This window comes from Vipera berus, assembly GCF_964194415.1.
Source record: "Vipera berus genome assembly, chromosome: Z".
Classification (NCBI taxonomy): Eukaryota; Metazoa; Chordata; class Lepidosauria; order Squamata; family Viperidae; genus Vipera; species Vipera berus.
The window spans coordinates 74,311,358-74,555,150 of record NC_138205.1 but is presented as its reverse complement, the minus strand read 5'-3'; the positions used below and the strand labels follow the sequence as shown (position 1 = coordinate 74,555,150).

Sequence of the window (243,793 nt, the reverse complement as noted above, 5' to 3'; positions counted from 1 at the left end):
TTAGTACATTTTCCCAACTGGTCATCTTCCAAATGACCAAGCTTGCCAAAAATTCTAACAGTTTTAGTTCAGGAGATCTAGAGGATACCATACTGAGAAAAGCAATTAAAATTAAATATTAGATTTCTGCCTCATGCATAAAAGTAATGTTTACTTGATTTCATAATTCTTATCTTATTTTCAGTGAATGACTTAATATTATCCCCAAATAAATAATCAGGTTAATCAACATGTTATCATTAATCAAATAAATACAAGCTATCCAAAAAGTCTTGCACAAAGACTTTTAGAAAATCCTTATATTTGTATGCAAATTAGTTATGTTTTTGCAAATAGTATCTCCAAATAATAGTTAATTTAATATTTTAGAAAGAATCCATGCCGAGAAAGGATAGCATATTAGTATACAAACATGAGTTCCATGATAGTTCATGGTCAAAATATCCCATAGCAGTGTGGCCTTGTTTGTGACTAAAACCATTTAACTAACTAACTAAATACACTAGATGTAATGAACAGTATTGGGCTGAGAGTACAAGATGACAGTTTAACTAGGACATATCAAAAAAGCAAAGCATAATTTCCTATTAAGTCTTAAAGCCCCTAAAATATAGGCTTAGCCAGCTTTTACTAACCAGACGTATTTTTGTTTTTCACAAAAAATGCAAGTCCCTGTTTTGTATTTTATGTTGTGGAGCTAAATTTCTTCCTGGACAGAAAAAGAATTATTATGGAATACAATCATAGTAAGAACAAAGTATTCTCATCTAGCATGTTCCTTTCCATTACTAAACAATATTTATTACTAAAGTAAATTACAAGTTTTCATTTCATATCGATAGTATGTGCGGATCTTTAACCAGGGAAATAAACACTGCCAAATTTTAGTTTTTCATTTTTCTTCTGAAACAGCTGCAGTTGAAAGAACTATAACAGACGTAAATAAATCCCTTATTAGCACAGCCTAACAACCAGCTCCTATCAGGAGACAATCACCATGTTCCTATTAACACTGCACAAATGTGGACAGTATGAATCATTCACATGCTTTTCTCTTGGGCTTACTTTTTCCACAGTGTTTCTTTATTTTGGGCAGCTCAGATTTCCCATGTTTTTGTTGATATCAGGTTACTATGACAGCGTTTTTTAATGTTCATTAAACCATATAACTTATTGTAGAATAAAAGCAAACATTCAAAATTATATCTTAACAGCAGCTCTGTAGTGCCTTTGAACATCGTTCACATATGCATGTCACCTGACAATGAAGAGAGCATAGATATACTTTCACTCATGCATACAATAGACTAAAATTGGCTCATTGCTTTTCATCTGCACCAAACTACAATACTGGCTGAGTTGCTGTGGCACAAATTTTCTAATGGCCCCAGTCAAACTTTATTATATTCTGGAAGGGAACTGAATGACATTTGACTGAATTACAAAGTTGTTAATGGCTGACAACAAGGATCAGGGATTAAAGAAAAGGAATTAAGAATGTGTGAAAATTGGAGAAAAGCGGGAAGTCACAAGACAAAGTATGATAGAGTAGGCAGAAAGCTCAAACACTAGAACTTTAGGAAACAGAAATTTTAAAGTGGATGCAATGAAGCACATACATGGAATTGAAGGATCCAACTGAAAGGGGACAGGCCCTACTCCCCCACCTTTTTCTTTCAGTGAGAAGACAATTAAGGAATTTCAATGAATTTTTATCAGATGCCAATCAAATTCACTTTTCCAGCTCTGAGCCTGTTGTGCATTCTCTTGCAATTTACATTTGTTTGTTGCATTTAGTGTATGTAAGCAGTTCCCTTCTAAATGACATAGCCTCATTCAAAAGTACCAAACAAGCTTTTTTCCCCTGAACACTAACTCAGAATAACTCTCAATTTCAGTAGCTTCAGACTAATTCTACATGTCATACCCAGTGCTTTTTTTGTAAAAGAAAAAGGTGCCGGAACTCACACGTGTCATACAACCCGCCTTGCCTACTCTACAAGGTTCCATCCAAAAAAGGTGCCGGAACTCCGTTCTGAGCGTTCTATGAGGGAAAAAGCCCTGGTCATACCTACTTATAATGTAATGTATATGTATACCTAGAATACAGATTTAAGAAAAGGACTTATAAAATATACCAGCAAACTGTCTCTTTCTATCAGATGACAGATAATAGTCTGAATGTAGCTGATCACCCTCTCATAAACTTCAGTTTGTTTACTGGCACCACTCCATAATGTCTTCTGCATTATTAACTTGTCATGTGGTTTCTTATCAGTGTGTCCTCTTCCAAACAATTAAACATTCTGTGAATGTTGTCTAGTGGGTATTTGGAAGCAGGAGGTGAAATGAGAGGGTTCAAACATTGCTTTATTGTAGTAACAGGAACAGAACTGAGAACAGAGGCTTCTAGGCAGCTACTTATATGGTTGGCCACTAGGTGGTGCCCAATAGGTTTGAAGGAACCTATTCCCACCCCAGAGCCAACCAATGATCATCCTGGAGACTGCATGTCTGGGCAGCCAGCGACCGTTACACAGACCCCCTGATTAAGCAATCTCAAACAGCATTCAAAGACACTTGAAAACAGTTCAAGTCAAAGGCCCAATACATTATACCCCTCCCTCCTAGAATATACAAACATTATTAAGCTTGTTTGAGAATAAAGTACAAACATTATTAAAATTATTTGAGAATAAAGTCTTGTAAATATGGTGGTGGTCTGCACGACCTTGCAGATCGCCTGGGGGATCCAGGTAATTCCCAGTCTACCACTTTGCCCACCGGGCTGGGTAGACCAGGACTCATGGGTTCACGAGAGTTGGATTGACTCAAGTCCCTTTGGCTGGCCATTCCAGGTTGGCCCAGACCAAAGTCCAATGAAGAAGCAGAGTTGTTGTGGCCCCAACCCCCGCGCCTGTCCTAACTGAGGAAGAGGACTCTGAGGATGATGGGGAGGAACTGGCAAGGCTTCCCTCTCCGGGGCCCTCCTCTCTGGCAAGGCCTCAAGGCCTCCATCTCCATCTGAAGGCCGAGAGGAGCAACCTGGGAGTAGCCAGGCTGGGAGCCAGGCTGGGACGGAGCTCGAGCAGCTGCAGCAAATACAGTCTAGTGAAGATGACTCATGGCTAGACCCTCGAGAAAGACGCAGGGCCAAGCATTTGCAGCAACGTAGGTTGAGTAGGACGGCCAGGGAGTAGCTGAGTCATTCGGCCACACCCAATAAGGTACAAAAGGGGGTGTGGCTGCTCTCAGAACTTTGTGACGAACTATAGTCTAAACAACTTCTGGACACATCTTTGGAACTCTGCTTCTTGTTTGAAACCCTGGTCTGAATTCTTGGCAACGCTTCTGTACATCTGCTTCTGTACTGTTTGTTTGGACGTTATCTCATTCCATCTGACGTTTGAGGTAACGAGCCTATTTTGCTGCCAAGGCCTTATCAGAAGGCAATTAACTAAAGCCTGTAGAATTAACTCTTGCTAGTCATGCCTGCTTGTCTGTTTGTTTGTACTCTGGGAGGGGGGAACAGAACAAGAGTTAGTACAGCGGCTGCCTTGATCGAGTTGACTTTCCCCATTAGGGGACCCATGTTGCACTCCTGGGCTTTGCCCATCTACGATCACCTTCTCATTGTACTTACTGGTGGAGTCCTCAGAGCATGTGAACTGCCCTGCTTAGCTGCCAATTTCTGGCTCTAGGAACAGACCCATCGTGAGGTCCTTTGTGGCCTTTCTGTGAACCGCTTCCACAGCTGATCAATATGGCGGCAAACGACTTGCCCCCCCATCCCAAGCCACCTCATACAAGAGAGGACCTGAAACTTTCACAATTTTACCCAGCACCCACAAGTTCCCATGCCCATAGTTCCAGACCCATATCCCATCACCCACTTGCAACCTCCTTGGAGGCTTTGGGTGAGAGGTGTCTGCTGCCACCAGGTCTGGATGCAATCTGTCCAGTTTCGTAATGAGCCTTTTTCCCCAGTGAAGCTCTGCTGGGCCCTTGCCTGTTGTTGTGCAAGGCGTAGTGTGCTGGCAAAGCAAGAAATCAGCCAGCCTATGGTGCCAATCTCCAGTCATTATGCACTTGAGTGACTCCTTTGTAGTGCACACCATACATTCGGCCTGCCTGTTAGTCAAGGGGTGAAAGGCAGCCAATGTAGCATGCCTTATGAGGTTAGTCCTCAAGAAGGCTTGAAATTCTGCCACTGTGAACTGGGCCCCATTATCGGAGACTATGACGTCCAGTAGCCCTTGTGTGGCGAAAAGCTTTCTAAGCACCTGGATGGTCCTAGCAGTAGTCATATTTGCAATAGGAATTACTTCCAGCCATTTAGAGTGGCTGTCGACCACTATCAAGAATAGCTGTCCCTGAAAGGGCCTAGCGAAGTTGATGTGAATCCTTGACCACGGTGTATGAGTTTCCTCCCATCTGTGGACAGGAGCATGTGACATTTCTGGTCTGGACTGTCAACACGTGTAACACCCGTGTACATGGGCCTCAATAGCCTTATCTAACCCTGGCCACTATAAGTAGCTTCGTGCCAATGCCTTCATCCAGACTTTGCCCGGATGTTCCTCATGAAGAGATTGAAGTACATGATTCCTTAATGAACTGGGGACAATAACCCTGCTCCCCCATAGAATGCAACCCTTATGAGCTGAAAGCTTGTGTCTACGTGTGAAGTAGCTCTGGAACTCAGGTCCAGGACTATTTTCAAGCCACCCTGTGTGAATATAAGACAATGCTCTACTTAAAACCTTGTCTGCGGCAGTTTCTTCAGCCACATCCCCAGCATGGAGGGTAAACTCAGGCAAATCCTGAATCGAGAAAATACGAGCTACTGGAGCTGGATCTGGTTCTATCTGTGGCAATGGCAACATGCTAAGGCCGTCTGCATGGCCCATGTCTTTGCTGGGTTTGTGAACCAGCCTGTAGCTGTAGGCTGACATGAAAATGGACCATCTTAACATGCTAGGGGACAGTATTTGAGACATCTGCCTATTTGTAGTAAATAAGCCCGAACAGTAGCTTATGGTTAGTGAAGACCGTGAATTCCCTGCCATACAAGTAATCATGGAATTTCTTCACCCCAGCCACATGGCCAAGGCTTCTTTGTCAATTTGAGTGTAATTGCGTTCAGCTGAGGACAATGTCCTTGAGTAATAGGCAATTGGGACTTGAGTCCCAACACTTGCCAAATGGCTTAAAACAGCCCCCACCCCATTAGGGGAATGCGTCACACACAATGCATACAGGCAATGACTCTTTAAAGTGAGTGAGCACTGAATTGGAGGACAATAGTGATTTTACTGCCTTAAAGCTGTTTTCGTGAACCTTGGTCCACTTCCATGGGGTGTTTTTGTTTAAGAGCCGGTGTAATGGCTCTGCCACTGTGGCCTTGTTAGGAAGGAACCCATGGTAAAAATTAAGGAGACCCAGGAATACTTGAAGCTCTCCTTTTGACCTGGGGCTAGGTGCCAGCTGAATGGCCTTCAGCTTGGACTCAGAAGGGTGGATGCCTTCAGCATCAATATGGAAACCCATGAACTCAGTCGAAGAAACCCCAATGTTACACTTATTCCTTTTTAATTTAAGGCCTGCTTTGCGAAACCATGGAAGGATGGCTTTGAGCCTCCTTGCAAGCACCTCAGTGGACTCACCGGCGATGAGCACATCGTCAAAATAGTGGCAAACCCCAGAATGCCCTTGAGCATACGCTCCATAACTCCTTGAAAAATCCCAGGGGCTACGCTAACTCCAAATTGGAGGCATTTGACTTTAAAAGCCCCCCGTGTGTAAAAATGGTTTGTGCAGCTGCTGTGGCCTTATCCATAGGTAACTGCTGATAGGCCTGTGACAAATCTAATTTAGCAAACACGGGGCCCCCTTGCAGCGATGCCAAAATGTGGCTAACGACTGGCACCAGGTATGCGTGCTTCTTAAGTGCCCTATTTATGGTGCACTTGTAGTCAGTGCAAATTCTGACCTCCCCATTGGCCTTAAGTGGTGTGACAATTGGGATTCCCATTCACCCCCATCTATAGGCTGTAGTACCCCCTAGTTAACTAGCTTGTCCAGCTCTGCATCGATTTTATGCTTAAGCGCAAATGGCACTCTGCGAGGTTTGATCCTAATAGGCATTATGGCAGGATCAAGTTTAAAGGCTATCAAAAGGCCCTTGTACTCTCCCAGGCTTGTGTCAAAAACGTCCTCGAACTTCTCACATACTGACGCCACGTTCGCCACTTATGTCCAGTGGATTCCGGTGACTTGGATTCCCAGAGCATCAAACCAATCAAGCCCTATTAAGCTTGTTCTCTGGCCCCCCACCACAATCACATCCAGGGCCCCTGAAAACCCCTTGTACTTGATGGCCAAACTGACCTCACCTTTGACAGTGACTCCGGAGTTTTGGAAGTCAGTCAGGATGATGTCGGATGGCCTAAGCTTGGCCCACTTCTTGCTGCGGTTGCAGATGAAACAGAAGGTTTCAAGGGAAATGATGGACACAGCTGAACCAGTGTCCAGTTCCATCCTGCAAGGAACGCCTTGCAGCTCAACTTGAAGTCGCAGTTTGGGCTTAAGGGGCCAGTGAGCTCCCATGCAGCAAACACTCTGACGGCTGGAGTAAAACCCTACACTAAGCTGCCCCGGGGCCCCGGTACCTCTCCTGATCAGAACGTCCGATTGGTGGTCTTTCTGGCAACCTCTACAGACTGATGTGATGTGGCTGGTTTTCCCACAGGCCTGACATGTGTCTGTCCGGAACCTGCAGTCCACTCGTTGGTGGTGGCCACCACAGCCCTGACACTGAGGAAAGGAAACTGCCTTGTAAGGAGTCTTGGGTTCTTTTTCATAGTACCTTTGGATCTTGTCAACTTCATGGTCAAAGTCAACATCTTCTGTGAGTTTGGCATCCTCATAGTAGATGGCTTCCTCGTGCTGAGAGCTTTTGGTAGGCCGCATGGCTTTTACAGCCCCGGCGGCAGCTTCGTCTGCCATGATTTCTTTTAAGGCTTCCTGGAGTGAGAGAGTCTCTTTTGCAGTTTCTGTTATAACTCTCTGCTCCGAAGTCCACAGACGAGTCGGTCTCGAAGCCTTTCTTCTAAGTCCGAAAATTGGCACAGGTGCGAAGCTTGTCTCAACACCACAATGAATTCTGTTGCCGTCTCTCCGGGTTGTTGAACTCGTTGTTCAAAGGCATGCCTCCATGCTATCACCGACAATTTGGGCTGGAAATGGTCATCGAGCCGTTTCTTCAGGTCTGCGCCGGTGCGACCAAGTTCTCTGCAATATCGAATGTTGCAGGCCCACAGACACAGAGAAGTGTTGCAGCCTTCAGGCCATCTTCGGCGACTTGGATGGCGCGGAGATAATTTTCGACCCTCAAGATGTAGGATGCCCATCTCTCTGGGTGAGTAATATCAAACTCCTCAAGCTTTCTGACCTTTGCCATCTTTGGGAAGTCTTCGCAGCTTGGGCCTTTCGTTGCCTCATCCTGCTTCTTCTGTAGGCCTTGGGACCGGTCCGCAGGGTGGGTGGTCGCTAGCGTGGGCTTGCTAGGCTGACCAAGGGGGGGGGGAAAAACACATTCCCTGCCAGGGACTTTACTGGCCTCACCCCCTAGTGACTTTCAGCTCTTCTGAAGAAGCAAGATCCCACCTTCATCGCCAGTGTTGTGTAGTGGGTTCTTGGAAGCAGGAGGCGAAACTAGAGGGTTCAAACAGGAACATTGCTTTATTGTAGTAACAGGAACAGAACTGAGAACAGAGGCTTCTACGTAGCTACTTATACGGTTGGCCACTAGGCGGTGCCCAATAGGTTTGAAGGAACCTATTCCCACCCCAGAGCCAACCAATGATCGTCCTGGAGACTGCATGGCTGGGCAGCCAGTGACCGTTACACAGACCCCCTCATTAAGCAATCTCAAACAGCATTCAAAGACACATGAAAACAGTTCAAGTCAAAGGCCAATACATTACAGTGAACTTCCCCCTTACTCAGAAACAGAGAACCCATCAGCATCTTCAACTGTTTAATCCGGTTAGGATGTCTAATCACTATCTCTAAATCAGGGATGTCAAATTCAATTTCATTGAGGGCCACATCAGCATTATGGTTGTCCTCAAAGGGTCAGTTGCTGTCCCCTTCTCTCCCTCAGGCTTGCCCCACAGAAGCGTCTCCTATTCCCTCAGGCTTGCCCCACCAACATATCTCTTCCCTATCGCCTTCTTTCCTCAGTCACTCCTCCTCCTTCTCACCAAAACCCCTCCTTTTATATCCTCTCCTACCCCATGAGTTCACTCACTGCCTGGCTGGCCTTTTCACATAGCGCTCATCAGCTGGAGCTGTGTCCACTGATTCTGGGGTCTCCGCCAAGCCCCGGCAGCCCCATAGCTCCAGCTGACCCCAAAGACCTGAGGCCACCGGAAACCCTGATCAGCTGGGGACATGCGTGCTGATCCTGAGGTCTAAGCAGAGCCCCAGCAACACCGCAGCTCCAGCTGACTCCCCCAGGCATCTCTGGTGGTGCTGCCGCCGCTTCAGCTCACCCCCTCCCATTACTCAATCATCTCCTTCTACTAGTCTGCTTGCAGGCCAGATCTAAGTACATCACTGGCTGGATCTGGCCCACAGGCCTCGAGTTTTACATGTCTGCTCTAGGTCATTTAGATCAGCAGGCTTTGTTCAAATGGCTTCAAGGTAGTATTTGAATACTGTTAGCTGTCCACTATCACCTTCATGACCAAGCTTTTCCTTCCCAGAATTCTCTCTGATGTAAAGGCTTCTTTGCCAACTCTGCTTCCTTCCAAATACTTGTGAGCAATGGGTATACCAAATGGTTTACTCATTAGCAAGTAGTGGTTATTTGGGTGAATCCATACATAACAGGCTGTATCCACGTTCTTTATCCTATTAAACCAAATTAAATATAGTAACTTTTATTGAAAAAAATGTTAAAACACATTTTTCCTACTAAAAACCCAGCATACACAAATAAAACATCAAGTGAAACTATAATTTTAGGCCAGAAACCACTAGTTAGGAAATATTAGCCATATATTGGGGGGGGCAATGAAGATCAGAAGTAAATCTGTACTTTTCCACTGGCTCAAAGTATTTGATCAGCTGCTTTGTAATTCCCAATGCATCTGATATGTGCAGTTGCTTGGTAACTTGTGAAGTGCTACTGCACATATATTATGCACACATAGAGAAACAATTATTAGATGATAATGATCAGATAATGAAATTATTCACCAAGTATTTATTAGAAGTTCCATTGCATTTAGTTTCCTTAGTTTTTATTATAATTTGTCACCTTTTAGGGTGGAATGAAAATTTAAATCTTATTATTGTAATTTTAATATATGTGCATATTTTATGAGGTCCTTACTTTAAAAAAATAAAGAAAAATGTAATAAATTTTGCAGAAATCAAAGTTGATAATTAGTTGCCAATTACTTATTTAATGATTTGGGGAAATAATTATTTTTTAAAATGTCTGCTTGAAATCATATTCAACTGAAACCAATGAGATTTACCCCCAAATAACTACAGCAACTACTATGCCAGTTCTTTGATTAAAACATGCTGTTTTGGTAGTTCTCTTTTTAAAATATTCTGATGTAGTTCTCTATCTGAGCTAATTTCAACATAACCACTTGAAAAATTAATTTAGCAAAAATGGAAACCATAGCAAAAAAAATATGTGATCATATACTAATGTGCAAAACTGATATTTAATATAAAATCCAAAAGTTAGAATTTTCCTAATAACAATATGACTGTTTACTGCATGTCTTTTACATATTGACCTAATTTAATAAAAATACTATTGGTATATGTCTTCCAATTTGCACAAATTTCCATTTTTTCATGTGAGACTTACCAAGACTTCATTTGCATAATAATGAAAGTAAAGAAAGCATAAAAGGAAGAATAGAACAAGTATAAAAAATATTACTTTCATAATGTAACTTGTTTCACAGAATGTTTCATATAGGATTTAAAACATGTTTTCATTTTTACAAGATAAAAACTGCTATTTCCATCCCATATTTATTCCCCATCCAAGCTATTTTCTGCATTTACAATTACTGCTTTAAATAAAGGAGCCTCCCTCTAGTGGGCACTTAGAATAAATTTCACACACAGGAAGTCCTTGTTAAACAACTAGAATTGGAACCAACTTGATTGTTACATGAAATGGTCGCTAAATGAAACTGATTGTGCTTATGATCTTACTTCCGTCTTCCTTATAGACTGTTGTAATTGTGAAGTGGTAAATGAGTCACTAAATGAAGATTTACTTTACATTTAATACTAATCCATATAGCTTGAAACATTATTTAAATACTGCAGTGAAGTTCATGTATTTTTTTAAAATAATTCCAAACTACACTGCAGTTTAGTCTTATATATAAACCCAGCCAATGTACCGGTATATTAAATTACACTTCTCTCTTCCAATATGTCACATTCTACCTGTGACATAAATTGGTTCCCAGAAAGGAAAAACATAAAAAATCTCTTTGCATTGATGAAAGTTTTCTCGCATTATTTTGGATCCAAGCAGTTATTAAAACAAGGTTTTCTATTGTATTTTAATCTTTTGCCCCTCAAAACAGGGTGCCATTTCAGAATAGTCTAACTTATAAAAACTATAACAAGTATAAATTATTTATTTCCTGAAAGTGGCTTTTCCTCACAATACAGTTAGACATTTTCCATTATAGATGGTAAGATAAATACACCAGAGTCTGACAATATATATGAACTAATTCTTCCAAAAAATTCTCCAATAAGTTGCTGCTTAGCTGTTAACTGAGCTTAGAGTAGTACCGCTGTTATGGAGATGAAGCGAGTAAGAGGAATTCCCATGAACATGTGACATCCTCCCCTTGGAGGGATGTTCAGAGAATTACTAGGCGTGAAACAAATACACACATGAAAATTTGATAACAAAAATGTATGCCCATGTCGAAGTTACAATAAAAGTGCCAATATCTTAATTAGTAAGGCTGTGCAGCACTTTGGATACGAAAGAGAGCAGGTGCCTTAGAGCAGGGATCCCCAACCCTCGGACCGTAGCCCACTACTGGGCCACAGAACCAGTGGGTGGGGAAGCACACATGCGCGAAGCTCCATTTGTGCAATGGAGCTGTGAGTGTCATTTATATGGAACCATCCCCTCTCTCCCCCTGCTGGCCCACAAAGCCGGAAAGGTTGGGTAACGCTGCTTTAGAGTATGTATGGGTGCTCAAAAGCATCTATCAGCAGCTCCTTAAAGCAACTGCATCTTTTCCCAGGATCATGCAGATACAGCACATTCTCTGGAAAATGAAGACCACCCGGAGGCTCCAGCTGGTGCAGAATGCGGCTGCGCGGGTTGTGATGGGAGTATCCCGATACTCCCATATTACACCCCTCCTGCATGAGCTGCATTGGTTACCGGTTGCCCTCCGAGTGAAATTTAAGGTGCTGGTTCTTACCTATAAAGCCCTACATGGCTTAGGCCCAGCATATTTGCAGGACCGTCTGCTGCCAGGAACGACTTCCCATCGCCCGGTGCGCTCACACAGGGAGGGCCTCCTCAGGGTGCTGTCGGCCAGACAATGTCGGCTGGCGACCCCCAGGGGGAGGGCCTTCTCTGTGGGAGCACCAGCCCTGTGGAATCAGCTTCCGCTTGAGCTCCGGATGGCCCCGGATCTCCGATCCTTTCGTCACGACATCAAAACATTTATTTTCCATCAGGCTGACCTGGACTGACGATAGGGGTTTTTTTTAAAAAAAATGTTTTTAATATTTTATCACTGGGGCTTGTTAGTTTAATCTTTTTTTTAACATTTGTATTATTGTGTTTTATTGTTGTTAGCTACCCTGAGTCCTTCGGCATATAAGTCCTAAAAATAAATAAATAAATCTAAATAATTCCTAATTAACAATCTGTACATGCCCCGTGTACTGCAAAACAATATTTTCTTTTGAAATTTGAAAGGCCGAACATCCCTATTACATTCTTTTTTTTAACTGAAGCAAGTGCTTTAGATCTTAACAACTCCCGTCAGTAGCCATTTAAAGTTATGATGGTACTGAAAAACTACATTTATGACAAGTCCTTCTACTCATGACCATCAGTGTCTACAGTCATTTGATCACCATTTGAATGCTTCACAACCAGCACCCAACAAGTAAAGTCATTGGAGAAACTGGCTGTAAAAATGCCCATGATGTTTTGCTTAGTGACCCACAACTTAACAACCAACTTGGAAGCAATGTGTTAAAGTCACATGTCAACTTAGCAATCCCATCATTTAAAAACAGAGTTGCCAGTCCCAACTATGGTTGCTAAGTGAGGATTACCTGATCAGTCTTCTCGGGCAGGGCTTTTCAAACTTTTCACCCATTGTACCACTTTTAGGATAAGGCAATATCCGAGTACCACCAGTCACCCAGCAAGGTGTCAAAAACGTGACCAAAAAAGAGGAAAAAAATGATAAAAGTACAGGTAGTCCTTGAGTTACAACAATTCGCTTAGTGACTGTTCAAAGTTACGATGGCACTGAAAAAAGTGACTTATGATCATTTTTCACACTTATGACGGTTACAGCATCCCCAGGGTCATGTGATTTACATTCAGATGCTTGGCAAATGATTCATATTTATGATGGTCACATTGTTCCAGGTCATGTTATCGCCTTTTGCAACCTTCTGACAAGCAGTTAGTGGGGAAACCAGATTCACTTAACAACCATGTTACTAATTTAATTTCTCTCTCCCTCTTTCTCTCTCTCTCCCTCCCTCTCCCTCCTTCTCTCTCCCTCCCTCTCCTTCTCTCCATCTTTCCCTCTCTCTCCCTCTATTTTTTTCTCCCTCCCTATTTCTTCTCTCCCTCTTTCTCTCTCCATTTCTCTCCCTCCCTCCCTTTCCCATTGTCCCTTCCTTCTTTCCTTCCTTTCTTCCTTCCCTGTCCTTTCCTCCTTCCCTCCCTCCCTCCCATTGTCATTTCCTTTCTTCCTTCCAAATCCATTTTTACCAAGAAACCTGATGCTCACTTAACTCTTTATGAAGCACCAGAGGAAAGTTGGGGAAGATCTATCAACGATACTTGGAGGTTGCTAGCTCATTTATTAAGCTTTATTCCAGCAACAGAAACACCTTGCATACGCTCAGTTGATCCATGCATGCCAACAATGCTGCTGTGGACTGCGGGTCAGGAAGGCGCACTTCACACAGGAGGGATGGAAGACGCACCAAAGCGCCCTTCACCCCGCTCGCCTTCTGCAGACACGGCCAGAGTCCCGGGTGGGGGGAGATCCGGGGCTGAGGCGTACTCAGGGAAGCGCACACCAGCAACTCACAACCAGCTGCTCTTGGGGGACGGGGGCACAAAGCCGGCCAGCCAGGGCTCGGAGCGGACGACCGTCCCGGACTACAGCTGCGCTCCCACCTTTCCACACCCGCATTCTGATGGCTTCACCTGGCGTGCATCATCAAAACAAATGGCCTCGATTCCCACCTGTTGGCGTGGGATAACTTCGGGGAGGAAACACCGTCTGGCCACTTTGCTTTCCCCTCTGTAAAGCCGGGCAACTCGGGAAGAAGAGAAGGGGCAAAGTCTCGAGCCCCGGGAGGCAACGTGAGGGCCATGAGGGGTATCACAAACTCGCGGGGAGAGAGGAAAAGAAGATGAAAGAGTGAGGCCGCAAGAGAGAGAGAGAAAGGGGAAAAGGAGGGGGGTTGTGAAGTTGGTGCTCAGGGCTGCGACGCGAGCGGTCTCAAACACCTACCTGCTGAGGGAGTGGATAGCTCTGTCCCCTTCAGGCTTGTACTTGCTTCTGAAGAAAGAAAAGGGGGGGAAGGACGACACGGATCCCGCAGAAGAGTTCAATCCGGTTGCTGCACAATGAGTCCCTGGGGAGGGCAGGGCCTCGCTCTGCACCTGCGTTCTTCGCACGCCCTCAGTAGGGTTCTTGCAGGGCAGGCCGCCGCCAAGCAGTTTGTTTTCCAGCAGCAAGTGCTGGGAAGGAGCGGAGGGGGGGGGAGTGGAAGGGGGGAGGCGGGGGGAGGAACACGACCCTGCGTACCACCAGCCAGGTGCTCGCGTACCACCAGTGGTACGCATACCAACGGTTGAAAAGCCCTGTTCTAGAGTAGTGTACCACACCAACATATCTCTCTTTCATTTGTTATTTCCTCAAATAATCACCTTTGCTGTCATTCAAGGAGAAAACAGCCACATCTTTTGGGTACAAAAATTAATTGAAGGGAAACTCATAAGAGAAATAACCCCTTCCCCATCCCACACAGGCTTTTGGAATCATGGTTTTATTATTTTGTGTATTTAATGGTATTATTTCTGTTGTTTAAAATACTAACTAGCCCCCCACCACCACAAAATTCCCTTTTCACATCCTGTAATACCTTAATTTGGGATAGAAGTGCTCAAAATAACTGCATCTACTTGAGTCCATGATCTTACATAAACCACATACCAGTCAGCATAAAAAAAACATTTTATTTTTTTTGCCCTTAACAGCAAACTAATTTTGTTTTTACAACAAAGTCATGATTTTAATGTACAAAAACCATTATTAAAGATGCTGCATCCTTGAAAAGGAAGCTATGTTATATTTAAATATCACTATAAAATATAAGAACAGAAATTTAACAAATTTCAGAACATATTCTAAGAATATGTTTCAACACAGAATATGCAAACAAAACTTTTTGCAGTGATGTCAAATGAATATTTATACTTCTGGTCCTTCTCCTCCAGGAACCAACTGTTTGGAGAAAAAAGAAAGGGGGGGATTGAAAAAGTTAAAATAAACAGGTATTTACCTCTCTAACAGTTGTGAACCAGCTATCTCAACAGTTGGTATCCTTTTTTCATTGGCCTGCCAACATTATGGCACCTAGTGCTCTCTCTTCTTAGATTCATTACTTTGATCACTTTGGAGGTAGCCCTTGACTTATGATCCAAATGGAGTCTGCCCATTAGTTACAAGCAGTAATGGCTGTTAAGGGAGATGGCCTCTCCTAACAACCCCCACTCCTTGCTCTCCCTGATGCAGCTGTTAAATGAATGCATGGGTTGTTAAGCAGAACACAAAGTACCTCAGGTATAGGGGAGGTCCTGGGAGTTCTAGCCCATGCCAAAGCCCACCTCCCCTGGGCCTTTCAAGCCTCTCCCACTACTTGAAGCACCCTATGCATTGCTTCTTGCCCTTCAGTATCCCTAGAGGTCATGGCCTACTTCCCAGTCAGCCAGTCACTCAAGAGAGCCTAAAGCCAGGCAGCAAAAGCTACTGGCACAGAGGAGCTGTTACATTGGCCAGCTTCCCAATCAGCCATCCAGGGACTTGCAAGACTTAGCCAGTTCCAAAGAGGCAGTGGATGCAATCAGAGGCTCAACTTTCCTACAGCCTCATGGCAACCACATGCTATTCTGCAAACACATACTATTTTACTGGTCCTATATGGTGCTCAGTTTTTTAAGGTGCTCAGTTTTTTAAGGAGGCTCTCGGCTACCTTTCCATAGGAAAGCTAAATCTTGAATCATATCAGTTGAACACTTTGTCTGCAAAAAACAGAAAGGTAAGTTGGATACTCTGGGGCCCTGGAGTAGGCCAAGTCCTGGAAGTCCCTGGATGACTGAGCTTGATGAGGCCTACAAGCTGTAACAGGCCCCCCCCCCCATGCATTGGTAGTTTCTGCTACCTATCATTAGGCTAAGTGGGAAGCAGGCTGAAGACTAGAAACTGTAACAGTCCCTGCATGCTGGTTACTTCTGCTGTCTTGCCTTAAGGTTTCTTGAATGGCTGAGTGGGAAGCAGGTCTTTGCCTACAAGCTGTAACAACCCTCCCACCCCCCCAATGCACCAGTAGCTTCTGCTGCCTAGATTTAGGCTCCCTTGAGTGGCTGAGTGGGAACCAGGCCTCAACGTACAAGCTGTAACAGCCCCACATGCACAGATACCTTCTGTTGCTGACTTTAAGGTCCCTTGGATGGCTGGATTGGGAGCAGGTTAAAGGCCTATGAAGACCCAGTGGAAGTGGAGGGAGATGGGAAGTACTGCAATCTCCCTATGGTTGATAATAAGGGCAAAGACCCATTGGGGGAATTCCGGCAGCAGTTGTAACTTTGAAATTGGGTTGTAAGCAGTTTTCCAAAGATTTATCATAACTTCAAATAGTTACTAAGTGACTGATCATAAGCTGAGGACTATTATTTGTGTTAATTTTCTGAGTGTGTTACCTCAACAATCTTTGGGAAAATAAAAAATATATAAGCAAATGGATTGCATCAGATTAGGTGTTAATTCTTTCATTTATAATCTTTGATAATTAAGCCATAATATAGTAGCCCAAAACATAATGAAAATTTTCAAGATATTCTGTGTGAGACAAAGCTTCTAATACAGGATTCCTGAAACAGGAATCCTGAACAATGCCAACGTTTATTCTTGCTCCAACGTTTTGCATCAATATACCCTAATAATAATATTTTCCAAATGTTGTTCATGACAATAAAAACACCAGTCTTCCATGAGCAGTTTGAGCTGATTAGTAAGAATTTAAGGAAGAAACTACAGAACAGAAATTATTTACCATAGTTATATTGTTTCCGTTCAGCAAAATCTGATCTAGCTTTGTGATTCTTCTTCCTTCAGGTGTGATTTCACTGTTGAGCATGATTAAAACAAAGAATATGTTAGCAAAAAAAGGAAACTATTAAGATTATTTTATTAAGATATGCTTCTTTCTTAGTGGCTTAGACTTAGACCAGGGGTAGGCAACCTCGGCTCTTTTATGACTCATGGACTTCAACTCCCAGAATTCCTGAGCCAGCATAGGAATTCTGGGAGTTGAAGTCCATGAGTCATAAAAGAGCCGAGGTTGCCTACCCCTGACCTAGACACTGTAATCCAGGGGTGTCATACTGAATTTCACTGACAGTTGCTCTCAAAGGGCCAGTTGCTGTCCCCATTTCTCCCTCAGGCTTACCCCACTGACATCTCTCCTCCCTATCACCTTCTCTCTCCCTCCCCCTCACTCCTCCTCTTTCTGCCAAAACCCCTCCTTTTATATTCTCTCCTCTCTTCCTCCATGCGTTCACTCACTGCCCGGCTGGCCTTTTCACGCAGCACTCATCAGCTGGAGCTACGTGAACTGATTCTGGGGCCCCTGTGAAGCCCCATAGCTCCAGCTGACTCTTCCCCCGAATACTGCATGTGGCTGTTGGCCACTCCCAAGGCCGCTGGAAGCCACGTGCCAATCCAGAGGCCTCAGCAGAACTCTAGCAACACCGCAGCTCCAGCTGAATCTCCCCAGGCCTCTCTGGCACTGCCGCTGTTTCAGCTCACCCCCCACTACATACTCAATCACCTCCTCCTCATCTGCTTATGGGGCAGATCTAAACACTTCAAAGGCCAGATCTGGCCTGCAGGCCTTGAGTTTGACTGCTGTAGTCTGTAAAACAATGTTTACGGTTGGGCAAATTATTAGGAGGTAATTTAACATATTTTATTTTCTATATTTGATAAAAAAATGTTTGGCTTTACACAATATGCAATACAATGATCTTGCTTTCATTTTCTAAGAACAGTGTGGGAAGCAATCCTCTGAAACTGTCCCAAGAGCAGTAATAAGATAAAACGAATAGGCCCATTGGAAACATTAGTGGTACACTTCCCTTTTTAACAAATACTACTACCGTGTTTCCCCCCCAAATAAGACCTGGTCTTATATTTACTCAGTAACCTATCTATCTATCATTTATGTTAAAAATGATCTCTATTTTCTACAGCCATCCTATCATTTTGAAGAATATATGCAGCATATACAGTATGCTAATCTAGCAGGCACTAAATGTCATTGATGTAACACCTTCAACTGCAACTCTCAGATAGAAGTGGAAAGAAAACCTCTTGATTTTTTATAATTTTAGTTCAACTATTGGTTTGCTTAAATCAGTATCTCAAAATGTCATTTAACGCAAAAGGGATGTCCCTATCTCAAGTTGCAATACTATATCAATCTATATCAATCTTTGACCCTCTAATAATTTATGTACCGATAATTCTCCATTCAGTTTTGATAGATTATCTAGCCACAATTTCATTGCCTACAATGTCCTTGTACCCTCTTGTAATGTTGATGTTGTCCCAATATTTATGTTGAGAAATCTCTTTGACTAAAATGCTTCTTTCCTCAAGATCAGATTTTCAGAATTAAAAAAGATTGCACTGTAATAAGCATATTGAGGACAGAATAAAATGTAGTTGGTAAATATACACGGAAATTTTAAATACAGAAACTGAAACAAAATATTATGCACTATTTTTTAAAATATGTATGAAAACATAATTGGAACATGCTATTCAAAATAATTCTCAGCCAATACTGAAAGCGTATTAGCTTATGTATTGTATCATAAAAATCAAAATCTACTATATTAGAGAAATAAATGGGGAACTTTAGAAAAGGGGCAAAAGCAGACAATTGTTGGTCCAAACAAACAAACAAACAAACATATAATCTGTTGAGGTTGTTAGCCAGAGAAGCAATACTTACAATTCAGTGACATCTTCTAATACCATGTCTGGAATTTGTTGTTAAGAAAAAATTATTAAGTCACCACAAAATTATTAACTTTTCTGGTATTCACAAAATAAATTCTAACAAAATTAAAGTTGTTTTTATAATATCCAAAATGTTAACTTAATTTGCATGCCTAGACAACCTTACAACTGCTCAGTATATACAGCATTCAGTCATGGCCTTGAAAGGTATCTTTGATATATTCTATATACCGGTATTCTGTTAACATTATAGATATTCCTGGACTTACGACCGTTCATTCGGCACCCATTCAAAATTATGATGGTGCTGATGAAGGAACCTACTACCTCTGTCTAAAGTTCTAACAGCTGCAGTGCCCCCACTCTCATGACTGTGGAAATACTGCACCTCCTCCTTCCCCATTACGGGCCAACATGCCTTGTCTGGTTGGTTTACTGATGTGCATAAACCTGCTGCAAGCCACAAATCCTTGTAAAAATAGATCCTCTGTTGCATGGGCCTCCGCCTTCCCCTCTCCCGACTCCCAGGAGGACTGGGCCTTCTCTCTGCCCCACCACACCTGGGTTACTTACTGTCCTACAGCTGCTGACAGACACACCCAGCCAATTCAAGGCACAGTTAGAAAGCTCACAGCTGGCTAGAAAGAGGAACTTTGCTGGCTGCCTTTCTGTTCATAGCCAGCCTTGAGAAACACTGCCTTTCTTGAGGAAGACTGGCTTTGCCAGCTTTCTAGCTGAGTCCTGCATTATCAGCAGCTACAGAAGGGAAAGATAAGTGAATCTGGAAGTGGTGGGGCAGGGAGAAGAAATCTTAGGAGTGGTGGGGGATGAGAAGGAGGAGGCCATTAACTAGTGGGCCTAGCCAGTTTAGTCCTCCCAACTCATGACAGGTTTCCATGTGCTGGTGGTTTATGGACCTCCCCCATCCTTTAAGGCACCCATGAATGGTCAGTTAAATGACTGCAATGGACTGGCATTGTGGTCATTGAGCTAGGTGATTATGTAGGTATCTCTCTAAATGACCACAGCAACTTACAATCAGAATTCCAGACTCAATCGTGGCCTTAAGTCGAGGATTGCTTGCATACAGAGCTTCTGAATGATACATAAGAACTTCTTAGAAAAATCTACATACTTACAGATATTTGCAGATTATTTTATCTCAACTTACAAAAATTCTTTTCTAGAGCAACAGTTGAAAAAGTTAATTTAAAAAAGTAGAAAAAAGCTTCCAAATAGTTATAGAAAGGATACTGACAAAATCATCAAATCCTAGGAGCGTGCCAACAATTTCTTTATCACTTTTCATAACAATGTGAATACGAGAGCCTATACACTTGTCCACCAATTCTGTTGCATAGAAAAACAGCAGGTGTTAATATTTTAAAAGAAATATCTCCCAAATAGCTGACTCAGGAATTCTGGGAGTTGAAGTCCATGAGTCATAAAAGAACCAAGGTTGCCTACCCCTGCTCTACTTGGAAGCCATTATATGAGGGCAATTCGGAAATAAACCTCCGTTTGGTTATCAATGACAGACATTCACAGATACAGAACTTTTATTATACACATTAGAAAATTACATTACTTTTTGACATAATCGCCATTCAAATTGAGGCACTTGTCATAACGTCTTACAAGTTTTGGAATTCCTTAGTAGTAATCACTTGGCACCAATATGGGGAGGTGATCAAAAACATCCCAAAAGAGCTGCTTCAAAAGTTCTTGGGTGCGTCTAGCCAGCGAGCATTATCATGAACGAACACCACACCGGAAGTCAGCATGCCCTGACACTTGTTATGGATGGCTTGTCTAAGTTTTTGTAAGCTTTCACAGTAGACTTCTGAACTGATGGTCGAACCACACTCCATGAACTTCATTAGCAGTACTCCTTTAGTATCTTCACATTTGGCAGGATTTTCTATGGCACCACTTCCATTATTGTGTTGCTTCACAATAATGCTCGCCCGCTAGACACACTCAAGAACTTTTAAAGCAGTTCCATTGGGATGTTTTTGATCACACACACACACACCCCACAGCCCAGATTTGACAGTGAGCGAATATTAAGGAATTTCAAACCTCTGCGAATGTTTGTCATTGATAACCAACAGGTTTATTTCTGAATTGCCCTTGTATATTGAAGCAATGCATTTATAGTGTTTTACTCTTTGTTTCCCTTTTGAGAAAAGCAAAGGTTGCAAAAAGCTGGCTATCAATAAATCAGAGCTTCAGGCATCAGCTACCTAGAACCTCAGTTGCATTGTTTTTTCTAATAGAAAAAGAAAAAGGATTGCCAAAAATAAAGGAAAAATGTCCTTCAAAATTTCTGAGGCAGTTTAATGTGGACCCCTTTAGGATCTAGATGAATCAAGACAGTACAATTTCAGAATGGAGTTGTGACTTTAGTCCTAACCAATCCAGCTTCCCTGTCCCAATTCCTGATTTAAAATGGTATACTGTTATAAGTCTATTTTCCTTACCCACCCAACTCATCTTAAAATCTATTCAGGTACAACATGATGTTAAACTACTGTATTCCATTAAACCAAACACAATTATCACTCTGGCTTCAATTATTCTTTCCAATCTTGTCTTCCTCACAGAAGTCATGTTATAAGTAAACTCACAATAACCCCAAAAATTATGGTGCTAAGTGAGACAGTGAGTTTTGTCCCATTTTACCTTTCTTGTCACAGTTGTTAAGTGAATCATTGCAACTGTTAGTAACATGGTTGTTAAGTGAGTCTGGGTTCTCATTGACTTTGCTTATTAAAAGGTTGCAAGGTGATCACTTGATCTCAAAATACTGCAACTGTCATAAATATGTCAGTTGCCAAGCATCTGAATTTTGATCTGACCATAGGGATGCTGCAACAGTTATGTTTGAAAAATGGTCATAAGTCACTTTTTCAGTGATGTTGTAACTTTGAACAGTTACTAAATGAACTGTTGTAAGTCAAGGGCTACCTCTACTAAATATCAAGAAATTTTGCAAATTTCTGTCTCACGTCCTATATAAGCAGCTTACTGAGAAGGAAGAACTTATAACTTCAAGCACAAGTTTAGGAATAATAGTAAATTAAACTTGTAAACATCCAATTGGGTGCTTTTTATTATATTTTACAATACTTTATTGTATACGTTTATAATATAAAATGTAGTATCTTATATTTGTAAATTGCTCCCCATTAAGTATTCTTAAATACAAAACTTGCTTTCAAAACTTTATACTGTGCCTATGGGATGAAAAGCAATTAACTGTCACCTATAATAGATACTGTCCTCTCATGCTAGAGACTCTTGAGCCTCATCTGTCTCCAACCTTAGAATGAAAATAGAATGGGAAATTCTTTTTATCTGTGCAGTTTTGCACTTTCCTTTCACTGATAGACCATACCATTCTATCAGCTGCCTGACATAATCACATATTTCCCCCTTTGTTCTACCACTTGCTAAGGAACAACCTCAATTTCAGCGGATTTCCCCACTTGGAAACCTCCTGACGCGTTATTGCGATAACAGTCAACATTAGGCCCATTGGCGGGAGATACGGAAGGCTGGATCCGATTGTTAAGGGGATCTATGCCCTTGAAAAGCAAAGCTCCTTTAGATCCCGCATCACAGGCTGGATTTTTTTCTACACCCTGTGCCATTTGCAAACCATACTCCGGCAACCCCTCAAGCCTTCCGATTTGCGCGCCGCGCCGCGCTACCCTCACACGCGAGAATGGCTTTCATTACCAAGCGGCAAAAGCTGGGACGGGTTGGTAGTCGCGTTGGCCGCCATTCTTCAAGAAGATCTAGCCAATCAAATCCACTTCCAGTTATTGGCGTTGTTGCGAGGCTATTGGTCGGAACCGCGAAGCGGGAGACAGTAAAGCAGACGCTAAAAGTCGAGAAGGAATAATCGAACTTCCAGAACGAAGGAAAGATACAGGAATCCTCGCGAGAAGTTGTTTGATCGGCTATCAACGTCCATTGCATAAACAAAAGATACCAGGCTTTAAACATGGCTGAAACTTACATCGGGGGAATGAGTAATTGTTTTATGCCTGATATTTGGGAAATAATGATAGAGGGTTTACATATTGAGTTAAATTAGACGAGTGCCCAACACGCTATTTGCGTGCTGTGTGTATATCTGATAGAAAATGGCTTCTTATCCAAATCTAAAAGTTGGGGGGGAGGGAAATCTGGCAACTACGTTTATATTATAGACCACGCTGTAGAAGTGTAATTTCGAGACATATTCTAATGTCAGGATAGTGACTACTGCTCGCTAGAATGTCATTCTATGTAAATTTTGGCTTAAAAGAAAGTTTTGCGGAGTTAATTAGACTATTTTGCAGGGGGGTTTTCACAAATGGGTAATACTTGCCTTGTTAATATGCCCAAGTTCAGCCACTGTGCCCTTCTAGCATCTTCTTTTTGAAGCATTTACATCATTCTGCCTAATCTATTTATACCTCGCATAGGGTTTTTTTAAGCTTGCTTTTTTTTCCTCTCTTCCTGGCAAGACTCTTTTTTGTTACTTAAATTGTATGACTGTACCGATACTTGAAAGACAATTGTTTTTTGACTTCAGAACAGAAATGCTTTAAAGAAAAATGCTGAAAATGTTACAAAAATAGTCTAATTAACTCCCAGATTTAATAAGAGTATAATAAATTTGTTCCACCAGATTTTGTTCTTTCATATAATTGTGCCTATTTTTCATCTGACAAATACCAAATATTCCAGCTCCATCATTTTGCCTTATGAGAAGCAAGAGGAAAAGACTCTGCATTAAAAGGAAATCAGTGAAAAAGTATTTGTATTCAATTCTCTCTTAGCACCTCAGCAAGTTTAAGGAGCAGCAAACAGTCCTCTAAAAGATTTGTTCCAAAGTAATTTTTCTCAAGTTACAGCCAATAATTCCAAGTTCCCATCTTCAAAACTATTTTTTTAGAGTTGCTCTTATCTGCATAAATGAAATAACTTAAATCATTTTCAACAGGAATCCTTCCTAATTTTCAACAGAAACAATGAAATGCTGAAATACAAAACTCAGGAAATACTGACTCAAGAAAAAAATATAGTTGTTGCTCCTGCATCAATACAAAGCACAATGGATTTTCACAAGTAGTACAAATGAATTTAAGAGATTAATGGATTTATGTTAGTCATCATCTCATGTAGCCTGAATTATGATTCATTCCCAAAACATTAAAGCCTCATGTATATCTAAATGGTATAGACATAAATATCCTAATATATGGAAGAATTATTTTACAATTTTCCTTAAAACAGCTACCTATATACATTAATGGACATAGAAATGTATAATTTGTTAAGAATATTTTTCCACGCCTCAATTACACAATGGGCTGCAAATTTACCAGTCATATTTTAGCCTACAATGTTGAACAAATCCAGCTTGTAAGAATGATTTTTGGTTCAGAGTTTTAACAAAGAAATTTGGTTCACTAAAGAAATCATAGTTGTTGAATTAACCATGAGCAAGCACATTAAGTTGGCCAACTCCTAGCAACCACATAGGTTTTCTCAGATAACCAATATTTTGATATATAATCTTGGTTACTACTATTCGGTATTTATGTGCTATTCACAGTTGTTTTCTTAAAGGCTAGCAGCATTTTTTCATTTATTTAAAATTGGAGCAATATTCATGTATTAAATTTCTATACCACCCAACTCCCCTACAAGGTGACAGTTGTGGAAACTAGTGAAATATAAACAAATAGTTGAGTAATCCTAATCATATTATGGTACTGATAAATATTGAAAGTATATAGCAATCTATGTTTGTCCTAAGATTGGCTTCTGATACAATGTGGTTTGATACTATTTTTTAAAGAGATAGTTTAGACTAAGCCTGCACCTTTTTCAAGTAACTTTTGTTGTAGTTTTTTTTACTTAAATATGTACTATGATTATTAATAAATTATTTGCTTACTTTTTGATAATTGATGTAAGGCTATTGATAATATACTGGATTATTTTCCTAATTATATAGTATTTAAGCTAGTTGTCGGTATTTCATTCATATTATTAGACTGAAATTTAAGCTACATTGGGAAAATATAGCACTGTCAATGTTGTGAACGAATGCACACCGTTGAACCTTACAAGGTATTCTATTCAGGGTAGAATGGCCAGAGTTAGATTCTGCTCCTTTAAGAACAAAACACTGCTCGATGGTTGCCAAGAGGAACCAACCTGAGATAAGGGTAAAGAAACTCCTTCCTGTAATAACTTATTTTTTCAGGCAGTCATTATATTCCTACAGTCAAGGCTCATTCTAGCACGTCTATGTCTCAAAACAACCCACCCCTTTGGAACTAATCCTTGTAGCATAAGCCCTTCTTTTGAAGATCTCCCCTCCCGCTTGTGAGTTATTTTTCACTCTCTACTCCACGAAAGTCTATCCGAGCGGTCGACCGCCCGTTCCTTCGTCTTCTGTTGCTACCCGAGACCAGTCCGCAGAGTCGAGAAGCGACGCTATTTCCACAGGCGCTACTGAGCGTGCTCGGAATCCGGGAGCATGCTCAGTGATAGCCAAACTGCAAGTTCTGACGGGCGACCAGTTTCACGCTGTCGGCAAAAGGAAGCGCTCCTGGCCCCGCAGTAAACGGCCTCCTGCCGCAAGGCGGTCAGGTATCGGCTCCCCAATGGAGCGAAGGGCCAAAGGGAATCCCGATCTCTGTCCTCGAACTGGCGGCTGCCCTAGGGGTCCAGTGCTACATATCGTGGTGGTCGGCTTCCATCACAAGAAGGGCTGCCAGGTGAGCGGCTGCCAGCTCGACTGGCTGCTTCCTTGACTGACCCCCTCGCTCTTTCGTGCTTCTTCCGCTTTCCAGCCATACTTCCTTCCGTATTACATCTCTTCTAGTGCTCGGACATCCAAGTTTCCTGTCACTCATCTTCTAAATATAAAATACATGGTCTTTTCATTTATTTCCATTTGCCCAGCCTTTCTAAAGCTAAACCCTAACCCTTTCGGTGACTGAGACTGCAATTCCCGTTAGTGTCAGCCAGTATGCTAATAGTGGTTATGCTGAATTATAGTATTAACGCATTATGGAGTGTTCTTTACTATTAAACAATGAACCCATTTTCCTATTTCCGTATTACTGTACGCATATTATATGACAGCGTATCTTCAAAAAATAGTATATGCACATTTCTCTAAATGTGAGTGAAAATCTGTATGTGTGTGCACAGCCATATATAGCTTCACTGTAGGAATATATCATTTACTTATTCAGATGGCCAGATACTGTGAGGCTTCAAGTCACTTAGCATTTCTATTGTACTTTTATCCTTACAGAACTTCTATTCCATGCAAATCCAACTGTATGGGGAAAGATGCCTAGATTGTAATCTTAATTATTTTACAATTGTGATCTTAATTTGTAAATATTGTTAGTAAGAAGTTGAATGGAATGGAACCTAATTATATGTATTATACTGAAATGACACAAAATCTAAAGATACAAACTTGTCAGAATGGCATTAAATAAGTTTGTGTTGTCTTTATATACTGTACAGCTACATCAGGGCATTTTTATGAGAAAAGGTATAAAATAAAGGGCTATTATTCCACATGAACTACAAAAAAATCATATATAATTTAGTGACTGAGGATCTCCTGTTACTGAAATAATTAGCTTTGATTAAATCAATGGTATACAATTGTAGACTTGTATGGTCACGTGATCAAAATTCAGACATTTTTTGCGACCTGACAAGCAAAATCTATGGGGAAGCCAGATTCACTTAACAGCCATGTTACTAACTTAATCACTTCAGTGATTCCTTCAACAACTGTGCCAAGAAAAGTTGTAAAATGGGGCAAAACTCACTTAACATCTGTCTTGCTTAGCAACAGAAAATTGGGGCTCAATTGTTGTAAGTTGAGGACTACCGTAAGATGAAATGACAGAAACTCCTGATATGTTAGAAATTTCTCCTAGAAGAGCAGGGAACAAATTTATTACTTAAGGCTGTGATCCCTAAAAGAATATCCATAAGTTACAATATAATACTGCACTTTATATAAAGCAAATTTGCTTTTCAGTAGTCATGCATACCATTTGTACTGGAAACATATGTTGTGTTCATCAGGTGCTCAAAAATTACATCAAGTTGGGTTCAATTCTATTCAAACAAAAATATTGATAATTTTGTTTTTAAAGTGAAACTGGCATTATAAGACTACATCTGTACTTCGTTTTATACAATACATTAACATCTTGAAGAAATAGGAATAATAACATAATGTTTTCTGAGTTAGCAAAGACCAAAATGCTCATTTTCAGATATGGTTAAAGAGAAGACCACAACATTTTTTAAGTATTATCAAATAGTACTTAAAAATCAGCTTAAATATTCACATTGAAGCTAAAAAGTGAATGGACAACGTAGTTGAAATAATTTAAGAAAATGAAATCAATTTAAGGCAGCAGTCCTCATCATTACTGACTGTTCACTAGAAAGTAAAATCCAAATAGCTTGATATGGTGAGTTAACCTTGTCTTGGTTGAAGATGAAAAATTACCAGTTTCATATTTGATCATAAGCTATCCATTTTGTCTAAATAGATAGTTATCTGAAACTGATTAATATAAAAATAGTCTGCAATGGGGCATATTTTTATTTTAAAAAAAGGTTGATTATCTTCTTTTATAAAAAAATGTAGGTTAAGTGTATTAAGGTAAAGGTAAAGGTTCCCCCGCACATGCGTGCTAGTTGTTTCCGACTCTAGGGGCCGGTGTTCATCTCCATTTCAAAGCCGAAGAGCCAGCGCTTGTCTGAGGACGTCTCCATGGTCATGTGGCCAGCATGACTAGACGCCAAAGGCACACGGAACACTGTTACCTTCCCACCGTAGTGGTCCCTATTTTTCTACTTGCATTTTTACATGCTTTCGAACTGCTAGGTTGGCAGAAGCTGGAATGAGTAACAGGAGCTGACTCTGTTACGCGGCACTCGGGATTCGACCCGCCAAACTGCCGACCTTCTGATCGACAAGCTCAGTGTCCTAACCCACTGAGTCAATTGCCTTAATCTGGGTATCTGTTTTTCCAAATGCACAAAAAACAGCTTTTTGTGCTTTTTCCTTTTACTTCAAATCCATCACTTCTTAAATATTTAGAGAGTTTTTCTTCAACAAGAGAGCTAAAACAAAGAAAAATATAAAATACTTGGTTTTTCAAATATGATTTAATTTTCTCTAGGTCTAAAGTTATTTGTACAATTTATTTAGCATCATTCTGGTACCTGAATAATTCCTGTTATGCCAGCTAGAATGTGTGTGTGTGTGTGTGTGTGTGTATGTGTGTGTGTGTATTGTTGCTCATTCCTGGGACTGAACTCCAGGATTTGGTAATATGCCTGTATTAGATAGGGTTGCATTCTCTTTAAAGAACAATGTAGGCATTCTCCTGGATTTAGCACAGATATTAGTCAACCAAATAGTATCAGGAGAAGCCTTTTATCAGTTGATTAACCAGTTGTGCCCCAATTTAATGGAGAGAGATCACAAACTGTAGTGCTGTGGTGGTGAACCTATGGCACGCGTGCCATTGGTGGCACACAAAGTCCTCTCTTTGGGCACGTGTGCCATTGCCCCAGTCCTAGGCCTTTAGCTGGGTTTTATAAAACCTTTTCACTTTAGGCCTCTGCCACCATGTGGAAAAAAAGGTTCAATCAATCAATCAATTTCAACTTCTTGGGGGGGGGAAAGATCTCTCAAAGTTGGAATTGATTGAACTTTTTAGTCCCACCCAGTCTGCTTTTACCACTGCAGCCACGCCCAGCCAATGGGCCATGCCCAGCCAATGGGCCACACCCACCCAATGGGCCACGCCCACCTGGCACACAACGATACATAAGTGGGTTTTAGGTTGCAGTTTGGGCACTTGTTCTCTAAAAGATTTGCTATCACTGCTGTAGTGATATATGTGCTGGTAATAATAGCAGGACTGGATTTCTTCAGTCTACTGGATTGGTGCTGGGAGAAGAGCTGGAATGCAATAACTCCATACCTTCCGGAGAAACTGTATCTCCCTTTTTGAGAATAGTTACATTAGCTACAGGTTGCTTTCTAAGTGCTGTTATTTTGATATATAAAATATATAAGATTAAACCCAACCTACTCGCAGGATGGCCTACTTAAATACTGTCCTGCATATCCTCAATGGGGATAAGTGCGTATTGTCTTCCCCCTTTCCCCCCATCACCTGCAGTGGTTTCACATGATGGAATATATTGCTGGAATTGAGACAGGTCCCTTCCATATTACAGTACAGTGAAGTTTTAGATGTATTTCACATTTAGGGTTGTTTTTTTACATTATTATTTATGTATTTTCAAGAAGCTAGACTTATTAGAGAGAGCAGCAGATGTATTTATAGATAAATAATTCCATTGTACCAAGAGAAGATATTCTAAGCTCTTTGGAGAAATTATCCAGGAACAAATCACTTAGTCCTCATGTCAAAATTCTGAAATAATTCAAATGTGAAAGTGCTCTTATAGCAAAAAGAGAAAATTTGTCCGTTAAATATAGCTTATAGTCCTCTCTATGTGATACCAAACATTGGCACAATCTTCTCCCACTTCAACAGCCATGAAAAGAGACAGATTCCATTATGGAAATAATTAAGAAAGGGATTGAAAATAAAACTGCCAGCTTTATAATTGGTAATTTGTGTAAATCTGTGGTACAACCACATCTGAAATATTGACTGCAGTTCTTATTTACATGATTCTCATTTAATAAAGAATAAAATAGAGTTGAAAGTGCATAAGAGTAATCACAATGATTAATGAGTTAAAAGCATGTTTTAAACTCTTTAGCTTTGAAAAAGGCAGTTGAAATAATCAAGATTTATAAAACAAAATTAGGTATGCCATGGACAGTTTTCTCCCCTTTTTAAAAACATTAGAATCAAGATCCATTCACTGAAGATGTTTGGAAGCAGATTTAAAATAGAAATGTGAACAGACACATGCTGAATTGGAATCTAATGAAGATATTTGTATATATACACAAATTGTATGTAAGATTTTACAGAACTGGGATTTTGGACACACCTTAAAAAGGTGCAGTGCTTGCCTGTTATTGTTTCAGTATACTGGGTAAAATACATCTTTTAGCTATGTCTATGTTCTGCTATTGTGTGGAATTGCAAGCACTGATCAGGATTTATTTAGCATTCTTATGGGAGGAAATGGTGATGTGAGCAAAAATGTGGAGCTTTGTATCATATTTGTTCAGCTGTGTTTTACACTCTTGGAAGAATGAAACTAAGGAGAGAATATCTTGTCATTATAGATGATGCTGCATAGATGGTGTTAGGCAAATGATACATTTTTTATTTTTTGAGAGATAATTTACTCTTATTAATTTGAATAATTATTTATTTATAAAATTTATTGGCCATCCATTTTCCACAGGATAACTCCGGGTGGCTTACAATCATAAAAGATATATATGCCCAAAGTAAATAAATTAATACCAGCAAAAGCTATGATACAATTACAGATGGGGGGCAGGACTGGATGCAGGTGGGATCTATTGTTAATTGGTCAACCCCTACACTGGGGCCCCAAGCTAACTGGCAGAGCAAGGTCTTTAGGCTCTTATGAAAGGTCAGGTTGGTTGGGTTTATTAACCTGCTGATCTGTTTATTCATTCTCTATGTGGAATAACAACAACAACAACAACAACAACAACAACAACAACAACAACAACAATAATAATAATAATAATAATAATAATAATAATAATAATAATAATAATTGGAAGGTACCTTGGAGGTCATCTAGTCCAAACCCCTGCTCAGGCAGGAAACCCTATACCATTTCGGACAAATGGCTGTCCAGTCTCTTCTTAAAAACATCCAGTGTTGGAGCATTCACAGCTTCTGGAGACAGTTTGTTCCACTGGTTAATTGTTCTAACAGTCAGGAGGTGTCTCCTTAGTTCTAGGTTGCTTCTCTCCTTGATTAGTTTCCATCCATTGCTTCTTGTCCTGCCTTTGGGCGCTTTGGAGAATAGCTTGACTCCCTCTACTTTGTGGCAGCCCCTGAGATATTGGAACACTGCTATCATGTCCCCCCTTGTCCTTCTCTTCATTAAAATAGACATACCCAATTCCAGTACTCGTTCCTTATATGTTTTAGCCTCCAGTCCCCTAATCATCTTTGTTGCTCTTCTCTGTACTCTTTCTAGAGTCTCAACATCTTTTTTTACGTCGTGGTGACCAAAACTGGATGCAGTATTCCAAGTGTGGCCTTACCAAGGCATTGTAAAGTGGTATTAACACTTCACATGATCCTGATTCTATCCCTCTGTTAATGCAGCCTAGCACTGTGTTGGCTTATTTGGCAGCTGCAGCACACTGCTGGCTCATATTTAAGTGATTGTCCACTAGGACTCCAAGATCCCTCTCACAGTCACTACTATTAAGCAAGGTACCCCCTATACTATACCTGTACATTTGGTTTTTCTTGCCTAAATGTAGAACCTTACATTCTTCACCATTGCATTTCATTTTGTTAGATAACGCCCAGTGTTCAAGTCTATCCAGATCCTCCTGTATCTTAAACCTATCTTCTGGATTATTGGCTATTCCTGCCAGCTTGGTGTCATATGCAAATTTGATGAGTTCCCCATCTATCCCCTCGTCTAAATCATTGATGAAGATGTTGAAGAGCACTGGGCCCAGAACAGAGCCCTGGGGCACCCCATTACACACTTCCCTCCATGTAGATGCGGTTCCATTGAGGACCACAGGCTGAGTACAGGTGGTTAGCCATCTGGTGGTGATGCTGTCTAACCCACATTTTTCTATCTTGTCAAGTAGTAGGTTGTGATCTACTTTATCAAATGCCTTACTGAAGTCCAAGTAAATACACTAATTTTGTCACTTGGTCAAAGAATGCAATAAGATTTGTCTGGCATGATCTGTTTTTGACAAACCCATGTTGGCTTTTAGTAATGACTTTGTTAGTCTCTAGGTGCTTGCTGATCGTTGTTTGATTATCTTAGAATTCAGCCTTACTTTTTTAATCTGAAGTTTTTGCTAAATTTCATATGCTGCTTGGGATTCCCTTATCTCTACACCTCTTGTTTGAAGTAATAGTAGAATTATTTATCAGTTTTATATTTGGATACCTGATGACCGAGTATAAATTTGGTGAAGTTCTCGTGTATGCTTGCACATAAACTCATGTAATATGTGTGTATTTATATCTGCTTTCAGATTGAATTCTCCTATCCTTCTCTAATTCCTGGAGAAAGTCATGATAGTAATAGTTTGCCAGAGGAATGGAAATACCTGCCTTTTCTTGCATTGCCAGATGGTGCTCATAACTATCAAGAAGGTAAGAGTCCGCATAATGCTCCTTTCCTACAAATGCCTAAATAATCTGGAATCTGATACTGGGCAAAGAATTTGATGCTCTCAACATAGCTGGGCCAAACTAGACTTTTTTATATATACTAGCTGGCAAGCAAATCTTTTTCTAAAAATCATACTGTGTGTTTTCCAGCCACAAAGAAAACTTCCCTTCCTTTTGCTAGAAAAGGAAAGGTGACTGTATAAACATTTTTAAATGCCTCTTGCAGGTGGAAGAAGAAAGTTCCTAGAACTATAATTCAAGTAATATGAAGTAAAACAGATTTGGGCTTCAATATATATTTTTTTAAAAATACATTTATATATCTGGCGTTTATGGTTTGCAATGGTTCTGCAAAGCAGAATGAATGTGCTTTAGGCAAACCATGTACAAGACTTGCTTAATATCAACAATTCCTAAATAACACAGACTGAAATCAGTCCACGGTTACCAATTATTCTACTACTATTCCAATAATTAGTGCATAGTTTTAGTACAAGAAAAAAGATATGCTTTCAGAACCAATTGCTTGGTTGCTGAGAGGCAGTTCATCTCTATATGAGGCTGCCACTCACCCTCTTTGCTTAATATATTTTGTTAACATTAATTAATTGCATAATGAGGCAGCTTAAAATATAATAAAATTGGTTTAAGCTGTGAAAATAGCCAGTAGCAAAATATTTTCATAATTCCCAACATGCTGTCTACTAAAGATATGCAGTATTTCAATCTGAAAGAAGCAAAGGTGCTTTGGATCAGGCCTGGGTACTTTTTGTATCTTAAAATTCTGTATCTTTCAAGGCTTGCACAGTAATTATGGAGACTCAGCAAAATTTGCATTTCCTGAGTTCCCTGACTATTGTGAAACAGCCTGATTCCTTTAAGAAACTACTGACAGGGTCAGAGAAGGTATGCTCATTGGATTTGAAGCACTTTTACCCACTTTTTTTATCAAATAGCATATACCTGTCTAGCTCTTGAAAGGCTGTATAAAGCAAATGAACTAGTAATGTTGCAATTTGGAGGAAGAAAGAAAGCAACTTAGACGTTTGAATGCATATGGAAACAGCTGGAAAAGCTTTTTATGCAGGACCACAAGTCTTGAGAAAGACCTAGATACTTTAATGTTTCCTGTATCATATATACCAGACATGCCAAACTTGCGACATCACGTGACGTCGAGCAACATATCAGGACGGTTTTGCCATTGCCGGCAATAGGGTGGGTATGGCTTCCGCATGACATGTCCAGCCCGCGGACTGGCAATTTGACATCTCTGATATATACCTTAAGATTATTTTGTCTCAAATTTGGAATTAGAATGTTGAAAGCAAGTTTTAAAATGTCAGATTTGATAGTATATGTTTAACATATACAATGGTCAAATTCTTTGTTATTGGTTATCTAAATTGATACCATAGCTAAGCCTACCGTAATTCAGTATTGATTGGGTTCATACATTACTCTAAACAATTAATTATGGTTTACAAATCACAATAGTTGGATTCACAAATCATGCTAAATGAAAATCTACAGACCATATTAATGCCTTTGTGATATGTGAAGCTACTGCATAATTATAATTTAGGTAGCAACCTATTGGGAAAAAGTAGAAACTTTCTATTCTTTTCAGCAGGATCATGAATGAGTAGCCTTAAGGGAATCTGAGTGTCAAAAACATTGGACGTGCTGAACTTTTGTATATTGATTCAAGCTAACCAGACAGTTCTAAAGAAGCAGCTCACCTGAATGAATAATGCTGCAGATATAGAAACTTTTAACAGGATGAGGCCTCTTTGCTGGAATGCTCTTTACCACCATCAAAAGAAACCCCCAAAACGAACTACCTCTGTATGATTAAAATCACAACTTTTTTAGAATAGCAAAACTGCTTGGGCTGTTCAGAATAGTTATATGCACATTTCTATTATCAAACCAAAACATTGCATTTTTCCCTGATTATGTTACATTAATTTGAAATTTGGTCCTTAGGATTATTTGAAAAATTATAGTACTGAAGAAACTACGTCTCAATGTGATGCTTAAAAGAGATAGCAAAACAATCTCTTCTTTTCCTTTTTAGACACAGTCTTTTTCCATTTGCCACCAAGAAGTAGTGATCGAAGCACAATATATGGGGTCTCTTGTTATAGGCAAATTGAAGCTAAGGTAATTATTCTAAAGTTAGGTGAACATTTGTAGTGAAACTTACAAGCACAGTGGAGCCTGGAATTTTAGTCCTAAGTCCCTATTGAAGTGCTATATAGTATGTAACCAGACTCATTTTTTTATCATTGTTGTAAAGTGAGTCACTATGGTGTTAAATCATGAGGCCATTAAGCAAATCCTACATTTTCCAATCATTTGCCACAAAATGGTAAAAAGTCATAAATTGTAGTCACCTGACTCTTGAATACTACAACTGGCCATAAATGCAAGCAAGTTGCTATGTAACTGAGATGTGATCATGTGACTGTGGGGAGGGAGTAGTCATAATTTCAACAATGAGTCGTAAGTAGATTTTTAAAAATCTACTGTAAATTCAACTGGTTGTTAAAAGACCAGTTATAAGTTGAGGACTATACTATATACTGGTTTTTACATGTTCATTTGATATTGAACATCTGCATGGTTGTTTAAATGCTAAACCAGTATTTTTGAGAATTCAGATTTATCAGCAGTATCTGATCATTTGGGGCTTCCTGCAAAAATGTACGAGTAACTAAAAGATCAGCTTGCATTCAGACATTTAATTTGTCTTTCTCTAACAAGGAAGAAATTGAACTTAGCTTAAAATCTCATTAAGATTTATAAATGCATAATGTGTGACTTATTATTTATTGTAGCATTAGATGTGCAGTGTCTTTTGTCACATAATCACAAAAATGCTGAGATATTAGGCTATTCCCTGTGGGATAAAAGCCAATAACTTTGATCCATAGGTTATAAGAAGTTTGGATAATGATTACATGTTTTTAGAAATATTTTAGAAAGTGCTGGAAGCATTTTTTTTCAGCTATCTTATCTTCAAAAACATCAGATTTAGGTACCTGCAAATATATTCCTACTTTGATGTAATTTTTTTTAAGAATTGTGATGATGATAATAAATATTAATACAAACCAAGCTTTAACAAAGAAAAGAGGATAGAGAGAAATAGTACAAAGTGTAAGAAAAAAGAAGAAAAGAAAATGAATATCATAAAGAAAGAGTAAAGTGAATTGCAATCTTCAGTTATTTATTTATTTATAAAATGTATTGGTCGCCCATCTTACCACAAGATAATTCATCACATGTGTAAACACATTTAGTAACTATTCATCCTCTCTAAATTTATAAACATTTATCTCCTCATCCCATATCCCAATTATTATTAATAAATAAACCTATAAAACATCATCTTTTCAGTCCTGGTATCAGCAGAAAGTCCATAAAGGATAGCCACAAGTAACAACATATCTTGTTTTAAACTTGATCAAATAAACTGACTCTATATTCTTTCCTTTTATTTCTCACTGTCTTAATTTTTAGTTCACTGAAATATTTTCTTGAGATTTGTTTTCTTCTTTGTCCCATCTCACAAAATTCTTCAAAACTTTTAACAGGCCTCTTTTGTAAATAAAATAGGAAGCAGATTATCTAGATCACTCTCTTGATTTGTCATTTGTATTTCTCTTTTAAATTTTCACTCAATTTCATTTACAGATCCAATGAAACATACTTTTGTAAATCTTTCTCTTGGCCTGGCAGTTGTAAATCCACTTTTAAAGCCATCTCTCTCTTGTCAGATAAAATTTGTTCTACATCTGAGCTTCAGTAACATCTTTTAGACATAGTCTATCCATACAAGCAGTTAACATTATTGACATTGTGGCTATTATGGCTACTATTTTCTGATTCCATTCTTCAGAAGTCTCCTTCATATTTTTATTGTCATACTGCTTTGCATCATCTTACAGTTCTATATATCTTTATCTAAAATCTTTAGTCCCCTCTGGAGTCCACTTTTTCAAAGCACAATGTTGCTTACCTATGTTATGTCTCATAAAACCAAACCAGGATGTATTTCCCACAAGAAACTCTTTGTATTTTATAATTAATTCCAAAATCTTATTACAAAAGTTTCAGCAGTTCAATTTTATCTGGACCTTTATCCATTGATAGCTTCTAAGATCAATTTTTTATTTAGCTTGTCACTGTTTATTTCAGATTCTTTAAATTATTAAATTTATAATTAAATTTTTCTTTCATTGAGGATTCACCCAGATTCATAGCAGGATTTTTAAACTTGTCATTCTGAAAGTCACTAATAGCTTAGAAGTAGTTACTAAGCAATTTCCACAAGTGATTAGAAAGTTCGGTTTGCAAATTTAGCATTCTTTAAAAGTCTCCATTGCTGTTATGAGCAGTATGGCTAATCCGGTTCTTGGCTCTGCTTTCACATAGCCATCTTAAGTTCACCTTGGTTTCCCTGGAAATCACCTAAATATATTTCTACTTTCTGAAAAATTCTACTTCATTTATTATGTAAGCTATATGATATCCTTGTCCTATTAGAAATAAATACAATTAGAAATTTATAAAATAATTTTAGTTTCCAACTGTAGTTGCATCTGTCATTTATATCCGAAGGATGGACATGATAATTTGAATTGTTTTAATTTAGGATCAGAATTCTGTATACTGTATAGGAAGTGGTTAGGTATTTTAATTGTTCCAAATTAATAATACCTTCTCAAATAGATTTATTTTATAGAAAATAAAATGAACAAAGTAGTGACAAACACAAAAAACCAATGGGTTTGCATAACATTAACTCCAAACAAGTCACATCGTGGCTTCCCATGATGTGACTTTTTCTAATTTATGCTTTAATATTTCCCTATTATAGTCTTTCTTTTTCTTTAAAATGGATCTTTTTTTAGTCAAATTGCTAGTCTATTGAACTAATTTTTTTCTAAATCATTAAAGTTAGTAAATAAATGTCATATTTTGGTGAAAAATTGTTTGCTTTTAAATGTAAATAAGTAAAGAAAAGATTTTAATTTTAGTTTTTCTTCCTTTAAGGCATTGAAAGTACGACAAGCAGACATTACTCGAGAAACAGTACAGAAAAGTGTATGTGTTCTAAGTCAGCTGGTAAGAGATAAGATAACATATAACGCTTCACTTTGGATGTTTATATTAGATATGAATAGTTGGATATCTGAATCTGAAATCTGAATCAAAGGTATCCTTTCCAGAGGGTTTGTTTGACAGAGAAAAATACTCTATATAAACAATTAAATAAGGACAACACAACTGGATACGCTTGTATACTTTTCAACATTAGCATATTGTGATGTAGGGCAGTGCTTTTCAACCCATGGTATGTGTACCACTGGTGGTACTTCAGCACCTGGCAGGTGGTACTTGCAATGGGTTAAAAAGCACTATAAAAAAAGTAAAAGTATAGCGGTGGGGATGAGCTAAAGTGGTGGCAGTGCTACACAGGCCTGTGGGAGAGTCAACTGGAGCTGCATTGTTGCCAGGACTCTGCTGAGTGCCCAGGATCAGTGGGGCTCCAGCTGAATAGGCACAGCTCCAGCTGATTGGTCTTTCTGAGAGCAGAGTGTAGCCTTGGGGAGAGGAGTCAGTTGGAGTTGCACTGAAAAGAAGGTGTGGGGAGAGAGGAGAAGATATAAAAGGAGGAGGTTTTGGTGGAAAAGGGAGAGAAAACAAGACAACAGGAAAAGAGAAGGGGACAGAGAGATGGAAAGAGGAGAAACTTCTTTGAGACAAGCAGGGGGAGAAAAGGGGATAGAAAAGTGCAAACATTAATGTCAGAGAAACAGGTACAACTTTTCCATTAAAAGTGTGGTAAGTGGATGTACAGATAGTCCTTAAGCTACAACAATTGAGCCCAAAATTTATATTACTAAGTGAGAAATTTATTTTTTATTGAAAAGTTTTACAGTACATTTTAAACATATACTCCTTCCCTCCCCCTCCCCCCCACATCCCCTCCCTCCCCCCCGACTTCCCAGAGCTGAATACAGGGTATTGCCTCTAACAAACTTAAGCTAAAATATGCTAACCAACTATAAATACGCTTTAAATCCTATCACACTTTAACTCCCCTTAAACATAAGTAAATAATAATACATCTTATAATTCTAATGTTCATTCATATGCTAGGTGAAATTTGTTAGTCCCATATTTATTCTGAATATAATCAATCCATCTTCTCCATTCCGAGATATATCTCTGTTGCGATTGTTCTTTCAAATATGCCAAAATATTTGCCATTTCTGCCAAATTTGAAACTTTTAGAGTCCACTCTTCTATAGTAGGCAGTTCCTCCTTCTTCCAATATTGCGAAACCAAAAGTCTTGCTGCCATTATTAAATTCAACATCAATTTAGTTTCTCTAACAGTACAATCAGTAATAATACCCAGTAGAAATAACTGGAGTAAACCTTATCTTTTTCTTAAATATCTTCTGCATATTCCACCAAATTTTAATCCAGAAAGCTTTAACTTTTTTACAAGTCCACCACATATGGTAATACGTTGCGTCCTCACAACCACACCTCCAACATTTAGGCTGATAATTTGGATACATACATGCTAATTTTTTAGGATCTAAGTGCCATCTATAAAACATTTTATAAAAATTCTCTCTTAAGTTTTGTGCCTGGGTAAATTTTAGGTTTCTGACCCAAATTTTTCCCAAATATCCATCGTTATTGGCTCTTGAATATTCTGGGCCCATTTTATCATACAATCTTTAACAAGTTCTGTTTCAGAATCTATTTCTATCAATGCATTATATATCCTTCTTATATGTGCTTGACTTTGATCTCTAATTTGTTTTACCAGATTTTCATCTGTTGTTGAAATGCCAATTTTCTGATCTTCTTTCCATCTAGCTTGTATCTGGCCATACTGAAACCAAGTTTGTACTATTTTCCCTTCTTTTAAAGTATTAAATGGCTTTAATTGCCATACATTCCTTTCCAGTCTGAGAATATCTTTATATGTGGTCACATCATGTTTAAATCCCAGACTTATATTTTCTATCGCATGTTTAGGTATTGCCCAAATTGGTATTTTATAATTTAACTTGTATCGGTATTTTTTCCAAAGTCGCAACAGAGCATACCTTAATATATGTGTCTTAAAGATATTATCCACCTTTTTATCATACAATAAATATGCATGCCAACCATATAATAAATCACATCCCTCAATATTCAATAATCTTCCTTCTGTTAAATTAAACCAATTACTAATTGACGATAAAGCCGCAGCCTCATAATATAATTTAAAATTAGGCACTTTAAGACCACCTCTTTCACGTATATCTTGTATTATCTTAAGTTTTACTCTCAGTCTTTTCCCTGCCCAAATAAATTTATTAAGACCTTTCTGCCATTCCTCCAAATTTGAATCTTTTTAAAGTATAGGTATCATTTGAAACAAAAATAAAAATTTTGGTAAAACATTCATTAACTGCTGCAATTCTTCCTAATAAAGACAATTGTATTTTTTTCCAAGTATCTAATTTTTTTTGTATTTTTAACCATAACAATTCATAATTATTTTTGTATAATTTCACATTTGAATCTGAAAAATATACCCCCAAATATTTAATCTTTTTAGCTATTTCAAATCCTGTTAATTTTTCTAAAACTACCTTTTGTTCTGTAGTCATATTTTTAGACAAAATTTTAGTTTTTTGCCTATTAACCTTAAATCCAGAAACTTGTCCATATTGCAAAATTATTTCCATTAAATCTATAACCGACTGAGTCGGTTGACCTAATGTAATAACCAAGTCATCTGCAAACGCTCTCAATCTATAATCTTGATCTTTAATTTTAATTCCCTTTATTTTATTTGAGTCACGTATCTTAATCAATAATATTTCCAATGTTAAAACAAACAGCAATGGTGACAACGGACATCCCTGTCTTGTGCCCTTTTCAATTTTGCAAGCTTCTGTTAAACTACCATTAATTATTATTTGGGCTGTTTGTTTCTGATATATTGCCCTAATAGGTTGTAAAAACTTATCACCAAACTCCATCTTCTCTAAAACTTTAAATAAAAATTGCCAATTCAATTGATCAAACGCCTTTTCAGCATCCAAAAAAATCAATGCTGCAGGGACTTGATTATTTCTTTCCAAATATTCTAATAGGTTTACAATATGTCTCACATTACTTTTCATTTGTCTACCACTTATAAATCCTGTTTGATCACTATAAATCATTTGCTGCATAACCTTCATTAATCTATTTGCTAAGATCTTTGCAAATATCTTATAATCCGTATTTAGAAGCGATATAGGTCTGTAATTTTTTGATTGGGTAAGATCTTGATCTTCCTTTGGAATCAACGTTATAAATGCTGTTCTCCATGATGGAGGCACTTCCCTTCCAGACTGAATTGTCCTAAATAATTCTTTCAAAGGTTCCACCAACTCTAATTGTAAATTTTTATAATAAGTGGCTGTCAAACCATCTGTTCCAGGTGTCTTACCCACTTTTAATTGTTTAATTGCTAAAATAATTTCTTCAGCAGTTATCGGTTGATTCATCCCTTCCTTCTGTTCTTGTGTAAGTGTAGGGATATTCACTTCTTGTAAATACCTATCTACATCTAAACCTTAAGTTATATCCCTTGCATATAATTTAGAATAAAATTCAACAAAAGCCTTTTTAATAAGATTTTGCTGAAACACCTCTTTACCCTTATATTCTATCTTGTCTATATTACGTGACTTTTGTTTTTTCCTTAACAAATAAGCTAATCATCTACCTGGCTTATTAGCATTGTAAAAAGTATTATGTTTGACATATCGTAAGTTAGTTGCCACTTGATCTGCCATCAACATATCAAACTGCCCTCTTAACAAATTAATTGCTTCTTTCAACCTCTTATTCGATGAGTTCAAGATAAAAGCCCTCTGTTTCATCTTTATTTCCTCCTCTAATTCTTTTTGCTTATATTCCAATCTACGTCTATATTTATTATTCAAATATATTAAAACTCCTCTCATATAAGCTTTACTTGCATCCCAAACCATTTCAATTGGAGTACCCTTCTGCATGTTTATAGTAAAAAATTCATTTGTTTTTTACATTCCTCCACATTTTCTTCATATCTAAACAGATTTTCATTTAATCTCCAAGATCTCCTATCTCCCTTCCCCTTGTCCAATTCCATCCATACTGGACTGTGGTCTGATAAGATTGTTGGACATATCTTGATCTTCTTAACCCTAGAAAAAAAATCATTAGTAGTTAATACAAAGTCAATCCTGGAGAAAGATTAATGTCTGTCAGGAAAAAAAGTAAAATCCCTTTCTTCCACGTTTCGTTCTCTCCAAACATCTCTCAGTTCCAGATCGTCTTTCATGTCAAAAAAAGATTTAGGCAATCTAACATGATTTGGAGTGCTTTTAAAAGGTCCTTTTTTATCTTTTTGTGTGTCCAATACTCCATTCCAGTCTCCCATTAAAATACACGATTTATAATCCCACTGAATTATTTTATTATGTAGAAGTTTATAAAATTCTCCTTGCTGTTGATTAGGTACACATAATCCAGTTAAAAGTATTTTCTTCCCTTCTATTAAAAGTTCAATTATAATATATCTTCCTTGTTTATCTGCTTCAATTAAGTTAGCTGTTAAATTCTTCTTCACATAAATGACTACACCATTTTTCTTTTCTGGAGCAGATGCAATAAACTGCATACCCAATCTAGAGTAAGTGAGAAATTTGTTAAATGAGTTTTATCCCATTTAATGACAATGCTTGCCACATTTGTTAAGTGAATCACTGCAGTTATTAAATTAATAACAAGGTTGTTAAGTGAATCTGATTTCTCCATTGACTTTGCTTGTCAGTAGTTTGCAAAAGGGGATCACATGACCCTGAAACATTGTGACCATCATAAATATGGATCAGTTGCCAAGCATCCAAATGTAAATCATGTGAACCTGGGGATGCTGCAATAGTCATAAATGTGAAAAATGGTCATAAGTCACTTTTTTCAGTGCTGTTGCAAATTCAAACAGTCACTAAGCGAAGTGTTGTAAGTTGAGGATTACCTGTACTTTATCACTTTTTTCCCTTTTTTGCTCATCAAGTTTTTGACACCTTTCTAGGTGACTGGTGGTACTCGAATATTGCCACATCCTAAAAGTGATACAATCTGTGAAAAGTTTGAAAAGCACTGATTTAGGGTACAAAAAATTATTGAAGCTTACTTTGTTTCCCTGAAAATAAGACCTACCCCAAAAATAAGACCTACCCAGATTTTGAGGGGTTGGCCTAATATGAGCCCTATCCCAAAAATAAGCCCTAGTTAGGACCCCGCCCGCTCCATCCCACCTTGCTACCGCAATGGGGCAGTAGAGGGCGTGTCACATTGCCACCACAACAAGCTGAGGCCGGTGGGGGAGGGATGGAGCTGCCCCATGCACCCCACACCCATTTACTTCAGCCCCCCTCCCCCAGCCAGGCCATTTCTTGCTCAACAACCTTCCCTTTCACTCCCCTCCCGAGCCGGACTGCTGTTCTGTCACAGCCTACGTGAGTCCTTGTTGTATTCACAAGGAGAAACCCCTCTTCCAAGAAACAGGCAGGAACCGCAAGAAAAAACCAATCCCTTTTATTCTCACAGACCTGAGTCAATGTCCAAGGCAAACAAACACAGTCCACAGAAACTTGATCCTCAGAATGAACTGTTGCCTTCTGCAACCAGCACCTCCCACACCTTCCTCCCACACCTTCCTCAGCCAAGGCGTGGCTTCCTAATGCCTTCTCCTTTGCCTTTGGAGCTGCCCCATTACATTCCTCTGTCCCACTTTCTTCTCCTGTCTGTGTATTCCTGCATCTGGGATTTGTCCCAGCTGTTCCTTATCACTGTCCAACTCAGGCTCCCAGCACAGCTGTGTCTCAGCCCAAGCGCGATTAGAGGGGCCAAGCTGCTCATCCGACTGTAAGTTTTGGAGCTCCTCAGAGCCTTCCTCTGACTCTAATGTCACTCCAGGCCCCTCCTCCTCATCTGAGTCCTCAGATCCACTGGCTAGTGAGGAATTACAACGCTATCCTGCACCACAGGACCCTTCCACTGGGTCTGATGGGCCTGATGCGGTCATCAAGGGAACTGTTTGTGGAAATGCCGTCACCAAGGCAGGAGCATGCATGGCGGTTGCATCCTCCCAGATGAACTACTCTGGTCCATAGCCCTTCCACTCAATCAAATACTGAAATTGGCCTTTCAGCCAACAGGAGTCTTGAATACTGGCAACCTCATACTCTGGAGCGCTGTCTCCGTCATGTTGTTTCAGTGGGGGATGTTCTGATCAGCGGAGTGGACACACCGGTTGTTCTGGGACCAAGAGAGACCGGGCAAAGATCGGATGTACCCATAACGACCGTGCAAGGTTAACCGATAAGTGACTGGGTTAATGATGGCTTCAATAGGGAACAGTCCTAAGTACCGGTGGTTTAGTTTCTTGGCAGGCTGGTTTAATGGCAGGTTCCTGGTTGATAGCAACACCCAGTTCCCACCATTAATGTAGGCATATCTCGCCTCTACCGATCGGCAACCTTCTTGGAATCCGCCTTGGCCTTATCTAATTGTCGCCACACCAATTGATGGATAGCCCATAACTCAGATATTTGTTAGCTGCGGGAACTGGTGAGTCGAGCTGTGAGAGGGGAAAAAGCTGGGGATGATACCCCACATTGGCCAGGAACTGTGTCATATGCATGGAGGTGTGCTGTGAGTTGTTAAATGCAAACTTGGCTACCATGAGGTAGTCCACCCAATTGTCCTGTTGCTGATTCACAAAACAGTGCAGGTATTGTTCTAGGATTCCAATTACTTTCTCAGTCCCGCCATCCATTTGTGGATGATGCACTGATGATAGGCAAATTTTTACATCTAGGGCCTTCATCATCTCCTTCCAGAAACGGGCCATAAATTGAGCCCCTCTATCTGAAACGACCTATCAGGGAAGCTGTGCAGCCGGAAAACCTGTTGGATGAACACACAAATGGTGGTGCAGGCTGATGGCAAGCCATGGCAAGGAATGAAATGCGCCATCTTGGTCAGCATGTCCACCACCACAAACACCATTGTGAAGCCAGAAGACGGGCAAATCCATCAAGATGTCCATGGACACTGCTCCCCAGGGTCTCTCAGGCGTTGGAGAACTGTCCTGGGCAGAAGCTTGTCTTCCGTACAGGAATATTCTGGTTTCCTTGACAGAGCATTCGCTCTTTGGTTGTGACCGCTTGGTATGTAGATAACATGGAAATTGAACCTAGCGAAGAAGAGAGACCACTGAATCTGTCATTGGTTCAATTTCCGGGTGGTCTGCACTTTCCAGATTCTTGTGGTCTGTCCAGACTTCAATTAGATGCCGAGCCCCTTCCAAATGATGCCCCCAAGCCTCAAACACCACTTTGATGGCCAGTAGCTCCTTCTCCCAGATGGTGTAGTTGCTCTCGGCCAGATTAAGTTTCCAGGAATAGTACCCACAAGGGAACAGGGCCCCGCCAGGCGCATTAGCCTGGAGTAACACCGCTCCAATGGCAATGTCGGACGCATCCACTTCCATGATAAATGGCCGTTATGGCTCAGGGTGTGTCAAGATGGGTTCCTTCATGAATGGTTCCATTAAGGCCTGGAAAGCTTGTTGCTCCAGGGTACCCCAATGAAACTGAGTCTTTTTCTGCAGGAGTTGAGTGAGGGGTGAAGCAAAACCAGGGATGAAGGTTCTATAGTAGTTGGTAAACTCAAGGAGTCGCTGGACATCTTTAACGCGACATGGGGGTTGCCAGCTATGCAGAGACTCGACCTTATTCGGCTCCATGGGGATACCCTCAGGAGAAATGTGATGATCCAGGAAATCAATGGTCATTTGGTAGAATTGGCATTTCTCCAGTTCGGTGTACAAATGATCTCAGATCTGTTGCAGAACCTGACAGAGATGGTGATGGTGCGTCTCCCGCGAAGGGGAGTAGATCAGAATGTCGTCCAAATAGTTCACAACAAACTGATCTAACAGATCCTAGAATATGTCATTCATGAAGTGTTGAAAAACTGCAAGAGCATTGGTCAGCCCAAACGGCATCACTGTATACTCGAAGTGCCCATCCTGGGTGCCAAATGCTGTCTTCCACTCATCATCCAACCAAATCCTAACGAGATTGTAGGCTTCTCTCAAGTCCAATTTTGTGAAGATTTTTGCCTCCTGGAGCCATTCCAGAAGTTCGGGGATAAGGAGCAGCAGGTATCGATTACGTACCGTAATAGCGTTTAATTTTTGATAGTCATAGCAAAGCCTCAATTCTCTGGACTTCTTTTTTTACAAAGAGCACTGGTGCAGACACTGCTGAAGATGAGGGCCGAATAAAACTCTGAGCCAAATTTTTGTCCAGAAAGTCCCGCAACGCGGCCAACTCGGGGTCTGACATGGAATATAAACACCCCACTGGGAGAGGTGCATCAGGAACTAAGTCAATGGGGCAGTCATATGGCTTGTGCAGGGGCAATTGACTCACCTCAGTCTCGCTGAACATATCAGTGTAAATCACCAGTTCAGAGGGGAGACCCCTGGGGGACTCACCACCTTGCCGGTACAGACTTGGCGAGTGTGGTCCATACACTGAAAACATGGAAAGGTGACCAAGTTCTGGGACCAATAAATCTGCGGGTCATGCGTCTGCAGCCACGCCAATCCCAAGACCATGGGGAAATGCAGGTCAGAGGTTATGTAAAACCGAATAGCCTCCTCATGCAAGCTGATGGTCATACCCAATGGTTTCATGGTGGCTGTAATTAGCCCAGACAGGAGCACTCGGCCATCAATAGTCTCTACTAACAGAGCCGGTTCCACTGGGCATTGGGGAACAGTTTGTTTGGCCACAAATGCTGTGTCCATAAAGTTTGTGGTGGCCCCAGAGTCTACCAAAGCATATAACGGAATCCCCTGTGGCTTCCCAGGGAGGATCAAGCATGCCGCCAGTATCATGTGCCATGGTGGTCCAGTGCAGCATTCGAAGGAAGGAAGCCTGACCCCAAATGCTTTTTAGGTCAGGCTTGGGGCATTTCCTGATATATGAGGCTGCTTTTGCAGGGCAAGCTCGGTAGCTGACACCCTCGTCGCTTCTTGGGGCAGAAGGCGACCAAATGCCCAGGGTCCCCACAGTACAAACACAAACCCCCCCAAACATCATGTATTCATTTCTGCCACCAATTGTCAAGATCTGGCAGCACCTAACTCCATAGGCTCCTCCTGCAGAACTGGAGTCTCATGCACAACCGGGGCCGCCTGGATCTCTGGGGTGGCACGACTCCTACGCTGCTGCAACTGAGTGTCGATCCGCAAACAGAGATGGATCAACCCATTGAGGTCTGGGGGAACATCGACACAGGGCAGCTTGTCTAACAGCTCCTCCAACAAGCCATCCTGGAAAGTGTTCATCACTGCAGCTTCATTCCAGGCTGAATCCTGGCTAAGCAGCCGAAACTCACTGATATATCCCTGTAAAGGGCGTCGGCCCTGTCTCAGAGTTTTCAGGAGTCGGTTAGCGGACTGCGTCTTAATGGGGTCCTCATACATAAGACTCATGTGGTCACAACCCCCCCCCATTATCCAACAACGGACTAGGCTGGGGTAGCAGGGGTGTGGCCCAAAGAACAGCACCAGAGGGGAGGCTGATCATAAACCCCACTTTATCACGGTCATTGGGGAAGTCAGCTGCTCTCAGGCTGATAAAGAGCTGGCATTGGCCCCAAAAAGCTGGAAATATCTCCGGAATGCCATTAAATTTGTCAGGCACTGCCACTGGACACTTCTGTCAGGGTTGTGGAGCAGCAGGAGCAGAGGCTTGAAGCCAAGCAACTTGAGCTGCCAGCAAAGCCAGCTGCTGGGAGAGCTGGCCATTCTCCACACGTAACTGCTCAATCGTAGGGGGTAGGAGGCTGAAGGCAAACTTTCTGTCCCAGCCTACGTGAGTCCTTGTTGTATTCACAAGGAGAAACCCTTCTTCCAAGAAACAGGCAGGAACCGCAAGAAAAAAACAATCCCTTTTATTCTCACAGACCTGAGTCAGTGTCCAAGGCAAACAAACACAGTCCACAGAAACTCGATCCTCAGCACGAACGGTTGCCTTTGGCAACTAGCACCTCCCATACCTTCCCCTTTTGTAATTCAGCCAAGGCTTCCTAATGCCTTCTCCTTTGTCTTTGGAGCTGCCCCATTGCATTCCTCTGTCCCACTCTCTTCTCCTGTCTGTGCATTCCTGCATCTGGAATTTGTCCCAGCTGTTCCTCATCACTGTCCAACTCAGGCTCCCAGCACAGCTGTGTCTCAGCCCGAGCGCGATTAGAGGGGCCAGGCTCCTCATCCAACAGTAAGTCTTGGAGCTCCTCTGACTCTAATGTCACTCCAGGCCCCTCCTCCTCATCTGAGTCCTCAGACTCAGATGCCGGATCCACTGGCTGGCAAGGAATCAAACAACTGTTATGCTAATCCACCACCCCCGCCAAAATGATCTTGCAAAGTTGGAAGGTCTGACTGAACTTTTTTTAGTCCCACAAACTTTGTTTTCCTGCAGCAGGAGAGAAATGCAATTGAGCTGGAAAGCAGGTTAGTAAAGTAATGCTATCAGGAAGAGAGAAGAGCTGGGTGGTGGTGCACCAAATTCTACATCAGCGCCGGGAGGAGAAGCAGCAGAAAACGGGACTGCCATTTTCAGAACAGAGAAGGGAGATGCGGGACAATGCAAGCAAGTGCTCTTATCTGCTCTGCATTGTTCGTTGCATGGAGCCACTCCCCTCCCTGTCATCTCTTCTCTACAATGGCAGCGACAGAGGGCTGGCGGAGGGAGGGGGCAGGGGAGGTTTGTGCTGCCCAGTCACAGCACAAGCCACAGGACAGTTTGCAGAGGAGGCGGGGGCAGCTACCACCAGGCAAGTGATCTATGGAGTGAAGCGTGAAGAAAGCCCCTCCAGCAGTTCATAGCCATTCTCCATCACTCCCCCCCCCTGGCTCTGAAACGGCGGAGGGAGATCGGGCCTACCACCACCCCCATCCTCCATAGCATGGCAGTCTGGCTTGGGGAGTGAAAGTGAAGGTCACAAAGCAAGGAATGGCCTGGCTGGGGGGGAGACTGAATTAAGAGGGTGTGTGGGGTGGCTCCACCCGCTCCCCCAGCTGCCTTGCTTCATTGTGGTGGCAGCAACTTGATGTGCCATGCGGCTTCCTGCCATGAGCAGAAGAAGTGGGCTGGCAGCCATGTGGGCTTCTGCTGAACGGGGCTGTTGGTGCTGTCACCACGAGGCGAGGCAGGTATCACAAAAAATATAAGACATCCCCCGAAAATAAGACCTAATGCCTCTTTTGAAGGCAAAAATAATATAAGACCAGGTCTTATTTTCGGGAAAATATGGTATACTGCTTTAAGGTCTTCTTCTAATTTTAAATTCCACTCATGATACAAATGTGAAACTAAATTTAGAAAATGACATTCAGTTCCTGGCCCCAGTTTTACTTCCTGGCCTTTGTCAACAAATCTGCTCAAAAGATAATGAATAATGGTTGGATATGAAATTATATATTTATATAACATATATTTTTGCCTGTATCAGCCCCAATCTAGGGGCTATCCCAGGCAGCAGTCCTTGAATGAACAACCAAATGGCAGTATCACATATAGAACTGTCAGATGAGCAGCAAGATGATTGTGTGCAGCAAAACGTGCATTCCACACTGGCGGGGTAAGAGGAGAAGCAGAGCGCCAAAATTCAAACAGCTGTCAACAAGCCCAACGGAAACAAGAACGGGTCAATTGATTGGGGGGGGGAGCCGAACAGACCCGTAACACGCTCATTAGCTAAACGATTGGCTTTGCAGAGACTATAAGAACATGCTCCTCAATCCTGGTTTTATACACACACACACACACATACACACACACGTGTGTGTGTGTATGTATATGTATATATATGTATGTATATTCAGAATATGAAGAAATTGTTTATGAAAAGGTTAATATGAAACATAGAGTTTGGAACTGGTCTTCTGTTATTTTTTGTTTCCCTATTTTATCCTTCCAACAGTATTTCTCGGCCTCTTAACGTAGTTTAGACTGAAAAATAGAGAAAATTGAGATTATGCAGCTAGCATGCAAGCCCAGGAACAGTTCCCCCCCAATAATTATATCAACTTCAAATCTGTATTTGTACATGATTCTATTAAATAGGGGTTAGATTAAAAGGTAAGCAAAACAATTCAGTGACCTTTATAATTAATTTAGATCTAAATACTTGTCTCCCTAATCTTCTCTCATAGTTTGTTAAATCTTTTACAACACCCGTCTTTAATGAAATAGAATGAGATACTTTGCCCTTATTTTACTGTATTACTATCTAATGTTTTGAATAAAAACACATTCATAAAAAACACAGACCTATGCACATTTGGAACCAGTGTTGCTTTGAAAGCCAGATATTACTGTATTAATTGACCATTCCAATTCATATTCATAAATCAGCTGCAACTACATATGATATATAGTTTGAAGAATATGCAAAGTATTCAGATTATTCACATTTATCTGCTTTTAAAGCATAGATCCAGTTATTATTACCTTCTTGTTTGTCTTTGTTGATATAACATGATGCTCTTTTTCTTGCAAGCCTCTATATGGGCTACTTCAAGCGAAGTTGCAGCTAATTACACATGCCTACTTTGAAGAGAAAGACTTCTCACAAATTTCAATTCTTAAGGTAGGTTTAAATACACAAAAGTAAAATTGTTTGAAAGATTCCAAATGGTTGGGTGAAAGACAGAGAGTGAGAGAGAGAAAGAGAGAGAGAGAACTCAGTAAGATTAAAAGTGGAATGGAGGAGCCACTGCTGATCGAAAAGTAAATCCACTTATCAGTGTCCATGATCAGAATAGAATGGAAGGATCACTTTAATGATATTTTGTGCAATACAGGCTGTCTTCATCTTATGACTTACTTGTTCAATGACAAGTAACACTGATGAGTGCTGGTTAATGCCTGGTTCCCAAAGTTATGGTCATTGCAATGCCTCAAAATTTGGGTGCTTAGCAGCCCAAATGCACTTATGGCCACAGGCACACTTCAACTCCCACCTGCCTATCTCTCTCATCTTTGCCCTGTAGCCCACCTGCCCTTTGCTACCTCTGCTAGTCCTGCCGCCCTGTGCTCTGCTGGCCCTGATTTTTGTCAGATGAGCTTTGGAAAGTTGGTAGCCTTTGTCCAAATTGCACGTGGCCCTTGTCTAATTTGAAAGGCAAGAAGGTCACAGCTTTAAGAAGAAGGCCTAGTAGCGTAATGGCAGATGCTTTGCAAAGGGCCAAGCTGGGCATGCCTCAGCAGCAGCAGCAGAAGGAAGAAGATGCAACTGTCAGCTGAGAGTGGCAGGGCTCACGTGGCCCTGAAACATTCAGGCCTGCTGAATCTTAATTTCCTGTTACCTGTTATTTACAAAAGAGAAACTTTAGATACAACCTGGTGTCCCTTATTAATAAGCTAGAAAGAAGTTTCCATTAAAGCTGCATCTAAAGCAGTTCTGGATTCTAAAGGATTGATAACTATATCTTTAGAGACTCAAAAAGAGTTAGATCTCTTGGAAAAAGTATTTTGGAATATTTTTCTTACATAAAGTAAACCTTTTCCTTTTGTCCATAAAGTTACTTTTAGTAAAGGATGCTCATGTTTTCAACATTTTATGGTTTTTCAGGAACTTTATGAACACATGAATAGCTCACTGGGAGGAAGTTCACCTGAAGGGTCACAAGTTTATCTTGGTAAGTTATATTTGGTAACATAAGACTTCCAATTTTTATAAGTATTTTGTTACATATAAACTTGTAAGCCTGAAAAAATTATTGGTTATTTTGGTTATATTTCCCATTTGTGGAGCTATTGTGTAATTATGTTATCATATAAAGTATTAAGTTTTATGTTCACGCAGGGTGTTTTTTGCATTTCAATTTTCTTTCCGAGGAATTTCTTACAAAATAGTTTTCAGAAAGCACAACCAAAGTATTTAACCTGTTATTGAAACAGATCGTTCAATCTTCCTTCCTTTTTTCTCTTGAAAGACTTGATATGAAAATTTAAAATCCAGGTCACTTTGAAGACAAATAAAATAGCTTGACTTTTTTCACTATAATTTTTTATCCTATTCTTTCTGCTTTAATTCATACTGCCAGCAATCTTCTCTAAAGTATTATGAATCCAAATCATTTTAAAGTGTATGACAACAGGTTATTGCACCAGGTTTACACAAAGAAAAATACAAATGGCCAACAAAGTCACCTCTTCTCCAAAATATTCATTATATTAAGTAAATAATACTTTTGGAGTATTTTTATTTATATTATTAAGTAAATAATATAATGGTTAGTGATGAGAAATACCATGTTTCCCTGAAAATAAGACCCAGTCTTCTTATTATTAGTTTGCCTCCAAAAGAGGCACCAGGTCTTATTTTCAAGGGGTGTCTTTTCCATGGAGTCACCTCATGGTGGCAGCACTGACAGCCTTGCTGAATCAGCCCACTTCTTCTGCGGTCGAAGGAAATGCCTCTGCAGCTAAGAATGGAGCTCTGGATTGACGTGCATGGCGCTGCCCCAGCCTGCATTTTGCCATCAGAGGCCTTCCAGAAATGCCTCTGACGGTGAAATGCAGGCTAGGGGGCACCGCAAAAGAAGTGGGCTGACGAGGTGAGGCAGGTATCAATTCATGGGAGGCCTGGCTGCAACAGTAAGCAGGTGTGGGGCATGTGGGGCAGTTCCCCCCCCCACACACACACCCTAGCTTGATTTTTAGGTGTGCACCTCACCCCAAAACTAGGGCTTAAACCTGCCCCATGTTTCAAAGCAATACTAATCAGAGAAAACATAAAATGCAATTTGTTAATAATAAAACCACTTTTTCTTATTGGTGGTAGGAATCCAGTACTTAAGGATGCTTCTCATGGTAGAATGAATAATGAGGCAGACCTTCACTCTAGCTGCTTATTTATGAAGGCTCTTTACATTCATCCATCTGACTGCAGAGTTAGAAATCTTAGGCTGTGAAAGCTTGATGTTTTATATAAAGAGATATTATCCAAATAACTGTTCACAGTAATGCATGTCTACCACCCCAGAGAATGAATTCATATGTACAATAAATGGAAACAGGTAAGACTCGTACGGTATCGGAAATTGAAATGAAATTTTATTGAAATGTGCCATTGTCCTCTCTGTTGTTTTTAGGCCTGTCCCCACGAGATCTTGTTCTTCAATTTAAACACAAGGTATGTTATAAAACTGAAATGAGCATAATTATTTCCACTTCTTTGAATCTGAAAGAAAACTACATGCAGTTACAGATATAAGTAAATAAAGATTTTTCTGGATCTATATTGCACATTGACATGATACTGAATATTTTAACCATAGGGTCACTTATTGCTGGACTACTAATGTTTAAAGATCTGTCTTTCTTTATGTTTTAAAGGTTTTAATTCTTTTTAAGTTGATTCTTCTAGAAAAGAAGGTAAGATTATTCCCATATTTCCTAAAAGGCAAAATAAATGACTTGACTAACATTATTTCATTAATACCTCATGGAGATGCATTATTCCATTATGCAGTTACCCAGGATGGAGAGGTGCTTATTTCATTTTTTTGCTGTAGACTTATTAATGTTTCCATCAATTTATTTGCTATCTTACCATAAGTTATAGTTTGCTGGTGAAATTAACTCTCTTGCTTCCTCTCTAAACAGACACACAGACATCCACTAGTGATAGCCAACCTGATTTATGTTACTTATTTATTAATCAGATTTTTAGACTACCCACCTCTTTGGACTCTGAGTGTAATAGCACATACAAAACAATACAATGAAAAATAAAACTTCATAGAGTTCCCTGGAAAGAACAGCAACCAAACTTTCTCCCCCGCTTGCAGAAGCAAAAAGATTCAAAAAGATACCAATCCCAAAAAAAGGGGAGGAGCCATGTTTATAGTGGTATTTTAAATGTTGGTACAGAAGAGGTCTTTCATAGCCTACAACATATACCCTCTGTTGGCCCCAATTGTTGATCAAGAGAATATAATCCATAACAAGCCTTATCTTACATAGTTAAAAATCTACCGAAGCCTGTGGTCTGAATATGTAAAGTATAGTCATTACAGAAAATAGAAGAAATAAAATTCTATAGTTGAATCTAAAAGAGAAAAGTGTATTCATAATAAAAAAGTTGTAATAATCAAAGTAATAGCTTATCTTCCAGAACATATACTCCCAACAATTGGTATCTAAAGCTCTCTACTAGGTTTTGATGTAAATCACTGCATAATGGCCCATAATGCTTCATCATAATGCAGCTAAGGGAAGACAATGCATTGAACAGTTAGAATAGGGGTCCCCAACCCCCAAGCCACTGCCCACTATTGGGCCGTGGACTATTTCAAACCGGGCCACATGAATGATAGCCAAGCGTGTGCATGCAAAGCTCCACTCACGTCAATGGCAGGCAAGTGCACATGCATGAAGCTTCACTTGCAAGAGCAGTGGGCCCTCAAAAGCCCCACTCGTACAACCATTCTTCACTCACACGAGTGGAGCTTCGTACACGAGCACAAGCCCCCTCCGCTCAACCTCCCTCCACTTGTGCAAGTAGGCTTCGCACACAAGCGCAAAGGTCCTTTGTTTACCTGTGAAGCTCCATTTGTGCATGTGGAAGGTGTGCACACCTGCCATTTGCACTAAGGGAGCTGTGCACGTGTGCACCTGCCACTCATATGCCCTGGGCCATGCTGGAAAGGTGGGGACTGTTGAGTTAGAACATTTGTGCAGATCATGACACAAGAAGCTGATTATGTTTTTTAAAGCTACATTATATCCTCTGCCCATAGCTTCACTCTTCAGTGGGACAGGATAATGCTCACAGTTATACCCAGGGCTTGCTTAATTTGCCAAAGAAATGAAATAAACATTATCATGTCACAAACAAGGACCTAACATTTTACACAATCTTTTATCAACAGTCACATGGCTTTAAGCTATAGAATGCAAGGTCTGGATTCATAAATTTTCAAGAAGTAATAACACAGATTGCAGCTACTTTGTTTGCTGTTATTATTGTACAGGTTGCACATTAAAACATCTGTATTAAAAATTGCTGAAATATAAGAAAATAGATACTACTGGTCATCAGCAATCATCATCAACCAATCAATCTTTATTATGGTCACAGACCAGCAAAAAAAAGTATTAAAATAATAATAATAGTAAAAAAAACAAAAATAAAAGACAGAATAATACATTGCGATTGTGGGTGGATTAACAGTGGGCAGTTAAAGTTTGCTAATTTTATATACAGCAAAGCAGAATTTGGCCACATTCAGAAAAACTACTTCATACCGATCTGATAACAGTAGTTGCGCATGAAAAAAAAATCAGTATTTCCCAGATATTTTGGGTAAGATGTTATAAACTGAGTCCATGAATCCTTATAGAAAAAAGCAGTATAGCAAGACATGAGCTATAGTTCAATGGCCCCTTGTCCACAGGAGGACAGTCTCACTTCATGTGGTATTTTTTTTATATTGGCCCTCCTAACCTGCTGTGGGAAGTGTGTTGCACCGTGCTAAGCTTAATGCCTTTCAGATGTTTGGGACAGTTATTTGATATAAATATCTTGCTGCTTTAAAGGGGGAAGTTTGATTGCTCCAATTATGCTCTGATTTCTTTTCAGATCGTATACTACTGATCTATTTTCCCCCCTGCTTCTTTTCAGGTTCTGTTTTATATCTCTCCAGTTAATCGGCTGGTGGGAGTATTAATGACTGTCTTATCACTATTTCCTGGTTAGTGTGTATGTGTATGTTCCTATCAAAATGCTACTTAAAATCATAGCCATTCTTAATTTAATTTGTTTACTTGAAATCCATTCTGAATTTTAAATGGCCTCTCCCCCAGACAAAGAATAGACAGGAAAGATAAATGTAGACAAAAATGATGTGTAATGTCCAGCTTCCCGATCTTGTCAGTTTAAATTGCAAACAACATAAAACCCAGTCTGTCTCTGGCATATGTTACCTCTTTGTGAATTTATATGTGCATAAACCTTTAAAAAGACATAGTCCCCAAAGTCTTGGTACTACTTCAAACAAGCATTAATACTAATTCAGCTAATAACTATTGATAAAAATTATTGCCTGTAAAACAAGGTATTCTATTGTATTTAATTGATCTACAATAATTATACAACCAGCTATTCTCACACGAGTCATTGTCACACCCAAAACATACAAGTACATTCACCAATATTCCCTTCCTTTCTTCTGATAGAATCAGCCAAAAAAGGTAAAGAAAATATGCAAGTTGCATGAGGAAGAGAAGAAAAGGGCAGCTAAGCTAGTTGGAAATGATGCAAGGAGAAAATACAATTGCACGGGGTGGGGGGGAATTGACAAAAATGTGTGTTTCAGAATTACAGAAAGGGCTAAAAATTCAAAAAACAAATAACCCACCCAACCCATGACTAATTTTCAGGTTAGTTTTCAAAACCATTTTTGTAGTAATATACAGTATGTAGCCATTTGTAGTTTCTCCCATTTATTTATTTATTTATTTATTTTAATCCCATTTATATCCCGCCCTTCTCCGAAGACTCAGGGTGGCTTACAATCTAAAGCACAAATCAATGTGCTTAGCAATAGCCTTCATCCTATGTATATGCCTGCTTATTAGGGCTTTCGGGGGGGCCCCAAGCGGCATTATTACAAAGTCAGCTTATTGCCCCCAACAATCTGAGTCCTCATTTTACCTACCTCGGAAGGATGGAAGGCTGAGTCAACCTTGAGCCTGGTGGGACTCAGGTTCGAGAACCTGCACTAATTGCAGGCAGCTGGTGTTTGAGTATTTTAGTGAGTATAATACAACATTCCTTCCCAAGGGAAAAATCTTTACCTTTCTTTTGGGTAGGGATGATACTCGAAAATATTTGTGACCAGCAGAAGACTATTACCGTATATACTTGAGTATAAGCCGACTCGAGTATAAGCCGAGACCCCCAATTTCACCCCCCAAAACTGGAAAAAGTTATTGACTCGAGTATAAGCCGATCCGCCGTTCTGCAAGCCTGAATACACAGGAATACCCTGTGTGGCCGCGGCTCGTCGGCAGGTCTCCGTTCCTCCTGCCGACCTTTGGGGAGGTTTGGGCGCCTCCCCAAACCTCCCCAAACGTCGGCAGGTCTCCGTTCCTCCTGCCGACCTTTGGGGAGGTTTGGGCGCCTCCCCAAACCTCCCCAAACGTCGGCAGGTCTCCGTTCCTCCTGCCGACCTTTGGGGAGGTTTGGGCGCCTCCCCAAACCTCCCCAAACCTCGGCAAGTCTCCGTTCCTCCTGCCGACCTTTGGGGAGGTTTGGGCGCCTCCCCAAACCTCGGCAGGTCTCCGTTCCTCCGCGCAGACCTGCCGACCTTTGGGGAGGTTTGGGCGCCTCCCCAAACGTCCCCAAACCTCGGCAGGTCTCCGTTCCTGTTTGGGGAGGTTTGGGCGCCTCCCCAAACCTCCCCAAACCTCGGCAGGTCTCCGTTCCTCCGCGCAGACCTGCCGACGTTTGGGGAGGTTTGGGCGCCTCCCCAAACCTCCCCAAACCTCGGCAGGTCTCCGTTCCTGTTTGGGGAGGTTTGGGCGCCTCCCCAAACCTCCCCAAACCTCGGCAGGTCTCCGTTCCTCCGCGCAGACCTGCCGACCTTTGGGGAGGTTTGGGCGCCTCCCCAAACGTCCCCAAACCTCGGCAGGTCTCCGTTCCTGTTTGGGGAGGTTTGGGCGCCTCCCCAAACGTCCCCAAACCTCGGCAGGTCTCCGTTCCTCCGCGCAGACCTGCCGACCTTTGGGGAGGTTTGGGCGCCTCCCCAAACGTCCCCAAACCTCGGCAGGTCTCCGTTCCTGTTTGGGGAGGTTTGGGCGCCTCCCCAAACCTCCCCAAACCTCGGCAGGTCTCCGTTCCTCCGCGCAGACCTGCCGACCTTTGGGGAGGTTTGGGCGCCTCCCCAAACGTCCCCAAACCTCGGCAGGTCTCCGTTCCTGTTTGGGGAGGTTTGGGCGCCTCCCCAAACCTCCCCAAACCTCGGCAGGTCTCCGTTCCTCCGCGCAGACCTGCCGACCTTTGGGGAGGTTTGGGCGCCTCCCCAAACGTCCCCAAACCTCGGCAGGTCTCCGTTCCTGTTTGGGGAGGTTTGGGCGCCTCCCCAAACCTCCCCAAACCTCGGCAGGTCTCCGTTCCTCCGCGCAGACCTGCCGACCTTTGGGGAGGTTTGGGCGCCTCCCCAAACCTCCCCAAACCTCGGCAGGTCTCCGTTCCTGTTTGGGGAGGTTTGGGCGCCTCCCCAAACCTCCCCAAACCTCGGCAGGTCTCCGTTCCTCCGCGCAGACCTGCCGACGTTTGGGGAGGTTTGGGGAGGCGCCCAAACCTCCCCAAAGGTCGGCAGGAAGAACGGAGACCTGCCGAGGTTTGGGGAGGTTTGGGGAGGCGCCCAAACCTCCCCAAAGGTCGGCAGGTCTGCGCGGAGGAACGGAGACCTGCCGAGGTTTGGGGACGTTTGGGGAGGCGCCCAAACCTCCCCAAACAGGAACGGAGACCTGCCGAGGTTTGGGGACGTTTGGGGAGGCGCCCAAACCTCCCCAAAGGTCGGCAGGTCTGCGCGGAGGAACGGAGACCTGCCGAGGTTTGGGGAGGTTTGGGGAGGCGCCCAAACCTCCCCAAACAGGAACGGAGACCTGCCGAGGTTTGGGGACGTTTGGGGAGGCGCCCAAACCTCCCCAAAGGTCGGCAGGTCTGCGCGGAGGAACGGAGACCTGCCGAGGTTTGGGGACGTTTGGGGAGGCGCCCAAACCTCCCCAAACAGGAACGGAGACCTGCCGAGGTTTGGGGACGTTTGGGGAGGCGCCCAAACCTCCCCAAAGGTCGGCAGGAGGAACGGAGACCTGCCGACGTTTGGGGAGGTTTGGGGAGGCGCCCAAACCTCCCCAAACGTCGGCAGGTCTGCGCGGAGGAACGGAGACCTGCCGAGGTTTGGGGAGGCGCCCAAACCTCCCCAAACGTCGGCAAGTCTCCGTTCCTCCGCGCCCTGCCTGCCTGCTTCTTTCCGCTGCGGAAAGAAGCAGGCAGGCAAGGCGCGGAGTTTGGGGAGGTGCGCGCGCACCTCCCCAAACCTCCCCAAACTTCGGCAGGTCTCGGACGGCGGTGGCTTGGGAGAGGTGCGGGCGATCCCGGAAGCACCAAAGCCTCGGCCGCGCACAAGTCCTCGGTAAGTTTTTTTTGTTGACTGGAGTATAAGCCGAAGTGGAATTTTTCAGCCCAAAAAGTGGGCTGAAAAATTCGGCTTATACTCAAGTATATACGGTAATAGAATCTTTGTTGCTAACCTTGTAACAATAACTTCAATCATGGGGTTAGTGCTAGAATCATTGTTAGGAGCCAAAGGAAATACTTGAAAATTCTATATAAGTGGAAAATTTGAGGAATTTGTGACAGCTGCTGTCAACCCTTCAAGGCAGGCTAAATCATGGTATAGATAGCACAAGGATTTCTGGAACTCTACCGCAGGGCTTTTCAACCAGTGGTACGGGTACCACCTGTGGTACATTGGCACCTGGCAGGTGGTACACAACCATCCTAGAAAAGTAGTGGGGGAATGAGCTGAACCGGTAGCAGCACCGCACAAGCCTGAGTGAGAGATGGCTGGAGCTGCAGAGCTGTCAGGGGTCAGTGGAAGTGCCAGGATTAGCTGGAGCTCGGCATTGATCCCGGCGCTTCTGCTGAGCCCAGAACAAGTGCCGATCAGCTGGAATGTTGCAGCATCTCCAGGGTCTTGTGATTTACATTCAGATGCTTGGCAACTGATTCATATTTATGACAGTCACAGTGTCCCAGGGTCATGTGAAGTGACCAAAACCTGCTGCAACCACCCTGCAGATGGGGGAAATAAAAACCAAACACCCCCCCTCCCCACCCCCGCTGCCAATCCTCAACAGAAATCCTCACAACAATGAAAACCTCGGACAGGAGGAAGAGTGCCGCCGGGCGGGCAGGCAGGCAGGTGTCTTGCTCGGCTATGGCTTGGGGGGCACTTTTTTCAGTGCCATTGTAATTTCAAACAGTCACTAAGCGAACTTTGTAAGTCGAGGACTACCTGTACTTCATCACTTTTTCCCTTTTTTTTTCATCAAGTTTTTGACACCTTGCTAGGCGACTGGTGGTACTCGGATGTTGCCATATCCTAAAAGTGGTACAATGGGTGAAAAGGTTGAAAAGCCCTGTTCTACCATACTTAAACTCGAAAACCTGGCATCTAACTTGAAAGTTACCATATGTCCTCTTCTAAGCCAATCAGAATAAAGACAGGATTATTGTTTGCTTTCTTATAAAAATTCTTATGTTCCTTCATTAAAGTTATCTCCAAACTCCCTTACATCTACTCAGTTACACCAATAGTTATTTTCTTCATTGAAAAAATAACTGAAAGACTAGAAAGAATCATGGGTGTGTTGTATTTGGCAATTAACTGTAGTTTTCATCTTAGCATAGTTTCCAATATAAATTGGTGATTGGTCCTGTATAGAATCTATTAACCACATTTATATATTTTTTAAATAAATTCCAGGTATGATAGAACATGGTCTTACTGATTGCTCACAGTACCGACCAAGAAAAAGCACATCAGAGGAAGTTGGACAAGAAGTTTCTCCTCCTTCCAGTTACTGTGTTTCTTTGTCTGCTCTGACACTTTCAAATGCTAATTTTGACACAGTTGGGGAAGGCAAAAAATTATCAAGCAACCAAGAAAGAGATACTCAGAGAGCAGATGTACCTTTATTTCAAGTTGAGCATCAACCCTGTGAATTTCATGTCTCCCAGGATCATGGACAGTACTTGCAACCTTCACACACTTCTCCAGAATCTTCTGAAAGTGACTGGGAAACTTTAGATCCCAAACTCCTAGAGGACCCTAACTTGAAAGAAGGAGAATGTGAAATTACTTCAGTAGCAGAACAGACTGAATTTCTTCTGCAGGAATCAGTGATTTCCAAAAGCGTTCCAATTACTATTCAGCCTCAGCCTAATACAGGACACACAGTCCTTGTACCTGGACTTATTTCTGGTTTGGAAGAAGATCTGTATGGTATGCCATTAGCTGTCTTCACCAAGGTAAATTTTGTAGTATAAAGGATGGCAAATATTTGGTTACCAAGTGCTGTTTTTAACATTTTTCAGGAATAAAGAGATGCATAGATGCATAGCTGACTCAGGAATTGTGGGAGTTGAAGTCCATGAGTCATAAAAGAGCCGAGGTTGCCTACCCCTGAACTAGGTTATCATGCTGTCAGTGTAGCCACCTGTCAATTAGATCGCTATCCCTTCTGGTTGGTGAAAGCCTCCAGGATAGGTGGGTTCAGGCACTAATTCTTCACTGCAGGAAGGGATGTTTCTAAGACTCTTTAAAGAGGCCCTGATTCAACCCCTCCTTTAAAAACTATCTCTTAATCCCACCTGTCTGGACAGCTTCCACCTCCTTTTTAGGAAAGGTGGTAGAGAAGTTGGTTGCTTGGCACCTTCAGAGGATCCTGGGTGAAACAGATTATCTGGATCGCTTCTAGTAAGATTTCAGGCCCAGTTATGGTGAACTTGTGGATGATCTCTGGCGATAGCAGGATAAAGATGGTGCACCCATCTTTGATCTTTTGACTATGGTATCCTTTTGGGCCAGCTGTGGGATTTATTTATTTATTTGAGTGAGTGAGAGAGTGATTTATGTGCCGCTCATCTTGTTTAAAGGTGTTCGGAAGTGGCTGACAAAGTCTTGGCTGGTTTAGCTTTGGTTTAGCTCCTTTCTCCAAGACCAGTCCCAACTGGTGTTGATAGGGAGTGAAAGGTTCAGTCCTCAGCTGCTCCTTTGTGGCATGCTGTAGGTCTTGTAGTCTCTCCACTTCTTTTAACAACTACATGAAATCACTGGGTGAAATCATTTGCCACCATGGGATGAGGTACCATCAGTACGCTGGGTGACCCAATTGATGCTGTTGCTGCCCATTTGCGGTGCTTGGAGGCTATGGAAATCTGGAAGGGAGAGAATAGATTTCAGCTGAACCCTGGTAAGACTGAGTGGCTTTAAGTATGTGAAGCTTCCAAGAATTTAACATCTTTAGTTCTGGATGGGATTGCGCTACCCCAGACACACTTCATGCCCAATCTGAGAATTCTTCCGGATTTGCAGCTCTAGCAATTGTGGCTTGAAGAGCCTTTGTGTAACTTCATTGTTATGCACCAATTGCACACTTTCCTGGATCAGAAGTCCCTCCACTCAGTCACTAGTCATCTCATGCTTAGACTATTGCAATGTGCTTTACATATAAGAGTGCTATGATTTCTACATCCTACAGAAAGTGATTACTTGAATTGCTTAAAAAAACACCTGTTTTATAGAAAATCCAACAAGCATTGACTCTACTTAATATAGATTAGCTTGTCAAGAATTCGGTAGTGATGGTAGTAGTATGATCATCAGAAATAAGAATGAAGTAGGCAAGTTGGGACAGTACCAAGGAAGGAAGATATGCTGATATCCAGATTTGTAAATATTTTCCCTCTAATACAGTCCATAATGATTTAGAGTGATTTTTTTCCATGCTTAAGTCTTCATTACCATTTGAAAGTCTTTCTCAATATGAGTAATTGCAAAGTAGGGATTGTTGTAGGAACATACACACACATACATACACATACATGCATATACATACACACACACACACACACACACACACACACACAGACACGTATATATGTTGGAACATTCATCTTCTTGTAGCACTCCTATTGCATTTGAGTACCTCTGTACATCTAGTCCTTAAGTCCAATACTAATTTCTAAAAGACATGGTTATTGGGCTTTCAACCGTATTACTCTGCATTGTCAAGTTTTTCTGTGGCAGATATATTAAACCTTTGCTACCAAACAGAAAGGAAATGGCAAATTTATGACTCCTCAGATGTTGCTGATCCTCAAGTATCAGTAGCCACAGTGGTTAGGTATGCTGAGGCTTATGTAGTTGTTGATATGGGTAGGTATATGTTCTGTTGTCATATATTTCTATTTAATTTTAGTATGCTACTTAACTACCATGTTTCCCTGAAAATAAGACCCAGCCAGAAAATAAGCCCTAGCATGACTTTTCAGGCTCCTCATAATATACATCCTATCCCAAAAATAAGCCCCACAATGAGGAGTGGCCGGAGCAATTCCCCACGCTGGCTGTGCAGCTGCTGTGTGATCTGCTGCTGCCCTGCCTGACCTTGGCTCTGGCCACCGCCTTGCTGCTGCTCTTGCAGTGCTCACGGGCCAAGCTCTCACCGCATCCCATCCTCTGCCCACCCTGCCTGCTGGGCTGCCTGGCACGAGGGAAGTCAGCCCAGATCTACAACCTCCAGAGCACCCCCATCACTGGCCTGCCAGGGTTTTTACACCAGCGGCCGCCAGCAAGACTACATACTGATGCCACCTCACCCACCGCCACCATCAGGCTGCTGAGTGCTGGCCTGCATGCTTACCTGGTGCTGCAGGTGCTGGGCTACGGGCTGAACCCTGCATTCTTTGTGCCCTGGCCTTGGTGGGCACTGCAACTCTTGTGACAGATTTATGAGGCAGATGTGAGATTGCCCCTGACTGCCTTTGGCCTCTACGTCACCTGCAGATTTTCTACCACCGACCACTGCTGCCGCTTCACCTTCCGCCTGCCCCAGCCTGTTGCCAATCCCCTGCTGCTGCCCAGCAGCCTCCACTGGGCGCTCTCCCAGCACGAGAAGCTGGCCGTGTGCAACACGGTGGTCTTCTGCCAGTCCGACTACCTGCTGCTGAACCTGCCTCATGCACCCTGCAAGCCGGGTGGCCTGTGGCACCCCTGCCCTCTGCAGCTTCAGTGGGTGTCTGGCAGGCAGAGGGAGACAGTTCCACCACCACCCACCAGCCTCACCTCACCTTGTAGCAGTGGCAGTGGCCTGCCACACGTGCTATGTGGCCACCTCCCTCCACTTTCCAGACACCCACCAAAGTTACACAGGGCAGGGAAGGCATGCATCACCCAGCTTGGGTGCACATGGCACAGCTCCCTCTACTATCTGTCTCATCTCATGGCAGCACTGGCCTACTGGACACTCCCCATGGCCACCAGCCTCCACCTGCCAGACACCCACCAAAGCCGCACAGATCAGGGGAGGTGCACACTTCCTAGCCTGCAGAGCGCAATGGGGCAACTCTGCCCCCCCCAAAAAAAATAAGTCCTAATGGGTCTTTTAGAGCAAAAATAAATATAAGACCCAGTCTTATTTTTGGAGAAACATGGTATCAATAAATGAAAAACAAAATAACGTGTCAGTCCTTTCACAATATATTACATCTGTATAAACAATTAACAACTGAAAACTCATTTTTAAAAATTCTATCTTGGTTGCTGTTTAAATTTAGAGAGAATAGGGACCAACATAGCTCCTGGAGAAGTATATTCCATAGTCACGGAGCAAAACAGAAGAAACTCCTCTCTTTTATTTCAGACTAGACCACCCATGACCTATTAGTTCATTCTTCTTTCCACATATAATGTAGACTTGTGCCATTTTCCCTCCACTCGTGATCCTTAGAAGATAGCCAGTGAATCCTCCTCCGCTGCCGTCTCTTCCTAAACTAATATACAGAACTGTTTGCCACTTTTGTTGGAGAGAGGGGGAACCAAGGGACTTGTGGACCATGAGGAAAGTTCAGCCCAGCTGCCCATTCTGATATGTCCCCAAGGGCTCCCTCCCTTTAGAACTCACTCATCAACTGTCAGGCTTCCCAGCTAGCCCTGCCTTGCCAGCAGTAAAGAAACCAGCAAAGATGGGAAAGAAAAATAACTAATTGTGGCTATCCCAAGTAGACCTTCATCCAATCTCAAAAAGGACCCAGCAGGAGCTCCTCCAGAAAATAAATGAAGCAATGTTGTCATTCCATACGTTGCAGAAATATCGGAAAACCTCAGGAGGATCTTCAGCCAACAGCACACTTCAAACCCAAGAATACACTAAGGCAGAAGCTTGTCCACCCCAAGGATAAAACATCCAGACACAAACTGAGCAGTGTGACATATGCAGTACAATGCAGTGAGTCATGTGCAGATCTGTACATTGCAGAAACAAAACAACCACTTCATAAATGCATGGCACAACATGGGAGAACAAACCCATCAGGACAATATTTACCAGTCCATCTGCATTTAAAAGACAAAGGCCACTCTTTTGAAGATAGCAAAGTCCACATTTTGGACAGAGAGGACCGCTGGCTTGAAAGAGGGTTCAAAGAGGCCATCTTATGTCAAATTTGAACATCTCTCTCTCAACAGAGGGGGAGGGATACAACATCATCTATCTCCAGTCTACAACACAGCCCTTTCAGCAGTTCCAAGAAGGCTCCACACACATTTGTGCAACTCAGGTGAACCTGAAGATACAGATAAGCCTCCAGGTAGTTAACAACTCTCTAAAAGAATGGAAATGACCAGCTGTCTGCAGGAGTATAAATCTTTCTATTCCCCACCATTTCAGTCAGAGCTGAAGAAGCTTCTTGGATGAGAAGCGAAACGTCCTCAAAGAAAAGCAAGAAAGTCCAGTTGCCTTGTGGAAAAAGCATCTTTCATGAAAAAGCATCTTTGGGACAATCATCTGTTGTGTTTCTTTAAAACAAAAATTCCAGAGTGGTAAATAATTGATGGCCAATGCAGTAAATTATTATCATTTCTTTTATATTACACATTAAAATTAGTCCTTTTGTATTTCTAAATTATAATTTCATCCATAATTAATATTTTTCTTTATTTTAGGGATACCTTTGCTTGCCATACATGGCGCTGCAACAGCACCACCTTCTTTCTGATGTAACAATCCGCGGTTTTGTTGCAGGAGCCACCAATATCCTCTTCCATCAGCAGAAACATCTGAGTGATGCTATTGTAGAGGTACGTATCCTTTTCTTTATAGTTTCTTATAGTAATTACCTCATGGAGCAAAAGACAAATTATGTATTATAAGGTCCTAATTAAAAAGATTTTTATAAAAAATAATTTTGACATTTTGGAAAGATGTCATTTTTATAATCACATGGCAGACAAATGATAGACTTCCTTATGTGTTTTTAAGTGTGTTTGTACATGAATGCATACACGCGTACATAAGATTCTCTTTGTGGATAAATTTATCAATAATAGTGAACATGTTTAAAAAAATATTTTCAAGACTGCATTTAGTCACTGTTGAAATACCGAAATTAAACTAATGGACCTAAAAAAGGATTGTATTAGGAGCACATTACAAACCTGTGTATTGTCTCTTGAAGTAAGCTTTCATAACTCCTTGTAAATCATTGAATAGTTAAATCTCTCGATAGTTACTATTTCTTGAGAGCTTTTACATTACCATTAGCTTTCCACTTCTTGGTTTGATAAAATTGGATTGTGAGCACAGGAGAATCAGGTTGCACAGACTATAATGAAATTCCTGATGCATTCTGCAATCTTTCCATACAAAATGAAAAGGAAAGTTTGCTTACTTTTAGAAATTGGAAAAAAATAAATAGGTACAAATGATTGCATATACTATTAAATTCAGAAGCCAACATAAACATTTACATTACATTATGTATGTATGTATTTCTGTCCAACAACATAGCACTAGATATTAATTACAGTGTAGTTTTTGGTAAGATGGAAATAATTTGCCTATGTTTATCAGTACAGTTTGTGTTGTTTCAACCAACATCACTACCCCAAAGTTTTTTCACTTTGAATTGTTTTCCATCAGATTGAGGAAGCTCTTGTCCAAATCCATGACCCAGACCTGAGGAAAGTCTTAAATCCTACAACAGCTGACCTGAGATTTGCAGATTTCTTAGTGAAGCATGTGACTGAAAACAGGGATGACGTCTTCCTGGATGGCACTGGCTGGGAAGGAGGGGATGAGTGGATTCGAGCCCAGTTTGGCTCATATCTCCATGCCCTCCTTGCTGCAACAGTAGAGCCAGGTAAGTTCTGGAATATTTAGATCTGTGAGCTTAAACAGTTACAAAATACTTCGTAATTGTCTAGGAGGATCTAGAAAGAGAGAGCCAAAGAAAAAATCCAGGGAGTAGGATATGACCAGCTTATATTGACTGAAAGACTTTTTCCCTGTTAAAAATTATTGATCACTAATATACCCACGACTAATTTAGCCTATCATGTACCATCCCAAAAGTTGAATGTCTCCTGAATGGATTTTATATTCTGAAAGTGACTTTTTAGAAACTAAATTGATTGTGCATAAACTATGGGTGGCATGGTGTTGTGCTACTATGAGACATAATACTTCAGTGTTCTGCACAAAGTTCATCTCAACTGCCCTTGCAATCTAATCAACCAATTTCTGCCTTTACTGGATTAATCTAGATTTAGTCATAGTTAAAACCTCTGGAGTAAACTAGCTGAAATTGATTAAATTTAACTTCATTATGACTAACCTTTCCACTGATTTCAGTGCATCTGTTCTAAATGTTAAAAATAGAAATAGAACAGAATAGAGCTGGAAGGGACCTTGGAGGTCTTCTAGTCCAGCCCCCCCCCCCCCCGCTTAAGCAGGAGAACCTATACCACAAGTGACTATCTAGCCTCTTCTTAAAAATATCCAGTGATGAAGCACCCACGATTTCTGGAGGCAGGTTGTTCCACTGATTAATTGTTCTAACTGTCAGGAAGTTTCTCCTTAATTCTAGGTTGCTTCTCTCTTTGTTCAGTTTCTAACCATTGTTTCTTGTCCTGCCCTCTGGTGCTTTGGTGAATAACATGACCCCATCTTCTTTGTGGCAGCCCCTCAAGTACTGGAATACTGCTACTCCGCTATTTCTTCTTTTCTTTAGACTAGCCAGACCCAACTCCTGCAGCCGTTTTTTGTATGTTTTAGTTTCCACGCCTTTGATCATCTTAGTTGCTCTTCTCTGAATTTTTTCCAAACTCTCAACATCTTTTTGGGGGTATGATGACCAAAATTGGCTTCAGTATTCCAGGTGTGGTCTTAACTAGAGTTTTATAAAGCAATACTAATACATTGCGTGATCTTGATTCTATGCCTCTGTTTATACAACCCAGAACTGTATTAGCTTTTTTGGTGGCTGCTGCACACTGCTGGCTCATGGTCAAGTGATCGTCCACGAGGACTCCGAGGTCCCTCTCACTGTTTTTAAGCCAGATCTCGCCCAGTCTGTACTTGTACCTTTAATTTTTCCTTTAAGTCTGAATGTAACCATTTTATTTGTAATCCTTACCACAAAGGGTCTGAAGCTTAAAGAATAGGGTTATCTTTTTATGACACAGTATCACAGAATTCTCACTAGTAAAGATTGCTGAATTAAAATATTGTTAAAACTCTTATTAAATAGTCCTATGCTGAGAGAGATTTTACTCAGAATACATGAAAATAAACTGTTTTAGTTCTTCAAGCCCAATGGAATAATTGCAAAACTCTTTTGCCTGGGTATTTATATTCCTCTGGTTAGAATAATGGGTGATTTGAATTTTGTAAAATAAAAATGATGTGTTTACTTTTTTGAGTGAAGATATGTTTATGCCTTTGCTTATTACATTCACACCAATCCCATTTCTGTTTGAATAGGGAGTCATCAACAGTAGCGCTTTCAAAGAAGAAATTATTTTCCATACCATGTATGATCTGCATAATTTAGAATTAAATAATGCATATTTTGGGGTATGCAGGAAAAATTTAGTCATAAAAAACTATCAACTTTTTCAAGCAGCTTTGTTCCTTCTTGACTAAATATTTCTATATCCATCAGTCTTGTAATGATTTTATGCTACCAAAGTGAAATAAAATTGTTAATATATTTAAATTCTAAATTCAACTTGGTTCTGCCACCTCATTAAAGGAAGATTACATAGAAAAAAAATCATCTGCCTTCATTCGTGTTTTATCAGCAAATCTCAGATAGTACCTCTGTTTCAAAATTAGCCCTTTCAGAATAAACTACAGGGGAAAAATTATTTGATCCCCTGTTGATTCTGTACATTTTCCTACTGACAAAGAAATGATCAGTCTATAATTGCAGTGGTAGGGTTATTTTAACAGTGAGAGACAGAATTACAAAAAAAAATCCAGAAAAAATGTAGTTCAAAAAAGTCATAAATTGATTTGCATTTTAATGAGTGAAATAAGTATTTGATCCCCTATCAGCAAGATTTCTGACTCCCAGGTATCTTTTATATAGGTTGTTAGGCATATGGTGCTAGCCTACAATGTTGGGTTGAAAATATATTAACCATGTTGTTATGTCTTTAAGAGGTTAATTGGCCAATGGGTGTGTAAGTGTTCTCATGGCCATAAGAGGAAGCTAGGAACATAGCTTCTCTCTCTCTCTGAATTCACTGCTTTCTACTGTTACTGTTTTTGCTCTGCTGTTGGTTTACTACTGTTGTAAACCTGAACTGTGTATTGACCTCTGGACCGGTAAGAAGACTTTGTAGTTTGGATTACTCCTTGGACTGTTGCTATTGTGTATGACTTGGACTGTTTATTTTTGACTGTGCATTTTTGTTTTTACACCACCTCAAAGTAAAATACTTTTTGCTTTTAGAACTCAGTGTATTTCTGTGTGTGATTTTTACTGCTCTCAGTGCCCTTCCTTGTCTGTGCAACTCTTTGGTAGCACAAGGAGACCTCTGCACAATAAATTCCATAACACTGGTTATGGGCCCAGGCCTGTACTGAGAGTTAGTACACACAGTATTCCTAGCTGAGTTTGTATTTGGTGTAAAATGGCACAGGAACTGTTGTCAGGCATCTCCTGGATAACCCGGTTGGATGGGACAAACTATGTTTCCTGGTCCACAAAATGCTGCTTGCTTTTGCGCAAGGAAGGACTATGGGCTGTTGTAAATAACCCACCAGATACTACTGCTTGGGATCCAGATGACGAAGAGGATGCAAAGAAGTTAGACAACTTTAAACGAAGCAATGAGAAAGCTCTTTGCATTATTGGACTAACACTGAATGACCAGCAGCTTGTCCATATTCGTGGTGAGGAGTCTGCTGCTAGGTGTTGGGATGTTTTGCGAAGGCTTTATGTTCGTGACAGTGTGGGTGCACATATACACCTTACACGTAAGCTGTTTAGGGCTCGTTTGCAGAAGAATGGAGATATGCTGACCCATTTAAATTACATGAAGGCAACTTTTCAAGAGCTTCATGAAAAGGAGCTGATTTTTTCAGAGTTGCATCAGGTCTACATTACTCTGTCATCTTTGGATGAGAGTTATGATGGATATGTTTCTTCTTTGGAAGTCCTGACCAGAGAGGAACTGACATTGACTAACATTACTGGGAGACTGCTGGAAGAGTCCAGAAGGAGGCGTGACAGAGACCAGCTGAGAGAGACACAGCCACAAGAGAAGCAGCAATTCACCACTGCTTACAACGTCAAGAAATGTTATTCTTGTGGGGCTAGAGGGCATATAGCCAAATTCTGTAGAAAGGGTAAAAAACAGAATGTGAATAGCAGTGGGAAGGCTAAAAAGAGCATTGGTTTGGCTATTTCTGATGAACCAACATCCAGAAATAATGAATTGTGGGTTGTTGATAGTGGGGCTTCACAATGCATTACTAAAGAGAAAAAGAGGTTTATTAATATGAAAAACAGCAACCAATATGTTTCACTGGCCAACGGTTGGAGGATGAAGGCCTCTGGTGAAGGTAATTCCTATTATCCATGCATTGATGAACAGTTACCTATGTTATATATACCTAAACTAAGATTCAACTTGTTATCTGTAAGGGAATTGGTTAAGGTTGGGTTTGTGGTAACATTCAGAGGGGAGCAATGCACTATTGAGAGGAATGGAACCTGTGTAACTGCTAATTTGAAAGATGGTTTATTCATTCTCACAAGTAACCAGGTTAGTACAGTTAAAGCTAACTCAATATGTGAGAACAAGAAGCCACATGATGAGTGTATACATTTATTGCATAGGCGGTTAGGGCATGTAAACTTTAACTCACTACGTAAAACAGTGGAATTAGTAGAGGGAGTTAAACTGAAGCCATGTAGTAAGTATTTGAATTGCAATGCCTGTAATCAGGAAAAGAGTAAGGCAACTCCTGCACACAGGTTAAACGGCTTCAAAACAATTGTTCCTTTGGAAGTTGTGTTTGCTGATTTAATTGGACCCATGAAACCAAGTTTAGGAGGGTCATGTTATATTTTAAGTATCCTTGACCACTACTCTCGATATGGATTTTGTTATCTGCTTCAGTCAAAGGCAGATACTTTCCAACAATTTGCAAACTGGCTGAAGTTCGTGGAGAGAAAAACAAAGAGAAAGGTTCAGTGCATAATTACTGATAATGGCACTGAATTTACAAACAAGCGTTTTGTTGATATGTTAGAATCTGCTGGCATTGAGCATAAACATTCAGCCCCTTATAGGCCTCAACATAATGCTTTTGTTGAGAGACGTGGGCAAACGTTACAAGCCATGATGAGAACCATGTTACAAGATTCTGGCTTAACAGATAGACTGTGGGGGGAGGCAGCAAAATGTGCAAACCATGTTCTGAATTTAGTTGTTAATACTTCTACTGGTAAAATACCATATACAATATGGCATGGTAGAAGACCAAACCTTGATTACCTGCACACGTTTGGCACCCCAGCTTGGGTCCACATTCCTGCACAACTCAGGAGTAAAGGCCAACATAGGGCTAGGCAATTATACTTCGTAGGTTATGAAGCTAATCACAGATCCTATCGTTTCTGGGAACGAGGCACAACTAATGTATATAACAGTGCTAGTGCAAAATTCCTTGAGCACGTTGGTTGGGATAGGTTAGAGCAAGAAGCTGTTAATACTGATCCTCTAGTGTTTGAGGACTCCTCTGATAACGTAACTAGTAATGATAATGCATCTCCTGTAAATATAAAAGATGAAGAGGAGATAGGGGAGATAATAGAGGAATCAGAGGAAGGAAAGGAGACAGAAATTCAAAGCCCTGTAATTCCTTGGCGTTCAATGCGTATCAGACATCCACCTGATCGCTATGAAGCTAGTATAGTATGTCAAGTTAGTGTAGAGCCATCTAACTATGATGAGATCAGGATGTATCCTGAAAAGGAACAGGCATCATGGAAAGCTGCAATGAACAGGGAGTTGAAGTCTTAGACAGAAACACATAAGCTTGTCTACAATGGAGGCTGAATTTTCATGTCTATCAGTGTTATGTACAGAACTGCTAGTGTACAAACAATTATTGTTAGATATGGGTTTAAATGTAAATGATCCATTTATTGTGTATGAGGACAATCAAGCTGCGATAAAGATGGCTAATAGTGCTGCAGTAAGAACAAGATCTAAACATACTGATCTTCGTTATTTAAATGTCAGACAATGTGTCAAAGATAAATTAATACAGTTAGAGTATTGTCCATCTGATGTAAATATTGCAGACCATTTTACGAAGGTACAAAGTGCTGTGAAACACAATGCTAATTGTGAAAGAATGTGCATAAGATTGTAAGAGTTATATATTATTCTACCCAAAGGGGAGAATGTTAGGCATATGGTGCTAGCCTACAATGTTGGGTTGAAAATATATTAACCATGTTGTTATGTCTTTAAGAGGTTAATTGGCCAATGGGTGTGTAAGTGTTCTCATGGCCATAAGAGGAAGCTAGGAACATAGCTTCTCTCTCTCTCTGAATTCACTGCTTTCTACTGTTACTGTTTTTGCTCTGCTGTTGGTTTACTACTGTTGTAAACCTGAACTGTGTATTGACCTCTGGACCGGTAAGAAGACTTTGTAGTTTGGATTACTCCTTGGACTGTTGCTATTGTGTATGACTTGGACTGTTTATTTTTGACTGTGCATTTTTGTTTTTACACCACCTCAAAGTAAAATACTTTTTGCTTTTAGAACTCAGTGTATTTCTGTGTGTGATTTTTACTGCTCTCAGTGCCCTTCCTTGTCTGTGCAACTCTTTGGTAGCACAAGGAGACCTCTGCACAATAAATTCCATAACATAGGTAACGAGCTGAGAATAGGAGCATTCTGTTAAAGGGAGTGCTCCTAATCTCAGCTTGTTACCTGATAAAAGACACCTGTCCACAGAAGTAATCAATCAATCAGATTCAAAACTCTCCACCATGGCCGAGACCAAAGAGCTGTCAGGGACACGATTGTAGACCTACACAAAGCTGGAATGGGCTACAAGACTGTCGCCAACCTTTATTGTCATTTTCTTTTTACTGTGGGCACAACGGCACACATCAAAAATGAAATTTAGTTGCCCGCTCTCAAAGTGAAACACATACATGACACACACCTAAGCATACTATATACAGCATATGTATAGACCCACAACCCTACATTACATAACAAATAAATATTAAATACTGTCCATCTTGAATGTATAATGGAAAGAGGAAGCTTGAGAGTTCACAAGGTTAATGCTGTATGGAATGAAACTGGTTGAATCTGGATGTTCTGCTACGGATACCATGAAGCCTCCTCCCAGAAGGTAAAAAGGAAAACAGGTTGTGAAGAGGACGTGTAATGTCCCAGATAATCTTATGGACCCTGCTCAAAACAACACTGTGCTATGTCCTGGATGGGAGGAAAGGAACTGCCAGTGATCTTTTCGGCCATCGTCACCACTCTCTGCACCGCCTTCCTGTCTGAAGCAGTGATGCTTCCAAACCAGACTCTGATGCTGTATGACAGGATGCTCTCGATCGTCCCCCTGTAGAAAGTGGTCAGAACAGGGGAAGGAAGATTTGTTTGTCTCATGTGACGCAGAAAATGCAGGTGCTGCTGTGCCCGCTTCACCAGTTTCTCAGTGTTGTGTGACCAAGCCAGCCTACTCGTTAGCTGCACACCCAGGAATTTGATGCTGGTAACCATCCCCACAGGTGAATCATTAATGCACAGAGAAGTGTGCCTGTGCCTGCCTTTTCTGAAATCGACAATGATCTCTTTGGTTTTTCCAGTATTTAAAACTAGGCTGTTTTCCTTACATCAGTTCACCAACCCCTCAACCTCCTTGCGGTAAGCTTCCACCTTGTCATCATGAATAAGGCCCACTACTGTTGTATCATTTGTGAACTTCACAATATGGATGGTGGCAAACCTAGCACAACAGTCATGGGTCAACAGGGTGAACAGCAGCAGACTTAGGACGCAGCTCTGAGGAGAACCTATGCTCAAGAAAATGGTATTAGAGGTATTTGTTCCAACTCGCACATATTGGGGCCTATTTGTAAGAAAATCCAGAATCCAGTTCCACAAAGGAGTGTTTAAGCCTAAAAGGCCCAGTTTGTCTACTAGATGCTGGGGAATGATTGTGTTAAATGCCGAACTGAAGTCGACAAACAACAAACGCACTTGAGTATTTCTTTCCTCTAAGTGCTTCAAGCTCAGATGGAGAACAGAAAAAATAGCATCCTCCGTAGAGCGATTTGGTCGGTAGGCAAACTGAAGCAGGTCAAATGCTGGCGGGAGGCTGGATACAATAGTGTCCTTTATCAGCTTCTCAAATCATTTCATAATGGTGGATGTCAGTGCAACTGGGCGGTAATCATTGTGGCCTATAATTGTGGACTTTTTTGGCACTGGCAAGATGATGGCCGTCTTAAAGCACGATGGGATCACTGCCTGCTGCAATGAGAGATTGAAAATATCTGTGAGAACACAAGACAGCTCACCTGCGCATTCCCTAAGGACATGTCCAGGGATGTTATCTGGGCCTGCTGCTTTCCTAATGTTAACTTTCTGCAGTGTTTTCTGGACAGTGTTTTCTCACATCAAAGCTTAGCAATTGCTTGTCAGGATGAGGCACAGCTTTCCTAGCAGGAGTGCTATTTGATGCCTCAAATCTTCCAAACAATGTATTCAGTTTGTTTAGGAAGTCTGTCATCCTTGCATCTCGATGGAGTCACCTTGTAACAAGTTGGTGCGATTGTTCGCAGATGGAAGAAACACAAAATAACACTCAATCTCTCTCAGTCTAGAGCTCCATGCAAGATCTCACCTCGTAGAGTTTCAGTGATCATGAGAATGGTGAGGAATCAGCCCAGAATTACACAGGAGGATCTTGTCAATGATCTCAAGGCAGCTGGGACCACAGTCACCAAAAAAACAATTGGTAACAGACTACGCCATGAAGGATTGAAATCCTGCAGCGCCTGCAAGGTCCCTCTGCTCAAGAAAGCACATGTATAGGCCCATCTGAAGTTTGCCGATGAACATCTGAATGATTCAGAGGAGAACTTGGTGAAAGTGTCGTGGTCAGATGAGACCAAAATCAAGTTCTTTGGCATCAACTCCAATCGCCATGTTTGGAGGAGGAGGAATGCTGCCTATGACCCCAAGAACACCATCCCCACTGTCAAATCTGGAGGTGAAAACATTATGCTTTAAGGATGTTTTACTGCTAAGGGGACAGGACAACTTCACTACATCAAAGAGATAATGGACAGGGCCATGGAGCATCAAATCTTGGGTGAGAACTTCCTTCCCTCAGCCAGGGCATTGAAAATAGGTCATGGATGGGTATTGCAGCATGACAATGACCCAAAACACAAGGCCAAGGCAACAAAGGAGTGGCTCAAGAAGAAGCACATTAAGGTCGTAGAGTGGCCCAGCCAGTCTCCAGACCTTAATCCTATGGAAAATCTGTGGAGGGAGCAGAAGGGTCGAGCTGCCAAACGTCAGCCTCAAAACCTTAATGACTTGGAGAGGATCTGCAAAAGGGAGTGGGACAAAATCCCTCTTGAGATGTGTGTAAACCTGGTGGCCAGCTACAACAAATGTCTGACTTCTGTGATTGCCAACAAGGGTTTTGCCACCTAAGTCATGTTTTACGAAGGGGTCAAAATGCAAATCAATATTATAACTTTTTTGAAATGCATTTTTCTGGATTGTTTTGTTCTTATTCTGTCTCTCACTGTTAAAATAAACCTACCATTACAATTATATACTGATCATTTCTTTGTCATTGGCAAACATACAAAATCAGCAGGGGATCAAATCATTTTTTCCCCTCACTGTAATCTTTCACTGAGCAGAAGGGGTGTGTGTGTGTGTGTGTGTGTGTACTTTTTTTATTTAAAAACAGAATGCAGCCAGTAGGTATGCCTATAGGATAGAAATCATTGCAGTCCAGTCACTTTACTCATTTTATTTGGCAGATAATGAGAAAATATTGTCTGACTTTGGAACAGCCTTTGTAGCAGCTTGGAAAAATACTCATAATTATAGAGTGTGGAACAGTAATAAACACCCAGCCCTCACAGAAGTAAATCCTAGGTAAGAATATATCAATTTATATGGAAAGTGAAAGTGATGGTGATAAACTTCTCATAATTTGGTACTATATTTGCTTAAAATCATTGGTGGTAAAACCTTCCTCTGTTTCTTCTGCTGAGAAAAGTTCTGCAAATATAACATGTTATTCCTGATTTGGTGGGCTTGTGTAATAAGCCAGAAAGTGTTCAACTTCCTTTGTCCTAGCCAGTTACTGAAACAGCAAAGCAACATGTAAGAAAAAATAAATTTTGATTAGTTGCTGGGGACAGGAAATACTTAATGATTCCTAAGGAGAGGAGAGAGTTTTAATGTATCCCATTTCACACATAGATAATGCTCATAGTTATAACTGAGAAAGTATATTAAATAGTTTGTCAGCTTACCTTTTTTCCCCTCTCTCTCTCACTCTCTTTCCTATCTCACTTTTCAGTCATCCATTCCAAGGACAATATTCTGTTTCTGATGTAAAATTAAGATTATCACAGTAAGTATTGCTTATATTTTTAAATTTGTTCACAGTTAAAATGTAGTCTATTGTTCAGTTATGTTGCCTTAAAAAATGATGGCTTAAAAAGTGAAATGGATTGATCAATGCCCAATATTTTATGAAAATTTCAGAATTTTTTGAAAACTTATTCAGATACTTCTTAAATAGGCATATAGAAAAAGTTTCAGAAATATTCAGAAATAAAAATAATGTTGAAATATTTAGAAATAAAAATAATGTTGGAAGCATTCTGATTTTGAAAAAGTAGTAGATTGAGTTTGAAGCAGTTCCAAAATGGAACAAACAATGTTAGATTCAAAATATTTCAAATTCAAAATACCTTGCCATTCTAGTGCCAGTTATCTGCAACATAAATTAATATTTCAACTTACTTATGCTTAATTGATATTATAGGGCATTGCATGCCAAAATAATGAGACACAAGGACAGTTTTTCCTCCATAGCATCACTCTGCTAAAGACAACTAATTCCCACAACACTGTCAACTACCTAGTATTACTTTTAAACTTCTCATCCTTCCTACCATGTTTCCCCAAAAGTAAGACCCAGCCCAATAGTAAGCCCTAACCTGATTTTTGGGGGTGGGCCTAATATAAACCCTATCCCAAAACTAAGCCCTAGTTTTGGGGTGAGGTGCACCTCTAAAAAATCAAGCTGGGGTAGGGGGGTGAAACTGCCCCATGCACTGCACACTCATTTACCTTACCAGGCCTCCCACACCCTGACACCTGTCGTGCCACTGCTTGACTTTTGCGGCCTCTTGCCACCACTTGCTGCAGGACACCACATGGTGCTTCGGGCCACTTCTGCTAGTGGCAAGAAGCCACACAGCACTTCGGGCTGCTTCTACTGCTCGTGTACTTCAGGCTGCTTCTGCTGCTCGTGCAGTGCTTCAGGACACTTCTGTTGCTCGCAACAGGAGGCCATGTGGTGCTTTGGGCCATTTCCACTCCTCCTGCCGCGAGCAGCATAAAGAACCTAAAGAGCTATGTGGCCTCCTGCTGTGAGCAGCAAAAGTGGCCTGAAGCACCATGTGGCTTCTTGCCGCTAGCAGAAGCGGCCCGAAGCACCATGCAGCGTTCTGCCATGAGCAGAGGCAACAGTGCAATGTGCCCCTTGGCGTCCAGCCACAAATGGCAGCAAGCAGCCACAGAAAAAGTCAAGCAGCAGCGTGATAGGTGTCAGGTGTGGGAGGCCTGGCTGTGGTGGTCCTAAGGTAAGACACCCTCTGAAAATAAGACCTGGTGCCTCTTTTGGAGGCAAAAAAAATATAAGACCAGGTCTTATTTTCAGGAAAACATGGTATTACCTATTCCTTAGCTTCTTATGGCTATAACGTGGTTGCTTGCATCTTACCATTTATATTCATTTTATTTAGTATTCTAGTATGATTTATGTTACTTATTTAGTATCCTATGACCATCACTGAGTGTTGTATCTTTTGATTTATGATCAATGTATTTTATGATTATAATCATGATCTATCACTTGTTGCTTGTATGTACACTGAGAGCTTATGCAACAGAGACAAATTCCTTGTGTCTCCAATCATACTTGGCCAATAAAGAATTCTAATTCTAATTGATATTACTAAACATTCATTATCATCATTTTAGCCATTGTCTATCCATTGCAGGATGAAGGCCTCTTCCTCATATTTCCAACTAATACAGTCCTAAGCTTTGTTTTGCCAGTTGGACCCACAATTAATGTTATAAAACATTACATACATGAAATTAGCAGAAACCAGTAAGACAGTGTTATTCTATTTCTTAATTTAGTTCTGTTCAGAACAGTGAACGTGGTAAGAAGATTGGAAATGTCATGGTTACCACTAGTCGAAATGTTGTGCAGACAGGAAGAGCTGTTGGTAAGTGATCCTCTTACTGGGAATCAATGTGCTACAAATTCTTTTTTTTTTATTAAAGAGTTTTACAAAAACAAAATTTTACAAAATATCCCCAAATCCCTCCCACCCCAAACCCGCCCACTTCCCCCCCCCCACTTCCCAGAGCTAAATACAGGATTATAGTTACAATAATCATATTCTAAATAAAAATTATGCATAATATACAATTAACCAAATTCATAATGTGCTTTAACTCCCCTTTAACATAACTACAAACAAAGTACCAATAACAATATCCCACTAAAATCTACTCATAAGCTAAATGGAACTTTTTAGTCCCATATTTGTTCTGAATATAATTTATCCATCTCCTCCAAACTGAAATATATCTTTCCTGTGAATGATCTTTCAAATAAGCAGAAATCTTAGACATTTCTGCAAGATTCAAAACTTTAAACACCCATTCTTCTATAGTGGGCAAACTATCCTTCTTCCAATATTGTCCCACCAGTAACCGTGCTGCTGTTATGATGTTCAACATCAAGTTAGTTTCTTTAACATCACAGTCTACAACAATACCCAATAAAAACAATTGCGGAGAAAACTTTATCTTTCTCTTAAAAATCTTTTGAATGTTCCACCAAATTTTAATCCAAAAAGCTTTTATATTTCTACAAGTCCACCACATGTGAAAATAGGTAGCTTCTAAACTACCACACCTCCAACATTTAGACTGTAAATTAGGATACATGTTGGACAACCTCTTGGGATCCAGATGCCATCTATAAAACATTTTATAAAAAATTTTTCTTAAATTTTGAGCCTGAGTAAATTTAACATTTCTGACCCAAATTATCTCCCAGGTGTCCAACGAAATTGGTTCCTGAATATTTTGTGCCCACTTTATCATACAGTCTTTAACCAGTTCCGTTTCCAAATCCAATTCAATTAAAGCATTATATATCCTCTTTATATGTGCACAATTTAAATCTCTAATTTGCTTTACTAAATTTTGATCTGTAATTGTGATGCCAACCTTTTGATCTGACTTCCACCTAGCTTTCAATTGGGTATATTGAAACCAAGAGTAACTTATGTTTTCTTGTCTTAACTCCTCTAATGGTTTAAGTTGCCAATCATTCCCTTGCAATCTAAGTAGTTCCTTATAAGAAACCATATCCATACTCACTCCCATAGATACGCCCTCTATCGCGTGTCCAGGAATTCCCCAAATCGGTATTTTATAATTTAACTTATAATAATACTTTTTCCAGACACGCAATAAAGCACGAAGGTAAAAAGTACCGTTTGGTTACTGTGATGCAAGCGCGTGATTTCTACAATAATGTTTTAAATGCAACGCCATTAACACTTTTGGAAGCTGGAAAGGGATCTGGAGAAGGAGTGCATCAAGAGGCCGAAGATGGTCAGATAGAAGACAACGGTGTTGGAGGAGATCAAGATATAACCTCGTCGGATGAATCTATAAAACAGAGGGTGACGCGTGCTGCTGCAAAACGATCTAAGAAGAGAAAGTAGCAGGAATCGCAGAAGTCTTTGGAACTTTTACGATATAGTCAAGTAGTCAAGTAGGGGAGGGGGGAAAAGATTTGGGTGTAGACGCAATATATTTTTATATTTGGTGGTTTTGTGGAAAGGCTGAGCTTTTTTGGATTAAAGTTCAAGTTTTGTTTGCAATCTTTTTTTTTTCTTTTTTCTTTTTTGTTGTGTTTGGAATAATTATAGATGTGGTACTGGAAGAGGAACGGTCGATTACAGAAGAGTTGACTTTAAAGTTTTTTGATTTGGGATCCTTGGTTAATTTGGAAAATTATTTGTAAGAATGTTATATCATGGAATGGATAAAATGGATGGAGTTTATTTAGGATAAGTATAGGGTTGAGAAGGGTTTTTTTTTTCTTTTTCCTTTTTTTTTGTCTTTAATATATGTTTAATACTATTAAGGTTTGTTCCATTCTATATAAGCTAGAGAGTGTCCTTTTCTTATTCTAGTTTTTTTTTATATATATATTTAATATTGTTAAGGTTTGTTTTATCCTATATAAGCTAGAGAGTGATGGATTTTAGAATTTATAGTTGTTAGTATATGGTTGCTTAGGTTTGCTTTTTTTTATATATATATACCTTGTATTCAGCTCTGGGAAGTAGGGGGGGGAGGGGGGGAGGGAGGGGGGAGGAGGGGAGGTAGGGGGGGAGGAGGGAGGGGGAAGGGGGGTTTTTTAAAGGAAAATTGTATTTTAAAACTTTTCAATTAAAAAAAAAAAATAAAGCACTTCTCAGAATATGGGATTTAAAAGTCCTGTCCACCTTCTTATCGTAAAGCAAATATGCATGCCATCCATATACCAAATCCCATCCCTCAAGATGAAGTATTCTCTTGTTAGTTAAATTAAGCCAATCACTAACCCACGTCAAGGCAACCGCATCATAATACAATTTAAAATTCGGCGCCTTGAGTCCCCCTCTTTCCCTGGCATCTTGTAAAATCTTAAATGTGCTACAAATTCAACGACTGAACTATGCATTCCATTAGGCCATGATGAAATTAATATAAATGCAAAATATCCTTCCCTTGGCCAGCTTTAAAATATTGTTTTTTGCCTAATCACAAATTTATATTTTACCAAATATCTTTTTGACACAGGAAATTCATGAACCATTTAGATCCCATATAACACAAAAAATCAAACAAACATTCCATACCAAATTAAAATATAAGGATAAAAGAGTATTATTTATATATATAGCAAACCTTTATTACAATGCCTTTAGGAATAACTCTTTTTTTCATAGGTCTCACAGAACATCAATCTGGCTTTAGACAGAGTTGATCTATTACTGACAAGTTTAATCTTTAATCATAATTATTAAATATGTGAGCAAGGAGAATTAACTATTTACTGAGCTGATAGGTGTAGCATTTGGCACTTTTAACAGAGAAGCATTATGGAGAAAATTGTTTATCCTCAATATGGGATCCAGGCTGCTTGCTGCATTGATAAAAATTCTTTGCACAAAATCCTTCCTTGAGATTGTGGTTTGAAGTCAATGAAATCATGCAAGCAATATCAGTATTTACAAAGGACAAGGCAGAGATGTATACGTGCGCCAGTGCCATTTAGTCTATATATTAATGATTTAACAGGACTGATGAAAAATCCAGAAGTACACATGCCTAAAGTATTGCAACACTTTGATGTAAGCTGACAATATGACTATTATCATGTTCAATTATATTATCATATTCACAAGTTGGACTATGTAGAACAGAACACTTATCATTATTCTGTTATTAATAAATCAAAGATTATGATTTTTTTAGAAAATGACATTGCAGTTGTAGGTAGTTTTAAGGGACGTCTTCTCTGAGACTGGATCTTGGCTCCCTCATCATCATGAAAGAAGCTCACAAAGAGCAAGGGCAATGTAAATTTATTGTTAAAATTAATAAATCACTTTTATCCATATTCTTTAGCCATAATTATTAAAGTATACAAAGCCAAAGGCACTCCTATACTCCCTATATGAAATTCAAATAAATCATACAAATTATAGAGCTCTCCCTGAGAAGTATTTTGAATGTGGCTAAAAGACCTCAGTTGCTGCAGTTAGAGCCACATTGGGAATTTGTTATCTAAAATCAGGGCACACAATTAATGGAGCAAAATCAGTGCTAACAGCTGTGGTGGCACATTGGTTAAAATGCAGTATTGCAGGCTAATTCTGCCACAGTCTGGAATTTCATCTTGACAGGCTGGAGGTTGACTCAGCCTTCTATCCTTCAGAGGTTAGTGACCTAGATTGTTGGAGGCAAATTCCTGACATTTGTAAACCACTTAGAGAATGCTATATAGCACTGTGGAACAATATATAAGTTTAAGTGCTATTGCTATTGCTATGGAAACTGACGGATTTCCAAAATTGTGCCTGATAGTACAGACTGAATTTCAGCTAGAGAACTTTTCAATTCTTACCTAGTTTGAATAAGAAAGAAAACAACCAAGCTCAGAGAGCATCAAGGACCTCTAAACTGTTGAACTACATAAGTCACAAACTATATCAGGAGTTGTGGTCTTCCTGTTTCTTGTCCAGCTGTCTCTGTAAAACAAGTTAAGATTGCTGTCCAAAGAATCTTGAATATATTGTACAAGCTCAGAGAAATATAGTTACCTTCAGCTAATTGAAGACCCTCAGCTTCTATAAAGTTACCTTCCAACCTACTAAATATTTAAATATAAAATGCCCAAGCATCTTAGAGGGATATTTTTACAGCAATATTTGAAAAGCTGGACATGATTAAATATGAAAGGATTTTTACCAAGTGCCTTATGAGAAAGGTATTATGAAACAAAATAAGTTTCATAACTCGTATATTATTTGAATGCCAGTTGTATAATAAAGAGTTCAATATCTCTGACTTTATTATACAATAAAATAATTATCCAGATCAATATCTTGGGTAATGTATTTTAAAAATGACATTGGAATTCATATATTAAAACAATGTATTTCATGCATAGTAGGAACCCAGATACTATATATAATATGGTTCTTTATCCAACCACAACAGTACAAATGAGAACTGCATATGAAGATGTGATTGTGGTAAATTGTAAAGGTGATGCAGAAATATGATTTATATTTCCTTTTAATTCTGCCTTGTATTTGTTTATTCATTCATTCATTGCCTACGTTTATATAGCCACTCAACTTAAATAAGTGATGCTGAATGCATACACAGTACGTACAAAAACAAAACAATAAACATGTAACAATCATTAAAAGTATTGAAACAATAAATATCACCTTTTTAAAATCCCATAATCTGTGTGGAAAAGTGCGCTTAGTTTCCCTAACAATACTGCTACCAGGCAGACTCCACATCCATGTCACTGGCTCCCCAGATCAAATGGCAAATCTATGCTTTCAGTCCTTCGGAAGGTCATCAAAGTTAGGTCCAGTATGATATCTGGGGGATTAATGTTATAGAGTAGGAGTCCCCAATCCGTGGCCATGACCCACTACTGGTCCTTGTGCCATTCAGAATTGGGCCTCGGAAGTGGTAGGTGGGCTTGCCCTCCGTTCGTGCAAGTGGAGCTGTGTGTGTGCACTTACCCACCTCTCGCGCAGGATCATCCACAAAGCCAGAAAGATTGGGGAACTCAGTTATAGAGGGTGGGCATTATGACAGAAAAAGTTGTCGTCCCGGTTCCCCATCAGATACTGTTCCTTGATGGACAAGACCTGTGACATCTCTTTCCTGCCAGACTTGATGGGATAGGTTGATGTGATTGAGGAGAGGTGGTCCCTCAAATAACCCAGCTGCATGCCATGCTTACTTTTATTTGGTTACCTGTTACCTTATTGTTCTATATTTTATATTCTGATATGGCCTAATTGTTACAGTAATGAATGAAATATTATTCGGGCGGAAGTGCTTCTGACATATTCTTAATAATAAGTTGGAAGGGACCTTGGAGGTCATCCAATCCAACCCCCTGCTCAGGCAGGAAACCCTATACCATTTCAGACAAATGGCTGGCCAGTCTCTTCTTAAAAACCTCCAGTGTTGGAGCATTCACCACCTCTGGAGGCAGGTTGTTCCACTGGTTAATTGTTCTGTCAGGAAGTTTCTCCTTAGTTCTAGGTTGCTTCTCTCCTTGACTAGTTTCCATCCGTTGCTTCTTGTCCTGCTTTCAGGTGCTTTGGAGAATAGTTTGACTCCATCTTATTTTATTTAATTCCCTCTTTCCCCCCCCCCCATCCTATTTTGTTTCATAATACAGGTCAATCAGTTGGAGGAGCACTCACCAGTGCAAAAACAGCAATGTCTTCATGGCTTTCTACTTTCACCCAATCGTCTCAAAGCCTTGGGGAATAATTCTTCTGGCTAAATTCTTGCATCTTTTAAGAAACCAAAAGGCTTTGCTATAAAATCATAGGCACCTGAGTTCAAGCTGCATGAAGATGAATGGTCTTTGAGCTGCACCACAGGATATAATTTAGCAACTGCTTTAATACTTCTTTGTTTTATGTTTGAACCTTATTGCAGGTTTATTTTCCAATGTAAGCTGTATTTTGGAGGATGGTGATCTATGTCAATTTAGCTGTATTTTAAGTTAAATTGTTTAGCATTGTTTTTAAGTTAAATTATATTTTAGTATGGAGCATAATAGTGTATATGGAGGTAATATTTTAACATTTAATGCATAAAAATATATTCACATTTGTATTTGTAAATATCTGTTCTGTTCTGCAAGTCCAATGTGCAGAATTGTTTGTTTCAATAGAATATATTTTCACAAATGTGTTACGAATAGAAGTAATTGTAAGTGGGGTAACGTGAAATTAATGAGATTTAAATTAGCAGACTTTAAATAGTCTTTAAAAAGACTAAGACAACATTTTAAAATTTTACACCATGTCATCATTTAGGTGACAACTATTGCAGGAGTTAACTTTTCACACTGTATAGGTCTAACTACTGTCTTTTGTTAATGGGAATGTAGTGCAATTTCATGTTCTTTTGTTATATTTAAATGTCTCAGTATCTAAATACTTTTAACAAATTATCTACCTCTCCTCAATTAGGCTCTTTTTTTCCACAGCTGCTATAACATTTTCTAGTCAGTGTGTGTTAGCAAGTAATTTTTGCTCCATCTACCCACCTATACAGTATGTTTAACCTCGTTCATTTTTAAAGAAAAAAGTGATTTCACTGATGCCTATGAAAACATAACACGGCCCAGTTTAAAACAATGATTTAACCAAATGTTTATTTTTGAACCATTTTTATTTTGAAATAATCCCATGGTCACAACTGCTGATTTTCCTTTTCAGAGTTGATGTAATGGTAGGAGGAATACATAGTTAACACAAATTATGACACAGATTATCAGATTTCTAGACAACTGAATATTAATATTAGTTATTCATTATTTCTTTCTTGACTGCATTTGGTCTTCCTTACCATAATGAGATTCTTGTATTCTGAATTTAAGGGAAAAATATGATTGTATCTTTCTAAATAAATTTATTTCAAATATATTCTAGTTACAGTTAATTTCCACAACTTCCCTATAAAGCAGGGATGAAAATGCATTATCAAATTTGTACTAGCAATATTCCTATCTTATTTATTGTGCTGTGTCACAGTTCTGAAATTAGATTTTTAATTTATGCAATTGCTTTAATGATTGGCTACGTTATCTGCGATGAATGGAAATTTTGATTAAAGCTCCACCTTGAAAGCTTGTACCGGTACTATATTTTTCTTATAATATATATTAGTTTATAGCTACTGTAAATATCCACTGTTCCAAATCAACTTTATGAAAACTAGTAGCCAGTTTTGGTATCCCAAATATCCATGTGCTACCTTCAAAAATTAAATAGAATATATAGGTATATTGCTGCATAATGTGGTAAATGTTTAGAAAGGACAGCTAGTTACATTGGAAAGAAGCTTTGCTGTTTCCAAACATTTTGATAACTGAAATGTAACCAATATTGTGATTTCTCAAATATCAGTATTCTTAATAGTGCATTACTAGACTAAGCTCTTAAAGTGTGACTCAGTTCTGCAAGTATAATTGTGAACAGGGCTTACAAAGAAGCACTTTAACTCAAGACCCTGTTGTAAAGCTATCAACTCTGAACTGAATTTTCAGATAGCTAGACATGCTGTGCTACTGACTAGACTTTAAGCACAAGGAGAGTTCTTGTTCTAATCATAATCAGTTTTGAACAGAAAAGTGGAATACAAATCAAATACACTGTAAAGTAGTTGCTTTTGAATTTTATGTTCTACCATAACTTTGTTTTGATTTCCTCATGGGAGTTGTTTGATTATACACACTTTTTACATGGAAAGATTATAGCCTTTTGAAACAAGATGTAGCAATAGTTAAAACTGGCAGTCCCATCCAAGTATTTATAATATATGCCATTCTAAAAGTTATTTCATATAACTGAGAATTTAAGAAATATTTAATCATATCAGTAAAGCTAAAAGAAGTCATCATGTATCAATTTCTGATCCTTTATGCATAAATCATTGGTAATAATGAACTATTTTAGGTTCTGTAGAAGTAACCTCTGAACAAGTTGGGATAAAAACACCCGGTTGCATAATTTTGTGGAAAAGTTTAAGATAGCCCAAGATCTTTCCAACATATCTTTTTTAATGATGGCACTGCTATTTCAAATCACATTGCTTCAGTAAGATATAAAAATGCAATTCAAATTTAATATGAACAATGTAACTGTGTTCCAGCCAATAACAACTTCTGTTCTGGAGTTTGAGCCTTGGGTACAATTCTTTAATCTCCATCAGTAGGAATTGTAAATTAAAAACTAGGTTAAGAAAACATGAGGATTTTAGTTTAGTGTATGTGCTTCTTACACAGTGTCAACTTATTTATCTAGTATATTCCTGTGGCATTCATTGATAAGAACCACAAAAATGAAGTTTATTCTTCCAATTCCATTTTTAATTTCTTATTTTGATGTTTTTACTATTATGCATTGATCTTACAAGTATAGCCTAATTTAGCTTTCAGTGAGTTTATACCACCACATGGATCTTACTTTGTTGTGACACAGAATGTATCTGTGACTCAAATATATAATACTTACATGTAAGTACAATGAGATACACTTATGCTTTATTCTACATAGGGAAAAGTGAAAATGAAACTGTCATTGTCATGTAAAAGCAGTAACTGTGCAATCAATACGCTGTGAAATCTTCAATTTCTGAATATAGTATATGCATCCAGTCTTACTGTGAGCAAATAATCAGGAACATGATGATGAAAGTATTTAATGGATATTGCGAACATCATGCTGATACACCTGCACAAAAAGGTTAGGATCAGATTTATGGTCTCTTGCTATTTTGAAGTATTTTTGTTTTATGCACTGGGACTTTCTATTGTGAAATTATATATTTGTATCATATATAACAGATAACTATTCTTGTTTTTAAAACATTTTTCAAGCATTTAGAAATGTATATCTCATTACAAAATGAAATAAACCTCTCATCTAATTTATAAGTCATTAGAATCACAAAACTAACTTCTGGACATACAAACAAAGTTGTTCAATCATGAGTTAACTGAAGTGAAACATAACAGTAAAAATTAGTTGAAAGCAACCCATTATCAGTTCTGAAAGAATAAAGTGTGTATTAGATGAACAAATAATATTCTTGTGTTTTGAGAAAGACTATTAATGTATCTATATATTTTATCCTTACAAAATATTCTTTTTAAGGTATCTGAAGACATGTTATTTGGATAAAATGCTGTAACTAAATATAACAAATAGATTTCAATACAGGTCTATGGCTATTTTTGCTACATAGAAACATTGGGTAGATTTCACATGAGGAATTATTAACAGTGCTAAAAGCTTCTGAAATGATAAAGTTTAAGATCTGTGTTATGAAGATAACAAAAATTAGAAAAAATGAACAACTAAAATGCTTTATACTTTACCATCTCTAATGCTCTACTGTAGATATAAATTTTAATATCCAAAAAATCTTTTTCTATTGAACATGTATAATGTAGCTACTGGAAAACGCTGCTTGCCTGTGGAATGAGGATTGAAAAACACCAAGCCCACAAAGTATTTTATATCTTATCCTGTAGGCAATTCAGAAGATACCTGTTTTATCTCTTATCTTGCTATTATCTTGGTAGCCCACTCTACTATAGCCTGAATTACCACTTAAGTGACCATGGTTTCAAAATTTTCTTATTCAGTACATACTTGTTATAGAGCAGTTTCAGTGAATTTTTTTAAAAAAACCTTACTTTTCCATTTTGCAGTACAAATGACCAGAATGTTATGATAATTTCCATAAAAATAGCCATCCTAATTGTATATAAACTCTTTACAAGTTTATGAAGACAAATGTTAGGTTCTAAAGCACAGGTAAGCCACAAAGGACTAAGGAATGCAAAATAGATTGGCCTAATGATATACAGGCAGAACTGCTTTGGAGAGTATTTTTTTTTAAAAATGGATGTACCTGTTTTGAGTTTACATACTATACTGATAACTTTGTTGTTTTGCTCAAAATGGTGTGACACTCAAGTTTATTTACCATGGTCGGATAGACTCAGGTTTGCACAAAAGATAACTTATCTGCATGCAACCAGATCTTGTCTAAAGGTTTTTCAAACTTTTTTGGACTGAGGAATATGGTGGTTTTTAAAAAACACCACCACCATAATCTCTGATCAAGAACCAAAGCTCTAATGAAAGAAAATCAGCAACATCCTCGTCACAGTGGTCTTACAAAATCCTATGAATTTGTCATAGAGGCCTATGCTGCTTCATAAAACTTTCTGAAAGCCTTGCTCAAATATATGGTTACTGACCTATCTCGTTCAAGAATCTATTCTGATTTTTTAGTGGAAAAAAGTGTTAATTTTAACAGCAAAAATGAAGCGTGGCTTAATAAACTATTTTGAAAAGTTTAAATAAATTATATAATGCCCTCTCGTGAATTTATGATATTAGCAGAATCTCAACGCCTCCCTTTCCAAAATGTTACTATTTAAACTTGTTCAGGGCCAAAATCAAAACCAAAAGCAGCCCAAATTAAAGAACAAAAGGATCAGCAGCATGTAACACTTCTTAAAGAGAACTATTATAATCAAACATTAGCATGTTCAAGTATAAGATTCCTACTTTATACACAAGTTTCTGTGGCCATGTTGTAACTTCTCCCATTCCTCTTTTTAATCTAAATCTTAAGTTGGTTTGGTTTTGTTTTTATTTTCCAAACGGCAAACTTCAGTTTTGTTTGGCAGATTCACAAACTGATATCTATTCAATGTTCATGAAAAAGTATGCTATTAATTAATTAGTGGTATTTTAATGACAAGACTCTGAAGGTTTTTCTATAGCATTCTATCCTAACCAAAATGGATAATTTCAAAAATAAAAGTTTTTAATAAGCTGCTGAAGAATACGTAATTGACTCCGACAAGGGGGCAATAAGAAAGATAAGTTCTAACTGCTTCTTATTCCATTCTCAAAATTGGCTGATATAGTAATGAAACTTTTATAATTTGGGCTGAATGTCAGTTTCCTAATTTGCAGAGACTATTTTATCACAAAGCAATATAAAATCTACTCCAAACATTAAAAAAAATATAGTTATTAATTAAGAAGAAAGCAAAAAGCTGGTGTAAGAAATCCCAGGGCACAAAAATAAATGGCTGGAGCCAAATAGAAAAATTCAGTATACTACTTTACTGTAATTATATTAGTGTGATTTTATGTAGTATTAGTAAGATTTTGAATACTGTCTGTGAAGAAGGCCTATGAGTTAAAAGCCTGCATAGTCTTTAACATATAGGGCTTTTACCACATTTTATTTTTCTTCTGTCTTCAAACATTTTTTGACCTCTAAACAGAAAGAAATAATCATTTCATATTTTTTTCAGATTTTTCTGAACATCTCAATCTACTATTGTAAGTATTAACATTTTAAACAGCAATTTTAAAAACCGTTGTTTCAATCATACTTCCAACTCCAGATAAATACACAGACTGATGGGAGGGGGGGAAGAACAATGATTCATTTTTAATAAATTAATATTCAAAATACAGTGCCAGAACATGATGCAGTTGAACATGCTATTATGATCCATCATGAAGTATCTGGGCTCCTGTGAGATTGGTGGTGTCTTACTACTGCTAGTGGTTCCTGGGATTAATGCCAGAGCAGCATCAGACAACCTTCAGCACAAAGTATTCCTGAATAAAATTTATCTCCCCCCGCCCCACAGGAGAAAACAAGAGACAAACAATGTAAGGATATCTTTACAAAGACTTATTACAGTAATGTTAAATTAACAAAAATAAAGACATGGTTAATTCACACTATACTTTTGTTTATACTGGGGTAGGGGAAAATAAGCAGCAGGAACTAATATTCATAAGCCAATGTTTCAGAAATACAGAACATGGAGCTATTTACTGATCAAAAGCTCCACACAGACCCGCACTAGGAAGGGCTAGCAATTCTTACTGCAAGCCCAGCAATGTCAGTTCACACCTGGTAAACTACCAGCTGCTCGGAAGACCTGTATTCTAAATAAACAGGTATAAGTTAGTGAAAATACATGCACCTAGTCATCATCATCATCTTCATTATCATAATATAGCTCGACTGAACCTGCAGTCATTTTGCCCTGCATATCACCATAAAATGGAAGATCTACCCTTCCTACCACAGGTAGATCCATGGGATTTTATTCTTTTACATGGTATTATTACAACAATACAACTGTGTGTATTGAGTGCAGCACGTTTCATTCAGCTACACAATCTATATAACTAGCACATACAGATATTTCCAGAACTTATTTAAATATAACTGGAAGGTATTTTGAGCAATTAATATAACATTCTAGAAATAGAAGCTGCTTTGTGAAAAATTCCAGAACTCAATGTTTTCACAGGACTAAAAATTTAGACAAGCAGAGGCTTTAAGCTTGAAATATAGATACATATAGATAATACATATAATCATATGACATATATGATCATATGATGTATATAATCATATATACACACATATACACACACAGGCTGTGTTGTGTGTGAGATTCCATCAACTATCAGAGGGACTGAGATTATGGAAGCATATCTAGTAAGAATTTTTACTGATTTATACTCAATGGCCACAAAAAAATTAGGGCATACATACAAGACAACATTTCTTTTTGCAGCTCTAGTCTTTCAAATACAATGTTCATAATTAGTTACAGGCATGCAGTCTCTGAATAAGGGAGTTATACAGGTGGCAGTGGAACATCCTCCTCAATTTCAAACTCATCATCTGTATAAGGAAAAACTAGGTATGATGGAGGTTTCCATGTGGACTCTTCAAGACAAGATGGATACAGTTTTCCCACAGTGCATTGGAATTCTTTTCCCAAATCCCAGAGTACCCGCTCAGATATATCCTGTCGCAAGAACCAACGATCAAGTTCCATGTCATATTCGTATGTAGCATACTTGGCTCTTTCATGCATATGTGTTTCTCGTACGAAGATACACATTGAGTTAGAAATCACAACAGCTCTGACACAGGGATCAGAATATCGCTTGGCAGGAATTTTGGCTGCCATTTGCCACTCATTTTTATTCACATCATAAACTTCCACTGCTAGGGAAGGTCCAGTTATAGTCCGAGGACGTAATCCTATACCAAGATTGCCACCAACATGCAAGCCTCCAATATAAAATATTTTATCCCCAAAAGCAGCAGCTGAAGCGAAGCATCTATTAGTTTGTCTTGTAGCCATTTCAACCCAAGCATCTGATCTGGGGAAGTAACAGTACATCAAGTTGTGTGCCATTACATAAATGCAGTTATGAACAGCAACGGCTGTACTCCACTGCCAAGCACAGGGCAGAGGGCTTACCATGGTCCATTCATCTTTCTCAGTATCATATCTTTCCATAGTTCGTCTGTCGAGTTCTCCACCAACACTGTCTCCACCAATTGCATAGATAAGGCCTTCACAGAAAACAAGAGATGGCTTTATACGAACAAATAGCATTGGACTCTTTGGAAACCATGTATTTTGCTGGGCATCAAACCAGTAAAAACAATTCACAGTACGGAAAGGAAATTGAAATTTGCTAGTTTTACCGTAGTTGATTTTTGTACTTTTCAGGGGGATTTGCCCACCTGCTATATAAATATCATTATCAGGAGTTACAAGTGTCCCAACTTTATGGAGATCAGCAGGAGGACTGCAGAGTTTATAAACCTTTTCAGCCTGTGGGCTGTAAGATACTGAAGAGTAATTACCGGGACTTTCAGCAGCAGCTTCAATGAAGATCATCATCTCCTCTTTAGTCATTCCAAGTCTTGGTTTAAAAAACTTCGGCATAGATTTATATAACCCTTGGACCACTACTGATTTATCATTTGGTGGTAAGCCTTGAAACCAGGCTCGTTGTGTAACTTCAGAAAGTGCATCAATTCTTATTTGGCTAAGAACTGATGACAAATACTGTGATCGAGATTCTGTATTATACTCCAGCCACAACATAGCAGCTTCACGAACGGTCTCTTCTTTTTCCACATTTAAATTGTCACTGCTCAAAATATCTATCAATAAATCATGTGAGAGCTGCATAAAAGCCTCTTGGTGGTATACAACTGTAAACTTGTGTTCTACCATTCTTTTAGCACTCTGTTTTAACTCCTCACAGCTAAAAAGATCAGCAAAACTCAAAAGCCGCACACAGTTTTCAGCATTAATTTTTTTAATTAAATATTCCCTACACTGTTGTAACACGTCATCGACCTGCAATTAAAAAAAATATATGAGAAGTGATCAAAACATTGTTATCATCTTCATACTTGTGATTAATGATGAAAAAATGGAATGTAATAATCTTAATTTCTATCCTCTGTCATAAATACCAAAATATTGGATATCACATATTAATCTAGGACTGTGTACTGCTAGCAGATTCTGGAAAGAAGAGAAACTATCAAAATTTCCTTCTGAGACCAAATTGATTATTGGGAAGTAATAATACTGTGCAAAGTGCACATAAAAGGAACTTCATAAAGTATATTCTGAAATACAAAGCAAGCACATTTCTTGAAATGTTATAGATTTGTGCTCATGTCTATACACTGATTTACTTCCAGTCCCAGCGCACAACCAAAAAAAACCTTCAAAGAAGCTATGTTGAGATTGCTGAAGAACACGGTTGCTTTTACATTTCTGAGGTGTGCATTCTAAAGTTTGACTTGACTTCAGTGAATGCCTTCCACTGCTCTAGTGACTGTGCAACTTCTGCTCTTGATCTGTATACGTGTACGTGCATGTTCACTTTGCTTTGATGGGAAAACAAGCCTGGAAAACCACACAGCTGCTTTAATGCTACAAAACAAAAGAATCTCATACACATTTCTGCACATTCTAAGTCTCTTTCCAAGAGGTGAACCTTAAAGAGTTCTTATCTTTACTCAAACTTTCCCAAATAATACAAGAATGTCTATTCGTTTATGAAATTTTAGCTGGTCACAATGAATTTCGGTACCAACAAATGGTATTTTCCACTATGCATTTTTATTACTGAAAAGACTGTTAACCTCTCAGTAAGCAATATTTTTTTCTATTATCTCTGTATTAAGGGGAGATGTCATGACATTTACTGTGAGTCATAGGCATCTAAATCTGCACAATATAATTACTTGTTTCAACAGAAGAGTAGTAGTTGGAATTTCAAGAATTTGTTTCCATTTTTTCCTATTGATCTTGCAGGTTACTTTACACTATTCAATTTTATGAAAGATATAACTTGGAAAACATGTCTTAGAAAACTTAGTAAAAAACAATCTTACCTGTAGGAAACAAGCTGTTTCATAAAGCTGTTCAACAGTTGTGTCATTTATTGCCAAATTACCCGTATAAGCATAAGTTATTATGATCTGAAAAGTGGCTGCATCCACATTCCTCAGATGAATATGTGTTTGCTTGCTTTCACTCAACCCACTCATAAACATTGCCCTGAATGATAAAAAAAAATGTAGTCATCTCTAGTTCCTATCTAATTGCTCTGGTATTCTAAAAATTGTTTGTAGATAGCATTCAATATAATGAATATCTTGTAAAATTATTGATTCAAAATGTGTATGTTCCAAGTTGTATTGTCTCATAATTTCACTGAAAATCAATCACTTTAGAAAGTCAGTATAATATCCATACACCACCAATTTTTACTCTGGTTTAGGAATGTTAACATTCACTACTACACACTATTTTCAGTGCTAAAATAGACAAATGTTTCTATTGTTTTCAGTGGGCTATCAAAAATTAATTACAGGTAGTCCTCGAACTACAACAGTCCATTTAGTGACCGTTCAAAATTATAACAGCACTAAAAAGTAACTTATGACCATTTTTCACACTTACGATCATTGCAGCATCCCCAGGATCATGTAATCAAAATTCAAACACTTGGAAATTGACATATTTATGATGGTTCCAGAGTTCCAGGATTATGTGATCAACTTTTTCGACCTTCTGACAAGCAGAGTCAATGGGGAAGCCAGATTCACTTAACAACCATGCTACTAACAACTGCAGTGATTCATTTAACAACTGTGCCAAGAAAGGTCGTAAAATGAGACAAAATTCACTTAACTGTCTTACTTAGTAACAGAATTTGGGGCTCAATTGTAGTCATAAATGGAAGATTAGTTATATAAACAGCTGTTCAATTTTGTTCATATTAGTTCATATTATATTTCTGACTTCACATTTGTTTAGAAACCTAGAATCTGTTGACCCCTCCCCAAAATGGCTGTGAAGAATAGCTTTCTTTCTCCCAAAGATGCTTTTTCAGGAAGCAACTAGACTTTCTTTTCTTTGAAGATGTTTCACTTCTCATCCAATAACCTTCTTCAGCTCTGACTGGATGGTGGGGAATGAAAGGATTTATATTCCTTGCAGACAAGTGTACATTTGCATTATTTTAGCAAGTCATTAAAGCTACCTGAAAGCTTATCTGTGTCTTCAGGGTCACCTGAGAGCACAAATGGCTGTGGAGCCTTCTTGGAATTGCTGAAAGGACTGTGCTGTAGACTAGAGATAGATGATGTCGGATCCATCCCCCTCTGTTGAGAGAGCTGTTCAATTTTGACGTAGATGGCTTCTTTGAACCCTCTTTCAAACCAGCAGATCTCTCTGTCCAAAATGTAGACTTTGCTATCTTCAAAACAGTGGTCTTTGTCCTTTAAATGCAGATGGACAGCTGACTCTTGTCCTGATGGGTTTGTTCTCCTGTTATGGCATACGTTTATGAAGTTATTGTTTCCCCAATGTACAGATCTGCACATGGCTCACTGCACTGTACTGCATATAACACGTTGCTCAATATGTGAGGGTGAAACGTCTTCAAAGAAAAACAAGGAAGTCCAGTTGCCTCACAAAAAAGCATCTTTGGGATAACTATGGCCTGGATGACTGAGAATCTCCATAGACATTTAGCTTTCTTTCTCTTACTCACGATCTGTTGTGTTTGTTACCAGAGCTGATTCTTTGGCAGCCTTGCCCTCTGGATTAGAATAGGGCCACTTAGGAATGATCAAACATGATTTTTGGGTGGATGTGAGCCCACTTGGGAGGGGGAATCCTGGAAGGTTGTAGCTCCTTTAGGGAGCAGCTGAAAAACCAATGGTCTTTGTTACATCTCTTCCTACCAGCAGAACATTTTCGTAAGCATGCCTGCAATTTTTAACTCCATTGAAGGTTTTTCTTATCTTTAAAGGTTAATTGGTTGGCTGAATGTTGATTTATTTCAACCCATGCTGGATTCTATCTGGTTTTTTGTTGTTATTGCTTTCTTTTTTTATCTGAATGATCTTATCAACTTTCGCTTTTCCATATAGAAACACAGCACATCTCTCAGCATTTGTATTTAATTAACCTGAAAAATTATTTTGGATCACAATAGTCCAAAAATATCTTCCCTGTTTTCTTTGCTTGTTCCCTGCTTTATTTATCCACTCCAATGAGCAACAACATATCAGATTACAGAGAGCAGGAGACTAGCTAGCAACATGCAATCTTTAGCAGATTTTTTTTTCTAAAAGTTTTGATGAACTCATAAATATTGTGTAAAACATTCTGAAGAAACCGACCCAAATACTTTAAACCCACCAAAAGAACTTGTTTTTAAAGTAGCAGATTTGGTGGAAAGAAATACAGACTCAGAAACAACACAGACTGTAGAAAAACATTCAGAACAAATATAATTTCCCAGCAGTAAAACAGTCAGGAAGAAATATAGACTTAGAAATAACAGAGTCAGCTTCATACACCTTCCTGAAGCTCAACACTGTGCTTTTATATAATATAGCAGATAACTCTCTGGGTGAATAAGTGGCAAATGGCTTTTTATGGGGTTGGAAGCACAATGGGAAATGGAATTATGATATTTAATGTGAGCAACAATCTTATCTGGGGTTTTTTGGGGAAAACAGATTGGCTTTGAAAATTGGACATATTGTATTCAATCAATCAACAATTGATAAAAGGGGATATAAAGAAACAAATGTGGATATTTGTCCGAAACTGCTTAGGGTTAATATTTGGAATGATTTGACATTAAAGCCATGGTAAATTTTCTACAAATTGATTCCAATAACAGTTTGTTAAAAGATGGTTTTGGAATTTCAATTTTGTTTTTTTATTACTGTTAATAATTTTTATTACTTTTATAATTTTATGTTTATTATTGTTTTTCTTGTTAACCATTTTGTTATTAATATAGTATATAGATGACTGGCTAACCATCTGTAAATAGATTTAGTAGTTTAATAGTTTAAAATTCTTTTTGCTTATTTCACAAGGGGTGGGAAACTAACACTAATATATTCAACTAGGGAAAATATTATGTGTTAACTCTTTTTTCTTGTTCTTTTTTAAAGATACTTTTACTTTTCAAAAATTTTCTTTGTTTTGTTTTTATACTTTTGTCTTTTTAAAATATTTTGGCATTTTATATTTTAACTTTCCTTGAATAAACTAAAAATTTGTCTGAAGAAAGAAAAAAACTAGAATCCATTTTACCAGAGATACTTTGCCTATTTTCCTCTCAGCCATACCAGGAAGCAAGCCATAGAAGAAAATATTCTATCCCAATATCTTGCAAAGCAATGCAGAATATATGGACCAGGCCTTAGGTAGCACTGCAACTATTTCAAAACAAAGCTTATCAAGTAACTTTACAGTTACCTTGTACAGTTCCCTGATTGGAAGGGAGGGCCTATGTCGATGCAAAATATTATACAAAATTACTAGGCATGCAGGTGAATAAACTTTAAGCCACTATCTCCAACTATATCTCGTATAATCTCAGGATATGCAGAATGTCCTTCTAAATGGTGGTGGGGTTAGAATGCAGTATTGCTCTGCCGACAACCTGAAGTCTGATTATGATGGGGCTCAAGGGTGACTTCCGTCTTCCATCCTTCTGAGGTTGGTAAAATGAGAACCCAGATTGTTGGAGCAAAATACAAATAACGCTTAGATTGTAAACTACCCAGAGAAAGCTATAAAGCACTATGGAGCTTAAAAGAACTATGCAAGACTAAATGATATTGCTATTGCTATTAATATACTTCAGAGAATATTAATCTTCACAATTCACGGATGTTTTATATTGTATTAATAGTATCCCATTCTAGTTCAAAAGGGAATCTGTTGTCAAGTCTGTTTGTTTTCAACCTTAGAATTGGTCTGGTCTTCACGTTGCCTAATACTTGTTTCTACTGATCAACTTTCCTTCCAAAATATGTTATATCCCTAGTAAAGATAAGCTTTCTATTTCAATTTCTCTATAGATTTAACTTTTACCTTTTTGAGATTTATTTTAAACACTACTGTTTTCTTCATTTACAACAGAAACTGCCCTATAGTTATATGCCATCTCAAGAGATCCCAGAAGCCTCCAAAACCTGTTACTAAATTGTAATTTTAACATGACAGAGTTAAATATATTACTAGAAAATACTCATTAACTATATTTTAGTTTAATTAAAACCAAAATAAATTTAATCTCAGCTCCAAATATTACTTTTAGCAGACATCCCAGATATGAATCCAAGGAAAAACGCAATACTCATTTTAACATAAAACTGTCCACCAAATTCATGAGTTGTTTCTGAGACAAGTCAGATAAGTCAACAGTTAAAGATATCACATAAAGTGTGATATATATGTACACATTTCATTTGTCCAGTAAAAAAGGTAAACTTGAGCTGGAAAGATAGATAACATAATGGATGGACAAATTTGAGGACTTGTTGGCTGCAATGTTGACAGTTTTCTTCTGAGAGGATGTATAAGATGTTTTGAAATTCCAAGGATGCACAGGGACAGCAAAAATTTGCCTATTCCTCCCCCACGACATGACTATATTCCAATAAATCTTATGTATTTGATGCCCATTTTTATCTTCCACATTGAAAATAACCCTGAACCATTTAACATGCATTATTAGTTCAATTCTTCCATATTTGTTAACCTGAGTTTAAACTGCATAATTTTAATTCTTCATTTATTTCAAGTTAGTGGTAGAATCCACTTAATAAATCGTACTATTCAGATATATTTGGGATACATATTTCTTGGAAAAAAAGTATTATTATAAACACATACCTGAAGTAAGAGCTGCATGTTGCAAGAACCATCTTATGACATGGGAATTCAGTGCCCTCGACAATTAAAACAATGTCAGTTAGCAATTGCTGTTCATAGAATGATTTTAACTGTTCTAACAAAGCGACAGCATAGTCTGTGTTGATCTGTATTCCTTCATGGGTAGACATGATTGCATTCCATTTAATATCTCCAAGACAAGATTAGAGAAGGTCAATTGATTTCAGAAGAGATCAAGCTACCATTTCCTGAATAATTAAGAACTATAGAGAGTACTGTTTGAAATGTTTTTAAGCTTTCTTAACACACTTATGGGCAATACATTGGCCTGCTGAATTGAGAATGCTTCATATTTTGACCATTCCTAGAGTGTAATACATTGACCTGATGTCCATATGTTCTCCTGAGACTTTCAAAAATAACTGACAAGTTCCTGTTGAGATCTCCAGTGATCCAGCATATGGGCAAACAAACGGAATTTATGAGGTAGATTTTCTTGAACCATCTCTTAACAATGACTTGCAACTAGAAAGGGGGAAAAAAAATCATGTCATATTTTTTTCTAAGCCAATCAACTACGATTTTGCCTGAAATAGTGTCTGGTATACCACTTTCTACAAAAATCTGTTTGTTTTATGAAGAACAGCCACAGAGGGAGTTCAATACTTTCTCAAGATCAATGCATTAGGAATATGCACAACTACAATTGAGATACTAAATAAGCAGTACATAGTATATAAAAGCAATCAGCTTTGCTTTTAATTTCATTGGAAAAATATCCTTAGACACTGATTTAAGGTTCTAAAAAAATGTAAACTGACCACAAACTTCAACAGAGATCATTTGATTTAGAATCAAGTATTACTCCAAAGTCATAAAATGGAAAGTTAACTATCTAGTTTCACATATTTAACATTCGAGAATTTTAATTGAGGAAGGACTACATTGCAGTGATTCAGCATCACATTAAAATATGACAAAACATCAATATTCCTTGTAAAATATAATTACTATTTATTGTAAAAAAAATGTTTGGCCATGCCTGCCTTCTCCAGAGTCTGCTGGGATATATCTGTGATTTATAGCGTATAGCTCCACAAAATTCTCAACCAAACATTTCATTGCCTCAATAGGATCAGAGTTACGGTAAATCAAAAAATAGAATTAGGTATCATCAAATACCAAATAAATTTTAGCCTAAATCACTGTTCTTTATTCCCAGTAAAGTAGATGTAGAAAGGCATGTAGAACACGTAAGGGTCCTTTTGGCATCCCTTAAGTGTTACACTGTAAAGCAGAAGTTTTCCAGCAGTTTGGAGAAGTTTCAATATGATAATCGCATCTTCCTCTCAACACAAAGAAAAATGCCATAAATTTTAGTACCAAAATCAACTGAGAGATTCATGAAAATTGACAGCTACTCACAAGGACAGCCAAATCAGTTCAATACATAAACAAAGTTTGAATTTAGATTGAAATTGATCTAACTAGTGCATTTGAGTCAGTGTAGATAACTCATTTTCATTTCATTTCATCATTCCTTTTCCCCAAGAATACAGTATCTGAAATTATATAATTAGTCAAATACACAGATATTGAAAGGATTTTTCAAGTATGAATATGCAATTATTTCCTTGAGGGGCTATCTATCCATATTAATATTCATTTGAATATTAAGTAAAAAACAGTCACAGGTTGTCGTGCACATATGTGAAATAAATAAAATAAACCCATAGCATTTTTACTGTACAAAATGAACCAGAGAACATTTACAGCATAATTGGAATTATAAATCAAAATGAATATAAATTATTTTGTTTATTCTCAGTTATAAAAACCTATTGAATCACTTGGAAGTAGCTAGCCCTCAGCTACCCTTACAGGTTATATGTTGTGAGAAAAAAATGGAAGAGAAAGTGCTACATGCAATACTTTCAGCTAAGAAATAAAAAAAAAATCAATAAATAAATGCACAGTGGGCTTAACTATCTGAATGTTTAACTTTGTTGGAGGCCAGTTTAAAAAGATATTTCAGGTCACAGCAGGACAAATTGTGTACAGCAACACAATTTATATTGGAAATACAGAACCAGAGAATCATGCCCTGACAACTTGTTTTATCCATCCACATTCTCTGATAGGCATCTGAACTTTCTCAAGATAGCATAGATTCTTTAAATGGCCTTAATTTTTTTAATACTTCAGCTAATACCAATTTATTTAAACCCAATTTAGGCTTGACAGTCAAGCCAGAGTTTACAGTCCTTTTAATCCTACTCATTGTCTTTGTATATAATATTTCTCTCAATGCATACTAATAGGAAAGCGTGCACAACACTGCAATGGGGAGTCCTTGGTGGTCTCTGAGCTTGGTTGTTTTCTTGCAGATGTTTCATTATCCAAACTAGCACTGATGGTGTTACCTAGTTTGGGTAATGAAACGTCTGCAAGAAAACAATCAAGCTCAGAGACCACCAAGGACCTCTCAGGCTTCAGCTACAAATATCATTTGTTGATAACGCTGTAACTTTACAACAGCCTCTGTAATCAAGATTAGTGTTTATGATGTTCTGGGAAGGTTTATGAAAATAATCAGCCCTACTATGTGGAGTCACTTTGAATAACTCCACTCAATAATTTACTCCTTGAAAAATTCTATTGCCAAAATGATTAGTCCTTATTTTTCCATCTAGTTTTTTTAGCTAAGACACACAAATACATTTTTGCCATACATCCCCCAAATAGGCATCTTCAATCATCTTCTTTGGCACAAGAAGGCAGGTTATGCCTTGTTTTGACACTGGGCAGCAAAGGCACTATGAGTACCAGGACTGTGCATGCTTCACACATGATTCAGAAAAGTGATTCAGACCCTCTCTGCTCCTAAATAAAACAGTCCTACTTTGTTCAAAGTTATGGGGAAAAAGTTATGTTTAAAGAACTGTTTTTATGAAATGTAACACTTTTTTCAGGACCAATGGAACACTGAAAAAGGCTGAGCTGCTTTTATACGAGACAGAGAAGCAACAACACTGAGGCTATGCAATTCTGAGAGGAAAAAGATCCTTTGGAACACACTGAGAGCAACCCATTAAACCAGCTACTTCTTTTCCTGAGATTGTACAGCTGCCCTTTGTAGCACACTGAAGAGAATAATCAATTGGTTTAAGGCATTGCTAACAGTTGCTCTTTAAAAGCTTATATGCTGCACAGTTCTAATATCTATGTTTGTTAGCTGTGCCTCTCATCTTTCCTCACAGAACAAAAATTATCTAAATGACTGAATAATTTTTTTCAGACATTACTACTAATTCAAAGAAATAAAACCATTAAAAATATTGAAGTAACAGTTCCCAAAACTGCAAACTTGCCTTTTCCATCACACTATTACATTTTTTATTCCGGTTAAAACTTTCCCTTCTGTAGGACAACTGTTTTTGTAAATGAGCCCATACATCATTTAAAACTCAGTATGAATGTTGCAACAGTACCTGCATTATTGCTAAATGATAATTTAATTAGAAATAGACCACCAGCAAATTGGCTAAACTTAAAAATGATAAATTGCAGACATTAGAGGGGAGGGGGGAGAGAGCTTAGAAAGTAAGTTATCATCAAAACCTAAATCTCTTTAACTGTATTTTTGAAATACATTTGTTCCTATGTTGTTCCTATTCAGTTGTTTAGCTTTGTTAGCATTGTTTTTAGTTTTATTATCTGCTGATACATTTAATAAAAATACAAGCAAGGGCAATAGTAATGCAAAATACTTAGCATTACACAACTTTTACCCTAGAAAAATACTGTACATTCTAGAACTTATTTACTATTCCCAGTACAACACTATATAATCTATCCAATATTCTCATACATCTAATAGACCATACCATATTGGATACTAAGTTCTCATTACAGTTTGATTACTTCTGGTCAAAAAAATTAAAAAGTAGCTATGCTTAGCTTTAGTGGTTTTATTATTAATTATAGTTTTTTTTTATTAACAAGCCTTTCCCCTCCCCAAGAGTGGAAAATACCTTTTCTAATCCTCCTGCAAAATTATTACATAGTAACTAGGAGGCTACAATGACAAATAAACCCACCCTACCTGCTTTTCTTTTAAGGGGGGGGGGGGCTAGGAATTATTCTAATTGCAGCTGGGCAAGTTTCAGGTGAGTATAGCCAACTTAGTATTTTGCAGAGCAGAACAAGATATCACTTTAAAAGCAATAAGGTACCCTGACTTATCCCCCACCATAATGTCATTCTAGGGCCAGGCAAACCAAGTTATTTAGCTTCTCTCCTTTCCAGCCCCATGCCACACATCTCAAAAATCACTTCTGTCACCCACTCTGGAGCAAAGCACCTTGTGTCAGGGTTTAGCCGCAGTATGACATAGGAAGAAGCCAGGAAACAGCGGTGCCGCTGCCCACAACAGGATCTCACGTATGTTAACACCCAGGTTGCCCTGCATGATGATAAAACAAGCCGGAGGGCCGGATATATTCAGCCGGTACCCTAAGCGCAAAGCAGATAAAAGGCGATTCTCCCAACTTACTTAAACCTCCCTCTCTCCCCAGCGCTCCACTCAGTAAAAGCCGGTGCTGCTCCCAGCACCCATTTCCTCCTTTCCTCAGGCGGTTGCTCATAGGTCACAGCTGCCACAGAGAACCGGGAATGGAAATCAAAGAAAGAGAATAAAGAGGCCCCACACCATCTTCTCCACCACTCTCACCGAGCAAGGCCTGCAGAAGGGAAAGGTGAGATGACGGAGGAGGGGGAAAGCAGGAGGGGGGGGAGAAACCGAGTCCCCGCTCCCTCCCCCCAGCTTCCGGCCTGCCTTGTCGCTGCTTCAACCCCACAGCTTCCTCCCGGCCATGGAGAAGGAGGCGGCGGGACCGTTGGGGAAGGGACGCACGGCGACTGCGTGCACCCTCACCTCATTTTTCCCCCGCCCTGACGTCCGCTGAGTCCTACCGAACGCGCAAGAAGCACCCTTCGGAGCTCTTCGATCCCAGGCTAGCGCAGACTCCGAACAAGGGAATCGGACGTGGGCGGGCGACGAAGACGAAGAAATCACCTCCTTGTTCAGGAGTAGCTCCGCCTCCCCTCCCCGCCGCGCTTGCGCATTCTGTCTTTTTCCCCCCTACACTGGGAAAGCGATTTCTTCCAATAGTGCGCATGCGTGTGACTATTTACTTGTGCTTTGGGGCTCTCTCTCTCTCTCTCTCTCTCTCACATAGAATAGAAGAATAACTTTATTGTCACTTTGAATGTACACTAATTGGCATACATTAAAATGAAATTTGGTTGGATTCAAAGGGTCACCACCTCTGATAATAAATATGACAAAAATAAATAAATACAGAATTATGCATGTACTCGCATATATGACACAGAGCAACAACGGTCTTGTTTGGGTTATGTATACAAATGCATGGCGAGAAAAACAAATCTTGGGAGTTTACCAAACGGGTGGCATAGGGAACAAGGCTATTACAGAATCTGGTAGTCCTACTAGAAATACTTTGAAACTTCCTCCCAGAGGACAGTAACAGAAACTAACAATGCTTTGAACTCTTAAGCACATGGCGCTTATAAGCAGCATTCTGAATACCAGGGACCGAGCTTCCTATGAATGGAAGCTAAGCTGTCCTTACCATTCTCTGTATGGACTTTCTATCTGAGGCACTGCTGCCACCAAACCAGATAATGATGCAGCTCGTTAAAATGCTGTCAATCCTGCCTCTGAAAAAAGTGGTCAGGACAGGAGGAGAAAGATGTGCTCTCCTCATCCGATGCAGGAAATACAGATGCAGGTTGCACACTTGTCTAAGGATGACCTGTGGAGAGACCAATTCAGATTTTTAGTAATTTGCACCCCCCAGATATTTAATACTGTTGACCACCTCTACAGATGCATCTTTGATACTGAGTGGAGTGTGACTATGCCAGCTCTTTCTGAAATCTACAATGATCTCATTTGTTTTATCAACTTTAGTTAAGAATACTTGGGTTATTGCTGCTAGTTCATCTCTTCCCAAAACCTTTACATCCAATGTGAGACTTAGCTGAAGTTTAGCATTGTACGCAACCTGTACTTTCAAACGATATTAGAAGCCTTATTCATTTCATGAGGTGTCTCCCTACACCAGAAGCTCGAGATGTATCTTTTGCACTGCCAATTAGAGGTGCTGTCAAACAGGTGGCTGGAACCCTTTCAATTCTATACCAGAATGAAATTTTGATTTATATTGTTAGGTGGCTTGGTTAGGGCTGATTGTATTTTGCAAAACCACACAGTCCTTCTGCCCAAAATTCTTTGGTCCACCAAAGAGTTCGCCAGTGATCTATATGTACAGTGGACATCTTTTGTCAGTGAAGTAATACTTATTCTACAGCATTTCCTACCAATGGGGTCTGTGGATGTGTCAGAGGATATGTCAGGCATCTCCTCCTCCATTGTCTCATTGAAGTACCACCTCCTCCATGCTATGGCCCAAAGTGTCATTTATCAATCTGTGTAGGGTATGTATTTTTGGTCTCAGTTTTCTAGGCTTAGCCAAGGTTAATGGGTCTTCTTCCAGAGGTACAGTAGGCTCAGGGGTCTCGGGCTGGTGGCTTATTCTGTTCTAGCTGCTGCATGGATGCTCACAGTCCTCTACTGCGGGCTCCCCAAGGACATTTTCCCATTCCCAAGCATGAAGCACAAACTTGGGGACTTCTGATCTAAGCACGCCGATCCAGTATTTGTGTCAGATAGTCACAACCAGTTCATACAGCCCTCTTCCTCATTTCTGTCTCCCTCCTCACCTGGCACAGTTGGAGGGGAACTGTGTACAGGTCACTGGACCCTTCCTAGTCTTTCCACTTATCAATCACTGCTCCCTTCAATGCCAAGAATTCTAGTTTTTTATTTATTTTTTATTTTAATTCCATTTATATCCCGCCCTTCTCCGAAGACTCAGGGCGGCTTACAAGCTTAGCAGTAGCCTTCATTCTATGTATATGCCTGCTTATTAGGGCTTTCACACACCCCCAAGCGGCATTATTACAAAGTCAGCTTAATTGCCCCCAACAATCTGGGTCCTCATTTTGCCTACCTCAGAAGGATGGAAGGCTGAGTCAACCTTGAGCCTGGTGGGATGCGAACCTGCACTAATTGCAGGCAGCTGGTGTTACTTAAGGAGGCATTAGCCCACTGCTCCACCAAGGCTCTGAGTGGGTTAGTCCTTCTTGGCTGGGGAGAGGACCCTGCTGACAAAGCCTCAAATATTCATCATGTTCTTGATATAATACCCCTTCAAGGCCATCAAGGCTACCATTGACATGTAACTCATAATGCCGGTTTGGGTCTGCATGAGCCAAAACGGGCATAGGTCAGGCTTCAGTTGGTCAAAGGCCAGTTCACACTGCTCTATCCATTCTGCTTGAATTGACTCCAGGGACTTCCTGGGTCCTTATCCTGGCAGAACTGGTCTAAACTGTCAAACACTTCATCAGCTTCCTCACTCCTCAACAGATCGTTGAGGGGATGGGCTATTCTAGTAAACCCCTTGACAAATGTCCAACAGTATGAGCAAAGCACCAGGAACAATTGCAGCACAGCCACGGTTTGGAGTTTAGGCCAGGAGATGATGGCCTCAAGCTTTGTGGGATCAGTCGATATCCCTTCTACAGAGACAATGTGCCTGAGGTACATGGTGATGGATGGTTGGTAAACTTGGCATTTCTCTAGGGATAGCTTCAACCTTTCTTCATGAAGCTACTCAGGACCTTCTCTAGGCACTCTCCTCATATTGTTCAAGAGTCTCACCAAAGAGAGTGATATTGTCTAGGTACAATAACACCTTTAGCAGATTTCTATCCCCTAGTATCTACTCCATAAGTCACTAAAAGGTCTCTGTAGCCCCTGATAGATCTTGAGGCATCCAATTGAATTCATAGAAGCCCAAGGGGCAAATGAAAGCAGTTTTCTCTTGATCATCTGGATTCAGGGAATCTGGTAGTAGCCACTTCTCAGGTCCAGCACACTGAACCACTACGCCCTCAATAAGCAATATAGTGTGTCTTCAATCTAGAGGATACTGTACTGATTCAGAATTCTCAGGGACCCATTCTTCTTTCAGACCACCACTATGGGAGAGGCATACAGGCTCTGAGATTCCTGGAGGATGCTGTCCTCTTTAACTTTCCCAGATGCTCTTTCTCCAAGTCGCTTAAAGGAATCTCCTGAAAACTCTCTCAGAATGGCCTATTCTTTCTGCAAACAAATTCAATGTTGGGCAGATCCCACATTGAACTCGTCATTTGAGAACAGGTGTCACCACCTCCAAAGTTGGCTCTAGCCCTCTCCAGCCACTCTACGATGAGTTGGGTGTTCTGTGGGTAGAATCATTCTATTGAAACCTCATTCTCATTTTCTTCCCCTGTATTGAGCAACACGACAGGAATGGCAGGACTTGTCCCAACAGCATTCGGTCCTTCAGTCTCACTGGGGAGAATAACATTCCAGACCCCAACCAAGATTCTTCCTTGAGTCTGCCATGAGGTTCTTATGGAGATCACCTCTGGGATTACCTCCACCCTGACATTCTTTCTTCTAGGGTCAGATTAGAGGATGAAATAAGACCCAGACTGCTCCCTGTCCAATCTGATGGATGCCCACAAGCAGACCTCCCAGCTACACATGTATCATTTTTCTGTATTCTATAAAAACATTTGACCTCCCTCCCTTAATAAATGCTTTTTGATTTGCCTGAAATACTTGGTGATTTGTATATTAAGGAGGGCAATGAAACCCCTTGCAATCATGAGCTAGAATGATATAGGGTTAGGGGGGGCTGGACTAGAAGACCACCAAGATCCCTTCCAACTCTATTCAGTATTGTACGCTCTAATTGTTTTTAACTGAAACTTTGGGGATATTTTTATTAGGAGAAGAAGAAAAAAATAAAAATAAAATTGGACTACAAATATTCTTGGGCACAACTTTTGAAAGAAATTTGTTCTTTTGAAAGAAATCCAGAATCCAATTATACACTATCTCAAAAAACTTTTCTTGTAATCTGGCCAGGAAGCAAAATTAACTCCATTAAGGCTACTAAAAGAAACACCTTTGTTCAGAGCTTTGATGAAATTCAAGGTGCATTTTACACCAACACTGAAAGAATTTTGAAGCTTGCACAGTTTAATACCAAGAATGAAATGGAAGAATGAAAAAGGTTTTAAAGCTACGGCTTTTTTCTTTTTGTGAACAAATTTTCTACTGAAATTTGCATTTTTTTTCTTGAATATTGTTCAAGGTGGAGTAATAAGCAGTTGCAATCATTGGGCAATCAAAGCAAGGCTGTAATTTGAAACCAAAGATTTTGTATACAAATACTGTACTACTATGCCATCACAATCACAATAATCTATCTTCATTTTAATTAAGAATATGTAAGTAACAGAAGACTATATTTTTTATTTCTCTCTCTCTCTCTACCTGTTGAATGGTTTGCTTGAATTTCATATTAATTTTCTTACATATATACAGGTACTCTTTGACCTATGTCTGTAATGACGCTATCCATTACAATTGCATGTTGCAATGTTTGTTAAGCAAGATTGCCCTGCAAAGCAACCTCTACCCCCTACTTTCCCATATATGGTTGTTAAACAAGTGTATATGTCATTAAGCAGAGCACAGGGTATCTCAGGGGTGAGGGTGTCCATGGGAGCCTTGCACAGCCAGTCCTGTGCTTCCCAACCCTGAGACACCCTGTGCTCCACATCCCACCCTGCAGGGTCCCGACAGCCTTCAGCCTACTTTTCTATCTCCACCTGTCTCCACAGGCCTTTCTTCCTGACTGGGTCCCTGCACTAGATCCCTGCAGGGACTTCCATTTTCACCCCATTACCCATCACCCATTTATGTTTTAAAGATCACAAGAACCTGGATCTCAATCAGTCAATCAATCAATCAGAATAAAGCTGGAAGGGACTTTGCCAGTCTTCTAGTCCAATCCCCTGCTGAAGCAGGAGATCCTATATCAGGGGTGTCAAACTCAATTTCATTGAGGGCCGCATCAGCATTGCGGTTGCCCTCAAGGGGCTGGGTGGGTGTGGCCTGGGTGGGCGTGGCCTACTGGGTGGGCGTGGCTAGAGTGTGTATGGCCTACTGGGTGGGCGTGGCCAGCTCTACATCGTTGACATCAAGGGTGCCTATGGGGGCCTGGGCAGGAGTGGGACAGATCTGAGGGTCTCTGGCAGAAGGAGGGTCTCTGGGCCAAGGCCAAGGCAGTGGGGGCCATTCCCTCACTGTTTCCAGGATGGCTTCGTGGGCCGCATGAAACCACTTCACGGGCCGGATCCGGCCCCCGGGCCTTGTGTTTGACATGTCTGTCCTATATCCTTTCAGACAGATGGCTATCCAGTCTTTTCCTAGAAACCTCCAGTGATGAAGCACCCACAACATCTGAAGGCAAGCTGTTCCACTGGTTAATTGTCCTCACTGTTAGGAAGATTCTCCTTAGTTCTAGGTTGCTTCTCTCCCTTCATTAGTTTCCATCCATTGTTTCTTGTCTTGCCTTCTGGTGCTTTGGAAAATAAATTGACCCCGTCTTACTAAGGATTTATAAAGTGGTACTAATACTTCACATGATTTTGATTCTATGCTTCTGTTTATATAACCAAAGATTGTAGTAGCTTTTTTTTGGATGCTGCCACACACTGCTGGCTCATGTTTAAGTGATCGTCCACTAGGATTCCAAGGTCCCTCTCACAGTTATTGTTTTTGAGCCAGGTTTTGCCTAGTTTGTACTTGTACCTTTGGTTTTTCCTGGCAGGGTGTAAAACCTTGCTTTTCTTCACATTAAATTTCATATTGTTGGATAGGGCCCATTGTTCAAGTCTGTCAAGATCTTTTTGGAACCTGAGCTTGTCTTCTAAGGTGTTGGCTATTCATGGACGCTTTGTGTCATCTGCAAATTTGTTGAATTTCCCTTCTATTCCCTCACCTAAGTCATTTATGAAGATATTGAAGAATACTGGGTCTAAGACAGAACCTTGTAATATCCCACTGCTTACTTCCCTCCATGTAGATGTAGTACTGTTAAGGACTATCCATTGAGTACAGTTTGTCAGGCAGTTACAAATTCATTTGGTGGTGATGTTGTCTATTTCACATTTTTCTAGTTTACCAAGAAATAAGGTTATGGTCTACTTCGTTGATATCTAATTAGGGAAGGAATGAAGGCCGCTCAGTCCATCAGCATCCAGAACAAGTAAACACTCTTGGGAGCTTGGATTCCCCAAATGTAAAATGCCTCTGCTAGGTCTTGCTATTCCTTTGGGATGCTCAGGCCCATTTGCTCAATCTCAGCCAGTATGTTAATGGGTTCTGCCTCCCCCTTCCTCATTAAGAATGGATCAACAACTTTTTGGGTTGCCCCTCCTTATTGCCGTTCACCTGCTTTGCTTCTCAAGTGCCATTTATTGTCCTTCCAACCAACTGGGTTCCATTTTCTCAGCCATGCCAACCCCAATATCATAGTCTCTGCCACTTTTGGGGTTACTATGAACCAAATGGTCTCTTCATGAGTCCCTGCCTTCAGACTCATTGGTTCTGTTAGGTACATCGCAGGCACACACACCGGTTCAATCTTGATACCCTGGGCCACACAGCTGGATCCCAATTCAATGTGCCCCATAATTCCAATTCAATGCGGCTGTTTGGAAATGGTAGTCATTTCAGGATCGCACCATGCAGTCAGCAATGAAGTGGCCTGATTTGTTTCACTAATGCAAGTTCTGCAGCATTGTGAAGCAAAGCAAGCCACTCTATTGCTGGACTGCATGGTGCAATCCCAGAAAAGTCTGTAAGAAAATGCTGTGTGCTTCCAGTATTGTGCAGCATGGCCCAGCAGTGTAGTAGCCTGCCTTCTTTCCCCATTCTGATTTCTTGAGAACTTCAAAAGATAGGTTAGGAGGAGAATATAGATCCTAGTGGGGAGGAAAGCAGGCCCAAGGCCTGCAGGGATCTAATTTGTGGAGGAGGGTGGAAGGGCACTGCAGTATCCTTGTGGTAGGTCATAAGGGCAAACAACCACGAGAATGCTGCACTTGCTGCAGCAAATGTAACCAGGACTGGGTCAGAATTACTTTTGGGGGGTGTCAGCTGTAACTTTGAATAGTCACTAACTGAACAACTGACTGAACACTCAGCATGTTAGCTGTCTCACTAGAGGCAAGAATATTTTAGACCACTGCTACCGAATATTAAAACACCTACCAAGAGCAGCTGTGGGGCATTCTGATCATTGTATGATTCACCTCATACCTGTTTATAGACAGAAAGTGCTAGTATGAGAAGATTGCTGTGAAAAAGGCTTGAGCAATAAAGAAACTAGTTTGTTCTCACTTGATAGGTAATCCTTGATCTGTGATTGTAAAGAACCTAGCCAGTTCAGTCACAAGGCATGATGGCCGTTAAGCCAGAGGGCCTCACTTAATGACCGCTCCACCCCTACTCTTCCTGATGCAGTTGTTAAGCAAATATGTAGATCATTAAGTGGAGTACTGGGTACCTCAGGAGTAGTGGAGGTCTAATGTAGATGCAGCTCCACCTGCCACAGTCTCCCAAGGCCCTCCTCACCCTGAGACACTCTGTACTCCACTTCCTACTTCTTGGAGTCCCACAACCCTCAGGTCTGCTTCCCCACTGCCAATGACAACCTGCACATCTTCCCCACATAAAGCAGATTCCAACAGGCTTTTACCCCCCCCCCAGTCCCTGCAGGCCTTTTTCTAACCATTGGATGCCTGCAGGCTTGTTCCCCCCTTCCAGTTACTGCAATATTTGGGCTTTCTCCCCGCGCACCGTCACTTATCTTTTAAAGATCTCTGGAGCTCTCATATTTTCTGCAGTACTATGCAGACTGCATTAGGAAAGCCGAATGAAATGGTCCATCCCTGGGACACATGGAAACCTCCTGGAAGCAGCCACCATTTCAATGGGACCACAAAATTCTTGTGAGTATGCTGAAAATGGTGGTGCTTCTAGGAGGCCATTGTGAAGCCCAGTGATAAGCCACTTCATTCTGCTTTTGTAACACAGTCTGCAAAGCACTGTGGAAAGCTTTGGAGGTTTCCTTAGTGCTGCACAGACTGCTTTGGGGAAGCAGAATGGACAGTTCATCCTGGGCTGCACAGCAACCTCCCAAAAGCAGTCGCTCTTTCAGCACAACCACAAAGAATTATAATCATGCTGAAAATGGCAGCCTCATCTGGGAGGCCACAACTTGGCCCAGGAACAGGTCGCCTTCCCTCTTTACCCAACTTGATGTCTGGGGATTTTCAAATGGTAAGTGTGTGATGGATGACAGGTGGGCGGAAAGCAGGTCAAAGGCCTGTGGGGACTTGGCAGGACAGGATGGGGTGGAAAAATGGGGGGGGGCACTGCAACATCCCTGTAGCCAGTCATAAGGGTGACTGCAGCAGCTGTAACTTTGAAATGGGATCATAAGTACCTTTTGAAGGTGTCTGTTGTGTACATAGTTATGGGAGTGGTTTCCCTTCGGCAGGAAACCTGAGTGCAATCATTGGCTGCTACTTCCCGGCGGGAGATTCTAAGCCGGGGATTGGTTATGTTTGAATGGAGTTAGTATTTAAGGCAGGGTTCAACGGCTGCTAGCCAGTTGACCCATGTGAGTTCCAATAAACGTTCCTTGTGCGACATCGCTGTCTCCACTCGTCATTCCGGACATAACAGTGGCGACGAAGGTGGGATTGACGGCAGAACAGCGAGAGAACCGCGGAAAGCCGACAGAGCGAAAAGCGGGAAATTTGAACCACAGTCAACCGAGCAGCAAGCAAATTAAAACAACAGAATGGCGCAAGTCGGATCCCTGAAGGAGTTTGACCCTAACTACCCTGAAGACTGGGAAGAATATGTCGGACAAGTTGAGGAGTACATGCTGGTCAACGGGATCACGGAGGACAGGAAGAAGGCGGCAGCGCTACTAACTATCAGCGGCACGCCGGTTTACCGGGTGGCCGTCGGCCTGTGCCAACCCCTGCCGGTCTCCAGCGTATTGTACGCCGACCTGTTGGCGAAACTGAGGGTCCACTTCACCCCTAAACGGTCGGAACTGTTCTGGCGGAGGATATTTGAGAAGAGGAACCAGCGGCCGGGCGAATCAATACAACAATTTGTGGCGGCAGTCCGAGAAGCAGCCTTGCGCTGTAAATATGACAATCTCGAGATTCGCATCAGGGACCGAGTGGTTTTGGGGCTGCGAGACGAACACTTGCAAAACCGAATCATCTCTAAGCCCACCGGCAACCTCCAAGAAGTCTTAGACGAGCTACTCACGTACGAGTCTACAGGCAGACGCGACCCCCCCTACAACAGCATGGCAGCCTCAGCCGAAATTAACCTGGAGAGCCATGTGGACGGTGGGGAGGTGGACTACCAGTGGGAAGCCGAGATTGCCGAAGTAGCCAGAAGGTTCGGGAAGATGGCGCCGAGACCACTACGAGCCGAAGGCCCAGATCAGAACAGAAGGCAACCACCACCAGCGCCGCAACGACCCCAGAGGGACAACCCCGCCAGACCTCGAGACCCAGAGACCCGGTGCGGAAGCTGCGGCGGAAATCACCAACGATCGACTTGCCGATTCCGAAACGCCAAATGCCGAGGGTGCGGAAAAACGGGCCACATCCAGGCCATCTGCAGAAGCCGACCGCGCGACAACCGCCTCCACGAGCTCGACGCTTGGGCCTCAGGTGAGGTAACCCCCGAACGGAGTGGCGGAGAGACCCCTAGGCCCAAGGCACGCACTTCCAACCTGGGGACTGGGGTGGGGGTCAACCACGTGGGGATCCCTAGACGAAAATACACCCCTAGAGTCAACCACATTTTGAGGCCTAAATTAAGAATCGAAGTCGAATTGCAAAGTGTCCCTTGCAAAATGGAAGTGGACTCCGGGGCCTCAGTATCTATAATTTCTAGGGACACCCTTAAATACATCGAAACCAGAAGCGGCCAGAAAATTCCCCTTAAACCCACCAAATTACAATTAGCCGACTTCCAGAAATCACCCATAGAACTAGTGGGAGAGGCTACCATCAACGTTAAATATAAGGGAGTATAAATATAAGTGGAGTATTAACTATTTTAGTCACCGAGGGCCAGAGAACTAGCCTTGTAGGCCTTAATTGGTTCTCGGCCCTAGGCATTTGGGTGGGGGGAATTAACACCATTCAGAATAAAACCCTAAAATCCGTCTGCAATAATTTCGCAGACGTATTCGACGGGTCATTAGGGAGGTACAAGGGACCCCCCATTAATTTTAACTTAGACCCCGCGGTTAGGCCCATCAGGCTTAAGGCCCGGAGGGTGCCTTTCACCCTCAAACAAAAAATCGAGGCCGAACTAGATAAGCTAGTAGGCCAGGGCGTCTTAGAACCGGTAGAAGGGGGCCTGTGGGAGACACCGATCGTCACACCCCTGAAACCGAACGGGGATGTGAGGATCTGTGCCGACTATAAAGCTACCCTGAACCTCGCAATGAAAAAACATGCTTACCCGGTCCCGACGGTGAAGCAGGTCCTCGCGACGATCCAGGATGGCGCCATTTTCGCCAAGCTCGACTTGGCGCAGGCATATTTGCAACTTACCGTGTCTAAGGAAGCCGCCGAGGCTCAAACAATAGTTACCCACAAAGGGGCGTTCCGCGTTCACAGACTTCAGTTCGGGATAGCTGCAGCTCCAGGCATCTTTCAGGAGGTGATGGAGAGAACCTTGAAGGGCATTCCAGGTGTATGCCCTTACTTTGACGATGTCCTCATCACTGGAAAAACTGAGGACATCCTAGCTGAAAGGCTAGAACAGGTACTGGGGAAATTCAGGGAGGCAGGATTGAAATTAAAAAAGGATAAGTGTTGCATAGGGGTAAAATCAACTGAATTCTTGGGGTTTAGAATTGATGCATCAGGCATCCACCCTACAGAAGGAAAAATTAGGGCCATAAAGTTAGCTCCAGAACCCCAGAATAAGGTGGAACTACAAGCTTTCCTTGGCTTAATTAATTTTTATCACACATTCCTGCCTCACAAAGCAGCTATTGCTGAACCCCTCCATAGACTTTTAGATAGGAAGACCCCCTGGCAGTGGCAACAAAAACACAGGACCAGCTTCCAAACTTTAAAGGACATCCTGTCTAGCAATTCTACAGTTACTCAATTTATAGAGAACAAACCCATATTCTTAGCTTGTGATGCTTCCCCTTATGGAGTGGGAGCAGTTATTAGCCACATGGATGAGCAAGGGCAACAGAGGCCTATAGCATACTATTCCAGGACCTTAACAAAGGCGGAACGGAATTATGCACAGATTGACAGGGAAGCATTGGCCATAGTGGCAGGCGTAAAAAAGTTCCACGATTATCTGTATGGTAGGGACTTTACTATTTACACTGACCACAAACCCCTGCTAGGGCTATTTACTACCGATAGACAGACTCCACAAATAATGTCTCCCAGGATGCTAAGATGGTCAATTTTCCTTTCCGCTTACACATTTTCAATCAAACACAGGCCGGGCAAGGAGATGGGGCACGCTGACGCCCTCAGCAGGTTACCCCTAGAGGATACAGGTACAGACCCCGCACCTGTGGGACAAATCATGTCCCTACAAGAACTCTCTGAGTGTCCCCTAACTGCCAGGGACATTGCAGCTGCCACCAGGAAGGACCCCATACTCAGCAGAATAGCAGCATGGGTACAAGGTGGGTGGCCTAGCAAAAGCCCTGACCCCAAGTTCACACCATATGTTAGAAGGAAGGACGAACTATCATCACATGTTGGATGTCTATTGTGGGGCAACAGGGTTGTCATACCAGAGAGGCATAGAAACACAGTAATTGGGGAATTACATGATGGGCACCCTGGAATTGTGCGTATGAAGGCCCTAGCTAGAAGTCACGTATGGTGGCCAGGGTTAGACACAGCCATAGAGGATAAAGTTGCAGGGTGCTACCAGTGTCAGCGTTCTAGACCGGAGCAAGCACACACAACGGTTCACAAGTGGGAAGAGGCCAGGAACCCGTGGTCTAGGATCCATATTGACTTCGCCGGCCCTTTCCAGGGCCTCACATTCCTTGTAGTAGTGGATAGCTACTCCCGGTGGTTGGAGGTCGTGCCCGTTAAGTCCATGACATCAGCAAAAACCATACAGGTCTTAAGGGGACTCTTTGCCACTCATGGGTTACCTGACGTAATTGTCTCTGACAGTGGGCCACAATTCACATCTAATGAATTTCAGGACTTCCTCAAGGCCAACTGGATTAGACACACGACTTCAGCACCCTTCCACCCTTCCTCTAATGGCTTGGCAGAACGGAACGTCAGAACAACCAAGGACGCCCTCAGACGAATAATCCACGGTGACTGGCATCAGAGACTGGCTCAGTTCCTGCTGGCCCAACACACCACACCGTGGGCGGCCACAGGGAAGAGTCCTGCTGAAATGAGGTGGGGCAGGCGATTGATAACAAAATTGGACAGACTACACCCTGACAGACTACCTGCTGAACACGACCCGGTTACCCCAACCAGGTCTCTGAACATTGGGGACATGGTGTGGGCTAGAAATTACGGACAGGGGGACAAATGGGCACAAGGGGTCGTGATAGAGAAAACCGGTCCCTTATCTTATTTAATTGAGGGGGAAGGGAATCAGCTGATTAGGAGACACATCGATCAGTTAAGGAAAAGGGCCCCTGAAGGTGTACAAGCCAACAAAGAGAGGGACAACTCTACAACGAACTCTACACCTTCCCCAGCCAAGGGTAACCAAGCACCAGGGGGGAAAGGGAGGAGAATACATTTCAGGGCAATTGAAGCAAACCCCCAGAATTGTAACGCAAACCCCCAGAATTGTAACGCAAGGATAGAAATAGCGCTCCCTGACAGCACACCAGGGGCATCCAGTCAACCCAATGTACCCCAACAACAGCAATCACAACAACAGCCCAATAAGGAAACACCACTTGGGCCGTCCACACACACAACAGGGTCAGAGGAGGTAGTCACCGGTGGAACCGAAGGAACCCCAGCAGTTAGTATGGCCAGCAGATATCCAGTCAGGCAACATAAACCCCCAAGCTACCTGAAGGACTATGTCAAATAGTAATTTCATCCAGGGGGGAAGGGGTGTTGTGTACATAGTTATGGGAGTGGTTTCCCTTCAGCGGGAAACCTGAGTGCAATCATTGGCTGCTACTTCCCGGCGGGAGATTCTAAGCCGGGGATTGGTTATGTTTGAATGGAGTTAGTATTTAAGGCAGGGTTCAACAGCTGCTAGCCAGTTGACCCATGTGAGTTCCAATAAACGTTCCTTGTGCGACATCGCTGTCTCCGCTCGTCATTCCGGACATAACAGTGTCTGTCATAACTTCTAAAGGCATCTGACCAGTCATTAAGTAAGGATTACCTGTGTAAGTAATAAAATATTTTTGTTTGCTTGTTTGTTCCGTCAGTTGGATTCTAGTTGTGTACTGAATATTATGAAAAACCTCAGATTACATAGCAGACTTTTATGTATCCAATTTAATTTTTTTCCAGTACAAAGAGAAATGCTATCTAAATAAAAAGATTATTTTGTAGGGTAGCTCCTACATTCCAAGTTTGGACTGATTGTCCAGTCCTTATCAAAGACTTCCCAGGAAACAACTCAGACTTTTTAAGTTAAAATAAAAGCTGATGGCAGGGTGGAGTGAGATAGAAATTGTGGCAACAATTTATTTTGTTTTGGTGTTTTAGTTTTGTTAAACAAATTGGAGAGAGCAAAATTTTTCACACTGAACTTGACAAATGCCTTTTCTTTCTCCCATGACATGAAAGTTTTTACTATTAGTTTTTATTTGGGAAGGGGTCTTCAGTACATGTACATTTGCATACCTTACAATGCTTGGATTTAAGCCCAGTCTGGTTTTCATTGACTTTTATAGAAAGTCTGCTAGGTTTTTTCCTTTTGCAAGAGTAGACTACAATTTTCCAATATGATGATTATGTGCTGATCACAAGAAGATGCTACAGTTAGAATAAATTATAATTTGCCACTTAAACAAGAGCTCAAACAAGAGGGCTATGCATGTGAAGTTTTCATTCAACAACATGGGAACTCAAAGAGACCAATGACTAGATACAGCATGATGTACCCTATAAAGTATGAGCTCTTCTCATGCATGGGAATTGTTTGCCCGTTTTTGCGTTATGACTTATGCCCTTGGACAGGCAACCTCTGGTCTGTGGACTGGCACCAGGCCGTGGCATACCAGCAACTGGGCCACGCAAACAAGTGAAGCCCCATCTGCTGGATGCAGGCAGCACACAAAACCACGCCCCTCTGGTCTGCGGAAAAATCTTTCTCCACAGAACCGGTCCCTGGGTGTCCAAAAGGTTGGGGGCCTCTGCCCTAGGACATGCAACATCTGCACAATCCAAGTGTAGCATTTTCCACTGCTTCTCTTAAAAATCCAGCTGAATTTCTCCTGCCTCTATGACAAAGCGTTTAGCTTTTTTTCGTAGCAGAAATGAAGCAAATAGAGGATTTCAAAAATTCACCCAGTTTTAATGCAAACTGTAAATTTTACTGTGATTGTATTAGTTCCATCACAGAGTGGGTAGAGTGCAAGGCGCAAGGCAAGATGTGCAGTCCCCACAGAACAGAACAGTCTCTAAGTAAGCAGAACTACAAGACCAAGGTCATGGAGGAACAGAAACATTAGTGTAGAAGTTTAAGCAAAATTGGGTGTGTATAGGAGATAGTCGGCAACTGTGCAAATTGTTTAGCTTATTATAAGGAAAGAAGACTAAATCCACATCCATCCTGATTATCTGCTCATCAGATCAGCTCTGTTATGTAGGTTGATCAAAGAGATAGTGACTAGGAATTTTCCAAGACTTGAAACTCTTGGTCCCAGGCCAACACTTTAATCATCACACTCCACATATAACACCATCCGTGGAAAGAAATGAGTATATTAAAATAAAAAAAAACATAATGTTCTTAGATTCTCCATCTGGTTAAAAAACCTGTACAACCTTTGTGTTTTCCTTCTGAGCCCAATCCACAATATTTTTTTTAAAGGAGAGAGGAACACAGATTGCTATTGGCATTATGGAAAGGAGGTACCAAAATATAATTTAATTTAGTTTAGTTTAGTTTAGTTTAGTTTAGTGTACAAACCAAGCTCTTGATATAGTAACATATAGACCAGCCATTGAGATTAAGCTTGAATTTAAAAGATAACAAAAAGTAATTCTATATTCTCCTACTTTATGCAGTAAAGTGGGACAGTATTCTAAAATTCAACCTAATCACCATAGACTCTATGTAGATAGGTATATTGATATTCCACATAGAAACAAGCAGTAAGCTAATTATGAGAAAATTATAAGAATGAGTTTCAGCTGTGTATGGAAGACCTGTGCTTATTAAGAAAGATGAGAGCCCTTTTCATTTAGTTCATTTGCTGGGCTGTTGTCAACATAGTAGCAGTTTGTGTCTTTGGCTGGAGTCAAAATACCGTAGAAGAGCTTCTGTTCAAGGTTTGAGGGCTATTTGCAAGTAGAAATACCTAGTTTAAAAGAGGGAAGGGAGGAAGGGAGGTTTTAAATAAGTGCTTGATTAGCTTTTGACAATGGCTCCTTACTTCAAAAGATTCTCTGCTTTATTATTATTTCTATGTGGTGTGGAAAAGTTTTGATCCCTTATAAAACAAACATTTGCTTTTTCTTTGCAATGCTTTCATAAACAGTGGCATTGTGTATACAGTACTAATTGAGAACTATAAATCCAGGATATTATTCTATATGGTTTACTATGTTGGTTGCAACATTCAGGGATTTCAAAGCAAAGAACCTAGCCAGCTGACCCACCCGCAACTCATTAAAGTCAGTGTATGCTTGTTTTAAAAATCCCAATAGTGGAAATGTAGTTTACTCTGTTGGCCACAACATGAGGGGGTGGGGTGCTTGACTTAAACTCACAGTAATAGAAATCTTGCTTTATTCTGTTGGTTGTAACAAAATTGGGGTTGCTTGCTTTAAATTCCCAATAATAAAAATTAGTTTATTCTGTTGGCTGAAATTAAATTGGGAGTGCTTCTTTTAAAATTCCAGTAATGGAAATCATAGTTTATTCTGTTGGCTGCAACTAAACTGGAGTTCGTTGCTTTAAAACCCAGTAAAGAAATTTTCCTTTATTGTGTGGGAGGCTGTTAAATTGGGGGGGTGCTTGCTTTAAAATCCCAGCAATACAAATGTAGTTCTATTTTGTTGGCTATAAGTAAATGGGGTGCTTCCTTTTAGATCCCAATATTAGATTTCTTGCTTTATTTTTTGGTTGCAACTAAATTGGTTCATTCTATGGACTGCTACGAAATTGAGGATGCTGGGTTTAAAATGCCATTAATAAAAATGTTGGTTTATTCTGTTGCAGCAACTAAATGGGGGGGGGAGCTTGCTGTAAAATCCCAGTAATAGAAATGTTGTTTTGTTTTGTTGGCCATAAGTAAAAGGGGGTTCTTGCTTTTAAATTCCAGTATAAGAAATCTTGTTTTATTCTGTTACAGCAACTGAATGGGGAGTGCTTATTTATAACTAATAGAAACATTGTTTTATTCTGTTGCTGCAACCACATTGGGCTTGCTTACATTAAAATCCCAATAATAGAAATGTTGCTTTATTTTGTTGGCTGTAAGTAAACTGGGAGTGCTTGCTTTAAAATCCCAGTAATAAAAATGCTAGTTTATAAAAATGCAGCAACTAAATTGGGGTTGATTGCTTAAAAATTCTAATAATAGAAATGTTGGCTTATTCTGTTGTCTCAAATTGGGAGTGCTTGTTTTAAAATTCTGGTAGTAGAAATTATGGTTTATTCTGTTGGCTGCAATTAAAATGGAGTCCATTGCTTTAATACCCAATAAAGACATTTCCCTACATTCTGAGTAGTCATTAAATTGGGAGCGCTTGCTTTAAAATTTCACTAATAAAAATATTTGCGTTGCAGGAACTAAATTGGGGGTGCTTGCTTTTCAAATCCCACTAATAAAAATGTAGTTTTATTTTGTTTGCTATAAGCAAATGGTGGGGCTTGCTGTAAAACACCAATTACAGAAATATTGTATTCTGTTGCAGAAAGTAAATTGGGGGGTGTCTGCTTTAATCCCAGTAATAGAAATATTTTATTTTGTTGGATATAAATAAATGGAACTGCTTGCTTTAAAAAAATAGACATGTTTTATTCTGTTGACTGCAACTAAGTTGGGCTTTCCTTCTTTTAAATCCCAGTAATAAAAATGTTTTATTTTGTTGGCTACAACTAATTTGGGGGTGTTTGCTTTAAAATCCTAGGTATTAGAAGCGTTGGTTTATTCTGCTGCAGCAACTGAATGTGGGGTGCTTATTTAAAACTCCACTAATAGAAACATTGTTTTATTCTGCTGTTGCAACTTAATTGGGCTTGCTTGCATTAAATTCCCAATAATAGAAATTTTTTGTTGGCTATAAGTAAATTGGGGTTGCTCTTTCAAATCCCATTAATAAAAATGTTAATTTTTCTGTTGACTTCAACTAAATTGGGATTTCTTGCTTTAAAATCCCAGGAAAAAAAATCTTGGTTTATTCTATTGAAGCAACTAAATTGGTGATGCTTGCTTTAAATTGTCACTAATAGAAATATTTTATTTTATTGGATATAAGTAAATGGGGCTGCTTGCTTTAAAATCCCAGTATTAGATGTGTTGTTTTATTCTATTGGCTGTAACTAATTGGGCTTTCCCTCTTTAAAATCCCACTAATAAAAATTTAGTCTTATTTTGTTGGCTACAAATAATTTGGGGTGCTTGCTTTAAAATCTCACTAATAAGAATATTAGTTCATTCTGTTATAGCAACTAAATTGAGGGTGCTTGCTTTAAAGTTCCAATGATAGAAATTTTGGTTAATTATGTGGGTCACTATGAAATTTGGGGTTCTTGCTTTAAATCCCACTAATAAGCTTGGTTTATTCTATTGCAGCAATCAGTTGCAGCTGCTTGCTTTGAAATCCCACTAATAAAAATTTATTTTTTTTCCTATAAGTAAATAGTGGGCCTTGCTTTAAAATTCCAATATTAGTAATGTTGATTTATTCTGTTGTAGCAACGAAATTGGAGGTGCTTGTTTTAAAATCTCAGTAATAAAAATATTGGTTCATTCTGAGGGCTATCACAAAATTGGGGGTGCTTGATTTAAAATGCTACTAATAGCAATGTTTTTTTTCTGTTCCAACAACTCAACTGGAGCTGCTTGCTTTAATATGCCACTAATAGCAATATTGTTTTATTCTGTTGTAACAACTAAATTGGAACTGCTTGCTTTCTAATTCTACTAATAAAAAGGTAGTTTTATAAGTAAATGGTGGGGCTTGCTTTAAAATTCCAGTATTAGAAATGTTGGTTTATTCTGCTGCACCAACTCAGTTGGGGCTGCTTGTTTTAAAATCATAGTAATAGAAATTTTGGTTCATTTTGTGCCATGAAATTGGGGATGCTTGCTTTAAAATGCCACTAATAGCAATGTTTTATTCTATTGCAGCAACTCAATTGGTAGTGCTTTCTTTAAAATCTCAGTAATAAAAATGTTTGTTTATTCTGTTGCAATAACTGAATTGGGGTGTGGTTGTTTAAAACTCCATTAATGGAATCATTATTTCATTCTGTTGCAACAATTACACCGGGGGTTGTTGTTCTTCTTCTTAGCTGCGAAGTCGTGTCCGACCCATCGCGACCCTATGGACAACGTTCCTCCAGGCCTTCCTGTCTTCTACCATCTTCTGGAGTCCATTTAAGCTCACGCCTACTGCTTCAGTGACTCCATCCAGCCATCTCATTCTTTGTCGTCCCGTTCTTCTCTTGCCCTCAATCTTTCCCAGCATTAGACTCTTCTCCAGTGAGTCCTTCCTTCTCATTAGGTGGCCAAAGTATTTGAGTTTCAGCTTCAGGATCTGGCCTTCTAAAGAGCAGTCAGGGTTGATCTCCTCTAGGACTGACCGGTTTGATCGCCTTGCAGTCCAAGGGACTCGCAGGAGTCTTCTCCAGCACCATAGCTCAAAGGCCTCAATTCTTTGGCGCTCAGCCTTCTTTATGGTCCAGCTTTCACTGCCATACATTGCAACTGGGAAGACCATAGCTTTGACTATACGCACTTTTATTGACAGGGTGATGTCTCTGCTTTTTAGTGTGTCTAGATTTGCCATGGCTTTCCTCCCCAGGAGCAAGCGTCTTTTAATTTCTTGGCTACAGTCCCCATCTGCAGTGATCTTGGAGCCCAGAAAAATAAAATCTGTCACTACCTCCATTTCTTCCCCATCTATTTGCCAGGAATTGAGAGGGCCGGATGCCATGATCTTGGTTTTCTTAATGTTAAGTTTCAAGGGGCTCATCTTCTAGAGTCATATCTTTTTGCCTTTTGGTACTGTCCATGGGGTTTTCATGGCAAAGATACTGGAGTGGTTTGCCATTTCCTTCTCCAGTGGATCACGTTTTGTCAGAACTCTCTGCTATGAACTTTCCGTCTTGGGTGGCCCTGCACGGCATAGCTCATAGCTTCATTGAATTACGCAAGCCCCTTCGCCAAGACAAGGCAGTAATCCACCAGGGGTACTAGCTTTAAAATCTAAGTATTAGAAATATTGGTTTATTCTGTTGCAGCAATGAAATTGGAGCTGCCTGTTTTAAAATTCCAGTAATAGAAATTTTGCTTCATTCTGTGGGCTGCCATTAAATTGGGGGTGCTTGCTTTAAAATGTCGTCAATAGCATTGTTGTTTTATTCTGTTGCAGCAACTAAATTGGGAGTGTTTGCTTTAAAATTGCAGTATTAGAAATGTTGGTTTATTCAGTGACTGAATGCAGGGTGCTTATTTAAAACTTCACTAATAGAAACACTGTTTTATTCTGTAACTTGGCAGAGCTAATTTAAAATCCCAGGCTGTACAACTTTGATAGGTAATATGACGACAATCAGTAGATATAATGTGGTTTGTCTGGTTTTGCAAGATCCTGATGGGGTAAGGTTCACCAAATATGTGGGACTACATAACTTTATGTAGCTGATAACTTCATAACCTCACATCTCCTTGTGGAATTTTCCCTTGCCAACACACAAGTTTTAGGGTTTCTTTAAACATTCCAAACTGTTCCTATTCTTTCTCCAAATGTAGAGGCAGATGATACTTGAACATTTTTGGACAAGGATCCTGAGACAGCAGCCTCAAGCAAATACCTACTAAAAAATGTGTGCAGTAGTGATATGTTTAAATTTATTTTTTCATTTTTATCAGGATATCTTCATAATGTCCTTATTCTTAGATAAGCTACACCATCAACTGTCTTGTCTAGCATTTATGCCTTTTAAATTTTATATTTGTTTTCTGTTTCAAGTTTAGAAAATGAATGCTCCTCCAGCCTCAGAAAGCAGACCTTATTCTACAAATCCAAGGCCTTTTTTTTATGCTCAGCCTACAGCACATCAGCCATTCCCTAATCCATGGCTTGTTGGACCTATGTACAATCCCTATGGCATGCCTGCATCTGGTAAGAGAATCTATACAGTACAATGTTTTGACATACAATGATAAACTTATGGGAAAAAAGGGGTTATTTGCCAAATCTGAACAGGAAACAAAAAAGTGAGAAATTTACTAGAAAAATCTGTCAATGTTTTCTCTATTTGGTCAAACAAAGAGCTGCAGTTGAACTGCTAATTTATTATCTCTGTTAGGGTTTCATCTACTCTTCTGGATCTTGGCAGTAGTGCTCTTAACTTTATAGGCTCTTTGACAAAAAAAGAATGTTCTAAAAAAAAGACTAAGAAAAATGCTTAGGGAAGGGCATAGCAAGTGTCAAAGATTTAAAGGCTAATGAGGCAGAAATGATACCAGCAAATTTTACCTATAATTTGTTCATGCTTTCAGTCAGAATCTGTTAAGCATTCTTTTCAGACATTGAAATTTGTCTCAAACCTTATTTTCTGTAATACCGGTACTAGCAAAATACATTACAGGGTAATCTGTCTGGAATGTTACTATTAATATTCAGGATCATACTTCTAATGTTTTGTAGTACATTTTATATTTTATATTACACTATAAAGAAGCACTCTCATCATCATTACCTTCATTGTAGCTCTGCTTAACAGCTTTATAACCTTTTAGCTTTCAGTGGATGAAACTTTCAGAGCATATAGCAACAAACAGGAAATTCCTCACTTTCCTAATTTCTGCTTGCTTGCTCCTAGGGCAAATAAATAGCTTTATTTAGCATAATTAACTTAAATACAATTTATTTCAACTGCATTTAATTAGCTTGTAAACTTTAGTTTGTTTAGCTATAAATTATTCCATTGACAACAATGAGTTCTGTTTCCAAATAAATGTAATTAGGCTCTGCTTGTTACTGCAATTAAGTGTCTCCTTCAAGTCAAACACAGCTTCTAGCAGCTTAAGTTGAGTTCTTTTGGCTCCATTTGCTTTTTAAACCTTTTTTAACCTTCCTAGTGTAGCCTATAGCTCTTTTATTTCATGGATACTTCCATACAGATACTAGTCAGATCTATCAAGGACAGAAAGCATAACAAATATAATTAATAGCAAAAGATATTGTCAGTCATAGTCTTCTGACTCCTGCTTATTCACTTCCAAAATTATACAAAACTGTTGACCTCCTTTATCTGTAAATTATAACTTTTTTCAGTAATAGTCACTGAGCTGCACTGAAATTTTGCATGTACTACTTCATGTTTTCACTTCATGCCTTGCTGAGCTAAATATAACTGTACCTGTGAGATTCTCGGTTATCTCTGAGTTTAGCTGTTTTCTTGCAGACATTTCAATACCCATCTAGGGAATATCATCGGTGCTAAAAGGGGGTGCGGTTTGCTCTTTGTTTAAATACAAGTGATTTGCCCCATCCAGGTTGGTGGGAAAGTTTTTGGTGGTTCCTTGATTAGGCTGTTTACTGTTAGCTCAAACACTTTTAGCACTTTTAGAATAGAATATCATCATTGTATATCTCACAATGAAATTAAGTGCTGTCCATAGTACACACTACACACAAGTAAAAACATACATTATATACACACATCCTTCACATTCTATTCACCACTGCGCTGCCCCTAATATTGCACTTCAATGTTGCACTGTACAATAGTATTTAATATGATTCCAGCTCTGGGATAAAAACTATTTTTCAGCCTATTTCTTTGTTTTTATTATCCTGCACCATCTGCCAGATGGTAATAGTTCAAAAAAAAAAAAAGAATGTCCTGGATAATATGAGTCTTTAAGAGTGTTTTGAGCTTTCCTAAGACAGCGGGAACTGTAAAGTTCTTCTGGGTGGGGGGAGGAGAGGGCAGCCAATAATCCTCTGGGCAATGGTAATGACTCTCTGGAGTGCTTTCCTATCTGCTGCTGTGCAGTTGGCAAACTCCACATAAATGCAATAGGTTAGAATGCTCTCTATGGAGCTATGGTAGAACGTCACCAGCAGTTTTAGCACTGATGATATTTGCTAGTTGAGTAATGAAATGTCTGGAAGAAAATAACAAAGAATATTGCAGTTCAGCTCTGAGCAACAAATATTCAGTTCTATTGGTACAACTATAATCTTGGACGCAAAAAAGTGTAAAATGAGGCATTTCCAAAGGCACAGAGCTATTAATTTGTTAGATATCCAAAAACAATGAGCTTAGAAAGAGTGGTTTATTTTGTTGCAGCAAATAAATTGGGGGTGCTTAATTAAAACTCCACTAATAGAATTATTGTTTTATTCTGTTGCAGTAACTTTATAGGATACCTAGGAAGATATAGAACAGCCTGTTGATGCTGCTAAATCACCAAAGATACATATATTTTACATTTTGAGGGGCTTGGCTGATTTTTTTTGGATTATTCTGATGGCATGTTTAGCCTTGCTGAAGATCTAAAATTAGAAGCCAATGATATAACTGTATTTTGGTTTTGTTCTTAGGTTTAAGAAGTAGCAATCCATATTTCCAATGTTACTCAGTTCCTGCCCAGGAATATCCTGGATATTTAGTTCCACAGCCTCCTATGCATATGAGAATTAGAAGACCTTATTTCAGTGGTCCTCCACCATCACCCATGGTGTATCAAGTCCCACGGTTCAGGCATGGTTTTCCCATGATGTGTCAACCACAAAACCCAGTGAAAAGAACAGAGGACAAAGAAACTCAAACTAATTTTGGAGAATCTGAAAGTGGAGCAAAAACACCTATGGAACAAGATACAGGAACAAAAAGCTGTGATGCTGGAAATACTGCTCATATCGCATCTGATACGCCTAAAGAAACTGAAAGTTTGTTAGAAAAAACAGATAAAACATCTTCTGCTGTGTCAGACAGGGAACTTGCCAAGAACTCTTCAGGTCTTGTACCATTTAGAACCCTTCCCCCCGCAGGCTATGCCATTGAGAAAGAGGAAGTTAGAATACAATATGCAAATGATGGTGCTCCTGCCATCCAGCTATGGAAGTCTTTCAAAGAAACAATCCCTCTCTATGAGATGGCACAGAAAAAAGTCCCAACAAATATCGTGCAAAGAGATATGCTTGCTCGTAGCTCCTGTGAAGGAGTTGCATATGGGCCTCGCGAACAAGGAGAATTGCTTCCATGTATTCCATTTTCAGAGGAGCAAAAGGTTCCTGAGGACATGCAGAAGAAACAGTCTCTATGTAAAGAAAATCAAGATTCAGAAAAACAAGGAGTTATAAACTACAGAGCAAAGGATCCAATGGAGGAAGCTGGAACTGTGCAACTGGCTGAACCAACTGGGCCTGACTACTCAGGCATAAGGCAGGATGTACTGATGGCCAAAATACCTCCTGGTTTTAAAAAATCAGGTGGTTCAAAAGCTCCACAAGAAGTTTCAAATCATATCCGACAACGGAAATTATATCCCTCTGGCATGGAGGTGACAAATGATGCGTATTTGCCTCAGAAGTTGAGTGAATGTAATGATGTGAGCAATGAAAACTGGAGTGCTTCAGAAAAAATCCAGTGGTGTGATGACTCTGAAAAATATCTTCCTTCTGAGAGCTGGTTGGCTTGTGTGGATAACATGGATCCAAACTATAACTATGAAAAATATCTTTTCCGAAGAAAGCGTCCAAATTTGCTCAGTATTACCTCTGATGATATGTCTTCTATTGAAGAAGGCTCATCAACTGAGAATTCTTCAGTGTCTGTCATAGTCCCAGACTATTTGCTTCCAAAGAGTTTATGTACTTTCAAGAAAAATGCTGATGGCTTGGGAATAGACCATATAAGAAGTGGAGGCACACTCAATGAAGATGAGGAAGTGATGGGGACTGAACAGGTCACTAGTGAGCAAAGTCAAAATCTGAAGAGTGATTCAAGAGTCAAGGTTAAAGAGAATCCTAGCCAAATCAAAAAGATGAGCGTTTTTCCAAGATGTTCCAGTGACAAGCATCTCTATTGTCTCCAAAAAATAACAAATTCATCTCCATCAGATGCTGATGACTCTGAAGAATATTGGGTGATGGAACCAGAGGAATATGAAGAAGAAACTGATGAGGAATACTTTGTTGAAGAAGATACACCATATGAAATCCTGAATTCAGACAAAAGTGGATTGGGCCAACAGACTACCCAGCAAGTATTTTGGAGAATCCCTAAAAATGCAGTGCCACCACATGTAATTAACTGGCCTGTGCAAGAAAAAATGTCTGGGTTGCCTACTAAACTGCAGAAGGAGCAAGATGAAGATCTCTGTGATGATTATAACATCTGCTTGATGAGACCTACAGCCCAACAGCTAGAATTACTTGAATACAGAAAAAATCCACAGAAATGCTCAGGTAAATAGAAAACTGAAACAGATGTCAATCTTTTTTTTCTTTTTGCAAAACTTCATTTTCTAATTTATAAGTCTTTATAAGTCAAACAGAGGAGAGAGAGGAAGATAGATTATTTTGGGGGATTTGCGGGCTTTTTTTGGAAATAAGCTGTATATCAAGAATTTTGTACATAGCTACTTGAATGCCTATCTCTCTGAAACGCTGCAGTTTATGTATTTCAAATTCTTTTTCTCCTCATATGTACCTTTTACTCTGAATTCTTGTACACAGTTAACAAACTTTTTTTAATGATAGAATATTGAGTGACTACAGTCTAAATGTTCCTTGATCAAGAGTTGAAAGTAGCATAGTCCATATTAGCATCCAGGCTGATCTATGTGTACACACATGTACATCTGAATATATTCATAGTCTGCAGTTAAATCAGTGGACATATTGGAATTCTATTAGGATTGTTGAGCCAATTTGCTTTACCAATTACTAACCAGATATGTAGCAAAGAACTGAACTTCTGCTTTATACATGTTGATCAGGATGGTTACAAGACGAAAATAGAAGGACTGGACCTGATGAATACTGGATGAAAAGTGGTGCTAGACCCAGATCTGCTAGCCTAAAACCTGGTGATCTCTCACCTACTGCTGCAAAAGAGAAAGGTATGATCTATTCTTTAAAATAAAAATGTACTGCATTCATCTATTTATTAACATGACTTCAACTAATTTTCTTTAACTCAGTGGCAATTGATTCCACATTTTAAAGCAAAGTGGCAATTTGTGCAAGCAAAAAAAAGTCAAGTTAATTTGAATGCTGAGGTATTATACATAAAAGCAAATTCAGTGCTGCTCAGATCAAACATGAATTTTGGATATCATGTACAACTCAATTGGGAGCCTCAGCCAGTCACAATTCTCTAGTTGCTCGTGCATATTCTGAGAAAATATCTGTTATCTTGTATGGTGAATTTGAAAAGCTATTCTTAAAGAATGAGGTGTGGTACAGATGTCTTTGCAAGCAAAGTAATTTAAAAATTGGAAATGATAGAAGGGATTAAATTTTAGGCGCAGAGTAAATAAAATGAATGAAAAAAATTATTTCATTTATAATAGATATCCTGGAAGTATTTCCTTTTGCTTCTGACGATATGTATATGGACTGTCCAAAGAAGAAAGGAGTGCATAAGCCTCCTCATAAACGCAGAGACACAAGGTGTGAAACCACTGAAGAATGGGAGAAACCTAAAACTACGTATTACAAGGGTAAGTGCACTATGTCAGCAAGTTATCTAGTAATAAAGAGATAAACTTTTAAATTCACTTTTCAAATCATTTCTATAAGAATACTCTGAGCAGTATATGGAAGTCCAATAATAGTCAGCTCATAGGAATTTTAGAACTAGTGCTACAAATGAAAATTGTGGGTTCACTGAATTGGAAAACCATAGTGGAATATTTTCTTGCATAGGATGTTTCTGCTCTTTGAAAGATGTGTATAATAAAAACATGGATCATAATCAGTAAAATGTCAATTGTATTGAGTATATAGTCAGTGAAATACATCTTTATGCAATACATACTCAGCCTTGCCGAGGAGAGAAAAGTTGTATAAAGGATGCAAACAACCTGCTAAGTCCAGCTGCAGTGCCAAGGGAGATTCCTGTTTGATCTAAACTGTTATCCTTAGACTAATTTCTTGAAAAATCTGACACACTCATACATTACTGAGCATCATGCCTGCTTACGTCCACTACCATGGACTGTTACACTACACAAACTATTAACAGCATTTGAGACTGAATACCTAAGTGGGCTTTTCCTAAGGTACGATAAGGATGTTTGTATCTTTGGCACACATTTTACTAGGTAGTTACACTGATTGCTTTGTGTTGCTGTGCACTGCTCTAGTATCTATAGTTAGTGCCTGTTCAGCTGTCATACAGAAAGATGTGTAAACAGACCTCTCAGACAAATCACACTGAAGGTTATAGGTCTGAATTCCCCACACTTTAAGAAAAATCTTAAAAGAATCTTAAGCTGGATCCCAATCTTTTCACTTCATGCCTCTAACTTATTTAAGTCCCATGATGTCCTAATTTTTAGCAGCTGGGTAGTATTTGAATGCTGCTCATATATGGCTTTTTCTTATATAGATTTGTTCATAAGTAATATAAACTTATTATGCTAGGCATATGCCATGTACATATTTTAAGTATTTGAAATGTTTTATCATCCTGTCTAGTTAAGATGTTCCTTCATAATGATTATACTGTACTGGTTTGTAGAAGCTTTAAAACTTGGCAAACAAATTTGCATATGGTTATTCTCAACTGCCCTGAATATTATCCATTTGCAAACTATTTTTTATGTTTTCCTTTTGTGCAGGGTGTGAAGCAAAGAAACCACCCTATAAAAGATAAAAGAAGACAATGATAATCAGCATTATGGAAGTGCAAATATTTGCTTGTATTGTTTAAAGGAATCGTAATTTTTTTTTGAAGCAAATCAGTTTAAGGATTCCTGAGTTCACACTGTAAAATGTCCAAAAAATGGATTTGGACACACACATTTCACACAATGTTAAGTAACACAGTGTTTAAATAAAGTTGAAGTTGCACTAATAGGATGTGTGAATAATTTCCAATGTAAAACTTATTCTCAAAGAATGGATAAAGCATCATCTGAGAAATATGAAACAAAGGTCAGTAGGAATCACAATTTAGTTTAAAAAGCATTAACTTTAAATAGTATCATGTTTTAAGAAACAATGCTCCCTACTTCCTTCTGCAGTGATACCTGAAAGGACACCAAGATATTTTTTTTGTAAATAAGAGAAACTATACTCTATCTAAATAAAGCTCACATCATGGTTGCATAAACCAAGGTTTAAAGAAATATTCAGACCCTGTAGATTTTGAATGTAGTCTCAGAATTTAAGTTGCCTTTAAATTGTAATTTTAAACATGGCAGCATGGAAAATTTCATAGGAGGAAATTTCATAAAATATATTTAACTTTAATTGGATGCAGTTTAGTATTTGGTCAGAGTACATTCTAGTAGAATTCTAGTTCCCACACTAAAAGAAGTTATGCTATAGTGTCTTCTTAGAATAACTAAGGCTATATTATGAACATATCAATGTATTTTCTTAAATGGAACTGAACATTTTTCATGCTTAAAAGGGCACAGTCTTCATTATTCTGGGTCAGCAACTGACAATAGAATATGAAGCCTTGAATTGGATTCATTCTTTTTCTACATCTCCATTCTCAGGATGATTCTAGCAAGCTGTTTGTGGAACATACTGCAGAATAAACAGATTAAAATGGAGGTGTTGGGCTGAGTTTATGTGCATGATAATGACTCCAGTTATCCAGCTAATCCTTAGTATTACAAACTGTTATTGGAAACAATGGCTCAAATTGCTTTTAACTCCCTAGCAATCCTTTGCTTTCAAAGATAAATTAAGCTTTCAGTCCTTGATAAATGGGAAGAGATGAAGGAATGAACAGGTGTAGATGAAGCCAGGTATTTTTCACCCAGTCATCTAAAGCAGGGATGTCAAACTGGCAACGTCACGTGACGTGTTGCAATGTATCGCAACTTTTTTGCCATTGCCGGCAATGGGGTGGGCGAGGTTTTGCTATGATGCATCTGGCCCGTGGGCCGGCAGTTTGATACCCCTGATCTAAAGGAACAAGCATGCTACAGTTTTGATGACAAAGTGCTGATGCAACAAAAATGTTTCTCTTTGCTCTACATCACAGCTGTCTAGGATTTTGATCCAAAACTTTAGTTCTTTTATTGCTTTTTAATTAAATAAAAAGTAATACAGATGAATAAACAGTTATTTTATTGGGCAGAACAGATATGCCACAATTAATACACCTATGCTTCCATTATTGTTTTTCTGTCTAAAAAAGTCAAACTTAGAGTGCCATAATAGAATGTAATCAATTTTTAACCATTTCCTGAATTTTATCCACCATCAAAAAGCAACACAACATGCATGGTTACTTGACTAAAAACATTTTTAATTTTTCAAGCACTTTTCTAGGAATTGGTAAGGAAATGGACATTTAAAAATAAGTTTTATTTAAGTGTGCTTTATTATCAGTAAAACGATCTTCAAAATGTGCGATCTAAAGATTGTTTTACAATTCCTCCGATTCTATTTCTAATCTTATAGAATTCTGTGGAGCCATTCCTATTATGTCAGATGCAGCTGGAGGATGGGTGATAAATTATGCAGCTTAACAATAAAGTACATCTGAAAATAAGTTATAAAATATATTCTTGTATTGTGGTAGATGATAGTTGTATTGTGCTTCATCCCTTTGTAGAAAGCCACTTTTTAGAGCAAAGTTCAGATGGAGGCAGTTAAGGGTGAAGCCCATACCAAGCCCCTTTGTAATTCATTTGCCTCTGCATATTGTCCAATAGGCTTCTTTTAGTAAAGGCTGGGACATCTGCCATACTTTACCACTTTAGTGATATGCTACTAAAGGAATTCTTTTGGCTAAATGTTACCAAGCTTTGATGAAAAGATATTTGTGTAATCTTGGGAGTTATTTTTAGAACTTTCCTATTAGTAGTTTTCCCTTTTCTACACTGATTGTTAAAGTCTTAGTAGGCTAAAAAAAGGGCGGAGGGACCTTTTACAAAAATAGTTACAAAGAAGTATCTGTGCATGCATTCATGTCGGTGTGTACACAGAAGCAGGGTTTTTTTAGAAGCATCTCCCACAGATACAAAATAACCTTTCTTGGGTTTTTTTGTTATTTTCCAACACAAGAAAGGTAGAGCATGCAGAAATAAAGGAATGTTCTTTGGATCTTTTACATCTTATTGACACAAAGGCAACCATCTCCTCAATCTGATTCAGACTTCTTGCTTGATTTAGAAGACCGGTGTTTTCTCTTTTTCTTTTTTTTCTTCTTTTCTTTTTTCTTTTTCTTCTTCTTGTGCTTCAGCTGATTCCCTGAGGGACTGGAACTGTCACTGCTGCTGTCTTCATCTGATGTGGAGTCTTCCAGCAACCGTTTTAATTGTTCTATCCTAAGTGCATAAAAAGACAATGTCAAATGATATTTGCTTGGGCAGGTTTCATTTCACTTGGATATCACATTAAAACAAAAACTTAGGAACTATTACATCAGAAGTAAATGGGGTTCTTTATGATTAAGAAGTCAGTTTTTTTTTCTCTGCAGAAAACATGTGAAATGAAGTACCGTATTTTTCGGACCATAAGACGCACCTGACCATAAGAAGCACCTAGTTTTTAGAGCAGGAAAACAAGGAAAAAAATATTCTGAACCAAATAGTATCAGTATACTAAAACAGGGCTTTTCAACCTTTTCATCCATTGTACCACTTTTAGGACAAGGCAATGTCCGAGTACCACCAGTCGCCCCGCAAGGTGTCAAAAACTTGACACCCCCCCAAAAAAAAAGGAAAAAAAATGATAAAGTACAGGTAGTCCTCGACTTACGATTTACTTAGTGACTGTTCAAAGTTACGACGGCACTGAAAAAAGTGACATGACCATTTTTCATACTTATGACCATTGCAGCATCCCCAGGGTCATGTGATTTACATTCGGATGCTTGGCAATCGATTCATATTTATGATGGTCACATTGTTCCAGGGTCATGTGATCGCCTTTTGCAACCTTCTGACAAGCAAAGTTAGTGGGGAAACCAGATTCACTTAACAATCATGTTACTAATTTAATTTCTCTCTCTCCTTCTCTTTCTCTCCCTCTCTCCCCCTCCCTCTTTCTTTCTCTCTCCCTTTCTCTCCATCTCCTTCTTTATTTTTCTCTTTCCCTCTATTTCTCCCTCTTTCTCTCCCTCTATTTCTCTCCCTTTCTTTCTTTCTTTCTTTCTCTCTCCCTCTTTCTCTCTATTTTTCTCTTTCCCTCTCTCCCTCTCCCTCTATTTCTCTCCCTTTCTCCTTCTCTCTCTCCCTCTTTCTCCTCTCTCTCTTTCTCTCCCTATTTCTTTTTCCTTCTCTCTCTCCCTATCTTTCTCTCTCTCTATTTCTCTCTCCCTCCCTCTCCCATTGTTCCTTCCTTCCTTCCTTCCTTCCTTCCTTCCTTCCTTCCTTCCTTCCTTCCTTCCTTCTCTCCCTCTTTGTCCTTCCCTCTCTGTGTTAGAGCAGTACCCACGGAGGCAGCCCTGCAGCCCGGCTTTCTCTTGCAGAAAGCAAGCTGAAACGGAGCGAGGGAGATTGCCAGGAACGCGATCTCGCGCGGTTTCAGTTTCCCTTGCTACAAGAGAAAGCGGGCTGAAACAGACGAGGGAGATTGCAGCAGTGCGAGATCACGTTCCTGGCAATCTCCCTCGCTCCATTTCAGCCTGCTTTCTCTTGTAGCAAGGGAAGCTGAAACCAAGCGAGGGAGATTGCAGGAGTGTGAGATCGGCGTTTCTCAGCACGTGCCGATTTGTGCTCCTGGCAATCTCCCTTGCTTTCCACTTGTGGAGGTTGGAGCTGGCCATACGAATCACCTTCGGACCATAAGACGCACCCTCGTTTTCCCCCTCACAGATGGCTGGTAATTTTCTTGATTCATATCTCACAGGGCATTCTCACTCTGGCAAGTCACCATCTCTCAACTTCAAACTTGAGGATTATATTACTCAGCTTTCTTATAATGGTCAAAAAATATTTGGAAATTTGTGAAGTATCACTATCATCATTTTCATCATAATTGTTTAAAAGAGCTAAACTTACCTCATATCTTTTTCATAGCGTTTATTTTCTCTTATTATATCATACATGGGGTCTTCATGTGCCTTAGAGAGGAAAGAAAGCTTCATGTCCAACCAAATAATTTCTTACAACTTTTTAAATTTTCAACATGATGCCCTCCAGATGGAGTTGGATTGAAATTCCCTTGAAAATCCTGGGATTTGTAATCCAAATATATCTGAAGGGCTTAGAAGGTCTGTACAATAAAATCAATGGCATTTCCTACACAGGAGTGGCAACCTTTTTCCTGATGAAGATTGTCACTTGAATCCCATGTAGGGTGCTGTGGATGGGATACAAACATAACAAGTGTTAACAAAGATGAGGAAACATTAAAACTTCTAACCCTACTGACCCAAATTGTGATGGCAAACCACATTACCAAATGATGTTGGAAAGAGTCACTGGCAACTTTTGCAGAAGTTCTGGAGTTCTCAAAATAGCATGGTATAGATTGCTAGTCAAGGCTGCCTATCACGTCCTCCCCATCAGTCTATGGACACAAGCAAAACAATTTTGTCAGCCTATTTTGGAGAGTGGTCCCATGCAGTGATTGTTTTATCTCTACACTCTTTTGCTTCATACAGGTTGTTAGGGACAGATTATATGGATATCTTAGGTTTAAAATATAACTTATGAATCAGCTTAATAGCTCCCAGTCAAAGGTAAAAATTTTCTGTTTGATAAAATTCAAATCCTGTCTCCTTTATATGCGTTAATATTTTATTAAACCTTTTTCCTATTATACAATTGCACCTATTCTTCTTTGAACTCCTGTTCTGGAGTCAGATCTCAGACCGTCTAAGATCTTAGACCGTCTTTTGGACTACCAAAAGAAAACCAAATGTATCATTTTCAGCATTATTCCTAATTTTTTAAACTATAAATACCAAAACTGAAATGTAAGGATGTAAAAGAGTGAAATTCAAAGCAATGTTAACAGCTGCAATATTTTTATGATTAATTAGTCAAATGTTTACTTGCATTTTCTAGTTTGCAGTTAGCTCAAAATGACTGGATACAGAATTTATATCTCTTAATGTGTACATCAATTCTAAATGCATAAATAGCCTAACACTTTATAAATAGATACTTATCTAATCACTTGCGTTTAATATGGTTTCCCATCTCGGTTTCTAGGTATGGAATCTGTATAAAATGCAGTGGATTTATTTGCATAGGCTTATTTGAAGATGAACATTGAAATAAATAGTACATAAGTAATAGGACCGCGTTTGCTTTGAAAGTAATTCAAAGTGCTTCAGGAATTACAGAAGCATTACACTTCTTTGAAATTCAATTAAACAGCCCAACAATGTTTTGCAACTTTGCTGCTCTACATGAGGTTTGAAGCCCTTCTTTTGAATTTGTTTTAAAGCATATCCAGTCCTAATAAAATATCTTCATTTTCCCTTTTGTGGATTTTGATGCAAGGCATACAGTATTCCTAAATGCTGGTTGGCGAAAGAAAGTGGAGGAGAATAATAGCATAATCCAGTGGTTCTGAAACTTTTTTTTTGCCACAGACCCCCTTTTGTGGCCATGGACCGTCAAGATTTAACTCAAGATTTAAATCATAACATTTCTTCAGGGCTTCACAGTTCCCTAGGGATCCATGGACCACAGGTTGAGAACCACTGGCAAATGCAATCATTGTAGTTAGAGGGCATATTATCAATAATGTTTCTGCCCAAGAAAGCTACCTATATGTTTAGTATTTGTTTCCCAATGCAACATGTCTTGGAATGATCCTGAAGATGTAGTGGTTGGCTAAGGCAAACTGGCAAGAGAAAGGAAATTAACTCCAACTTATTCTCTGCTGACACTGTCTCTGTTTTATTGCTAGGAAAGTGCCCCATGGAAGATTAATATTAGCATATCATATTTTACAGAATTATGTTAACGTTATCTACAATTAACGGAAAAATCAGAAGCGTTAATTTAACATTTTTCTCATGTGATCATTTAGAGTAAATTATAGCACAATTTACACTACTTACCACTCTGAATTGTTCTAATTTTTGGTTGCCTTTGATGAAGAAAGGACATTCTTTATCTCCTGTTCGGTGTCCGTATCGTTTACATCTCCAGCCTTGAGAGAGAAAGAGATTAACACTGAAAAATTATATTCTACCCAGAACATTTTTTACAAAAGTGCGCACACACACACACACAACACTGTAAAATCAAAACCAATTATTTATTTATCCTCATGCTTTCTGAAGGCAAGATATGGAAAGTCTGCAGAACTTAGTTCACATTTGTATCTTTACACCAGTCCTCCTCATGACTGATTTGTTTTGATTAGGTTCCCAGTTCTAGAGATATGCGACCAAAATGATTCAGGAGGTAAAGAAACTGGGTCTTCTTACCTTAAAGTTGAGGTAACTAATAGACAACACAATTGAAAAATACAAATTAATGTGTGGCATGGAAAATATGGAGATATTTCTAGCAATGTTAGAAGTCATCCACAAAAATTAATTTCTATGGATCCCTGTACTGGTAAGTTTGTAAAAATATTAACTTTTTCCATAATGTACAATTATTCAATAACATTGTGGAATATGTTACAATCAGAGCTCCTGGCTGCTACCAAGGACTGCTTTCAAAGGTGATTAAACAAATTTCCTGGATATACTGTATCTCATTGGCCTTTGGTCTAAGCTCTTATGGGAAAAAATATGTTCCAGTCTCTGAGCTGTCAGATTTCCTTAACACTAAAAACTAACAGCATTTTTTTCTGTTTAAAAAAAACTTCAGGTAAAGTAGCTGAATTAAGACCCCACAAAAAATTTTAATTATTCTTTTTGGTGATAGCACTAGGCACATTCCTTGCATTCAAATAGGATTGAATATTCATAGCACAATCCTACACATCTATTTAAAAATAAGCATGCAGTATAGGAAACAGTAACCAACAGCTTCTGAGGATACTTCTTTGGTGGGTTTTTTTTTTCTTCAACTCTCCTACCTTTCTTGACTACAAATCAATTGATTATAAACATGCCATGCTGCATCCTCACAGATTTTCCAGCTCTCAACCTTATCCATCTGCTTGCACCAACTGAGTGCACATTCTGAGCATTTATACTGTTTCTAAGTCAGTTCTTCTGGTTTGGCAGTAAACATTCCTTTGCCCTTTAGTCTCTCCTTTCCCTAAATGCTATGAATATTTTAAGTTATTCTATTCATGAAAGCACTGATAAAAGACATATTAGAAATGAAGTTAATAATAAGAATTAAATCTGCAATATTTTTGAAACAGACAGTATAAAAATATTTATCATAAAGCAAAAAGCATTTATAAGTTAATTATCTTCATTGGGGAAAAATGATAATTGCTAAAGAAAAGATTTTCTTTCTTATTCTCACCAACTAACCCTATTGTTGGATTTATTACAGAATCTCCAAAATCTAGATGCTCCACTTACATTGCATAACCTTGACCTCTTTTCCTAAAGGCATCCATAATCCTTTGGTTGGAGCATGTGCTAAAAATTCTCGTGCATTTTCATTGCCAGGTACATCAGGAATGCAGTCTTCTGGTTTAGTCTCATTTTCCTGCAAAAGAAGGAAAACCACTAAAGCTATAAAGATAAATAAGTGGGCAAGATTTTTTCTATAGACATAGAGTAGTATTTTGCAATCATGGGCTCATACTTCCTTGAAGCTGACTCAGCAATAACTAGGGATTGTTAACGCAACTTGGGAGTCCTCCTGGATTCACGGCTCAGTTTGGAAGATCATATAGGAGCCGTGACCAGGGGGGCTTTTGCCCAGATTCGCCTGGTGCGCCAGTTGCGTCCCTATCTGGACCGAGATGCTCTACGTACAGTCACTCATGCGCTCGTGACCTCCCGGTTAGACTACTGCAATGCCCTCTGCATGGGGCTGTCCTTGAGGACCACCCAAAGGCTTCAACTGGTGCAGAATTCAGCCGCGCGAGTTTTGATGGGAGCTTCCCGATACTCCCGTGTAACACCTCTTCTCCGTGAGCTGCATTGGCTTCCGGTTGCCCTCCGGGTGAGATTCAAGGTGCTGGTAATGACCTATAAAGCCCTAAATGGCTTGGGTCCGGACTATCTAAGGGAACACCTGCTGCCGGCATCATCTTCCCATCGTCCTGTGCGCCCCCACAGGGAGGGCCTTCTCAGGGTACCGCCGGTTAATGAATGCCGGCGGGTTATTCCCAGGGGAAGGGCGTTCTCTGTGGGTGCGCCTGCCCTATGGAACCAACTACCCACAGAACTTAGGACTGCCCCCGATCTTCGCTCATTTCGCCAGGACCTGAAAACTTGGCTCTTCGATCTGTTTGGTCCAGACTGTGGGGTTGTTAATTTAACTGGGTTTTAGATTTACTCTTGGGGCTTGAATTTAATTTAATTGTTTTATTTGTTTTTAATTTTTTGTATTCATGGTTTTAACTGCCCTGTAAACAGCCCTGAGTCCTACGGGAATAGGGCGGTATACAAATCCAATAAAATAAATAAATAAATAAACACAGGATTGCTGGAAAGTAGAAGATGAAGCACATTGCACCAGCAACAATTCAGAGTATTGTAAGTTTTCTGCAACCTACTTGCAACAAGATACTGATTATTATTAGTCCCTTCCTGAATGGACATGCATACTGTATGTCATTAATTGTATGTGTCTGAACCTGAAGCTTTCCAGACAGCTGAACCTACTCTTCTGCCGTATACAATCAAATGTGACATTCTACATTGAAATGGTTGCCCAGTGATGTCTTAAATGAAACCTGATGGATGCATTTTACTTCAAACTCAAATGCAAAAGTAAGCACTTACAGTTCTGTAGACAAAAATGGATCTCAGGGCATAAACAATCACATAGATTATTTAGTGATAATTTGAAGAACGTTTACATTATATCTGTTATATTTTCTTTAAAAAGGTATTATTTATAGCCCTCTCACCTACCTTAATTAGCCCTGGAGGAAGTTTCTCATAGCTGAAAAATAGATTGAAAATATATCTTTAATAATTTTTCTTTTTTAAAAAAACTAAGCAATGATGACTTTTTAGTTGCCACAAAAAATAGAAGGATACTTTCTTTAAAAGTGTTTTTCATTTGCCTTACTTGGCAAATGATATGAACAATTTCGGAAAACTGAAGAAGGTGTCATTGTAATGAAACAAACAAATGAGCAGTTTCAAACATGTAAAGAGTTCTCTCCAAGCTGTTCACTATAACAGATTCCAGTCTTTATTTACCATCAACAATCTGTCAGAAACATATTAGTTTTTTTCTTGGAATGTAGCTGCCTTCAAGAGAAGAAAAGCTTTCTTTCCACTAGCACAAATGACAAAGTAACAAATTGTTTATTGCCCACATTACACCAACTTAATTTATTATTTCCAATATGGGATTTGAAAGGCTTGCCAGAATTTCCTGGGTGAATGAGTACTATAACTTAATAAGATAAATTTAAAACAAAAGTAGAATGGCCGAATGCATCAAATAGCTAATATGAAATGATTTGCACACATCTCAAATCAGAACTAACTGGCACATAGCACTTCTACCACAAAATTGATTTTTTATAATAGGACAATAAAATGAGACCAACAGTGAGTGTTCTTGTTATAGAACACTGTAATCTATGAGTAAGAAACAAATACAATAAAATAACGTAAGTGTGCATAGTATGAAAACACTGGATAGCAGGGCATTTTTTCTCAAAACTCTAAAATCTGTAGTCATTGTCTAATGAACTGAATGGCAGGGACAAGATTTATCTCACATAGCATAGAATTAAGAAATAAAATTCCTTAGCACAAGGTCAGTGACTGTTGCCAGTATGGATACCTTTATGAAAGATCTAGACAAATGAACAGAGTTTTAAAATGGACAGTAATAATTTAGCACAATTCTTGGTTTGAAGACTCTTTCAAGTAGCTACCAGAGTAGTACTATATGGATACCATTGATTCATAGTCAGAATGTGAATGATTATGGTATTTTTCGGGGTGGGGTGTCTTCAAGACTTTTTAGATTCTTTGTAGATCTGGATGATTCACTTTTGCTTATCTGAATAATCCAGTATTAGCTTCTTTTCCTGTGCTGTTCTATGTCTGCAACTCGGCTAGTTAACTTGAGGTGGGCACTAAGAAGTTAATGGGCTGTTAATTCGGGGGGGGGATGGTCATCGGAGTTTCATGCTTTTTCTTAAGAAATTGAGAGCAAACCCCACTCCTTACTGATGTTGTTACCTAGTTTGGGTAATGAAAAGTCTGCAAGAAAACAAAGCTCAGAGAGCACCAAGGACCCCTCTTAAGAAAGTGCCACACAGATGGACAACCTTGATTAGGAGGTAAGTGAAACCCAGCGATGTGGGTTCAGTGGAAAGGACAGAATTTGTCTCTCAGCCTATGGTGGTCTCCTCAAAACCACAACCCAACTGTAGTTGTGCACTGGATTAGGAAAGGTACCATGGTTACCTTACAGGCTTGTGTGTTGCTAACGGTCATAGGAGAGCTCGGGGGTGGGGGAGAAGAGGAAATAAACAAGTCAAGGGACCGGCGAAGAGGCTCTGCTTACAAGGATTCCAGATGTTGGATCTGTTGGATTTGCTGCACCATCCGCTTATTTCTCTTTTGCTCCTTCCGATCTTGCCCTTTATGGTTTGTCTGGGAGCTGCAGCTGGGCAACAATTCGGTGTGGCTCCGATGTTTCCGGAGGCTGCTGCCTGCCCCTGCCTCTTCCTGCCTGCCTCCTTGGGACATGGCCGCTCTGACGGTGCCAGAACCGAGGCAAGCGATCGGGCCCCCAAATGGGGCTTGGCCGCCGCTCGACCGGCACCTCCTTTCACTTCCAGGTCGAAGTGGAAACAGGCACTTCCTTCAGCTAGCAGGGCTACCTCTCTCTCGAGGCAGCGCCCTCTTCTCTTCTTGTTCCAGCCTCTCGGCCGAGGGATCGCAAAAACTTTGGGCCGAAGGGAAGGGGAAGCTGGAGTATTTACAGTATTGCTTTGCAGCTGTAACCGGGAATCAAAAAGCCTTTTTGGGAGGAAGCGTTTTCAGCTGAAGCTGCTTTAATTCTTAATTCTTTAATTGAAACACCAGCAATACAATCAGCAATGAAATATCTGATCTAGATATACTTCCTTCAATTTTTACAGTGAAAATTTATTTATTTATTTATTTGGATTTATATACCGCCCCTCTCCGAAGGGACTCGGGGCGGTGTACAGGGCAATTAAAACACTATAAACAACACATAATGTATAAAAATTAAAATGAAATTAAATCAAATAGCCCTAAACAATAAACACATTCTAAAATTTAAAATTTTTAAAATTTAAGATCTAAAATCCCAGTCCCTCAGTCCAGGCCGGCAAGTTCAAATAGCCAAGTCTTCAGGTCGTGGCTAAACGAGCAGTTAGAACTTATAAAAAATACATTTTCCTAATATTCCCAAAACATGTATTTCAGGATAAAATATGCTCATTTTTTCACCCTTCTATGCAAGTTATTCTAGGAATAAAAAGGTGTCCATTATCTTTATAGTCATTTAGGGACCAGAAAAGAAATGCTGCTGGTATACAGTTGTGAAACCTGGTCTGTAAGTGTAAGTTGAAAATTTTAGAGGGCAAAGACCAATGTTTTGTATACCTCTTTACTTACCTTTGAGAGAAATCAAGTAGTACTTTACTCAATAAAATATAGGAAAGGAATAAAAAATGCTCCACCAAGGCTTTTAATTTTTATATTGTTGTTTTTTATTGTTGTTAGCCGCCCTGAGTCCTTCGGGAGATAGGGCGGCATATAAGTCCCAAAAATAAATAAATAAATAAATAAAGCACATTAATAGAGTTATGTGGAAGGAAAAAGTGTGGAAGAAAAAGGTGCACAAGCAGCAGGGATGACTGCAGCCTGGAGAGGGTTGTCAGGAAAAGGCCATTCAAAAGTGTTGGGGACTTTCACAAGGAGTGGACTGAGGCTGGAGTCAGTGCAACAAGAGCACAGACGGATCCTGGACATGGGCTTCAAATGTATTCCTCGCCAAGCTGCTTCTGAACAACAAACAACGTCAGAAGCTTCTTACCTGGGCTAAAGAAAAACAGACCTGGTCTGTTGCTCAGTGGTCCAAAGTCCTCTTTTCTGATGAGAGCAACTTTTGCATCTCATTTGGAAACCAAGGATCCAGAGTCTGGAGGAAGAATGGAGAGGCACACACTGCAAGATGCTTGAAGTCCAGTGTGAAGTTTCCACAGTCTGTGTTGATTTGGGGAGCCATGTCATCTGCTGGTGTTGGTCCACTGTGCTTCATTAAGTCCAGGGTCAACGCAGCTGTCTACCAGGAGATTTTGGAGTACTTCATGCTTCCTTCCGCAGATGAGCTTTATGGGGATGCTGACTTCATTTTCCAGCAGGACTTGGCACCTGCCCACACTGCCAAAAGCACCAAAACCTGGTTCAATGACCATGGGATTACTGTGCTTGATTGGCCAGCAAACTCGCCTGACCTAAACCCCATAGAGAATCTATGAGGCATTGCCAAGAGAAAGATGAGAGACATGAGACCGAACAATGCAGAAGAGCTGAAGGCCACTATTGAAGCATCCTGGTCTTCCATAACACCTCAGCAGTGCCACAGGCTGATAGCTTCCATGCCATGCTGCATTGAGGCAGTAATTGCTGCAAAAGGGGCCCAAACCAAGTACTGAGTACATATGCATGCTTATACTTTTCAGAGGTCCGATATTGTTCTATGTACACTCCTTGTTTTATTGATTGCATGTAATATTCTAATTTTCTGAGATTGTAGATTTGGGGTTTTCATGAGCTGTACACCATAATCATCACAATTATGACAAATCACGGCTTGAACTATCTTGCTTTGCATGTAATAAGTCTATCTCATATATTAGTTTCCCCTTTTAACTTGCATTACTGAAATAAATGAACTTTTGCACGATATTCTAATTTTTCGAGTTTTACCTGTACATCCTTGCAAAGTCCATGCAAATAGCTTTTCTCTCCGAAGGGTGGAATTACAAGCCAAATGAATTTTTCATTTCTTTCTTCTCCTCCTTTCAATCTTCTCAATTTCTATTGCTTTTTGGCAGAAAAGCTGACTTTTCTCCTCATGCTAAGCCACCTTCCTGGAGTATTACACTTAGCACAGTTTCTGTCTCTTCTTGGAAACTGCGAATGACTCTTTCGCAGTTTTGGCAGACAGATTTCGAACTACCCTGCGTTTCCTCTGCCTGTGCTTTTTCAGATGCGCTCCAGTCCAAACCTTTCAATTGTTGACTCAGTTTAAGCCCATTGCCTTTGTAAATTTTATATTTATTGTGTTAAACTTCAATTTGTGATGAAGATGTGTGCCCAAAATATCTTCTTCCAAGGAGTTCCATGAAAACATGTTGTTGTTAACTGCGAAGTCGTGTCCGACCCATCGCGACCCTATGGACAACATTCCTCCAGGCCTTCCTGTCCTCTACCATCTTCTGGAGTCCATGAAAACATAGAATCTATCTAATAAAATAGCAACAGTTGCTGGAGCGGAAGGACAAAACTTGATAATGGAAACAATTGGTTAGTCTTTTTTGTGACTACAATTCTCAGAACTCCTTGGAGAAAATATTTTAATATACAAAGACATTCTATAGTAAGAAGCTTATAGTTTGCTCTTATAAAGAGGTTTTATAAATATTGGTAAAGTGCCAAGTTTTATATGGAATATATATATTTTAGGCAATATCCTTATCCTGTTTTAGTTTAAGCTGATGTCGAGTATGCAATGAAGGAATTCAAAAATTCTCCTAGGTTATAGGATATCTTCCTAGTCACTAGCAGTCCAACCTCTATTTTGCTCCTCCTGCCATGTTGTCTCTATACAGTAGTCAATCCTCTGTATATTTATAGACAGCCAGAACAGATAATTATAAACTAGCACTATGCCAAATAACTTTCTGTGCACAGCCTGCCCTGTATTTACAATTTAAAGTGCTCTGAAGATTTTATATAATTTAACTTTTTCCAGAATTTCAAATTCTTTAGGTGATGACCCATCATTTTAGACATTTTGAGAAAGACAATAGTCCAATCAATCTGCATGAAATAAACTCTTTCCATTATGTTTCCCTAACAATGTTTATTAATGCATCAATTTTCCATTAAGGTTGGAGACCAAACTATCATGCCAGCCCTTTTATAAAACACCTCACTGTGCACATATCCTCATTTGCCTATGGTGGCAACATGTCTTCTGTTAGTTATGCATCATTATCAGCCCTAATCCATCCATTTCATCTTATTTTCCAACTTCTTTGACAGCTAAACGCCATTTCCATTTTACACCTTTAAACTGGCCATTTCTTTGGTGATTGTTTTGCTTATTTTTGGGTCAACTGGTACAAATTCAATGTCTAATATTCATATGTTGGTGTACAATGTGTTAGACCATTGCTATTTAGTTGGAAACTCTGTTTGGAAGTAGAAAGTGTTAAGTCCCTGATTACCAATTAATGGCTTTTCTTTTTTTTTTAGTTTCAATTGTTTGTATTTGTATTTTGTTTCTTGGTATATTATAGTCACAGTATTCAAGTTGGACATTCAGGATAAATGTCTTAAATAATTTTTCATTAGGCAACCTAGTTTACTGTGTCACATACTACCTGTTGGCATGTATTTTTTCATGTCATATTGTGTTATATTAAACATGCTTTTCTGTGTATCTTTCAACTTCTGTACTATTTTTTCATTCCCATCTAATTGTCGCAACCATTTGTCAGCACAGGTGGTAAACTACTTCTTCTTTAAGAGGTTGGTATGTTCTACCAAATACAGTATTAATTTATCCAAATATTCTCCAACCTACTTAAGTTTGGTTCAGACTTTCTTCTAGGTAATCTAGATGTAGCTGTTGACTTTTTCAGTTCCTGATTATCAGATTAGTGGGAAAGAAATGGAATTAATTACTAATTATGACTTCTAAAACTTTTTCCCCCAAGCCTAATAATTTGTCATTAAATTCAGTTATCTTTGAAGGTTTTCACCATTGTAGGAGAAAGAGACAATATTGTCACCAGCAAAACATATTAAGGTATGTTAGGGCAGTGATGACAAGCCTTTAAGAGATCAAGACCCCAAACTGCAACCCAAACCCCTTATCATCAGGTGCCAGGTGGGCGTGGCTGCAGTGGTCATGGCTGACTGGGTAGGCGTGGCCACCTCGATGTTGCTCATGGGGGGCACGCCTGTGGCGACCGGGCATGATTGGGGGAGATTCAGGGGCTCTCTGGCGGGTGGGACGGTGGACAGGAGGCTCATCCTGTGGGGTGAGGAGAGGGGAGGCAGGGGTGCCATTTCCATTCAGCATTTCTTGCAGATGTCTCATGACCCAAACTAGGTAACATAAGCAATGCCAGAAGAGAGGGGGTTTGTGGAATGAAGGAGAAGAGAAGGAGGGTGGCTGTGGAGTCTTTGCTGCTCTCTGAGCTTGGTGGCTTTCTTGCAGACATTTCATGACCCAAACTAGGTAATGTCATTAGTTCACTAATTATCCCACTTTGAGTCCTGAAACATCCCAAGGACCCTTCATTTTAACTCTGAGCTAGAAATATTCTCCTTGATTGGCATTTCAGACCATCTCAGGACAGAAGAACCTGCCTGGCAAGACCTCATTCCTCTTTCCCATGGGGCACATCCCACATCCCAATCCTTCCTCCACCATTTCCTGGACCCTAAAGGCCAATGAAGTTTTTCTCAACCAGCAGCTCTGGCACTCCTGGTTCCTCCGAGCTGCTTCATCTGGATGTGGCACCACCACCCCCATAAATGGATCAGGTCGACCGCATCCTCCGTCCCAGCGGCTCCCCCGACCTTTCATCACCTCAGCTCCACACAACCTCTTACAACCTCGAAATAGCCTTCCAGGAGCAAATTCTCTTTTCTCGCTCACTCCGGCCGTCCCTCACAAATACTTCACCCTTAGCCTGCTCCCCTCAGACCTATAACCAGCACCCCACTCCAGCAGCCCCACTGCAACTGCCAGTGGGACTGGGTCCCTCGGCAATGGTGGGGGTGATGTTGAGGGCTGCCAGCATCAGTTTCCTTTTGGCGGCAGCAGCAGTGGTGGAGGCTGGGGCTTGCGTTCCGTAGCACCTAGGGAGAGACCCGTCTCAGAAGCAGCAGCAACAGTGGCATCGTCATCACCAGGCTTGGCTGCCCTCGCTTGCAGCATCGGCCTAAACTTCTCAGCCTGGCTCTGAAGTAAAAACATGAATAGGCGAGGGGAAGGGGGCGTGGCCAAAGCGTGAGTATGCCCTTGGGCACAAGGGAGAAACTGGGGAAAAAACATCTTCTCCCACCAACTCACTGTCCCGCCACTGGATGGGGCTCTTGCCACCATCCATCCTCTCCTCGCGATTGGATGGCTTCCCCGGGAGGTTGAGGCAGGCCGGAAAAAAGACAGGTCGGGCCATAGGTTAAGGAACCCTGAGCTACAGAGAAGAGAACTTTGCAGCTCTGCCTACAGAGCCAACAAAGTAGCAGGTGGATCACCGGAGGCTCAGGGAGGGAGGGTGCTGAAGTGGGCAGTCGGGCCACTGACAAGACAGAGCAATGTGTCTGAGCAGAAAGCGGCCTTGGAACAAGTGGGGCAGGTAAGGAAAGAAATCCTTGCTCCCCCCAGAAACTGCCTTTCTTTCCTTACCTGACTCCCAGCCCCATGCTGCTTCTCCTTCACGATCTGCCCCCGCTGTATGCAAGGAAACAAAGGAAGGTTTTTTTGGGGGGAAAAAGGTCAATCAATCAATTCCAACTTTGTGATCTTTCGAGAAGATAGATTTGCCACCACGGTGTTAGGGTAATTAAGGTATTCACCACTGATCCTTTATTTCTACATTGGATCACTTCACCTTTTTGAATGTCTACAATACAGTGCACAATTTGTAGTACAAGTATAACACACATACGCACACACACACAAACCAATCCATTTGCTTTTGAAGAAAAAAACAACTTTGAGACATCCCTTAGTAGTTTAGACAAATGGATGAAAACAAGTCCTTCAAAATGCAAATATAAATCAGTAGCAGATAATTTTAAAAACACTGCTTATTGAAGTAAGGAGGGCGTTCTCTGTGGGCGCGCCAGACCTGTGGAACCGCTTGCCGGTTGAGCTCCGGATGGCCCCCGACCTTCGCTCCTTCCGGCGGGATCTAAAAACTTACTTATTTGAGCAATCCGGCCTGGTTTGATGGGTTTGGGGTTGGGTTTTTAACATGGTTTTAATTATTGTATATATCGGGCATAATTATTTAATTGTTTTTTAACTTTTGTACTTTGTTTTTTAATATTTATTGCCCTGTACACCGCCCTGAGTCCTTCGGGAGAAGGGCGGTATAAAAATTTAATAAATAAATATATAAATATAAATATCAGAATAAATAAGAGCATAATTATAAAAGGCATTAGGCCAAACTAGATTTTGTTCCTGAGAGAAACAACTCTAGCTGTTTACTCAAGATTACAGACTGAACAAAATCTTGTGCATTGGTCTTGGATGGTTTAGTACAGGTTTAGTACATTGGCACCTGGCAGGTGGTACACTTCCATCCTAGAGAAGTGGTAGCGGGGGAAGGAAATGAGCTGAACCCGTGGCAGCACCGCACAAGCTTGAGCAAGAGATGGCTGGAGCTGCAGGGCTGATCCTGGCGCTTCTGAGTCCAGAAGAAGCACCGATCAGCTGGAATGTTGCAGCATCTCCAGGGTCGTGTGATTTATGACGGTCACAGTGTCATGTGAAGTGACCAAAACCTGCTGCAACCACCCAGAAGAGGGGGGGAATAAAAACCAGACACCACCCAACCCCACCCGCTGCCAATCCTCAACAGAAATGCTCACAACAATGAAAACCTCGGACAGGAGGAAGAGCGCTGCCGGACAGGCAGGCATCTTGCTTGTCTGTGGCTTGGGGGGCACTTTTTTTCAGTGCCATTGTAACTTTGAACAGTCACTAAGCGAACTGTTGTAAGTCGAGTACTATCTGTACTTCATCACTTTTTACTTTCTTTTTGGGGGGCAAGTTTTTGACACCTTGCTAGGTGACTGGTGGTACTCGGATGCTGCCATATCCTAAAAATGGTACAATGGGTGAAAAGGTTGAAAAGCCCTGGTTTAGTAAATCAAAGATGACGCAGTAACTGGAATATTCCAAGAAAAAAGCAACGGGTTTTATTTTTGTTTTTTTAAAAAGGGGAAACAATTAACTACCTCCCATTTGCTCCCTTGGTTTCCTGAGGCTCCTCTTATAGTGGGGCGCGCAATCCAACGAGGAGGGAACGTGCTCCATGCGGTACCAACACGCCAGCTTTGCTAGCCACTCGGGTCTAGGAATGAGGCGGTGCCACGTAGCGACGCGAGGAATGGAAGTGGGGGGTGGGTAGAGATAGCGGTGGGTCGATCTCCCGCCCTTCAGGTTTAAACCGCCTTTTCACTGAAGGCAGCTTTATTTTCGAAGTCTGTGGCTAGGACTCATGGACCAAATACCGTAAAGTTACGCTCCAAACTAAACGTTTTTGCAGGAAGGCGGTACTGGCTGGTGGTCGGGCCTTGTTTTTCTATCCCAGGGAAACTTGGCTGCGCCCCTCTTCCCGCGGCCTGGCTCCACCCTTTGCTAAGCAGCGAAGGGGCTGGGAATTCTTCCTCTCCACCCGCGCCCCCGCCATCCCCCTCTCCACGTTTGCAGTTTGGGGAAGCCGGGACTTCAACCGAACTTGCTCTTAAATGTTCTCCTCGTTGCGTTCGCTTTTCGTAATGGATATGCCGAGAATGCCGCCGAACCAGAGGCGGCGACACCGCTGCTGCTCACCCCTGCTCCTTGCCTTGCTAGTTAGTTGCGTAGCATGCCAGGCTCCGCCGGTGCCGGCTGGCGAGAGCCACTGGGATGGAAAAGACGTGTTGATTGAGCGCAAGTACGTGCCGGGCAAATGTCCGCGCACTGTTTTTTCCGGCGACTTCGTACGTTACCATTACCACGGTACTTTGTCCGACGGCAAGAAATTCGATTCCAGGTAGCCCCGCTCTTTCCTTCGCCGGCGTGGCGCTGCGGGTGTCGAGGGGAGGCCAGGTAGAGCGCAAATAAGGGCAGATCCCTGGATGACTTGACTCCAGAGGAAACTCCAGTTAATGGGCCCGGTTGCAGGAAGATGAGCTAAAGTTATCAGTCTCGGGGATCTGGAAAAGCCGGTAGAAGCGGAGAAGCCATTTCCAAGATTCTCTTTCAGGGAAAGTGCTGCAGATTGTAGTGGCAAGCGTTAAGGCTGACAGCGGCTGCATCTCAAAAGGTGCCTTTTTCAAATGGCAGCTGGACTTTCTTGATTTTTCTTGAGGATGTTTCACTTCTCATGTTCTGTTCAGACTAACTGGTGGGGAATGAAAGGATTTATTCTCTTTGCTGTCAGCCAGTTGTTAATCCTCTGAGGGTAGTTGAACCACCTGGGAGTTAATTTCTCACCAGGAAGCTTCAATTGAAGAAGCTTCTTGAGTGAAATGTCTTCAAGAAAAATCAAAGAAGTTGGAAAAATGCACCTTTTGGGACAACCAGGATGTTTTATTAACTTGGGTGACTGAGAACTTCTATAGACATCATGCTGCAGCTGCTTCCTCCAGGGAAAATGATGGAGGTTTTGCTTCAGCTGGATTTGGGGTGTGAGCATGTGATCTAAACTTCTTTTTGGAATGGATCTAATATGGATTGTATTCCACTGAGTATTCTGAAGGAGAGTGATTTATCTTTATAATTTATCTGTTATATAAATTATATGTTTATTCGATGTTGTAAGCATCAGATTATGTGTTTGTTATTAGGCTGTTCATGAGATATATAAGAATGCTTAATAGTATCTTTACTATTTTACAGTGAGAAAGAACAAAAACCAAAGAGGACACAAAAAGTTTTCCAAGAATATGCATGGGATTTAGATGGAACCCAGTGACACTCTTGGACAAAAAAATAATGCTGGAGATAATACTATGCTTTGTAGTGTATCAACTTCTTACAAAGCCTTTAAGTTTATATTAAAAAAATTAAAAGCAACTATCAAGAGAAATGTGTACAAAGCATCATGTCACACCTACTCTTAAATCATAAATTGGCTGAATGGAAATAAAAATTAAACTATGTCAGTGAAATGCAATATTTGAATGTTTATTTAACTGACCTAACAATTCACTTTCTTCTAGCTATGACAGGGGCTCTACATTCAATGTTTTTGTGGGGAAAAATCAGCTTATTGCTGGGATGGAGAAGGCTCTGCTTGGTATGTGTGTAAATGAAAGGCGATTTGTAAGGATTCCACCCCATCTTGGATATGGAAATGAAGGAGTATGTAAGTACAGTTTTCTGTACTTTTTGATGCTGAAATATAATGAGTCAAGGCAGATTTATTAAACTAGTTAAAATGTGAGGTTTTAAAAATTAACCTGTGGGTTATGGATTTATTGCTGACCATTGCATCTCATATATATCTATAGCTTTGAATATGACAGCATATTCAATTTCCAAACTCTGAAGATCAAGGATTGAACTAATGATTCTGTCCAGTTCCTTCTTGTCTTATGTTCAAAAGCATACATATAATATTTAAATAGCCTAGAGAGTCTTATTGATGTTGATCATGCTATGATGCCTTACTGGTTTAAATTTTTGAAAGAAGATATTTAAGTTTTCATTCTTCAACATTTCCTCTGTCTCCTTCACTTCCTTTCTAAGATCATTGAAAGGACTTTGTGAACATCTCGATCTCTTTAAGAATAAAAGGAAGTGCTTTTGCTATATTTGTGCAAATAATGCACAATATTTCTTAATGTGCTGTTCTTTAATGTAAAAATAGTTTGTACCATGGTAAAAATAGTTTGCCTTCACCTTCTTACCAGCATGGTAAAGGAATTCTGAGTTGCAAACTGAAGACATCTGAAGAAGCCAGTGACTGAAAGTTGTTATAATAGACTAGAGTAAGACGCAGCAGCCATATTCACTGCCACGATAGTAGGCCAAAGCAGTCACTAGCCGTTTGTGTTTAAACATTACACTTATTTTTTAGTTTAGATGGAGGTTTTTTTGAAATTAAAATGGGTGACACGTATAATTATTACTTTGGGCTGCTGATTATGTTCTTGTTCCATCTTTTAATCATTTCTGCTATAACTCACCAGGCGGGTCCACAGGGAACAGGTCAGAAATGATATGTGGCTGAAAAATGTCTCTTTAATGAAGGTCATGCATACAATGCATCTAAGAAAAAAGTGGAGCTTCAATCAGATAGTCATGGTCACATGACTTTGAAAAAAAGTCACTAAATTAAAACTTCACTAATCTAAGAGTCATTTCTTTTAATATCTTGCATGGTTTGAAAAACAGCCTTTCATAATTTTATCTTTGTTGTGATGGCATTGGTGGAGAGTTTGATTTGTTAAATCTGCACTCAAGAACTAACCCAAATCTGGAAGTACAGGTAGTCTTTGACTTATGACCATAATTGAGTTCAAAATTTCTGTTGCTAAGCAGGAAAGTTGTTAACTGAATTTTGTCCCATTTTACAACCTTTTTTGCCACAGTTTTTAAGTGAATCATTGCACTTGTTGAGTTAGTAGTACAGTTGTTAGGTGAATCTGGCTTCTCCATTGACTTTGCTTATCAGAAAGTCATAAAAAGTGATCACATGTCTCTGAATAATAAGTATGAGTCAATTGCCGAATTTTGATCTTGTGACCATGGGGATGCTGCAACAGTTATAAGTGTGAAAACGGTCATAAATCACTTTTTTCAGTGTCATTGTAACTTTAAACACTTACTAAACAAACTGTTGTAAGTTGAGGACTACCTGTATCTTTCAGGTTAGAAGCTTTAGTTTTGTTGAAAATATTGGAAATAAAAACTGTACAGCTACCGGTAAATGTTTTCTTTCTTCATTGCTTACATGAATGATAATGTTTTAAGATCTTGAGAATAAAGTTTATAAAAGTTTTAAGTATCTAAATCAAACATATAAATAGTACATGTATACTGTTATTAATACATTAAACAAACAAATGGAATAAAAAGGTAGGCTTGTACTAATTCTTTCCATGACTGTTAATATGTATCCTATAATTTCTCAAAGTATGTTTGGTTTGAGCGTATATGGCAGTGTTTTATATTGCTGTCCATCAGCAGGAAATGTAAAAATAAATTCTATAAAGAATAGCAGCCCACTGCGAAAATTTCTGACTTATAGTTTGGTTTTTTTCCCATTCTAACTCACTGTATGGTTTTCCTGTTTTATAGAACCTTGTGATAGCCAACTTTTGTAGTCTGTGTAGTCTGTGATTGATGTCTTAGTATAGTGTTTCTTCCTGCTATAAAAATTTGTGGTGAACCCACCAAAGAGATTTTGTTTATATGTATTATATTTATTGGTATTTGCCATGCTAAAAATTAAAATTGATGTATTGACTTTTGCTACTGATTCTCATGTTTGCTTGATGGGAATTTTAATATGGTATTATTTTTAACATATGTTAGCAAATATTTTGATTATGCAAACCTTTGAGATGGTCTTGGGGAACCCCCAGGGGTCCTAGGACCACATTTTAAGAAACATTAGTATTAATTGTGTAAGTTGTGTAGATTGTGTTGTGTTAATATAGTCATAGTTAGAATTGATCTCTTGACCTCTTAAAAATAATTCATTGCATTAGCCTAATGTAGGAGTGTCAAACTCGATTCCATTGAGGGCCCTGTCAGGGTTGTGGTTGACCTTGGGGGACTGGGGTGGGCATGGCCAGGGGATGGCCCAGGTGGGGCTGGGGATGGATCCATTGTCTCCAGCGGAAGAAGCCAAGACCAGGAGGAGCACCATACCCTTGTCCACCAGAGGAGCCTTGCTGTCCCTCTCAGGCCATGCGGAGGACCCCCAGAGATGCAGGCTTCCCAGAGTCCTGGGCAGTGGAGGGCGACTACCCAGTCCATCCTTCCCCAAGGGGGTGCCCGGCTGCGATTACCTCCTCCTCATGGCTGCTGCTGATTGGCTTGCTCTCCTTGGCCAAGTTGCTCGTGTGTGTAGGAGGGCAAAGTGCGCAAGTCAGAGGGAGGCCCACTCCCTCTCCATATGAGGATACCTGGCTTTGTATCCAAAGCATCCTCAGTGGTAGCATGGGAGACCACCGGGAGAGGTCAGGAGGAGGGAACAAGGTGATGGCAAAAGGGCAGCAGGACTGCTTGTGGCCAAGTGTTAGGGCAGGATTTCCCTCAGACCCCCTCCCTCTCATTATAATCTTCCTTCCTTCCTTCCTTCCTTCCTTCCTTCCTTCCTTCCTTCCTTCCTTCCTTCCTTCCTTCCTTCCTTCCTTCCTTCCCTGCCTCCCTCCTCATTTCCATCTCCTTCCTTCCTTCCCTGCTTCACATTCTCATCTCTTTCCTTCCTCTGCACTCAGGAAAGAACAACAGGAAGGGTAGAGATTGCCAGCGCTGGCGGTAGCCATGCCACCGGCCATCGCTATCCCATGCCGGAGGACAGGACCAGTCATGGAAGGGAAGCCTCGTGGCTATCAGGCTAGGGCCATGGAGGTGCTGGTTGGAGTTTGTGTGGCGGGGCTGTTCTACAATCTGGTAGTGTCCATCAAAGCAAGAACGTGCTCAGCCTTAGATCCATGGGGCAGCCCTGGAACCAGTGAGGAGATGCCCCGCCACCTCTGCTCCACCCCCTGGGTGTGCGCACAAGAGGCGGCGAGTGCTGGCATCTTGGGTGAAGTCAGCCTGCAGGACAAGATGATCAGCAGGGTCTCTGGACTCCGCCTGTTCGCCACCTCCTGCACGCATGCCTAGGGGGCGGGGCGGGGGACAGCCTCTCGCTGGTTTCAGGGCTGCCCTGTGGATCTAAGGCTGAGCACGTCCTGGCTTTGATGGCTGGTCCCAGGTTGTAGATCAGCACCTGGTCGGCCTGGGCCGGGCCAAGATTCCGTGGGCTGGTCCTTTGCTGTTTTCAGGGCAGCTTCGTGGGCCAGATATAATCACATGGCTGGGCAGATTTGGCTTGTGGGCCTTGTGTTTGACATGTCTGGCCTAATGGATGGATGTCAGATTATTAAAAATGTTAGGTTACTGTAATTTATTGTAATTTTCCAGAAATGACATTGTATTATGTTTATCCTTTGTTAAAATATGATAACTGATATATTTGTTGTATTGTGCATAAATCTAAAAAAAGACTTAGCATTCTCTGTATTTCATTGTATTGGTGGTACAAGATGTTGGATACAATAATCAGAAAAAGATTTATTTATTTTTTTAAAAAAAATACTGGTGGCTGGTGAAAAATTTGATTTAATTCCTTTTTAATATCCTTTGCATCCCCAGCCAGTGTAATTCCTGCAAATTCAGTTCTGAATTTTGATGTCCTTCTGGTTGATGTTTGGAATTCTGAAGACAAAGTTGAAATTCAGACATATTACAAGCCAGAAAATTGTACAAGGACGATTCAGGTGTCTGATTTTGTACGATACCATTATAATGGAACATTTTTAGATGGAACACTATTTGATTCAAGGTATCAATAAAATATTTTGTCTTTTTCGTGTGTTGGGGGATATAAACATTGAATGTCATCCAGTCAAATTCAATGTTAAATCCAACTTGGAAACCATTTGGTTTTGTAAATTTCTACTAGAATAAAATTAATGTTTTAATTTTCAGTGATCTGTTAAATAGGTTTAACATTTGCACTGCTTGGATAGAAATTAATTCTACATTTTACATTGATTTATGTAATATTTATTTATATAATATATTTATTGATTCTTGCTGATGATATTTATGTATTATTTAAATTTTAACAGTGATCTACAGTTTTAAAATAATATAGATCAAAATGTTGGAATATTGATAACCCCTCATTATCAAATTTAGTCTTATTTGGTTTGGTGATGCTTATAGTTTATTCCCTCAGGCTTTTTTGTCTCCTTTTTCTATTGTTTGTCTTTTCCCCCCTCCCTCACAAATGTCTACTACTAACAATAACTAAATACTATAAAGGACTGATAAAAGGAAGAATTTATGAAAACTTCAGAGGTTGTTATTTGATGATAGAAAGATACATATACATAACACGTTTGCAACTCCTGAAACCAAATGTGTATTTCTAGATTTCACACTGCAGCTATGGAGGGCTGTTATATGAATCTGGACAAAGTTATAGTGACTTTAAGCATTTGGAAACAGTGGTACATTGGTACCTCCACATAGTCTGATGCATCTTTCTGCCTTAAGATCTAAAGCATGGCACATCTTTATTATTTATTAAGTGCATAATTAAAAATATTGACTTCTCTACCATCCATGAGACTCTTTTTCATGATATATTGACTTTTCTGCCATCCATGACACTTGGTTGGACCTTTAATGGCTACTTGTCAATGCCCTGTGTAGTCTTCTAAATTATAGCACACATTAAATATCAGCTGGGAGCAAAATTGAATGTGCTCTTCTTCCCAGATTTATCAGAGTTCCCAATGCACCACTTTACATAATATACCGGTACTAAAATGCTGTGTCCTTGATCTGACCTATCAGGCACATTATATTTAACAATATTTCCCAAGACTCCTGATGAAGACAGGTGTTTCTTCACCATGGATAACTGTAGTGAATATAAAATGTGTGTGTGTGTATATGCACGAGCGTGGATATGTATGTGTGTATTGAGAATAAGTCAAATCCACATCCTCTTATTTTGTTATATTTAATCCTCTTGTTTTGTTACTTTCTGAATTAAAATGATGTGGAATTCACTGGAATTTATTTATATCTTCAGTCACAATAGAATGCGAACATATGACACCTATGTAGGAATTGGGTGGTTAATCCCTGGAATGGACAAAGGTCTTCTTGGAATGTGTGTAGGAGAAAAGCGCATAATCACAGTACCACCTTTCTTGGCATATGGAGAAGATGGAGATGGTAAATTATTTTGCTATTTTACAGAGAAATCAGCAGGATTTTTACTGTATTTTGACTAACCTGAAAGTTTACTCATTCCTAATGGACATTCTAAAGTGCTCTAATACAAATAATTGTTATAATTGAATAGCATACATTTTATGTGTTGTTAATTTTATTAATTTATGTGGCTGCCCATCTGACCAAAAATTCTCTGGGTGGCATACAAAACTCCATAAAAATAATGCATAAGTAAAACCAATCATATATAGTACATATATAAAAATTAATATTAAAAACTAAATATTAAAATTAAAATATGCAAAATCCATTGAAAGAATATCTAACTCAATAGAGGAGCATCTAAAATTTCTCCTCCTCCTCCTCCTCCTCCTCAGTTATATGATTTGTAGTATTTTAACATGATTCTTTCTCTAATATTGCTCATGGTGTTGAAGTAATTCATGAAATTTAATAAACATCTTATTTTTGTTTATCTATTTTTAAAGAATAACATTGTTTTTCCTTGTTTCAAGGAAGGGGAGGAAGAAGGGGGTAAAAAAAAACACAGCAGACTCCAGAAGCTGACCCACCCATTATTTTATCACAAATCAGATTTATCTGCGTGTGAATTGAATATGTTCCAACAAAACCAGATTTTTAATTTAAAATGAAATTGATACCACAGAAACAGGAAGACTAAGTAGCCTAATTATATTATTACCTTTAAATAATAAATATAAATAAATGTGACATTCTTTAAACTTGGATATCTTATCTCCAAGAAATTGAAACAGAGATGGGCTACTCCATTTCATTTGGAGGTTTTCATGTAGGTTAGCAAAGCCTTTATCTACTCAAGAATATTTTAATCATTGAAAACAGCAGAATAAGTTCTAAAGGTTCCACAACATATAGGAGATCAAAACTGGATATATGCCAGCTTTATTCCTTCCAATAGTGAACATTATGCAGATAGCCTCAAACTGATACCAAAAGAAGCATACCAAATGTTTGCAAATGTTGTTCAAAAATTCAGTGCTTTTTTATTTTCTGTATACTTTGTTTACAGGGAAAGAAATACCTGGTCAAGCTTCTCTTGTCTTTGATGTAGCTCTTCTAGATCTACACAATCCTAAAGACAGGGTTAATGTAGATAAACTATATGTGCCAAAGTCCTGTGAACGTCAAACCCAAATTGGGGATTTCCTCAGGTATCACTATAATGGTACCCTTCTTGATGGAACATTGTTTGATTCCAGGTAATTAAATAATTAAGCATAAAATCTACTCTGTATATATTTTTAGCAGTCCTTGGCTACTTTTTCCAGCTTTGTTAGAAAGCATTTTACATTTCTGGGTATAAATATGTTAGTAATTAATAAATAAGTTTGATTATGAGCATCAAGTTGGTATCAATCTTAGCAATCATATAGATGGATTTTCTCCAAGAAATAAACAAATATACCAATAAAATAAACTAAGAATTTCACCCAGATACTTTGATGGGAGCAACTTTTTCCCCTTAATTTTATTCCTTTAATAAAGACATAAGCACAGCTTGTAAAATATTAAATGTACACATCTAGTAATATCAGCATTTGAAGTTCATGCAATTTTATAAGTAAATGGTTCATTAATTATTAGAATAATTTTAGCATATAAACTTTTGTATTTTCTATTTGCTGAATTAATGAGTGAACAAAATATGTGTGATGTATAATGTAAAATAAGTGTCAGGACACTCATTTTCTTAATCCAAAGGCCATACTGAGTTATGTTCCATTGCAATGCAAGTAGGTAAAGCCTATCAAAATATGTGTGAAGCAAAAATAGAAAGCAATTTAGGTTTCATTATATTAAAGTATGTTAAATTAACTAAAAGCAGTCTGTCTGTCTTTCTGTCTGTCTGTATCTGCTTGTCTGCCTGCCTGCCTGCCTGCCTGCCTGCCTGCCTGCCTGCCTGCCTCTATCTATCTATCTATCTATCTATCTATCTATCTATCTATCTATCTATCTATCTATCTATCTATCTATCATCAACTACCTTCTCACCCTTACAGGTGATCTGTGTTTTGGGTCTTCTACCAGAGGCCAGGGAGCTTGAGGGTTCTGCACAGTATCTTAGCTGTTCCTAGCACCGTATTCTTTTCTCTTTTGGACAGAGAGCCCTGATGTTCTACCCAGGATTTGTTGGAGCCACCCAGCCTAGAAAACACAGCTCCAAAGTGCTCCTACTATCACTGGGACCATTCTGGCCTTAATTTTGCACATCCTCTCCGGTTCCTCTTTCAGGTCCTGGTACTTTTCAAGCTTCTCCAGTTTCTCATATTTCTTCCTCCTGATGTTACTATCACTTGGCACAACCACTGTTTTTTTGTTGTCTTTGTCTAATATCACAATGTTTGGTTGATTAGCCAATGCTTGCCTCTCTGGCTGGCTCTGGAAATCCTACAGGCTCTTAGACTTCTTATTTTCCACAGCCTTCTGTGGGATCTCCCATCTAGATTTAGGAGGATTTAGCCCATATTTGTACAGATGTTACTGTACACAATGCCATCTACTTAGTTATTCCACTCAGTGTATGCTGTTCATGTCTAAATTTATTTATTTATTTATTTTATTTATTTAGTTGCATTTGTATACCGCCCTTTCCCTGAGGACTCAGGGCGGTTTACAGGGAATTAAAAAAAAAATCCAACATACAAAAGTTAAAACCATATTAAAAAATATTAAATTGACCCTGTACACGATTAAAACCCCAATTAAAAATTCTCCTCAGCCTGGGCCCGAGAGCTCAAAGAGCCAGGTCTTCAGGCCCCGGCGGAATGATCGGAGGTCGGGGGCAGTTCTCAGCTCCACCGGCAGCTGGTTCCAGAGGGCAGGCGCTCCCACTGAGAAGGCCCTATCCCTGGGTGTCACCCGCCGGCAATCTCTCACCGGCGGAACCCTGAGCAGACCCTCCCTGTGGGAGCGCACTGGGCGAAGGGCGTTTGAAGCCGGCAGCAGGTGTTCCCTCAGATACCCCGGACCCAGGCCATGTAGGGCTTTATAGGTAATAACCAGCACCTTGAATTTCACCCGGAGGGCAACCGGAAGCCAATGCAGCTCGCGGAGTAGAGGTGTTACATGGGAGTATCGGGAAACCCCCATTACAACTCGCGCGGCCGCATTCTGCACCAGTTGAAGCCTCCGAGTGGTCTTCAAGGGCAGCCCCATGTAGAGAGCGTTACAGTAGTCCAAACGGGAGGTCACAAGCGCATGAGTGACTGTGCGTAGGGCGTCTCGGTCCAGATAGGGACGCAACTGGCGCACCAGGCGAACCTGTGCAAAAGCCCCCCTGGTCACGGCTCCTATGTGATCTTCAAAATTGAGCCGTGAATCCAGGAGGACGCCCAAGTTGCGAGCCCTATCAACGGGGGGTAACACCTCACCCCCCATCATTAGAGGTGGAATAACTTGGTTAACCCGAGACGCCGATATGCACAGCCACTCAGTCTTGGCGGGATTGAGACGAAGCCTGTTTCTCCCCATCCAGACCTGAACCGCCTCCAGGCACCGGGACATCACGGAGAGGGCATCACTGGGTTGGTTCGGGGTGGAGAGAAAAAGTTGGGTATCATCAGCGTACTGGTGATACCCCACCCCAAAACCACGAATGATCTCGCCCAGCGGCTTCATATAGATGTTGAACAGGAGAGGCGAGAGAACCGACCCCTGAGGGACTCCACAAATGAGAGGCCTCGGGGCGGATCTCTGCCCTCCTGTCAACACCGACTGCGAGCGGCCCTGGAGGTAGGAGGAGAACCACCGTAACACGGTGCCTCCCACTCCCAACCCCCTGAGACGCCGCAGCAGGATACCATGGTCGATGGTATCGAAAGCCGCTGAGAGATCTAATAGGACCAGGACAGAGGAGCAACCCCTGTCCCTAGCCCTCCAGAGATCATTCACCAGCGCGACCAATGCCGTCTCCGTGCTGTGTCCGGGCCTGAAGCCCGATTGGTACGGGTCCAGATAATCAGTTTCCTCCAGGAACAGAGGGAGCTGATGCGCCACCACACTCTCAACAACCTTCGCCAAAAAGCGAAGGTTGGAGACTGGACGATAGTTGTTTAAAACAGCCGGGTCCAAAGCAGGCTTCTTGAGGAGGGGTCTCACCACCGCCTCCTTCAAGGCGGCAGGGAAGACACCCTCCTTCAAAGAAGCAGTTATTACTGCATGGAACCAGCCTCGTGTTCCCTCCCGAGCCGCATAAGCTAGCCAGGAGGGGCACGGATCCAACAAACAGGTGGTGGAGCTCAGTCTCCCCATGATCCTGTCCACATCATCAGGGGAAACAGGGTCGAACTCAGTCCAGATAACATGCTCAAGACCGCCTGATTCCTCCACATCAGACTCTGCCCAGTCAGAGTCCAAGCCGGTCCGGATCCGAGCGATTTTGTCCGTCAGATGATGACTGAACTCCTCGGCTCGTCCCTGCAAGGGATCCTCCCTCACCTCCTGGTTAAGGAGGGAGCGAGTCACCCTAAACAGGGCGGCCGGGCGATTATCTGCGGACGCGACAAGGGCGGCAAAGTAGTTAGACTTCGCCGTCCTTATCGCCGCAAGATAAGACCTTATAAAGGTTCTTAACTGCAATCGGTCGGATTCGGATCGGCTGGATCTCCAACCGCTCTCTAGACCTCGTCTCCGACGCTTCATCTCCCGGAGCTCCACTGAGAACCATGGAGCCCAACGGGATCTGCGCCGAGTCAGAGGTCGCATGGGTACAACACAGTCGAGTGCCCTGGTGGCAGCCGTTTCCCAGGCCTCCACCAGAGCCTCGACTGGGCTGTGGGTAAGGGTGATAGGTATCGGCCCAAGCGCCCTCTGGAACCGGTCCGGGTCCATTAGGCGCCTGGGGCGGAACCACCTGGTCGGTTCCGCCGCCCAGCGGCGGGGGATGGCATGACGGAAAACCAGCCTCAGGAGGTAATGATCTGACCATGACAGAGGGGTGATAGACGGAGAACCCCCTCCCAGATCATCCAACCACTGTCCAGACAGGAACACCAGGTCGAGAGTATGATCCCCCTCGTGAGTAGGGCCCTCAATAACCTGGGTCAGGCCCATGGCTGTCATGGAAGCCATGAACTCCCGAGCTAACTCCGACGACCCCCCCAGTGATGGCAGGTTGAAGTCACCCAGGACTATAAGCCTGGGGAACTCCACCGCCAACCCTGAGAGGGTGTCGAGCAGCTCAGGCAGGGCTGTTGCCACACAGCTGGGCGCCAGGTATGTGAGCAACAAGCCCAACTGAACCCGAGGACCACATCTCAAGAGGAGGGATTCACTCCCGGCCATCTGGACAATGGTGGCCTCCCGGGGACACAAAGTCTCCCGAATAACCACTGCCACCCCACCACCCCTGCCCTGAGCCCGTGGCTGGTGCAGCACCCGGAAACCTGGCGGGCATAACTCGGTGAGAGGCACCCCTCCCTCCGAACCCAACCAAGTTTCCGTGATGCACGCCAGATCCGCACATTCCTCCTCGATCAGATCACGGATGAGGGGAGCTTTGTTAACTACGGATCTAGCGTTAAAATAGACCAACCTGAGCTCAGGGGCCTGATCACCCTCATCCCCGGGTAGGAGGGTGCTAACCGGAGGGTCGGAGCGCGCCACCGCTCGGAGATAGCGGGGGCGCGATCCCAGATGTTGATATGGCCCTCCGCGCAAACACCTGCTGCCATTCCCTATCGCCGTGGGGATTTGAAGCCCCACCCCCACATTCCCAGAACCAGCAGCCACCTCCCCCGACCCCGTCCCGTCAGGACCTCTAACAGGACCAGACTGAGTGCCGGTTAAAGATTCCCTCCCTCCCCCCCCCTCCCTCCCCCTCCCTAACCTCTTAAAATAACCGGCTAAAAATTTTATCAGGGGCCTCTTAGCATGTCTTGACTCGAGGCCCCTATCTAAGCCCAGCCACCTCTCGGAATCCCAAAGCTTGGGATCGTCATTAAGGGGAGTATGGAAACAGGCGACAGGTCGCGCCCATGAGGCAGGAACTGCCCTAAGGGCATACAAGTCCGCTTCGGAGTAATAATAAATCATAAATCTTACATCTTTTCATTACATGTGAATTGTCTCTAAGGTTTCTTTACATAATCTGCACCTAGGGTTCTGCTTCTGTGGATCTGGTGCTTAGTGCCTGTTTTTGTGCTGCTGTGATCAGTGCCTCAGTGCTGTCTTTTAGTCCAGCCCTTTCCAGCCACTTATAGGATTTCCCAGTGTTTTCCACCTAGTTATCTGTTGAAATACATTTCATGCAGGGTCTTGTCTTGCCATGGCACTTCCTTTGCTTGATCTTCTTCCCACATCTGCAGTTACCTCAGGCATTCTGTCAGCAGCTCATATTTGGGTGCCATATTGATATACTGCTGGACGCTATGAGTTTCATCCATGAGTGTGACTCTGACACTCACCAAACCCTGACTGCCCTCTTTCCATCTGATGTATTGTTTCTGGGTGTTGGACTTTGGATGGAATCCTCTGTACATTGTGATGAGCTTTTCGGTCTTTACACGGGCAACTTCCCTATTCTATTTTGGCCCATTTATTGTACCTGCCAATTATCTGATGGCTGGCAGGTATAGTTATTGATCATGTGGATCTTGTCCTTACCAATGAACTGGCTCTTCAAGATTTATCTGATCTTTTGATGATATTTGTATGTTGGTGTCTTCCTTGCCTCCTCGTGATGGTTTCCATGTGACTGTGGGATACCAAAGTACTTGAAACTGGTCTGTATGTCTACTACCTCCTGGTATTTCCTCCCTATCAGTCCTAATTATTTTTCCTCTCTTGATTACTATCCAGCTACACTCCCAACTATTCTGAATGCTATCCCAGTGTCCTCACTCTAGGTTTATGTCAGGTGGATCAGCAAGTTGATGCCATGTTCATTCTTTGCATATAGCTTGATATCATTCATGTAGAGAAGGTGGCTAATGGTAATTCCACTCTTGAACATGTACCCATATCCATCTTTGTCATTTCCTACACAAACACAAATACACACACACACACACACACACACACACACACACACACACACACACACATCGTATGCTCATACAGTGAGGGTAAAAATTATTTGATTCCCTGCTGATTTTGTACATTCGCCCACTGACAAAGAAATGATCGGTGTTATAATTTTAATGGTACATTTATTTTAACAGTGAGAGACAGAATAACAACAACAACAAAATTCAGAAAAACAAAAAAGTTACAAATTGATTTGCATTTTAATGAATGAAATAAGTATTTGACCCCTTCTCAAAACATGACTTAGTTCTTGGTGGCAAAACCCTTGTTGGCAATCACAGAGGTACAAAATCAGCAGGAGATCAAATAATTTTTTCTCCTCACTATATGTGTCCTCTATATCAGGGGTTCCCAACCTCTGGTTCTTAGCCTGGTCCTGGTCCATGGCCTGTTGGGAACCAGACCGCACAAGTGGCAGATGAGTGTGCAAAACTCCATTTGTGCAAGTAGTGGGTACACACATGAAACCATCCCCTCCCCCAATAATCACTGCTGCTGCTGGTCTGCGGAACCAGAAAGGTTGGGGACCGCTGCTCTATATATTGGTCACTAACTTGAATTCTGTTCATATTTATCAGGATTCCTTTATTCTTGTGCTTGTCTCCCCTTGTACCATGAACTTTTAAATACCTCTATATTTCTACTGTAGTCTTACTGTACTCCATGTTATGAAAGGTAAAAATTTCCTCTGTTTAGTCATGCCTGACTAAGAGGGTGTTTATTTATTTATTTATTTAATCCCATTTATATCCCGCCCTTCTCCGAAGACTCAGGGCGGCTTACAATCTAAGCACAAATCAATGTGCTTAGCAATAGCCTTCATTCTATGTATATGCCTGCTTATTAGGGCTTTCGCACCCCCCCCCCCCGCAAGCGGCATTATTACAAAGTCAGCTTATTGCTCCCAACAATCTGGGTCCTCATTTTACCTACCTCGGAAGGATGGAAGGCTGAGTCAACCTTGAGCCTGGTGGGACTCGAACCTGCACTGTTGTGTGCGCTCATCCTCGTTTCCTAGCCAAGGAGCCAACGTTGTCCAAAGATGTTTCTATGGTCATTGGCCAGCCTGACTGTACACCAAGGGGCATGGAACACTGTCTCCTTCCCACCAAAGTGGTACCTATTTATCTACTCACATTTACATGCTTTCAAATAGTTAGGTGGACTGGAGCTGGGGCAAGTAACAAGAGCTCACCCTTGGCACTTGGGTCTTGAACCTGGGCTGTCAGTTTTCCAGCTGACAGGGTCAGCATCTTTAACTGCTGAGTCACTGGGCCCCATGTTCCTATTATACTCTTCATACATCAACTCTCACTTCCATATGAGCAGAATTACTCTCTCTTGTACACAGCTATTTTCTCTGCTTGCAATTTCTTTTTTTCTATCAAAGACAACTAACTTTCATACATTAGTTCTCTGTTCCATGTTTCTTCAAAAAATTGTATCAAACATTTTACAAATCAGTTTGATTTTCAGCTAATGTTATGCCAGATGTGCATACAAATATGTACATTTATATTCCTAACTAACACACATGAAATACTACTACATTCTTTAAATATGTATACACTGCTGTATTAAACAACAGGGAGACATCACAGATACTTGTGAAAATTAGTTATCCCATATTCAAAAATAAACAGTTTGATACTAGATGTGTCCATGACCTATACATTAATCAGATAGAAACTAAGTTTTCCACCCAAAAGAAGGGTGCATCTAGTCCATTGTGCTTGGGCAAAAGATTGAAATTGAATCTTGATTTCTCTTTAAATAGACTAGAGCTTACATTTCATATTTAGCAATTACTGAAATTCTTTTTAATGGCTTCCTAGCTTTTTCAGTAAACTTGAGAAACTCTGGAAGTCCTCTTTTTAATTCTTATACTGGTAGTCCTTAACTTACAACCATTCATTTAGTGACTATTTGAAGTTACAACAGCACTGAAAAAAAAAAGTTACTTATAATTCGTCCTCACAGTTATGACCATCACACCATCCCCACAGTCGTGATCAAAATTTGTTCACTTGGCAACCAGCATGTACTAAACAATAGTTGCAGTATCCTGGTGTCATATGATTTGTGTCCTCCTCTGCTGGCTTCCCACAAGCAAAGCCATTGGGGGAAACAGAATTTGCTTAATGATCGTGTGATTCACTTAATAGCTACAAAGATTTGCTTAACAATTGTGGCAAAAAGACCCTAAAGGATAATAGCATACACTTAAGGCTTTGAAAATCAAGGATTTTTTTAGCTTGCTGTATTGTGGCTGCAACCCATCACTATTCAATATTCTCCTGACATGAGGTTATCCTAGTAAAACTATTTTAGAAGCAAATGCTCCATTAGCTTTTCTAGTTTAACAGATGGGATGATGGTAGTGTGTACATGGAATGAATCTCTCTCTCTCCATTCGTATACATACATTAAATTATATATAGATTACATCTACATTTTTTCTGTATTTGCCATTATACTCAGTAAATTGTAAATGTGGTACAATTGATAGTAACTGCAGTAAAGCAATGTATCTTCTATAGTTATTCACGAAATCGAACCTATGATACCTACATTGGCAAAGGTTATGTGATTGCTGGGATAGATGAAGGTTTGCTTGGAGCATGTGTTGGAGAGAAAAGGAGAATAATAATACCACCTCATCTTGGATATGGAGAAGAGGGAACAGGTGAGTAAGTTTTATTTCAGGTGCTTTCTTAAGTACTAATGTCCTGCAGCTCATTTACTATTTTAGTATATGTAGTATATAGACTTAAGCATGTGTTCCAGGATCAAGAGTGATAAAGTCAATGCACCTGACTTTTGCACTCAATGTGAGATTTGTACCAAATTTATAGTAAATTCCGCTATGACAAATGGTAGAATAGGGATCAGTAGATGTTATCAGTGAATCATGGCTTATTTGATAGTACTTATTTGAAGAACATTTTCTCCTACCTACAACATATCCAGATATAGATATGTAATTGAAAGAATTAGTAACACATTTCCACCCCCCCACAAATGTTTAGTGATAGTTACCACAGTTAGTGAGCTCCCTAGGCAAATCTTTTTTTTTAGGTTTTGCTGATGCTTACAATAGTTCTACCTTTGGAGATAATGGATGCCTTTTTCAAGTTATCTGGAAACAATCCTGTTGCTATGCTTTGTCACTTAACATTAGCCAGACACAAAAGGAGCTTTTTACATCTTTGGAATGATTGGATAAAATCATTATATTAATATAAAAGAACCTATATTAGACATGCAAAAGAGGTGATGTTTTTCTCAATTGGGAAAAACAGAAAAGGGAAGACACGTTGGGATCTTTGCATACCAATACTTTTAATACCAATGACTGGATGAGCATTGGGTGTGTGAAGTCTTCTTTCAGCAGTTCCAAGAAGGCTTCACACCCGTTTGCATCACTCAGATTGCACAGATAAACTTCCAAGTGGCCTCAAAGTCTCTAAAAGAATGCAAGTGACCAGCTGTCTGCAAGGAATATAAATCCTTGCATTCCCCACCATCCAGTCAGAACTGAAGGAGCTTCTTGGATGAGATGCGAAATATCTTCAAAGAAAAAAAAATCTGGTTGCCTCTTGAGACAATGAGTGAGAATCCATACTTTCTGTTGGAAATGCAGAAGCAACCCAAACTCACTCCAAGTGATTTTTCCTCAATAATAAACCTTTATTGTCAAAGTACAACATGTGTACATTGAGATTAGCTGAGCCTCCCCCCCCTGTGCTCTCTCCCCCCAACACACAGTGACAACAAACCCTCCATCCTACCACACCATGTGAACCAACTACACCACACACCGGCCTCCCAAGTCAATTCAATGAAAGCTAAACAATTTCACTAATTTTTAGCTGCAAATTCACCCAATTAAAAAAATACAATTTCATTAGGTTTATAAGCTTGCTTATTTTTCTTCAGTACATTCACACTTCCAAAATGGTTAACCATGGTAATCTCCCCAAATATAATGATTGTTGGAAGTACATAGATTTTTTGCAGTTGGAAAAGAACAAAATGGCACAAACTTTAGCATAATTCAGGATAACATTTGCAGATGCTTTGATCACACCTTTATTTTCACAGTATAAATTTTCAATAGATGATTTTGTTGTTTACAAGGTGTAAAATGAATAAGAGAAGAAAGGTGAACAGCCTATTACTCTGTGCTTGCTTATTATTGTAGGAAACATTCCAGGATCTGCTGTGTTGGTATTTGAAGTTCATGTGATAGATTTTCACAACCCTTCAGATTCGGTTGCTGTTACAGCCTATTACAAACCTACTAACTGTTCAGTGCTAAGCAAGAAAGGCGATTACTTGAAGTATCATTACAATGCTTCTCTCCTAGATGGCACTTTATTAGACTCAACGTAAGTATATCATCTGGCTATAAATAATTCTGCAGGAATGAAAATTTTTAAAAAAGATGTGACTCAAGACATGATCCCATTTTTTATTAGCTGTTTGCATTCTTTAATATAACTGAAAGAAGTGTGTGATGTCCTACATGCAGACAAAAGGTCTATAAATTATGAAAACAAAACAAAACAATGGAAGTTGTTTTTCTATCTCCAGGCCCTACTTTTGTTGGTTTTACAAATAAGGCAACAAAGATAACTAACAACCTCCTTCCTCCTATTTTCCTTACATCAGCAACCTTTGGGTGAATTGGGCTAAGAGAATGATTGGCCCTAGCTTCCCCAGCTGGCTTTCATGGCTAAGGCAGGACTAGAACTTATGTTCTCCAGCTTTCTAGCCTGGTGCCTTAACCACTAAGGATGCCCAGTGGTATCATGCTGCCTTCAGATTCTTTGCTTCATATCAGCTGGCTTTCACTACTTCACCTAATATAGAACAGAACAGAACAGAATATTCTTTATTGGCCAAATGTGATTGGATACACAAGGAATACATACAAACAACAAAGTGATAAATCATTAGATACTAATGACAAAGTGATAAATCATAGGACACCAATAGGAGAAAGTGTGATGACCCAGGGCACAGCACAGAGGCAATGCAGTCAGCTGGCAATTCAGAGAGTTCTTTTATTGCTCCAAATTTTCCCCAAATGTCCCCACATTTGCTGGCAAGCCTCCAACAAAAGAACACACATACATCCCTTCAGCTGACTCTGGCTGAAAGTAGGTTGAAATAAGTTTGATTAGCATAAGAAAGTACTCAAGGCCATAGAGATAACGAGGAAGAAAACATAAACTTAACAAGTCTGTTTAAATCCAAGCTTGCCTGAGCAGTTTTCAAAAGAGAGAATCCAAAATACAGTCCGAGGTATTTAAACATTCAAGCAATGTGGTCAGTCAGTCCAATAGTCAGAGTTTCCAGGTTTCCAAACAGAAGTCACAGAACGAGAGATAGCAACAATACACAACATTCCAAGGATTCAGCATTTGTTTCTGACAAATGCCCCTCCCCACAGTGTCTCCTTAAATCTCAATCTCCAGGTGTTCCTTGTGGAGAAGGGCGGGACACTCTTCTCCCAAGTAATTGAGCCTGCCTGCATTGTTCCCTCCTTTCCACTCTCCGTGCTCTAGGATCAGGTGGAGGTGGCTCTTGCTCATCGCCTGAACTCTGCCTCTCCTGTTCTAATCCTGAAGGGCCCTGGCCTGCCTCGGCCTGCTCTTCCCCACATTCCTCTGAAGCCACAGACACCTCTCCCTTGACCTCCATAGGGTCCTGTCCCAGTTCATTTTCCTCAGCAGATTCTGGCTCAGACAGAGGCATGACAAAAGTAATAAGAAAAATGAGACTGATAATAGCAATATAGCCATAGTGCATGTTTAGATATCTTTAGGCATAAGACAGCATTATGGGAATTATGTGTTTAGCAGAGTGATGGTATGGGGAAAAATTGTCTTTGGGTCTCGTTTTGGCATGCAGTGCCTTATAGTGGCATCCTGAGGGAATGAGTTCAAACAATTTACGTCCAAGATGTGAGGGGGGGTCTATAGATATTTTCTCGGCATTCTTTCTGACTCATACAGTATACAGATCCTCAGTGGGAGGCAGGCTAGTTCAATAGTTTTTTCTTCAGACCTAACTATCTGTTGAACTCTGTATTTGTCCTGATTGGTTGCTGTGCTAAACCAGACAGTTTATAGAAATAAAAATGACAGACTCGATAATTCCTCTGTAGAATATTATCAGCAGTCTGAGCTTCCTGAGTTGGTGCAGGAAATGGTGCTTTTTAAATAATGGTTGTAATGTTAGGTGTCCATTTCAGGCCCTGTGAGATTATAGAACCCAGATACTTGAAGGTTTCTATTGGTTTTTTTAAAAACAAGTTTTATTGGTTTTTCAGTTAAAATCTACATATTTAGAAAGCATCATGGTGATTGGGTAATCAGAGGTTCAGTAACAGAGTTTTCAGTACATAATTCAGGTTACATTATCAAAACATCCTTCTCAATTTCCCTTAACATTTCATACAACCAGTTTAAAGTAATAAATTTCTAGAAATAGCATGGTCAGTTAAAAAATTTGTCAATTCAATTTCATTGAGATATATCTATGTCCTGTTATTAAATTTTACCTAATTTTGATTTTAATTATATTATTCAAATTTAGCCTTTAACATCCCAAATAATATTCACAACCCAAATTTCCCTTATTTCATTACAGCAAAAACTATAGCTTCTAACATGTACACAATGGCTGAGTAGCTATGTTCTACCTAATAAACATTGTCTGTTTCACATTCTAATACATCACACGTTTAGGACCACAGCCTATGTTTATCAATCTACAACTATTTATACACAACCAGATTCTGTTTTAAATTTTAGCTAATTCTTAATTCTTAAATAGAATAATCAAACATCTTTTAATATGAAACATTGGATCTATAAGCCAAATTTCCATTATGTCAGTGCACAAATTATAATGTCTAAAATAAGCCTAATAGATACATAAACACATTCTAGTTCTATCTCATAAACATTTTCTATTTTAGATCCTGATAGATCACTGATTACTAAAAGGATAACCTTTAATGGTTCTCTAAGAACTCACTTTTTAAAATTTAACTCTGGCTTTCTTTTTTTGCCAATCGGGTTTCCAGACCAAGGCCTTTGAATTGCCAGATAGGTCTCCCTTCGCTCCAATACATATTATTTGAATCAAAGGAAGCCATCTAGCCATTAGTGATCCACAAAAACCAAACCATTTGTAATCATTGTGTTGTTGCCTTGTTAGTTCTAGTCTCTGTATTTGATCTAAGAACTTTATCTTCAGTTCGGTCTGGATTCCTCTTCTGTCTGGGTTCATCTGCTTTAAGTAAAGACTCTTATCCAATTTTGTAATTAATGTTTGGCTATCCAGGCTTTCAGGAAACTGTCTTTGTTGATCTTCCACGTCCTCTATGTTAGCATCACTATCTTGCACATAGTATACTTCTAAAGTTATAGGCTCTTTTGATGGAGTCAAAAGCTGAGTATTAAGTTTTCCCATGGTTTGTTGTTGGTCCTTAAGGTTATTTGCCATAATGATAGTTCCTTGTACTTTTAGAGTTGTCGGTTCTTCGTTTCAATATCTTGTTGTACCTTGTGTTCCTGTGTCTCAGTAGTAATTTGTTCCAATTTTGTTATATTCTGAGTTGTAAATTCTTTAGTTGAAGTCTGGGTTACAGCTTGTAAATTGGAGTTGGCACCTAAATTTTCCAGCCTGGAGATAAACATCTCAGAAACTTTATGGATTGTTTCTAATATGACCTTATAGTTAAGCGAGGTTTGTGGCTGATCAGTCTCCATTTTGAAGTAGTGGTAAATAGTCCTTAGTGGAGGCTAATTTTTAAACAAAAGTCAGTAAATATTCACCTCCACAAGCCTTGAGTTCACCTCCAGCTGTTTCAGGTTTTTATCTTTAGCTGATAATGTCAAGGGCAGTTCGAAAATAAACAGGTTTATTTGCCAAAAAGGCCACAAGATGTCCCCAGCATACTTAAAATCTTTTTCAGACAGAGTAAATTTATCAGTTTTGAGTACTTTTAAGTAACTTTTAAGTAGTTCTTTTCTCTCTTTTCTCCTTTTTAAAAAAATCAAATAGACAGAATAGCCAGTTTCTGTAAGGATAGGAGTTTTGGGTTGCCAAAAATAGAAAGGAAGTAAGTCGAATTAAATAGTATTATTCTGTTCGAGGTTTTCTTTTTTCTCCCGGCGTGATCAAAGGCTGCCCTTAAGGAAGATGGGGGGGAAAAAAAGCTCCCTTCCCTCTGTCCTTGCTGGGAGAAGCAAATTCAAGGAGCTTTTGGCAGGAAAAAGTAGACAATTAAGAAAGGAAGAAGACAATTCTCACCCAGTTTTCAAGTGCTTTGTTGTAATTTTGGCTTCAGCAGAAAATGGCTGAAATGATGGGCTATGGGAGTGGCCGATCCTTTCTTCGTTGGTTCGGAGAGTTGCTCCAAGCCGACAGGAGGGCCACCGCCCTTCTACCGCCACCTGGAGAGACCTCTCCCCTGCTCGTCACCCCTCCAGGGCAACTTTCGACCCCTTTACAGAGGTCCCCCAATGAAGAAATCTAGACGACGTGGGGAGCATTCCCTCACACGTCTGGCTGTGCCGAAAACTGGAACCGGAAGCCGAAGGTTTCTATTGTTGATACTGTGTTGCCTAATGTTGTAAGCCAGTGGTCCCCAACCTTGTGGCTTGGTGGCCCGGCTGGGGGGGGGGAGAAGGGAACTGCGCCATGTGAGTGGTGGGGGGCGCGCGTGCATGCACAACTCCACTAAAGAGAGAAGCCTATGGGGTGCCCTGCACGTGCATGCCAGCCCCCCACTCATGTGGCCTGGTTGAGAATAGGCCATGGCCTGGCCTATTCTACCACCTAAGAGGTGGCAGAATAATATGTAATATAATATGTTCAATGCTAAACAAAAATGAGAAGCTGACATGCTACAAAGCGAAATATTTCCATTTTTTTTATTTTCAAAAATGACTGGGCTTCAGCTGTTCACATGAGTTTTCTTAGGAGATGAAAATGATAGTTGCAGTCCAGTGCTACATATTGTTCTGTGCCAGCATGCTAAGATAAAGTACAGTAGGAATAGTAAAAAACATGCTTAGGAGATGGGATAGAATATTATTGTAAAATGGAGTTTTGCAATAGTTTTGTGGTTTCACATTGTATGAATAGATAGATTCTCCATTTCAATCTAAATATTAGCCCCTAAATGTTAAGGATACCTGAAGACTTGTAAACTCTTAGATCGTTAGATTTCTATATAATTCATTTTACAATGGATTTCTTCGAAACAGGCTATCAGTAATATAGTTCATTGCATGTAAATAGGATGCGAGAAAATTGTATGAATTGCTCATTATTTTTATGAATCAAAATTTTCTTTTTCAGGTTTAGCCTTGGGAAAACATATAATATAGTTCTAGGTTCTGGACAAGTTGTACTGGGGATGGATATAGGTCTAAGAGATATGTGTGTGGGAGAAAAAAGAAGAATTGTTATTCCCCCTCACTTTGGTTATGGAGAAGCTGGAGTTGGTGAGTATATAACTTTCAAAGATCTTTAAATACTGAAGTGTACTAAAGTAAAGAAATTAATATGAGTTGATCCAAATTTCTTCTGAGTTCACCTGAGGTGGTGCAGTCTCTTTATATGCACTTTGTTAAGCTATACTTAAAGATCCATAGGCAGTTCCAATATGATTCATTCCCTTTTTCTTATCTTCTGCTCTCAATGGAATAAATTTAAATGAATGAATGATATAACCAAATTATTTTGAACTGTATAACAAATAATTTTAAAGAGAAGTCTCATTGATTAAATAAGACTTGAACTTCAATTTAACAAAATTTAGCATAGAAATTATATTGTCCACATGTAGAATTGTCTTATGCCTGTTATGTGATGAACCTCTTAGAATGTTGAGCTACATAGTCTCTTGTCATAAAGCAGTGAAATAAGCATTGTCAGTGAACAAATGACTTTGCATTAAAAATTAAGCCTAAAAATAATCACATACTTTAGTATCTTCTAGAAGGAAAATAATGACAGCATCCATTATTGACTCAATGGATCTAATTTTTGCATTCTATCATTCTTTGCTGAAATAGTATCTATAGCAGGGCTTTTCCACTTTTTCACCCATTGTACCACTTTTAGGATATGGCAATATCCAAGTACCACCAATTGCCTAGCAAGGTGTCAAAAACTTGACCAAAAAAGGAAAAAAAGTGATAAAAATACAGGTAGTCCTTGACTTACAACAGTTTGCTTAGTGACTATTCAAAGTTACAACGGCACTAAAAAAAGTGACATGACCATTTTTCACACTTATGACCATTTCAGCATTCCCAGAGTCATGTGATTTACATTCGGATGCTTGGCAACTGATTCATATTTATGATGGTTGCAGTGTGTCAAGGTCATGTGATCCCCTTTTGCAACCTTTTGACAAGCAAAGTCAATGAGGAAACCAGATTCACTTAACCTTTTATATCAGGGGTGTCAAACTCAATTTCATTGAGTGCCGCATTAGCATTGTGATTACCGTGGGGGGAGGGGTTTCCTTTTTCCGTGCCTCCCTCCTCATACACATTTTTTTCTTTCCTTCCTTCCTTCCTTCCTTCCTTCCTTCCTTCCTTCCTTCCTTCCTTCCTTCCTTCCTTCCTTCCCTTCTTCCCCTTTTTCCCTCCTCATTCCCATCTCCTTCCTCCCCTCCTTCTTTCCCTCCTTTTCATTCCCCTCTCCTTCCTTCCTTCCTTCCTTCCTTCCTTCCTTCCTTCCTTCCTTCCTTCCTTAATCCTGGCACTTCTGCTGAGCCCTGACAGCTGATCGGCGATTCTGCATGGCTGTCAGGGCTCAGCAGAAACACCAGGATCAGCACTGGGGTCCAGCTGATTGGTGTTTCTGGGGGGCTCAGCAGAAGCGCTGATCAGCTGTAGCTGTGTACACCGATCCGGGGGCTCCTGCCCAGCTCACTCGCTCACCTTTATCCCCAAAATAGGCCACTCGCTTGCTTGCCCTTCCCCAAAAAACATGCTGCTCCCAATACAGGCCACTCACTCACATGCCCTTCCCCCGAAAACATCCCACTCTCTAAACAGGCTACTCATTCATGCGCCCTTCCCCCGAAAACACTCCGGTCGCTAAATACACCGCTCGCTCATGCGCCCTTCCTCCAAAAACAGGCCACTTGCTCTGTCTCTCCTCACTGCTTTGGATAGAAAAGCGTCTTCTCGCTTTTTCTCTCTCACCAAAACTTGCCCCTTTTATACTTCTGTCCGCCCTCTCTTCCGAGTGCGCCAGAAGCTCCAATTACCATGTCGCCATGCGCACCCCTCCTGGGGCTTCTGCCAAGCTCTGCAGCTCCAGGTGATCTCCTCCGGGTCTGTGCAGCGCCACTTTAGCTGGTTCTCTCCCCTGCTACACTTGGCTAGGGGTCGCATACTACCTGCCAGGTGCTAAAGTACAACTGGTGGTACGGGTACCACTGGTTGAAAAGTCCTGATCTATAGCATAACTTGCTTATCCTGCTAGGGGTGAATTTCTGTCCCCCCTCCCAACCCTCTACATGAGGGTTAGCGACACCCATACCATTATCCCTGATCATTTCACTTTCATGAAGTCTTTGGGAAACTTATTTTTCGTGTTCATATCTATGAAATCGTAGAATAGATCATTTTCAGATCTGCTTCCTAGTGATACCACTAAATTACTTGTCGTGCCCTCTGCAGGACATTTTTAAAATTGTTAACATGTGGCTACTTAGCTGGAAAACTGCCTACTGCCACTGAAAATATAGAGCAAAACAAAACGTTCCAAAAAGCAAATATTAAGATTTGGTTTTTGTCATTTAATGTGGCAGAAGGAGAAGTGCCTGGAAGTGCTGTGTTACTGTTTGACATTGAGCTGCTTGATTTAGTATCTGGCTTACCAGAGGGCTATATGTTTGTGTGGCATGATGAAGTATCGCCAAACCTCTTTGAAGAAATAGACAAGGATAACAATGGAGAAATTCTTCTAGAAGAAGTAAGAAGCTATTTTGGAGGGGAGAAAATCTGGTTTATAAGGGTTTTCTTTGATGGATAGCAAGAAATTCTTAGATACACCATGTTCTGCAGTGGTTCTTTTATCTACTTCTCAAACCACAATGTAAATTTTATTTTATAGTATTAGTACAGAATAATTTATTATATTACATTATGTTATATGCCCATGACATGATAAATGACTATCTTTTCATGAATAAAATTAACCATCTTGTGTATAGCTAGGCAAAAATAAATTATTAAATTTATTAAATTTTAATTGATAAATTGCATAAAATGGCAGAACCATACCTTTTTATATAATACTAAAATAATTTGTTTGGGGGGGTAAAAAAATAACCTTATTAGTTAAGGGGTGGGATGAGTTTGCTTACTTTTGTATTAGTTCTGAAATCTGGGTTTCATTGTGAGGCAGTAATTTTCACTTCCCATTCCAATTTATTATTTTGGTTGCTGTTTTCTCTGTGAGGTTGCAATTTGTGAAAACTCCGATTCATACTGATATATTAGAAAAAAATAACATTCCCATGAGTTTTTAACTTAATTCTTTGAACTAAGCCTGGCACAGTTTATCTATACTGTAATTCAGTAAAGAAGAAAAGACAGGGTAGTGAATTTTTTCAGTGTCAATTTTGCAATGGTATGAGAAATCTGATCAATACTGTTAATGCCATTCTTCCATATTGTGAGTAATTATATTCACTCACCAAAAGTCAGGAAAAAACCAGAAAGGATTTTTTTTAACCTGGACTACTGTGTGTACTAGATAGAACACTGTGCCTTACCTTAAATCTATTTTTATAAGTGGCGCTTATAATGCTGCTGGTTAACATCAAAAGTGGGGAAAATATTTCTTGCAAAGGGCATGAAAAAAGATGTTGTCAAATGGAGCCTGATGAGCTTGACTAGGATTGAGGGAATTTTTCTCATGTCAGCTTTAAAGATTTTAATATGCTAATATAATGCCAACAAAATTGCTACTAGAAGTAAGCAAATATGTCAATTAGAAAGTTGCATACAAATTTTGCAATTGAAATTGGAAAGACCAAGCTTCTTTGCAAAGATGAGAAATCAGTCATACAATGAGCATGATTCAAAAAGACTTGAGTAAAATCAATTCTGCATAATGTGGCTTTGGGCTATAAAAAACCTCAAAAGACGATCAACACAAAAGCTTTTGCAACTTAGACCACTTTGATGACACACATGCCCATCAAACAGGGTTAGATGCAGGCTCAATAATGACTAACTTATGTTAATTTCATTGAGTCAGATCAACATGGTAACTCCAGCTGTAAATCAGCATTATTATTGTGTACTAAATGCAGAAGTATGGAAATGCACTGATATATGCAGCTTTTAAATTACAGTACCAAAACTCATTTTATTTCTTATTCTTATTCATCTTTTAAATTATAGTTCAATAAATATATCCATGACCAAGTCAACTCTGGCAAAGGAAAGCTAGCCCCTGGTTACAATTCTGAAACAATTGTGAAAAATATGTTCAACAATCAGGACCGAAATGGAGATGGCAAGATTACTTCTGAAGAATTCAAACTGAAAGACCAGGAGCCACAGGGACATGATGAACTGTAACTTAGTTGGTTTTAAAAATTTTATGAGCCAAACTGCTGTTAGTTTGTATATACCGTAGAAATGATTTGAAAACCCTGTGCATACTTAAAAAGGATGTGGAAATGAACATGTCTTTGTGTTAATTAAAATACAATAGGGTGTAAAATTAAGATTTTTTTGTTATGTCATTTATATTAAAAATGCAAGGTGCCTTAAAACCATTGTAATGATTTTTTAAAAATATACAACCCACCCTATTGACATATTCAGCTTTTTTTCAGAGATGTGAATTTTCTGGAAAAAAACTAACATTTTCATATGATTATGAAAATTAATATGATTCATATTTGTGTATTTTTCCAATATTTATAATGGGCTGCATGATTTGAAGTGAAAAAAATGGCCTAAGCTTGAACATTAATTCAGAAACAAAACTGTGGAAAAACCTGAGATCATGTTATGTGAGTTAATGGGGCTTCATCAATTTCTTGTCCTATTAGGTTTCTGCAAATGCTTTTTATTTGTTCAGGACATTTTCTACACTGTGGTAAATGTTTCTTTGACTTCATGGCATTTTTGGCACACTTTTGCTTGCAATACTTATGCTTGCCAATTTTTTTATTGTACTGTCTTACATCTTTTTTAGATTAGCCATTGTGATTTCTAGTTGAAATGGGGAACAAGTAGATCATCAGGCCATTTACTAAGGCCAGAAGCAAAAATGTACATGCAAAATTGTCTGTGACTCCCTCCTGTCTCTTTACACAGAAAGTAGGACAATGGAGTCCTTGCTGCTCTTTAAACTTTGTTGCTTGCGGATATTTCATTATCCAACTAGGTAAGGTTAGTAATGTTGGGGGGGGCTGTTTTCTTCGGTTATATGTAGTAGCTTGCCCTGCCAATGTTACTGGAGATACAGGGTGACAGTATATAAACAGGAGCAAAAACCCTTCCTCTACACACTAACACTAATGATGTTATCTAGTTGGGTAATGGAATGTTCACAAGCAAACAAGCTCAGAGACCATCAAAGATTCCACAGTTCAACCCACATTTTTGAAGATTTGATACAAGGTACAAACTTTAATTAAAGCCTTGACTTTTGCCCTGGATTGTTACTTTTTGGTGGTGTACCATACTATAATAGTTAATGGGAATAGAACCTGAAAAAAATGAAGATAAATTATTTGGAAATCTGTACATTTTTAAAATCAGTATTTGGTGCATTGGCATTAGAATCTTATGCTTCCTTAAGGATTGAATTATTCTGGTAATGAATTACTTCCCTTCCTCCTAAATGATGAATTATTACCATTTTAAATTGGATATAGGCAGCCTGTAGCCTTAGCTTGTTTTGCACCCAGCCATAGCTTTCTGGAAGTATTCCCATTCTGCTTGCGTTGCCACCTCCACAGTAATAATTAAAATAAGGTTACTAACACTACTGCTTAGATCATGACTATATTAGCAACTGCTTTGAGAGTCTTTCTCTGCTATCAGCAGTAGAGAAATAAAAAAAACCTTGCACATAAACTCAACAAATCTAGTGAAAATAGGATGGATGTCAATGAAGCTCCGCTTTTCCACTGCAAAGAATGATCCATGCAATAAATGTTGCATAAATCATGCTTCTACTGTATGAAGCTGTTGATCAATGGTTCAGTTTTTCATTGGATAGTTAAAAATGTGTGTTTTATATATTTTAGGAAAAAGAAATAAAAATGAATTATTAAAATGTGCATAAAGTTGTTGATTACACCTGGGTAACTTAATATGGTCAATCCATCTAACTCAGGGGTGTCAAACTGCCAGCCCACAGGCTGGACGTGTCATCCAGAAGCTGCACCCATCCCATTGCCGGCAATGGCAAAACCTTCCCGATACGTTGCACGATGTCACATGAAATTGCGAGTTTGACATGTCTGATCTAACTCTTCAAAAGTATTTTGAAGTGAATTTCAGTTCAAGCTTTGTCAATAAAATATATTAAGTCAAATAGTAAACAAATTAGGACAAAAAATTACTAAAGAAGGAAAGAACATAAAGCCACTACCATGACACTAGTAGAAAATGTGTTAAGTATGTTCCACAGGATAATGGGACCCATAATTGTAGAAAGAGGCTCATTTTACAGCACTTCTTTTGAAATACTTTTATAACAAGTACAATTGCATGGGTGTTCTATGCTATTAACACTAATACCACGTTCTGTCAAATGTAATACATTCTGGTATCATTAAATACAATGCTGACAATGACACTGGATAAGATGCTTTATTTATGTATGAGTGGGAAGAGGCAAATAATTGATAATTAATTTTTGTATTTTGGTTTCCTGTATATAATTAGATGTTATTGGGATACATTGTATGACATCAGATCATTTCCACAGGGAAACAGCTGAAGAAAAATATCTTAAATTATTGTATAAACAGCTTCTAATTATTTAGGACTGTCCATTATGTTGTTCAATCTGAAAAACATAGAGGGCATAAGTGAATGAATTTAAGACTTGCATGCAACTATCTAAAACATTTGTTTCTTTTGTATCATTAAGTGGTTATATATAGCCACTTGGGAAAAAGTGCCACTGCTGTAACACAATGCTTCTCAACTAACCTTAACATATGTGGACTTTAACTCCCAAATGCTGGCTGGAGAGGTTGAAGTCCACATATTTAAGATGGCTAGGGGACAGAAGCACTGGTCTAAGATATTGAGGACTGGTAATATAATCATGCCCCAGAGCTCTCCAAAGCACTATTTCTATATGGAATCTGAAGTGCTGCACAGTCCCAGTATATATATCAGTATATTTGGGTGATAAATAGACCTATGTATTATATGAAATTACAGCTATAAATTAGTAGCAATTAGAGTTTGTTGCTGCCTGAATTTGGATAATTGAAACAGAGATGCATCCTTCATTTGTTGAACTTTTTAGAAAAAGGAAATCAAACAAATTTACTTGGGTAGTGCATAAAATGAAAAGCACTTTGCCTTGAATGAAAAGCAAATACTTAAAAAATTTCCTGGAGTGTTGGGTCTTGTTATAATTTTTTTAAAAAGGAAACCTGGAACAGCTTTTAGAATCAAGGAATGTACGGGATATGTTCACTGTTCATAAGATGTTTTTAACCTTCAGTGTTGCTTGCATTTTTTTCTCCCTGTGGAGTCATGCCTGATTCTTGGACTTCTACAGGATTCTGCAATTTTTCTTGGAAAGGTTTTTCTGAAGTGGTTTGCCATTGCTTCCTTCCTAGGGTTGAGAGAAAGTGACTGGCCCAAAGTTATCCAGCTGACTATAAGGCAGGATTAGAACTCACAGTCTCCTGGTTCCTGATGCCTTAACCGTTACACCAAACTGATTCTCAGTGGGGTTTGCAGGGCAAATCTAATGTACATAATAACCACATTCCTATAACAGCTCCCATGCAGTTGCCCTCCGGGTGAGATTCAAGATGCTGGTGATGACCTATAAAGCCCTAAATGGCTTGGGTCCGGGATATCTGAGGGAACACCTGCTGCCGGCATCAAGTTCCCTTCGTCCAGTGTGCTCCCACAGGGAGGGCCTTCTCAGGGTGCCGCCGGTAAAATATTGCCGGTGGATAACACCTAGGGGGAGGGCCTTCTCTGTGGGTGCGCCTGCCCTTTGGAACCAGCTGCCTGCAGAGCTTAAGACTGCCCCCGACCTTCGTTCATTTCGCCGGGACCTGAAGACCTGGCTCTTCGAGCTTCCCGGCCCAGGCTGAGAGTTTTAATCGGGGTTTTTTATATTTTTTTCAAGGATTAAATTTAATCTTTTTAATCGTTTTTAAATTTTGTATCAATGTTTTAAGTACCCTGTAAACCGCCCTGAGTCCTTCGGGAAAGGGCGGTATATAAATTCAAAATTTTATAAATTTATAAAATAAATAAATAAATATACTATCTATCTGCCCCACTTTTTCCTTTCTTCCTCTCCACTCTTCCAGATGGCATTTAACAAAATTATGGAATTCCACAAGAAATTAGATTGTTTTTTCTTCAACAAATTCTATTTATATGTATTTCAACTGCAAACTATGCTTGTGAACTTTGGATTGATAAGCTTATCCTCTAAGAGTCTAAACCAGCAACCATTATAACAGTCCTTATCACATCCAAATTCACATCTGATATTTGCTTAGAAGCTAGATGACAAGAATGTCTGAGAAATATTTGAGGGTCCGACTAGTATAGGAGAAAACGTTTTGTTGAGTAGTGGCTTGTAACTGGAAAATTAACATCCTCCTGAAGAAAAAAAATCAAGTAATAATGTTTTGTCTAGTTTTAAAAGAGAGAAGAGGTTTTGCCAGAAATGAACTTTTTTTTCAGATAAAAGCACTTTTAAAATTTGTTTTCATGAAAGCTTGTGCAAGGGAAAAACTAATGAACAGAACTCTAGCATTTGATATTCATGTTTAACTTCTAGCACAATGCAGTGAAATATATTTCTGTAGAATTGCCTTTCAAATTTCAGTACTACTAAATAAGACTTTTTTGTAACAGTACTGTAAAACTAAAATATCTGCTTCATCATAACCTTAAGCCAGCATGACTTTAAAATGTTTAGATTCAACTGCACTTTCTACTACAAAGTGAGCTTTATCAAAATGTAGTGATTTACACAAATTGGTCCTACTGCACCTCAAAAGATTTGATATTTATTAATGAAATCATTTGCTTTATTACCCCAACACATTTCTCTTTATTTTCTATAACATTTCCACAAAAATGCTGAAAATATCAATTTTATTGTGAAGAAATAAAGATATATTTTTCCAATAATCATTAACAATATTTCCACTGAAATCAATAAATAGGGAGAAAATAAACAGTGAAATATATTCCAATACCATGGAGCAATATAATGAGGAATACAGTACTTTCCAAATGAACTGGTAATAGTGTGGAAAGCAGCATCTGATTATTGTTTTCATAGCTGTCATGCAAATTTGTCCAATGGGTTCTTTTAAAGGAAAACAATGCTAATATATTACAAAATCTTTTGCAGGATTGAGTTGGCCACATCCAGAGAGTCATCTTTCACCAAAACAATATCATAGGACTCCATATATTTTTCCAGCAGTTCTTCAACCTAGATTATAAATGTGACGAAAAAAATAGTGTGAAAAACCAAATTGACATTCCTTATATATTTCTTTTTTTCAGTATATATTTTTATTTTTACTTCTCTTTTTTCCTTTTCTTTCCTGTACTTTCTACTCTCACTTTTTATTCTTTCTTTTAGTTTGTATCTTCAATAAAATTACTACAAAATGAAATTGATAGAAAGGGGCAAGCACAAATTTTGCTAAGAAAATTTCAGAACTATTTACATATAAATTAAACTCAGCCTGAGTTAAGCAATCATATCATTTTGTTGTTTGTCAACTGTAACAATATAAATATACTTCTATTAGAACTTTAGATCATGATTAGAACCTAAAGCCATAAATTAAAGAGCATTGAAATTATTTGTACTTTAACTTTTTCTTTCTTTTTAAATGAAATGTAATAAGGTTTCAGTCCAACTTTAGACATAATTTTATTTTGTCTAATGTAAAGAAAAGGAGTTCAATTAAAAGTTCTTTCCACGATTTCGTGTACATTACATTTGAATAAAATAATTGTGTTTTAAGGAGAAATATAGATTTTCTAAAACTAGAGCATTTTAAAATGAGTTTGGTTTTTTACACTATTTTTTCCTTCATATTTTAAATGATGTGAAAAGATCTTTTAATTTCATATACATAATTCAACTCCCTTTCTTTAAATTAAACAAAAAAATAGAGCTTGAATTCTTTTTTTTCTTTCTTACAAGGTTTTTTTTTAATAAGCTTCTTTTACCATTCTCTTGTTTTATTGTTTACATATGCCTTTAAAACTATGAAAACATCAGCTGGTTTCTTTTATACTATTACATCTTTTCCCATAAAGTTCCTGTAGCCTGTCATACTATAATTGTAATAATAATGTAACAGCCTATAATGGTAAATTGAGCTTATTTCCCCTTTAACTGTAATCTTTAGTTCTGTCTAGTGTCCAATTTTTAAAATCTTACTTTTCAAAAAGATCAAAAACATTTTCCCACATGAAAGATTCTTTATCCAAAATCTTATTTCAAATTTATCTAGACCTTACTGTTTGTAATTTTTTAAAATCAAATTTTATTCATCCTTTTGTTGTTTATTCCATTTTTAAAAGTTCTTAATGATTTTTTTTTCATTGAGGGATTGAACGGAAATTTACTCAGTGTTGCCGAACTTGTTAATTCAAAGATTTCTAATAGCTAAAAAGAACTTAAGAAATAACTTCCAAAGGTGATTAGAAAAATATGTGAATTTAATGTCCTTTCAAAGATGCTGACTGCAATTTGGGCACAATGGCTATCCGCCTCATTTCCCCAAGCTTTAGACCCATTAGAGGACCATTTTCTTGCAGCCTCCTCACAAAGAACTGCTATCTGAAGTACTTGTGAATGATTTTCCAGAAAGGTTCAAAGACCCAGCCTCAGGAAGAAGGCATGGTATGGCCTGAAGCTGCCTGCATACAGTAGGGTCAAACTGGATGCACCTCGTTAGCAATGGAAGAGGGTGCTCAACTGAGTATGGCAAGTTCTGAGGAGCATAGGATGATGGGAGCAACCAAGGGTTTTATGCTATGGTACTGGGATGGTTAGTCACAGGGTGGGGTTTGAGGCGCATATCTTAGCAGCAGTGATAGTGTTGTAATTGAAGTAGACCCCTGGGGCTCCTGGAAGCTGGCTGAGATTGCTGAAGACCCAGGCCTTTATTCAGGAGTGCTGCAGTGCAGCGCAGCCAAAAGGACATAGATGAGAGGAAGATAGATGTGTGGAAGAGTTAAAGCACCCCTGTAGTCAGAAATGTGGGTGGATTTCCAAGCATTCAAATTTTGACAATGTGATTATGTGGGCACTGCACAACTAACTTTAGGGATCAATCATAAGTCCACTTTTTCAGCACCATTACAACTTCAAACGGTTGCTAAATGAATGCTCATATGTCAAGGATTACTTTTTTAAAAATCCAGTTAAAGTGTTAAAGGCCTCCTACATAAATATTACCTGCTGCTGGCAAAGTATGAATATGGGAGTTGTCTGGAGGCTTTTGGAAGACGGTATTATTTTAATTATTTACCTAATTGAAAATAGGGCATCCTACTAGGCTGCAATTAGATTTAGTATATTTTGATTATATTCTTGGAGATATTTTTTCAACAAAATATGCATGACAATCAACATGACAACTTTTCACTTTGGTTTTACTAATCTGAATCTTTGAATAGTAAACTATTTTTTAAAACCCTTCTACTTTAGTAGAGAGCACATGAATAACATCAAGAAGTAACTCAACATTACCATTGTGCAAAGCAATGAATTGAAACAAGCCATTCTCACATACTGCATTTTCTAACTGCTATAAATTTAATTCTGTTTTTAACTCTAACTGCAAATGCATTGAACTAGGCTTAGAAGTAGGTAACTGAAAAATAATTCCTATAAATAGTATACAAAACTGGAGAACATGAATTTTACAATAGAGTTTATGCTTATCAATCACCTACACACTTACTTTATCATTGAGATACCCAATCTTAAGAATATGTTCAACATTTGCCACTCCATCTGCCATTGTTAAGTCTCCTTGAGAATCTCCAAGTAATATGATATTGCTGTTGTCTTTTAATTGTTTAAAGTACTCTGTATTTTTCAAGGCCCCATTATGTTTGTTATAAACATGAATTAATTCTCCTTTAAATCCTTTCAATAAGCCCTATTGAAGATGAGAGAAGTTACTCCTAAATAACCAGGCAAAGACTTTAATATAGTTTTAGAATATTTCCAAGACAATTTCTCTTTCCAACTATATTTTCATTACATGCATATAATATTGAGAATAAAATGCTTCTATTTAAGCCTAAATAATGGCTATTTTATTTGTATGTTGCACATTCCCAATGATTTTGTATAACTAATGATCAGAGACATAACTGAGCAACCCCCATGAAAATAATATACCTAGACATAAAATAAATAAAATACAATATCAAAATTATACTTATTTTAAAAAATCTAAAAAATGTAACTATTTCAAATTCATATCTTCAGTGACATATCTTCTTCCTGCACCTGATGGAATAAATAGGTCTTAACCACTCTCCAGAAAGAAAGGAACAGACTCAATTTCCATGATAATTTCAGAGTATGGGAGCAATGAGCAAAAAAATACACTTCAAAAGCCCATCAAACACCATGCATATATAGATAGGATCTTGAATGAATTTATTACAGTATTCAATCTGATTGGACAGGCAGATAATATAGAAGAAGGTCCCTCAGAGAACTTAATCTGGAATCACAGATGTCCTTAAAATGACAATCTCATTGTATCTCATTCAAAGCAAATTAGAAACAAATAGAATTGGCAAAGCAATGAGGTCACCTGAGGATGTAAGGATATATTCTAAGGAATTATAGAGATAACCTAGGACAGGGGTGTCACTCTGCCGGCCCACGGGCTGGATGCATCACAAGGAAACCGCGCCCACTCCATTTCCGGCAATGGGGAAAAAGTTCCGATACGTCATGTGACTGATGTAGGAGAAGGGAAACTAAAGGATGCTATTGAAATACCAGGTAAAACACACAATAAACATGTCTGAAATCTAGTGTTACAAATGGATACTCCCCCCCTTCCAAACTCCCTAGGATATAAGAAGAAGGTGTAGTAGATGACCAGGCTTTGCTCATGGGTGAGGTTAAATGCATTATCAGTTTGGAGTCACTACCTAAGTCCAGCCCCTCTTGAATTCCATTGACTCTTATCTAGGATGAATTTGCTTTGACTGTTAGTAGATCAGATTCTTGTGTATAGGTAGCATGTAATAAACTTGAAGTGCTTTGAACTAAACTGTTCCTCCTGGTTACTTGCACCTGACAGAAAGGAAGAAAATCAAGCAGATTTGCAAAATTTTGTTATTATAGTTTGTCTTAGTTCTGGTAGTCCTATGAAGTCTGTTCCTTGATCTGGTCTATCCTGAAGATGACATATATCCATTAATGCGAAGGCCACCAGATTTTGTATCAGCTGTAGTTTCCAAGCCAATCCCATGTAGAGCACTTTGCAGTAATCCAGGTGGGAGGTAAGAAAAAGTCATGGATACATGAAAGTCAGTTTGGTCTGGTGATTAAGGAACCAGGCTAAAAAGTGGGAGGATTCAAGTTCAAGTCCCACCTTAATCATGAAAGTCAGCTGGGCATCCTTGGGTCAGTCTCTCTCAGCCCAAACCCACCTCACAGGGTTGTGATTGTTTGAGTTATTTGTAAAAATAATAAAGGTGGTATATATATATATATATATATATATATATATATATATATATATATATATATATATATATATATATATATATATATATATATATATATATATATATATATATATATATATATATATATGTTTTCGTAGATTCTCGCGGGTGTCTGTATGTGTAGGTCTAGAGTCTCGGGTTTCTTCCCGCGTTCCTTTCATCTTCAGAAAGTTGTGGCGATGTTTCGACGAAATCCCATCCGTCATCATCAGGCCGGAGTGTTCCTCCTGCTGCTTTCAGGAGCAATGCGTGGTCTGTCTGTTCCTTTCCTTCCAACAGAAAGGAACAGACAGACCACGCATTGCTCCTGAAAGCAGCAGGAGGAACACTCCGGCCTGATGATGACGGATGGGATTTCGTCGAAACGTCGCCACAACTTTCTGAAGATGAAAGGAACGCGGGAAGAAACCCGAGACTCTAGACCTACATATATATATATATATATATATATATATATATATATATATATATATATATATATATATATATATATATATATATATATAAAAATGTAAGTGGAGCCTACAAAGTCAAGAATGGCTGCAATTGGTTAAAAAAAATAACTGTATAACAGCCCTCTAGTCTAGAAAAGAGTTTTTATATGCTAAACAAGCAGGAGCTTTGTATCTAGGTTACCTCCATATGGCAAGCCGTGTTTGAACAGGAGACTTCAACTCTGTTTTCAGGAAGACATTAAAACTGAGATAGAGCAGAGAGTCCCAAGACATTCCACAAAGCAAAGATTTCTGGTCAGACTATTCTCCTTATCCAGACTGGAACTACCACCTCAAAAAGAACCACTACAACTATGTTCCCCAATTCACAGAGCGGTTAATAAGGAAACCATGATTTATTATATCAAAAAGGTTCCACTCCCCTGATCCTGATTTTAACTAATTTGCAAACTACCTTACTGGCCCTATCAAGTGTAGCATGTAATTATAACTCTAAATAAGAAATATGTATGTAACATTTTTATATGGATTGAAAGATTCTTATATACGTTAGTAAATGATAATGTAATCTACAATTGCATACTCACGTTATCATCAAAATCCATAAAATTGGAAACTACTTTGATATTGGAATGGTAAACACCTGCTTGATGAATAATCAGTTCCAGTATATCTCCAATCCCAGCAGAAAATATAAATACTGGAACATTATGTTCATGAAGTTTGTCAAAAAAAAATTCATACCCCTCTCTGTAAAATAGAACAGTTATTTGTAAAAAAAAAACTGAATTAAAATCTGACAGTATTTTTTCCCCTGCTGTAATAAGAACTGAATAACTCCTATGCTCAATCTCAGAATAAACAACCGTAGTAACTGGCATCTTATTATTTATGAAGCCAAGGCTTCAATATTTTAAGAATGTTTTATTTTTAAAAGAAATGCCCTATGGATTATTCTGGAAACTAGTTGAGAAATTTGCTTTTGTTTGATAATTCTAGTCTGACTTCTCTTTGTACAGACACCTATATTTATTTTGGTATATAAATGAATCAAGGGGGGAAAAAAACTCTGCCTCTGAAAAGGATGAAACAGGAATCCTAGGAATCCAGAAGGCATATTGTAGGCCTTGCTTACAGAGATAAGACAGAACAGAAAAAAACAACCTTTCTTGTGCAATATCTGCTTTCCTATTCCTTGAATCTGAGTACACGCAATAATAGGGCAGCACTTAGAAAGAGCATAGCTACAATCTTTTTTTTAAAATCACATTTATATCCCGCCCTTCTCCGAAGACTCAGGGCGGCTTACAATTTTAAAGCACAAATTAATGTGCTTAGCAATCTTGTTGAAGTACGGTAAAAAACAGTGTCAAATTCTTATATACCCCAATGAAAGAAAAAGAAATATTTCAAAGACTTTGTTTTAGATGCAGTATTACTATTAGATCAGTAATGGTTAGTAATGGTTAGACTTTCGGATCATGATTGCCATACAAGCTAAAATTAAGCTTTGAAGAAATAGAATTTTCTACATTATATTACTGTAAAAGGTGAATGAGCACGCAGAAAGTGGTTGATTCACATAAAGCATTATTTCCAAATATAGCCAAATCCTCATTTATCATGAAACATAACAAATAAATAATGCAACCACTGTGATATGGAACATTTTTAGTGTTCTGACATAGTGTGAAGCTTAATATGTGCTATACAAGAGTTACAGCGGGAGAGGCAATCAAATTGAAGGACTTTACTCATCACCACTAAGTGCAAGAGTAAGTCCACATTGGAGCATACATGAACATACATTTCACACTATTTTTGATTTCTGATGTGTTTTATGACTACAGAAATAGATGCTTACTTCAGCATAACATCAGACTCTCTCACAATTTCAGCAAGTTTGTCCTTCTGTAATTCTTGTTCAATAAGCAAAGCATGGGATTTGTTGTACCTAAAGTTAAAAATAAAATATTAAACCTGTACACAAATGGTGGACTTAAAATAGGTCATGTGTTTTATCAAGACACAATAAATGAGTGCTCTTATCAATTATTGCTTAATTGTTCAGATGTAAACTATAAACTTTAACAGTAAACAAGTCACTTTTCGCAAACTCACCATTCAACCATATATGGATACTTCTCTTCCACTGTAAGACTTGGATCAATTTCAATAGCATAATATATTTCTTTTAGCTGGAATAACTGGAAAGAAAAACATTTAGTTACTATTTATTTCTATAGTATCTTTTTTCTAACTGCATAAACTAAACTGCTTCCTTAGTTTTGATATATATTTTGATATATATCCCTAGTATCTTAAATAGGAAGATTATATACAACATTCACTTAGGATGTGTATGAACAGATAGACACATACATACAAAAATCAGCAAGTGATAACCCAGAAGTATACAGGGAATCTTTGATTTACAATGGCTATTGGGATTGGAATTTCTGTTACTAAATGGTTACTGAACAAGTGGTGTTGAGAATTTACCTGTACTTCATGCCAATTCAGAGTATAAAATAAATAATATAACCTTTCATAACAGTAGAAATTGATAATGAATAGAAGAAACAAACTTATCAGTTTTAATTACCTTTTTGCGACATTCCTCTGTAATGAGTTTACAGTTGTCAATGATATCTAGAAAATGTTCAAAAAGGTTTGAGAAATGAGTATGTGCAAATCAAACAATGCAAAATTTTAATTTACCCATCTATCAGTAGAATATTTCTAACCCACTCAAAATAAGGCAAAATCCCTAACTTTAACATTACTATTGGTTAAAAGTTATTTTTAAAATAATGGCATTCAAGTATTAGCCTACATAAAATACTCAGATTGATGAAAGGAAATTATCTTTGACTGCAATCTTTCCCTAAATCCAATGTCCTTATTGAAATGGGATTATTTATACTATAATCCACTACAGGGAATCTGGAAGAATGTAATGGTGCTAAACATAAAACAATACTTAAAATGTAACATAGACTAAATACTGTGCTAGAAGGAAAATCAAAGGTTTTTTTCTTTCTTCTATGTGTTTTCAATCATACGTTTTCTTGAGTTTCCTGAGAAATATGAAAGTTTTTTACAAGCAATCTATAATACTCACTATGACATGTTGGACATCTTTTGCCATTATGGGAAAACCTACTTAACGTCATATCAAAGTCTGTAATTATCTGTAAAGAGTATATAAAGAAATGTGTCATGAATGCAAAATAAAACTAAATATTTGAAATGTAAAATCAAAAAGGAAAATCAGTGTTCTAGATACTTATAGGCTGTACTCTCATTTAATTTTAAATGCATGGAAGCTTTTGTTTCAGTTTTTAATTTGCCACAGTTCGAGTAGTATTTGAGCCAAGGTGAACTGGGATCAGGATTAATTAATTAATTAATTAATTATAATTAATTAATTAATTAATTATATTAATTGTAGTTTCCTAAAATCAGCGTTCCGTGCGCCTTTGGCGTCTAGTCATGCCGGCCACATGACCACGGAGATGTCCTCGCACAAACGCTGGCTCTTCGGCTTTGAAACGGAGATGAGCACCGGCCCCTAGAGTCGGAAACGACTAGCACGCATGTGCGGGGGAACCTTTACCTTTACCTTTTTTAAAATCAGCAAACTGTTAAGGAAGCTGGTGTTTTAGAAAATCTTAATTAAGACTAATAGTTTAGAATTCAGATTTAATGCTGGACTGTGGTTAGTTGAATAAAAGTTGCATTATGGCAGTAATGTTAACAAATATTGCAGTCAGTGCTTTTTTTGTAAAAGAAAAAGGTGCCGGAACTCACACACGTCATACAACCTGCCTTGCCTACCCTACAAGGTTCCATCCAAAAAAGGTGCTGGAACTCCGTTCTGAGCGTTCTATGAGAAAAAAAGCCCTGATTGCAGTAATGTTTTAGCAAATTAAGGATTTGCACAGAATATCTAAGGAAGAGTTTTGGGAATCCTTGGATATGATCTTGTATGATCTGAAGATTGTCCAGTCTGATTCACTGCTTAGTATGAAGCTGTTTTCCTATGATTTATTTATTTAATGGAAAGCAATACTATATGGAAATGTTTAATAGTCTTGTTTGCTCATATTTTGGAATACTGTTTTTAGCAATTCTTAGGGAGGGGGAGTTACTTTTTGGGGATCAGTTAGGCTTTTCTAAAACTCTGAAAGTGCCTAACCAACTTTTCCTTTCACTATATAAGTGTTATGTGGTTCTGGCTACTTTCCTTTTAAGACCAGAGGCAAGCTTGCCTGACCAATAACCAGCCAAGACACAGTGAAGGCCTTTTATTTCATTTATTGCAAGAAGCAGGGAGAGAAGCTATCAAAGCTTGGTTCTCTCCAAAGTTTCGACCCACATCCCTCCTCTTTCCCATTGGCTGAGGTACTATGAGGTTATACTCTTTCTGACCGCCTCCTACATATTTCCTGCTACATACTAAGTCATGCATCATATGTACATTAAAATTAGGAGATAATTTATGGAAAGTGTGTTAGTTAATATTAATCAACTAATTGCACATGCTCAGTTGTCTGAATTCTGCCCCCATTTTATGACTTCTTAGAAAAATAGGTTCTTTCCTGTTTTTCTAGTTATCTCCTCTTACAGCTCCTTTTCCCATTCTGAAGACCCAGATAACAATTTTGCCTATGTGTTTCTCTTACATCCTCCCTTTATGCTATCCTTTCCTGGTTCCCATCCATTGTAGTTTCTTTAGTAGGCTTGTTTCTCCACTCAGTAAGTTTCCACTGCAGCAAATTTAATTCTAAATTTCTCTTTCAATATTAAATTTTGAAGACCTTTCACTTATTCCTATCATAAGGATCTATCTGTAAATGTTTTTTTTTAAATTAAGAATATGGTCTAATCACTCCTAGATTAATAAACCAGTATTCAAATCTCATAACTGTTTTACCAATAAGTGTGGCCATATCTGTATATTTGGAACATTGTCAATTTTTTAAAAAACATTTTCAATAAAGAAAAAGAGAAGAAATACAGAATTCTTTTGTTTCTATCCAAAAATTTGATATGAATTTTGTAGGTAAATAAAGATGTAAGAGAACTTGAAATAAATCAAATTTTATGTTAATCAAAACTTTTATTTTAAAAATATACTCCCTTAAAATCTGACTTTTAACAATAGATGTATCTTTGTTACTTTCAGAGATAGTGTGATAAAATACAAAGTTATGACAATTCTACAAGAGCACCCAGTGCTGAGGTCATCAAGGGAGAAGGAATGATTCTTACAATGTCACAGTGGAAATTATGCTCCTTAACATTGGCATGAAACTTTGCAATGCATGCTTCAAAGGGTGGAGCTTGCACTGTTAGATGACAGCACAATTTATATTATTTTGGCATCATCATGGCTAACTGTAGATGACTCTGCCATTTTGTGATCAACATCCTATATTAGAACTTTTTATTACAAAACTGAAAGGTCTATAAGAAATCATAACACTTTTAAAGTCACTTTTAATACTGCAGTATTCCTGTTGCTAGACAGAACCCATTTATAAAGTTATTAACAGGATGCCTTCAGTGATTGGGGGTGGGGCTATATAATAATAACAACAACAACAACAACAACAATAAGAAGAACTGAAGTGTACAGTTGATTGATATCGCTGTACCAGGAGATGCCAGAGTCGAAGAAAAAGAACTGGGAAAAATTACAAAATACTGCAACCTGGCCATCAAAACTGCGCGATTATGGATGAAACGTGTAACAGTGATACCCACTGTCATCGGGGCACTGGGAACTATGTCCAAAAACTTTGCAAAATACATCAAGAAACTGCAGCTTCCTGCAATAACTCCAGCAAAGCTACAAAAAACTGCGCTACTTGGAACATCTTACATTTTATCAAGATGCCTGGTTGATACCTAGGATGCTGGCAGCAACCCATGTCAACCATTAGTGCCAGTCAATTTGAGTGTTCAATTGACTGAGTTTCATGTTTTATGAATAAAAATTTTAAATAATAATAATAATAATAATAATAATAATAATAATAATAATAATAATAATAATAATAATAATAATAATAATGGTGTTGGAAGGAACCTTGGAGGTCATCTAGTCCAACCCCCTGCTCAGGCAGAAAACCCTATACCATTTCAGACAAATGCCTGTCCAGTTTCTTCTTAAAAACTTCCAGTGTTGGAGCATTCACTGCATTAGGTTGTTCCACTGGTTAATTGTTCTAACTGTCAAGAAGTTTCTCCTTAGTTCTAGGTTGCTTCTCTCCTTGATTAGTTTCCATCCGTCACTTCTTGTCCTGCCTTCAGGCACTTTGGAGAATAGCTTGACTCCCTCTTCTTTGTGGCAACCCCTGAGATAGTGGAATACTGCTATCATGTCACCCTGTCCTTCTTTTCATTAAATAAGACATACCCAATTTCAGCAATGGTTCCTTATGTGTTTTAGCCTCCAGTCCGCTAATCATCTTTGTTGCTCTTCTCTGCTCTTCTCTAGAGTCTCAACATCTTTTTTACAACATGGTGACCAACACTGGATGCAGGATTCCAAGTGTGACCTTATCAAGGCATTGTAAAGTGGTATTAATACTTCACATGAACTTGATTCTATCCCTCTGTTAATGCAGCCTAGCACTGTGTTTTCGCAGCTGCAGCACACTGCTGGCTCATATTTAAGTGATTGTCCACTAGGACTCCAAGATTCCTCTAACAGTTACTATTATTGAGCAAGGAACCACCTATACTATACCTGTACATTTGGTTTTTCTTGCCTAAATATAGAACCTTACTTTTTTCACCACTGAATTTCATTTCATTAGATAGTGCCGAATGTTCACGTGTGTCCAGATCCTCCTGTATCTTAAGCCTATCTTCTGGAGTGTTGGCTATTCCTGCCAGCTTAGTGTCGTCTGCAAATTTGATGAGTTCCCCATTCCCTTGTCCAAATCATTGATGAAGATGTTGAAGAGCACTAGGCCCAAAACAGAGCCCTGGGGCACCCCACTACACACTTCCCTCCATGTAGATTCAGTTCCATTGAGGACCACAAGCTGAGTACAGCCTGTCAGCCAGCTACGAATCCATCTGGTGGTGATGCTGTCTAACCCACATTTTTCTATCTTATCAAGTAGTAGGTTGTGATCTACTTTATCAAATGCCCTACTGAAGTCTAAGTAAATTATATCCACAGCATTTCTCTGGCCCACTAATTTTGTCACTTGGTCAAAGAATGCAATAAGATTTGTCTGGCATCTTAGTCTCCTGAACTATTGTTGTTCCTTGTATTTGGGATATTGATTATATTGTTCCACTGTTATGTTTATATTATTCTATTCAATTTTTAATATTAATGTTTTGAAGATTTAAGATCAGATGACAGGTAAAACATCTGTGTGTGCCTTTGTGACTGTTGATTTCTTGCATTTATATGGACAAGTCCCTGAAGTTCTCTTGGCAAAGATTTTGGAAGTAGTTTCAACATTGCCTTCTTCCTAGGGCTGAGAAGTCACTCAGATGGCTTTATGCCAAGGTGGGACTTGAACTTACAGTCTTTTAGTTTCTAGACTGCTGCCTTAATCACTAGCTTGTCTCTTGGAACAACATACAAACTACTAAAATATTTATGCTTATTATACAATCACCATCTCAGCTAAACCAGGAAGGTCTTTTATGATTCGTGATATAAATTCAGATATACTGTACATGGAATCATCTCTCTCAAGGGTCAGTTACAATTACATCATAGTTTTATTCTCTCTCTACACAAACACACACAAACACACACACACACAATTCGTGTATGCATATACACACACACATAAGAATGACAGAAATAGGGGGGTGTCATTAGATATAATGCACTTACTGATGCTTTGTTAGAGAGTCAGAGCAAAACTTACACACTAAGCAAATTATCATGGTTTACACATGATAGTTTACTTAATAAATATAATCCTGCTTTATACTGTGCTTCAAAGTGAAACAGGAAAACAGCTGATCTGGTCTATGATGAAACCAATTAGCATTTTATGTTCTTAATTTTTATAATAATGTTTGCTCTTTACTTGAAGTTTAGCAGCTCCTCCTTTGATGAGACCACATATTATTTCTTCTACCCTTTCTGGATCTTTGATATGGACAGTTTTCTTCTGAAATTCTGGCATCTGAAAAAAGTAAAAAAATGGATATTAATTTTTACACATAAACATTTATCAAGATAAGTAAAAATAAGTAAAAATGCTATCATAGTAAAGAATGTAAAAACTAAAGTACTTTCAGATAGGAAAAGTAGAGGACATATTGGTTCAACATTGGCATAAATTATACAGTCAACCTATCTTTTACAGAACAGATGGAGTAGTTATAAATATATTAAAATTTCTGAAGATGTCAAAAATAATGTTGGTACTGATATTACCAAAATGGTATGCAGCTATATTAATAATACAATTTCACATGGCAATTTTAAATATAAAAATATTTACAAACATAAGATTACGGTACTATTGATATTTGGATTTAATTCTGAGTATAAGTCCGAATATTCACATCTTCCTGGATTTCATTCTTAGTTCTCTATATACCATAAACATACCATTTATTTATAGTACACACAATAAATACTATATTATACTATATACCTAACAAATAATATGAGAGAAAATCAGTAAGTCAAAAACAAAGAATTCAAAATCCTATGTTTCAAGCATGTCTTCCAAGAAAAGTCTTTTCCAATGCACATCTCTATTATTTGCTTCAAATAGGAGTGACAAACAATTAGATCATCAAGTCATATTATTGCCGAATAAGAACATACATAATGCTATAATGGCATGATAGGAATATCCTTTGAGGAAGAATGACATAGTTCTTGCTTATCCAACAATTAATTGGCTTATTAAATTTGTAGTCCTAGACATGTGCATAGCTATGACTAAGTTTAGAAATGTCTATTGACATACGTATAGCTAGCTGTAGTCATTCCTGCTTTGCTGCATTTGGAAAAATAGGTATGTAGTTCCATAGGGTCAGCTCTGTATTACTTGAAAAGTCTCTTTAGAAGATTTAAGAACTTTAAAATTATGTAAAAGTAATAGAAATTTATTCAGATTATGGATACATTATAAAAGCTCTACATGAAATCTATATGATGGCTTATATTTGGACCTGTTACGATTTAACATCCTATAAAAATATTCATAAAATACAATATTAGTGTTATTCCTGAATATTCATGCAGGCTTACTCTGGCATTTTATTTTTATTATTGCTTTTCAAAATAATAGATAAAAAGCACACATTTGTTGTTTAAAGCCACAATTATGAAGTAATTAAGTAGCATTTATATAAAACAGTGTAGCGTAAAAACAAATTGGAATGAGATTGGAGAAACATGAGCATTGGCAGAACCCAATGAAAGCTTTAGCACAGAAAATGCATAACCTTTCAGTGGTGTCTTTCTAAAAATAACACAGCATACAGTTTTAAGAAAGATAAATAAGGTTTACGATACTAATTTTTTGAACTCTCATAATAGATAAACATCCAAATGCTTAAGTATTTTCAAAATTCTCTGTCCTTAAATAATTTTCCCTCTAGCATAAATACATGGAAAAGAACTTATTTTAACTTATTCTCATGAAAGTAATCTATAAAACTTTGTCTCCCTATATTGATTTAATAGATTTACAGTTTTATCAGTAGACTACATTATCATAAAATATATGTTTTAAAACATTATTTGTCTTAATGGAATAGTACAATAGTACATTATTAGGTAAAGTATTTTTCTGGAAAGGCTCAAATGTCCTATACTGTATTTCTAAATGGTAAGGTGAATTTATCTTTTCTGTTCAGTAAATTGCTTATAACAATTATTTCAATATATTGGTTTTTCCTACTTTTCTGATTACTGAATCATTGACTTTAGTGGTTAATAATATTTCTGTTTGATTTGGAGATGTAATCCATATACAGTCCATTAAATCACTGCATTCCCCTATCTTCACCTCATTTTTCTACCAATAATCCAAACTGATAGGAAAGTACATAGAAGTGGTAAGTTTGAAACAGGTGTGTGATCCTACTATTTGTTGTTATTGTTAGTTGCGAAGTCGTGTCTGACGCATTGCGACCCCATGGACAACATTCCTCCAGGCCTTCCTGTCTTCTACCATCTTCTGGAATCCATTTAAGTTCATGTCTACTGTTTCAGTGACTCCATCCAACCACCTCATTCTCTGTCATTCCGTTCTTCTATTGCCCTCAATCTTTCCCAACATTAGGCTCTTCTCCAGTGAGTCCTTCCTTCTCATTAGGTGGCCAAAGTTTTTGAGTTTCAACTTCAGGATCTGGCCTTCTAAAGAGCAGTCAGGATTGATCTCCTCTAGGACTGACCGGTTTGATTGCCTTGCAGTCCAAAGGACTCGCAGGAGTCTTCTCCAGCACCATAGTTCAAAGGCTTCAATTCTTTGGCACTCTGCCTTATGGTTCAACCTTCAAAGCCATACACTGCAAATGGGAAAACTATGGCCTTGACTATACGCACTTTTATTGGCAGGGTGATGTCTCTGTTTTTTAGTATGCTATGTTTTTTAGCTATGCTTGCCATAGCTTTCCTCCCCAGGAGCAAGAGTCTTTTAATTTCTTGGCTGTAGTCCCCATCTGTAGTGATCTTGGAGGCCAGGAAAATAAAATCTCTACCTCCATTTCTTCCCCATCTATTTGCCAGGAATTGAGAGGGTCGGATGCCATGAACTTGATTTTCTTAATGTTGAGTTTCAAGATCCTAGTATTTCTAACTCTTAAATATAATCTAGTTGTTAATATAGCAATAATTATCAAACACTAAAATGGAGCAGAGAATATCATTTGTTGAAGGGACAAGGTTTTACTTTATCTCCCAAATTCCTAGAATCTTAATTTCTAGAGTTTGCTAACAGAAACATACAGAATTTATTCTATCATTACAACTTCCTGAATTACTTTATTAATTGCTACAAGGGTGATAGAATTAGATAAGTGAAAAGGTAAAATTTTAAAATAATAGGTTTTCTAAGTAACTTAGAAAATACCATGCATTTATATAAGAAAACTATGTTTTTTAGATAGTAAAACCATATGTTCACATGAAAAAGTAGGTTAGTTCATTATGTTTTTGCTAAGATTGTTAAATTATTGAGGAGGAGCAGATTAGGAAAAGAGTATGGAATAAATGACTTTTTTAATACTTCTAGAACTGCTGGAACTACTTCTACTTCTAGAACTGCTTTATTTGATTTTTACCACACCTTTCCCACTCTGCACTCTCAATACTCAAATAGATATCAGCTTGTAGTAGCTGCCATACAGACATTTTTCAATGGCTTAAAAATAAAATGTTACAAAGGTAAATGGTTCTTAATAAATTTCTTGCCCTAGTACGCTGTTTAAATTTCAGTTATTCCAGACCTGGGATAAAATATTGGAAACCATGGTAATGATCACACAGAAATTTACTTTACTTTCTAAACGTATTTAACTTTCAGATTATATTTCTATCTTTAAGAAAATATGATCAGAACTAAAATCTCAGATCTACTCAGCTTTCAAATTGATCAAATACAAGTTTTATGTTTATTTAAACTGATAACAAAAACTATTAAAAGATTTAATTTCCTTCAATGAAATTTAAATATAATAAATATCTCATTTAAGAATCTCTTTCTAGCTACAAAACCACTACGAAATATCTATAATAGGGATGTCAAACTGCCGGCCCATGGGCCGGATGCATCATGCCAAAACCACGCCTACCCAATTGCCAGCAATGGAAAAAAAGTCGCGATACATCGCAACACATCACGTGATGTTGCGAATTTGACACCCCTGATCTATAATTTTAACATAGTTCTATTTTTACACCAAACCATAGATTGGTAAAGAAAAAAAAAGTAATGTAACCATCCAGTTAGCTTTCATAAGGCTTGATGATAAACTTGCAAATTTATGTTCTAGATTATGTTCAGAATTGTTTTTTAATTTTTTTATATTTGTTAACAAATGAAATTATTTTGGGGAGAAGAATGCAGTTCCAAGATCTTAAAATAGAATAAATATTAATTTGCCAATCACACACATATAAGATATATTTCATTTTTTAAAACCGCTGTTATGATGCAATGGATAGAAATATAGTTAAGATTCATTTGTAAAGTCCATGAGAGCAAACTAATCTAAACAAAATTGGATGGATTTTATACTGTAGATATTATTGAATAAAAGGATGCATTTATACTAAAGAGAAAGATGTTTGCTAAATGTTTTGAATTTTTCTAAAGAAAATTCTCACATTTAAAATAATAGTTTAGAATATTATCTGATGAAACTAAACCCTCTAGATCTGCAACTCTGAACTTTGCATCTGCCATGCACACAAGAATATGCCGAAGTCTAGTAATTTTAGGATAAGAAGCTTTTCAGAATTTTTCTTCATTTTTTTTTAAGTAGGTACCTGTGCGTTGACCTTAAGGCACCTTTGCTTCTTCGGTTCTTGATCTTTTCCTACTGCAACTGCACAGATGATAAGCAGACTCCAGAGATGCAGGGCTTGCATACAGGCTGCCAACAAAAATCAAGCGAATGGCTTAGGAAATGGTCTGCTATATTATCCAATCTTCAGATTAATCTGTATAAACATGGTATATAGGTTTATCTGAATAGCTCCAATTATATGAGTTTATAAATATTCCAATAGTTCACCCTTTTTCAAACACTACCAGAACAGTCTTATGTATGTTTACTCAGAAACAAATATATACTTCTCTTAATAGAGTTTATTTCCAGGAAATTTATACTGAAGCACAAAGTTAGCTTGCAACCCTACAGTGCTTATTCTTTCTAGGATATAAACCCTACTTAACACAATATGGATTGTTTCTTTGTTAAGAAACACGTAACTCTCCTGCATAGTATTCAGAATTTAAGACAAGCTATCAAATAAAGATAAAAAATAGCACAAAACTAATTCATTAGTATTAACTTGAAAACAATACCTCTGTTTACAATTCACCTCTTGGCTTGTGAAAAGCACAGCTGCAGCAATGAAAAGAATTTTTCAGCTCAGTAAATACTAATATAGCAGCACAAGGTGCAGCTGAGGGCGTTTCCAAAAGCAGCTTGACTAATCCCTGGGCAAAAATAAAAAAAAATCCCAAGTCTTGTGACGTGGATCAGGAAGGCAGGGCTCAACAATCTAGCCTGTTAGATTGACAGATGACCTACTGGGATACCGACAACAGAAGCTCAGAACCAAAAACAGTCTCATAGACAAATAGGGCAGGAAAGTGGGGGAGGAGATTGTTATAACACAAGCAATCTGAAATCTGAAAGACAGAAATCTGAAAGGTAGTTACAAAACAAAAGTAATTTTTGAAGAAAAAGAATGGGGAATAGATGGGAAGATTTTGGATTATACATTTTTTATTATATTCTACAGATCACAAGTCTATAAAAATGCATAAAACAGTGGTGGAGAGAACTAATAAAATGTAAATAGCAGAACTACCATGTCAGAAAGCAGAATTAAAATTTAAAATTATCTGACATATTTGTATTTAAGATGCTTATGAATGTTCAAGAAAAACTAAAGTTGCAGCAAAAGAAGCACCTTGGCTGATCTTGAAATAGTTCAACTACATTTGTTAAGTGCTTTGAAAAGTGAATCAATGTCAGACCAAATCTATGTCAACTACTGGGCATGATAGCATGAATAGGCACCACAAGATTTCCCTGTGAGATGGAATTTAGAACTGTAAATAGTGGAAAGACAGACACCTAATGAGCATTTCATAATGAAAAAAGTCCCTTCAAAGCTACAGGTTGAACAGAGAGGAACAGTTTTTTAAAGACTGAGATTGTGATGAATTCCAACTGAGAGCAAAGATGTTTAACAAGTGATAACTACACTACAAAATTAGTAAGCACCAGATGGATTTGAATTAGATAGTTTCCTCCTCAAAGAATAATAAAATGATGATGGGAAAGAAAAGGGGGACAACCTAGTTTTGTTTTGAAGCTATTTTTTGATAAAAACTTGGCTTAAATGAGGCTGCCAGCAAAGACTTTTACGTCAAAGGAAAAATGAAGGCTTTTCTTTCTTGTCAATGTTTTCTTACTTGAGATACACTAGAATTAACTGTATTTTAGTATTGTTTATAAAATAAATTGGGATAACTGATGAGTTCACCAAATGAAGTATGTGCTAGGAGTTTAGGCTTTTAACAGATTCAGGATTATCTTTTGGCTACTATACTGGTAATCCTTAATGGTTCATTTAGTGATCATTCAAAGTTACAACGGACCTGAAAAAAGTGACTTATGACCATTTTTCATACTTACGACCATGTCACCATAGTCACATGACCAAAATTTAGATGCTTGGCAATTAGTTCATAATTATGATGGTTGCAGTGTCCTAGGGTCATGTGATCACTTTTTGTGACCTTTTGACAAGCAAAATCAGTGGCGAGTCAGATTCACTTAATAACCATGTTACTAACAACTGTAGTGATTGACTTAAATTTACAACAATGATTGTAAATTGGGGCAAAAATCATTTAACAAATGTGTCACTTGGGAACAGAAATTTTGGGTTCAGTTGTGGTCACAGATTGAGGACTACTTGTACTCCAGACTATATGTCAATGCCTTGCCCTGAATTCGTTAGAAAGCTATTGGTCCAACAACAAACCTGGAGGATTTCAAAAAAAGAACTCTAGGCAAGTCTAAACCTGACCAATCTGCAATTATATCTAATGAGAGATGCAATAAATCAATGTCAATACTTCCTTATGTAAAGAAATACTAACTTGGTCTATGAAAAAACTCATCAGTTTTAAAAATATAAGTTTAATAAGAGAATGATGCCACACTAGAATATAACATTTGGGGAAGTTAAGAATTTAGAATTGCAACAAAATTTGACTAGACCAGGGCTTTTCAACCTTTTCACCCATTATACCACTTTTAGGATATGGCAACATTCGAGTACCACCAGTTGCTTAGCAAGGTGTCATAAATTTGATGACCCCCCCAAAAAAGAAAAAAAGCGATGAAGTACAGGTAGTCCTCAACTTACAACAGCTTGCTTAGTGACTGTTCAAAGTTACAATGGCACTGAAAAAGTGCCCCACAAGCCACAGCTGAACAAGACGCCTGCCTGCCCGCCCAATGGCGCTCTTCCTCCTGTCCGAGGTTTTCATTGTTGTGAGGATTTCTGTTGAGGATTGGCAGTGGGGGTGGGGTGGGTGTTTGTTTTTTATTTCCCCCCCCCGCTGGGTGGTTGCAGCAGGTTTTGGTCATTTCACATGACCCTGGGACACTGTGACCATCATAAATATGAATCAGTTGCCAAGCATCTGAATGTAAATCACAAGACTCTGGAGATGCTGCAACATTCCAGCTGATCAGCGCTTCTTCTGGGCTCAGCAGAAGTGCCAGGATCAGTGCCAAGCTCCAGCTGGAGCCTGGCGCTGATCCTGGTGCTTCCACTGAGCCCTGAGAGCCCCAAAGAAGGGCTGATCCTGGCGCTTCCGCTGAGGCCTAACAGCCCTGCAGCTCCAGCCGTCTCTCTCTCAGGCTTGTGCGGTGCTGCCACCGGTTCAGCTCATTCACCTCTCCCGCTACCACTTTTCTAGGATGGTCACGTACCACCTGCCAGGTGCCAATGTACCACAGGTGGTACCCGTACCACTGGTTGAAAAGCCCTGGACTAGACAAATATAATTAATGGAGTAAATGGAGCAAATGGGTTTGATAAAAAGAACTGTTACTACCAACATCTACTTCAGGCAACCCAAACGCAAGAGAATCAACAAAATCAAAATTAAATGGATAATAGGAAACAGAAAACTGGGCAATTTACAGAGATTGTAAAGCACACTATGAATTATTAATATCAAATATATGGCTTAAACATGAAAAAATTAAAGATAATAGAAGTACTGATCCATAGTTCAAAAACACCTTACATCTTTTTTTGGTCCTTCTTGGTAAGTAGCTTTTACATTGATATTTTCCCCAGGGGAACAATCAACTACTCTGTCACTTGAAATATTCTTATCCTCTATTATCTTTTTTATATTTGTCACTATCTGCCTCTTCTTTATTTTTCTAAAACATGTGCCTTTATCTATTCCTGAGCTCAAGAAAAGTTATCTTCTACCTTCACCTCTTGATAACCTATAAATTTACTGAATTTGCAGGTTTTTTAATAGCTAACACATTAATTCACTTTCCATTTTTTATTTTAACCATGAGCTCTTTTCTCTCTCTGTTTAGCTAACAAAATGAAGTCTCATATTTCAAACTGTTACTCTTTTGACTTCCATTTTTGATTCCAAGTTATTTCTTTCAGTCTTTCAATTCTTATGTTTATCTATTGGGATTTCCTTAGAACAGTTAGAAGTTATTAAGTGAGAAACAAACTAGGAACTATTTACCCCATCAGTCAAATGGAAATGAAGCGACTTACTGACACTTACATTATAGGTTTTTTTTCTGCATTCATTAAATCCGTATAATGATTGATCTAAACCAGGGGTCCCCAACCCCCAGTCTGTGGACCAGTACCGGGATGCAGCATCCCAGCAACTGGTCCACACAAACAAAGCCCCATCCACGGGATAAAGGCAGCACACAAAACTACGCACCCTCCGGTCCATGGAAAAACCTTTCTCCATGGAAACCGTCCTTGGGGCCCAAAAGGTTGGGGACCTCTGTTCTAAACCAAGCTAATGGTTTACTAAACTCTTGCCATATGTGTATGAGATAGGAGACCTTGGCTCTGTGCACAGCTATTCTAATAAACTAATAAACCAAAAATATGCTCAGATTCAGTATTAACTTCTTTGAGAAAGAATTCCTGTTTAGATTTTTTTCTGAACAGTAATATTGTTTTAGTTCAACTATGGTGGCTTAAATATAACAATATATACCAGAAAAAAATGTTATTTAAAACAGCCATAGTTGAAACATGAGATGTGCAGCAAGTAAATAGTAAATGATGATGATGATAATCATCATCATTTAATGTAGTCCAGCAGCATCTAGTGGAAAACAGTTTTTTTCCATCTGAGCAGAAAGGAAACTGCTTCTATAGCAGAGGAACAAATGATCAACTCCTAACTGAACTGAATGTAGCATGGATTACAAAAAGGCATTCGACTCTCTGTCACATGACTAGATAATCAAGTGCCTAGAAATAACAGGAGTCAGTAGAAACATCAGAAGCTTTGTGCAAAGACTGATGGAACAATGGAAGACACAGCTGCACGTCAATTGTGAGACACTGGCAGAGGTAAATATCAAGAGAGGAATATTTCAAGGAGATACACTATCACCACTACTATTTGTCATTGCACTATTTTGACTGTCAACAATACTGAATAACCCAGGCCATGGCTATCAAAAATCAAAAACATCTGCCAGGCTATCCCACCTCCTTTATATTGACGATATGAAGCTGTATGGAAAAACGCCATGCTCAACACTGTCCGTAAATATAACCAAGATAGTGCAGGGGACTTTGGATTGAACAAATGTGCCACACTCACTATCAAACAAGGAAAAATAGTGAAAACTGAAGGAATTAAGATGCCCCACGAAAATAACATTAAGAGTCTCAATAAAGATGATTACTATAAATACCTGGGTATACTTCAAGCTGACAGCATCAAGCATACTGAAGTCAACAAAAAGATTAGAGGTGAATACATCAAAAGAGTGAAGAAGATCTTAAGGTCCAAACTCAATGGAGGAAATACCATGAAGGCAATCAACACCTGGGCAATTCCAGTCATTAGATACACAGCTGAAATAGTGGACTGGACTCAAGCAGAACAAAAAGCAATGGATAGGAAGACCAAAAAAATAATGACAATGAATAATGGCTCTTCATTCTTGCAGCAACATTGACAAGATACTATCTACGAAGACAAACACGTGGGCATGGAAAGTTGCAAGTACATCTGATGGTTGAAGAAGAAAAACTGGCTTTGGAAGAATATCTGAAGGAAAATGAAGAAGATGCACTGAACTTAGAATGCCAGGAAGGCTTACTGACTACTAGAGAGACCAAAGTGGCCTACAAGAAAGACCAAATGAAGAACAGAATAGAGGCATGGGAAGACAAAGCACTACATGGCCAGTACATTAAAAAAAATAGCAGGGAAAGCAGGTAACAACAAAACCTGGCAATGCTAAGAGCACGAAAGTTGAAGAAAGAGACCAAAGGTCTAATTCTGGTTGCACAAGACCAAGCCTTAAGGACAAATGCATACAAAACCAAGACTGAGAAGATAGCAACAGCAATAGGTGCCACCTATGCAAAGAAGCTGAAGAAACAGTGGACCACCTGGTAAGCTGCTACAAGAAGATTGCACAGACTGTCTATAAGCAGCAACCTGACAAAGTAGCGACAATGGTGCACTGGAAGATCTGCAAGAAACATCATTTGCTTGCAAGAAAAATTTGGTGGGACCATAAAATAGAGATAGAAATTGAAGAAATTAAATTGCTTTGGGTCTTTAGAATTCAGAAAGACAAGTACCTGCCACCTACCACACCCTGGACTTAACAACTGTTGATAAGAAAGACAAAAAAGTCTGGATAGTGGATGTGGCAGTGTCTGGAGACAGCAGAATAGAAGAGAAAGAACTGGAGAAGATAACAAAATACAAAGATCTACAAATAGAAATAGAAAGACTGCAGCAAAAGCAATCAAAAATAGTACCAATAGTAATAGGTGCCATGGATGCAATCCCAAAGCAACTGGAGCACCACTTGAACACCATTGGCATTGAAAAATTCACCATCAGTCAATTGCAAAAGGCAGCTTTACTCATCCTGAGACAATATCGGTAACACCATAAAACATCCACATCTGCCTATCCCAGGTCCTTGGAAAGAACTCGATAGGTAGACAAAAATGCCAAACCATGACTGAACATCTAGCTGACTGTGCAACAATCAACAATAATAAATAAAAAACAAAAAAATGTGTACTGTACTTATGGGAATAATATAACAGAAATTTAATATGACAAAAATATTTCTCTTTGTATGTGTGTGTGTGTGTGTGTGTGTGTGTAGATGAACTACATCTATAATCTATTTATGATAAAGTATAGTATAGTTATAAAGGTGAACTATAGGTGAAATCTATAATAAAGTGAGTGAAAATTTAAATTGAAGTCCACTTCCAAGTATGAAGTATTCTATGTTTGATTACAGCAGATATTGATAATAGTATAAAATTTATCAAAAAGACAAGTAACATACCAGGAAAACTTACTAAGTAGTGGAGAGACCAAACTGGCCTACCAAAGGACCAAATGAAGAATAGAAAAGAGTATGTCAAGTAAAAGCATTATATGGCCAGTATATACAAAACAGCAGGCAAAGCAAATAATAACAATATCTCATAATGGCTAAGACCAGGACAACTGAAGAGACAAAGGGGTTAATTCTGGCTACACAAGAACAAGCCTTAAGAACACACCAAGTTAGAATAGAGAATACAGCAACAGACAGCAAATGCTGCCTCTACAAAAAAGTTGCAAGATCACACAGACTCACTACAAACTAATGGCATGACAAAGTAGCAGCAATGGAGCATTGGAAGATCTGCAAAAATACCATTTACCTGTAAGCAAGAACTGGTGGAACCATAAAATAGAGAAAGCCATAGAAAATGAAGAAGATAAATTCCTTTGGGACTTTTGAATTCAAACAAACAGGTATTTGCCATATAACACTACAGACTTAACAGCTAACGATAAGAAAGACCAAAATGTCTAGATAATGGATGTGGCAGTACCTGGAGACAGCAGAATACAAGAGAAAGAACTGGAGAAGATCTCAAAATATAAAGATCTGCAAATAGAAACAGAACTGCGGCAAAAGAAAACAAAATACCAATAGTAATAGGCCAGTGGTAGCAAACCTATCGCACATGTGCCAGAAGCAGCACTCAGAGCCCTCTCTGTGGGCAAGCATGCTGTTACCCCAGCCTCGCCTCCCCCCCGTGGGCCCCTCCTCATCAGCAACCCCCCCAGAGGAAAATCACCCCCAGGCACGGCCCATGTGGAGCAGCGCAGCCAATGACATGGCAGCTGGGCAGTGGGGACAAGACTCCGTCTCGCACCCCATCACGTGCAGATGATGCTGTGGGGTGCGGGTGGAGGCTGCCATGATGCTGCTGGGCTGCCTGGGCAATCTGCTGTGGTGGGCCATGGAGGTGGTGACTGGCCCTGTGGGCAGGCGAGGCAAGGCGGTTTTAGGGCACTCGGTCTCTAAAAGGTTTGCCATCACTGTAATAGGCACTTTGAGTGCAACCCCAAAGCAGCAGGAGCACTGAACACCATCGACAAAATCACTATCAATCAATTATAAAAAGCAGCTTTACTTGAAAAAATCTGTAACTTGCAACTGTATCTCTAATACCATGAAACATCAACATCTGCCTATCCCACGTCCTTGGGAAGAACTCAATAGGTGGGTAAAAATGTCAAATCCAGTCTAAATATCTTGCTGACTCTGTGATGCACCATAATACTGAGCCTTGGTGGAGCAGTGGGCTGATGCCTCCTTAAGTAACACCAGCTGCCTGCAATTAGTGCAGGTTCGCATCCCACCAGGCTCAAGGTTGACTCAGCCTTCCATCCTTCCGAGGTAGGTAAAATGAGGACCCAGATTGTTGGGGGCAATAAGCTGACTTTGTAATAATGCCGCTTGGGGTGTGTGTGAAAGCCCTAACAAGCAGGCATATACATAGAATGAAGGCTACTGCTAAGCTTGTAAGCCGCCCTGAGTCTTCGGAGAAGGGCAGGATATAAATGGAATTAAATAATAATAATAATAATAATTTAACTTAATTAGCTTACATCTACCTGATTCCCAGCAACTTTTAAACTTAGCTTTTAATAACCTTGTAATGCAGAAGCTCTCAAAATTATGCAAAAACTAAAGCTTTAGTATTTGTCAAGCATCGAAATGTATGGAAGTCAGCAACAGCCCTGCTGCCTTTTTACTACATTAGAAATGCATTATTGCCTACCTAATGGACTAAAAAGTATTTTTGGCTAGAGGGTAGCTAAACATTTGTTTGGAAACTAAGGAATGGTTCCATCACTCCTTCAGAGAGAGTACGATCTAAATTCTTACGAAACGTATTTCAAGTACCACAATGTATTCCCAGTCTGATCTGGTGCCATGAGGTTGATTTAACCGAAACTGAAACATGTATTTGCACAGATATCTTTTCTAAATGATTAAAGTTACTCTTTCCCCCTATGGACGTAACAGTTATAATTTTAAGTGAATGTTGGGGCAATATATTGCATGCAAAATTAAAGGGCTATGGGCCCTCATATAATACAATCATGAGGAGGGGCTACCCCATCAGTATGGCTTTCAGTATTATTACTATGCTGATAACATCCAATTATATGTCTCCTCCCTAGTCAAACAAGTGATTTGGTGATGGTGCTGACCAAGTGTCTGGAGGCTGTAAAAAACATCTGGCTGGGAGGAACTACTTTGACTTAACTCTGACAAACAGAGTGACTATCAGTTTTTGGTCCCTTAGGATCAGATAATTCTCTTCTTTGATTCTGGATGGGGTGGCAGGTCCCCAGAATGAGGTGATGTGAAATTTAGGGGTCCACCTAAATTTCAAAGAGCAGGTGGCAACTGTGATTGGGGGACCGTTGCACAGATTCATCTGCTACTCCAACTGCACCCCTTCCTGGACTGGTAGGGTTTGCTCACAGTTACTCATGCCTTTGTCACCTCCCATATGGATTATTGTAATATACTCTACAGGTCTTGAACACCACTTGCAAACTTCAGTTGGTCCAAAACATAGCAGCACAAACAATAATTGGAGCCCCTGGGTTATTCATATAACACCTCTGTTGAACAACCTGTACTGGCTTCCAATTTCTTTCCAGGAGCAATTAAAGGTGTTGGTCAACAGCTTTAAAGCCTTATACAGCATGAAGCCAGGCTATCTGCAGGTCTTCCTTTCCCTAAAGACATCCACCTATCCTACCAGGTCAGCTAGGGTGAGTTCACTCCTACTTCTAAGTATTGTTATCTGAGGGAGCTAGGAAGTGTGCTTTTTGCATGGCAGCCACTGCCCTATGGAATACTCCCCTCCCCCCGGAGGCCTTTACCCTCTAAGGCTTTAAAGACCTGGGTTTTCCCCCAAGCATTGGGAGATTAGATTATCACATATTCAAATTGTCAGGTGTCAGATTTTTGTTGTTTTTAATGTTGTAATTGGTTGTGTCTTTTATTTATTTATTTTATTTATTTATTTATTATATTTTTATACCGCCCTTCTCCCGAAGGACTCAGGGCGGTGTACAGGGCAATAAATATAAAAACAGAATACAAAAGTTAAAAAACGATTAAATATAATGCCCAAATTTAAAATTTGAAACAATAATTAAAAACATATTAAAACCCCAACGTCTTAAACATTATTTTTGATGTTTTTGATTGGAGATGCCCAAAGTTGGATGAAAATGAGTGGGTAAACAAACAAACAAATTAACAAACATTCAGAGGCAGCCCTTACAAAACAAGTCAAAGATTTGGAAGTCCTATCAGATTGGCTGCTATATCCAAAGATGATGTCTTAGAAAGTCATTTATCTTTTTTAAAAGGTGATCAGATGTCTAAACCAAATAACAGTTCCCAAATTCAGAAGAACCCTAACCCTAGCAAGATTTAATGCTTTCCCAACAGCTGTTCTAAAGGGGGAATTACTGGATATTCTATTTCAGGGGTGTCAAACTGGCAGCCCGCAGGCTGGATGTGTCACATGCAGAGCATGCCCACCTGGCTCTGCAAAGGCAAAAAACATCGCGATACGTCACGATATGTCACTTGAGGTGGTCAAGTTTGACACCCATGTCCTATTTGAACCAGGACTTTTGCCTCTGTGATCAAATAGATCATGAAATGCTGGCCTATATTCTTTTACATTGCTCACAAAGATCCCAGTTGCAACCAAAAACACTTTATTTAATCAGATTTCCAGACTAGCCAGATCCATTTTAATTACAGTTGTGATTGTATTTGTTCTATTGTGATTTACAATGTTTTAATATTTATAAATTAGGTCACATCTTGATTACATCCAGTTTTGCTACAGTTTCTATTTACTCACATGCTTTTTGTTTTGTTTTGAGTTGGCACACAATTGTAATATCTAGCTATCTGTCAATAAATTACATCTTAGTTGCAAGTATTTTCTGAATACCTATATTTCTGCTTTCTGTTGCCCCATATTGCTGTAATTATACACAAATGGGATGAATTATTTCTAGTAGCATTGCTTTATTCAAAAAGAAATACATTTCATATACAAGGAGAAACAGTTCTTTATAAAGCAACCCTTTTCAGCTTTTGATGTGTAAATAAAAATGCCTACCAAATAAAATAATTATAAATTACTTTCTCTAATTCCAGGTCATTTTTATTTTAAAATTTTATGCAAATTATGCAGTCCTTGCATACGGTATCCTTAAAATCTTCTTTATTATCAAATTATCAAGTAATATGTTTCCTTTAGAGAAAAGAAATAGTTCAAAAATGAAATAATTATAATAATATTTTACAATTTCTGTTTTTTATATATATATTAGCTGAGGGAGCCAACGTTGTCCGACAATACTTCTGCGTTCATGTGGCCATCATGATGATATGCTGAGGTGTACAGAATGCTGTTACCTTCCTACCAATGTGGTACCTATTTATTTACTTGCATTTCCATGCTTTTGAACTACTAGGCGGGCAGGAGTTAGGGCAAGTAATGGGAACTCACTCCATCACACAGTGCTCAGGTCCTGAACCTGAACTAAACTCAGTGTCTTTAACCACTGAGCCATCACACCCACCTCTCATATTGTTAGATAACCTTGCCAAATCTATTATCACTCAATCAACCACCCCCATTGCACTGTTCCCCCACTGGGTAGGGGGTCAGCAACCTGAAACAGTGAAAGAGCCACGAGGAACCGGTTCCCTCACAAAAGAAAAAACTGAGAGCCGCAAAGAAGGGCACGCATGCGCGTGCATGCACAAAACAAGAAGCTTGACAGAACAGTGGAGCCTAAGGGGAGACATGCAGCCACCCTGCCCCCTCCGCTCTCATTCACTCGCCTTTGCTTGGAAAAGCTTCTCTCTCGCTCTCATTCACTCATGTTTTGTTTCCAAAAGCTTCTCTCTCGCTCTCTCATTCCCTCACTTTTGCTCTAAAAAGCCTCTTTCACACTCTCATTCACTCACACTGCTCAAAAAACGTTTCTCTCTCACTCTCATTCACTCACCAACTCAAAAGGTCAGCCGCGGAACCTCCATTGACTTCCATGGGGACGCTTGACAATTAAAACCACTTCCACTACTGCTGCTAACTTTTTCACTTACTGCTTGGTTCCAATTTAACCCGCAGAAACAAATCCCCATGGCAGCAGCGAGCCCCAAGGAGCGGGGCGGCCCAGTGCGCTCGGCGAGATGCTGGTGTTTCTCTACGCCTGCTTATCAGTGCGTGCGGAGAAATGCCCATTCCCTCTGCTGAGCCATCCCAGTTACTTCCCTGAAGCACCTCCATATCTCGCAAGGGCACACAGGGAATCCGCGTTTCTCCACACGCGCTGATCAGCGTGCGTGGAGAAATGCCCATTCCCTCTGCTGAGCCGTCCCAGTTGCTTGCGTTGCAGAAGGCAAGCATTTGGAATGAAGACTCGAGATTCAGCATTTCTCCGTGCTCGCTTATCAGCGCGCGGGGAGAAATGCCCATTCCCTCTGCTGAGCCATCCCAGTTACCTCCCTGGAACACTATCTTGCAAGGGCACACAGGGAATCCACATTTCTTTGCGCACGCTGATCAGTGTGCGTGGAGAAATGCCCATTCCCTCTGCTGAGCCGTCCCAGTTGCTTGCGTTGCAGAAGGCAAGCATTTGGAATGAAGACTCGAGATTCGGTGTTTCTCCGTGCATGCTGATCTCGCCCTCCTTACAGTCTCCCTCTCTTTGCTTCAGCTTGCTTTCTGCATTTGGGATGAAGACTGGAGACTCAAGAGAGGGAGATTGTAAGGAGCGTGAGATCAGCACTTTCTGCATTTGGGACGAAGACTCGAGATTCGGCGTTTCTCAGCCCGCACTGATCTCGCGCTCCTTACAGTCTCCCTCTCTTGAGTCTTCATCCCAAATGCAGAAAACAAGCTGAAACAAAGGGAGACTGTAAGGAGCGCGAGATCGGCATGCGCGGAGAAACACCGAATCTCGAGTCTTCATTCCAAATGCTTGCCTTCTGCTAAGCAAGCAACTGGGACGGCTCAGCAGAGGGAATGGGCATTTCTCCCCGTGCGCTGATAAGTGGGCGCGGAGAAATGCTGAATCTCAAGTCTTCATTCCAAATGCTTGCCTTCTGCAACACAAGCAACTGGGATGGCTCGGCAGAGGGAATGGGCATTTCTCCCCGCGTGCTGATAAGCAGGCGTGGACAAATGCCAAACTCATGTCTTCATTCCAAATGCTTGCCTTCTGCAATGCAAGCAACTGGGACGGCTCAGCAGAGGGAATGGGCATTTCTCCACGCGCAGGAGAGGTCTGTTAGGGAGGCGGTGGTCCGGCATTGTTTACCTCCCTCCTGTGTGTGTGTGTGTGTGTGTGGGACCTGCGGGGAACGGTTGGTAGAGGTGGCCGTCCGGCGTTTCCCCCCTTCCTCTGTGTGTGTCGGGCCCATGGGCTCGACACACAGAGAGACACAAACACCAGACTGCTGCTGCCTCTACCAGCTGTTCCCCGTGGATCCGACACACACACACACACACACACACACACACACACACACGAGAGGGGGAAAAATGCCAGACTGCCGCCTCCCTACCAGCCGTTCCACGTGGGTCCGACAGACACAGAGAGAGACAGAGAGAGAGAGAGAGAAAAGGGGGAAAAGAAGGAGGGGATCTGGCAGCACCCGAGACTCCATATGCTGCTCAGAAACACCACCACCACACCCGCATGCCCCATCTGACCGACCCACTACTTACCTTTCCAGCAGTCCTCCCGTCTCTTCCTCCGCTGCCGCCATGTGCAGTCCAAAGAAGAAGAGGTTTGTGGGCAGTCCCACAAACCAAAGTACTTCAATGAATCAATTCAAACTTCACATGTTTTTTCTTTTCCATGAGAAGTTTGAATTGATTGGTTGAACTTTTTTAGTCCCATTTTTTTTGGGACTGCACATGGCGGAGGACTGGGAGCCGCAGGAGACAGCTGAAAGAGCCGCATGCGGCTCCGGAGCCGCAGGTTGCCGACCTGTGGCTTAGGGGCACCATGTAGTCTATAGATATGTTTTAGGAACAACTTAGTCAAGCGTTGAGCCAATGGAAGTCCTTTGCAGGCGATAAAGTGAGCCTGTCCAAATGACAGTATTTCCTCTACTGTCGGGTAGGTCTACTATAAAGTCCATAGCTATTTCCTCCCATGGTTGAGAAGGTTCGGCCACCGGTTGCAGTAATCCAGGGGTCTTTCCTGGGATTCTTTTCATGGTGGCACATACAGTACAGCTCTTGACATAGTTTTCAACGTCTCATTTTAGTCCCGGCCAGCAAAATTGCCGGCGAGTAAGATGTAGTTTTTAGATATCCGAAATGTCCAGCCTGTTTGACATCGTGGCTGTGTTTGAGGGCATTAAGATGAAGAGCTTCAGGCAAGTACAATTTTCCCCCCTTGTAAGCCAGATCATCCCTGCATGTTAGGGATGTCTGATTGTCTTTAAACCACTGATCATTGAGGAGTTCTCGCTTTATTTTCTTTACCCTGGGGTCATCAGGATTAGGGGTCCTGCGAGGTGTGAGTTGGGCTGCAGTTTGTGGACCGGGGATAATTGTCTCGTGAACTTCATCATGTTCGCTTTTGTACTGTGGCAATCGGGAGAGCGCATCAGCTAGGAAGTTTTTTCTTCCTGGTATGTTAAAATGTTTGAAGTACTGCGCCCATCATACTTGTTTTGGGGACAATTTGCGGGGAGTTTTTAGTGCCTCTAAGTTTTTGTGATCTGTCCATACTTCAGAAGGCACCTTGCTCCCTTCTAAGTAGTGCCGCCAGTTTAATAGCCCCCACCTAATAGCGAAGGTTTCCTTCTCCCGGACTGTCCATCTCCTCTCGCTTTCAGTAAATTTTTTAGAGGCGTAAGCACAAGGTTGCAGGACCCCACTTTTATTCTTTTGCAATAACACTGCTCCGACTGCCACGTCGCTGGTGTCTGCCTGAATTACAAAGGGCTCCCCTGGGCACGGGTGCTTTAGGACGAGTTCAGCCGCAAATAAGTCTTTTTAAATTCTCAAAAGCTTTCTGACAACTCATAGTCCATGCTAGCGATTGGCCAGGTCGTGGTTTTCCCCCTCCCTTGCCTGTTTTGAGTAGTTCTGTAAGAGGTAGAGCAATCTCGGCAAAAGAGAGAATAAATTGACGGTAGAAGTTGACAAACCCTAGGAAGCTCTTGAGCTGTTTGCGGGTTCTTGGGGGCTGCCATTCAATTATGGTTTTTACTTTGGCTGGGTACATTTCGATACCCTCATTGGAAATTCTATAGCCAATCTAACTGAGTTTGGTGAAATTCACATTTCGACAATTTGACATAAAGTTTGGCATTCAATAGTTTCTTTAACACTTCTCTGACCAATTTTATGTGGTTGGTCATATTCGTGCTGTATATCAGGATGTCATCAAGGTATACTAGGACCCCTTTGTATAGGTGATTATGTAGGACCTCATTGATCAACTGCATAAATACGGCTAGGCCCCCCTGCAGTCCAAATAGCATGACTTTGAATTGGTAGCTCCCCAAGGGGCAGTTGAAGGCTGTCTTCCACTCATCCCCCTCCTTTATTCTTACCCGGTAATATGCTTCTCTCAGGTCTAACTTGGTGAAGACGCCCCCTTCGACAGGTGGGTTAGCAAGTCTTTCAGGAGGGGGAGAGGGTATTTATTTTCCACACTCACAGCGTTTAGGCCTTTATAGTCCACGTAGAGACATAGAGACCCATCTTTTTTTCTCCTTGAACAGCACAGGGGCTCCCACAGTAGACTTGGCCTGTTCGATGAATCCCCTCGCTAGGTTTGTATCCACATATTGTTGCATCTCCTCCATTTCAAGGGGGGACATAGTGTACATTCTTGGTTGGGAGAGTTTGGCCCCTGGACGCTGAGCTTGTCGATCAGAAGATCGGCAGTTTGGCGGGTCGAATCCCGAGTGCCGTGTAACAGAGTGAGCGCCTGTTACTCATCCCAGCTTCTGCCCACCTAGCAGTTCGAAAGCACGTAAAAATGCAAGTAGAAAAATAGGGACCACTACGGTGGGAAGGTAACAGTGTTCCGTGCACCTTTGGTGTCCAGTCATGCCGGCCCCATGACCACGGAGACGTCCTCGGACAAGCGCTGGCTCTTCAGCTTTGAAACGGAGATGAGCACTGGCCCCTAGAGTCGGAAACGACTAGCACGCATGTGCGGGAGAAACTTTACCTTTACCTTTAACAGTTCAATGGAACAATTATTGGGACGGTGAGGAGGCAAAGTATCACACTTTCTGACTAAACGCCTCTGCTAGGTCCTGGTACTCGCTGGGGATGAGCAGCTTGCCAGGTGGCCCACCAGATAAATGGCTTCCATTTGTCTAGCCAGGCTAGTCCTAGGATCACAGTCTCAGACAACTTTGGAGCTACCAGGAAGCGAATAAACTCCTAGTGCTCGCCTATTTCCAGGCGTAAGGGCTCCGTTAATTGCATGACTAAAGTCCCTCCCAATGGTGGGAGCCTAAAAGTCCTACACCCACCAGGGCATGATCTGACTATGACCATGGGGATAATCTTATATCCCCCACCAGGTCATGTTGCCAGTGTTCTGATTAAAAAATCAAATCTGGCGTAAAACCACTGTCCTGAGTTGCGCTGGTTATAATCTGAGATAGGCCGTGGCCACCATAGTGGCCATGAACTCCTGGCCTGCTTCCGAGGCTGCACCCAGGAATGGCAAAGATGCTTTTTCAAAAGACAATTGGACTTTCTTTGTTTTTGCTTGAAGACACTATTCAGGTGACTCTAAGGGCACAGAAAAAACCTCCAAGTGGCCTCAGTGACCCTCAGAGAGAGTGTCAACAACTAGATTACTGCAAGGAATATAAATCCTTCCAATGTCCACCATTCATTCGGAACTGAAGAAGCTCTGAATGAAGCAAAATGCCTTCAAGCAAAAACAAAGAAAGTCCAGTTGCTTTTTGAAAAAGCGCCTTTTGGACACTTAGTTCAATTACGTTCCCACAATTATGCAATTTCAAAAATAGGTTTGTGCAGAATAATCCCAATTATATCCAGTTTGAGTGTGTTAGTGTTTTAAAATATAGTTTTGTTTTGTTTTAAACAATTTAAGCAGCGTTGACACAATTGCAATAAGATTTCTTACAAAATTACACTGACAATTAAGAAACATTCATTGCAACTTAAAATCAAAATAATATGTTTGGATGGGGAAAGCAAATATAAAACTCTAACAAACGTATTAAAGTAGTTCACAAGTTTTTCAAATCTTGGGAGCTCTACTCTTGGTACAACTGACTGCACATTTGCAAAAGTAATCAGAAAGAAATGACCTTTCTCACTTGTGACTCTAAGTGGAACTATTAGTCAGCACATTTATACTAACTATCAAGATTCTCTAGAAAGAATCAGTTTACAAAGAAACTAGGACAGACGATACCACTGATTCTTCCATAGCAGTGATATTTCTATTTTTCCAAGGTTGCTTGCTCTCTTTTATTTCTTTCAAACAAATAAATAGGTTTTATTTCCTGACAACATATTTGGAACAACAATGTTAAGCTACTAAATTAAATCCCATATCTTAAACTCACAGAAGACCAGCATAACACATAAGATTAAGACTTTGTTGAATAGTTATATTAATTCATGTAAAAATATAACCAGACTTTGTACTTACTTATGAAATGATCAAACAAATTTGATATATCAAGACTTCCCTTTTTCTACACTAAGAAAACAACACAATTGATTATGCTTCAAGGAGAGGCTAGATCATGATTTATTCCAGGCGTGCATCTACCGGGGAATTCCTGATCAACTTTGTGAATGGTATCACATGGCTGTGACCCTGGACATCGAGTTGGCCCACTGCATGAAGCCCAGCGCCACCGAATCAAAACCATGACGAGGCCAGAAAAAGCATCTATTTGGGTGATGCCCATCAACCACTCCTGCAGCCCACCAGAACTCCCATCAAGTACTTTAGGTGTGCGTAGCGGGATCTCCAGGCTGCCAAATGCCTGGCTCCTACCACCATCACCAAGCTGAAAAAGCCACCATGGAGAGGACAAGAGAGATTGAACTGAGTACGTCCAGACCAAACCGTTGAGCTTCCCCCTCCTACCTAGGGTGGGGGGAGAGAGTTCAAGCAGAGCACCTACAGCTGCCAGTGCCCTATGACAGCGACGATGATGGCAAGGATGAGCCGATGGTAGGTCAGCCCATCCCATCTTTCACCATTGCTGCCAAACTTATACTGCCAAAGACTGGGGCACAGCTGGACTTAAATGTCTGAATAGACTTGGGTTGCACAAGGTGCCTGATCAGTCTCCCGACTGTACTAAAATCCACGCCAAGCTATTACCCATAACCATGAAATTCAAGCAGGCGGATCCTAGATGGGGGGTTCTCCTGCAAAACATTTAACTGAACCGATCCATTTGGAGATCGGACAACATTGGGAGATCATCCATTTTGTGGTTATCCCAAAAATAACTGAGACTGTGATTCTGGGATTAGCATGGCTTGACAAATGGCGCCCTACTATTTGTGGGAGAATGAGGTGGCTTGAGGCTAGCGACAGGACCCCTCACGCCTTCCGAGACCAGCCAGATCAAGAGAATAGCAGATGCTGAGGGAGGGGGAGGAAATGATTGAGCTGCTAAGAGCCACCATGTATCGAACGCCAAGGGTCCAACTCATTCCAATGGAATACCGGGACCTAGCAAGGGCTTTCAGCAAAGAGGACTGTGACATATTTCCCCCTCATCAAACAAAAACTGCTCTGAGGAAATAATTAATACAATTATTCCTCTACTGCAAAAAGCCTCTCAAGTAACCAGTAGGCATCAAATCCAAAGACGATCTGTTGAGCCTGATAGCTGCTTGACCCAGAAACTCAAAGCTGAACTGAAAGCAGACCGCTGGTTCAGTGACAACAGGCAGCTGTTATCTAAATGGACTAGCCTGGAAGGGGTCTAAGCTGTACCTTCCAAGCACTCTAAGAATCCAAGTCCTCCAGCAGAAACATGATGCTAAACAAGCTGGCCACTTTGGGTTCTCAAAAACCCTATATTTAGTGAGGTGGCCAGGAATGAAGAAGGACAGTGAAAGTTATGTGAAAAGCTGTGCAACTTGTGCTGCCATGAAAAAAATGGCCAGGAAAACCACCTGGACTATTGCAGCAAATGGCAGACCCTTCCCAACCCTGGGAAGAAATAGCAATGGATTTTATTGTGGAACTGCCCGAAAGCAATAGAAATACTGTAATTTGGACTGTCATTGACCTTTTTTTGAAGCAGGATCACTTCATCACTTCTCTGGGACTCCCCTCTGCCCAGAAACTCAGCAAGCTATTTTTGAGGCATATTTACTGACTACATGGAGTGCCAAAAAGGATTATATCAGATAGGCGAGTTCAATTCACTGCCAAGTTCTGTAGCGAGTTTGTGAAACTAGGGGCTTTCCTCTTCTTTTCATCTGAGCACGAATGGATCAGCTGAACATACAAATACAATGGTAGAACAGTACCTTAGATGCTATGTCAACTATCAACAGACTAATTGGGCAGACCTCCTGCCTTTTGCTGAAGTAGCCTACAATAATACCGTTCATAGTAGCACCAGACTCACCCCGTTTAAAATAGCAACTGGCAGGGAATTTTTTCCTGTGCTTGAGTACCCACAGGAACCCCCTCCTCACAAACTTTAAATCAGTGGGTGACATCCCTACAGAGTGCTTGGCTAAATGTTAAGTGAGCCCTAACCCAAACTGCTAAAGTATACAAGGAGCAAGCCGACATGCAGCGCTCTCCCCAGAGACCGTTTTATGAAGCAGAGAAAAACTACCTATCTACTAAGTATCTGAGATTGAAGTTACCCAGTAAGAAATTGGGACCTAAGTGCCTTGGTCCTTTCCCCATTATCAAAATTATTAATCATGTCACAAGCTCCCACGACTGTTAGGAAAAATTCACCCCGTCTTCCATTGCAGTTTGTTAAAGCCAGTCTCAGAGTCCACATTAAGACTGATTCCGAAAAAAACACTGGGCCCATTATGGTGGAGGGTGAGACTCATTATGAAATAAAATGCATTCTTGATTCTAGATTATATAAAGGGAAATTGCAATACTTGGTGCAATGGAAAGGGTACCCCTTATCGGAAGCTACTTGGGTGAAGAGTGGGGATGTAAAGGCAGAGAGATTAATACAGAAATTCTATGTTAAGCATCCTCAAAAGCCTAGGGGGGATTCCTAACTTGTGCTTCTACTTCTTTTGCAGGACTTTCTCCTTAGGGGGGATCTGACTGTCAACTCTACAACGAACCTGGCTGCAGCCATTATTGTCAATCTAGATTGCCACAAGAAAGGGGAAGAAGGTATTGCTGGTAGTCTAAACAAGAGCAAATCTTGTGAGAACCAGGGTCATTCCCATACTGAAGAGGAGGAGGAGGATTATTTAGTCAGAAAGCCTACCAAGTTGTTCTATTGGATAGCATGAGTAGAGGGGTGGGAACTGTTAACATTGTGTTACTTTAATTCTTGGGGGGAAAGTTTAGATCAGGTTTCACTTTGGTTCATGATGATATTATGTATCCAATAAACATGTTCTTTGAGGAACTTTCCTGCCTCGGAGTTCTGATTTATTTGGTCTCATTGATAGGAACCATGACAGAGATGTTGTCTATTACTGAATATTTATTGGCTTTGTTCCTGGTTATCACTTTATATTTTTTAATGTTTTATTAATATTAAGTAGGTAATATTACAGTCTTTGACCAGCATATTGTTGATGCTAGTTCTATACTATTTTTAATGTGTTATTAAAGTCCAGAATCACATCTGCAAGATGGGCAGAAATATATATTGCTTTAATAAAAAATAGAAGCATTGAAGTATTTCAACTATCCCAAATATAATCTATCATTGTGACTTTGCTTTCAACCACACACTATTATCCTAAACATGCTTACGGGCAAGGTAATTCAGAAGGCAGCATATACATTCATAAACATGGAACAGTATTATAGAGTCTGACACTAATCATCTTCTGATCATGAAGGAAGCATATAATGTTTGTGCTAATTCAACTATTCTAGCTATATGTTACCACAGTGTGATTGGTAACACAAATAATGGTTTTGATAGTGAAAAACTTGAAATAAAACACATATTGAAAAATATTAACATTGGAGAAATATATAGCCAATGTCTATATATTCTAAATTTTCCAGAAATTTGCCTAATCCAATTTTTTAAACAATTCCAATTAATAGTGTTAATCAGCACTTTGTAAATCTTATTGTAGCGGAGCTGGGGTGAGAACGGGGTTGGCTGAAGGTTTTGCAGGAGCCCTGCTGATCTGGCAGGGAAATGAGGAGCTCTGGCAGCTGTTGCTGCGCTGGCGGCGGGTCGTGGCTTGGAGAAGGGAAGAAAAAGGAGGTGAAGTCTTTTACTGTTTTTTTTCATTGTGGGCAAACCAGACGGAGAGAAGGGGGGAAGGGGAGGAGAGAGTGAGTGAGTGAGGGGGGAGGTGAAGTCTTTTACGTTTTTTGTTTTTGTTACAGGCAAGCTGGATGGAGAGAGGGAGAAAGAGAGAGGGAGAGAGAGGGGGGGAGATGAAGCCTTTTACTATTTTTTTTGTTGCGGACAGGCCGGATGAAGGGAAATACAGAGGTAGGTCAGAGAAGTTTTACTTTTTTCACTTTGCTGGCTGAAGCAGGCAAATGGGGCAGAGGAGGATTACATGGAGTGAGGGCAGAGAGAGACGAGGAGAGTGGGGAAGGAAGGTCCCTGCAAATTCCAGAGAGAGTGACCGCCTTCACACCATGCAAGCTGCTGTTACCAGGGGCTGACTACCATCATCGTACACAAGCTGCTGTTACCAGGGACGGACTACAATTCAGCTTATGCAGGCTGCAGTTACCAGGACTGATTACTATCATCGTATACAAGTTGCTGTTACCAGGGAGTGACCACCACTGACCCCCTGTAAGTTGTGACTGCCTGAGATCGACTATCATTATTCCACGTGCTACCACTGAGAGAAATCAACCATCATCGCTTCGTGTGAGTGGCTGCTGGTCATGACTGAGCATCACCGCACTAGGTGCCTCTTTTAATCAGAGGTGCCAAAGTGAGAGACCCCTTGGACTGGCAGCCAGATCAAGAGAAGGCTGAGGGGGGCAGACTTTAGTGGCCCCTATGGGGCTGGCACTACCTTATGATTCAATTTTATTGGATAAATCTACTTACTTTGTATGGATCAATGAATATTTTATAGTTCTATCTCTGCATTATTTGTTTCTGTTAAACTAAAAAAAATCCAGTGTAAATTCTCCTCACAAAACAATGTTTTAAGTCTTTTTTTCCTAAGCCATCATGAAACTTGCATCAAGGGGGTCAAAATCAGGTACGGTATTTATAATGCTTTCTAAGGGTAATCCTCTGTCTTAAAGGATTCTTGACTTAAATTGTTCGCATTAATAAGTTAGTTAGGATACATTTAGTTTACCAATGTTTGGTAAAATTCTTAGTATGCACAACACTAGAACTGATAGATGCTTGATCTGGTCCAATGGGACTTATTCTTAATATTATAATAGCATTTAACATAGTATTATTATGAATTACATGCAGTGATATTTTACATTATGTTGAACATGATAGCTATTAACAACTTCCCTGGTCTTTGATATGACTGCTAAAATGAAATATAGCTATATGATGTACAATAAATTATGGCTAAGCACTACCATGTTTTTACATTTTCTATCACCACAGCTTTCTTACATAAAGAAGCATTTTTCCCCAGCAAAGACATTTGCGTATGGTGACCTTTATTCATTTATCCAATTTGGTAAAACATCCAGGTAATTCAAGCTTTTGTTAGAAAATACAGAATTACAAACCAAACAAGCATTTTTTCTTACAGAAAAGTCACAACAAGTCTCCACTGAGTTTAAGCAATAATATTAGGAATTGCTGGATAACAGTCTTATCAACAGAACAATCAGAATAATTACTCTTTCTCATGATTTCATTTATTCAGGTCTTCTAAGCAAAATAAAAAATAAAAAAATAACCATAATGAAGATCAAACTGTTTTATTCTCCAAATCTAAAATTAATTTGGCAAATGTCTTTGAATCCTAAGGTAGCCAGACTATAATATTTAACCCAAATCTGTTTATTCAGCATTAAGCGCCACTATTTCGACTCACTGCCTATGCATATCTTCAATCTTTGTTTACAATTTTTATTTAAGCATATAAAAATATTTTCTCTTATTTTCCTTATTTAAGCATATCAAAATCTTTTTCTCAAGGAAAAAATAAACCATGAAAACATAGAGCTATTGAACCGAAAGAATGGAGAAAAATTTACAACCTTGGATTAGACCTAATGGTACATTAGAAGTGAAACTATCAGCATACTACTAAAACTCTCATGTCTGATACTTTGCAACCCTCAGTTGGATGAAAAAGTGCATCATAGAGCAACAATTATTGAGTAACATTTAGGCTAATTTACAGAATACATCCAAACTTTGGGACTCATGATTCCTATGAGATTAAAATTTTGCGAAGTTGTGGCTGCTTCAGTGCCATTATTCCTTCCAACTACTCTTTCCAGAACATGTGTTACATTGTAGAAGAAAAGATAGAAGGGGCATACTTTTTTTCTATCTCCCTTTCCTATCTCCTGCACAGGATGGATAGCACTGGTTGTTTTGAAACTGAGGCAAAAATTTAAAATATCTTAATAGCAATGACTGGTGAGGAAAAATGAGGGTGAAGTTTTGGCTCTCTTTGTTCTCCCTCCTCACAACACAGGCAGGCCGTTCCATGGATCAGCCAAGGGGAGAGGATGAAGAGGCTTCACTGGGGACTCCTGAGCGTCATGAGAGGAAGGGAAAGGATGCAAGCCTGTATTATAAGTGGAAAGAAGAATGGCCCAATGGATCATGGGTTGTCTAGTGAAATCTAACAGCTGCATTGCTTTCAGAGAAATGATTATTATTTTTTATCCAAATACTGTTTATTTGAAATATTTAAGAACTGCTCATCTTTCTTACATTGAGTGGGATACATTTAAATATTAAAAGCATAATAAGGTATATAAAATTTAAAATTGGCAAGGGATATTAAGAATTAGTAGTACAGGTAATCCCCGAGTTATGAGCGTTCACTTAATGCTCATTCAAAGTTATGTGATGAGCCCTCCCAAGCGCTTACGAGCAACTCCCAAAATTACGAGTATTGCAGCACCACAGCAGTCGAGTGACCGCAGTGGCTCTACAACACTCACCCAGGTTATTCTCTCCCTCCCCACCCCCAGGCCTTCAGTACTCACCCTGCAAAGATGGAGAGTCTTTGCTTTCTTGGCTGCTCCAAGCCTTTGGTGTGTTTGCAGAGAATGGAGGCCTAAAATAACGCAAGATGACACGAGATCAGTGGAGCAAGATATCACACTACTGATCTCGCATGATCTCATGGTTCTTTAGGCCTCTGTTCTCTGCAACAGAGAACAAAATCAAAGCTGGGGGAACGCTTCGATGTGCCTCCGGAAGCTGGATCGGGGCTCCAGAGGCCTGGAAAAGGTCTCTGCCACCCGGATCTATGGCCACAGAGTGATTTCGCGCCCCCCTGTGCAGCCAATCCGGGCTCCGGAGACCTGGAAAAGACCTCTCCCGCCCGGATCTATGGTCACGGAGCGATTTTGCACCCCCCGTGGCCTGATCCGGGCTCCAGAGGCCTTTTCCAAGCCTCTTTTCGGTTTGTTCTTTTTGGTTTGGGGCATGACACGTACTTTCCAGCAATTTCCATAATGTTACCTTGGATCCCTCATCACTGTTCACCTTGATGTTTCCTTTCAAACCTATTCTTAATCTATGGCATACATAGGTGAGATGCTATCCACATTGAATTTTTAGGGCATAGTACCTTTTTTCACTTTGCATAGCTCAAGCTTCAGTTTAGCCACTAATAGCTGAGGGTCTGAGCTATAATTAGTGCCAGGAAGTGTTTTAAGAGATGCAAGTGAACCTTTCAAATGTTGTTGGCATAAAATGAAGTCCATTTGATTTTGATATTGTCCATTTGGTGCTGTCCACATGTATAAATGTTGCTTGTGTTGAATAAATGTGTTCATTATGCTGAGATGATTTTCCTAGCAAAATTGCACTAGGCGATTGCCAACTTCATTCCATTCACTTAGCCCAGGGGTCGGCAACCGGAAAAAGGAAAAGAGCCACTTAGAACCGGTTCCGTCACACAAATAAAAAAGTGGGAGCCGCAAAAAGTGCGCGTGTGTGCATCCACTCACGCGCATGCGCAAAAAACATTTTGCGCATGCGCAAAATGGGAGGCACCTGCGCGGCGACGGGTCTCCCCTTTGGAGAGGTGCGCGCCGTCCCGTCCGGAGACCTGCCGCGTTTGTCAAACGGGGCCAGGCCGGCGTGCGCAGGGGGGAGGGGGCGAGCAGAAACCCGGTCCTTGCCGCTCCCGAGGATCTGCGAGGCTGGGGGAGCCGCCCTTCCCCTCGTTTGCCCCGGCGGACGCTCCTGGCACTGCTGCTAACGGGTGTGATTCCAGCCGGAGGCGTCAGAAAGCCGCTGCCGTCCTTGGGAGAGGTGCGCGCGCACTCTCCAAACCACCGCCATCCCGTTTGCACAGCTGCCGTGTTCGTCAATGTTTGACTAACGCGGCAGGTCTCCGGGCTTCCTTCGGGGGGCCTTTCATTCCTGTACAAGGGGGAAGGGGAACTCTCTGTGCTTTTGTGTGTGCGTGTGTGTGTGTGTGTGTGTGTGTGTGTGTGTATGTAAAGCACGAGAGAGGGAGGAAGAGGGGGGGAAAGCGAGATCTCAAGCCCCGATGTTTCCTGCCTTTCACTGCCGGTGGCCGGCCCGCATTCTTAGCATTCCTAGGCTGTGACTCCGTTGTCGTCGCTGTCTCCGCTCAGCAGCGCCGCTTGGAAGAGAAAGGGAGCAGGACAGGCACGCTCGCCCCAGCGGAGTGGCCGGCCCTCATTTTAGTAGCGAGACAGTAATCGCTCCGCTCCGCCCCCCCAATGCTCCCGGTTCTCCCGTTCGCCCGCTGCCCCGCTTTCCTTCCTGAATTTTGCGCTTCCTTACCCAACTCCAAACTTTCTCTAGCGCCCCTGTGCTTTAGGAGGGGGAACCAAAGGCGGAGCCATTTCTATCTCTCTCTACCCCCCCGCTTTTGCCGCTCCCCCACCCAACCAGTATCCCGCTTCTCCTTCCTCGGAAGCTTTGCAGATGGGCCACACACACACACACACACGCACACACAAAAGCACAGAGAGTTCCCCTTCCCCCTTGTACAGGAATGAAAGGCCCGCCAAAGGAAGCCCGGCCTCTTTACCGCACCGATCTGCTGAGGAGGTTCTTTCAAGCGGGAGACGGGCAGAGCAAGATAGCCGAAGAAGAGACTCCTCAGACGGCGCCGTCTTTTTCTTCCCCTCCAGCTGCTGGCTCTGAGCCCCAGCTCGCGGGTCTGCCTGGCGGCTTTGCGCGAAGCTTGCCGGGGTTGTTTTGAGATTTACACGTGTCGTTCTCGGGGGGAAAGGGGTACCCGACCTATTCCCCCCCGTTGAACGAGCCAGGGGAGGGCAAGAGCCTCTGCGGGCAGGGAGGGAGGAGCGGCAAGAAAGGGACATTTGGGGTCTCTCGCCAAGGGGTGTAAGCCGAGGAACCCTGAAAATCGGTTTGAGTAGAAAAGGAGGAGCTTTGGCAGGGAGGGAAGTGAGGTTGGAAAAGCAGGCCGGGCGAAGGAAGGGAGCGGAGGTGGCAGCTTTGCAGACGGGCTGCGGCAGCTTTCCTAAGAAGCGGCGCCACTGCCCGTTCACGCGGAGGTGCGTGCGCACCTCTCCAAAGGTTTGGGGAGGTGCGTGCGCACCTACGGTCGTTCAGAGAGGTGCGCGCGCACCTCTCGGAATGGGCAGCGGCGCTGCTTCTTGGGAAAGCTGCCGCGGCCCGTCTGCAAACCTGCTGCTTTCGGCAGCTTTGCAGACGGGCCGCGGCAGCTTTCTCAAAGAGCGGCGCCGCTGCCCGTTCGCGCAGAGGTACGCGCGCACCTCTCCAAAGATTTGGGGAGGTGCGCGCGCACCTCCGCCCGTTCGGAGAGGTGCACGCGCACCTCTCCAAATGGGTGGTGCCACTCTCCATTTGGAGAGGTGCGCGCGCACCACTGCCCGTTCGAAGAGGTGCGCGCGCACCGGGTGGCTGGGAGCCGCAGGAGACGGCTCAAAGAGCCGCATGCGGCTCCGGAGCCGCGGGTTGCCGACCCGTGACTTAGCCCAAACTTGTCTACTATTCTTCTCTTTGGCCTACATTTGCATCGAAATTACACCCAGCATACAAAAAAATCCTTTTTTGGTATTTGCTTGAGAGCATATGAAGTTCACTACAAAAAAGGTTTTTAATTTCATGATCATTTGAGTCTATAGTTGGAGCATAGATTTGTAATATGGTGATGTTGAGTGGCTTGCTTTAAATTTGGATAGATATTATGCAATCACTATGCTTTGTGATTCTCAATCCATTTTGCCCCTTGTTTCATTACACAAAATGCAATTCATTTTTGTTTGATATCATTTTCAGAAAAATAAATCATAAACTTATCTGATTTGAATTGATCACGGTATGTCTAGTGTAACTCACTGATGCCAAGGATATCTGTGTTTGCTCTAATAATTTCTCTTTTTACAATTTTGAGTTTCCCAAGGAACATGCCTCTAAGATTCCATATTCCAATGTGATATAACTTTGGCTTCTTTTGTCATGGGCACTGTCAGTTGTTGGGATTCCCGAAGGTTTTCCTCCAACAACATAACAACCCTGACTACTAAAAGCTAGTTCTTATTCCTCTCCAGGAGCTTGCAGGCTACCATGCAGCCTTGGGAGGGTTCGTTGTTGGTATTCACATGAGTCATCTTGAGATATTGCCATAAAATATTCTGGTGAGATTTTTTTTTACAGGGTAGTTTACCATTGCTTTACCTAATCCTCCCCATTTATCTGGGCTTGGGACTGGCATATGGTTGATGAATTAATATCCATATGGCTGGGTATTAAGAATTAACTAAAATTAATTACATTCTGTTCATTGAACTACAAGTAGAATTATGTGCATAAAAAATTGCTCAAATTTTGACTAGCCACTTTTCAGCCCTATACCAGTGATGGCGAACCTTTTAGAGACCAAGTGCCCAAACTGCAACCAAAAACCCACTTATTTATCGCTGGGTGCCAGGTGGGCGTGGCCTACTGGATGGGTGTGGCTGTGGTGGTCATGGAAGATTGGGTGAGTGTGGCCAAGGTGGATGTGGTCACCTCAATGTTGCTCATGGGGAGGGACACCTGTGGGGGTTGGGGGAGATCCAGGGGGGTCTCTGGTACGTGTGGTGGTAGGCAGGAGGCTCATCCTGCGGGATAAGGCGAGGCAGGGTGGGGATGCCATTGCCATGGGGCAAGGCAAGGGCTGGGGCAGCTGCTGCCTAACACCATCGGCCCCCGCACACAGAAGCCAGCTAGCGCATGGAGGCCGACGGTGTCTGTCAATAGCCACACACCCCAGCCCCTCGACCGGCGCACTCTGGGCTCCACAGCCCATCGCCAGCAGTTCAAAGAAGCCACCTCTGAGATCGATGGTCAGCGGACAGCTGAGGAGGCGATGCAGTGGGTCGTGCCTCGGAAAAGGAGAGCATGCGAGGCCAGAAGGGACAGGGTGGGGGGGATGGAAACCAGCCATGCTGGGATGCATCCGGCCATGTGGGACCTCGGCAAATTAGCAGGCGGCTGGCTGAAGAGAGACAGTTGCCACCTCTTAGGCATGGCGTGGGTGCCCACAGAGAGGGCTCTGAGTGCCGTCTCTGGCACCTGTGCCATAGTTTCACCATCACTGCCCTGTACTATCGATGTAAAATACAATTTAGCACTTTACTACCTCACCTATTGCTAAGCACATTGGTTTGTGCTTAAATTGTAAGCCGCCCTGAGTCTTCGGAGAAGGGCGGGATATAAATGGGATTAAAATAAAAAATAAAAATAAATCATAACACACCATTATTATCTTAACCATATAAGAATACAATTTTTTGATTCTCATGATATACTAGGCACATTGGCTACAGTTGCATAACATAACTATAATGGACTAGTTTATAGTTCAGTATGATGTACAAACCAACCACCACTGAATTGTATATATAAATACTTTCATGCTTCTCAGCCTTTTTCTATTAGTTTCATTCTTAGCTTTCAAGGAATCACATACGGTCAATTTTGGAATTTCAGTGTAATATGTATCTGACTACTTTCAGATGATAAATGAATCCCCGCTTATAATAAGGAATACAAAATATTATTTTGCTAGTATATCTGCTTGTGAGTATCCCATAGATATTGCCTAATTTGATATTTAGTGTAATTCAGCACAGTTTTAACTTTCCTCTCTGCAATGAAAATATGTAAATTAAGTTGTCTATCAGTAATTGACTAAAGCAATCTGATAACTTCTTACTCAAAATATCCTCAGATAAAAATCTCAAGTGAACTAACTTAATTCTTCATTGATTAAAAGTGATAATGGTCATATTAGTGCAGGTCTCATAAATACAATAGTCAATTCCAGGCTGCCAACAAACTTGCTTATTGAATAACCTGTGAATGAATATTAAAAGTGCAAACAAAGCCTTATGTGTATAAATACTCTGTCACATTCTATGTATACACTTAAATTATATCAACTTGAGTCAGCTATGTCTGTTTGGTTTACCAACTTCCTTCTGTATCATTTCCAATTGGTAAACAAAGAATTATTAACGCAACTTTATTCATTTTCAGGGGACTATAGCCACATCCTAAGTATTTTATACTCTTACCCCTATTCTATTCGTTCGCATTTATTTTCACTAGTGGCACGCTTGCTCGGCTGCAAGTCTTGATGACATCCGGAGGGAAGGCACAAAACAACATTTAGAATCCTAAAGGGTTCTTACCATCTCTATAATCTTCGTTTTCCTGCCCGTTTTCTTCTTTACGGTGAAGATGTATTGGGCCAGGACTACTCCCCCGACCAGGGCGCACACACTGGCGCTGGCCACTGCTCCCATTTTGGCTACGGCGCTCTTGTCCATCGTGGCACACTTACAGACCGGCTTTGGAGCGGAACGGAATAGAGATTTTGGCTAGGTCTCAGAATCTGAAGTGCCGGCAAGCCACAAAGTAGCTTCCTGAGGCCCTGCACGCCGCTGAGTGCCGCCCTGGATCGTCGTGGTATCCCTATCCCTTCGTCAAAGCGCCGTTAAATGGGAAAGGTAAGTGAATCCGTCTCCTGCCTCAGAGGCTCCACTCCTTTTCTTACCAGGAAGTGTGTCTAGTCTATAAGAGAAACGGCGATTGACCCTAAAAAACGTTCTTGACACTTGAACTGAGCAAGCGACTAGTAAGACTATTAACAACGGCCTGACCGAGCCAGTGGAAGAAACTATCTTACTTCACAACGGGGTGCAGTAGTTTCTCTTTTGTCTTTAATTGTGTTACTTTAATTCAGGACAAATCTTCCGTTTCTCTCTTTATATTATAAAATTGAACCTAAAAATAAGATGCCGGGGAAGGAATACTTCCACATTTCATAGAGATTTCTCTCTATATATGCCTAGTAGTACAATCCAATCTACCGCTAGCCCATCACTTACTTACCTTTTTTGGGGGTAAGACTACATTTTCCAGCATGCACTCTTCCGCCTCTACTACTCCTCCCACCGGCAGCAAACTTCAACGGGGGTTACAGCCTTCCCGCCCAAGAGGATTTCCTTGACAATGGGTGGGGTCAGAGTAGACGTTGGTTTGTCGAGGTACTATGACAACGGCAACAAAAATGGCGGCTGGTGGAGTTAGGTTCATCCACCTTTCTGTTTAGTAGATATGATTTTATGTTCTCCATGGCCGTTTCTGTTTACTTAATTTCTCATGGGTTTCTCGTGTAATGCTGGCATAAAAGGGCTGCGCTTAAAAGATTACCGTTCTGACAGAGCAAGAAGACTTAAAGAAGCGACTCTATAGTGTTCACTTCTCTGGTAACACGCACGGGCTGCTTCAGCTCTTGGAATGCTCCTTCTCTGTAACTAAATTTGTGTAAGGAAGCAAAGGGTGGGGGGGAAAGGAAGATTCGTCAGTTACCGAAACAAGTCGGGTAAGTCAATAATTTAGCTCAAAGGAAAGAGTTATTGTTTGCAATGGCATAACAGTCTACAAATTTTCACCCTAGCAATAACAAACTTGTGATGTCATATAAGTGTAAATCATGCTATTTTATGCATGCTTACTTTGAAATATATTTAAGTTTGGATTGCATGGATATAGTGTGATGTAAACATCCTTTTTCCATTTATGCATTCATTGATGTTTTCTAGATCAACACAGTGTTCTTGGGATAGTCTTTTGTTAGTGCTATTCTAACTCCATAGTATTGAGTATTGTAAAGAATGTGTTTTGTTTTTAAATTTACAAGTGAACAGTAATAATACAGGCATACTTTTAAAATAACTTTTATACTACTTGTGGAAAGTCACAACATTTGCACAATTTTGTCATAAATTTTATAATTGATTAAAAAATGTTGAGATGGCAGGTAATGTTGTTTATGTATGCTTAAAAATTGTATTAATATACTCACTTGATGTTGCCAAGCTAAGGATTACTCATTTTCTTCTTCTTCGCCACACACTATACTGTACCAGATAGCTTTAAGTAGGCATTAGTACAGGCTATTTATATTCTGCCAAATTGAGTTCCTTAGCTACTGTCACAAGGACAACCTGAAGCCAATTATGGTAGGGATTAAATGATCAGGTTATAACTGCATTCCCATTAAATCCCATTTTTGTTCTGCTGGTTTTTAATCTTTGCCACTTAAAGGTGCAACTAGCAAAATGGACAGTTACATAAATAATACAAAAATCAAAGGGAAACTTTTGTTGCCATTCATAGGAATTGGATAGGAATAATTATTGCATTGAATAATTATTTTCATATTATAAATGGAATGGTTGATGAAATATTTTTGTTCTGGTCTGTCAGCCATTCTCTGTTTTATTCTCACATTCACAAGGCAACATGTATTCTGTGTAGTCATTAGAATTTTTTTTGTGTGTGTTATATCTTTTTGCAAGTCTTTGGGCTTCTCCAAGATATTGAATACTTCTATGTACAAGTGACTGGTCTTTCACTGTATAAGCAGCCCAACTTTCAGAAAGAGAGAAAAAATATAGAAAATGGTGTCCAAATAGCCATTTGAAATAGTTAGAAAATAACTTCATATCATGTTAAATTGTTGCTCCAAGCAACACCTTGCAAACAATTTTCTAGAGGAATGCAAAATAAAAAGGAGAAAGGAAGTTCATTGGATAAATAGATTTCCATTTGGGATTGTAATATTGCAAAATAAGAAACAAATCAGGCTTGTGGAGAATTTGCAATAATTAGATAAGCTTGTTATTTCAGTCCTTTGTAGGTGAAAGGATGCATCTTGCTTTAATTATGTAACTGTTACTAAGCTGCCAGTATAATGTTCATCTCTTGTACCATATTATTGTGAGGGTATTTATTTAGTAAAAGAGAATGCAAAATGAAATCTCTAATTGATGTTTTTTATGGTCTATGGTAAAGCTTGGTACAATATACACAACTCTTCCCTTTGAACATAACATATTCTCTGTGGTTCTGATCCCAAAAAACCTCCATGGTGTATAAGGATTTATTTATATGCTAGAATAGATATTTATACCTTCCAACTCATAAACTACTTTAAATTTTTCTGAGTTTGTTTAATAGTTGAGATGGAGTATAGAACTGAAAACTCTGCTGGACTGCAATCTTTATTCCTAACTTTGCAATCCTATCTGTGTCATTTACATTTTTATTTTTATTTTTATTTATATGCCAACTAAAATGTCATCCAATACTTGGATTACATAAGCATTGTGAATGATGAACTTGATTCTTGTCAGAAGTACTTATTTAATATGATGTTTTGAAGGAAAATATATTCATATTTTCTCTATTAAGTTGAGATGTTAGATGAGCTGAATTATTTTTTTAAATAGTTCATAATAAGGCTTTTATGCTAGTCGTTTTCCCCCCCCACTAGGTCTGACAGAGAATGTCTTTATTTAAAGCCCGGGAATGGTGGTCTACAATAGTGGGCAATAAAGAAGAATTTGATCAAGGATGTTTATGTGTTGCAAATGTTGACAATAGCAGTAGTGCACAAGGTAAGTGGATATTTTTACATTTAATGTGTGATTAAAATTTTGAAATTCTGTTCATCCAATCCAATGTGAAATTGTAATTTATTTATTGTAAAATGCATCTTATTAAACTTAAAAGAATTTAATTATAAGAAAATAGCTAGTGTTGGGCTGGGTCTGGATAAAATCTCTGAATCATGGAGCTCACTTGGAAGATTCAGCACAGTTATAAGTTTTTAGTCCAGCTTAACTCATAGGTTGGCTTTGGTGAGGATAAAATATTAGGGGACCTAGATTTGTGCATACATTGAAGAAGGAATTGAATATGGATATTTGTTTAAGTTTCATTATTCTTCCAGAAATACGTTTTTATTTCAGATAAAATTATTGTAGGCAGTTATATGGGATTTCTTAGAATCTATAATCCCCATCCTCTAAAACCTGGAGATGCTCTACAAGCTGAAGATATGCTTTTGGAAGTGCAGTTATGTGAACCAATATTACAAGTGGAAGTAGGAAAATTTGTTTCGTAAGTAAACAGTATTGTTCCTTCTGATAAAGCTAATTGAGTAGATATAAATTAATTCATCTTACTACTATGACCGTTTGTTTCCCTAAAGTATATTTTATGAAGTATCTTGGGATTGTAGAGTAGTAATTAAGATACAAGGGACACGGTGGCTCAGTGGGTTAGGACGCTGAGCTTGTCGATCAGAAGATCGGCAATTTGGCGGGTCGAATCCCGAGTGCCGGGGTAGCAGACTGAGCGCCTGTTACTCGTCCCAGCTTCTGCCAACCTAGCAGTTCGAAAGCACGTAAAAATGCAAGTAGAAAAATAGGGACCACTCCGGTGGGAAGGTAACAGTGTTCCATGCGCCTTTGGCATCTAGTCATGCCGGCCACATGACGGAGACGTCCTCGGACAAACGCTGGCTCTTCGGCTTTGAAACAGAGATGAGCACCAGCCCCTAGAGTCGGAAACGACTAGCACACATGTGCGGGGGAACCTTTATCTTTACCTTTAATTAAGATACAGGCTTTGGATGCTAACATTTTTTGGAGTAATCCTAATGCCCATAAGTATTAGGCTTCTTAATATAGCTCTAGAAAAAAAAAGTCTTGTTAATTTTATATTTAATTAGATATTTATCAAAAAATCAGAAATATGTTATCATCTTCCAATAATATATTCCACTGTTTCTTGGTTTTGTTGAATTATAGTTTACTACAATATCCACATTAGCAATAATGGTAAGTAAAAGAGGTGAACTGAATTCTTAAGGGTGACAACTTGCAAAACGAGGTATTTTTAAATTAATAATAATAATGTATTTATTATTTTAGAAATTTATTAAACTTGTATGTTGCCTAACTCAACAACCCTGGGCAACTCAAGTAATCAAATAAAGTATAATAAGTAAATATAATGATAACAATAAAAGATTGCAAGCACAACAGATGAAATGGAAGGTAGCAAGAGGTCTCACTTTCCATCAAGAAAGGCTGGGGTAAAAAGCCAGACCTTCATAGTTTTTCTAATCAATAGCAGAGTGAGGACCATCTGGATCTCAGGGACAATTTTGTTGCAGAGGATATCACTGCTATAGACAAGGCATGCTTCCAGGGTTCTAACAGATGTTTTTGTTTAATTGAAAGAATTCAGAGTGTACCAACTCCGCAGGATTTAATTGGCTGGGTGAATGTTACGAGAGACAGATAGTTCCTCAAGCCCTATGTAGAGTAAATAATATAATGATGATGATGATGATGATGATGATGATGATGATGATGGAAGGGACCTTCGACGTCATCTAGTCCAAAACCTTGCTCAGGCAGGAAACTCTATAACATTTCAGACAAATGGCTGTCCAGTCTCTTCTTAAAAGCTTCCAGTGTTGAAGCATTCACAGCTTCTGGAGGCAGGTTGTTCCACTGGTTAATTGTTCTAACTGTCAGGAAGTTTCTCCTTACTTCTAGGTTGCTTCTCTCCTGGATTAGTTTCCATCCGTTGCTTCTTGTCCAGCAACCGTTCCTTATATGTTTTAGCCTCCAGTCTCCTAATCATCTTTCTTGCTCTTCTCTGTACTCTTTCTAGAGTCTCAACATCTTTTTTACATTGTGGTGATCAAAACTGAACACAGTATTCCAAATGTGGCCTTACCAAGGCATTGTGAAATGATATTAACACTTCACATGATCTTGATTCTATCCCTCTGTTAATGCAGGCTAGCACTGTGTTGGCTTTTTTGGCAGCTGCAGCACACTGCTAGCTCATATTTAAGTGATCGTCCACTAGGACTCCGAGATCCCTCTCACAGTTACTACTATTGAGCAAGGTACCACCTATACTATATCTGTGCATTTGGTTTTTCTTGCCAAAATATAGAACCTTACTTTTTTCACCACTGAATTTCATTTTGTTAGAATAGCGCCCAGTGTTCAAGTCTGTCAGTGTTCTGGAGTGTTGACTATTCTTGCCAGCTTGGTGTTGTCTGAAAATTTGATAAGTTCCCCATCTATCCTCTCATCCAAATCATTGATGAAGATGTTGAAGAGCACTGGGCCCAGAATAGAGCCCTGCGGCACCCCACCACATACTTCCCTCCATGTAGATGCAGTTCCATTGAGGACCACAGGCTGAGTACAGCTGGTCAACTAGCTACGAATCCATCTGGTGTTGATGCTCTCTAACCCACAGTTTTCTATCTTATCAAGTAGTAGGTTGTTGTTTACTTTATCAAATGCCTTACTGAAGTCCAAGTAAATTATATCCACAGCATTCCTCTGGTTCACTAATTTTGTCATACAAGGTGACTAAGGCATAAGTGACTATCTGAAGGTTCTTCTGATATAAGAGATGGTGCAACTGTTTCACCAGGTGAAGTTTTTCAAAGGCCTTCATGGCCAGAACTCCCATCTGCTTTTCAGGCAGGAGCTGTGAATTCAAAACTCTTAAATTGTGCACCAACCTTGAAGGGGGAGGGCCTCAAATGGGAATAGCTCTAGATCTGAGTGGTCAAAACACCCAAGCCATTCTTCCTCATCCAAACCCAAATAGTTTCCAGGCACTGAGAACAGACCTTGATAGACTCACGTGGCTGACCTGGGGTCAAAAGATATAATTTGCTATCATCAGTATAGTAATGAAACCTAATTCCAAACTGGCAAATGACCTGATCTAGCAGTTTCATGTAGATATTGAAAAGGAGAGAGATAATAACCCTGTGCCATCCTCAATGGAGGGGGCCTAGGAATTGACTCCAAATAAATATTGACTGGAACTTATCCAGGAGAAAGAGAGAGAACTATTGTAAAACACAGTCCTCAGTTCCCAACCAATGGTGCTGGCTCAGGAGACTTTTGTCAGTGGTATTGACAACTACCAAGAAATCAAGAAGCACAAGGATGGTTGTGCTATCTGCAAGCTTTGCCACAGGTCATCAACTGTACTAAATCTTAGCAGGAAACTTGACTGAAATGGGTTTAGATAATCCATTTCCTCCAGAATTATAATCAGTTTTAGCTGTCCATGTTTTCAATAATCTTTCCCCCAAAAGGATGGTTGGACACTGGTCAGTAATTGTTGAAAACTGTTAGTTACAGGGACAGCCTTCCATAATCCTAATTAGATTGGTTTTCAACACCTATGTCCCAGTCCACCATTTTTAATTATGCGCTCTCTGGCTCACTTATTACATAAGATGTTTATTATGGTGATAAAGGGGAAAAAAGAATCCATTGGAGTTGGGCAGCTGATAAATCCAGCTAAATATGTTTCCTCATTTAATTATAATTAATGGTTATTACAGAGCTGTACAGATGCCCATATTATCCATCTATCCATCCATCCCAGCTATGAAATTTAGCTACCTCCAGAAAGTTAACTGGAGTCTATGTGATTTAGAGAAGCTGCATATGAAATACAAAATACATACAAAATCAGTCAGACTTGCAAGTTTGAAGTTAGCTCACCAGGTGGACCAAATCAGGAATCAACTCCACAGAAAGGCTAAAACTAATTTGTTTTGATAGTCCTTATATTGATGGGATTTTGTAAGTCCAATTATGCTGTATCTCCTGCCTTTCTTATAATCATATGAATTAAGGAGATGACTGTGAATTAGGGAACTTTAAGCTGCCACATAGTTTCTGTTTGGATTTAAGATAAGTTTGGTAAGTGTACATCAGTATAAAGCTATTAAAATTGTTAAAGTGTTAAGTACAAAAAACTTTGTATGTTTCGTGCTATTAGTATTTAGTATGATTTATTGGTCTTTTAGATTATTGATATTCAAGAAATGTTTTTAATCATATTTTCATCCTTGTCCTTTCCGCTAGTGGCACAGAATTGCTTCATCTGGCTGTATTGCATTACAAAAAATTATGCGTCTATGCTGTCTCAGGTAAAAAAGAAATCTAATTATTATGGAAACTTACTTTCCTTATTTTCTTCTTATAAAATATAGCATGTTTTTCTTCCTACAGATTTAATGATACCAAATCTATTTCATACGATATTATAAAAAAGAAGATACCTTTCTCTCTATATTTATTTATTTAATTAAATTTTTATACCGCCCTATTCCCGAAGGACTCAGGGCGGTTTAGAGGGCAGCATAAAATACAATATAAAAATAGTATAAAATTAAAATAGTTTAAATTACTTAAGCCCAACAATTAAAACAATATTAAAAGCTAAAACCCCTTCAGTCCAGGCCTGATAGATCAAAAAACCAGGTTTTCAGGTCCCGGCGAAATGAACGCAGATCGGGGGCGGTCCGAAGCTCCACCGGTAAATCATTCCAAAGGGCAGGCACACCCACAGAGAATGCCCTCTCCCTGGGGATCACCCGCCGGCATTCCTTAACTGCCAGCACCCTGAGAAGGCCCTCCCTGTGGGAGCGCACAGGACAATGGGAAGTTGATGCCGGCAGCAGGTGTTCCCTTAGATAATCCGGACCCAAGCCATTTAGAGCTTTATAGGTCATTACCAGCACCTTGAATCTCACCCAGAGGGCAACCGGAAGCCAATGCAGCTCACGGAGAAGAGGTGTTACACGGGAGTATCGGGAAACTCCCATAACAACTCGCGCGGCTGCATTCTGCACCAGTTGAAGCCTCCGCGTGGTCCTCAAGGGCAGCCCCATGTAGAGAGCATTCCAGTATTCTAGCCGGGAGGTCACAAGCGCATGGGTGACTGTGCGTAGGGCATCTCGGTCCAGATAGGGCCGCAACTGGCGCACCAGACGAAGCTGGGCAAAAGCCCCCCTGGTCATGGCTCCTATATGGTCTTCGAAATTGAGCCGTGAATACAAGAGGACGCCCAAGTTGCGAGCCCTATCGACGGGGGGTAACACCTCACCCCCCCCATCATTAGTGATGGAACAACTTGGTTAACCCGAGATGCAGGTATGCACAGCCACTCAGTCTTGGCAGGATTGAGACGAAGCCTGTTTCTCCCCATCCAAACTCGGACTGCCTCCAGGCAACGGGACATCACGTCGAGTGCATCACTGGGTTGGTTCGGGGTGGAAAGAAAAAGTTGGGTATCATCAGTGTACTGATGATACCCCACCCTGAAACCACGAATGAGCTCGCCCAGCGGTTTCATGTAGATGTTGAACAGGAGGGGAGAGAGGACCGACCCCTGAGGGACTCCACAAATGAGAGATCTCGGGGCGGACCTCTGCCCTCCCGTCAACACCGACTGCGAGCGGCCCAGGAGGTAGGAGGAGAACCACCGCAAAACAGTGCCTCCCACTCCCAACCCCCTGAGACGCCGCAGTAGGATACCATGGTCGATGGTATCGAAAGCCGCTGAGAGATCTAAAAGGACTAGGACAGAGGAACATCCCGTGTCCCGAGCCCGCCAGAGATCATTCACCAGTGCGGCCAATGCCGTCTCCGTACTGTACCCGGGCCTGAAACCCGATTGGTATGGGTCAAGATAATCAGTTTCCTCCAGGAACAGAGGAAGCTGATGCGCCACCACACTCTAAACAACCTTCGCCAAAAAGCGGAGGTTGGAGACCGGATGGTAGTTATTTAAAACAGCCGGGTCCAGGGCAGGCTTCTTGAGGAGGGGTCTCACCACCGCCTCCTTCAAGGCGGCAGGGAAGATACCCTCCTTCAAGGAAGCAGATATTACTGCCTGGAACCAGCCTCGTGTCTCCTCCCAAGCCGCATAAACCAGCCATAAATCCTAACAGTATTAGAAAAGTAAATATTAGAAAGGTCAAGTAATATTAGTACTTCTAGAGAAGTTTTCCTCTTAATTTGTGGTAATGAAAAGGAAGTTTCTAACAGTGCAAGGTAGTTCTCGACCTATGACCATAATGGAGCCTACCCATTACAATTGCAAGTTATGATTGTCATTTAACAAGGTGACCATGTGGTTGCCTTGCTTAACATCTATCACTCTTGCTTGCTCTAATGTAGTCATCATGTAGCTTTTGAAAATAGCATGTGCACTTATAAAGCACAGTATCAGGAGATGTAAGTTCTTTTTGAAAGTGTATTTATAGAAGCATACTCTAATATATAAAGTTGCAGCTCAATATCTTTTCTTAGCTGACTGAAGAACTTTAAGAGTAATTATATTAGAGCCAAGGTTAGCTCACTATGTTTCATTTGTTTCGATCATCAACAGTAAAAGGGCTGGGTCATGCATACAGAAACAAGATGAAACACCCTCTTGGAAGGACTGTATTGTAGCTAATAATGTGATGGTTTAATTGTGCCATCAAATTGCTGTCAAACTTTAATGACCACATAAATAGATTTTTCTATGTGGTGATCTGTAGAGGAATAACATGTTTTGAACCTTCATATTTTTAAAAACTCCCTGATACAAAAAGTGGATTAACAAACCTTTCTCTCTGTCCTCTAAAGAAATAGGTAGCTTGCAGCTCTTTACTTGTTAGATACCAAGCTCTGTTGAGTCTAGATAGCAAGTTATAGATGATGAGGAATTAACAGTTCACCAAAATTTAGAGATATTATGATGTCATTCCTCCATCAGTATGATGGAGATTTTTATATTCTCTATTTGACATCAGCATCAAACAGAGAATAAACTGAAAACTCAGTTTTGTGAGAAAAATGCACTGCACTTATTTTTAATAAATGGTTAATTTTTCCCTCAGTTTTGTGATATATTCAAAAGAATTGGGGGGGGGGCATATGTTATATTAATGAAACCTGAATTCTGACAACTGTATTAAAGTGTTATAAATATATTATGGCATCTTTCACAATACATTTTCCACAGAAAATACTGCAAACTTAAGGCAGCCCTTTCTTTTATTTAATAGGAAGTTTAGGAAATATAGAACATGGCAACCAATACCAGCTAAAACGTATGTATGAACACAATCTTTATCGAACAGCATATAACATGACACATGGACCATTTGGAGGTATAAAAGGTAAGTTATTGGTCCCAGTCTATTTTCACTAATACAGAAAGAACAGAGGAACATTAAGACATTGATGCTAAACCTGTGGTTCAGGGCACCTGTGCATTTGGCTATGGCTTTGGATGATACATCTGCATTCCCCTACTGATTTTGTTGTTTAGCAACAACAGAATTGCCATTTTGCCCCTACCTCATTGTGTTGCTGCTTCTATATATGATACAACTTTGTGTGAAAGAGAATATGTATGAGTAAATGGTGGAATTATTTCTGTTCACATTGTTTTTAATGTGTTAATTAAACCTAGGGGAAGATGTGCTTTAAATGTGTTAAATTTGAACAGTTAAATATTTGATTAAATATAAACCATATATATATATACTGGGTGGGATGGACGTTGAGAACTAAAATGGTATAACAGCTCCTTGCACCCCAGTAGCTTCTGCTGTCTGGTTTTAGGTTCCCTTGGATGGCTGGGTGGCAGGGTTGGGAGAAGGCCAAGATCTGTGGAGACTCTGAGGGACAGAGTGTGGAGGATGGGGTGCCTCTGGGTGGGGAAGCTTTGGGAGGCCTGGGGCAGGTGGGCCTGGCCTTGCACTAATCCTCCTAGGCCCTCTCTCATTTCTGAGGCATCTGTGCTGTGCTTAAGAACCCAGGTGTTTGTTTAAGGGCTGCATCAGGGAGAGCAAGAGATTGGGGCCCTTAAGCAAGGCTTTCTCGCTTAATGACATAACCACTTATGACTATAATGCTCAAGTCATACGTTGAGGATTATTTGTAATATACTGGCAAGTACTTGTAAAAACACATAAAAGTAAAAGCTTTTAAAAAATAGGGGAAATAGGAGATCCGAGATGTCCAGAATATTATATGGCATATTTTGGAAATTGAGAAGCCATTATTAATGCAATGGTATTGACAATGTTTCAGTAAAATGCCTTTTTTTCTACAATAGTTTGCCTGCTTTCTTCATATCGCACATTTAACCATAATAACATTAATGCATATATGTTTAATTAGGATAAAATCCAGATGAAATTATAATATATTTTTTATAAATATTTTATTAATTTTCTATCTTTACAATCACGTGCTTAATAGACAACGTGATGACTGAGTCCATTAGTAATTCCTTGGTACACGTAAGCTTGTTCAAACTAAATCCAATATTACACCCTCCAATACATCCTCTCTTCTTCTGGTAGACATTTTTCCACACTAAGCAAATACAATTCTTATTGTTGTTAATAAATATACAGTTGCATATCAACATTTTTCTAATAGTTTCAATAATATCAGTTTCGAATATCTTTTCTAACCAAAACTTTACATTAATTGCATTTGCACTCAATATCCATTTATTCAGTCCATATCCTATTTTTGCTTTTTTCAATTTTAATTTCCCATCCATGTTCAAAATATCCCAATCATTTATAATTTCAGAACAAGTTATATTTGGGTAACCAAAAGCTTCCCTTATTCAAACTTCTTAGCATATTCTTATTTCCCTTTTCATACCAAGATATGGTATTCTGATTGCAAATTCTATCTATCTACCGGTAGTTATAATAATATTTCTATTTCTAGCTATTCTTAACCATATTCAAATATTTAATAATATAAAATCCCGTCTAATAGGTCAGAGCTTCTATTTTCTTCAGTCTTACTGTAGCTTTCTTCCTTTGCCAACTTTCCAAGTCAGTGCATTTGGATCATCAAATAATTCTTCCTCTATTTTTGTGTATATTATTTAAAACAATAGAAACAATTTAGTTAAAGTATTTTTGGAAGAACTAGCCCGTCGAAATTCATTAAACAGCCTTCCTCCTCCTCCTCCAATTCCTCACAGTTCTGTTAACAGCTCTATCTTCCATTTCATCAGCTCTCCTTCCTTATCCTCCAGTATGTTCTGAAATCTTGGTTTGTAGAATGTCTTTTCTATTTCCAATATTATCATTGTGTCTTTTAAGTCTTCATTTATCTCAGTTTGGTCATTAGTTTCTTCCTTTAGATCCTCAATATTTGTGTCAGCATTTTCTAGCTTTCCTTCTATTTTCTGGGTTGCTAGTTTCTTCTCTGTAGTTATTTTCTGAGTTTGAAGATTTAAATTAGAAAATTGTTCTTTTATCTCCTTTGTGTTATTTTTAATCTCATCCCGAGCTAAAGCAATTGTTTCTTGTATTAATTACAACATGGAGAGAATTTCTGTTTTCATCAGTATTTTCTTGGTGGTATGTCAAACTGAGGCTTCTGGAGACAGATGTTAAGGATGGTTTTTTACCATTTAGAGCATCCATTTTATTTTTTTGTAAGTGGCGTTTATAGATTATCCAACCAACTAGCCAGTCTTGAACCTCCCCTAAGCAAATATGGGTAAAATTCAAATTTTTCTGTCCAGTGAGAAGTATATCCTTTCTGTCCAGGGAGAAGAAAGAACAATTAAAGATTGTTTATCAATCAAGATTTATAAATGTAATCCAAAATGTTCCATCATATCAGGTAATAGTGTATGTTTTTTCTACAGGAAAATAGTTCCACAATACAGTTCTGAAAGTCTTCCTGTGTTAGCTTTGCCGCGACTACAAAATGGAAGCCTAGATGAAATTATAATATTTTATAGTATGCGTTGCTCTAGTAATGTGTTTCATGTAGAGGTTAAAAACACCAGATTAGAAACTGGGAGACCATGTGTTCTACTCCTTCCTTGGACTTGAAGCAACTGCGAGATTTTGGACCAGCCAATATTGCACTCTCATCTAAGGAAACAAGTAGTGTCAAAGCATTTCCAAAAAATGTTGATGAAAAATGCTAGTAATTAATCCAGGCAATTTTCAAGAGTCAAGAATCACTTGAAGACAGCAAACAAACAAAAAACAAGCTGTAGGGTTTTTTGTTCATAGACAATATATATACTTTTATATATTCATATTGATTTTTTTAAGATGGTGTTGAAATGTTAGGTAAACATTAATTTGTCTTCTGAGACAAAACTAATAGTAACAAAATTGTATGCTTTGCTATGTGCTATTTTTTTGTAAAGTATAAGATGGAGCAAGGTAATTGCAGTTATCTTGATGAGTTACTCATATTGGCTATCATTACTCTTCAGTTTCTAAGGAATGGAAACTAATTTTATTTTAGGTTATCTTGTTTGTTGTCAGGCTAATATGATGCTTCTATGTTTTAATTATAATTCAGTTATGAGATCATGAGTTGTAAACAAGTTCCTTGTTGTTGTTGTTAGTTGTGAAGTCATGTCCGACCCATCGCAACCCCATGGACAATGTTCCTCCAGGCCTTCCTGTCCTCTACCATCTTCTGGAGTCCATTTAGGCTCACGCCTATTGCTTCAGTGACTCCATCCAGTCACCTCATTCTCTGTCGTCCCTTTCTTCTATTGTCCTCAACCTTTCCCAGCATTAGACTCTTCTCCAGTG

At 39.7% G+C, this 243,793-nt stretch overlaps 7 protein-coding genes and 1 long non-coding RNA gene across 21 annotated transcripts in view; 3 read left to right on the top strand and 5 right to left on the bottom strand.

Annotated features, from left to right (window-relative positions):
- Positions 1-14,507: 14,507 nt before the first annotated feature.
- On the bottom strand, positions 14,508-22,534 carry LSM5 (LSM5 homolog, U6 small nuclear RNA and mRNA degradation associated). The gene is made up of 5 exons (XM_081343291.1): positions 22,341-22,534; positions 19,851-19,946; positions 18,589-18,616; positions 16,624-16,696; positions 14,508-14,795 (listed from the first exon to the last, which is right to left on the bottom strand). Exons 1-5 carry the CDS (start codon positions 22,384-22,386, stop codon positions 14,763-14,765), a joined length of 276 nt encoding a protein of 91 aa, XP_081199417.1. The 5' UTR covers positions 22,387-22,534; the 3' UTR covers positions 14,508-14,762.
- Positions 22,535-25,177: 2,643 nt separating this feature from the next.
- On the top strand, positions 25,178-89,060 carry AVL9 (AVL9 cell migration associated). Of its 3 annotated transcripts, XM_081344421.1 has the most exons (16): positions 25,178-25,384; positions 31,873-31,993; positions 34,092-34,177; positions 37,076-37,147; positions 49,720-49,809; positions 50,794-50,860; positions 52,319-52,359; positions 52,563-52,601; positions 54,853-54,922; positions 59,729-60,273; positions 64,970-65,104; positions 65,946-66,165; positions 75,368-75,485; positions 75,916-75,969; positions 77,775-77,863; positions 83,650-89,060. In XM_081344421.1, exons 1-16 carry the CDS (start codon positions 25,271-25,273, stop codon positions 83,742-83,744), a joined length of 1,956 nt encoding a protein of 651 aa, XP_081200547.1. In that variant the 5' UTR covers positions 25,178-25,270; the 3' UTR covers positions 83,745-89,060. The 3 variants fall into 3 exon arrangements, with proteins under 3 accessions (XP_081200547.1, XP_081200549.1, XP_081200548.1); XM_081344423.1 differs by lacking the exon at positions 59,729-60,273 and having other exon boundaries at positions 65,049-65,104; XM_081344422.1 differs by lacking the exon at positions 34,092-34,177 and having other exon boundaries at positions 25,337-25,384.
- On the bottom strand, positions 60,287-65,891 carry LOC308677751. Its single transcript, XR_014028561.1, has 3 exons — positions 65,462-65,891; positions 64,976-65,143; positions 60,287-61,182 (listed from the first exon to the last, which is right to left on the bottom strand). It is a non-coding gene; the product is annotated as an uncharacterized lncRNA (long non-coding RNA).
- Positions 89,061-89,438: 378 nt separating the features above from the next.
- On the bottom strand, positions 89,439-124,360 carry KBTBD2 (kelch repeat and BTB domain containing 2). Of its 9 annotated transcripts, none has more exons than XM_081344429.1 (5): positions 103,025-103,194; positions 98,089-98,613; positions 96,664-96,901; positions 93,267-93,432; positions 89,439-92,214 (listed from the first exon to the last, which is right to left on the bottom strand). In XM_081344429.1, the coding sequence occupies exons 4-5, from the start codon at positions 93,426-93,428 to the stop codon at positions 90,685-90,687; spliced, it is 1,692 nt and encodes a 563-aa protein (XP_081200555.1). In that variant the 5' UTR covers positions 93,429-93,432; positions 96,664-96,901; positions 98,089-98,613; positions 103,025-103,194; the 3' UTR covers positions 89,439-90,684. The 9 variants fall into 9 exon arrangements, with proteins under 9 accessions (XP_081200555.1, XP_081200558.1, XP_081200551.1 ...); XM_081344432.1 differs by lacking the exon at positions 96,664-96,901 and having other exon boundaries at positions 89,439-91,415; positions 91,713-92,214; XM_081344425.1 differs by lacking the exon at positions 96,664-96,901 and adding an exon at positions 102,452-102,553 and having other exon boundaries at positions 103,025-103,127.
- Positions 124,361-131,839: 7,479 nt separating this feature from the next.
- On the bottom strand, positions 131,840-141,585 carry RP9 (RP9 pre-mRNA splicing factor). The gene is made up of 6 exons (XM_081345357.1): positions 141,327-141,585; positions 139,706-139,736; positions 138,197-138,326; positions 136,763-136,854; positions 134,745-134,806; positions 131,840-133,067 (listed from the first exon to the last, which is right to left on the bottom strand). Exons 1-6 carry the CDS (start codon positions 141,509-141,511, stop codon positions 132,881-132,883), a joined length of 687 nt encoding a protein of 228 aa, XP_081201483.1. The 5' UTR covers positions 141,512-141,585; the 3' UTR covers positions 131,840-132,880.
- A 7,387-nt stretch (positions 141,586-148,972) lies between these two features.
- On the top strand, positions 148,973-179,133 carry FKBP9 (FKBP prolyl isomerase 9). The gene is made up of 10 exons (XM_081344146.1): positions 148,973-149,811; positions 150,983-151,128; positions 155,136-155,325; positions 156,589-156,734; positions 157,786-157,975; positions 166,343-166,488; positions 168,007-168,193; positions 173,187-173,332; positions 175,660-175,823; positions 177,263-179,133. The coding sequence occupies exons 1-10, from the start codon at positions 149,525-149,527 to the stop codon at positions 177,440-177,442; spliced, it is 1,782 nt and encodes a 593-aa protein (XP_081200272.1). The 5' UTR covers positions 148,973-149,524; the 3' UTR covers positions 177,443-179,133.
- A 2,715-nt stretch (positions 179,134-181,848) lies between these two features.
- Positions 181,849-230,032, bottom strand: NT5C3A (5'-nucleotidase, cytosolic IIIA). Of its 4 annotated transcripts, none has more exons than XM_081345455.1 (10): positions 229,715-230,032; positions 199,793-199,899; positions 195,366-195,464; positions 190,415-190,484; positions 189,896-189,942; positions 189,412-189,497; positions 189,155-189,244; positions 187,878-188,040; positions 185,038-185,238; positions 181,849-182,540 (listed from the first exon to the last, which is right to left on the bottom strand). In XM_081345455.1, the coding sequence occupies exons 1-10, from the start codon at positions 229,824-229,826 to the stop codon at positions 182,439-182,441; spliced, it is 1,077 nt and encodes a 358-aa protein (XP_081201581.1). In that variant the 5' UTR covers positions 229,827-230,032; the 3' UTR covers positions 181,849-182,438. The 4 variants fall into 4 exon arrangements, with proteins under 4 accessions (XP_081201581.1, XP_081201582.1, XP_081201580.1 ...); XM_081345454.1 differs by lacking the exon at positions 229,715-230,032 and adding an exon at positions 229,689-229,708 and having other exon boundaries at positions 181,851-182,540; XM_081345453.1 differs by lacking the exon at positions 229,715-230,032 and adding an exon at positions 200,334-200,462 and having other exon boundaries at positions 181,851-182,540.
- Positions 230,033-230,591: 559 nt separating this feature from the next.
- The window catches only part of BBS9 (Bardet-Biedl syndrome 9), a 245,832-nt gene continuing 232,630 nt past the window's right edge, over positions 230,592-243,793 (top strand). The window contains exons 1-5 of the mRNA XM_081343253.1: positions 230,592-230,884; positions 232,841-232,964; positions 233,319-233,469; positions 237,279-237,343; positions 240,254-240,367. Of these exons, the coding sequence (XP_081199379.1) occupies positions 232,853-232,964; positions 233,319-233,469; positions 237,279-237,343; positions 240,254-240,367 (442 nt within the window). The 5' untranslated portion in view covers positions 230,592-230,884; positions 232,841-232,852. The remainder of the gene's footprint in view (positions 230,885-232,840; positions 232,965-233,318; positions 233,470-237,278; positions 237,344-240,253; positions 240,368-243,793) is intronic.

Coding starts and splice junctions, on each gene's coding strand:
- LSM5 (XM_081343291.1), bottom strand. CDS start 22,386: ATGGCGGCCAACGCGACTACCAACCCGTCCCAGCTTTTGCCGCTTG. Junction 16,697..18,588: donor TTAGAAGATGTCACTGAATT/GTAAGTATTGCT, acceptor CATGCTCAACAG/TGAAATCACACCTGAAGGAA. Junction 14,796..16,623: donor ACGGAAACAATATAACTATG/GTAAATAATTTC, acceptor TTCTCCAAACAG/TTGGTTCCTGGAGGAGAAGG.
- AVL9 (XM_081344421.1), top strand. CDS start 25,271: ATGGAGCGAAGGGCCAAAGGGAATCCCGATCTCTGTCCTCGAACTGGC. Junction 31,994..34,091: donor TGCTCATAACTATCAAGAAG/GTAAGAGTCCGC, acceptor TTTCCTTTTTAG/ACACAGTCTTTTTCCATTTG. Junction 52,602..54,852: donor TGATTCTTCTAGAAAAGAAG/GTAAGATTATTC, acceptor GCTTCTTTTCAG/GTTCTGTTTTATATCTCTCC.
- KBTBD2 (XM_081344426.1), bottom strand. CDS start 98,258: ATGTCTACCCATGAAGGAATACAGATCAACACAGACTATGCTGTCGCT. Junction 93,433..98,088: donor ACATGCAGCTCTTACTTCAG/GTATGTGTTTAT, acceptor TTTATCATTCAG/GGCAATGTTTATGAGTGGGT. Junction 92,215..93,266: donor AAACAGCTTGTTTCCTACAG/GTAAGATTGTTT, acceptor TTTTAATTGCAG/GTCGATGACGTGTTACAACA.
- RP9 (XM_081345357.1), bottom strand. CDS start 141,511: ATGTCCCAAGGAGGCAGGCAGGAAGAGGCAGGGGCAGGCAGCAGCCTC. Junction 139,737..141,326: donor ATCCAACATCTGGAATCCTT/GTAAGCAGAGCC, acceptor TCTATTTTTCAG/CTATGAGAAACTTCCTCCAG. Junction 133,068..134,744: donor CGCTATGAAAAAGATATGAG/GTAAGTTTAGCT, acceptor TTATGCACTTAG/GATAGAACAATTAAAACGGT.
- FKBP9 (XM_081344146.1), top strand. CDS start 149,525: ATGTTCTCCTCGTTGCGTTCGCTTTTCGTAATGGATATGCCGAGAATG. Junction 151,129..155,135: donor ATATGGAAATGAAGGAGTAT/GTAAGTACAGTT, acceptor TTGCATCCCCAG/CCAGTGTAATTCCTGCAAAT. Junction 173,333..175,659: donor TTATGGAGAAGCTGGAGTTG/GTGAGTATATAA, acceptor TTAATGTGGCAG/AAGGAGAAGTGCCTGGAAGT.
- NT5C3A (XM_081345455.1), bottom strand. CDS start 229,826: ATGGACAAGAGCGCCGTAGCCAAAATGGGAGCAGTGGCCAGCGCCAGT. Junction 189,943..190,414: donor AAGATGTCCAACATGTCATA/GTGAGTATTATA, acceptor AACATTTTCTAG/ATATCATTGACAACTGTAAA. Junction 182,541..185,037: donor TTGGGTATCTCAATGATAAA/GTAAGTGTGTAG, acceptor TTTATAATCTAG/GTTGAAGAACTGCTGGAAAA.